Genomic DNA, 206,208 nt, shown 5'->3' on the forward strand with positions numbered 1-206,208 from the left:
TTGTAATTTCAGAAATGGGGAAATATATATTCCCTTAAATGCCTGCAGTATTCAAGGCAGTTTATGTCCATCTCAGTATTCCAGCCTCCTCAGAGCTCTCAGGAGCAGATACTATTATCCCTATCTTACAAAGGAGGAAGTTGAATTTCAGAGAAATTAATTTCTCTGTTAAGTCACAGCTAAATGACAAGGCCTGCTTAATTTCAAAGCCCATGTCCTGTTCATCATGCCAGGCAGCTACATCATGAATCCCTTAGAATGAGTCATGCTTGCGGGGCTATTTCCCCTTACATTAAATACCCAAACCAGGGGCTTCTGGAGTTTGTCTTTGTTTGATCAGCTATAGATTTGTATAACAGACCCTAGTTGTTGCCTAGCCAACAGCCCTTGTTCTCTGCAATCATATCTTTGACTTGTTCCTTACTAAGAAAAACCCTGTTTACTCAGGGCTAATGTAGGCTTGACTTTTTTTTTGGGGGGGGGGGGCGGGTCCACACCTGGCGATGCATAGGGATTACTCCTGGCTTTGCCTCAGGAATTACTCCTGATGGTGCCTGGGGGACCATATGGGATGCTGGGAATCGAACCTGGGTCAGCCTCTTGCAAGGCAAACTCCCTACCTGCTGTACTATCATGCCAGCCCCAAGCCTTGACATTTAAGAGAAACTAGAGGGGTCAGAGAGATAGCACAGCAGGTAAGGTGCTTTCCTTATAAGCGTCCAACCCTGGTTCAATCCCTGAACCTCCCCACCACCCTGCACTGCCAGGAGGAGGAATCCAGAGGAGGGTAGCTAGACTCCTCCCCAACACCAGTGATTGGTGCCAATTATCACTCCAGCTCCCATGACTGGTTTAGGTAGGTGTAATTTTGGCCAATGAATCAGGACAGGAAGCCCACTAGGGGGTGTTCTGCAGAAGATTTTTCTAACAGATAATAACAGATCTGTGCCAAAAAATGACTCCTTCTCCAACTTGATGACCTACCATCCTATATCATTTTGTGGCCATAATAGAATGAGTCTCAAAGCAAGCACCAACACGCTCAAGATAACAGAGTGCAAACAGTAAAAGCCCCAGCTTTTAATGAGGTCACCACCATGAATTAATTGCACATTCCAGGCAGGGATGGCCTGGATCACACAGGCAGTGTTTTTGTTTTATTCTGTTTTGATCTCCTGCACACACCATGTCATGTGCCCAACACCATATCATACCCTCTCTGTCTTCTTTCTATCCAGAGAAACTTTCCAAAAATAATATTAGAGTGAAAATGGTAACCAAATGATGGAGAAAACTGTGGGTCTTTTCTTTGTTTTTGCTCTTTTATTTAGGAAACAGTCTGATCACAAGTATATTCCACACTTTCATGTCGGAGCTGACTGCTTCGTTATTATGAGAAAAGCAGCAAAGACTGAGATAAGATGCAGGTGCTTGTTATTGTGCCTGTTTTGCAGAACACACTGGAAATTCATTCCTTTGTCCTTGAAGGGATGTGCCATACATGAGGAATATTGCAAAAATGTTCTTCAAACCTCCGATTCTCCAGCCTACAGAATGGGAAAGGATATTCGCCAACTACACATCTGATAAGGGGTTAATTTCAAGGATATACAAGGTACTGGTTAAACTACACAAGAAGAAATCACCCAACCCCATCAAAAAATGGGGCAAGGAAATGAACAGAAAATTTTGCAAAGAAGAAATCCGAATGGCTAAAAGGCACATGAGAAAATGCTCTACATCATTAATCATCAGAGATATGCAGATCAAAACAACAATGAGATACCATTTCACACCACAGAGACTGGCCCACATCCACAAGAACAAAAGCAACCGGTGCTGGCCCGGATGTGGCAAGAAAGGGACCCTCCTTCACTGCTGATGGGAATGCCTGCTGATCCAACCCTTTTGGAAAACAGTATGGACGATTCTCAAAAAACTAGAATTTGATCTTCCATTTGACCCAGCTATAGCACTCCTGGGAATATATCCCAGAGAGGCAAAAAGGTATAGTCAAAGTGACATCTGCAATTGTTTGTTCATTGCAGCACTCTACAATAGCCAGAATCTGGAAAAAACCTGAGTGCCCGAGAACAGATGACTGGTTAAAGAAACTTTGGTACATTTACACAATGGAGTACTATGTAACTGTTAGAAAAGACGAAGTTATGAAATTTACATACAAGTGGTACTACATGGAAAGTATCATGTTAAGCGAAATGAGTCAGAAAGAGCGGGATAGACACAGAAAGATTGCATTCATCTGGGGAACATAAAGCAACAAAAAGGGAGACTAACACCCAGGAATGGCTGAGATTAGTACCAGGAATTTTGCTCCATGACTTGAAGGCCAGCCACACGTGCTAGGTGAAAAGGAAGCTCAGATAGAGAAGAGATCAACAAATAAAGGGTGTTGTGAGGACCCTCCCAGGGTGGGAGAAGCATGCTAAAAGTAGTCTATAGACCAAACATGATTGCCACTCAATGCCTCTCTTGCAAAACACAGTACCCAAAAGAAGAGAGAGAGAACAAGGGGGAATGCCCTGCCACAGAGGCAGGGTGGGATGGGGGGATGGGGGGTGGGGGAGATGCTGGGACCCGTGGTAGTGGAGGATGGGCACTGGTGGAGGGATGGGTACTTGATCATTGTATAACTGAAACCCAAGCACAAAAATTTATAAGTCTATAACTGTACCTCATGGTGTTTCACTAATAAAAAATGTAAAAAAAAAAAGTAGAAAAAGAAAACAAAAAAAGAAAAAAAAAGAAAAGAAAAAAAAACAAACCTCCAATTCTCTCGATTCTCTCTTGAAAATCTACTGCTGTGATATTCCAAAGCCCCTTTACGATCAGCTTAAATGGCCACTTTGTCTTAAGTCTTTATGGTAGAGAATAAGACTTTCTCATTGGTGGTCATATCATTTATGTTTCCCCTCTTTTCTCCCTCCCCTTAAGGAAACTTAAGGGGTTCTTCCATCCAATAGTGTTTTAGTATGATGCAGTGTGAGAGCTTTTGCCCTGCCTGTGATAGCTTGGGCTCTGCCCATGGTAAAATAGAGGAACCTGTCCATTCTTATCATTTATTTAGCTGGGCTGTCATATCAATTGTCTTGTTGTACTCAGTGAATTATGGTATGAGTGGATAAATGATACTAGCAGAGGAGAAATGTAGATACATCTTCAACAACTCATTTATTCTTGGTGTGGAAATGCTTATAGGGTGATAAAAAAAAGTAACTGGGTGACTACAATAAATAATTAAGGCATTGTCCTACATTAACTGTACAGGAGTAAAAATGTGACTTTTAAAAAATTGTATATTCAGGAGCTGGATACAGTACAGCAGATAAGGCACTGACTTTGCATGCGGCTGACCTGCTTTTGATCTCCAGCATCCTATATGGTCCCCTGAGTGCTGCCAGGCATGATTTCTTAGTGCAGAGCCAGGAATAATCCCTGGGCCTCTCTGGATGTGGCCAAAGAAAGAACCTGTGTATTCAAGCAGAGGGCACAAAATGTTCAGAGAGACAGAGAATTGTCATTGTCTTATTGTGACTGGAGCGAAAAGTTAATGCTGACCTCTTCACACCTCCCCCCTTCTTCCAACATTATTTCTGGAAGCTATCCTGCTAAGTCCATCTATGTGCCTGTTATGATGACATGAGACAATTTAGAAAGGTGCTAGTGAGGACAAATGAGTAACAATGAGCCATGTGTTTACTTAATCATTGGGATAAAGAAAATGTAAGATCATAAGAGAGTAAAACATGTGAGTCAGTTGGTAAGCAAAAAATCAAGCAGATATCCTGAGACAAGCTCAAATCAAATGGCAGAAGCATACTAACACTCTGCCCGGTTCTAAACTTGAATCCTGTGTTATCACTTTCTCTATTGATAATTACCACCTTAAAGTGTTGGTTTGAATAAGTTTCTGTTTTGTTTATTTTCCAGTAGAGTGTTCCCACCCCGCCTTCCAGTTCTTTTGTTATTGTTTCTACAATGACCACACACTTGGTTCCAGGGATGGAACATGTTTTGGTTTCGGTGCTCATGGAGGGATTCACATTTAAACTGTGGTGCTAATACATATTTGTTTGTGGTGCAGAGAAGAAGGCACAATTTGCTGTAGCATTAAAGACCACAGTGCCAGCACTACTTGGATTGAATTTAGCATGTGGGCCAGTGTTGGGGATATAACTCAAGGCCCACTGACTTACTGCTAAGAAGGCCAAACACTCTACCATTAACCTTTCCTTAGGCCCTGAGTTTCTGTTCAATACAACTCTAAATGCTTAATAATAAACCCTCCAAGATGCATTTTCTATTGTCAATTTCTCCTTCATTTTCCCATAAATGTAAATTTCATTTCTGCCTGTCTTCTATTTTTTGTCACTTTACGTTAGCTGAAGTTCCTTTTTCCTTCTCTCTGTTCAATAGACATCTTATTAACCTGAACAAAGTGCCCAAGTATTTGGCAGAGGCTGGGCACACAGACATGACTCACACAGGATCCTTGCCTTCAAAGTCAGAAGCAACCTGAAAGTCATTATAGATCTGCTGAAAGTCATTAGGGTATGCCTGACAGAACAGATCACTTATACAACCCTTAAAATTATATGAAAAAGAACTTAGTGATGGGGAAATGCACAGAATCTAATGGAAAATGACAAAAACAAGTCAAGAAGAAGGTAGAGAAAATAAGATTTAGACTTTATAGCTTGCTTCCTAGAATAGGATGAGACACTTTTTAGATGTATTAGCTTAAAAATGTTATTAGAAACTACAAAACACTACTTCAAGAAATAAAAGAGGACACAAGGAAATGGAAACACATTCCCTACTCATGGATTGGGAGGATTAACATTGTCAAAATGGCAATATATCTGAAAGCCTTATAAGATTCAATGCGGTCATTATAAGGATACCCATGATATTTTTCAAAGAAATAGATCAAATTTCTGAAGTTTATACGGAACAGTTACTCCCCACCTCCTGGATAGCTAGAGAAATCCTTGGGGAAAAGAAGATGGGAGGCAACACTTTCCCCACTTCAAAGTGGTATTGTAAAGTAGTAGTAATTAAAACGAAGTGGTATTGAATAAGGACAGACCTTCAGATCAGTCGAAGAGAATAGAAGACCCAGAGACAGACCCTCAGGTATATGGTCAGTTAATCTTTGATAAAGGAGCAAAAAGATATGAAGTTGAGCAAGGAAAGCCTCTTCAACAAGTGGTGTTGTAAAAACTGGTTAGTCACATTCAAAAAATTGAAACAGATCTCTTTGTAATGCCATGCAAAAAAGTCATATTTAAATGGGTTAAAGACCAGATTTTAGAGCTGCATTCATAAGTAACATAGAGGAAAATATAGACAGAATTCTTTATGACATTGAAACTAGAGGCATCTTCAATAATTAAACACCACTGAGCAAGTAAGTAGAAATTCACAATCACAAAATCACAAATCATCCTGTTAATCGTCGATTGCCTCGAGCAGGCCCCAGTAACGTCTCCTTCATCCTAGCCCTGAGATTATATTCAAGGCTCTTTAGGAGAATGAGACCCATCATTGTTACTGGTATTTGGCATATTGGGTACGCCACGGGGAGTTTGCCAGATTCTGCCATGTGGGCAGGCTACATTCGGTAGCCTGCCAGTTTGTCCAAAGTAGGAATGAGATAATAAGATGCCATAATAGGATGTTGCGCGGCCGCAAATGCGGCCGCGCGGTTCCGGGAGCTGGTTTTTATAGTCTCTGAGTCTTGGCCGTTGATGGGATTACACGCCGTGTAATCCCGTGTAAGTAGAAATTAAGATTAAAAAAATGAGACCATATTAAACTAAGAAGTTTCTGTACCTCAAAGGAACTAATGACCAGAATGCAAAGACAGCCCAGAGACTATAAGAAATTTTTTGCCCACTGCTCATCCAATAAAGGGTTAATACCCAAGATATATACAGCATTGGTAGACCTTCACAGGAGAAAACATCCAACCCTATCAAAAAATGAGGAGAAGAGATGAATAGAAACTTCTTTAAAAAATAAATACAAATTACCAAAAAGCATATGAAAAAATGCTCTATATCATTTGCAGAGAAATACAAATCAAAACAAAAATGAGACATTAAATCACACCACAGAGATTGGCAGTCATTAAAACAACAACAACAACAACAATCAGAGTTGGCAAGGATGAGGGAAAAAAAGACTCTCATTCACTGCTGGTGGGAATGTTGACTGTTCCAGTCTTTTGGGAAGACAAAATGAATATTCCTCAAAATCTAGGAATTGAGCTTCCACATGACCCAGAAATTACACTCCTGGGAATATACCCCAGCTCCCAAAAAGCACAATGTAAAAAAGACATCTGCACTCTATATACAAGAACACTATAAACAGTAAGTATTATTTTATATAATGTTCACTATATACAATAGCCACTGTCACTGTCCTGTTGTTCATCGATTTGCTTGAGCAGGCCCAGTGACATTTCCATTGTGACACTTGTTACTGTGTTTGGCATATTGAATATGTCACAGGTAGCTTGCCAGGCTTTGCCGTGCAGGTGAAATACTCTCGGTAGCTTGCTGGGCTCCCGAGAGGGGCAGAGGAATCGAACTCGGGTCTGCCATGTTGGCTGCGTGCAAGGCAAATGCCCTACCTGCTATGCTATTGCTCCAGACCATACAATAGCCAAAATATGAAAATAACGCAAATGCCCACAGATGACTGAATAAAGAAACTATGGTACATATACACAATTGAAGAAATGATAAAATCATGCAATTTGCTAACATGTGAATGGATCTGAGAGTACCGAGTACCATGTAGTCTGAAGGCAGTCAGAGGCCGAGGAATAGACTCAGAATGATCTCTTTCATAAGTGGGATATAAAGAAACTTTGTAGAGGAGTATCAAATGCCCAATGGCAATAGAAAATAAGAGCAGGAGAAGTATTCCTCAGTGGGAAAATTGCCACTGGGGCAGGAATTAGTTGGATTAAGTTAGGGAAGGGAGCTCTAGGACAATGGGGAGGGGGAAAATGGGGACATTAGTTAAGGGTAGTGGATACTGGTGAAGGGATTGATGTTGAAACAAGATACGCCTGAAACTCAATCATAAATTTTTGGATAACATTGGGTTGTCCTTGCTTCCTTTGCAGGGAGCTTAGGTTTATTGAGTTCCTCCCACAGAAGTGCCCCGAGGCACACCCAATTCCATCAAGCACTAATTCCATCAAGCACTATATTGCTCTTCTCTTTCTTTTATGTCACTTGCATGGCTTAGCAATATCCTTTTTATATAGACACAGGAAGACAGTTCATGCTATGCTTTGTAACATGGGAGTTAATTGACTCCAAAATAATATTTACTCCTGGACATCCAAAAGCAGGGTCCTGACTGTATGGACCCAGGGCAAGCTGTAAGCTACCTTGGCATCAAAAGGGAACAAGCAAAGTGCTATAAGAAGTATAATAAGTTAAGAGCACGGTTATGGACAAACTCTGTCATGACCCAAAAAGAAGTAACTGAATAAGGACCCTGCTGGGGTTAGGAAAGACTAACCTAGCCTGAGCACTACAGTCTGGGATATATAGTGAGATGTCTCCAGGCAGAGCCAACTTTTAAGCTTTAATATATCTCTTACTGTGTTCATACAAAATGACTAGAAATATTATAAGTAAATTTACTATGATTGTTTAAACGGATTACTAGCTGAGAAAGGATAAAGCAATATACCCTGGATGGAATCCTGCCCTTGAGCAGATCTCCTAGTAAGGTGGAGTGCTGAATTTAAGATGAGATTTTGTCCTTGAGTTAATCCACTAGAATTTCCCTGAAGGAGTGGCTTTACCTCTGTTTGTTGTTATGACAATGTTCAACCCCACCTATGTGTACCCCACCCTTCAAGATTTCTATATATCTATGGAGTAAGAGGAAAGATGGGACAATGATGAAGACAAGGGCTAGACAAGGACTATAACAGGGACTAGGATGATGGAACGATGATGGCTGGGACTACGACAAAACTAGACTACAATTGTGCTGTTAGGAAGAGATCAAGCTACACTGGGAAGAGAGAGAAATAAACTGCCTACTGACCAGCCTGGGGCCCAGTTCCTGTTTCTCCATTTCCCAGTCCTTTGTCTGTCCATTACCGTGGGACGGGAAGGGAAATGGCTCTTGGCCACTGAATGCTCGAGTCCCACACACTCCCCACATGTTTTCTTTGAAGCTCACAATAAATATCTTTGTAATTTTGTAATTCACAGTAATTCAATTAAAAAAAATTTATGTCAGAGAATTAATGAACAATGAGTAAGATTGCCATACAGAAATTAAAACTTCAATAATTAAAACAGTGGCACTCTACTTCAGGAGTTAAATATCAATAAAATAAATTACACATCTAGAAAGTATGTAAATGATAAATATGTAATTTAATGTCATAAGATATAAATCAATAAACAATAACAAATTGAATTTAAAAAAATAAAAGTACAGCAGATTGATAGTACAGCGGGTAGGGCTTTTTTTTTTTTTGCTTTGCATGTGGCCTACCAAATTTAATCCCTGATGTCCCCTTTGGTCCTTGGAGTACTGCCAGGCATAGTAACCAGAGCCAGAAATAACCCCTGAGCATCACTGGGTGTGACCCAAAAACAAAAACATAATGTTATTAGGGTCTAGAAAATGACTCTAGGGGCTGGAGCGATAGCACAGCGGGTAGGGCATTTGCCTTGCACGCAGCCAACATGGCCGATACAGGTTCGATTCCCAGCATCCCATATGGTCCCCCGAGCACCGCCAGGAGTGATTCCTGAGTGCATGAGCCAGGAGAAACCCCTCAGCATTGCCGGGTGTGACCCAAAAAGCAAAAAAAAAAAAATGACTCTAAGGACTGGAGCATGTGTATTGTATGCAGAAGACCTGGGTTTAATACCCAGGACCATGTGGTCCCTAGATCACCAAGAATAGTCCTCTAAGTGCTGCCAAATGCAGCCAAAATTCTGAAAAACAAGAGTTACTAAACTTGGGGTCAGAGGGATAGTGGAGTGGAAAAGGCACTAGCCTTGCACAAGGCCAACCCACATTCAATCCTTGGTACCACATATGGTCCCCTGAACCTCACAGCAGTGATCCTTAAGCACAGAGACAGAAGTAAGCTCTGAGCACCAGCAGGTGGAGCCCCAAAGCAACAACAATAAAAGAGTTAACTTTGGGGGTCCCTTTCCTTATTTATAAAATGGGAATTAAATTAGTATCTACTTTCACAAGGTCCTGGTGATGATTAAATAAACTGATGAGTATGGGCCAGCTCAAAGTAATTTATCAGTAAATGTTATCCATTATTGCCACATTAACAAAATAAAAATGGACGTGAAATGTATGCATGGAAACTAAAATTATTGTAAAATGTAAATAGTGTTATTATATCCACGTGCTATGACTTTAGATAACATTTTTATTCTTTATATTTTGCCTTTTCCAGACAAAAGTCAGCTCCCGGAAGAAAACAGCGCAGAGTCTCCTGCCACGGCACCTGCCTGTCCTCACCGGGGACCCCTTGGAGGGGGGCGGGTTGAGTTTCCCTCCCTGCTCCAAGCAGAGCCCCGGCAGCTGAGGACCTCTAGAACCAGCCACAGCCATGCTGAGACCACTCTCCACACGTTCGGACAAGCCTCATGCACGAAGGAAATGGCAGAGGAACCCAGGCATGCGGGTCCCCAGGCTGAGATCTCCAAGCCTGCTTGGATCGGGACTGGGCCTCCTCCACCCAGATCCCCCATCTTCCTGTAGGTAGGCGTCACACCCACCAACTGCCCCGGTGCTGTGTAATCCCATCAATGGCCAAGATCCAGAGACTATAAAACTCAGCTCTGGAAGCACGTGGCCGTGGACATCTTATTATCTAGGTCTTACTTTGGAGAACAATATCTTATTACATAGTTCTTACTTTGGAGAAACCCGCTGGCTACTGAAAGTATCCTTTCCGCACAACAGACTCTGTCAAACCCCTCATGGTGTACTTAATATGCCAAAACCCAGTAACAATGATGGGTATCATTCTCCTGACCCTGAAAGAGCCTCGAATGTGGCACTTTCTAAAATTTCAGGACCAGGACGAAGGAGATGTTACTGGGGCCTGCTTGAGGAAAGCGATGAACAACAAGATGATCTTGACTGTGACCATGTCTTTTCCGTATTTTTTTTTTTACTTTGGCAAAACTTTATATTATAATAATAAGAAGTAGGTAAAGGTAAAAGGTAAAGGCCCTCCTGTTGATCATCGATTTGCTCAAGCGGGCCCAGTAACGTCTCCATTGGAGACTTTGTTGTTACTGTGTCTGGCATATCGAATACTCTCGGTAGCTTGCCGGGCTCTCCGAGAGGGGCGGAGGAATTGAACTCGGGTCGGCCATGTTGGCCGCGTGCAAGGCAAACGCCCTACCCGCTGTGCTAAAAGTAGTTATTTGAAATAATCATTAAAGTTCCTTTTGTTTGTTTTTGTTTGGGGATCATACCTGGTGGTGCTTGGATCTTACTCCTGGCTCTGTACTCAGGGATCATTCCTAGTGGGGCTCAGGGGAGCATCTGGAGTGTGAGGAATTTAACTGGGTTGGCCTGCAAGGCAAATGTCCTGCCTATTTTTTCTATTGCTGGGCCTCCTAACATCCTTTAAGACAATTTTATCTGTTTGTTTGTCCATTTGTTTGTTTTTGTTTGGGGGCCATACCTGGCAATGTTCAGGGGTGACTCCTGGCTCTGCATTCAGGAATACTTCTGGGGATGCATGGAGGACAATATGGGATGCTGTGCAAGGCAAGCACCCTCCCCACTGTACTATTTCTCCAGACCCTTTAAGACCAGTATAAATATTTTCTAGTTTGAATTTTTAGTGAACCAAATATTTCAAAATTTTAACTTAAGTAAGATTTCACTATTGTTTCAATTATGACATTATTCTAAACAAAACACTCTAAGTCTATTCCACAATTTAAATATTAATTCATTATGAAGGACAATGAACTTCCCTTAAAAGAAAAAAAAAACAGGGATGGAGATGTGACTCAGAGATAGAGCACTTTTCCTTGCAAGTGTAAAAGAAAATATAATACACCTATGTGTGCTTAGAAAATCCTGCTATAAGAGTTTTAGATTTAAAATCATTGAGATTATGGTATGTAACAAATGTTCTTACTAAAGAGATAAATACATGAGGTGATTGGATGTATTAACAAGGTAGAGGGACTCCTTCATAAAACATGTATACCAAATTATCACAATGTACACTTTATTGTTTTAATTTTAATTTGGTGGGATTAGATTCTATACTGGCAGTGTTTGTGAACTACTCTCAGCAGTGCTCAGAGGACCACGCTGTGCTAAGGATCAAGCCTGGGCTCCCCACATAAAAGACCAAGCTCTTTTAGTTGTTTCTCTGGCTCACAACGTACACTTTAAATAGGAGAAATTAAATGTGTCCATATTTATATATTATACTTAAAATTCACTGACTTCCCATTTTTGTATGTGACATGAAACTTGCTTGATGATTTGTATGTCTTTAAAAGAAATGGTTATTTCATGCTATTTTTCAATTGGCCAGTGAGAAAATGACCATCAAATATAAGAAGAAACAGAAAGTCATAGGAAGTGCTGATTGATTGCCACTTTGGCTTCCATTTTGCTCCTTACTTTCTCACAGATGGAAACAACTGCAGGGAACTTCAAATGCCATGTCAGTGCTGCTGATTCCCAAATTTACAATGCCTGAAAAAAAAATCCCACATCTTCTGGAACCTTCTTCAGAACTCAATCTAAATATTATGTCCCAGAGAGTCTTTTCCTGAGACCTTGGATGAGCCTGCTTCCTCTAGGATAAGAGCTTTCCACCCTCCCTTCCTGACCCATAGTCAGGAATATATTTCGCATCAGAATCTGATGTACATGCTAGCAAATATTTTTTTTCTTTCTAATTTATTTTCAAGCAAGGCAAGTGCCTTATCTCAGGTATTCTCTCTGCCCCTCCCCCTTTTTGGGGTTCAGGGGTGCATTTGGGTTGGGGGGGGTCGCGCCTGGTAATGTTCAGGGGTTACTCCTAGCTCTGCATTCAGGAATTACTCCTGTTGGTGCTCAGGAAGCCCTGTGGAATCGAACCCATTCGGCAGGTTTCAAACCAAATACCCACCCTGCTATACTATCCTTTTCTTAATTGAGTGACTTTTTTGAAACCCATGCTACATAAATAACATGACTAGGATATCTTGATCAAATCAGAGTAAACAATCCCAATACTTCCATAATATAAATATCAATATCAATCATTTATAAATTTTAGACGGGCACCATTGACTGAGTAGAGGGATTACCCTACAGTTGGGGGGAGACAGGAGAGCTGGTTTGTTTCCGTCCATGTTCGTGTCCTTCTGCCCCCTCGACTTCTTTCTTCTCGGTGTTATGCCAGGCCCCTGCCCTACAGGAGGAACAATGAAATAAACCACATTAGGAAGGTCTTTTCAAATGTAAACAGGATTCACCTATGTAATCTCTCTCCGGTGTCCTCTTCTAACTCTAGATGGGATGGCCTGGTTCTCACCCAGAAAGATGTTTAGGTTAGTCATTCTGGTCTGCTCAAGAGTAGGTGTCCTGCTCTTCCATTCTGGTCTTTTTCATTTGTCCAGAGCTCATTTTTAAAAAGTAAGTTGCAGGGCTGGAGTGATAGCACAGAGGGGAGGATGTTTGCCTTGCACGCGGCCTGACCCGGGTTTGATTCCCAGCATCCCATATGGTCCCCTGAGCATGGCCAGGAGTAATTCCTGAGTGCATGAACCAGGAGTAAACCCTGTGCATCGCCGGGTGTGACCCAAAAAGCAATAAAATAAAATAAATAAAAAATAACTTGTGACAGATAAATTGTACAGAGCTTAGTCACCTGACTCCAGTTTGATCCCCAGGACCACACTCTAAGCATCACCTGGACTGTTTGAGATGGAATAGCACCAGGACTACCAGGACAGCTCAGGTAATCTGTGGATTATGCAGGGTCAATTAGCCTGGCTGGCCAAGAACTCCCCTTCCCAGCCCCACCACAAATAAAGTTTTGTTCTATGTATTAAATTTTTTTCTGATAGCTATCACAACTTTATTCTATTTGTTTTTTTCCCACTTTATTTAAACCGTGGTTTACAAAGTTGTTTGTGCTAACTTATTACATTCAATATTCCAACACAAATCCCACCATTACTGTCACCTCCCTTTCAACACTGTCTCCATTTTCCCAACCACCCCTCAAGCCTGCTCCCCCCCCCCCCCCCGTAGAAGACCCACAACAATTTATTTTATAGCACAGCGGGTAGGGTGTCTGCCTTGCACGCAGCCAACATGGCCGACCCGAGTTCGATTCCTCCGCCCCTCTCAGAGAGCCCGGCAAGCTACCGAGAGTATTCGATATGCCAGACACAGTAACAACAAAGTCTCCAATGGAGACGTTACTGGGCCCGCTCGAGCAAATCGATGATCAACGGGAGGGCCTTTACTTTACTTTATTTTTTATTACCATTAAATGAATGGGTTGATCAAAAACTGTTTCTGTAGAAAAAAATAATTGAAAATTAAACTCGTTTCATGCTTTCTATTCCTAATATAGTAACGCCATTTAACCCCACCAGTAAGAAATTTCAGGGGCAAAAGAACATTCTTGCCCTTCTCAGAAGTAGAGCCATTTGTTCATGAGTTTGCTGCTTATCAACAGAACCTCATGAATCCTGGAGGCCACCAACCAGGAGCAGTGCCCAACAACAAAGTGTGAGACTCCAGCAGCACACGTGAGAAAATTGTCATGAATATTAATTGCAGAGTCATTAAAAGTCCCATTTTTGTTTTGTTTTGTTTTACCATCCAGAAATTGCTTAAATAGTGAATTCCTAGTTTCTCCCTTTTGGGAGACAGGCAGAAATGCTCTGGACTTAGTCCAGAGTTAGGAATCATTCACATGTAGAAATGAAAATGGCCTTGCCGTTCCCCACTCAGTCTTTCAAAGTTAGGTGTCTCTAATCAGATGAAATAACTTCAGGGCCAACAGAGTGGAATATGGCTATGTATGAGCTCTGGACTCTCTCACCTGACTATTGTAGTTCAAACAAAAAATATGACATACTGGGTTACTTTTGTTGAAGTTAATACCTTTCAGCTCACATGTGCCCATTTGTGAGTATACAAATGTATATGATCAAGTTTGGATCCTAACAAATTTGAATTTGTCCTCAATGTTATAAACAAATTATTCAGCTTCCTTCATTGAAATTGCAACTTTTTGTAATGGTTGGATTTGCAGTGTTTTTTATAGGAACTTTGAATTGTTAATTTTTTAAAGGAGAATATAATATCCAGTATTAAAATTAAGCTTAATGTACTCTTATTTATCTATTTATTTATGATTTGCTTCTCCTTCTACTTCTTCTTTTTTTGTGACAAGGATTAACTCCAAGGTCTATAGATGCAAAGCATGCATTTTACCATTGAACTACATCCATGGCCATATATTTAGAACATTTAACTTTTTCTTTGACACAGAAAAATGTTGAGATTTGTCCCCTTATTTATCCTTATAAATTCTATTATGATTGTAATGTATTATAGCTACAAAAATGATAGACAATAAAATTCAATTCATACTAATCTCATGATTATCTTTTGGAATACTAAATGAAGAAAAATAGCTATTTGAACTCCCTGACAATTTGCCTGGGAAAGAACTGAGTTCATTAGAATTGTAACTCTCCTGATTAGAAATAAATCAGAATAAGATATTATTGTAAGATGTTAGTTATGCCAAAACCTAGAATCTTATGGGGCCAGACTAAATGGAAAGGCTAAAATAAACAAGAAAACAAATCCCAACAATGTTGAGAAGCAAAAGTACAGAGAAGGCAACTGAAAGAATTCCCAAAGGTCAAAGCTGGAGCAATTGACATTGGTTGGTTTTTTTTTGTTTGTTTTTAAATCATCGCACACACAGATTTAATTTTACTCAACCAAAGTGGAATAGGAACTAATTTAATGAATTTAATTTACGGTGGGCTCTGGATATTGTGTGGTTTTTAAAATTTAATTAGGAAAAAAATTTTAAATTAAATCATGTTCGTTTCTTTCAATTTATTTTATTTAGCCTAATTACCAGAAGAAGCATACAAAAATTATAAAATTTTATTTTACTTTATTGGAAGAGGGGTGGAGGGATGTCCCAAGCAGTTGTTGGGAGACCCATTGGCTCCTTCTGGTGATTCTCTGGCAGTTCAGTGCTAGGGCCTGAGGCTGTGACTCTGCTCAGGGAGCTAAGGATTACCAAGGCCCCTCTGGTGGGCTTGGGAGGCCTCTGGGGCTGTACCCGAAAATTCTTGGGGGACCATTTGGTACTAGGGATAGAACCAGGTCAGTCACATTATCTTGCACTATCTGTCTGGCCCCAGCTTTAAGATTTTAAAGGAGATTTTTTTATTTGTTGGGGGTTGGAAGGGTTAGGGTAGGTTTCTAACATAAATAGTTGATTCCAGAATTGATGAACAATGAAATTAATACACTTTTTGAAGTTTTATAGAGCTTTTTAACACAAGAATCTTTCTAACCTTGTCATTCCCCCACACCTTTCATACATGCGCTCCAATATTTCACAAGTACCTTATGGTGCATTTACAGTGACATTTCCTAAATGTGAGCTGCAGATGAGTCAAGTGACTTATACCAGATTCTCCATGAGTCAGAGGTAGAACTGTTCTATTGAGTCATTACCTGTTCGTGCTAAACTAATTTTCTAGGAGAATCATTTCAATACTGACCATATGGATTCACAGTAAGGAAACAAAATAGTCACCCTTACTGAATAATTCCCCCCAGTAAATTGAGACCACCTTTAAAGTATTCAAATACTGGACATGAAGAACAGTTCACTAAACAGAAAAACAAATAAGTGGGCACTTAGCCAAATCAGTTACAGGGTAGCCTTAGCCTCAGTTAGAGATGACTGGGAAGAAAGGGGTAAGGTCTTAACCATGAGGAGGCCTCTATTGAGGGTTTTGTGAAGATATTTTTAAAATGAAATACAAAGATATTCTTTCTATTTGAAAGACATGTACTAGTATCTATTACATTAAAGCTAATCTGAGTGACCTACTAAGCCATTGAGACCTTAAATCCTATTTCAAGAGCCTTTCTGTTATTACGCTTCTATAGGAAGTCTATCAGACTTCTCAATAGCTCTCCATGAATTTTGTCATTGCCATCTCCATGTCATAACTTCTGAGACAAGCACCCTGTGGATAATGCAACCAATAACACTGAAGCAGAAAGCAACATTACAGAAATTTTAATGTCACAAACCAAGAATATCTGTCCACAGAGATGACTGCTCCTTCCTAAGTGTTGAAGTTTCTTATGAGAGCTCCTGCCAGAAATTCAGCATCTCTGTTTTGTACACAATTTTGAGTTTTTATTGTAATTACCTCTCATTTATGTCCCAAACTAGGTGGGGTCCAGATAAGCTTGTTTGTACCTACGAGGCATACAAGCCTGTGCTGGTAGTAAGAGACAATATCCCAGATAATCTACTGGAAGCAATATGCATTGGGGGGCTGTGCTTTGAGATTTGGGTGCTCAGGGTTTATTCTGCACTCTGTGTTCAGGAATCACTCCTGGTAGGCCTCAGGGAACCATAGGTAAAAAGATTGAAATGGGATCAATTGTGTGCAAGGCAAGTACCTTTAACTACTGTACTATCTCTCCAAGCCCAGCAATATGGTGTTTTAAAAAGAAATAAGTAGAAAAACATTTCATCTGAAGCCCATGAAAAAAAATATGAACACAGTTGAACTAACAATTCTCAAATTTCTTAGTTTTGTCACAGTGTCTCTTACTTTGCTGGTGGAGGCTGTGAGGGCAATGAGAATTGTGTTAAGCAAACAACAGTTTCTAATTAGATTCCAGGTTGCTTGGCTAATGCACTTGATAATGAAAAAAACAAAAATACTGCTCCTATTACTAGTTACCACAGTTTCTGTTAATTCAATTTATAGTAACAGAACTAATAAAACTCTAGGCTCTAACCCTCATGTGCATGTGGGTGAGTATAAGACCTTGCTGAATCCTGTCATAGAAGGATTAATGCAAGAAATACCCCAAATCCCTCATTAGAAAGTCACTGTACTATGTGTCCATAACACAGATTCTGAAGAACTTGCCTTGCCTTATACCTTCACTCCAGTGTCCTTTAATAAGGCTCCCATGGGTGAATCCAGGCTCCTTCCTAATCACCTCATAAATCTCTTCGTAGGAAGCCTAAGACTGACCTGCATCATTTAGGAAAACTGTTTTTATTAATTCTCTCTCTCTCTCTCTCTCTCTCTCTCCCCCCCCCTTCTTTTTTGGCCTTTTTGGGCTACACCCAGCAATGCTCAGGGGTTACTCTTGGTTCTGCACTCAGGAATTAGTTCTGGCGATGCCTGGGGGACCATATGGGATCACGATCACAATCATGACTATCCTGTTGTTCGTCGATTGCCTCGAGCAGGCCCCAGTAACATCTCCTTCATCCTAACCCTGAGATTTTTTTAAAAGTGCCATATTCATGGCTCTTTCAGGGTTGGAGAATGAGACCCATCATTGTTACTGGTATTTGGCATATTGCGTACGCCACGGGGAGTTTGCCAAACTCTCCCATGTGAGCAGGTTACAGTCAGTAGCCTGCCAGTTTGTCCAAAGTAAGAATGAGATAAGATGTCATAAGATGCTTCTGGGAGCTGGGTTTTATAGTCTCTGGGTCTTGGCTGTTGGTGGGATTACATGGCGCCAGGGGGCCAGTTGGTGGATGTGACCCCTGCCTACTGGAAGATGGAGGATCTGGGTGGAAGATGCTCAGCCCCCTTCTGAGCAGGCTTGGAGATCTTAGCCCCAGGACCCACATGCCTTTGTTCCTCTGCCGGTACTTTCATGCATGTGGAGAGTGATCTCAGCATGGTTATGGCTGGCTCTGGAGGTCTTCGGCTGCCGGAGTCCTGGTTGGGGTGGGGAGGGAAACTCAACCCGCTCCCCTCCAAGGGGCCCCGGCGAGGACAGCCAGGTGCAAGGGCAGGAGACTCTGCCCACATGGGATGCCATGGATCAAATCAGAATCAGCTCTGCCTGCTATACTATACCCGGGCCTCCTAATGATGCTTTTTTTAGAAGTGTTTTGAATGGTGTGGTCCCGTATAGAAAGCTTGTTTCTGGACCCGAGTTTATAACCAGATATGACTATTTTATAATTCATTCTACTTATATGTTGTGACAGCATTTTCATGCTGAGAATTTTATGGAATGCAGAACAGAAGCGAAGATGGTGAGGCCATCACTGAGCCACTGGGCAGCCTTAAGAAAGGGAACTCAAATTTCCTTTGGTGTATAGGGAAGGTAATCTCAGGACAAGAATATTGCTAAAAATATAAAGAAAAAGGCTGAGATAAAAGAAGGGATATTGTTGAACTGAATTTGAAACCTACCTTGACGTTTCACCACATGCTGAAATTAAAAACAACCCACTAATAACAAAGAATTCCCTAAGATACAATTCACACTCTTTCTGACTAAGCTGTCTTTTCTTTCTCTCTCTTGCTTCTCTCTCTCTCTCTCTCTTAAATGGATGCCATCTGGACTGTAGAGCAATTGGCATTATTTAAATTAATCCCAGAAATCTTTATCAAGTTCATTCAAATGGGAGTTTAATTATAAGTAATTGTCCAATTTTGTGAATCAATTTATAGCAATTGGCCAGTAGGGAGTAATGACACCTTGAGGAAAGAACAGAATTTCATGTATAGGGGTGAACCACACATCTGTTTAGATTAAGGGAGATGTGTCAAAAATCAGTAGGAACAAATGTCTAAAAGAGGAACCCAAACCCAGGAACTGGGGGACTGGGAGGCAAGGACAGGAAACATTTTACCACAAACAATTTTATGCCTTTTGAATGTTAAAAAATACTCTCTTTTCACAGAAGGAAATAAAATTATTTTTGAAAAAATATAATCAACATGTTTCCCTTAGAATACTAACAATAGCAAGAAGAAAACAATCTTATTGGAAAGCTCTACTCTGAAAAGATTGGGATTCACAGCAAATGATTGCACTAGTTATCTATCCCTCAGATTATGAGATATAATGATATATAAAGAGAGATAATGATATATTTCTATCTTATAATCAGAATGAGTGCGCTCAATCAAGTGTCTTTGGGAGTCAAAAAAGAAAATCCCCAAAACTCATTTAGCAATTGTATTTTATTGTGTATCATGCATTATTTAATATACCCTTTGAGTAAAAATGTATACGGTTTTAAAAGTAATACTTCTAGCTTCTACAGATGAAAGGTTAGTTAGCATATAGATGGAGAGCAATGCCAGTTTTTTTTTTCCTCTTTGGTCTCAGAAATCTTTACTGACACCAGAGCTGACAGAAACATCCAAATCAAGCTCTAAGAAAGGAGGAGGGATAAGACAGTATGACAGTAAACAATTGACCTATACAGTCTATTTAACATCTTACACAAAGCAATAGTTTTAATTGCATTGTTACCACTGGTGAGCATTAAAATGACCAAATCCAATAATGACAATGTAACAAAGTTGTCAGGGGGCTGGAGATTGTACACAGATAAGGCACTTGCTATGCTTGGGACTGACCTTTGACCCCAGGGATCACCTATGTATGGTCCTTTGAGTATAGCCAGACGTCATCTCTGAGCTCAGAGCCAGAAGTAGCCCTGAGCACTGTTGTGAGTGGCCAAAACAAAGGAAGATTTAAGAATCACTTCTCTTCAAGTTCAAATTTAAGATGAACAAGAAATTGGATAGACAAAAGAGCAGCCAAAATGAGTGGTAGGGAGGTGGAGGAACAAAATAACAATGTCTTCCTAAACACATTTTTATGATTTTAGCTACTATTCCCTTTCTCCTCTGTCTATGCAACACGTTCAACTAGACTGTCCTACATTAAGTAAAACAAGTCAGATAAAATTTGATAAACACTGCATGGTTTCACTTATATGTGGTAGATAAAGAAATAAAACAAACAAACCATAATGAAACTATACTTTTTGATGATAAGAATTAAATAGTAGTTGTGAAAAAGAAAAGGAGAAGCCTGTTTGCTAAGCCTGGTAAAAAGGTGCCCGTAGTAATGGATTAAAAATAGAAATTCTGGTGACAAACCAAACATGGTAATGCAGACAACTTTTAAAATTCATACATATAGAACCATTATAACATTAGAAACCAATGATACTTCTATTTCTCATTTGTTTGTTTGTTTGGAGGGGGCACACCCAGAGATGCTTATGGGTTATTCCTGGCTCTCAGAATTGACTCCTGGTGGTTCTCTGGGGACCATATGGGATGCTGGGGGATGGAACTTGGGTCAATTACATGAAAGACAAATGTCCTACCTGTTGTACTATCTTTCAGGCCCCTACTTCTAAATTTTAAAGACCTTTTTCTAAGCAGTAGTTCTATAACCTATCTACTAGGCAGATATACAACCAAATACATTTCACACAGCTAGCAAATGGATGGAATAAAAAAAAATGGACATACATAGAAGCACAGATACTGGTGTGTCCTGATCTGTAGTTTGACCTGGTGTCATGAGTCCAATGTTGCCACAGCAACATCCTTGACCCACTACAGAGGGAGACAGTTTAGATAAAGGCATGGAGAGAGGAAATGAGGATTTAATAAACAACCTATTGTTTGTACATGAATAGAGAAACAGAACTCTGCTTTCCCTTAGGGATTGATGGTAAATTTCTTCTAAAAATATCTTGCTCACCTACTATCAAAATTTTAAAATTAATCTGCTTAAGTGATCGATGGCAGTGCTTTGAATATTTGAGAATAACTCATCAATTGAAATACATTTGAAGAAGAGTGGAGCTAAAGATTTCCCTTACTGATTACATTTTGTATAAATTATAGTAGATTTTATTTTAATTGGTTAAGGTGACAATGAGCTTTATGCAGAGTGCACTGGAAAAGGAAAACGCTAACTAAAATTTTCTAAGAATTTATAAAGAAGTTAATCCAAACTCAATGTATCTGCAGGGACTTTAAATCTAAGCATATGGTATCCTATTCTTTTCTGATTAGTCTTAAACAATGTTTCACCAAATGATTCATATTATTTTTCTAACTAATACCAACTATTTATAGTTTCTTTCAGTATAGCCTGTTTAACATTGTACACTAAGAAATATTTCCAGTTTCCTGTATTAATATGATTTAAGGGGTTAAAGTGACTAAATACATTCATGACAATATCAAAAAGGATTTCAGAATCACTTCTCTTCAAAGTTAGGATCACTCTTTAGCACAGAGCCAGAAATAGTGCATGAACACCACTGGGTATGGCCTAACAGTGCCCCTTATCAACTTGCCAAAAAAGTACTAAATCCTAGAATGTACTTAAAACTGTGTCAGCACTCCAGGTGCTTGGTTTAATTCTCAGAATAACTCTATGAGGTAATTATTTATATTCCCATTTTGCTGATGACAAAATGGAGTCCTAGAGTAGTTCAATCATTTGCCCCAAGCTGCAAGCTCAATAAGTAGCAAAGCCTCAGGATTTAAATCCTGAGATCTCTGCCTTCTGGGACTTTATTTCTACCAAAACACTAGTGAATGGGGCACAAATCTCAAAGATTCCTCTTATCTTTACTGTAAAACAGTGAGGGAGCAGAGAGATAGGTGGTACAAGTGATGCCTCTGTGCCATAGAACAAGGACATAGAATCATTTGCCTAACCCTGCAAACGTGAGATCTAAACAAGTGAAAATAAAAAGCAAATAAGAATATGACGTGTGCTTGTGTCTATCATTAGCATCATAAGCATTGCTTATGCTCCAAATATAAACCTACCACATAAGGGTATTAAATTATGGTTCTGCAAGGTTTTTGGGCAATACTTTTCTTCGTGTACAGTGTTTATTAGCAACAATGCTGCCCAACAATAATAACTAGGCAGCCATTAGGTAAAGGAGTGTTATGTTGGTTTTAGGCTACAAAGGATACTACAAAAAGAGAAATGATACTTTTGCTTTCATTGACAAATATATGTACACACAAATACACAGCAGATGTAGGTTTGTTATGGAGGTCTAAGAATTTTGGCTTTACTTATAAATCACTTTGTGCACTTGAATATTAAAGCGTGGCTTTTCCTAACTGAATAACCTGGTTAAAATTAGACGCATTTGCATAAATTTTGCTTATCCAGATTAAGGTTTCAAAACTTTGCAGCAACTAGATTGTGCTAGATTGTGGTGAGAGAAATTTAATAGATAGAATTAAACATGTGGCATTATTCTTTTATAAGAGCTAAGTCTAAGGGTAGCTTACAAATAAGACTATTTCTCTTTCTTCCTCTTTTAAGTGGAGCAAGATAGATTTTTATTGAAAGAAATTTATCCAGAAAGCCATGAGAAGAGAGAAAAAGGAATATTTATCCAAGAGAGAATATGAGCTTTAAAAGGAAGTAAACCCAATAAAACTATTTCTCAGAATCAGAAAGCATTTATAGTAGTAAAAGGCTTTTCAGGTAAAACATTTATTCATCAGGAATTAAACTTTGGCCAAATTAGTAATACACATTTTCTAAACACAGATCTTTTCTAATCTTGTCACTCAACTGCTCCAACACCTCAAACCAACCTTTGCTGGAACTGTTCACTCGACCCGGTGTCCCTTCTCAACCTCATTTTCCAAAAACCTCAGAAATCCTCAGTCAAAAACCTGGCCCAGATTTCCTGGAACTCATCCTCTCTGTTGGAGAACAGGCTGTCTCCTCCCTGGTGTGTCTCCCTCCACATTAACCTCTGCATTACTTCTGTCATGATCCTTTTTGTTTTTTATGAAATAAAAATGGACAAATCATATCCCACTGTATGAATCAACTGAAAGAAGACTTCCTCATAACAGGCATCCGCAGAAGGTGTCACATAGTATGCAGATTCTTTTTGTTTTGAAGCTGTTGAGGAGGGGGGCAGGGAGGGAAAGTATGAGCTACACCTCAGGACTATGTGCACCTCTGCTGGTTGCCCATCCTGCCTCCCTTCCAGCACTTAAAGGCTCTCTTCAGAGTTGTCCTACCCACCACCAGCACTGACAGATAAAACCCCTATTTAAAAAATGGTCAGCAAGTTAAAGACTTGGAATGTTCTAATGTCTCCTAAAAAAGTAGGTACCAACTATAAAAGTAGGAATTCATACGAAAAGAAATGCTCTGGAAGGCAACCAAAATCCTGGTCTTCATTATTCTTAAAAAGAAAAACAAAAACAAACCCCAAGTGTCTTTAATGCAATGCCAACATACAACAGAGTTTTCACCTTAGCTCAGAAAGCCAAGTACGTAATTTGGTAAGTATAATAAGGGATAAAGGGATCATGAGTGCCAGAGAGATAGTACAGGTTTTAAGGTGCTTGCTTTGCATGTGGCGTGCCCTAGTTTGATTCCCAGCATTGTAAATGGTTCTGCCAGAACTGACCTCAGAGCACAAAGAAGTCCTGGGACTGAACTTATGCCCTGACATATGAGCTGTCTCTATCACCTGAGCTCTCTTCAGCTCTGTGCTAACCATTATTAGTTACATCAACTTCTAAATCTCACTATTCTCATTAACTAGCCAGTATTTTCCTTTCCTTCTCTAAGACACTGTTAAGACTCTGAGAAGGTAGTTTGTGGATGTGTCTCCCACATACCTAACTTTTGGCTGTTTACTTTCTTGGTAAACTTTGCCCCAAGTTTCTGGGGTCTGGCCAAAGTCACAGCAGCAATTTTGGGGTATCTGAAAGCCTGACGGTGCCATCAGGCTGCTGATGCACTTGCCTCACAGGTATAGATTGAACCTGCTGGTGGTACCATACCCCAAGAACAGAGGATCTTTAAAGCAATGAAGCTACTCCCTATGAAACTAGAATGGTTAACATGGGCCAAAGAGATAGCATAGGCTTCACATGTACAACACAGATGCTCTACTACTGAGTCCCTGGGCTTCATATAGTGCATCTGAAAACTTTACATGGGAAATGCAGAGGGAATTTTTGGTTGATACGTTGTAAGATGGTGGGCAGGAGATACAGGTTTGTGTTACTAATTTTAGGCTAGAGGCACTTAGTCCTTAAACTATGGGCTAGTCCAATGCAATGAAGAACTGTCCCACCCCCAAGTACCAATAGCACTTGTGGGAAACGACAGGTTTGGGTGAAGGGGGCACTTTTTCTATACTCTTTTAGGTAAAGATTATGGGAACCTGTCATTTAAATTGTTAGATAAATGTATACTTGTTTTTAAGTTTTTTTTTGATGTGGCTGGAGTGATAGCACAGCGGGAGGGCGTTTGCCTTGCACGCAGCCAGTCCAGCCGAGCCAGGCTCGATTCCTCTGCCCCTCTCGGAGAGCCCAGGAAGCTACCGAGAGTATCTTGCCTGCACGGCAGAGCCTGGCAAGCTACCCATGAAGTATTCAATATGCCAAACACAGTAACAACAAGTCTCAAGATGGAAACGATTTGCCCACTCGAGCAAATCGATGAACAATGGGAGGACAGTGACAGTGTGGACAGATGTTGCTGCTGTTGATTTGGTTTATTTTTTTTTCCAATCTTGTCAGTATTGAGGGTTCATTCCTATCAGCATTGGAGAGGGGCATTGACCTCAGTAGTTTCGGGATCAAATTAGGACCTCCTGCATGGAAAAACTTGCATTCCAGGGCCAGAGTGATAATACAGCAGGTAGGGTGCTGTCTCGCATGCAGCCGACCCAGGTTCAATCCCCAGCATCTCATATGAACCCCTCAGCACTGCCAGGAGTAATTCCTGAGTTAAGAGCCAGGAGCATGTCCTGAGTGTCACTGGGTATAACCCAAAAACCAAAAGAAAAAAGTGAAAAACTGGCACTTCAGTCCAATGAGCCATCATCCTGAGAGTATTTGTTAAGTATAAACCAACTAAAACATCATCCTGAGAGTATTTGTTAAGTATAAACCAACTAAAACAAGAAGCAAACCCGGGTTGGCTGCGTGCAAGGCAAATGCCCTAACCGCTGTGCTATCACTCCAACCTCTTCTGTATTTTTTTTAAAAAATGCAAACCCATGGATCAATATAATAAAGTATTTTTCATCATTATTATTTTAGTTATTAAGCCACACTTGACTGTTCTCAGGGCTTATTCTTGACTCTGTGCTCAGGGATAACTCCTGGCAATGCTCAGGGTACCATATGCCGTGCTGGGGATCTAACCCTGTCTCTTACATTCAAGGCAAGCACCTTAACCCTATTTCTCCAACCCAATGCAGTAAAATGTGTGAACAATATCTCTACTTATTATTATAATCGAAAAGCAAACCATTGTGGAGAGACATAAAGTTTAGTAGGATCGAACCCGGATTGGGCACATGCAAAGCAAGTGCCTTACCCACTGTACTATCTCTCTGACTTTAGAAAAGGCCATATTATTTTTTTCCCTTTATTTAATTTTTTTTTTACAGTTGTAGATTTACAATTTTTTGTGCTTGGGTTTCGATTATACAATGATCAGATACCCATCCCTCCACCAGTGCCCATTTTCCACCACCATGGATAATATCCCCCCACCCCCATCCCCCCATCCCCCCTGTCTCTGTGGCAGGGCAATCCCCTGTGTTCTCTCTCTCCTTTTGGGTGTTGTGGTCTGCAAAAGAGGCATAGAGTGGCAAACATGTTCAGTCCATAGTCTACTTTCGACATGCATCTCCCCTCCTGGGAGGATCCTCCAAACATCCTTTATTTGGTGCTCCCTTCTCTATCTGAACTGCCCTTTCCTCTAGGATACCCGGCTGGCCTCTAAGTTATGGAGTAATCCTCCTGGTGCTGATCTCAGCTATTCTTGGGTATTAATCTCATACTTTGTTACTTTATATCCCCCAGATGAATGCAATCTTTCTATGTCTATCCCTCTCTTTCTGACTCATTTCGCTTAGCATGATACTTTCCATATTGTACCACTTGTATGTAAATTTCATGACTTCATCTTTTCTAACAGCTACATAGTACTCCATTGTGTAGATGTACCAAAGTTTCTTTAACCAGTCATCTGTTCATGAGCATTCAGGTTTCTTCCAGTTTCTGGCTATTGTAAAGAGTGCTGCAATGAACAAACAAGTGCAGATGTCACTTCGACTATACATTTTTGGAAAAGGCCATATTATTTAAGCCACTTTTGGTTGCATAGTGCATTATAGGTAGCATACAACATCCTAAATCATTGTTTGTGCATTAGATATTTTGCATAACCATCTTATTGATTAAAAAACACTTGATTATTTCTCCATTTATCAGCTCCAAGTCCAATCTTCCTACCCTTGATTCCTGAGTTCTTCAACAAGCTTCAGTATTTCAGACTGGAGCAGGGCCTTGTAGCACATACCTTCTAAGCATTCGATTGCAATGTGTTAAGTGTGCTTCAGGCTGTTCTGCTGTTCAAGCCTGACAGCTTTGCTGTTGATGACCTCTTGCCCGGCTCCTGCCCTCTTCCTCCCATGCAGCAAGCAGTTTTTGGCACACCATGGTCAGGTGTGTGCAAATACCGCCATGTGACCCTAGCAAGCAGCACAACTTAAAAAGTTGTCTGAGTTCCATGGTCAGGAAGTGCGGCCTCGGTGAGTACTCATGTGAGCGCTGCAGTGAGCACCACAACCGCAGCTTATAGGTCTCAAGTAAGAGCAACCACATGCAAGCACCACAACTAAAGGAGAGAGTGCCTAGGTGAGCTCTGCTGCCAGGTGTATGGGCATCACAGTCTGATGTGTTACTCCGCAGGGAGAACCACAGCCAGGCAGGCATGTGGAGTTCCAGGTATCACAATAACATCACCATCAACAGTGAGAGGTTGGGGACACTAACTTTTTAAAAAAGAATCTTTTGGTCGAGAGAGATAGTACTAACACATATCCAATGCAGGTTTTATTCCAACATCACCCCTTATCGTTCCCTGAGCACCATCAAAAGTGATCCCTGAGCACAGAGTCAGGAGTAAACTCTGAGCACCAGAGGGAGAGGAAGGCAGAAAAGTAGGAAGGCAGGAAGGTAGATAGATAGGTAGGCAGGGAGGGAGGGAGGGAGGAAGGAAGGAAGGAAGGAAGGAAGGAAGGAAGGAAGGAAGGAAGGAAGTTTTGTGTTGTTCCATTTCAGGAAGGAGTTAGCTGCTTAAAAGGGCCTTTGCCAAGGAACCTTAGCAGGAGGGTGTGACAGCAATCATGGGGTTAGCTAAGCTGTGTGGTCAGACAGCAAGAGGTCTGCGTAAGGCAAGAGTGCTGAGTAGGCCCAGGCGGCACAGTCTGGAAAGTTAAGGAGAATGAACAGACTTTAAAACCTCTTGAAAAGGTAGCAATCAAGATCAGAGAAGCAAACGAATTAAACTCCCCAGGACAGAGGTCTGAGTCCATGCTGAAAGGACCTGTTCTCTGATGCGCCTGAGGAACCATCATGGCCCTCTCTTCTACCCGATGCAATGAAAGGAGTTTCCAGTCAGCATCTCTCAGTGTCAGAGCCCTTCTGGGAATGGGCAGATTGTAAAGTACCTGATCCATAAAATAAACACAGATGTCAAAGAGAAATATGGTGGGTCTAGGGCAAAGTATATGCCTTGGCTTGATTGCCAGTCCTGCAAACAAACAAAGAAATATGTAAGGAAAGAAGGAAGAAAAGGAAAGATGCTGGTTTTATTGAGATCTCACTTCCAGGTTGGATTCAATACTTGGTTGGAGGATTGAGTCCCTTACGCTATGCTAATTCTTTTTTTTTTTCTTTTTGGGTCACACCCAGAGATGCTCAGGGATTACTCCTTGCTCTGCACTCAGGAATTATTCCTGGCGGTGCTGGGGAGACCATGTTGGATGCCAGGGATTGAACTCGGGTTGGTCACATGCAAGGCAAACGCCCTACCCACTGTTCTATGGCTCCGGCCCACGCTATGTTAATTCTTTAGTCTTGGAATTTTTTTTTATAGCCTTCCTCTTTCAGGACCCAATTTGAGGAAAGGACAATGAGTAAGTACAACGACTAAGATTATTTATTGATGTGGCTGAGAGCTAGAGCCTCCTTTCCATGCATTCCTTAAGGTTCAATGGTGATCTAAAATTCTTAATCTCCTGCTTTTCCCTTGACTTAAATTCTGCAAACCTACTTTTCTTTTCCTTCAAGCAATGAGCTTCTTTAATCCCCTCCTATGGTTCCTCAGCATCCCTCCCACCCACCATAGAGGAGCTGGCGCCAAATGTCACCAAGGGGGAGTCACTTAGCTTTAGTGCTTGGTTCTCCGCTCCTTCCTCTCTCTGCTCTCCCTTCCTTAGCTCCCATCACCTTTCAGAATGTTAAAGTTCTCACACTTTAGGGCTAGGCCTCCTTTGTATTGCCTGCTCTGTAATTAAAATATACTCGTTTGAGCTCTCCAACTCTCTTCTGCCATCATGGCCTATAATTACGTTAAAATCAAACATTAAAATGTGTGTGTGTGTGTGTGTGTGTTTGTGTGTGTGTGTGTCGCTAGAGACTGAACTCAAGGCCCCTCATACATGTGAAGTAAGTGTGTCACGGCTCAGCTACAATCTTGGCCCCAACTAAAATCTGTCTTACCCTTACCTACCCAAGATGCTTTCTCTGTTTTCACTAGATTTAGTAAAATGCCAGTTTCCTAATCTTTCAACCAAATCATTCAGGGGCCTATCAGTCTACTCTTCTAAGAGAAACTTTCAAAATCTTCTTTCTCTTCTTTTTCAGGATAAAAACTTCTCTACCAAAAATATTAAACAAAAAAATGTGTTGGACACTAGACTTCAATATTTAGAGTAGAAAGTTAGAAAGATGTAACATTACTGGCTTACATTAATTTTTTTTCATCTTAGAAAGACACAAACTTGAGAATTTTTCCCAGAACTGTATGTAGTAAATGGACTTTCTTCTATATATCAGAGGTTTAGTTTTACCACTGGTCCTTCAGATTCAGAAAGCAAAAGACCTATTTACTGAAAATCTATTATTGATTCAGTTAGATGTGCTTTAATTAAAGTCATGCTTATATGAAGCTCTCTCTACATGCGTACCTCTAACTTAGAAATGATAATAAAGGCCCCTGCTGCTGGTTAGGTTCCATGGTAACAGGAACAGCCTCCAAGCACAGAGCTGAGACACTGGCCCCTGAGTACTTCTGAATATGGCCTAAAACTTTCCCCCTAAATAATAATAAATTATAATATAGAATTCCTCATTCTTGTAGCTAAAATTGCTGGAAAATCAAATGTCTGTAATATATTTTCCCTGTGTATGGAATAAACTATATTCTCAGTGCAGCAATTGAGAGAAGTTATGACAAGCACATTTCAAGAATGATATTCTTTTTTTTTTTCTTTTTGGGTCATACCCAGCAATGCACGGGGGTTACTCCTGGCTTTGTACTCAGGAATTACTCCTGGTGGTGTTCAGGGGACCATATGGGATGCTGGGAATTGAACCTGGGTCAGCTTTGTACAAGGCAAATGCCCTAACCGTTGTACTATCGCTCCAGCCCCAGCAATGATATTCTTGTCTTTCTTCTACCTCTGATACTCTTCTGTTAACTAATTCACATGTCAGTAGTTTCCAAAGTTTCAGGAAAATTGCCACTTCATGGACATGGCTATAGAAGTTATCATTTATTAATTTATGATCCAAAATGAGAAAAACAGAATTACATTCAAACCAACAAAAAATAGGGAAGTAGGGAAGATTTGGGGTTCACATCGAGGAGGGTGCCCATTTCACAGGACTGAAAAATGAGTATTAGAGGAGGTTGCTCGATTTGCTCGAGCGGGCCCAGTAACGTCTCCATTGGAAACTTTGTTGTTACTGTGTCTGGCTTGTTACCATATATTCTTTTAATTGTTGTTGTTTTGTTTTGTTTTGGGAACACACCCAGAGGTGCTCGGGGATCAGTCCCGGCTGGCTCAGGGGATCACATAGGATTCTGGGGTTGGCAAATTCAAGATAAATGCCCTACTTGCTGTACTATCGCCCCAGCCCCCATATCATCATGCATTCTTACTCCTTAACAACAATCAAGCTCAACTTGCTTTTCATTCTTTCCTAAAGCATATAGCCATAATCTATGGCCAGGGATGATGTTTACCTTTTGTTTATGAAGTAGAAGAGTTTTCTGCCAGCAGTATGAGAAAAGCGGAAAACATTCCTGATGTACCTAGTCAAGGTCCACCCCTGAGTCAGTCATTGTGGTCAGTGAGCCTAAGATGTGGCAATAAAGTCTAGAGGTTAAGGGCTTGTGATTTAGAGTCAGATTTTGTGGACTTAAATCCCAGTGAGGTGAGTGATCTGGGGCAAGTTACTGGGCTTTACCTGTCACTCCTTTAACTGTAATTTGGGTATTACATTGTGAAGGCACCCAACATAACCCCTGGCCTGTAGAATAAGGCCTACAGATATTAGCCATTATTTTTTATTATTGGGCAATTTGTACACCGATATTATTTGAATGCACAGAAAAGACTGCTAGTAGTAAAAGGTGGGTACAGGAGATGGGGGGTGGGGTTATGTAGAGAGCTGAGAATTCAAAATACATGAGTGGCAAATCACCATTCTCACAGGCAATTTGAAAATATTCATCCAACATCGTAAAAATGTATTTATCTAGTGAAAGACTAGTTGGATTCTCTGTAGTATTATGCATGCATTGATGATCACAGTCACTAAAGTTATACTAGAGTGTATTATCCCATGCAAAATACAATACAGTGCTGCATAAAAACAAGTTTAAAGAATTGCATATTATGTTTAAAGAATCAACTAATAATAATGGCCTTGAATTATGGGGTCTATAATATTTTTATCTCCTTTTTGAAAATTGATTTTTATCAAAAACACTGTGATTTACAAAGTTGTTCATTATACAGTTGTTTCAAGCATATAGTGTTCCAACACCACTAATGTGGCCTTCTCTCCACCAAAATCCCCAGTTTCCCTCCCAATCCCTGTTAATTTTCTTATTTACTTATGTCAAAATCATATGGTACTTACTAATTGGCCCCTACTGATTCATTTTCTGATCATTCAATGTGCCTGTTCTTAATGTATTGTTGGACTAAGCAACATAAAGTAAGTTTGTTATGTGCCAAAGGGGTCAGGTCACTATTTTTTATCTTCCTTCTGGTTCTGATTTTTATTTAACAATAAAAGTATTTATCTATTGTAGCACTACACTGCACTGTCCTCCTATTGTTCATCGATTTGCTTCAGTGGGCGCAGTAATGTCTCCATTTTGAGACTTGTTGTTACTGTGTTTGGCATATTGAATACGTCACGGGTAGCTTGCCAGGCTTTGCCGGGCGGGTGAGATACTCTCGGTAGCTTGCCGGGCTCTCCGAGAGGAGCGGAGGAATCGAACCCGGCTCAGTCGGGCTGGCTGTGTGCAAGGCAAATGCCCTACCACCGTGCTATCACTCCAGCCCTGTGCTATCATTCCAGCCCATTTATCTATTAATTTTAATAAATTTGTTAAAGGAGACATATGCAACCATTTTGAAGTCCTGTTCCAGAAACTAGTCATTATTGTCTTTACTCTTCTTTCTGAGAATCACTCACCCATCCTATCTTTGTAAAATAGGTAATACTAATTTTAACAATTCACAATTTGTATGTTTATTATAATCCTTTTCACTTATGTTCATCTTCTTTTTTTTTATGTTCATCTTCTTATCTTTGTATTTTAATAATTACACTTTTATACCATACGTTTGATTTTTCGGTCACATGTATTCTATTTCTTGCTCATATAATTAACATATTATTCTCAATTTGTTTCATTGGCTCTGAAATCTTTTTTTCTCTAATTTTCATCATTCTATGATCACATCTTAGAGATTTTGTTTGAATTTAGATTACTGAACCACAGTGCAAAGCTCTCCGTGGAAATTTTCTTCTGGGGAGAGGATATTTTCTTCTGTGAATTTTTCTTCCTTATGTTTTCTGTATCTCTCACCAGCTCTTTCTTCCTACCTTTCTTCTTGGAACAGAGATGCAGTATAGCATCACTACTATTATTAAGAACTACTGGAGCTGAAGAAATAGTACAATGGGCAGGATATTTGCCCTGCATGCGATCAACCTGGGTTCAATCCCTGTTACCACATATGAACTCCAAAGTACTGCCAGCAGTGACCCACGAGAGAGAGCCAGGAGTAAGCCCTGAGTACTGCCAGATGTGGGCTAAAACCTGAAAAAAAAAATAAAAAGAATAAAGAATACTGGGGCCAGAGAGATAGTTTGGTGGGTAAGGCATTTCCTTCAAACATGGGTATTCGATCATTGTATAATTGAAATCCAAGGACAAAAATTTGTAAGTCTACAACTATACCTCATGGTGTTTCACTAATAAAAATAAAAAAAAAATACATGGTCAACTCTGTTGATTTCCAGAACCGCAAATGGCCCCTCCAAATACTCCCAGGAGTGATGCATGAGAACAGAGCCAGGAGCAAGACATGAACACTACCAGATGTGGTGCAAAAAAAAAAAAAAATAGACCAATGAATGGACGGACAAATATGTATTTGTTACTTAGATCTCGGTGAAGAGAGTATGTGACCCAGTTTCAGTCTCAAATTTCAGCAGAAAGAACCTCCATTTATATTGAATAATTATAGGGGCCACTCAAGTGACTCTTACTTAGACATAGATTGCTTCAAGGGCATGTGCTTTAACATAGCCCCCATAAGCTTTGTTATAATATCATTGAGTGAGTGAGTTAAAAAAATTGTTTTGTTGCTTTGGGGTCACACTAACAGTGCTCAGAGGCTACTCTTGGCAGTACTCAGGGGAAATGACTATCTCCTAGGCCCTAACCGCTCCCCCTCGCCCACCTTCTGTTTTTTTTGTTGTCAGAATATAGCCTGGTTTTTTCATTCCCAAATTTCCCACACTGAAAAACATTTCCACGGGGGAAGTGTTTCCTGAGAGGAGCAGTCTCTTACCTGCTCACCCCCTTCAATGACTCTCTTGCTCTATAGTTGAGTTTCTTAAATATAGTCGAGTTTCTTTAAAAAAGTTCAATCCCTGGCACCACATATAGTTCGCCAAGTACCAAGTATACTTTTGGATCATCACATTACTGAACGTAGGGGTTCTGAAAAATTTTGCAGCAGTAAAATGTTTCTGAATTCATATGACCAAAAAATTAATTAATTCAAAATAAATTTTTAAAAATAATTTAAAATTAACCATGTAATGATTACAAGGTATTTCTGGCAGGATTTGCTCACTGTTGCATTTCTGGGGCAAAAAGGGATTGTGAGTGGAAAAAGAATAGGAAGTCCAGCATTAGTTTCTATTCCCTAGCTCTTTGCACCACTTTAGCTTGGGGAAAGTGACTGATGACTTCCAAAGTATAGTCTCTCTTCTTAAAAAAAAAAATGCTATTTTAAAGATTTTCTATTTTAGGTATGTTTTTGGTTCACAACAAAACTAAGAGAAAGGTACAGAAATTTCCCATATTGCCCTGCTCTCAGACATACATCACTTCCCCTTCTCCTACAAGGATTGACATACTCATTATAGTTGATGACACTGGATTGATACCACATAATCAGCCACAATTCCTAGTAAGCTTGAAGAGTTCATGTTTGGTGATGTGCATTCTAGGTCTGAAAAATATTCAGTGATGTGCATCCACCTTTGTAGTATTATATAGCATATTTTGACTGGCTTTTAAAAAAAAGCCTCTGTGGGGCAAGTGGATAATTATAGTGGATAAAACACTTGTCTTGCACAAGGCTGAATTGAGTTCATGTCTATCACTGCATATGTGTCACCTGAGGCCCTCCAGGGAAGTAAGACCAGAGCACCACCATGTAGCCCCCAAAGCATAAATTAAATAAAAAAACCTCTCTGTTTTGCTATTTCATCAGCCTACCCCTACCCCTTATCTTTTGTTTTTTTATTGTTTTCATAGTTTTTCTTTTCTTAGAATTTATATAGGTGGAATTATACAGCTCATAGCTCTTTTATTTAGCACTGCATTTAAACTTCTTCTACGATTCATCATGACTTAATAACTTAGTTTATTTTTAGTACTGAACAATATTTAATTTCCTGTGCACAGTTTATTTGCACATTTGTCTACTGAAGGCAGATTTCCGTTGCATAAAAGTTTTGGCAGTTATTAATTAAAAAGCTGGGGCTAGGGAGATTGCTCAAAGGAAGCAAGCTCGTGTTTTGCATACATACCACACACAAATATCTATGCTTGGGTAATGTTGTGGACAGTCTTCAATTCATTGGCTAAATAATGAGGGGTGTGATTGCTAGATCACATGGCAAAAGATTATTTAGTGTTCTGCTGCTGTCAGGTGTGGCAGTTGGGGGTTGGACATGCCAGGGGTGGAACTCAGGTCCTGCACATACTGGGCCTATGTGCTAGTACATAAGCCATGTCCCTGGCCCAGCCCATTTTGTAAAGTCACTAAACTTCCAAGCCTTTCAAGATGTCTATCATTTTGCTTTCCCACCAGCAAGAATCAATGCCTGCTGTTGTTTTTCATTCTTACCAGAATTTTGTGTTGTTAGTAGTACAGATTGTGGTCATTCATATAGATTTACTTGGCATCTGTGGAACTTGTTTTCTTATGCTTATTTTTCATCTGTTTATATTCTTTGACAAGAAGTGTATTAAGATGTTTTTATTTTGGTGGGCTGGAGCGATAGCACAGCGGTAGGGCGTTTGCCTTACAAGCGGCCAACATGGCCGACCCGAGTTCGATTCCTCCGCCCCTCTCGGAGAGCCCGGCAAGCTACCGAGAGTATTCGATATGCCAGACACAGTAACAACAAAGTCTCCAATGGAGACGTTACTGGGCCCGCTCGAGCAAATCGATGATCAACGGGAGGGCCTTTACCTTTACCTTTTATTTTGGTGGGAGGTCTTCCATGCAGTGCTCCTGGGCTGGAGGTCACATCTAATGACACCTGCCCAGTGTTGCTTTATCCTAGCCATTCTGGGGGCCACCAGGCCTACCTTTGTGGTGCTCACGAAACCAGTGGTACTTGGGTCTCAGTATGTTAAGCCTTAGAATGTTGAGATATCTCCCCAATCCCTTATAGATGAGGATTTTTTCCCCGTGGTTTGGGGACCACACACAGCAGTACTCAAGGGTTACTCTCATTTCCCAGCACCAATGGGGAACCATAATGGTACCAGGAGTCATTATGATGTTTCGTGGGTTTTTTTTTTTTTAATGTAGGAGTACTGCTATTTATTTAGCCACTGATTAGGCTGACTGAATTGTGCATGAACTCCGCTGATGTTTCGTTTTAAGAGTTTCTTATGTATTTTGAAAATAGTCCTTCATCAGATGTGTCTTTTGAAATCTTTTCCTCTAGCATATGGCTTATTTTCTAATTCTCCAGAGTTTTCGTGGAGTAGAACTTTGAGGTAGGTAGCGGGGAGAGTACACCTGGATGTGCTTAGGGTTTATTCCTGGCTCTACACTCAGGGATCACTCCTGGTGGGCTCAAGGAACCATATAGGGTGCCAGAGGTCAAATCCAGGTCAGCTATATGCAAGTTAAGTGCCTTATCCTCTGTACTATCTCTCTGGCCTAGAGCTTTAAAAAAAAACAAACAAACAGATAAACAAAAAAACCACTTTATTTAAAAAGTAAAGTAAGTAAAGGCCCTCCCATTGATCATCGATTTGCTCCAGCGGGCCCAGTAATGTCTCCATTGGAGACTTTATTGTTACTGTGTCTGGCATATAGGGCGTTTGCCTCGCATGCAGCCAACATGGCCGACCCGAGTTCGATTCTTCCGCCCCTCTTGGAGAGTCCGGCAAGCTACCGAGAGTATCTTGCCCACACGGCAGAGCCTGGCAAGCTCCCTGTGACGTATTCGATATGCCAAACACAGTAACAACAAAGTCTCCAATGGAGACGTTACTAGGCCCGCTCGAGCAAATCGATGAACAACGGGAGGACAGTGACAGTGACAGTGACTTTATTTAAACACTGTGATTTACAAAGTTGTTCACAATACAGTTGTTTCAGGCATTCAATGTTCCAGCACCAATTCCACCATCAGTGTGACCTTCCCTCTATCACTGTCCCATTTTCCACCCTTTTCTTTATGCCTGTCCCATAACCTATTGTCCTAAATTTGCTCCTGGCTACTCAAAGCTCTCAGCAGCTATCTTCCACAGAACCTCTCCTTGCAAAAGTATATATTTGTAATTCCCCCTATTGCAGATTTTAATAGGCAAGAGAAGAGGAACAATTTAGTCAATGATACAACTGATCTAAGTGACTTATTGATAAATTCTAAAACCTGCTTAGAAGAATCTGCCTTACCCCAAATGAGTATCTACTTAATTGACTGAATATCATGGAATTTTGGGTCAAAGAAACTCAATTTATCTGGAATTCCCCCCCACCCCCCCCACCGCCTCCGCCTTTACGTACTACTATCTGGTCTATACAGTTTAGAGGTGGGTCAAAGTAAAGGGCTGAACTTTCCTTCCATTTTGAGGCAGGAAGACAGGGGAGATAGCGCAAAGGGCTAGAGCACATGCTTTGCATTTGGGATCCCCAAGTTCAGTCCCTGGCATGACATGGTCCCCCAACACCTCCAGGATTGACCCCTGAGTGCTGAGTCAGAAGTAGTTCCTGAGCAATACTAGGTGTGACCCCAAAGAAAAAAAACAAAATCAACAGAACAAACAAAAAATAAAACATACCACAACTGAAAGTTCATTTTGAAGAAAAGTGGGGAAGATGTTCCTTTGGATCCGAGAACCCTGAAGACCAACTTTAGAGAAGTCAACTGGCCTCCTCTATCTCTTCTCAAATAAGGGGGTTGTAGTAGGTTCTGCTCATATTCACTCTGATATTCAGGAATTGTGGGAGAATTATTAAGTGATCTGAGCTCAAGCCCTTGGGTGGTGATCTGACCAGATCTGATGTTACTTCAGGTTCATTATTTTATCTCTTTCAGTGTAGGTGTCTTCATCTGTAAAATAAAGTGATTACTTTAGTAGGATTTTTGATATTTAAATAATTGTGATGAAGAAATGTCTATTTCATTGAAGTGTATATTCCATAAAATGAAGTTTTTATAAATGACTGCCCTTAAAATGCATATGGCAAAACAACTCTTTAGCTCAAAAAAGTGTTAAACCAAGAGTATTTAGCGGTGATCTACACATTTTTGAAGTATTGGAATTGACTGTTCTCTAACAATAATCTTTAAACTTTTTTTTTTTTTTTTTTTTTTTTGCTTTTTGGGCCACACCCGGCAATGCACAGGGGTTACTCCTGGCTCTGCACTCAGGAATTACTCCTGGTGGTGCTCAGAGGACCATATGGGATGCTGGGAATTGAACTCAGGTTGGCCGCGTGCAAGGCAAACACTCTACCCGCTGTGCTATTGCTCCAGCCCAATCTTTAAACATTTTTAAAAACTTTTTTCATTAAGGGATTTACAATTTATTAATGATGGTTTCACGTGTATATAATTCCAACACTATGCCTATCACCAGTGTATTTACCTTCCTCCCCCAAGGTCCTCAGTGCCTCTTTCTTTCAACTTCCCTCTCACTCAGTCCTATGGATTAGTTCTCTAATTGTGTTGCTTTGACCCTTTATTGCAACCTTGCTGTGTATCTTTAAGTCCCACATATGAGAGATATCATTATGGTTGTATTTCTTTCCTCTTGGCTGACTTTACTCAGCACGACATCCTCTAGTTCCATCCATGTCATGTCAAATTGCATGAATTTGTCCTTTCTTAGAGCATATCATTCCATTATATATACACAGCACAAATTCTTGATCCATTCATCCATAGTTGGGCATTTGGGTTATTTCCACATCCTGACTCCTGTACTAAGTGCAACAATTGAATATAGATGTACATATATCCTTTTGAAATAATGTTGTTGTAAAAACAATATTCTAAATGATGACTAGGGTTAACCTATGTTATTTCTGATTAATTTTGAGTGTTGGCAATACAGGCATATTACTGAGGATAAGCCATGTTTTAGTCTCACAGAGGCCCTCTAATGAGCTCAGAATGCTTGGTGTGAAATTAAAGTGATGCATTCCCATTGACACTTAGTTATGGACTTAGAGAAACCCTTTACTACTAACTTCCCTCATATATTTAGTATTTGCAGTGGGGATTGAAGCCCATATTAGTGACATTAGGTTTTAGGAGGATAAGGAATTACACTCAAGAATTTAAGATAAAGATGCCAGGAGGGGTAATAACAGAATTTAGGGAAATCAGGGAGGAAAAAGCACGATTAGTTCTCAATCTGAGCTGGCTTCCTAAATGTTCCTTTAACCCACTCCTGAACTGAGAGTTTAATTTGTTGGCTTTTCTTTACCAGTCACTACCTATTGAGAGCTGGATACAAGTTTCATTCCATTTGAAGACTAACATTAAAAGGAACAAAATCTCTCTTGTTCTGTTGGTAGCATTAAAAAATTATTTTGGTTTTCTAAGAGTTGTTGCTGCTAAAAGTAATGTAAAATACTAGACTTGAAAATATTTCCTTATTAAAAAATCCGTTCTTCCTAAGGAAAATTGACACTAAAACAAAATATGTGTGTATACCACACATACAGACACAACTAAAAAACATGTAGTCCTTTTCTTCCACAGACAGAATGGTAAAACTCAATTACAGTTCAGAGAAGATTAGAATCCTCTAGGAGACTTTTAGGGGTGGATTTGTGGCCTCCGGGCAAAAAGGAACTGAAAGGAACACAAGGTAGAAAGAGATACCTACTTAGCTTTCACCTTCTTCATTTTCTTATCTTACAAACTTATGCCATAAGGTTTGAGTTAAGTGCAAATTGCATAAGAAGTCAAAACTGGATTTAAGATCAGATAGAGTTGTGTTAAGTGACATTGGGATGATCTGTGCAGAGCAGCAGTTTGGAGCCAGAAAATTTTTATGGTTCCCTCTCTGGGGTAGTTCTTTCAGGAAGTTTCTTTATTTGTATATAAGTCATGTCTGATCTATATTCATCCTTGTATTCAACTACCTGTCCAGAAATATTCTCTTACACTTCTGGGGAATCAGGTATATAATGGATATATTTAAAGATACTTGTGTAATCATCAGCAGCGAATGTTTTGCTACTTAAAACTAAACTGTCCTACACTGCAATAAGCATCGCAAAAACTATTTCACAGATCATAGAAAAACGACAGATGCTTCCTATAGGCCAGCAGAACAATATCTATTTTTTTCTTTAAAGGAATCATATAATAAATACTTTTTGGTTTGCAGCCTTTATGGTTCTCTATTGAAGTTATCCAGCTTAACAGTTGTAAATTCATAGCCAAAGGCAAAATCCAAATGATTATGCTTGGTTGTGTTACAATACTTATTTGTAGACATGTAGATTACATGTGGTTTTCATATATCATAAAATATTACTGTTCTTTTTTCAACCATTTAGAAATCTACTTAGAAGGATGTTTGGAGGATCCTCCCAGGAGGGGAGATGCATGTCGAAAGTAGACTATGGACTGAACATGTTTGTCACTCAATGCCTCTTTTGCAGACCACAACACCCAAACGGAGAGAGAGAACACAGGGGATTGCCCTGCCACAGAGACAGGGGGGATGGGGGAATGGGGGTGGGAGGGATATTATCCATGGTGGTGAAAAATGGGCACTGGTGGAGGGATGGGTATCTGATCATTGTATAATTGAAACCCAAGCACAAAAAATTGTAAATCTACAACTGTAAAAAAATAAATAAATAAATAAAATAAGGGGGGAAAAAAAAGAAAAAAGAAATCTACTTAGATATCTAAAGTGACTGATGACAATTGATTGGCTAAAGAAGACGTGATTTATATACACAAGGAATTATTAGTCATAAAAAGAGGAAATCTTGAGGGCTGGAGCAATAGCAGGTAGGGTGTTTGCCTTGCACATGGCCGACTCGGGTTTGATACCCAGCATCCCATATGATCCCCTGAGCACCACCAGGAGTAATTCCTGAGTGCAGAGCCAGGAGTAACCCCTGTGCATTGCCAGGTGTGACCCAAAAAGCAAAAAAAAAAAAAAAAAAAAAAAAAAGAAAAGAGGAAACTTGCCATCTGCAATCACATGAACAAAACTTGAGTGGATTAGGTTAAGTGTAATGAGTCAGGCGGTGAAAGATAAAAACACTGACAAAAGGTGGCTGGGTAGATCTTGCCTGGTATATGAGGAGCAGAGTTCAATCCCTGACACTCCTGGTGATAGAAGTACCCATTCCTAGTGGTTCCTGAAAAACAAGAGTATGGTTCTGGTAGTCCCAGAGCAACACTGGGCAAAGTACAAAATAGTCAAGCCAGCAATAGCAGGGTGAGAATCCAAAAGTGTGGCCCTAGACCTGTAGCACTGTTCTATGTGCCCCCTGTATAATATATACATATGTATATATATGTAAAAGGTAAAGGTAAAGGCCCTCCCGTTGATCGTCGATTTGCTCGAGCGGGCCCAGTAACATCTCCATTGGAGAATTTGTTGTTACTGTGTCTGGCATATCGAATACTCTCGGTAGCTTGCCGGGCTCTCCGAGAGGGGCGGAGGAATCGAACTCGGGTTGGCCATGTTGGCCGCTTATAAGGCGAACGCCCTACCCGCTGTGCTATCGCTCCAGCCCGTATATATATGTATGTATATATATATATAACCCATAAAATACAAAAAAAAAGACTCTAGAAAAAAATTGGAGAAAGATATAAATTCACTCATTGGTAGAATATTAGAAAACCAAATAAAACAGAAAGAAAAAACCCTAAGATTCTGGCAAACAAAAGGAAGGTAACCTGAGTGGAGGTTATTAAGCATGTGGAAGGCAGTCAATTGGTTGTTGGTGGAAGTGTTGTGATGATAAGGTTACTGAGATGAGAAACTGTACTCCTGAAATCTTTACAGTGTGGTAAACTAATACTGCCTCAGTAAAAATAAAGTGCAAAAACTATTTTTAGTTCAAGGGTTGTATAAAACCAGACAATAGGCAGGAATTTCAGTGGATGAAACAGACTAATTGTAAGCATTTTGTGTTTCACTGAAACAGTGTCTCTGCGGTATATCAAAGGTAGGGCAATCCAATAAAGAAGTAAAAGTTTTTTCTCTTAAGTAAGAGGTTTATTATTTTCCTTAGTTACTATGCATTCTACATACATACCTTTGGATACAGGTTGAAATGGCTTGAAAACTTCTGTAGTAGTTTCAACAACCCTGAGAAGTTAAATTTCAACTGAGGTTTCATCCTGTTTTTAAAAACCTTGGAAAATAAGTTTATGTACGAAAAGGTTAGGTTTATTTAATAAAACTAGTAATAGTTAACATATGTTAAATTCTGATTGGTGCCATGCATGGGTCTCATTCAGACTTCATGATAATTACACTTTTTAAAAAAGGGTCTACCATTTTCTCTATTTCATAACAAAAAGCAAAGCAGATGAAGTGAAGCAGATAGAAATTAAGCAACTTGCCTGAGTAGTTAGGCCTGAAATGAAACTCAGATAATGTATCTCAGGAGAAATCTAAAAGGAATCTTTTAGAAGGAATCTAAAAAACTAACAGGTGTACACTTTCAGGAATGAAAATGTCAAGCAAAATGTTGACAAGCAGGTTAAACTTGCTTATTTTGTAGGAGAGAAAAAATAAATTTTAAGTTAACAGGAATTTTAAACATTTTAAAAAATTTTTAAATTTTATTTTCATAAGGTTGTTTACATTAATTTATTACATTCAATATTTCCACATCAATTCCACCACCATTACACTTTCCCATTACCATTACTTTGAATTTGATATACATAATAAGCAATAGAAAGTAAATTATCTACCATCTGCCCCTGGCAGGTAGGCTTGAATGGTAATGGGGAAAACTTTTTGTTTTTAAACAAGGTACATTTGTTATGTGACTTATACAAGCAGGTAATCTTGGATAGGTTGCTTAGTTTCTTTTCTCAGGTATCATGCATATCTTCAAAACCCTCAACTAGGTAGAATAGAGTAAATGAAATGTTTCAAAGTTTGAGACATTGGGGGGAAAATCTTGATTTAAATATAAAATTAACCTAAAGTCACTTTATGTATATTTTTCATTTTTGGGCCACACCCAACAGTCCTCAGGGCTTAATCCTGGTTCTCTGCTTAGGGTCGCTCCTGGCGAGGCTAGAGGAACTGTATGGAGAAACCGGGACTGAACCCAGGTCAGCTTCACATAAGGTGTACCCATGGTACAAACTTTCTGACCCCTAAAGTCATTTTAGTTAAATCTTGAATTAATAATTAAAAGACAAATTGAATGGTATGTAGATGTAAAAAAAAAAGTTTTTTAAAAGCCAAATTTTAAGTACCTGAATTTTATTAAAAGACTGGGATAAATAATGAAATTATTTTTACATCTTTCAAATTTGAAAAAAGGGATATGGCTCTAAAGCTTTCCAAAGTAATTTTTACTGCGAAACAGATGTACACTGTAAAAAAAAAAAACTTAAGGAAGACAAAAAGAAAAATTGTAGTACTGCTCCCATGTATTACGCTGAATGGGATATATCTATTTTTTTTTTAACCACAATGAAATACGTAAAAAGTTAAAACCAAAGCTTCCTCTTTCTATGTGGAGTGTTCCTATTTGAATTCAATTCACACGCACACGCGTCACCTAAATTGGAATTGGCACTGTGTTAGGGCACGGAGCATATTAGGCACAATCTTTCCCTTAGCGATTTATGAGATACGAGAAATACATAAACAAAAGTTTAGTCACATTTCGGAACTTGGGTCAAGACACAATAAGCGCTGAACCTCAGTTATAACTATTCCACGGAAGCACTCTGGAATTCTTTCTTAGGCTTTTCCAAACGCTCAACGCAAGGCTGGTGTACTATTATTATTACAACCCTACTTCTAAACGCATGTTAAACTTACGCGAACATATCGTTTTACACTTGTCAAGTGTTGAGACTTGTCAAAGTCACCCCGCCTAGTGTTTGGAGGGGGCTAGGGTTACCGTGACCACTACCAGGGGCCGGAGAAGCGCCAAGGGTCACTTTTACTGGGAACAATCACGCGCCGCCAGGGGGAGCGGTGCTTGCCGGGACTTGTAGTTTCTAGCGGACGGAGGCAGCCGCAACTCGAACGCATTTCTCCCTTTTTCAGCTTCCGATTCCAACGGGGAGATTGACCCCTAAGGTATAACTTCTTAACCTCTACTTTCTTTGCAGGGCCCCGTCTCCACCAGGCACCTGAATGCCTTCGACTTAGGCGCTAAGTGGCTAGAAAGTCCCAAAGAGACGAGCTAGTGGTGGGCGGGGCGCTCAGGGGTCCCGCGCCTGGGGCCGGCCAAGATCTGCTTTAGAAGAGGCGGTTCCTCCTCATTAGCCAATCAGTACATTGTGGCAGGAAAGGGGGTGGAGTCAGCTTTCATCTCGGCCTTCCTCGTCGCCTCCGGAAACATCGCGAGAGTTGGGTCCGAGCGCCCCAGCGCCGCGGACGGAGTGGCCGAGGCCGGTGGGGGTGGCGGGCACCGGTGCCGGGGAGAGACAGGTCAGGCGGGGAGGGCGAGCGCGTGCCGCCTGCGCCACCCGGGCCAGGTCGGAGTCTGCCACCCCCGAGCCCAGGGGCAAGTTGATGGACAGCGCGGTCCTCGGGGCCGCTGTGTGGACGGCGGGTGGCTGCCGCTGAGGCGACCGCGACCTCACCTGGGCCCACGCGCGCGGTGACAGGTGCGCGGGCGCGTGCGGCGCGGCCCGGCGCCCCGCCCGCCCCGCGGCCCGCCCCCTCGGGGCCTCGCCCGGCCGCGCTCGGGATGAGCTGCGGGCCCCAGCTGCGCGGCTCCGGCTCCTGGCGCCCGTCGCTGCCGCCGTCGCCGCCCCACAGCGGCCGCCGCCCCTGAGAGAAAAAAGAGGGACGCGGAGCGGCCGGCCGAGCCCGGGCATGAGCCGGACGCGGCGTCCGTTGCGGGACTGAAAGCGCCGTCATGAACCTGCACCAGGTGCTGACCGGGGCGGTGAACCCCGGCGACCACTGCTTCTCCGTGGGCAGCGTCGGCGACCAGCGCTTCACGGTGAGTGAGGGCGGGCGACGCCCGCGGCCGCCCCGTGTCCCTGCGCCAGCCGGACTGACGGGGCCGCGAACGCCTGGGCGCCCGCCCCCCAGCCCGAGCCCCAGCCCCTGGCACACACCAGGGCGTCCCCAGCTCCCCACCCCCCGCCAGGATCCCCGCCCCCCTAAAGCCGCCGCCGCGGCCGACCTGTCGGGGGAGGGCCGAGGAGGCGAAGCCCTTTCGGGCCCGGAAGCGACTCTCTGGAAGTGGGAACTGGAAGGCGAGAATGTCGCTCTTGGGGGAGGCTTGCCCGAGTGTCCCGTGGCACTTGCAGGGGCCGCGAAGGTCTGCCCCGAGTCGTGGCAGCGACTCATTTCATTTCCCCAGCTGCCGTCTCAGGTGATCGTCGGGGGCTGTTTGTGAACCCGGCCTTCTCCCCCCACCCCCCGGCCCCCGGGCCGAGTTTAGGACTTGTCGGGACGGCTTTCAATTTCTCCTCCTAACTTCAGGCCGGTGGTCTTGAAAGACCATCAGTTCGCGGCGCTGCCCTGTCAGCAGCCTGGCAAACGCTTTTCTGAGTCTGTTTCTTCGCATTCACCAAGGGAGGACTCACTTGGGGCGGGAAAAGACGACCTAGCCCCGGTGAATGGCACGTGGAACAGCCCGTGGTCAGTCCGCGGAAACTTGGACCGACCCGCGCCCGCTTCCATCAGTTACTGCCAGTCGCGTTACTGGTTTTCCGTAAAACTCCCTCAACGCTCAGTGGTGGCCCTTCCAGGTTAAGGCTTACCGAGTGACTTGTTTTCCTATTGATCTTTCTAAGACTTTGGAAGAGGGTTCCCTCCCCCCCTCCTGCCCTCCCCCTGCTTCCGGCAGCTGTACCAATCTGGTGGCATTCTCTGCATAAAATACATGTTTTAATAATATGAGTCAGTATTGCACCGAATGCCCTGCATGTAAATCTATTTGAGTGCTGACAGTTTTCTAGTGTTTGAAAGTAAAACAATTTTCCCATTAAGTAAGCGAACCACGGTAATGGTTTAACAGATGCCCTAGGTTTTCTTATTTATTTTTTACTCTCTTGGGGAGGGGAGGGGAGGCATTGGTTAGAATAAATAATAGGAGTTGCTTAATGTGGTGGTGGTATTTAAATATCTGAATTGTCCTCTTAGGTGTGTGTTCACTAGCTACTTTGCTTTCAGTTAGCCTCTCTGCTCTTTTAGACCTCCTTTGCACTTTAGCTTGCATTTGACACTACCGTTTTAGGGATGGTAACTCTAAGTGATAACCTAGTCACAATATTCAGAACAGTGAGCAAGTGTGGTCTCCCTGTAGTTGGACATTGCCCTCTACTTTTGCTGTTTGAGAGGGGGAAGCTGGAGAGGGAGAGGCTGGGGATGAAAATAAACTGCACTTTACCCAAGTTTTTCTAGAGGTACTATAACTCCATAGGGTGCTTGCCTTGCACCCAGCCCACCCAGATTCCATCCTCTGCATTCCATATGGCCCCGGAGTGCCACCAACAGTAATTCCCAAGTGCAGAGCCAGGAGTAATCCCTGAGCATCTCTGGGTGTGGCCCACAAACAAAAAAAAAAATTAAGAAAGTTTTCCTGGTGAACAATCGGGAATTCTAACATTGCATTCTCTGTCATTTCCTAATGTTATTTGAATACTTTCATCAAAGCCTAAAACTTTTTCTAAGAAGACATTATTTGTAAGCTGTGGTGTAACCTATGTAAGCATAGGCAATGTGCTGCTACATTTATATACCTAGATGACCCCTTTAATTGTATATAAAACCTTGGTCAGTTTAATTTTAATAGAGGGTGCTCAAGATTATGAAGCTTTTGGCTCAGTTCTGAATTCCATTGACCTGTCATCACCCAGCAAGCCTACTGCAGATTTCTCCCAGATCTCAGTAACACTACAGTAAATTTTTTATTTCATGTTGAATAGTGTGGAATTTATAGGACTAGAAAGATAACTCAGAAGTCCAGGAGCTTATGCCTTGTATGCATAAGGACCCAGGATCTGCCCCTGCTTCTGCATGGTACCACACAACCATTTCAGGGCCCGTGGGAGAACCTCTTAACAATCTTTTTCTTTTTTTGGGCGGGGGGGGGGGGGGGGGGTTACGCCTGGCAGTGCTCAGGAATTAGTCCTGGCTCTGCACTCAGGAATCACTGAGTGCTGGCGGTGCTCAGGGGGCCTTACGGGAAGCCGGGCCCCGAACCCGGGCTGGCCATGTGCAAGGCAAACGCCCTACCCACTCCGCTGTACTATTGCTCAGGCCCCAACAATCCATTTTTTTTAAAGTAGAATTTATTGGTTAATTATTCTTCATTTTTATGTTTAGTTTATTTTGTGGAACGTGACTCAAACTCTGGGCAAATTTAGGGCATCTTCTTTGACCAAATATGACCAAATAATCCATTGTGTATTATATCACCCCACACAGCAGAGCCTGACAAGCTCCCTGTGGCATATTCGATATGCCAAAAACAGTCTCACAATGGAGATGTTACTGGTGCCTGCTCGAGCAAATCGATGAACAGTGCTACAGTGCTGTATTATATCACATTTTCTTTATTCATTTATTGATGGACATTTATTAGGTTGTTCCCATACCTTAGGCATTGAAATAATACTACAGAAATATGGAAGATATTAGCAGCCCAGTGGTGCTCAGGGCTTACTTCTGGCTTTGTACCCCAGGAATTGTTCAGGGAACCTAATGGGGTGCTGGGGATCAAACCCGGCATGTGCAAGGCAAGCGATTTGCCTTCTGTACTAGCTTTCCAACCATGTTTTAATAAATGATTGAGTTCAAGGGGGAGAAGATTATGATAACCTCTTATTTATAGCCAGTTTGGACAGATGTTTGTAATTTGTTATTGGCATCTGGAATAGAAGACAGTCCTATGGAACTGAGCTTTTAACCCATGGGGTGTGGTGTTGTCTCAAGGTAAAATGGCAGAATTCAGTTAAATTACAGGACTCTTATTTAATTGGCTTCAGAACTGATTGGTGTATTACCCTTCTCCCAATATCTAGTTCAGAAGTGTTATGAATGTGATATAACAAAGGAGAAACATAGGAATACTAGTTTTTTTTTACACCTTTTCATTGCCTGAGACCAAAATCATGCTCATATTTTATGTTAATAACTTTAGTTTTTTCTTCCCTTTTTTTTTAATTCCCTATTTTTGTTGAGGTACTATGAATATCTTTATTTGATATGGATATAAAATTAATTTTGAATGTAGTTGATTCGGTTGATTCATTTGTTTCACTTAGCCGTGTTTCAGTTGATTTGAGTTTTTGAACTTGTATGGTATCACATTTAAAAAAATTTTTTTGTTTTTGTTTTTGGGGCCACACCTGGCAATGCTCAGTGCTTACTCCTGGCTCTGCATTTAGGAATTACTTTTGGGGGTGTTCAGAGGACATATGTGATGCCAGGGATTAAACTTGTATCAGTTGCATTCAAGGCAAGCACCCTACCCCTGTACTATCACTTCAGCATCTATGTAAACATACTTTTTCAAGTGTGTAACTTATGAAAGTTAAACTTACAAATTTATAGTGTAACTTATAAAAAGTTATGAGGTGTTTCCCATATTTCTTCTTGCCCCCTCATCCTCTATTTTCATCTTTTGTTTTTGTAATCATTAACAGATGCTATGTTTTCTTATTTTTCTTGTTCCTTACACACACACGCACGCACACACACATGCATATGCCATCTATACATATATAGTTTTATACTTTGCTATTTTTCACTTAAAAATAACTTCTTGAAATCATGTCATTCATTGGTATCTTTTGCTTTGCAGCTATATAATGTTCCATTATAGATGTGTACCATACTGTATGCAACCAATATTCTCTATATAGAGTACCTTTGGATTTACTTGTAGGGCCACATCTGGTGGTGTCTTGAGAAAGGATGGATACATTCAGGATTGAACCAAGAGCCTTACACAGGGTAAGGCATGTGCTCTATCACTTGAGCCACATTCCTGGCTCCTGTACTAGAATTTTTTTTTGGAGGAGAAGGTTGCACTTGGCAGTGCTCCTGACTTAGAGATTGGAGCTCACTTCTGGCAGTGCTCGAAGGGAACGTTCAGTGCTGGACATTAAACCTGGACCTCCTGGATGCAAAACATGAGCTCCAACCATTGAACTAGTTCTCTAGATTTTCTTTTTTTTCTTTTTTTATTTTTTATTAGTGAAACACCATGAGGTATAGTTGTAGACTTACAAATTTTTGTGCTTGAGTTTCAGTTATACAGTGATCAAGTACCCATCCCTCCACCAGTGCCCATTCTCCACCACCGTGGGTCCCAGCATCCCTCCCACCCCCCCCATCCCCCCATCCCACCCTGCCTCTGTGGCAGGGCATTCCCCTTTGAACTAGTTTTCTAGATTTTCACAGCTAGAGAACCATTAAGGAGTCATGTATGAATTCTTGGAAATGATTTAAGAAATGGATTAACATGCAAATGTGTTTTTTAAATTTAGTCTTTTGGTTTTGGGTCACACCAGCAGTGCTCAGGGATCACTCCCAGTGGTACTCTGGGGATGATCTGTAATTTAACCTGGGCCTCCTGCATGCAAAGCATGTGCTCACTCTATTGAACTATCTCTCCAGCCTTGTCTTAGTGTCTTTAATTTACCAAAATAATTAATACAGCAACTGTTTAATATTATAATCAAATAAACTGTAAAAGTTTATACTATTCTATATTCAAGAAAATCAGAGTACTTTTATTATTAATCCTAAGCATCTTAACAACCCAGGAAGTATCTGTATAATGTAGTTGCATCCTTTTTTGCGACTATTAGTCCTAAATGACAGAAATAGAAAAACATAGTCAATATTGTTTCAGTCTTTTGTATTTCAGATGAGTGATTTTTTTTAAAGAGTTTTTTTTTTTTATTGAATCACAGTGAGATACACAGTTACAAGATTGTCCATGATTGGGTTCAAGTTTTATAATGTTCCGGCACCTATTTCTTCACCAGTGTACCTACCACCAATGTCCCTAGTTTCCCTCCCACCTGCTCCCCACCCCGTCCTGCCTAGGTGGAAGTCACCCCCCCATTCCTTCTCTCTTGTTCTCTCTCTTCCTCCACCCAGTTCCTCCCTCTTCCTCCACCCAGTTCCTCCCTCTTCCCTCCCTTCCTCTTCTCCCTTTAGTCACTACAGTTTGCAATACAGATGCTGAAAGATTATCATGTATATCTCTTTACCTACTTTGAACGCCCAGTTCTTGTCCAGAGTGATCATTTCTGTTTATTATTGTCATACTGGTCCTTTCTCTATTCTAGCTGCCCTTTGCCCCCCACACACTTGTGGCAAGCTTCCAATCATTGTCTAGTCCTCCTGGCCCCTGTTTGAAACGTCCTTGGATATTGGTCTCATACTATACATTTTTTTAAATATCCCACAAATGAGTGCAGTCATTCATTCTATATCTCTCCCTCTCCTGGCCCATTGAGGACCAGTAATTTTTATTTGAATTTAAAATTACCAGAGTTAGAGAGAACTTTGTGCTATATAGGAAAAGAAAAATGATATATAATGTTAGCATAGTAGAGCGGGGATAAAAGAGCAGGGTAATTGAGAACTGAAAAAAATCTTAATCAACTGTTAATATATATTGACATATTCTTTTCTGGGACTAAATATTTCAGAGGTAACTGAATTTTTCGCTTTGCAAATGTTTAATATTTATTATGGTTTGGGCCCACACCCTGTGGTGATCAGAACTTACTCTTGGCTCTGTGCTCAGGAATCACTCCTGGTGGGCTTTTGGGGGTGCTGGGTGCTGGGGATGGAAACCAGGCCAGCCACATGCAAGGCAAACTTGATATCCACCGAGATAGTACAGTGTGTAGTACCTGGCTCTGTTGAACCTGACTCTGTTGTATGCAAGGCAAGCGACCAATCCTGATTCAAATTCCTGGCTCTCTGGCCCCCATATTTGTTATTTAATTAAATTAATTAATTTTCTTTTTGGGTCACACCTGGTGATGCACAGGGTTAACTCCTGGCTCTGCACTCAGGAATTATCTCTGGCGGTGCTCAGGGGACCATATGGGATGCTGGGAATTGTACCCGGGTCGGCTGAATGCAAGGCAAACACCGTACCCGCTGTTCATCACTCCAGCCCCCATATTTGTTATTTTAAACTAATTTTGTCAGAAACTTTATGCTTAATGTAGGAAAAGTAACTGCAACACAATTAAAGTAGATTGATAATTTTATGCATAACCAAAGAATGGAAAAATTATATAAAGATTTATATATATATGGAAACATGATAGACACACATGTTCCAGTTAGTGGAATTTACAGTAATTTAGTTATAAATATTCAAAATTTAAAATCTCAGTACTTTGTGTGACTGACAATATTTGTCATAATTTAAGAACAAAATCAGTTTCTAAGATACTAAGATATGTGAATAAAAATTTTCTCAAATTAATTTTGGGGATTTATTTTTACTAATAGTCTTGTGATAAGTCTTATGGTTTTATTGTGGATATTTATGTAGGTTGAGCAAACCATCATGAGGTTTCTTTTTGCTTCTTAGTGTTTTTTTCCATGATATGACACTAATGGAACCAATTGATTGTTCCTAATTGCTCTTAGGAAAATTTAACAAACCTCCTTACCTAGGGAAGGCCCTCGTGGTGGCAAGAATTAGCAGTAGACCAGAATCAAGAGATCAGGGAACTCAAGCTCACGCTGGCTTAAGAAATTATCTTTTGTTTGTGGGTTTACACCCAATAGGGTTCAGGGCTTACTCTTGGCTCTGGGTTCATGAATCACTCTTGGTGGGGCTCAAGGGACCCATGTGTATGCCCGGGATCAAATAAGCCAAGACAATACCCCGTCCCTGTACTATTGCTCTGGCCCTTAAGAAATTATTAACCTAGAAGGAGAGGTACAGATACAGAATGTTCTCTCACGTGTGAGGTATAAATATAGTAGGGGAATAACAGATGCCCAAAGACAACAGAAAACTGAAAACTGGTGAAGCTTCAGTAGGATGCTTATGGGAGTAGGTGGAACACAATAAGGTGGGGAAGGGCAAAATTGAGACATTGGTAGAGGGAAGTGGAGATTGCTGGAGAGTGTGGTTCTGGAGTGCTTCATGCAAGAAACTTTACCATTCACAATATTTGTAAACCATGCTGCCTAAACTAAGATAAATTTTAAAAAATTGTCAACCTACTTGGACCTAAGTTTTCTTGTCAGCAGTGTGAGCAGATAATTTTTATATTCTCTCTAGTCCTAACTCCATGATTTTTTTGTATATTGTAAATAATTATTTTAGCTTTAGTAGTAACTACGTGAGAAAGAATTTATAAAATTTATAACAGGATGGGAAGCAGTTTGTAATAGTTGTTTCACTCCCAGTATTATATTGTATGCTGGCCTACAGCACACGCATTCTAGAAGGAAAGCCTTGTATCCTAGGACAAAGAACTATTGTAAGAGACTCTTGTGATCTAAGATGGGTGGTGGAAGGGGCACAGAGAAAAGAATTCTGGCTTAAAGAGTTATGTATATGTAAAAATTAAAAAGAACTAAAAATGTTAGCTATCAGTACCTGAATTATGTACTTTTCAATACCTATTATTAATGGTGATTGGGTCTTTTGGGGGGTGGGGTTTTGGCCACATTTAGCAGTGCCCTGGGCTTCCTCCTGGCTTTGCACTCAGGGATCACCCCTGGAGGTGCTCAGGGGACAATATGAGATGCCAGGCATTAAACCTGGGTTGGCTGCCTGCAGGGCAAGTGCCTTACCTGCTGTACTATCACTTTAGCCCCAAAGGTGACTGTTTTTGTGAAATTAAGTACTTTGTTCCATAGGTATTTATGAAGCAAGGCTTTCAGTTAGAATTGAGGGCTAGAGGAAAAAAAAATGAACCTTATCTTTCTGTATTGAACTTAATTGTACCTATTAATGGAAGTAATAATAAAAAAGATATATATATATACACAAACTTTAATAAATACTATGAAAAAAATTAGTTATAATATTATGGAAATCAATGATATTCTGTCACTAAGCTATTAATGTTTAAAAGAAACTAAGCAATGAACTGGCAGATAGATCCTGTTGAGGTGCAAAAAGATTGCTATGCCTAAGGAATGGAAAAAAATATAATATTGGCATAAGAGTCAAGTGAGAGAAGAGTAAAATGTGATGGGTTTAGAGAATTAGGGTAATTATATATGATATTAGCTATGATGAAGGGTTGAGATTTTATTTCAAGTGCAGTGGGCAGGGTATTGAAAGGGGTTTCTGCAGAGAAAAATTCTTTGGGTTTATATATATATATATATATATATATTTTTTTTTTGCAGGGGGGGTCACACCTGATGATGCACAGGAGTTACTCCCGGTTCATGCACTCAGGAATTACTCCTGGTGGTGCTCAGGGGACCATATGGGATGCTGGGAATCGAATTGGGGTCGGCTGCATACAAGGCAAATGCCCTACTCGCTGTGCTATCGCTCCAGCCCCTGGATTAATATTTTTAAAAGATGACTTTTATCTTTGTGTATTAAAAGGGGGGCTGGAGCGATAGCACAGCGGGTAAGGCGTTTGCCTTGCACGGAGCCAACATGGCCGACCCAAATTCGAGTCCTCCTCCCAGCTTGGAGAGCCCGGCAAGCTACCGAAGAGTATCTCGCCCACACAGCAGAGCCTGGCAAGCTACCCGTGTCGTATTCGATATGCCAAACACAGTAACAACAAAGTGTCACAATGGAGACGTTACTGGGCCCGCTCGAGCAAATGGATGAACAACGGGAGGACAGTAACAGTGACAGTGTTAGAAGAAAGAAAGAAAGGGAGCTAGACTATTTAAGAATTTCTTTTTGGAATTACTGTAAATTACAAGGTTATAAAATTACTTGTGATTTAGTATCAGTCATTCAATGTAGATACCAATTCCTTCATCACTTCCTTCCACCAATGTCCCATTTCCCTCCTGCCCCTTAGCTTGCCTCCATGGCAGGAACCTTTTTTTTTCTTCTTCTTTTTAGGCATTATGACTTATAGTACTGTTACTGATAGGGAATCATGCATATTATTTTACCCCCTTTCAGCACCCACTTCTCATCCAGAGTGACCTCTTCCCTCTATCATTGTCATTATATATTCCTTGATCTGTTTCCCCTTCCCACACAGTGACAAGCTTTCCAATAAGGACCAGTTCTCCTACTTTCATTTTCATTGCATTTGGGCAATAGTTATTCCCCTGTTACATTTCTTTATGTCCTGCTTATGAGTGAGATCTTTCTGTGTCTGTCCCTTTACCTCTGACTATCTCTCATCATGGTACTCCAGATCTCTCTATGTATCAACACATTTTATGACTTCATTCTTTTTTTTTTCTTTTTCTTGTCTTTTTTTTTTTTTTAAACAGCCGATCAGTATCCCATTGTGTAATGTACCATTGTTTCTTTATTCTGTCATCTGTTCCTGAGCACCTGTGTTGTTTACAGATTTTGGCCATTGTGAATAGTGCTACAGTGAACATAGGAGTGCAGATGTCTTTTCTACATTGTGTTTTTGGACCCCTAGGGTACATTCCCAAGGAGTGGGCATGCAAGATCAAATGGAAGCTCAATTCCTAGTTTATATTTATTTATTTATTTAAATTTTTATTAGTGAGACACCTGGCTGGAGCGATAGCACAGCAGGTAGGGCGTTTGCCTTACAAGCGGCCAACATGGCCGACCCGAGTTCGATTCCTCCGCCCCTCTCGGAGAGCCCGGCAAGCTACCGAGAGTATTCGATATGCCAGACACAGTAACAACAAAGTCTCCAATGGAGATGTTACTGGGCCCGCTCGAGCAGTGAGACACCATGAGGTACAATTGTAGACTTACAAATGTTTGTGCTTGGGTTTCAGTTATACAATGATCAAATACTCATCCCTCCACCAGTGCCCATTTCCCACCATCACGGATCCCAGTATCCCTCCCACCCCGTACCCCCCCAGCCCATCCTACCGTGCCTCTGTGGCAGGGCATTCCCTTTTGTTCTCTCTTTTCTATTGGGTGTTGTGGTTTGCAGAAGAGGCAAGGATGTCCATACTACCTTTCAGAAAGATTGGACCAGTCGACATTCCTAGCAGTGAATGAGGGTTCCTCCCCGCAATCCCCCCCGAGCCCCCCCATTTGAGCAATGGGTTGTTCTTTTTGATGAGTTCCAGTCTTTGGTATGAGATGATATTTCATTGTTCTAATATGCATTTCCCTGATGATTAGTGTTATAGAGCATTTTCTCATGTTCCCTTTTGATCATTTGTATTTCTTTTTTGAGGAAGTTTATTCATTTCTTCCCTTTTTTTTTTTAGTTGGGTTGGTGTTTTTTTTTTTCTTGTAAAGTTCTCTTAGTGCTTTATGTAGCTTGGCTGTTAACCCTTTATTGGATGAGTGATGGTCAAATAATTTCTCCCAGGCTGTTGGCTGTCTTCGTATTCTGGTCATGATTTTCCTTTGAGTTGCAGAAACCTCTTAATTTAATGTAGTCCCATTTGCTTATCTTTGAGAAGCAGAAACTACTAATAAGTAGAGCAGGGCAAAGTTGATGGTAGTTTAGATATAGTGATAGCATTCAATGAAGATGGAAGAGTTGAACAGAATTGGTGTAAATTTTACAGATTGACCTGATTATTTTGCTGTTGTTAATGAAGCTACGTATTTGAGGAAGGAAATTCTTTTTAAGTAACGATTATTTAAAAAAATGTTTAAAATGTCTATTGAAATATAATATTTAATGCTGGTATTCTGCATGTAAATATTTTCTTATCCATTTTGTTTCTCTAAATTTCAGGCGTATGCATCTGGATGTGACATTGTAATACTGGGAAGTGATTTTGAAAGATTACAAATAATCCCAGGAACTAAGCATGGAAATATTCAAGTGGGATGTGTAGATTGTTCAATGCTACAAGGCAAGGTTTGTAATCTTGTGGTAATTTGTTTTTAATTCTTTTTTTAATAATAGTTTGTGAAGTATTTTATTTTGAATGAGAGACTTTTTGTTTCAAGAATTTCTGTGATGCTTTAAGATGTATTTTGCTGACTGCTATCATATGTGTTGTAGAGACTGTTGGACTTTTCTGTTCTTATTTAATTTTGAAATACAGCATAATATTATCATGAATAAAAACAATGTGATGCTTATTACCAGAAAATAGATCTAAAGCTTATTTAAAAATTGATTGTATTGAGGAAAAGGAATGACCATCTTGATTCTGTTTACAAATAAACCAAAAGGAGAAGCAGTTTATTTTTGTCTGTGAACATGTGTTCACTTCCTTCTAACTTCTGAATAAATTTTTTGCAGAACTGAAGGTGAGCTTTCAAATGTCTGCGCTTTTTATTAGTTCCAAGTCTATAAGGAAAGGGGAAAAAAATCTTTATCTGTACTTCTGTTTGTATGAAAAGTAAAAAGTGCCCTTGAAAGTAAAACAGTAAGGTTAACTGAAAGAAGAAAGATAACTATGAATCTTTATCAGGTTAAATACAATTCATCATAGTGTGAATATTAGTTGAGTTATAAATAAGTAGTTTAGCATAATTTAAAAGAACATTGTATAGTGATAGAAGACCATGCTGTATATCATTATATTTATCTGAACTGAGTATTTAAACGTATTTAATTTTTTGATGCTAATTTACTATATGATCCCACTAGAGAATTCTTGTGTGAGGAATCAGAATGTATCTAATCTCTCTTTTTCAATCAAATCATTTCTAATAAACCTGCCTATCTGAAAAATTACCTCTCAGAACCTTAATAATATTAGTGGTCAGAATTTCTATTTTTACAACCTTTTAATTTATAATTGACTACTGTTTTTTTCTTACTCCTGTCTCTTCCCTTTTTATATTGCTCGGTATACCTCTCTTTCTTCTGCTAATCCCTTTTTATTCTTAGAGACATATAGGACTGGTTAATATTGAAAATCTAATTTTAATACTATAAAAAATATCTTTTTGTGATAAACTATTTTATATGGTCTGGAATGAAGGTGACATAACTATTTTAGATAGTCTGGAATGAAGGTGACTTTGAGAACATATAACATATGACTTATAACATATAACTTATGACTTATAACTTATAACTTATAAGTTATATGACTTATAACTTATGACTTATAACATATATAACATATGACTTTGAGAACATATAACTTAAAACCTGATTTTTATTTTATCTTAAACTTCATACTTGACAAAGAAGCACCACTGTTTTTTCTTTTGAGGAAAGGAGTTAACTTTGGATCTTATTAATGCATGACAGATAGTTTATGAACATTATTTCACTCCTCAAAGGTATTCTACTATGAGATAGTTTTATATATTTATAAATTCACATATAGAAATTAAGATACATACAAAGAGATTAAAGTGTTGATTCTATAGTTGGCATTAAGAGTACTAGAATTTTGAAGTAGATAGCAGTTCTTTTCAGAACTGACATTCTCTAGTATTTAGTGAATGAAATTGTGTGTCGGTGTATCTTAATTTGTACTTTTCTTTTCCCTTTTGTTCATAAGCTAACACATCCATTAAGTTTTCTTTCTTTTCTTTTTTTAAGATTGCAGCATCCTATGGAAATGTTATCTCTGTTTTTGAACCAGTTAAAGTACCGAAGCAAAAGAAAAATTTGGTCAGTAATTTGTTATTTTCTTTTAGGAATTGAAATGTGTTGAGTATTAGAAGATATTTTTCCAAGACTACAAAATCAGAATAATTATAAAATAAGTATATAAATCTGATTAGATATACATATTAAGTCCCACTTCTGTATTTAGATATATATTTTTTTCTTTTCGGGTCACACCTGGCAATGCACAGGGGTTACTCCTGGCTCTGCACTCAGGAATTACCCCTGGTGGTGCTCTAGGGGACCATATGGGATGCTGGGAATCGAACCCGGGTTGGCCTCGTGCAAGGCAAATGCCCTATCTGCTCCAGCCCCCTGTATTTAAATATGTTTAATCTTTCATTGAAATAGAATTGTACTAAACTGTGATGAACTGTCTTAAAATGCTTATCTCTTCCTTCTGACATTTTTATTTATAATAAATATTTAGAGTCAATACTATAAGTGTTGGGCTGGAGCGATAGCACAGCGGTAGGGCATTTGCCTTGCACGCAGCCAACATGGCCGACCCGAGTTCGATTCCTCTGCCCCTCTCAGAGAGCCCGGCAAGCTACCGAGAGTATCTCGCCCGCATGGCAGAGCCTGGCAAGCTCCCCGTGATGTATTCGATATACCAGACACAGTAACAACAAAGTCTCCAATGGAGACATTACTGGGCCCGCTCGAGCAAATCGATGATCAACGGGAGGGCCTTTACTTTACTTTACTATAAGTGTTGCATTTTCTTAGCAGTAAATACTATTGTCTGTTCATGTGTAGAAATTTATTTTTTATGATCTTTGAACTTGAAACTTTGAGCATGAGTCTTGAAATCTAAATCTATAAACATCTCAGGATATTTTTTTTCTTTTTGGGCCACACCTGGTGATGCTCAGTGCTCCTAGCAGTGCTCAGGGGACCATATGGGATGTTGGGAATCAAACCTGGGTCATCTGCTTGCAAGGCAAGCACCCTCCCTGCTGTACTATTGCTCCAGCACATCTCAGGATATTCTTGTACTTTTAAGAACTACCACAGGGTCAGGGAGATTGTACAACACAAGCAGCCAGCCTGGGTTCAAGCCTGACATTGCACATGGTCTCCCAAGCCCCACCAGAAGTGTTTTCTTAGCAAACTTGAAGTAAGTCCAGGTATAGTCAGGTATAGACCATTTTTCAAAAAAGTACTACATTAAGAGAATGGTTTGGCATTTTATCTGTTAGTGGTTAGTGAAAATTAGCTTTGTCGGCTATATAAAGAATATAAAATGTCAGAATATCACATGTAGTGGGGTAAACTTAGTTTGCATCTCTGTGTATAATATATTTTGTTTGTCTTGTTTGGGGACTTAACCTATTAGTGCTTGGGACTTACACCTGACAGTGCTTGAGGTACCATATGAGCTGCTGGGGATGAACCCGAGTTTGCCATGTGCAACTCAAGAGCCGTATTTGCCCTATCATCTCACTGGTCTCTGCATAGTTTATTCTGGGTCAAGGATTCATAGTTTTTTTCCCACTTAGAACCCCTTTATGCCGGAGAAATTTTTATGTGACTTTGGACATACAAATCAAACATTATTGGTAATAAATCATCAGTTTACTTTAAAACAATTTTTTTGTCTGTGCAAAACCCCAATGCTCAGTTTTGCAGTCCCTTACAGAATTACAGCCCACAATTTAAGATGCTAGGCTTAGGCCTTAGTGCAACATACATTTCTTACTCATTTGCTACCAAAACAAAGTTTAACAAGTAACGATTTTAGATAACTTCTAAAATCTGAAAATACCTTTTCATAGTAATTAAATTACTATGTTTTTCAAAGTAATAACAGAAACCTTGAATGAAAAGACTTTAAATGATCTATTACGGAAGTGTTTTCTTTTTTTCTAAATTTCTGCGCATAGCAAATAAACTTTGATAGGGAAGAAACCTTAAAAGTGAACAAACTATCAAATCAAAGTCAAATTAAAACTTGATCTTTGTAAATATAATAGTAAAAAGAAATAAGATCTTGGAAGTTTGTGGCATGTTCTCCTAGGTATCATATAATTATTATTTAAATATACTAAAGGTCGATGTCTCTACATCTAGGAATGGGTATTCTTGTATCTAATCACAGAATCCTTGTTTTATGACTGAATCTAACAGTTGTTTTTCTTAAAAACTGACTTCTTAAATTGTTAAGATTAAGAGTTGTAAATGTAATCATTTGATGTCAAAGATATCAGTAAAAATTGGTTGATTTGTTTTTTATTTTAGGAATTTTATAGTCAATGGCAGAAAAGTGGACAATTCTTTTTAGATTCGAAAGCACACAATATAACTTGGGATCCGTCAGGTAAGAGAACAAGCAAGCCTAACTAAAATGAAATGTAACTTTTGTAGACTGTTTCTTTCATTAATGTTCTGTTTTGCAGCTACCTTTTTGTGAAATTGTGGGGAATGTAAGAACAAATTTTGATATTATGCTTTTTTTTATAAGGTTATATTGAAAGGAAGTTAAATATGCACTGTAATAGTGTTTAGATATTCTAGGAATACCTATTAGTCTTGAGAAAAAGACATTAATTCTCTGGAGAGTCAGAGTTCCATAGAAGTGTATCCTTTTTACCTAAGAATAGATAACTTTTAATAGTGAGAATGAGGATAGATGAAGTATGAGAAACAGAAGGAGGTGAGATGAAATGGGTGATGATGATCAAAAGGTACAGACTTCCAGTTATGAATAATTCCTGAAATGTAGTGTATAATATGGTAGTTATAGATAGTATATTTATGTTTGAGATTTGCTAAGAGAGAAAATTTTAAAAATACTCATCACAAGAGAGAAATTATAACCATGTATGGTGATGCATATTAACTAGACTTACTGGTACTATTTCTCTATATAGTACAAGTGTTAAGTTTAATATTGTAGCCTAACTAAAATATCTTAATTTTGTTTCCATTTTTAAAAGTAGTGTCTCTTTGAGGAAGCTTGTGCTAAACTATGGAATAATAACCGTATTTAAATGAAATGTCTCATTAGTACCACTGGAATTTATTTTTTTCTGAAGAGATTTTTTTCCCACCAAGTTGCTACTGTTTATTGAACCTCAATTAAATGCCAAGTTTGCTAGAAACATATGTAATATAGTTTTATAATATAATATTTACAACATCCTAAAAAATTAGTAATTTTACAGAAGAGAAAATTGAAACTCAGAACGTTTCCCAACTGGATTAACTATCATTTTGTTGGGAATTAGACACAGGGATTTCTGATTTAAAGTTTATATTTTGCCACAAAGTTACTTCCCTTCTGAAATAAGATGATTTTTCTAGAGATTTGTATACCTGCAGTCTTTAATTGACAAGGTGTTTGTGTAAACACGAAAAGGGGGCAGTGGCATTCATTTTCTCCTGCTACCCTCCTTTGTTAGTCTCAGACAGCTTCCCCCACCCCAGAGAGGTTCATGGCGAAGGGCAGGTGAAGGAAGGAAGCGAGGGCCAGGCTGGTTGGTGTCAGTTGCAGTTTATTCCAAATCTCCTCTCCATGTTCCTCTGATTCTCCTTTTGCTTCTTTCTCCCCCATGCTACTTCATACTCTTTCTGGAACCCACTTCCTTCTTCCTTTCCTCCTCTCTCATTCTCCCTCTGGCTCTGACTCTGGATCTCCCAGCTCACTTTTTTTTCCCCCCCCTTTTTGGGTCACACCCAGCGATCCTCAGGAGTTACTCCTGGCTCTGCACTCAGGAATTATTCCTGGCGGTGCTTGGGGGATCATTTGGGATGCTGGGAATCAAACCCTGGCCAGCTGTTTGCAAGGCAAGTGCCCTACCTGCTGTGCTGTCACTCCAGCCCCCATCCCCACCCCACTCTTACAGTCCAGTTAAATTCCCGAGCATGAAGGGTTGGGGTAACATTTACACATAGGTATCATCATATAATCAGCGGATGTATGGCCCTTCCTTTAGGGGAAGCTACTTTCTGGACAGATTTTTATCCAGCAAGACGACTGGCCTAAAGGCAAATATGAGTGTGTTTCTCCTCTCCTTAGTCCAACAAACATATAAGCATTCATAATAAACATTCAAAATTGTATGGACACAGTAAGAGATACATTAAGCATATAGAATCACTCTCCTGGGGTCATCTCTATCTCAGACTGCAGTGCTCATGCCAGATTAGTCTTTCCTATCCCTAACAGGGTCCTAATCTCGTCGTTACTTTTGAATCATGACAGCATTTGTCCATGATCAAGCTCTTAATTTATAGTTGAGAATTGTGGTGCTTTGGCCTGGCCCACTTCGTTGCCAGGGTAGCTCACAGCTTGCCCAGGGTCCATTCAGTCCCTCGTCGGGACCTGCTTTTGGGGTGCTAGGAACTAAGGGCAACTAAGGCTTAAGTCAAGAAAGCAGATGCCTAGGAGTAAATAATATTCGAAGCCAATTAAATCCCAGGTTACAAAAGCATAATATTAACTGTCTTCCTGTGTCTATTTAAAAAGGGCATTGCTATAAAGTAAACTATTCAAAAGACATTAAGGAAGGAGAAAGGCAGTATTTCACTCATACATATAAAATCATAGATTTCTGAGATATCTGACCTTACAGGTTAACAGAGTCTGATTAGGAGGAAAAGTTGATTAACTGGTTGAGGGGGAGGAGAGCATAGGGAAGAGTTTACAGATAAACACAGGAATGGAAGTGCCTCAGGAGCACTGTGATAAGCCTGAGCTCCTTGTGGCAAGGGAAACAGGACATACCAATGTCATCCTAAAATGTTCAGAGCTACATTCCAATAAACACAGAGGAATGGAGGTGCTTCAGGAGCACTGTGATGGGCATCACCCAAAAAACTTAAGCTCTCTGTAGCAAGAGAGAAAAGACAACCAATGTTATCCTACAGTGTTTATCGTCAACATTTTGGTCAAAATCATGTTTTCTTCTTTCATTCTTCTGTTTGGATGATATCACAGACTTCTCTTCATGTTATCCAAGTCATAAATTGAAATACTTCTCTGAAATCTTTTGTTAATCTCTTTTGTTGGAGTCAGTCTTAGAAAATTCTTTTTGAAATGACTTTCAACTTCTTGCTTTGTTAGTATATGATTCAGGTACTTTCTGTGATTTCCTATCTGTATTGTTAGAATCAGTTAACATACTAGTCAATTAACTTGTTTTCTCTAACCGTCTCTATTTTAGAGTTACTTTTCTAAAAAGAATCTTTGCCTTTATGTTGTTACGTATGTAAAGTATGTACTTTGTCTTTGAAAATATGCTGAAAATCATAGATTTATTTCTAGAAAAGAATTTTTTTTTAAAAAAATATTTGAAGCTTAGTTTTCTTGTTTATTTTTTATATATGACATGATTTATTGTCACCAGACCTGTATTGCAAAAATTATTAAAGTAAATCAAGTGTAAGGTAAATGATCATGACCATCCTGTTGTTCGTCGATTGCCTCGAGCAGGCCCCAGTAACGTCTCCTTAGTCCTAGCCCTGAGATTTTTTTAAAAAGGTAAATGTTACAAGAGGAAAATATGGCTCTACAGATAATACTAAAAAGAAAATCATAGACTAATATCCTGATGAATATAAAAGTTTGAATCCTCAACAATACCTTAGCTAGCTAAATCGACCAACATTGCAAAAGGATCATATACCAAAATCAAGTAGGACTCATTGTGCTTTTTTTAAAGCCATTTTTATTTTGAATGGTTTTTGATATCCAAGCAGTTAGTATCAGACTTTGTGTTTTTTTGGTTTTGTTTTAGATTTTTGAGCTATATGTGGTTATGCTTAGGGGTTACTCCTGGCTCTTTGCTCAGGGGTCACTCCTGGCAGGGCTTGGGGGACCATATGGAATGCTGGGGATCAACTTGGATCAGATGCATGCTAGACAAGTGCCCTGCCCACTGTCTGTCTCTCTAATCCCTGAAAAGTGTACATTATGTACATTTAACAGTTTATTTCAGTGGAGTGAGATACATAGTTCTCTTCATCTGTCTTGGGTTTTTTTGTTTGTTTGATTTTTTTTTTTTGTTTTGTTTTGTTTTGAGGCCATACCTGGCCATATTCCTGTCTCTGTGGTCAGGGCTTACTCCTGGCATTGCTCAGTGTAACATACAGGGTACCTGTGATTGAACCTGAGCTAACTGCATGCAAGGCAATTGCCTTCCTGTGGTACTATCTCTCTAACCTCTTTGTCTATACTTACCTCATTTGAAACGCCATGTTCTAAAATAAATCCATCTAATATAACTCCCCCCATCTTAAATGATGATAAAATCAGACTCCTTATGAACCTCAAAAATTATTCATAGGGGTTGGAGAAATAGTAAAAGGGTTAAGGTATACACTTTGCATGCTGTCAACCCTTGTTTGATTGCCAGTACCACATTGTCCCCAGGCATACCTGAACAACCCTGAGCATCACTGGGATGCTAATCCCCAACACTGCAGGGCCTGAGCAGCAGCACGTTTTCAGGCCCTCTTACTGAATCACTGGCTTTCCAAGCATCACTGAATGTTGCCCTCTGGTCAGTTGAGAAGTGCTTGAGGCTCTTCTCCATCCTCACTCCCCCCCCCCCCCCCGCCCACCAATAATTCCCAGTCTAAAATTCTAACAGGATTTTTAAGCTATCTTAATACTCCCCCCCCCCCCCCCAATCAATTAATCTTATTCCTTATTCCTTAACAAGAGATTGTGAGACATTCTAGGGAACATAGGGAACATATCAGAATTTTGTATGCCCTCATGCCTTTTTGTAATATTTCTCTACTAGAATATTTTCCTACTAGAATATCTCTGCTACTATCATAAAACTGGGCAGTGCTACTCATTAGTAGTATATTAAAAAATATAGTATGAGACTAACATCCATGAATAGTCGCAGCAAGGGCCAGGAGAATTGGTCTATGATTGGAAGCCTGCCTCAAGTGCTGGGGAAGAGGGCATTTGGGATAGAGAAGGGACCACAATGACAATGATGGTTGGAAGGGATTGCTCTCGATGGGAGATATGTGCTGAACAAACATGATGGCCTCTCAGATTCTGTATTGCAAACCATGATGCCCAAAAGTGGAGAAAGAGAGAAAGAAGAAAAGAGACAGAATGGGGGAAGAGGGAGGAGAAGGATACTGGAGACTTAGTGGTGGGAAATGTACACTGGTTGGAGGGATGGGTATTGGAACTGTGTGTGACTGAAACCAGATGATGAAAGCTTTGTAACTGTATCTCACCCTAATTCTATTAAAAAATTCTTTTTAAAAGGGAAGTCTTTCATTTGTCATTGTATCATAGTGCTATCACAGTGTGTAGTACAGAGATGCTTATTAAATGTTAGTTGAGTAAGGGATAATTAGATCTATTACTGTTTCTCCCAAACTGCTTCAACAGAGTTAAACTGCAGCTTATTTTCATTTCCACCAAATATTTCTAATGATTTGACCTTTTTCAAAGATTGATTTATCTTCATATATAATGTTTATATATTATATAAAGCAGCCAAAATACAATTTGATCAATAACAGTGACAAGTGGTGAATAATATATTGTGCATATATACATATTTCTAGGCAATCGTCTATTAACTGGTTCTAGCTGTTTACAACTCTGGTCCAAAGCTGACTCTGAGAAGCCAACTGAAGATGAAAATCCAGATAAAACTGATCTTAACTTTGGGGACTGGAGATGCATTTGGAACTGCAAGTAAGCAATTAATTAGGAAATAAGACTGATAAATCTGTTCTGTATGGGTATGTTGCAAGTTCATTTTAGTTTACTTAAAACAATAACCATAAAAAGTATTTTTATTCTGTGACATACCTTTCTAGTCTATAGAGGATTTGTTATTTTTTATCTTTGGTGTCATACTTACAAATCCATTGAAAAATTGTTGAATTAATAGCAATCAAGAGTAGGTACAGCGAGTAGGGCATTTGCCTTGCACTAGGCCGACCCGGGTTCGATTCCCAGCATCCCATATGGTCTCCCAAGTACTGCCAGGAGTAATTCCTGAGTGCGAAGCCAGAAGTAACCCCTATGCATCGCCAGGTGTGACCCAAAAACCCAAAAAAAAAAAGAGTGGTGAAAGACCAAACATGATGGCCTTTCAATATCTGTATTGCAAACTATAATGCCCAAAAGTAGAGAGAATGTAAGAAGAAAAGTGCCTGCCGTAGAGGCGGGGGTAGGGTGGAGTGGGTGGTGATGGGAGGGATACTAGGGACATTGATGTTGGGAAATGTATATTGATGGAAGGATGGTGTTGGACATTGTATGACTGAAACTCAATCATGAAAGCTTTGTAACTGTATACCTCATGGTAATTCAATAAAAATTTTATTTTTAAAAAAGCAGTTAAGAAGGATAAGAAACTTATAAGATCTATGTGAAAATCATTAGATAGAAACTTTTTAAATTATACATACAGACACACACATCTAATATACTTTTGAAATGAATGTCTCCTACTGTCAAAAAGGATTATCTCCCCCATATTAGACTATATAATCAAACTAATCGTCAAAATCTCATTGAGACTTCTTCCTTTGAGCATAGTTTTAATGTGTATTTAAGGGCCAGAGTACAGAGGGTAGGACACTTGCCTTGCATGCAGTAGGTCAGAGTTCAGTACCCAGCACCTCATATAGTCCCGGGAGACCACCAGGAGTGATCCCTTAGTGTAGAGCCAGGAGTAGGCCTTGAGCACTGCTGGGTGTTGCCCAAAAATCCAAATAAATAAGTAAACAAAATGTATTTTAAAAGACAAATATGGAACCTGGAGTCATGACTTAGTGACTTTGAATGCCTTCCTTGTTAATGAATGTCCCTGAGTTTAGGCCCCAGTGTTCACCACAGATGCATGTGATGTTGGCAGCTCTGGCATCTGTTATGCCCAGTTCCACAAGTAGTTTCTCCACCACACCACTGACAGGTATGTTTAAGCACCGCAAAATGGGTTGTGACAACTAGATACCTGTTGAGCAACACAATTTTTTAGAAGAGAAAGAAAGGGGTCCAGAGCCGTATTAGAGCAGGTAAGGTGTTTTGCCTTATAAGTGGTCAATTCAGGTTTAATCCCTGTATCCTATATGGTTCCCCAAGCCCTGCAGGAGTGATTCCTGAGTACAGAGCCAGTAGTAAGCCTTCAGTACTCCAGGTGTGACCCCCAAAATAAAACAACCGGAAGAAGAAAAAGATGTTGGGTCAGGCCAGGGTTGAGCACTTGCTTGTGTGAGTCCTTGAGTTTGATCCCTGGGTAGCAGAGAGAGAGAGAGAGAGAGAGAGAGAGAGAGAGAGAGAGAGAGAGAGATTAAAATATAAAAACCTTTCACTGTGACTAGAGAGACTTGTAGGACCAGAGTTCTTGCTATATGTCTGTCTATATGTGAGGGAACCATTACTTAGGTTCCTGGTTTAGGAACTGCCACTGTTCATTCAAGCACTGCTGGGTGGGGTCCCTACAGTGAAACATAACAAAACAAAGTGTTCCTATATCACAGTGAGCAAGTATGAGCTTGAATGCCCATGAGTGTGAGCACTGCAGTGACACCACCACCTTGCTCCCATGGGCTCTACAACCAGAAAGGATGTGTGTGCTTCAAATACAGAATGTAAATATGTGAAGCCTGCAATGAAATGAGTGTAAATCTTGCTGATCTCTGAGGCCAAATGAGTGATTTTTCACTTTTTCACATGCCTATTGGCCATCTTACTGATATATCTTCGTTGGAGAACATGTCTGTTCATCTCCTTGTTCATTTTTGGTTGAGTCATTGGATTTTTTTGTGGTCGAGTTTTGTGAGTACATTATAGATCATGGATATCTGTTATTTATTTGATGTATTGTGTACAAATATTTTCTCCCTATCAGTAGGGTATCTTATTAACTGCTTTTGTTTTGTTGGTTTCAGTGTCTGTTACATTTTATGTAGAATTGAGAAAATGTATTTGAGATAAAATTTCATGAAATTTCTCATCAACCTGCTTTACAAATACATTTAGGATAAATCCTTCACCCAGTCACTTGGTTAAAGAAAAATAAGAGGTATTTAATACTAGTATATATTCATAAATGTAGGAAACATGATGAAGAGGACCCAGAGTGTTTTTTGCTTGGCTACCATGCATCAAGGACATAGGTGAAGTTGAATCCTTGATCATTACAAAACCCTTCATTCACCCACACATAGACTTTAGGTAGATGCTAGTTTAAAGTAAAGCGTTTAAAAAATACTAATTTCGAGCTGTAGTTTATTTTATTTTATTTTTGCTTTTCGGGTCACACCTGGCGATGTATAGGGTTACTCCTGGCTCATGCACTCAGGAATTACTCCTGGCGGTGCTCAGGGGACCATATGGGATGCTGGGAATCAAACCCAGGTTGACCACATGCAAGGCAAGCACCCTACCCGCTGTGCTGTCTCTCCAGCCCCTAGAGCTGTAGCTTATGTTTTGCATGCAGGATGTCTGGGGTCAATCTCCAGCACCACATGATCTCATAAACAGTGCCTGAGAGCTCTTTATTTGTGGTTCAAAATATAAAATAAAAGGAAAACAACAAAACTGATAAATTATTCATGAAAATATTTATAGTAATATAAAATCTATGGTTCTGAAAATAAGATATCATATTTAAAAAACAAACCCTTACATTCTAAGTGAGGGTAAGCTGTAATACTTAAACTTTTTAGAAGTTTGTCAAGGGGCTGGAGAGATAGTAGAGGAGGCAAGGAGCTTCCTTACAAGCTGCCAAATTTGCTCAGTAATCAGCCTGAACCATCACTCCTGAACAGCCCCTGAGCACCTCCTAGTATGGATAACAACCCCCTAAGCACCCCCTGTCCCTTCCCCCCGGAAAAAAAAGAACATTGACAAGTTATTTCTTGCATGGTTCTTATGCATGGTTATTTGTACATAAAATAATTCTCATATTTGTTTTGTGTCTGTTTTTTTTTGGGGGGCTATGCTAGCAGTCCTCAGGGGTAGTGCTAGGGATGGAACATGGATCCAGCGCACGTAAGCAAGTGTCCTATGCTATCCTATCTCTTTGGCCCCCATATTTAAGTTTTATTATGTATATAGTGATTCATTTTGGGGGTCATACTTGGTGTTGCTTAGGAACTACTTCTGGCTCAGGGTGAGGGGGAATAACTTTTGTCAGTGCTGGGGTGGGATAGGGAACATGAGTTCCATGGACCAAAACCAGGCTTCCTGTATGCTTTACATCCCATTAAACTAACTCATTTCTGACCTTATGGTTTATTTTACTTTATTCATTTTTATTTTGTAAGAAAACACTTTGCAGTTCTCAGAGCTTACTCCTGACAGTGCTCAGGGGGTCATTCCAGGCAGTGCTCAGGGAAGCATGTGTGGTGCCAGGGATTGAACCCAGGTCGGCTGCATGCAGGTCAAGTGACTCACCTGATAGACTATCTCTCCAGTCTCAAATTTTAGTTATTTTATTTTATTCTTCTGTAGACCAATTAATTGATAAAAGTTAATATTTCATTCTCTTGTTAATTTTTCTTATTTGTTTAATTTATAGAACTGCTTCTCAAGTTCACTTAATGAAATTTTCACCGGATGGAGAATTTTTTGCCACTGCTGGGAAGGTAATTTGTGAAAAAGCTGTTCCCAGATTGTGTTATAGTTGATTTAGAAATTTCTGATATGTTAACCAACCCCATTCATTTTTGTTTGTTTGTGTGTTTGGGGGATCACACCTTGACTGTGCCCAGGACTTACTCCTGGCTCTGCCCTCAAGGATCATTTGGGCTTGGGGGACCATATGGGATGCAAAGGATTGAACTTGGTTCAGCCATGTGAAAGGCAAGTGCCATACCTGCTGTACTATCGCTCTGACCTCAGCCCCATTCTTTCACTTATTTGAATGGAAATTTTTTTTTATTAGTGAAACACCATGAGGTACAGTTATAGACTTACAAATTTTTGTGCTTGGGTTTCAGTTACACAATGATCAAGTACCCATCCCTCCACCAGCTCTCATCCTCCACCACCACGGGTCCCAGCATCCCTCTCACCCTCCATCCCCCCATCCCACCCTGTTGAATGGAAATATTTTAATTAAAATGTTAAATAGCAAATATTGGTTAAATATTATTACAATAATAAAAGATAGTATGGAATAATTGAAACAGCTCAGGGTGTAAATAAGCTGCTTGCCAACTTTTAAATTTTGAGCCAGTATTGTGTGTGTGTGTGTGTGTGTGTGTGTGTGTGTGTGTGTGTGTGTGTGTTGGGAGGGAGGAGGGGGCAGAGGATTTTGGCCACACCTGGCAATGCTTAGGGGTTACTATTGGCTGTGCACTCAGGAATTATTTCTAGAGGTGCATGAGGAACCATATGGGATGCTGGGTTGGAACTTGGGTTGGGCACTTACAAGGTAAGTACCTTGCCCACTGTACAGTCTCTCCAGCCCCATGAGCCAGTAATTTTTTTTTGAACCTTGGTTTTCTCATGTATAAATTGAGGATAATAACACCAACCTTGTTAAGTGTCTTTTTTTTTTAATGCCTTTGGGTTGTACCCTGAGATGCACAGGGGTTACTTATGTCTCTGCACTCAAGAATTACTTCTGGCAGTGCTTAAGGAACCCTATGGGATGCTGGGAATTGAACCCAGATTGGCTGAGTGCATGGCAAATGCCCTGCCCGCTGTGCTATCACTCCAGCCCCTATTGGCATGGCTTTCATGTTGTATAATGGTAATAAGGTTTAGCTACTTTCTTACATTCATTATCTAAAAGATAATAATCTTAGCAGACTGTATTTAAAAATACAAATTTATAGATCTCCTAGAAGGATATTTGTGACCCTTTGATACAAGGTTCTGTTTTTTATTTCAAAATAATACAGGTCTGGAAAGATTTCATTTAATCATTGGTTTGCAGATTAGATCATGAGCCGCTGAAATATCATGGTTTGAAAAAATGATTCCAGGTCATCTGCAGATTAAGAATGTGCATTATTCTAGATCATCACTAAAGATTTTTCTTTTCTAATACCTCTTCAGACTGATTGACTTGGGCATGCAATTAATAGATTTTGAGCAAAATTTCTTAAATTACATTTCAATAGTATATGGTCACTAGCATTTTCCGTGATCCAGACCTTAAAAAATACATTCACAGACCTTAATTCTCAAAGCACAATTTAGTAGTATTAATATGAAAACATCAGAATTGGGCTAATAATACGGGGTAAGACACTTGCCTTGCATATGACTGACCAGATTCAATTCTAGGCACCCCATATGGTCCCCTGATTCCCTCTAGGAGTAAGTAATCCTTGAGTGCAGAACCAGGAGTAAGCCTTGAGCATAGCTAGGTGTGGCCCAAAATAAAAAAATGACAACAAAAGAATCAGAATTGGAACCTTCCTCATTTTCTCTGTCCAGTCACATCTCTTAAGTTAATTGTGATTAGAGTGCCTGCCAACTTTGACTTTTGCTATTTGATTTAATCTTTAATTTCTGATGTTTATATGTTTTTTGTTTTTTCTTAGGATGACTGTCTTTTAAAGGTATGGTATAACGTAGAAAACTGGCGGACAGCTGTTACCTCTCCAGATAGAAGTTCGGAAATACAGTCTCAAGGAGAAATTGACTTTTCTTTCGTGTATTTGGCCCATCCTCGAGCTGTAAATGGGTTTTCCTGGCGTAAAACAAGCAAATACATGCCAAGGTTAGTGAATTAGTTATTTTCTCTTTAAAGAAAATATTTATTGTGACTTTGATTGTTCTTTTGAGAAAAACTGTAGGAATTGGAGCTGTCAAGAGTCAAATATGAATAGTTTCTGGCATGCAAATATCTAGGCAAGGATCAGCTATAATTGGTACTAAAGAGGAGAGTCACCTGAAAGGATATTATCAGATGAGAATTATAAACCTTCTAGTATCCTTAGTTTAGCTAGTTCTTTCCTTTGTTAATCATTGTTGATATTGCCATTTTCATGGACTCTTAACTCATGTGCCAGAGGGTATGTTGCTTGTTTTTCAAAGCAAGCAAACAGAAAACAAGTTTAGTGAGATGATATACCATGAGACCATAAATGTTTATTTTATTAAACCAGTTTTTTTTTTCTTTTTGGGTTATACCTGGCAATGCACAGGGATTACTCCTGGCTCATGCACTCATGAATCACTCCTGGCGGTGCTTGGGGAATCATATGGGATGCTGGGAATCGAACCCAGGTCGGCCCTGTGCAAGGCAAAAGCCCTACCTGCTGTACTATTGCTCCAGCCCCCACCACCAGTTTTTTTTTTAATTAAAAAAATTTTTTTTAATTGAATCACCGGGAGATACAGTTTCAAAGTTGTTCATGTTTGATTTTCAGTCACACAATCTTCTAGCACCCATCACTTTACCAGTGTACATTTCTTTCCCACTACCCATGTCCCCAGTTACCCTTGGGTCCTCTCATCCTCCACCAGACCCGCTCCCCCAGCCTACCTCTATGGCAGGCACTTTTCTTTTCTCATTCCCCCCATCCCCTTTTAGGCATTGTGGTTTAAAATACTGTTACTGAAGAAGATGATGTATATTACTTTTACCGCCTTTCAGCATCCAGTTCTTGTTCAGAGCAATTATTTCCAACTGCCTTCTCTGTCCTAACTGCACTCCCCTCTCCTTTGCTTCTTTGGCAAGCTTCCTACCATGCGCCAGCCATCCCCCATTTTTTTTTTTTAAATAATTTAGGAGTACTGCTATTTGTTTAGCCATCGATTAAGCTGATTTAATTGGGCATGAACTCCACATTACTTTTTTATTTTATTGTATCACCGTGAGATAGAGTTATGAAGCTTTCATGTTTGAGATTCAGCCATACAACGATGGAACACCCATCTCTCCACCAGTGCACATTTTCCACCACCAGTGTCCCAAGTATCACCCCTCACACACACACATACACATCACAGTCTTCACCCTGCCTCTTATGGCAGACAATTTCCCCAATGCTCTCTCTCCAATTTTAGGCATTATGCTCTGCTCAAATTTTCCCACCACCATTCAAGCCTACCTGCCAGGGGCAGATGCTAGACAATTCATTTTCCATAGCTCATTTCAAAATATCATGAGGGCTTGCGCAGCTGTGATTGTAAATATAAATTTCTAGATTGTAAATGGTTGGGTTTCAGAGACATATCTATATGACACTGATCCATTTTTGGATTCAGTTGGGTGTCTCAGGGCTGTTGATGCACCAAGATGGCATTCAGAGGAAAATTGTGGGCATGACAGCCAGTCTTCTGGGCGGGTGGGACAGCATGGGTCCTCTGCCATCACGCAGCCTGGAAATTTCGTCCTGAACCACATACCTGGGCTTTGCTTGAGGAAGCTCTTGGTCACCAGGATTCCATTTGGAGTAGGCGGGGAGACTGCATCTGCTCCATCTGGGGTGCCCCAGTCATATTGGCTCGGTATGGGGTCTATAGAGATCTCCAGCACTGTGGTGTCTTCCGGGACTTGATGCTGTGTCTCTGGGCCAGGGCTGCTGGTGTGCTAAGATGGTGCTCAAAGGCTAATTGTGGACATGACAGCCAGACTTCTGGGTGGGCGGGGACCCGGGGAGGGACAGCCCAGGTCCTCTGCCGCCATGTGACCTGGAGATTTAGTCTTGTAACCCACGTATCTGGACCTTGCTTGTTGGAGCTCTTGGCCACCGGGATTCCATCTGGAGTAGGCGGGGAGACTGCACCTGCTCCATCTGGGGTGCCCCAGTGATACTGACTTGGTAAGGGGCCCAGAGAGATCTCCAGCACTCCGGTGTCTTCCGGGACTTGCCTCTGTGTCTCTGGGCCAGGGCTGTTGGTGCACTAAGATCCACGTTACAAAATTTTCATCAGGTTATATCTTGGTGAGGTCCATCCTGAGACAGTGGAGTCAGGCTTGGGGTATGGCGGCAGTTTTGGATTGTGGAAGCAAGTGTCTGCCGAGGGCTCTGCTTGGGCGGGCACAGGCCAACCCACCCCCTCCAATTTACTCTGGTCTGTTCAGCCGTGTATGGGTCCGAGCTTAACTGCAGCTTTTGATCTCTTTCGAGATTCATTTAGGAGTCTCTAAGGCAAGGCCGATAGTAGAGCTTACAGGGTGGTACTGGAGTTGGTCCGTGGGGGTTACTGCCAGTGCTTTCATGTGTATTGGGAAGTGGGGGAGGTAACCTATCCCAACTCTGAGTGAGCTTAGATAGCTGAACCAGAGGTGGTTAGTTTGTGGGTGTGTCTCCCACATACCTAACTTTTGGCCGTTAAATTTCTTGGTAAACTTGGTCCCATGTTGTTGGGGCCAAAGACAGCAGCAATTTTGGGGTATCAGGAAGCCTGAAGGCAACATCAGGCTGATGATGCACTCACCCCGCAGGTACAGGTTGACCTATTGGTGGCACCATATTCCCTTCCCCTATTGTTTCTGTTGTCTTTGAACTATTCTCATACAGTTTTGGGTTTTTTTTTTGGTGGTGGGGGTGTTGTTTTTTGTTTTCTGTACTTAAACATCATGGTTTACAGTTCATGTTGATTTATTATAGGCATTCAGTATTCCAGTACCAATCACATGACTGTTGCTACCTTCCCTTCCACCATTATCTTTATTTCCCCAACGTAGCAGTCCCAAAATAATGTATTTTATATTGCTTTTTTAACCACTAAATGGCTAACTGAATAATGAAAAAGTACTTAAATGAAAGATAATTTGTGAAAGTTGTTGTATCTCACCATGGGGAAATTAAGTCCTTGTCTGAGGTTTAACTAAGCTGATGTTGCTATTGAGCCTTCTGTGTTAATGTTTTTGTTAGTTGAGCTGAGTTGACTTCTACAGTACATTTCCTTCCAATCTGGTGTGCTCCTATTGCGATGTTAATATTGTAGAGTTTGGATATTTCACCCAAGAAAACCCATATTTAACTGGGCAGCGAGCTTACATGGTGGTGGTGGTAGAATGTGGGTGTGAGTGCCAGGGCTTCAGAAATACAGGAACACAAAGGAAGGTAGTTCACCCACCCCAACTTGAAAAAGGCCTGGAGTTTTTCAGAAAAAAAAAAAAAACTGGGTGTACCTGGAATTTTTAGCAGTTTAGCATCTCTGTAGACCTGTTGTGAGGTGATGACGTCCAGTCATAGATGTGGCGGTAACTATTGGGGTATGAGTGTGGCTGCCAGGGTTTTGGTAGGGTGAGAACTTGGTCTACCCCTTTCCAGGATTGTCACACAGGTTATATCTGGGAAATTTTTGTGGTTCTCATAGTATGTTTTTTTTACAACCTGAAAATGAGTGCAGTCAACATGTTTAACAGTGAAAGCTACAGAGTTTTTTCCTTTAACTTAAATACTTGATAGAAAACTTACACTGTTCTCTTTAATCATATAATATGTTTCACTGTCGACTACAGGATATTCTACTATGGTGACTTTTTTCCCCCTTTCAATTTTCTGAGTTAACCAATAGTTCCCTACTTGACACTTGCAAAGTTTATTAATGTCTATATAATTGATTATTCTTTTATTTTGAGGCATGTAAAACAGTTCACTGAAGTTAAGACTTGATTAAGGAAGGAGATGTGGATAGTATTTATTTTACAACTTTTCTGTTCTTGTACAACTTTTGCCATATGCTACGCAAAGAGGTTTTGTATAAATATACTAAATACTGATAAAGGGGAAGAAAAGACAGAATAACTGGGCTGGCGGGGTAGGGTGCTTTCCTTGCCCGCTGCCAGCCTAGATCGAAATCCCCAGTATCCCAGATTTCTTCCCACATTTCACCCACTCTCTAGGTTATCCCCTTCAGCTCTCTTGAAAGTTTGGTGCCTTCCCAGGCCACACTTACTTTACCTGTCCTCCTCCTGTGCTAGCCTTACCCTCTTGTTCTCTTTCCACATACTTTACTGTAGTTTCTTAGTGATAGTATGTCTGTACCTTTTCAGGAAGTAAAAATTCAATTAAAATCATCCATTTAATAAGTCTTTTTATTGAAAGATTTTTTTGCTTACTAATTGAGGTTTTATGGCATAATGTCTTTGTTGTTTAGATAGAAGAATCTTGAATTCCTAAAACAGGAAATTATAGGTATTTTTAAAACTATTAAATTGTAGGTAGGGAGATATATTAGTAGTTATTTGCTGTATGGTCATATACATGTTAAATTGCCATAGTATTGCTGTGTTGAATAACTGTTTATTGTTTTCTTTATGTACATGCAAATAATTATAGGAACGTTATAAATATGATACAGTGTGAAACTTAATTTTTTGCCTGTAAAATCTTTCTTAGGGCATCTGTATGTAATGTATTGTTGACTTGCTGCAAAGATAATGTATGTCGTCTTTGGGTAGAGACATTTTTACCAAATGATTCTCTACTATATGGAGGTGACTGCAATCATTGGACTGAACCAGTGACTTTTACAAATAACTTCAAGAGAAATGCTTCTAGTAAAGAACGAGTTCAAAATGCTTTGGATGTAAGTGTTTTGATAGATTTCAGTTCCTATGAGTTTTAAAATCATTTACACAATGTATTTTTTTATAATGCACAGATAACATTTACAGTCATGGATACTATGAAAAAATGCATATCTTTATAATACATGTCCATAAAGAAATATTTCTAAGCTTTTTTGGATTAAAAATTATTCTAATACATTATTCTTATGCACAAAATCCTATAATTGTGAAGTCTCTTGGGTTAGCTAATAATAATAACAGGATGATTACACTTTTTCTTTTTCACTTTTTTGTTGTTTGTCTTTTTAGCTGCGGAAGGTCATCACACCCAGCAATGCGCAGGGGTTACTCCTGACTCTGCATTCAGCAATCACTTGGGGACCTTGGGTGGGCGGCAGTTTGGGATGCTGGGGAAGGCAGGAACCTTCCCACCTATACTGTAGCTCCTGTCCTGGACGATTACACTTTATTTACATAGATTAAAATCTGAGAATGCAAATACTTGGCTCTTAAAATATTTTTTCTTTTCCAGCTTTGGGTATTTTTGTTCCATTGTAGTTAAAGGAAGTTAAAGTAGTTTATTAAACTGTTTGTTTGTTTGTTTGTTTGTTTTGAATTGGGGCCACAACTGGTGGTACTCAGGGATCACTCCAAATGGGACTTGGGGGATCATATGGGGTGCTGGGGATTGAACCTGGATCAGTCACATGCCAGGCAATTGCCCTATCTATGGTACTATCTCTCTGGCCCCTAAATTCTGTGCTGCTCTTAATATCTTTAGATTACTACAGAACTTGGGGAATATTTGACTACTTATTATTGAAACTTAGTTCATTTTTGGTGTTTAGAACAGTATAAAATAATTTAGTAGTACAGGGTTTTCCTTTTTTTTTTTTAAGTTATCTGAAAGTTAGCTGAAAATTCTTTATTCTTAAAATCTTTAATTGTAGAACAGTCATTTTCAGTTTGGATGTTTTAATATATAGCTCAGTATAGCTATTATTGCATGGAGACTCATGGTCTTTTTTTGGGGGGGGGGGGTCACACTTGGCAGTGCACAGGGGTTACTCCTGGCTCTTCACTCAGGAATTACCCCTGGCGGTGCTCAGGGGACCATATGGGTTGCTGTGAATTGAACCCGGGTTGGCCACATGCAAGGCAAATGCCCTGCCCGCTCTGCTATTGCTCCAATCCCTCATGATCTTAATAGACTGAAGAACTGGTAGAATAGTTATTTGTAATAATGACTGAAATAAGTCTGTTACTGGGAAACTGAAGATGCTTGTTCTTTTAAGTGATCTTGGGTTCTGTACAAACTTTCATCATATCAAAGATGAGAATGATATTTTCAGTCTGAATTATGGGTGAAATTATCTCTGAAAATGCTTAGTGAATTGTAAAAAATTCATAATGTACGGTAGTATTTTATTCAGTGATATACGATTGTAGGGAGCAACCGCTAAATAGACTTGTTGTGAATTTTTTAGTTTAGGAAATCCTCAGAAAATAAACCTATAAAATTGCAAGGCTTGATATGTTATCATTTAGAAGAAGAGTTGAACAGTTTTATGTTCTAAAATTCTTTTTTAGGTTTAAAATTTGCCATAAAAAAAAAACTGAAAAATTTACTTAGACATTTTTAATCTTAAATAACATATAATGTCGTAAAATAATGAAATCCATATATTTGCTTATGACAATATGTGCATTGATGTTACTTTGTTTTTACTTAGATAAATCTGAGACATTTTCGTAGAGGTCGGAGGAGGTCACATGCACTAGTAGCACATACTGGGTATCTTCCACATCAGCAGGATCCTCATCTTGTCCACAGGAACACCCCACTGCATGCCAATGCTCTTTGCCACTTTCATATTGCTGCCAGCATTAACCCGGCCACAGGTAATACAGATATTAAAAAATGTTTTTGGCATTGAATCAGTTGATTTTTATATCAAGTAAGTTACATTTTTAGTTTTTGGCTTACATGAAAACTGAAGGTAACTTTCTTAGCTAATCTTACCTTGAAGCTAGCTGACTGCTTACACAGGAAAAAAGATTTTGTTTGCCTTTTAAAGATATGATTTTGTTTGTGGTTTGAGATCTTGATAAGTCAGAGTTCTTATTCATTAATATAAAAATGAGATTTGAGCTAGAACCTAAGACAGCACCATTTAGTAGTATTTTGAGTAAAGTATGACTGAATCCAGAGTCTGTTTCTCATACACCTTCTCTAGTAGAGCTGTATTCTTGCCTTTTTGTTATTTTAATGGAAGTAACATTGGTTAATGTAGGTTTAAATGATTATGATTCTAATTAGATATCTAACTGTACTTCATTCAGATCCCAACAGAAGTTTAGATTCCACCCACCACCATATAATTGATCCCCTTTGTTTCATTTGCTTACCTCTCTCATTTCTTTTTCTCTCTGGTGACCATCATTTTGTTGTTATAACCAAAAAGTTTTTAATTTAAATAATTGGGGGCACCCTTAGTAGAACCGGCAGGCCATGTATGTCATCCTGAGGACCTTGTGTGTGCTAAGCATGTGCTCTACCTCTTGAACCTACCCTTTTGTTTCATTTGTTCTTTTGCTTTGTTTTTTTGTATCTTAAGTGTTTGCCTTTGATTATTCTATAGTTCAAATATAATTCATTCGAACCTACATTAACCAGTATTACTTCCATTAAAAAAACAAAATGGTAGGGTTATAGCTCTGGTAGATAAGATGTCTGAGAATCAGACTCTGGATTCAGCCGTACTTTACCCCTCAAAATAGTACTAAATGGTGCATAAATTAAGTGCATGGGATTCAGTTTTGGGTTGAAGATTACTTTGAACATATTCTGAAAGTTTACTTGTTTTGTTTTGTGGCTACACCTGGCTGTGCTTGGGGGCTACTTTGGCTCTGTGCTTGGGGAAGGTCATTCCCAGTGTTACACAGGGTACCATGCAGTTTTGATCTATATGAAGAGCGTGTGCTCCAGCCCACTGAGTTATCACTCCAAGTCTGCCCCCCACCTTTTTGAAGGGCCATACTCTGTGTGCTCAGTGGTATTGGAGATCAATTATGGTTCTATGACTAAAGCACTCAGACTGCTGAGTTATCTCTCTAGCTGTAGAGGTTTAAATATTTGCTCTCCCTGCATCTTGTCCCATTTTTTGAAAACTGTTTTTCTTTTTCTTATCCTTTTTGGTTTTTGGACCAATTGAGTTGTGATTGGCCTGGTTCTAAGCTTAGGGTCACTTCTGCCAGGGCTTAGAGAACAATATGGAATGTCAGGGATTAAGCCAGGGTCAGCAGCATCCAAAGCAAGCATCCTGCCCACTATACTATCTCTCCGGAGCTTTCTCCCATTTTAATACTTTTGATAATTCATTTTACATATTTATCTCATTATTGTAGTTTTAATTATCATGGAAGAGTATTAGTTTTGTCTTTTAATCTGTGCTTCATTTATAATTAATTGCTGTACTGCCTTCATTGCATACGTACCTTTTTCAGTGGGGTTTATTTTTTTAAAATGATTTATTTCATTAAAAAATTTTTTTATTGGTTGAGGTTCTATGACTTACAATACTGTTGATGATGGTTTCTCATGCACATAATTCCAACACCATTCTCATTATCAGTGTACCAACCTTCTTTTCCCAAGAACTGGACCCAACATTACTTATGTTTTGTTGATCTTCCTTCCTTCCTTCCTTCCTTCCTTCCTTCCTTCCTTCCTTCCTTCCTTCTTTCTTTTCTTCTTTCGTTCTTTCTTTTCTTTCTTTCTAATGATTTATTTATTTAATTTGGCTTTTTTGGTCACACCCAGTGATGCTCAGAATTTACTCCTAGCTCTGCTCTCAGGAATTACTCCTGGCAGTGCTCAGGGGACCATATGGGATGCTGGGGATTGAACTTGGGTTGGTCACTTGCAAGGCAAACACCCTCCCTACTGGACTATTGCTTAGGCCCTACCGTTTCTTTTTAGTTTAAAGAAGTTAACTTAATGTTTCTTGCAAGGAGACTTCAGGGGTGACAGTGCCTTTTGTGTAATCTCTCCTTCAATTCTGGAGTTAACTTTACTGGATATAGAATTCTTGGTCAGAAATTTTTTCCTTTTATCACTTTGAGCGTGCCTTGCGTTCTTTTGTGATATTTGTGTTAAGTCTGCTTTTTGGCCTTATGGGATTTTCCTCTATGTGACTCACTGGTTTTATGTTGATGCTTTTAAAATTCTCTCTATATCTTTAACTTTTTCTGTTTTAGTTCTGTGTATCTTGTTTTGGATGTTTTGGGGTTCATCTTATTTGGACCTCTAGGCTTCCTGTCTGGATGTCTCTTTCTTTTCTAAATTGGAGACATTTTGACCATTTTTTTCCCTTCAGACAGTTTTCTGACCTGTTTCTCTCTTCTGTTTCTGGGCCCTCTCCAGTGTGAATAGCATTCCTCTTGCTGTTGTCTGTAAAGATATCTTAAATCTTTTAAATTCTTTTTTCAGTATGGTGGTCTGTTGCTTTACCTTCAACTTAGTATCTCCTCCTCTCTTTCATTCAGTTTGCCATGGGACCTTTCTATATTTTTCAGTTCTGTCATCTACCTCATATCTGTTACCTTTGTTTTATTTTTGTCATTCTTTTCCCAAGTTTGGTGAACATTTTTATAACCACTACTTTGAGGTCTTTATCGGGTAATTTGCTTACTTCTGTTACTCTGGAAGTTTATCTTATTCTTTGATCCAGGGACCTTTCTTTTGCTTCCTCATTCTGTATGATTCTTTCAGTTTGTATCTTTGTATCAGGCAACTCTATTCCCTCTGCTAGTCATGTACAGTAATTTTTAAATAACTTTTTGATAAGTAAATGACAATTTGAGACTGAAGAAAACTTTAATTTTTACTTAAATGTAAAAAACTGAGCTAATCCTAAATTGTAACATAGCATTTCCTTATCTTTCAATAAGGAAAACTAAAACTTTTCTTTTGAATGTAGATTCCTAAGAAGAGGCCTGCATGTAGAGTAACTCAAAGCAATATAATGTTAGCAAATAGATTGGACTCTGGAGAATTTATTCCCTTAAATTGGGTTTATTGGAATGAACTTTCTTGTTACTCTATTTCTTCCTCAAAATTAGCTCTTAGATGTGGCTTTACTTCTTTGTCCAACAGTAGAAAAGGGTACTAGTGGAATTAATTAGAATTTGTTCTCTTTTTTTCCCCCACACTTTATTTAAATACTGTGATTTGCAAAGTTTTTTATGATGATTTTTATGGCATTCAGTAGTCCAACAACAGTCCCACCACCACTGTCACCTTTCCTTCACCACTGTCTACAATTTATCAATCCACCCTTCAATCCTGCCCCTGTAGCAGGTCCACAATAAATTTATTTTATATTATTTAATGGGCTGGAGCGATAGCACAGCAGGTAGGGCGTTTGCCTTGAATGCGGCCAAGCTGGGTTCGATTCCTCCACCCCTCTCAGAGCCCAGCAAGCTACCAAGAATATCCTGCCCACATGACAAAGCCTGGCCAGCTACCTGTGATGTATTCGATATGCCAAAAAGAGTAACAACAGGTCTCACAATAGAGACGTTACTGATGCTCCTCAAGCAAATCCATGAACAATGGGAGGATAGTGCTACAGTGCTATTTATTGAATAATACAATTAATTTTATATTGCTTGTAACCAATAAATTGCTAACAGAATGATTTAAAAAAATATGCCCTTAGAAGAAAATTAATGAAAATATTTGTATCTCATCATGGAGATAGCATCTCATGGGGAGGGGTTATTACTAATATGTTATTGCAAGTTAAGCATTCTGTGTTAATGTTTTTGCTAGTTGAGATTGGTGGGCTTCCTGTGTTATATCTCATCCAACCTGGTGTGCAACTACTGGATTTTAAGTGTTGTAGAGTTTGGAGATGTCTTTCTATCACTTGATCACTTGACATCCCGTTACTCATCAATTTGCTTGAGCAGGTGCCAGTAACGTCTCCATTCGTCCCTATCGCGTGCTAGTGTAGCCCAATGGTGTCTGCTCTCTTCAGGAACATGAAGAGCCTCAATCCGATCATTCAGGGTCTTGATGAAGAAGTCTGACCATCTCGTAGGTGGGCGGCCACGCGGCCTTTTGATGTCACGTAGAATCCAGTTGGTAATGGCTCTAGTCCAGCAGTAGTCTCTAAATCGCATTACGTGTGTGGCCCATCTGATTTTCGACGCCTTGGCAAATGAGACAGCATCCCTGATTCTTGACCACCAATGGAGGTCGGAATTCTGGATTCCTTCTCTCACTTGAGTGAAATGTGATATTCCAAGCATAGCTCTTTCGATCCTCATTGGGATACTCGAAAAGTGTTCTTGTCCTATTTTTGTAGGACCCAAGTCTCTGAGGCGTATGTTAGTGCAGGAATAACAGTGGAGTTGAAGAGATGTGTCCAGAGCTGGAGGTTCTTCGTCCTCATAACAACTTCTTGGACGCTCTTGAAGGCGTTGCATGCTGTTCTCTTCCTCCTGCGCAGCTCAGGTGCCAGGTTGTTCATCATGTTGAGTTCTCAACCTAGGTACACATAACTGCTGCATTCAGAGATGTTTGTTCCATTGAGAGTGAATAGAACTTTAGGAATGAATCCGTTTTCTCATGAACATTGTCTTTGTGAGATTCAGCTGCAGTCCGATCTTTCCACACTCATGGTCAAAATCGGTCAGCATTTGTGCTGCTTGGCTAATGTTTGGTGTTATTAGAACGATGTCATCAGCTAAGCCGAGGTGGTGTGGTTCCCAACCGTCTTTGTTCATTGCCATTCCTTCCCATTCCAGTTCTCGAGGGTGGCACTAAAGAGTTTTGGTGAAATGGTATCACCCTGCTGAACTCCTCTCTTGACATGGATGATCATTTCCTTGTAGAATGGTGAGATCCTGATAGTGAATCCGTAATAACAGCTCATGGAGGATCCTGATGTATTGCATTTGAACGCCCTGTTTGGCTAGGGCTTTGATGACCGCTTCAGTCTCAAGAGAATCAAAGGCCTTCTTTAAATTGATGAACATTAGACAGAGTAGCATCTTGAACTCCCAAGAAACCTCAGAGAGCTTGGTTACGGTGTGGATATGATCAATCATGCTGAATCCTTTTCAGAACCCGGCTTGCTTGCATGGTTGTCCTTCCTCTAGTGTTCTGCCAATCCTATTCAGGATGACTCGAGTGAACAGCTTGTAGACGACGGATAACAGGCAGATTGGGCGATAGTTGCCAATATTGTGGATGTCTCCCTTCTTGTACAATAGAACGGTCCTGCTGGCTTTCCATTTGGACAGAACCTTGCGTCGGTGGTGTCGGTGTCCTTGTCAACATGAACTTGGCCTTGAGCATTGAATCCTTCGAATGCCTAACAACGTGAATCAGACGATTACACTTGAATAGATGTGACTCACTGCTGGCAGTTTCTATCTTCATTGTCTACTCACCAACATCCAATTATGATGAAGAAGAAATTGAGAAATTCTACATGGATCTGGAGAAGTTCTATAAAGAAGACCACACTTTCTACAAGATCATTGTTGGTGATTTTAATGCCAAGATAGGACCGAGGAGATCAGCGGAAGAACTCCACATCGGGACTCATGGACTAGTATGGAACGAACAGGGTGAGAGACTGTCTGAGTTCATCATGCCGACCAAGACCCTCCATGGTAACTCACAGTTCCAGAAGGCTGAATCTAAACGTTGGACATGGGAGTCTCCTGGTGGACAGTTGCACAACGAAATTGACCACATCATATTCAAACAAGTTTTACCTGACCAATGTCGCTGTTGTCCCAATATTCCAAACGGGATCCGACCACCGTCTCCTTCATGCAAAATTCTACTTCACGGAGCGGGGAGAAAGGGCTGCAAAGTTTAAGAAGAGAACTCCCAGAACGACCACCAACTGGGAGCTCTTTGGCACTATTGCAGCAACATGGGAAGATGTCATCATTGACGACATTGACAAAGAATACGATCGTCTGGTTCAGCACCTCCATGATTGTGCAAGGAACACTGAGAGAGAGAAAGCCACAAAAAGACGCCTGTCTTCAGAAACTCTCAAACTCAGTCGCCAATGTGGCTTGGCATGAGCCACAGGCAACCACAAGCTAATGTCCGAGCTCACAAAGCAGTGCAGAGAAGTGGTAAAGGAAGACCTCAAAGAGAGAAGAGCAGCAGTGCTGGCCAATGCGGCAGAAGCCGGGAAAATCATTCGCAATGCCCACCTGTTCTTCGCCAACTACAAGATCAAGATGACTCCCCTCCAAAGTCCTGATGGATGTATCACATCTTCCAGAAGGGCAATGGAGAAGATTGTCCATGACTTCCTCTCGGATCTATTCGATAGGCATGTCCACCTGCCCACATACCAAATCCCGCAGGATGGATATGTCGTTCCCAACATTATCCCTTCCGAAATCTGACACACCATTTTGTCGGTAAAGAAGTGAACAGCACCTGGCCCAGATGAGGTCAGGCCCGAACACCTGAAGATTCTGCGATTCATCAGCACTTATCAATACACTGGCTCAGCTCTTCACACACTACCTGTTGTTCTAGGAAATCCAATTTTAAACTGGGTGGTTCAGGTGGAGTTAAACTTTTAACTGGGCAGATTTGGGGTGTGTGTGTGTGTGTGATTGCCAAGGACTTCTAGAAGTACAGGGAGGTGGGAGGAGGTAGCCTATCCTGACCTCGAGAAGGCATGGGGTTCTCAGTCACTGAGACCCATGTAATTGAGTGTTTTTAGTGGATTGATTTTTCTGTGAGCCTCAGTCCTGAGTTGATGGAGTCCCAGCAGAGGCATAGCAACGACTTTGGAGTTGGAAGTGAGTGGCTGGCAAGGCTTTGTTTGGCAGGCACTGGCCTCCCTGCTTTGAGAGTGCCCCTGATATTTTGGCTGGGAACTGGTGTTTGAGAAATTTTTGCGGGTAGTTGATCTCTTTCAAGATTTATGTATGAGTCTGGAACGAGGCTACTAGGTGAGTATACATGGCAGTGGTAGTGGTTTATAGGTATGACTGGCTTCCAGAAGTACAGGGAAGTGGGAAGAATTTGCTCTTGTACGTTAAGATTCTCATTAACAGTGTCCTTAATCAGACCATTTGAATGAGCTATGAAACAAGAAATTGTCTTTTCTTTGTTGGGGTGGAGCACACCCAGCAGGGCTCAGGACTTACTCCTGGTTCTGTGCTCAGGGGTCACTCTGACAGGTTTGGGGAAAACCATATGAGTTGCACGGGATCTACCCTGGGTTGGCCACATGCAAGGCAAACGCCTTACCCTGTCTATACTATCACTCTGGCTCCATTTAACTATTCTCTAATGTAGCAATTATATCAAAAGTTAAATACTGAGAATAAGTATTCAAGAATTCTTTTTCTTGAATGACTTTGTTAAGTATTAGAAAGGAAATTCAGTTTTATACTTTTTAACTTCAGTATCTAGGACTTACATGAAGAGGTCATTAAAGAGGTTATGGTAGCCTTGTTGCTACTGAGATATCATGTTCTTTTGACATTATGATGATTATGTTTTTAATAGTAGCTCACGTTAAAATATATTTGTTATCAAAGTTTATGTGTGAATTAACACTTTCTTATTAGCATATCTACAAATTATGTATTTCTTAGTTATTTTTTTAAGAATTAAAAAATTTACATATACATTTTTGATTTATAACAGTATATAATTTTAGCAGTCAGTAAAAATGAGACCACTATAGGTTTTGTGTGCTTGAATAAAAAATGATAATTGTGTGTCATTTTTTTATGTGGTTGTTGTTCTTTACAGACATTCCACTTCTGCCTTCTATAACATCTCTAAGTCTCAATGAAAATGAAGAGAAGAATGGACCTTTTGTGGTACACTGGCTAAACAATAAAGAGTTGCAGTTTACTTTGTCCATGGAAGTCTTTTTGCAGCAACTCAGAAAAAGTTTTGAGCAGCCGTCTTCTGAGGCCAGTGTAGAAGACTCTAATCAGGCAGATATAAAGTCTGATGAAGGTAAAGCTTTCGTAAGGACAAAAAAATATAAATTTTTGTTCACAATAGCAAAAAATTATATTTTAGGTATATATTAGCTTTCAGTCAAACTTCTAAATTGTCATGGCATAATACAAATGGAACTAGCTCATTTAATAATCAGTGTTGATTTTCCTTTTCCGGGTGATTTTTTTCCACATGGGTACATAGAGATTTCAATTGTACATAATTGTGCTTTTGTCAGCTCCTAGGCCCTTGATGTCTAAAAAGATATGGATGAGTAGTATTTGCATTAATTAAGAGCTTGTTAGAAATGTAGAAAGTCGGGCGCTTCCTCCCCGCCCACCCCCCCCTTTAATCCCTGGTATTCTGTATGATTCCCATGCACCACCAGGAGTAATCCTTTAACATAGAGGCCTTAAACACAGAGGCAAGACTAAGGCCTGAGCACCACCAGATGTGGACCGGAAAAAAAAAAATATCAAAGGCCTGAGTAAGAGTACAGAGGGTAGCGCACTTGAGTTACACATGACCATGTACCCCATGTGATTCCCTAAACCCCTCCAGGAGTGCTCCCTGAACCAAGAGTCCCCAGAACCCTGAGGACTGTTGAGGGTAACCCTTAACTCATTCCCCACCCCCACCCCCAAAAAGACTCCAAAACAAAAACATGTAAGAAATCTCAGGTTGTACTCAGAACAACTGAGAATCTGATTCAATAATAAATTCACAGGATTATTTTACGTACATTAAAATTTTAGAAACATTTCACAGGACTTTAAAGTCCTTTGCTCAGCTTTAGTCAGGAAATGGGATAGAGGATACAAGAGAATTGTGGGATAAAATGGGAGAGGAAGAGAAGTTATAGCTGTTCTCTGGTGGCATTTGCCTTGAACGCAGCCATCATGGCCGACCCGAGTTCGATTCCTCCGCCCCTCTAGGAGAGCCCGGCAAGCTACCAAGAGTATCTCGCCTGCATGGCAAAGCCTGGCAAACTACCCGTGATGTATTCGATATGCCAAACACAGTAACAATTGTCACAGTGGAGACGTTACTGGGCCCGCTCAAGCAAATCGGTGAACAACAGGAGGATAGTGACAGTGACAGTGACAGCTGTTCTCTGGCTTGGATTTAGAGTGGTGTATATCAGTTCCACTCTCATTTTATTGGCAAGAAATAGTCATAAGTCACCGCCAGGAGTGATTTGTGAGTGCAGAGCCAGGATTAACCCCTGTGCATCTGTGAGTTTGACTCAGAAGGCCAAAAAAAAAAAAGAAATAGTCATAAGGTCCCTCTAGTCCTTGGCTGAATAGTCATTCTCTCCTAAGAAGCATAAATTTAGGAATGGGAAGCTAACAATCTCTGCTATAAAAATATTCATAAATTTTCTTGCTATTAAAGAATTTAGTTTTAATTACAGGATTCTACTAATATTTTTCCTAATGAGCATGTCAGATGAGTATAAAATTTTAAGTTTGGGGCATGTCTTTCCAGATTAATTTTTATTTAATTTTTTATAAAGTTCACAATAATTCATTATATTTAAATTCCAATACCAGTCTCACCACCATTATACCTTCTCACCACACATATTTTCAAATTTTCCACCCCCACCCCTAAAGCCTGCCCCAAAGAAGGAACTAAATAATTTATTTTGTGTTGCTTATTATGAATAATCTAAAAATGATCCAAAAAGTTTCCTTAGAGGAAAGTGTTTGAAGATTATTGTATTTCACCCTGGAGCCATTAAGCCCTTGTATAAAAGATTACCAACTTTTTTTTTTTTTTAATGTAGTAGTACTGCTATTTATTCAGCCACTGATTAGCTGACTGATTTGGGCATGAACTCCACCTTATTTTTTTTTTTCATTTTTAATAATTTTATTTATTGAATCACTGTGACAGCAGTTAAAAAGCTTTCAGGTTTAAGTCTCACTCATACAATGAAACACCCTTTCCTTCACCAGTGCCCATTCTCCACCACCAAAAACCCCAGTATACCCCCATCCCACACCCTCCCCCTACCTGTGGAGCAGATGATTTTCATATTACTCTCTCTACTTTTATCACATTCAATATTTTGACACCAGACCCACCATTATTATTTGGGATTTTACTCCAACACTCAGATCTGCTGAAAAGGCAACAGTAGACAATTGGCCTCCAATTATATAGCTGAGCCAGACGTGGTTTGTGGGTGTATCTCCCACATACCTAACTTTTGGTCATTTACTTTTTTGGTAAACTTTGCCCCAAGTTTTTGGGGTTTGGCCAAAGTCACAGCAGCAACTTTGGGTATCTGGAAGTCTGAAGGCACCATCAGGCTGCTGATGCACTCGCCTCACAGGTATAGATTGACCTGCTGGTGGCACCGTACCTCTGACCAACATGTTTAAGTATGATCCCTTTATGCTTATATATCTATCATTTTTTTTCTCCCCGAGATTGGTTGCCTTCTACTTTACACTCCATCAGATGTGTGCTGCTCTTGGTACATCAGTGGTATAGAGTATAAGATGTTGCTCCGAAAATTCTAAAATTTTAAATACGGTTATACTGAGGTTAATTAATTAATTTATTTTTTAATTATGGTGACTTTGGGATCCAAAGACATTTTTGCAGGGTATAACTCTGTTTTGCTCTCTTCTGAGAGATTGATTTGGGAGTCTCTGGATCATGGCCTTACTGCGCCACAGTTCATGAGCATGACTGCCAGGCTACTGGAAGCACAGGGAAATGGGGTGGAGGCCACCCATTCCTGACTCTGCGAGTGAACCTGAAGATTTCAGTCGCAAATCCGCATATCTTAGTTTTTCAGCAGATTCACTAGAGGATGAGGATCATCTGAGCCTGTGGAGATCGGCCTTGATCATGGTGGCTATTGAGTTCTAGAGGTTTTTGGCTGCTGGTGGTCTGTTATCCGGGTTACCCCAGTGAGACAGCCTGATGCAGGGTCTGGAGGCATCTGCAGACCGTTGCCAGTTAAATTTTTTAATGTTCATACAGGGGTATGTAAATATATATGTATATATACATATATACATACACACATATATATACGCATCTATAAACTTAGATAATAAATATATATTTAAAGGCCCTTCCGTTGTTCACCAATTTGCTCGAGCGGGCCCAGTAACATCTCCATTGGAGACTTTGTTGTTACTGTGTCTGGCATATCGAATACTTCATGGGGAGCTTGCCAGGCTCTGCTGTGCGGGCGAGATACTCTCAGTTTGCCGGGCTCTCCGAGAGGGGTGGAGGAATCGAACTCGGGTCGGCCATGTTGGGTGCGTGCAAGGCAAACGCCCTACCCGCTGTGCTATCGCTCCAGCCCTATATATATAAAATATATATTATATTATTATTATATATTATATATAATTATTTATATTATAGATACATTATGTTATATATTATATATAGCATATATAATAAACAAACATATATGCTTATATATATCTCTATATTAGGCACACATAAACACAATTTTTTTTTTTTTGCTTTGTGGTGGTGGAACTCCCAAGCTGTCTTAGGAAGCCTGAGGGATATGCTCACTGACTCTTAGACAGCTTGAGCCCATGCTTAGGGTGTGGGGAAGGGGGGTCCCATATGGTGCCAGGGATCAGACCAGGTTCAGGTGTGTATGTGCCACAGCCACTGTGTTGATCTTTTTGGCCCCAGAAATTTTATTATTTTATTGCTATTTTTTATGGGCTGGAGCGATAGCACAGCGGGTAGGGCGTTCGCCTTACAAGCAGCCAACATGGCCGACCCGAGTTCGATTCCTCCGCCCCTCTCGGAGAGCCCGGCAAGCTACCGAGAGTATTCGATATGCCAAACACAGTAACAACAAAGTCTCCAATGGAGACGTTACTGGGCCCGCTCGAGCAAATCGACGATCAACGGGAGGGCCTTTTTATTTATTTATTTTATTTTTTTTTATGTGTGGTTCCAGAGGTTGAACTTAGGTCCCTGTGGTGCTGAGTTAATTTCCCAGCTGAGTGAACATTTTGAAACAAAAAGTATTCTGCAACTTCATTTATTTGTTTCTTTTTTGGTTCATACATGGAGGTAATTATTCAGGATTTGTTCCTGTTTCTACACTCAGGGTGTACAACTGGAGAGGGACCATATAGGGAGCTAGGGATCGAACCCAGATTGACCACATGCAAAACAGGTGCCTTACCCGCTATAACATTTCTGTAACCTTGAAACTTGCTTTTCAAATTTACTAATGGTTACTTTTCATCTTACTACGATTTACAACTCCTTTATATTCCATCTCAAGAGAAAACTTTAGCATTGCAGCTACTGATAAACATTTAGTTGATTTAAATTATTTTTTCATGGAGCTGGAGCATTAGCACATTGGGTAGGGCATTTGCCTTGCACGTGACCGACCCGGGATCAACTCTCCAGCGTCCCATATGGTCCCCCCAGCACCGCCAGGAGTAATTCCTGAGTGCATAGCCAGGAGTAACCCCTGTGCATCACCGGGTGTGACCCCCCGCAAAAAATTATTTTTCACTATGTTGATAATGGTATGATGACACATTTTGCATCTTTATGTGATTTTTTAAAAAATAATTTAGATTCTTATGGAATTGCCAGTGTATAACATTTAAAATTTCAGTAAACTTCTGCCAAGTTTACTTCCAGAAGTGTTTTACTGGTTTATATACCCTCTAATGTCTAATATCCTTTTGTCAACACTGAATCATTTGATTATATAAATTTTTTGACAGTCATATGGGAACAGTGGTGTCTTGTTTTACTTGGCAATTCCTTTAAGCATACTGAACAGAAATCACATCAGTTCTATTCATAAATATTTTTTCCATTAAAAAGTTTAATTACAGAATTCTACTGCTATTTTTTATTAGTAGAAATAAGCCTTTCTGTTGCCTTTTTAAGAGGCGTCTTTCCTTATTTTCTAGTAGATTATTTTCTATTTATTAATGGATTTTATATCTTTACTTTTTTATTAATTTGGTTTAGGGTCTACTCCTAGCAGTTCTCTCAGGGGACTATCCAGTGCCAGAAAATGAACCTAGTGTTCCTGAATGCAAAGAACGCAGTCCAGCCCTTTGAACTATCTCTCCAACCCTTGGCTAGCTTGTTTTGTTTTGTTTAGGGTCACACCAACTGTGCACAGGACTTACTCCTGTTTCAGAACTCAGATATCACTCTCGAAGGGCTTTGAGGTACCATATGTGGTACTTGGGATTAAGCCCTGAGTCTGCTGCATGCAAGGCAAACCCCTTACTTGCTGTACTGTTTCCCTTAACTAGTTTTTATACTTGTAAACAGTCAAAACACGTTTTACCGTCTCAGAAAAATAATTTTAATTGAATTACCATACAGTTACAAGATTTCTCATGGTCAAGTCTCAGTCATACAGTATTCCAACACCCATCCCTTCACCAGTGCACATCACCAATTTCTCATTTCTCTCCTGCCCACCTCCCCACACCTAAACCCTGCCCCATAGCTTGCTTCTATGGCAGACATTTCCCCCTTTCTCCCCTACAGCTTTTTCTCTTATTTTCCTTTTTGACACAGTGATTAGCATCTCTTTTAAAAGAGGCTCTCTTATTTATAATCAGGGTAAAGACCAAGATATTTTGAATTAGAGAGCAAAATGTACATATGTTCCAGTGTAATAAATTGATACACTGTTTTATTTTTATCCAGAAATCAGGAAATGGGAAGGTATAAATGTATTTTAAAATTATTTCTTTTAAGATCTTTTATCAGTTACAAGTGCATATACCTAGAGGAGAATTAGTATAGCAAACACAGGTTTTTATAGATCTTATCTTGTGAGGAAGGTGCAAGTTATATTCAAATAATGGATTTTTTAATTTAGGCTAGAATTTTATTCCTAATTTTCATTTTCCCACAAACAAAACTAGGGTCCATTGAAGTGTGTCTACTAAGTAGTTAATTGTGGTATATCGCCTTTTTTCTAGTTAAGTGTCCTTTTACTATGAATTGTCTCAGTCTAATACACCTTATGATTAGTGGGTTAATTCTAATGGTATTATAGTTCTGGTGCACAGTCCCTATTAAAAGGGAGTTCTTTTTTTTTTATATGAACACCATTATGTTTTCATCTTGAATATATATATATATTTTTTTGTTTGTTTGTTTGTTTTTTGGGTCACAGCCAGAGAAGCTCAGGGGTTACTCCTGACTCAATCACACAGGAATTGCTCCTGGCGGTGCTCAGGGGACCATATGGGGTGATGGGAATCGAACCTGTGTCGGCCATGTTGGCTGCGTGCAAGGCAAACACCCTACCCGCTGTGCTATCGCTCCAGCCCCTTGAATATATTTTTAAGAGTAGGTTCTCTATGTATGGTCATCACGCAGTTAATTTACAAACCCTTTTGCTTATAGAAATGGATGATGGTGCTGAAGATCTGAAAATAAATCTTGAAAAGAAGGAATTGGGCAATGATAAAATGGCATCAAACTCAAGCTCTGTATCACTACCATCAGCTGCCATTGATCATCAGATTGAAGTACTTCTGTCTGAGTGGAGTAAGAATGCAGACATGCTATTCAGTATTCATCCCATGGATGGTTCTTTGCTGGTTTGGCATGTGGATTGGCTGGATGAATATCAGCCTGGGATGTTTCGCCAAGTACAGGTACTTTTATGATCTTTGGAAGGCTAGTGTCAGTATGCTTTTGTAGTCTCTGTGTATTATTATATGTATTCTAATGCTTGCTTTTAAAATTCTAGGTGTCCTTCGTTTCCAGAATTCCTGTAGCTTTCCCTACTGGTGACGCAAACTCTCTCTGTAAAAGCATAGTGATGTATGCCTGTACTAAAAATGTTGATTTGGCTATTCAGCAAGGAAAACAAAAACCTTCAGTCCTCACACGTTCCACATCATTGCTTTTCTCTTCTGGTCATAATAAATCAAATAATAGTCTAAAATTAAGTATTTTTACCCCTAATGTTATGATGATTTCAAAACATGCAGATGGCTCTCTGAATCAGTGGCTGGTCAGTTTTGCCGAGGAATCTGCTTTTTCTACAGTTATCAGTATTTCCCACAAATCCAGATACTGTGGTCATCGTTTTCATCTTAATGATTTAGCTTGCCATTCAGTATTACCATTATTACTTACTACATCACACCACAATGCACTAAGGACACCAGATGTTGATGACCAAAAGCAACCAGATGATGCCGTCAATGCTGAAGACTGTTCTTTGACCCAACAGAAGAAGAGCACCATTGATGTGCCATTTCAGGATCCCAATGCAGTTTATAGTGAACTTATTCTTTGGAGGGTTGATCCTGTTGGGCCACTGTCTTTTTCTGGAGGTGTTTCCGAGCTTGCCCGGATTAATTCTCTTCATGTTTCTGCATTTTCTAATGTGGCATGGCTGCCCACACTTATACCCAGTTATTGTCTAGGTAAGCTTTATGACTTTTACTTAAGAAATTTAGTTTGACATCTCTTAAGAATTAAATTTTAAGTGTTTATATATATTTCCAAGGTGCATACTGCAACTCTCCTAGTGCATGCTTTGTAGCAAGTGATGGACAATATCTGAGATTGTATGAAGCGGTTATTGATGCCAAGAAACTTTTGTATGAACTTTCCAATCCTGAAATTTCTGTAAGTATAAATGGCTCCTAAAACTAAATATATGTTAAAAAAAAAACCTAAATATATGTTTCAGATGACTTTGTATATACTTATTGAACATATTCTAGAATTGTCAAATTATTTGCAATAGATACATATTTAAAAAAATTTTTTTTTAAAAAACACATTTGGACGGACTGGAAAGATAGTACAGTGTATGGGGAACTGGCCTTGCATACGGCTGACCCTAGCATCCCATATGGTTCCCTGAGCTTTTCAGTAATGATTCCTGAGTGCACGACCAGAAGTGACTCCTGGGTACTACCAGTTGTGGCCCCCAAACCAAAATAAAATCACATTTGCATTACAGCTTTTTATTGATCCTTCACTCCCTAACAAAAGAATATCTTTCTCTTATTCATCCCCAAAGTAGAATCTAGTGATTTCTATAGTATGCTTTTCTTTGCTCAGGGATAAATGGGGACTATCAGCAGTATTATGTGTAAATTAAATCAGTTCTTCGGCAGTTTTTTTTCTAGGTTATGGGAGGCTGAAATAATGGTAGAATTTTTTATTTTTTAAATTTTTTTTAATAGTGAGACATCATGAGGTACAGTTACAGACTTACACAGTTTTGTGCTTGGGTTTCAATTATACAACGATCAAACACCCATCCCTCCACCAGTGCTCATTTCCCACCGCCACGGATTCCAGTATCCCTCCCACTCCCCAGCCCCCATCCTACCCTGCCTCTGTGGCAGGGCATTTCCCTCTCTCTTCTTTTGAGTGCTGTGTTTTGCAAAAGAGGCACTGAGTGGCAATCACGTTTGGTCGATAGTCTACTTTCAGCATGCTTCTCCCATCCTGGGAGGATCCTCCCAACACACTTTATTTGGTATTCCCTTCTCTTTCTGAGCTCCCTTTTCCCCTGACATGTGTGGTTGGCGTCCAGGTCATTGAGTAAAAAATAATGGTAGAATTTTAATGTTCATCAAGAAAGGATTGGCTTCTGACTTGGTTGCAATATAGTCAAGAGTCCTTTCAACACCATTACAAAGCTTTTGTTTTATGTCGGGCAACTTCCACTAGCAGCCCACATCTGCATTGTCTCAGCACCTTATCTCAGAAAGCCAGTATCTCACTATTGGTTCTTGTGCTATTAAAAGAGCTAACCTTGATCCATACTCTCTGAAGAAATTTAAGCCATTTTATCTTCTTCCAATTAAATGTTAAAACCTGACTGTAGAATTGCATAAGTGTCAGTGCTCTGCTCCAATCATTTTTTTCTTCCTGAATTATTTTTAATGTATGATTTTAAAAAATGCAAGACTTTATAAAAAAGATGTAAACCAGATGTAGTGTTAAAATAGAAATATACTTATTTTGTCTTCATATTTTTAGCAATTGTTTCACATTCTGAGAATTGACATGCAAATAAAAATTAGTGTCATAAGGCTTATAATCTGAAGGATTATAGAAAAAGAAAATTAAAATATATTGATAAGTGCTGTGAAGAAAAACACTGTTACCAAAGTAGTAGGGAGTGACGAGGTAAGATGCTGATCAGGGAAAAAACTAAAAAAATTCTGTTTGATAAAAACTTGGAAGAAAATGGGTAGTTAGAAGAATGTTTCCGAAGAGGAGCAATCGGTGCAGAGAATCTGAGGCCAGAGAAAGTTCAGTATGTAAAAGTATTAGCATAAAGCCATTCTGGCTAGAACAGAGTAAGTGAGCACAGAGTGGGGATGGGGAGAAGGGAATTAGTTTAGTCTATGAATTCAGATGGACAGTTAAACCTAAGAAATTGTATAAGGTGTTAAAGGCCATGGTGGTAATTTTGACTTTTACTGTGACTAATATAGAAACCACTGGAGAAAATACAGGGATGAGTTTTAAAAGAATCACTCTGGTGGCTTTATCAATTAGGCATGGAAAATAAAGTGGTATCAAAAAGTTAATTCAGGGTAATATTACTGTTATCTAGGAGAGAGTCCAGGGATTTGGAATGGCAGCAAGCAGTAGTGATAAAGATGGTAAGATTTGGTTGGATCTTAATGTGTTTTCAGCCTTGAGCTGTCAGGAGTGGATATAGGATTTGTGTTTCAAAAAGAGAGAGGATGACAACCTAGGTTTCTCACAAAATATTAGTATGAATAGAATTGCCTGAGTTGAGAATGAAAAGGATGTATTAAGTAGCAGCTTTTGAGGAGTGGGAGGTCCAAGAGCTTTACTTTGAACAAGTTAATTTTGAGAATCCTGCTTGCCAGTAGTCTAGTCTAGTCTCTGGGGTTGAGTGGGAGACCTTGTCTGAAGATATAAAATACATAGTTGGCAGAGTATAACAGAATGAGATCACTGAAGAAAGAGAATGCAGTTGGAAAATAGAAGTAATGAGAAGGATTAAAGAGTTAAAGGATTACAGAGAAGGATTGAAGAGTGGGATATTCCACATTAAAAGCAGGTTGAGTGTGGTATAATGAAAATCAAATGAAGAAATTTATTTTAAAGAGGGAATATTAAGATTCAGGACAGTTTGGTGAGGTATGATCAAGAGAGAATTTAACAACATTGTATTAAATAGAGCTGTCAAAATATGACTTAAGAATTCAGCATATAGGGGCTGGAGATACAGTACAGGAATTAAAATGTCTTGCTGTGACTGACCTTGGTTCAGTGCCCAGACCATATCCTCAAGCATCTGATATCACCAGGTGTAGCCAGAAAATGAAAGGAAGGGAAGAAAGGGAGGACAGGGGGAGGAAGAAATGAAGGGAAAAAGGAAAGAAGGAAGAAAGGAAGAAAAAACTGTTGGCGTGGCAGCTGTAGGGCATGGATATAGCTTCTGGGGCTTCAGCAGGGCAGGGATTATTTTCCAAATTTTTTAATTTGAAAAATCAGTTCCAAAAAGCATTCATTCTGTAAGATTGAGTTCAGGTTTTCACATTTATGGATGTGAAAAAAAAAAAAACCTTTCATGACAAGCATTAGTTTTGTTCTCTGTACCAACTGATCTGCAACTCCTTTTTATTTGTTTAATTTGTGTGTTTTTATTTTTTTGGCTGTTATTTTGTTTTTTAAAAAAGAGTTTAACAAGTTGTTTGAAGGTGTGTGCTGTGCCGAGGGATCACAACCAAAGCCTTCCACATGCAAAATTTGGCTGCTACTGCTCAGCCTCACAAAAGCTGCAACTTTTATTCATATCTAAGTATTTCATTAAAAGATAAAATCCTAGAATGTTAATGGTGAAATTGACTTGTTAACTTATTTAAGTCCTCTTGAACTTATCCTTTATTATGCTTAAGATTTTGTGTTATTAATAATTTTTTAATTATTTGGTAAATAAAATACCTATTTTTTATGAACAGAAATACGTTGGTGAAGTATTTAACATCGTAAGTCAGCAGTCAACAGCGAGGCCAGGATGCATTATTGCATTGGATTCCATTACCAGACTTGTAAGTATTCTCAGGATACTTAGCATGAGCTAAATAACTTTTATGTTTGCTAATGTTGGTATTTATTTACATTCAGCAAGGCAGAAAAACCCAGTTGCTTCATGTTTTTCAAGAAGACTTCATTTTGAATAATCTCCAGAAGAAAAGTCTGAGAAAAGATAAAATATCTGATGCAGGTAATGGATTTTGTGTGTGTGTGTGTGTGTAGTGAGAAATAAAGAATATATTAGGCACATAATAAAGAAAAATTGATAAATTTCCTAACTCTTGAAATTAACATTTTTCTAAGTCTTTTTGTGATGCTGTTTATCTCAGACATCAGGATTGGAATATTATTTTTATTTATCACCAGGAAATAAACATGAAAAATTGAAAATTTCATTGATTGAGTATTTTTAAAAATATAATAGGTGTTTCCCCCACCACCACCTTTGATATTTGTGTCACACCTGACTGCTCAGAGCTTAATCCTGGCTCTGTGCTCAGGGATTACTTTTGGTGATGCTCAGGGGACCAGATGGGGTGCCAGAAATGAAATTCATGAGGTCAGCTATGTACAAAGCAAAAAATATACCTTCTACAATAGGTGTATTTTCTGTCATTAACATGGAGGTGCTCTTTGCATGACTGAACTCCTGCTCTACAATTTTTATAGTATGTATACCTGACTCATAAAAGAACTGGCAGAGGAACCCAGGTGTGTGGGACCCGGGGCTGAGATCTCCAAGCCTGCACAGTTTGGGACTGGACCTGCCAGTAGCTAGACAGTTACACCCACCAACTGCCGTGTAACTCCAACAACGGCCAGGATCCAGAGATTATCACACTCAGCTCCCGGAAGCTTATCATCTTATCATCTCATTCCTACTTTGGACAAACTGGCAGGCTACCAAATGTAACCTGCCCACACGGCAGAGTCTGGCAAACTCCCCGTGGTATACCCAATACGCCAAATACCAGTAACAATGATGGGTCTCATTCTCCTAACCCTGAAAAAGCCTTGAATATGGCACTTTTAAAAAAAAAACTCAGGGCTAGGACGAAGAAGACGTTACTGGCACCTGCTTGAGGCAATCGACGAACAACAGGGTGGTCGTGATCATGATTGTATACCTGACTGTTAAGAAATAGAATTGATTCCAGATTTTAGGCTATTGTGAATAGTTCTGCAATAAACATACCACATATTTCTTTTCTTTCTTTCATTTTTTTCATTATCTGAAGCCATGGTTTACAAAGTTGTTCATAATATAATTGTTACAGGCAATCAGTGTTTCAGTAACACTCTCACCACCAGTATGATCTTCGCTCCACCATTGTCCTCATTTTCCTAACCACCCCTCACACTGTCCTCTTAGCAAGCACAAAATAATTTATTTTATATTTCTTGTTACAACTAAATGGCTAATGTAATTATTTTAAAAATGCTTAAGTAAAAGAAAATTTATGAAAATGACTATATCTCACCTTGGAGTTATTAAGTCTTTGCCTGAGGGTTTAGCAAGCTCTTTGTTGCTAGTTGAACTTTCTGTGTTTTTGTTTATTGAGCTTAGTTGGCTTCTCTGTTACTTCCCCCATCTAATTTGATGTCATGGGATTTGGAGGTGTTACATGACTTTGTATGCAGCTGCATGCTCTAGGAACCTAGATCTTTAGAACTGAGTCGATGAATGAGTTTACATGGATGCTGTGAGGTGTGGGTGTGGCTGCTGAGGCTTCCGGAAGTACAGGGGGTCGAGGGGAGGCTGCCCGACCCCACTCTGAGAAGATCCCAGTGTTTTCAGCTTGAAAACCAGTGTACCTGGAATTTCATCAGTTTGGTATCTCTACTGAGATTAGTTGTGAAGCAGAGGAACTGGGCCATTGACATGGCGGCAGCTGTGGATGTGACTACTGGTGTGCTGTGGCAGGGTGGAGACTCAGCCTGCCCTCCTCTTGAGGCACTCCAGAGTTTTCAGCTTGGAGTTGGTGTGCCTATGAGTATGGCAGCTTGACTTGCATCTCCTCAGAGACTTAGCCGTGAATCTGTCAGATGTCTTTTCTGAGTAGAATTTTTGGGCCCTTGCCTAGAAGTGGAATTTCTGGGTAATACAAAGCTTGGTTTTTTGAGAAGTGGTACCGGGAAACAAACCAGCCCCTTCTTCATGCAAACCATGCTTGCATTAAGCCCATTAAACTTTCTTTCCAGCTCCTAATATTGTTAGTTCGCATTAAAAAATTTGCAAAATAAAATTAAAATTTCATGGTCATCAGATCATTACAGAGTCCAAAATGACTTTCCTTTTAAGTCAACTATCTATTGCGTACCTTTCACTTTAAATTACAGAATAAGAGCCTGAGAGATAGTGTGGAAGTTAAAGAGCTTACTGTTTATTTTCCTGACCAAGTGCCACCAGAGGTCACTCTCGAGTACAGAGCTGGGGGTGGGGGGGATAGTCTCTTAAGTATGGCTGGGTATAGCCTAAAAGAAGGATAGATTTGGGGAGGGGGACGGGAATGGGCAAATAACACAATAGAATGAAACACATGCTTTGCATGTAGGAGGCTCAGTTTTATAGTTCCATATAGTTCCCTGAGACTACCAGAACCATCCACTAATACTGAGCCTAAAATAGCCCCTGAGAAATGTTGGCTATGTTCCCACAACCCTCCCCACCCACCACCACCACAGAAAAATAATGGTAATAATCAGAACCACAGATATAGTTTAAGTGGTAGAGTGTATGCCTAGCTTGTCATGTATAGGGTCTTAAGTTTGATTCCTCACTGCATTTTTTTAAAAAAGTTTGTCAAGAAATACAATTAAAGTGTAGCATAATACAAACTTAAAATTTCAAGGTAATTAATATAAGTTTGCATGGCAAATAATCGCCTACATTTTGTAATGCTACTCTGAAACTTAAGTAACAGTTTTGAGTTCTTTGGTAAAGGTTCAGTTATTTTTAACTTGGTATAGTTAATAAGTTGCCTCATAATCCTTGTTATTAGTGAAAGTATCATTACCACCAACAGGCAGCTCTTGTAATGGATTTTCTGAAAAATTCTACCTAATTGTGATAGAATATACTCAAGACAACCGTTCGTTGTTGCATATGTGGAATTTGCATTTAAAGTCAGTTCCTGTCTCATTGGGTGAGTATTTTTTTTTAACTTTCGAGTCTTTTCGTTAATTAAGCAGTTAATTGAGTGTACATTTTTAAAAAGTGTTCCCTCTGAGTAGTGATAGTTATGGTTTATTTAACTTGAAAAAACAATGATTCTGATGGTTTTTACTGTAAAGTATCATGTTATTTTTTGAAGTCTTAAAAGGCAGCCTGGATTATATAAGTAGCAATTGGATAGTATATGTAGCAGCAACTAATTGTAATTTATTTTTCACTAATTTTGTTTTTCTTATATTTTATAGATGAAAAAGTAGATGTAAAAATACCTGAGGCAGTTTGGCAGACAGAAGAACATTACTATTCTTCTCCAGAGAAGATTCTGTCCCCCTTTTCACAGAAATATCAGGCTTGTAAAGCAAATCTACAGAGTACCAGCAAGTTGACTCTGTCTTCAGAAATGGTTTATAGCCAAGAGTTGCAATTGCCAGAAGGAGTTGAGATAATAAGTGTTAAGCCTTCAGCAGGTTTGTAGATTTTTTTAAAAGAGACTAATCAAATTTGGTAACCCTTTAAGTAAATGCTAAGAATTTACTAAATGTTTTAAAATAGGTACAGATGTTCCTTTTAAAATCCACAGAGAGGGCTTGGAGTGTTAATACAGTGGGTAGGTCACTTGCCTTCAACCAGCCAAGTCAGATTCAGTCCCCAGAACTCCATAAGGTCCTCTGAGCCTGCAGTAATGATCCCTGAACACAGAGCCAGGAGTAAGCCCTGAACATCACCGATGTGATCCAACAACCAAAAGAAGCAAATGCAAGAATATCTTTAAGCCCCTAAATTGGAAACTTAAGTTTCTCATGTTTTCATATTATTCTAATATTTATCATTCAATTTTAGTCTTGATTGCTTCTAACGTAAATTTTCACTATGGTTTTATAAAGATAAAGTGAAAATTTCGAGGGCAGCGGTAATAATGAGGCTGTACTTCATATGCCAGCTTTTGATGACTGGTAGTGACTTTCTGGATGTGCTATGAGGGATTCTATCTTTTCCTGAGCCAACAGCTATCAGAACCTGATCTCCATACCAGTTAACATCAGTATTTTCTTTAACTTGTTAAAAACAAAAATATAAGGACTATATTTTACTGAGTAACTATATTTTACTGAATCACAAACTCTAAGGTGGGACTCAGCACTTTGTTCTAATCTTTTTGAGATTCCTTTATTTTTTTCTTTCTTATAATGTAGGAGTATTGCTATTTATTCAGCCATTGATTAAGCTGATTCAATTGGGCATGAACTCCACATTACTTTTTTTATTATTATTCAGAATGTTAATTTTATTTTATTATTTTTTGCGATTCTAATGCCAATAAATACCAAGAACTACAGTTCTAGAGTATCAAGAAACCCACAGCAAAAGTCATCTTTTTTTTTTTTATTATTATTAGTGAAACACCATGAGGTACAGTTGTAGATTTACAATTTTTTGTGCTTGGGTTTCGATTATACAATGATCAGATACCCATCCCTCCACCAGTGCCCATTTTCCACCACCATGGATAATATCCCCCCCACCCCCAGCCCCCCAGCCCCCCTGCCTCTGTGGCAGGGCAATCCCCTGTGTTCTCTCTCTCCTTTTGGGTGTTGTGGTCTGCAAAAGAGGCATTGAGTGGCAAACATGTTCAGTACATAGTCCACTTTCGACATGCATCTCCCCTCCTGGGAGGATCCTCCAAACACCCTTTATTTGGTGCTCCCTTCTCTATCTGAGCTGTCCTTTCCTCTAGAATGCCCTGCTGGCCACTAAGCTATGGAGTAATCCTCCTGGTGCTGATCTCAGCTATTCTTGGGTATTAATCTCATATTTTGTTACTTTATATCCCCCAGATGAATGCAATCTTTCTATGTCTATCCCTCTCTTTCTGACTCATTTCACTTAGCATGATACTTTCCATGTTGTACCACTTGTATGTAAATTTCATGACTTCATCTTTTCTAACAGCTACATAGTACTCCATTGTGTAGATGTACCAAAGTTTCTTTAACCAGTCATCTGTTCTTGGGCATTCAGGTTTCTTCCAGTTTCTGGCTATTGTAAAGAGTGAAAAGCCATCTTTTTATAACCAGATTCTTCTCACTTTTTTTTTACTTTTTGGGTCACACCTGGTGATGCACATGGGTTACTCCTGGCTCTGCACTCAGGAGTTACTCCTGGCGGTACTCAGGGGACCATATGGGATGCTGGGAATCGAACCCGGGTCGGCCGCGTGCAAGGCAAACGCCCTACCCGCTGTGCTATCTCTCCAGCCCAGATTCTTCTCATTTTTATAATCAAATTGAGGTTTTCACACTTTTGCTTCACTCAGTGTGTGTGTGTGGCTTGGACTGGGGATATGTCTCTGTAGAACACATGTTTAATGTATTTGAGGTCCTGAGTTCAGTCCTTGGCATCAAATGGCAAGAGCACTGAGTATGGTCATGGTGACCCCCAAACATGCCAGTGCCCAAGAGCTGCAGTGCCTGATCATTAAACTGTCAAGCTTATAACCATTATGTTAACTATGACCAGGAGTGGCCCAGGGTGTCCCCAGCACTGCAGAATGTAATGTCTATTAATGATTAATGAAAATATAAGAGAAACTGAAGATATTTCTAAAAACAGGTCTCTTATATCATGTTGACTCATGCTAAATTTAAAAGAACTTCTACCAAAAAAGAATATTTATCTTGATGTTACTCAAAGTATCTTTCTGATTTTAAATTAAACACAGACTCATGTTATTGATAAATAACAAAGACTAAACCTTTATTTTGTAATTTTATTTACAGACTGTAACCTTTCATACACAAAAACAAATTTAACCAACTATGGATTATCTTTATTTTAGGACATTTGAGTTCTTCGTCCATATATCCCATGTGCAGTGCTCCTTATTTATTGGCAACTTCGTGCTCAGATGAGAAAGTAAGATTCTGGAGATGCAGAGTAACAGATGGAGAATCAGCTACATCAAAGAATGGAGAAATGGAGCTTGTATATATTTGGGAAGAATGGCCATTACTTATTGAAGAGGGACTTCACAGCAATAGTAGTATAACCATACCTGGTAGGCCTATAGAAGTTAGCTGTGCACACACAAACCGTTTAGCGGTTGCATACAAGCAGCCTGCATCTAATAGCAGCTATTCTCAGGACTTTGTGATGCATGTAAGTATATTTGAGTGTGAGTCGACAGGAGGTTCATGTTGGATCCTTGAACAGACAATTCATTTAGATGAGTTAAATACAGTGTTGGATTCTGGCATTAGTATTGATAGCAATTTAGTTGCCTATAATAAACAAGAGGTATATCTATCCAGTAAAGAGAATATCACTTCTAACACAAAGCACTTAGTTCATTTAGACTGGATGTCTAGAGAAGATGGTTCTCATATTTTGACTGTAGGAATTGGATCAAAACTTTTTATGTATGGACCCCTGTCTGGCAAAGTACAAGAGCAGACTGGTAAAGAAAGCCTCATTTTTCCTCTCTGGGAGAGTACTAAAGTTGTGCCTCTTTCTAAGTTCGTGCTTTTACGAAGTGTGGACTTGGTTTCTTCTGTAGAAGGTGCCCCACCTTTTCCTGTTTCTTTATCCTGGGTCCGGGATGGCATCCTCGTTGTAGGAATGGATTGTGAAATGCATGTATATTCCCAGTGGCAGCCGTCTTCTAAACAAGAACCTATTGTAACAGACTCCTATAATGGGAGTACTCCATCTTTAGTAAGTTTAGTAAAACACAATAACTCGTCAAGTTCTGGATTACATCCTCCAAAGAAAACTCTAACTCGATCTATGACCAGTCTTGCACAGAAAATATGTGGGAAAAAAACTGCATTTGATCCTTCTGTGGATATGGAAGATTCAGGTCTTTTTGAAGCAGCTCATGTACTGTCTCCAACTTTACCTCAGTACCATCCCTTGCAGCTCTTGGAACTTATGGACCTTGGCAAAGTCCGGAGAGCAAAGGCCATCTTGTCACATCTTGTTAAGTGCATTGCTGGAGAAATTGTGGCTCTTAATGAAGCTGAATCTAATCATGAGCGTCGTCTAAGGTCTCTCACCATCAGTGCTAGTGGTAGCACTACCAGAGACCCACAGGCATTCAACAAGAGTGAAAGTACTGATTACACAGAAATAGATTCTGTCCCGCCACTTCCTTTATATGCCTTACTTGCAGCAGATGATGATAGCTATTTCTCATCACTGGAGAAGTCTAGCAATCAGAGTACCTTAAATAGCTCAAATCAATTGTCAAAAGAAAGTTATGATGATCTTTTCCAGAACTCTTCTTTAACTATTGATAGTTATGTGTTAGAGACAGATGAAGAAGATACGAAACCCAGAGTTATTGATCTTTCACAGTGCAGTCCAACTTACTTTGGTCCTGAACATGCTCAGGTTCTTTCTGGACACCTACTTCATTCTAGTTTACCAGGACTCAGCCGAATGGAACAGATGTCTTTGATGGCCTTAGCAGATACAATTGCAACTACCAGCACTGATATTGGAGAAAGCCGAGACAGAAGCCAAGGTAAAACTAAATTGAATATGGTATTGGATGAAAATTAAAGATAATATTTACCCAGGGAACAAGTTTTTGGTATTCTCCCCCAACCCCTTTTTTGGTTGTTGCAGTGACTCTGTTGGCAAATACTTGGTTGATTGCATATGTACTTTCCAGGGGTCAAACTTGTTTTGTTTTGGGGAGCCCCCCCACTGTGCTCAGGGAATCATTCTTGGTGGGGCTTTGGGGGGCCATATGCAGTACAAGGACTGAAATGCAGTTCAGCTGCATGCAAGGCAAGTAGCTTAACAGCTGTGTTACCTCTCCGACCCCAGGTGTATTAGACTCTATCCTGGAGCTTGCATGTATTTTTGTTGCAGTGTTTATCAGGTCACACACCTAGCTGCAGTGCTCTTATTCTTTAGTTATAGTGCTCTCATACATTTGGTTAATGTACACCGGAGATCATACACTTTTTTCTTTTAAAAATTTTTTTATTAGTGAAACACCATGAGATACAGTTATAGACTTACAAATTTTTGTGCTTGGGTTTCAGTCAGGAGATCACACACTTTATCATGGCACTGGAGGACCCAGCTTGAAATTTTCTTTCACTGGCAATTGCACTTTGGTGCATGTGGGATGTTACTGGGGTCCTGAAACTAGGTAGGCTGAACCTCTGAGAAAGAGAATTTGTTTTTTCTCAATCTCCTGAGTCTTTTGTTGTTGTTTATTTTGTTTTTGGGGCACACCCAACAGTACTCAGGAATCACTCATGACTGTGCTCGGTCATATATATTGGTGCCAGGGATCAAACTTGGGTCAGCCACATACAAAGCAATACTTTTGCCTGCTGTACTGTTTCTTCACCTTCCTGAGTCTTGAACAAATTTTAATGTAGAATTATCATTAATTTCAAATAAGATGTGAAATTACTAATTTCTAATCTTGTGCTAGATCAGTAGGATGTCCTCTGAACTATACTTAGAAATAGATTTAAGAAAAAAGTTGGAAGTTGAAAAAAGCTGACACTTATGATGAATCATGATGTTTCCACTTTGTTTTCTTAAGTGTGATTATACTGTAGGTGTTTTATGTATTCAATTGAAATAGAAATCAGTTATGGAAAGTAATTAGAAAGGATACATGACTTGAATCAGTATGGAATATATTACATAATAGTAGAGAATGCTAAGTTACTTAAAAATTTAGTCATCTAAGAATCAGGTCATATGAAGTCAGATTATAAAAAATGTTGGTGACCTTGTTTATTCTCTTATTTTTCCAAATTATTTAACTGTACTATAGTTTTCTGTTGCCTGCTCGAGCAAATTATTGAGCAACGGGATGACAAGTGATACAAGTAATAGTTTTCTGTAGTGTATGATTGGGTAAAAATATATATATATATAATTTTTTTTTGAGTCACATCCCATGATGCACAGGGGCTACTCCTGGCTTTGCACTCAGAAATTGCTCCTGGCAGTGCTCAGGAGATCATATGGGATGTTGGAAATTGAACCCAGGTTGGCCGTGTGCAAGGCAAATGCCCTCCCCGCTGAACTATCGCTCCAGCTCCTAAAATAATATTTTAAATGCCAACTTTTATCATGCCAACTTTTAGAATGTTTAGAATATAAGATGTTTACAGTGTTGTAGAATGTTTAGAATAGAAAATGTAGAATGTTTAGAATAGAAAGTAGTATTTTAAGTGCCAACTTTTATCATGCCACCTTTTAGAATGCTTAGAATATAAAATGTTTTGAATGTTTAGAATAGAAAATGTAGAATGTTTAGAAAATAATATTTTAAATGCCAACTTCTATCATGCCAATATTTAGAATGTTTTGTTCCCCTACTTGTTGCTGGATACATACTGCTTGGGGAGGAGTAGTATTAGCATTGTGTTTTGCTGAATTATTTTTTAAATAAAAATAAATACATTCCCACCCCACCCCCATCTCTTTCTTACAGGTGGAGAAACACTTGATGAATGTGGATTAAAATTTCTTTTGGCTGTTAGACTTCATACGTTTCTTACCACATCCCTTCCAGCTTATCGAGCTCAACTCCTTCACCAAGGTGATTTTGATAGTAATATATTAAAGTGAGGCGGGTAGAAGAGAGCCATGAAAACTTTAGTTATTTGCTTAGACATGATAATGACAATTTTGACACATTCTGAGTTTTATAATTTTTTAATGTTATTTCCACTTAATGTTTTGAGGTGTTTTGGTTTGTTTTTTTAACCATGCCCTGCAGTATTCAGTACTCCCTTTCTGGTACTCAAGGTTTATTTACAGGAGTTCTCAGAGAACTCTTGCTTATGGTTAAACCTGGGGGTTCCTGCATGCAAGATATGTGCTCCAGCACTTTTTTTAGCTATATCGCCACCCCCACTTAATATTTTTAACTTAGAATTGCTAAAAATTGGTGCCAGAGAAAAAATAGTACAGCCTTGGGGGCATTGTGGTTTGATCCTGATTACTGCTTATGGATCCCCTGAGCACAGAAGAAGCCCTAAGCACTGTCAGTTGTGGCCACAAACAAAAACTGAAAACTTTTTGGTTGTTAATAAAGTTAATGAGAATACAAACTGAGCAATCGGATGTTTGGTGTTACATTTTCTCTTCTTTTTTTTATTTTTTGGTTTGCTTATTTTGGAGCCACACCCAGGGATGCTAGAGGCTTACTCTTGGCTCTGTGCTTAACAGATCACTCCTGGAGGTTCTCAGGGGACCATAAAGAGTGCCAGAGCTCGAACTTGGGTTGGCTGTGTGCAAGTCAAACCCCTACTTTTAACAGTACTGTCTCTCTGACCCCATGATGTTGCATTTTAAAATGATAGTATAGGCCACTTAGTATTGTTTTATTCTTCAACTCTTTATTCAACTTCCTTTTCTCTTTTTTGACATTTATCAAAATTAATTTCCCCCAAAATGTTTTATTATAGAAATAATACAAATTTAATTTTTTTTTCAGAAAAGGGTATAATAAAGTTAAAGTAAAATTTCCTCACCCTCAGTGTAGTGTAGTGAATCTATTTGTATTTCATATATTAGCGATAGCACAGCGGCAGGGCGTTTGCCTTGCACGCAGCCAGCCCGGCTGAGCCAGATTCGATTCCTCCATCCCTCTCAGAGAGCCCGGCAAGCTACCGAGAGTATCTCGCCTGCACGGCAAAGCCTGGCAAGCTCCCCGTGATGTATTCGATATGCCAAACATAGTAATAAGATGTCTCAAAATGGAGATGTTACTGGGCCTGCTCGAGTAAATCGATGAACAATGGGAGGACAGTGACAGTGATATTAGTATCTATTTGTATTTCATATATTTTATTTACCTGTGGAAAAGTAAAGCTTAAAATTCTAAATCCAATTCTTTAGTTTTATTCACAAAAAATTACTAAACTTGATAAGAGATAATAATCTAAATTTATTTAGTACAAATGTTCAATTGTGACATAGAGTTTTATAAAAAGTTTTTCTGTTTATTCCAAAGTCTTGGGTATACTGGACATTTTCTATTCCAAGGAATTAAATACTAAAATTTTGAGACTAGGCCCCAGGGATGTAGCGAGTGCTAGGTGGCAACTTTATTGAACCGTAAGTTCAATACCTGACACCAAAACCAGACAAAAATTTGAGTACATACATCTAAGTCTCGTGATTATCAGAGACTTATAATTAACTACTTAGTGTACCCAGTAATAATACTAAGCAGACATTGTAAAGACAAATTAGAGTTGAATAATAATTACTACTCGTGCAAGCTGGTAATTTAGAGAATAACTGAAGTAAGTGACTTTATATAAATATGAACATTTCTTACTAATATGGTGCACTATCTGTAGCACTGTCTTCCCATCATTGTTCATCGATTTGCTCGAGCGGGCGCCAGTACCATCTCCATCATGAGACTTGTTACTGTTTTTGGCGTATCAAATATGTCACGGGTAGCTTGCCAGGCTTTGCCATGCAGGCAGAATACTTTCGGTAGCTTGCCGGGCTCTCGGAGAGGGGTGGAGGAATTGAACCCAGGTCGTCCACGTGCAAGGCAAATGCCCTACCCGCTATGCTATCGCTCCGACCCAGAGGGAGAGAAAGAGAGAGGGAGGGAGGGAGGGAGAGAGAGAAGAGGGAGAAAGGGAGGGAGGGAGAGAGGGAGAGAGAGAAAAGCTTTATATCAGTGCATTAGTCCTTTTATGCAGTTGATCAATTAAATTGATAAACGTCCTAATAAGCTTAATATCATTTCACCTCAGTTTCAATATTGCAGTACTGTACAGGATGCTTCTTCAGACAATGTTTAATTACCAGAGCTTTTGCTCAGAATTTAAAACTAATTGGAATATGACTTTGTTTAGTGTAAACAGGCATCTCAAAAGAAGCTGATTAAGGGATAATATGCTTCTTACTCAGGAACATTTAAAGGAAATCAAAATGTTGCATATTGTTAAACACAGTGCCCAGTAGTGCCTGAATATCTGCACAGGAAGAAAACATAGACAACAGTAAAGATACAGATAGTTCCCAAAATAACTGACAAGCTCTTTGCTTACTCTTGACACATGATCTTGAAACTAGAAAAATGAATAGAAGAGTGTATCATGATCATTGAATAAGAAATTTACCCAGGGGGGAGGGGGAATGTACACATATAATTACCAATTCTGAACTGTAGTTATTTATTGGTGGTAGTGGTGCTGTTTGTGTTCAAGTAAAAATTTACAGTGCAATAATGGTTCATATAGTGATACTTTATATTGTATCACCGACAAATTACTTAAAAGTTTTATATGAATAATTTTCACAAATGGATTCATTTCCACCTGTTGCAGTCACCTACTTTGCAAAGGATTTTTCTGAAGTAAAAAGTGAACTCATTAAACAACTTTAAGTAAATTTATTTTGTTTATTCATTTTACATACACATCTTTTTTTAAATTAATTTTTATTAGTGAAACACTATGAGGTACAGTTGTAGACTTACAAATTTTTGTGCTTGGGTTTCGATTATACAATGATCAAATACCCATCCCTCCACCAGCGCCCATTTTCCACCACCATGGATCCCAGTATCCCCCACTCCCATCCCCCCCCCATCCCACCCTGCCTCAGTGGCAGGGTATTCCCTTTTCTTCTCTCTCTCCTTTTGGGACGTACACACATTTCAATTTTCCCCTAAATGTACAAAAAGATTTGGAGGAGTTATATGTGGGTAAGGCAAGGTAATCCTCATTAATAATTTCTGATTTTCTTAGAGAAGTCACTACACTATGTATGAAATGAACTGCAGTGCCTCTATACATGATACTGATTTTCAGTAGCAATGTAAATCTTAAAACTCTCTCTCCTGGTTCCCTTAATAATCTCCAACCACCACTAAAGATGGTTAGAAGAACCCAGGAAATATTATTACTCATGATAAAAGAGGAGTAGTTTTAGACTTTTCTAATTATCTTATAAAGACACTTAAGGAAATATCTACAGTTGTATAAACTAATCTCAGCCCAAGGAAGAGAATTAGATTCATTCCAATTACATAGATGAATTTACAGAGAAGATAAAATTTTGAGAATTGGAACTTTTAACAATAGAGATAAGGAGGGCCTAGATAAAATTTAAGAAGATAGAATTTTGAGAATCAGTATTTTAACAATAGAGATAAATAGGGCCATACAAATTGTTTCTAGATTGATTGTATAAGACATACATAATGGGGACAGTATTAGGAAAACACATGACATATTATGAGATAAAATACCCTAGAATGACTAAAAGCATTGGCAAGGAGGAGAAATACAAAGACTCAACTAGGAGAAAAATTCCACATGAAAATGATTGGGCTTGTTTCTGCAATTGGGCTTGTTTCTGCAATTGTTTCTGCAATTCTGCAATTTTCTGACTTGCTCCACAAACTAGTGTTTAGAGAAGTAATGTTGAGAGAACTGTGTAAGGATGCACAGATTAGAGGTTAATGAATGGATATAAAAATGTGAGAACTGTTATTTTATCATACTAGCCAAAGAAGAATAAATTTCTAGATCTAGAAAATAAGTGAGAAAGAATTGACTAGGAAAACATGGTGATATAGGAAAATAATAGTTATGCAGGAATGGAGAACTGGGGGAGCATCAGACTGAGGACGGGAAGAAGAAAAACCGCTGTGACAAGGTTCTATTTTAATGTTTCAGCAGTATTATTTTTTTTAGTATCTAATTGTGGGGCCACTCCCAGAGGTGTTTGTTTGAAGCAGTGGGCCACTGGAACCATGTGGAGTTGTGCTTGAAAGTTGTCTATGGTGAAGATTGAACACAGGCTTCATATGTGCAAGCTGTGTGCTCTATCACTTGAGCTACATTCTCGGCCTATGTCTTTTAATAATAATGCAATAAAATAATTATAAAACATCATGTTTTTTTAATTTTATAAGCAAGAAAATTGAGGAATTAAGAGTTAAACATTTTACCCAGTTATATTCTTAACTGAAGCTGGAATTGGAATTTGATGTACTTTCTGTTTCTGGAGGCTTTGCAATGTAAAGACTGCCCACCAAATTATACTTTCTGTAGATACCTTTTAAATTTTATGTAATTGAATCCATAAAACAAAGGAAAAAACAAAGGAAAATGACAATTGATTTTGAAAATTGTCTCATTGTTTATAGACTGTTGCTTCAAGTGCTTGTCATTTGGGTGGGTGGAGGGTGTTTGTTTTGTTTTGGTGTTTTGGTCATACCTGTTAGTACTGGGGAGGGGTCAGCTACTGCTGGACACCTAGCTCAGTGCAAGGAAGTTGGTCCTGAGGTGGCCTAGGGAATCATGTGATATCAGGAATCAAACCCAGGTCACATTGCCTTGCAAAGCTGGCTGCAGCCATGAACGTCTCCATAGCTCTTGTCTTTTTCTAAGAAATATCATGATTAATAGCTATAGAACAGAAATACTCAGCATATTGATATTGGCCATAGCATTTTTTTAAGGTACTGAGAGAGAGAGGTGGGTACAGTGGTTATGGGATTGGTATAGGAATGTGCATGTGAAATCATTAATAGTAGTGTAAATCTGAGAACCTCACTGAACTCAGTGAATTAAAAAATTGTAAAATTTTTATGTAAAATTTGAAAATGCATGCACATTGTAGAAAATAACTAAAGTAATTTGTTTCAAAGATTAAAAAAAAAACTCTCCCTTATTGCCTCTAACACCAAACAGTTACAACAATGTGAATCTCATAAACAATTTATGCATTTTTATTATTAGTATGAAGTTCAGATTTATGATTACCATTATATTATCATATTTGTTTTTCTTATGAGTATTATTTTTAACATTTCTTTAGGCCTGTCTACTAGTCATTTTGCCTGGGCATTTCATTCAGTTGCAGAAGAAGAACTGCTGAACGTGTTGCCAGCAATGCAGAAAGACGATCCTACTTGGCCTGAACTAAGAGCAATGGGTGTGGGGTGGTGGGTTCGGAGTAATCGTATCTTACGCAGATGTATAGAAAAAGTAAGTTTCTATTTTGGTTTAAAATGAATATATTTTGAGTATTAAATGATCCATGTCATCTCTGCTGTTAGTATTTTTAAGCAGTAAAATGCTCTAAAAAGATTCTTATCTTTTTTCCAGAGAGAACGGCACACCCAGCTGTTCTCAGGGCTTACTCTTGGGTTTGTGGATATACTCGGGGATCACTCCTGGTAATACTCAGGGGAACATATGTGATGCCAGGGATCAAATCCAGATCATCTTTATGCAAGGCAAGGGCCCTACCCACTGTACTATTGCTTCAACCACATTTACATAACTATCCAGTTATCATAATATTAGATACTAGATATTAGATAGTTTTACTTGGCAAATGTGAAGGAAGAAAATGAGTAGCAGGGGCCGAATGCCAAGGATCAAAAAAATTAGTACGGCGGTTCGATCCCTGGCATCCTATATAGTAGCTTGAGATATTTCCAGGTATAATTCCTGAGTGCAGAGCCAGGAGTAAATCCTGAGCATCACTGGGTATGACCCCCCCAATTTTTTTTTTTTTTAAAGAAAAAAAGAGTAACATTCTCAAGAGAGAACATGGTTTCTCTGAGTGGAGAGAATCAAGTATACATCCCTAGCAGAGATGATAGAATTTCAGAATGGGGCAATGTGCCAAAAATTCTAGGTTATTTTCCTTGGGGGCGTGGGGGACACAGGGCAAACCTATTGGTGCTCAGGGCTTTCTCCAATTCTGGCAGGGCTCAGGACCACATGTGGTGCTGGGGGTTGAACCCAGGTTGTCTACACACAGTAGTCTATCCCCTGTACGATCTTTCCAGCTGCCGAAGACCATATAGAGCACTTATAGAAGATTATCCTCACATTGCTCTTAAACATTGCAAGACCCATGGGGCACTTCCCATTGAGCACTTTAGATGTGAGGTCAGGCACTGCTAATCTGAGCACTAATGGCAGTGGCTTCCACAGTTAAAGAAAAATACAGGGGCAAGAGATGTGGCTCAAGTGGTAAAGCCCGGGCTTTGCATGTGTGAATTCCTGTGTTTGATCCTCAGTACCATATGCCTGTTCCCCTCACCAGTCACTATTGCCAGATGTAGCACTTGTGGCCCCTACGCACTATAGGGAGACACTCACAAATTAAAATTATTGTACATTTAAATAAATAATGCCAGTTTTATATATGATGGAAATTATTTCTTCATTTATACACTGTTGTGGGTGTGGAGAGGGCTGGTTGGGAGGGACCCTGAAATAATGGTGGAGGAAGCAGATACTTTAGTGGAGAGTGTGGTGCTGGAACAGTCGGTGCATGGGACCCTATTATTACAGTATTGTAAATCACTGTGCTTAAAATTTTTTAAATTATTTAACTGTACCTATGAAAAATTCTGTTTTCTAATTATAGGTAGCCAAAGCCGCCTTTTACAGAAAGAATGATCCTTTAGATGCAGCCATATTTTACCTTGCAATGAGAAAGAAAGCTGTCATTTGGGGATTATATAGGTAGGTGAGAAATAGCCTATGTATAAAACCCTATCGTTAATGATATTGTGAATCATAGTGACTTAAATAAAATTTAAAAAACGAATAAAATGGAAATATTTATAAGAGGTAAAAAGGTAGAGATTGTTCATGTGGTTTATGTAGGTTTTATTTTCATATTTAAGGGGAGATTTCTTTAGGGCAGGGACCAGTAGTGTACCAGAGGAGAAGAATCTTCTATTGTATTTTGGACCACATCTGGTTGTGTTCAGGGTTTACTTTTGGCTTTTTGCTCAGGATCCATTGCTGGCAGTGCTCAGGGGGCTGTGTGCAATGCCAAGGATCAAACCCAAGCCAGCAACATGCAATTCAAGCAAGAATGCATGAATTGGCTACCTAATAACTGCTCTCTCCTATGGACTGTGACTCCATTTCTGAGCTAGGGTTTTAGCTTTTTCTCTTCCCTTCAGCAAATAAGACTTGGGAAACATGATTACTCCTGGCGGTGCTTGGGGGACCATATGGGATGCCGGGGATTGAACCCAGGTCAGCAGCGTGCAAGGCAAATGCCCTATCCATTCTGCTATCGCTCCGGCCCCTGCCATATGTTTTTTATTTATGTTCATTCTCATGTGACTTCTTATGATGAACAACCTTTGGGGAAAAATCATGTTTTCAAATCAGTTTTCTAAGAGACAGTTTTTTGTAATTGTTTTGAATCAGAATAAATTTATTAAATTTGGGGTTTGGTTTGGTTTTGCTTGGCAGTTATACCCAGCTGTGCTCAAGGCTTACACCCTGCTCTGTGCTTGAGTCACTCTGGGCATGGTGTGGGATATGATACAGGATACTAGGGATTGAACCGAGGTTGGTCTCTTGCAAAGCAAGCTCCCTACACTTCTACTGTTGCTCCTGCCCCCAAATTTGTGAGATTTTGATTACTGAAATCATTTAAGATAGGCAACAGGAGTACAGGTGATTGAAGAGAGTTACATGGTACATGAGCACAAAGGCAATATAAATTCTAAGGGACCAGGAAATGTGTTCAGTAGCCAAATGTCCTGACTTGGAAAAACATTCAATCCCCAGTGTTACCACATGTGCTAAAGCCTATCCTGGCTGCTCAGCCATTTGGGATCCCAGGTGAAAGTTAATTGCTTGGTGCATTACAGCCAGAACCATCTGAGGACCACAACTAAAGTATGCAAGAACTGAGACTGGGAGTATAATCCCTTCCAGAATCCCATGTAAACACTGCAGGTGAAAGCAAAATTCCTGACAAGTACTGTGCCCTTGTGTGTGAAAACCACCTAAATGTTTGAGCACCTGAGTTAAGAGTATGTGCAATCCCATCAAGAGCATCAAGAGAGGAAGAGAAAGAGGAAAGAAATAAATACAAATTATGTACTTTGCATGGATTTAGAAAAAATTCTAATAATACTGATTGTCATTTTTTTTAAGTTGGAAAGAAACTATTTCAGTACCTAGGATTTATATGAAAAATATTTGCCTCATGGTTTTTTAGCTTAGGAAGAAAGCAGCTATCAGTAATTTGTGAACTGTCATTTATGTGTTTTAAGTTTTAACTTCTAAGTGTAACAGCATTACAAAATTGGCTCTGATATAGAAAAATTATGTTCCAAATTTTTCATACCAGTTTTTTTTTCACAGATCCCAAAAAGACACCAAGATGACACAGTTCTTTGGGCATAATTTTGAGGATGAGCGATGGCGTAAAGCAGCATTAAAGAATGCTTTTTCTTTGTTAGGGAAACAAAGATTTGAACATTCTGCAGCCTTTTTTCTTTTAGCTGGTTGCCTCAGAGATGCAATTGAGGTAATGAATGAAACTTTTAAAATGAAAGTGTTGTCATTTAAGTTTTTTATTTGTACTTGAATGTTAGTTTCTTAATTTCATTTCAATTATTGTGGAAATAAGTAGCTGAAGTAACAATATTTCATGTTATTAATATATTTTTAACAATATTAAATATTTCCGGTAACAGTGACTTAAAATTTTGTCATTTAGCTTGAAAGATATTTATACAGGATTAACTAAGGTGATGCTAGTTAGTAGAGAAAGGTAATTGATCTCTCTCTTTTTTTAAAAAGTGAATCACCCTGAATTACAAAGTTAAAGAGTTATCCATGATTGACACCGGTCCCATTCATCACTGTCCGTTTTCCTATGCTGGTGTCCTTGGTTTCCCTTTATGTCCCAGTCAGCTTCTGTGGCAGGCACCTTTTTTTTTTCTTTTTTTTTTTTTTGTGGCAGGCACTTTATACCTCCTTCCAGCATTCCCTTCTCCAGAGTAACCTTTCCCTCCCCCAGTGTTGTGTTCTACTGTGCCCTGACCTATTTCTGCCTCCCCCACTCCTTTTAATAACCCCAACCTCACAGTGGCAGGCTTCTTATTGGAAATCAGTTTTTTTCTTTTTTTCTTTTTTTAAAAAAAATTGTATTGAATCACTGTGAGATATAGTTACAAGCTTCCATGTTTGAGTTACAGTCATATAATGTTCAAACACCCATCCCTCCACTAGTGCACATTCCCCACCACCAATCTCACCAGTATACCCCCCTCCTTTCCCTGCCTCCCTGGCAGACAATTTCCCACATACTCTCTGTCTGCCTTTGGGCATCATGGAAACCAGTTTTTTTTTTCAACTGCCTTTGAGCAATCATTATTCCCCTCATATGTTTCTTTATATCCTGTATATGAGAAAGATCATTCTACATTTGTCCCTCTCCCTCTAACTTCATTCAACATTAAATACTCTAGATCCATCCACAAAGCAGCAAATTGTATGGCTTCTTCTTTTCTTATGGCTGAGTAGTATTCCACTGTGTGTATGTACCATCGTTTCTTTATCCAGTCATCTGTTCTTGGGCACTTAAGTTATTTATAGATTTTGGCTATTGTGAATTGAGGTGTGCTGATATCTTTACTGCATTGTGCTTTTGGGCCCTTGGGTTATATTCCAAGGAATGGAATTCCTGGGATTGTTGTATAGAAATGCAATTCTTAGTTTTTGGAGCAATGTCCACATTGTTTTCCCAAAATGCTGGACCAGTCTGCATTCCCACCAGCAGTGAATGAGGGTCCCTTTTCCTTCTTCCTCCTCCACACCAATACTGGTTGCTGTTATCTTTTTGACTTGTGCCAGTCTCTCTGGAGTGAGGTGATGTGCGTTTCCCTTATGATTAGTGATGCAGAGCAATTGAAATTTGTATTTCACTTTTGAGGAAATTTCTGTTTATCCCTTTTCCTCATTTTTTCGTGGTATTGGCTGTTGTTTTCCTTGAAAAAGTCTACCAGTTTATTTTTTCGTGGATATTAACCCTTTAACAGATGAATGATGAACAAATGGTTTCTCCCAATGTGTGGGGTTTCTTTGTATCCTGGCCATTGTTTTCTTTGAGATGCAGACTTTTCTTATTTAATATAGTACTGTTTGTATAACTTTGTTTCCACTTGCTTGGCCAATGATGCTTCATCCTTAAAGATGCCTCTTGCTTCAATGTCATGGAGAGTTCTGCCTATGTTATTCTCTGTGTTTCTTATGGATTCTGGTCTGATATTGAGATCTTTATTCCGTTTTGATTTGACTTTTGTATATGGCATTAGAGGACTGAGTTCTTTTTTTTTTTCCATGTGATTGACCAGTTTTCCCAGCACCACTTGCTGCAGAGGCTTTCCTTGCTCCACTTCATATTTTTTGCTCCTTTATTGAAGATAAACTGACCGTATATCTGAGGGTCTGTCTCTGGATTTTCTACTCAATTCCATTGAACTGAGGACCTATCCTTATTCCAGTATTATGCTATTTTAACTACTTCCACATTGTAGTATAGTTTAAAGTTGGAAAAAATTAATTCAATCAGCTTAATCAATGGCTGGATAATAGCTGTACTCCTACATTATTAAATAAATAAATTTGGGAAAAGTGATACCTCCCATCTTCTTTTTCCTGGATTGCTTTGACTATTCAGGGGAGTTTATTATTACATATAAATTTCAGAAGTGTTTGATCTATGTTTTTGAAGTATATTATAGTTTTTTTATATAACTGTACAAGGATTTATAATACTCTTCACCATACTTTTAATTTGTACATCATCTCAATACCACATCCCCACCAGAGAGCCTACTTCCCTCCACCACTTCTAGTATCTCCTCCCATTGGTCTTACTCTTAAGAATTTATATGAATAGGTTAAAAAAAAAGTAGCTTGACCTGTTTATTTTCCACTTGACTGTAAATTGGTAAAACTTGGAAAAATTTTTAGCTGTTTATATCTTAGTAACCTTTAAAGCTGTTGTGAATATTTATGATGTTGCTACCTAAAATTGTTCTTTTGCTCAGTTTTATACTGCTGAAGTGAATGAGAATAAAAATTTAAGGCTAAAATAATATCTCACATAAATTGATTATATTAATGACTTTTGGCATTTTCTCATTGGGGTAATTATTTTTACAAATATATATTTAGTATCAGCAGTTCAGTCTGCCAGTAAATGACGTCAGTAGATATGCAAAAGCAGGCGAGTATGTTTCATTTGTTAGTTTATCTCAGATACTAATAAAACCTGTCTTTCTCTAGTTATTAATTGAGCTAACCTAAAATGAAAGATGTGCCTACTTATAAACAAAATTTCATTTTCTTAAGGTATGTCTTGAGAAACTGAACGATATCCAGTTGGCTCTTGTAATAGCACGACTCTATGAGTCTGAATTTGATACATCTGCAACATATAAATCTATTTTACATAAAAAAGTTTTGGGAATTGATTCTCCTGTCAGTGAACTCCAGTCATTGAACATAAATGTGAATTATGATCCTTTTCTTCGGAGTATGGCATATTGGATTTTAGAAGATTATAGTAATGCTCTGGAAACACTAATAAAGCAACCTGTCAGAGAGGATGATGGTAAGTTGTACTTCTAAGATGTTACTGAGAGAATTCTATTGGTATTTGTTGGGTGCAGAGTATATTGTAGTACTAGTACTCATTTTTCCACAGTGCTCAAATGTAGAACATTCATATTGGTATGATCTCATCAGTTGTTTTGGGTATCTGGAGTGCTGTACATTAATTTTTATGGAAAATTTATTAACATTCCCAGTCTTGAAAAATGGCCCGCTAACTCATTACCAAGTTCTTTAAATTTGGTTTAAATCATTACATTCTACTTTTGGATAGTGGGGGAACCTTGTCGTAGAATGCAAATTGAAAACAAGAGTTTATGATTTAGTTGAGTAACAGAATTATGTATAGTCTATACAGAGTTTTTGTTCTTTTGATTTTATTTTTTACTTTTTAGGAAAAATCCTTTGGCAGTAAAAACTTCAAACTCTATGTTTTATGAAATTGATGTATCAAATATTTTAAACTTAAATATAAACATTTCAGATTACTATAGGTGGAAGTTAGTATATTAGTTTTATTCTTTTTATAATAAAAATCTTTGCTGTATAAAAAAAGGTTACTTAAAATTTGTTGCTTAAAAGTCAAGCTAAATAAATTATTTGTGAGGGAAATTGAGCATCCTCAGACTTTGTAACATTGCTCAAGTCAAACAGGAAACAGAGCAGATCAGTGCTCAGGCCCAGTGATGCAGTGCTGCTGGGGGACATCATGGCCACCAAGGGAAGAGGTGTCAGGGAACAGTTTAGTGCCAGGGCTAAGTCTGAGGGCCTCCACATGCCATGGACATGCACTTGTCTTAGATTATCTTACCTGCACTAATGAAAAATTGAGGGGGTATGGGTTGTTGGCCACACCCGGCAGTGCTCAGGGATTACCGTACCTGCCTCTGGACCTAGAAATTATTTCTGGTGGGCCTGGAGACCATATAAAATGCAGGGGATTGAACCTGGGCGGGCCACATGCAAGGCAAATGCTCCACCTGCTGTACTGTATCTATTTTATGAATTCTCTTTCTAAAGTTTTTTCTAGAGGTTAGTATAAATAAGAATTCTTTGAATAAATTAAAATATAAGTGAAATACATACTTGAAGTATGCTTACAGATAGGTCACAATTTAGTGTAATATAATTTAGAGTAGTAATTGGTAAAGGTGCTAGTTCAGTGCTTTTTCACATTGTATCATTTAATCAAGAAGTGTCATGTGTCTTACTATGAGAGGCAGAAAAACCAAAACATGCTACTCAGTTTCTTAGCCATCAGAGCTAAGAATTTTTTATTGATCTCTGTCAGTTCAAAGGAAGAGGAAAAGAAAAGTCCTGTTGTAGTTACTTTTAAATTCGTACCTATATTCTTTTTAAAAAATTTATTTTGATTTGTATTTAATACATGATCACTTACTTTTCAGACCAATTAAACTTATTCTTACAGATGGAGAAATGTAAAGTAATTACAGGGGTGGTGGCAGAAAAATGTGGCTGGATTTTGGAATATAGTGTTAGGTTTTACTAAATATGACATGGTTTACAATTGGAATAAATCAAGGATAAATTCTTGGTTTATAACTTGAGCATAAACAAATATTTGGGGGAAGAATTGGAGCAGATTTAGGGAGAATTATCTTGAAGAAGTCTTTACTGATGACTTTGATCAGAGACCTGTGATGTAATGAACAAATGATCAAATACTTGATTTTAGACCAAGAACACAGTAAATAAAAGGCTCCAAGGCAAGAGTGTATACACATACATGTAAATGTTTATAAACTATAAATATAGTAATAAATATATAAATATGTATTATATATAAATATACTATAAATATAATATACTATAAATATTTATAGTAAATATTTGGATTACAGTGCCCTAGATTACATGTTGAGGTTGGGAATGGAAAAAGAAATGTGTTTGTTATCATCATATATGTAGTACTTGAGGTCACAGAACTTTGTATATTTACCCAGGGAGAGTAGAGAGAAAGAAGTTTAGGACTGAACTCTTTGCTATTAATCAAAGGTAGAATGGATGAAGAGATAACAAAGTAGACCAGGAAGAAATATCCAGAAAAGTAGGTTAAAAAAAAAACTGTCTTAGGGGATATTTTAAGTTATTTTGGATAATTACCAGGAAAGATATGAAATCAGCATAATCTTTGTTTCACTTTTGTGTTGTAACAGTCATTGCAAATATATTCTTGTCTGTTAAGTATATATTAGTATGGTCTCAATAAAAAAATTTCTGAAAATTAGATGAAGATGCCAGAGAGATACTATCAGAGAGATAGTAAGTACAGCAGAGTAGGACCAGAGAGATAGTTAAGTACAGCAGGTAGGACTTGCTTGCAGCTGACCCAGGTTTGATCTTTGGCACTGCACATGGTACCCAAACCCCCACCAGGAGTGATCTCTGGGTGCAGAGCCAGGAGTGGTCCCAAAACCAAAAAAATTAAAATGCCAAAGTAGAGAAAAAGGACTATAGTACAACTCTAGAAAAGTTTTGTTTACTTATTAATTTGCTTTCAGATCAAGTCAAGATTTCAGCCTGTAACCCTGCAGTTTTTAATTTCTACAACTATCTAAGAACACATCCTCTTTTGCTGAGACGTCATTTTGGATCATCAGATACATTTTCCAGACACCTGAGTGTAACAGGAAAAAGTGGACTGGCTGGGACAATCAGTTTAAGTGAAAGAAAATTATTTTTTACTACTGCCAGTGCTCATTTAAAAGCTGGCTGCCCCATGTTGGCCTTGGAAGTATTATCAAAGATGCCAAAGGTTATCAAGAAAACAAAATCTTTTTGTAGACCATCCAGTTTTGTGGATACTAGTAAAAATTGTTCACCTTCTTCACTAAAATTGGATGCAAAGGAAGATAAAGCTTCTGCTTTTGACTGGTCACAGTCGCTCATTAATGGTTTGGGGTCTTCTTCAGAGGGCTCTTCAGAGAAGCAATCAAATTCCACTCTTTCTTTTGATTGGAGTCAACCAAGTGTTGTATTTCAGGATGATTCTTTGGAATTAAAATGGGACACTGATAGTGAGGAAGAGAATGAGGATCTCTCTATTTCAAGGAAAGAATTGAAATCTTCACAGAGCAAAGTAGGTAAAATAGATGAAACAAGTTCTAATTGCACCAGCTCTCTCAGCACACTAGATGAAAATGACATTATAAATCCATCAGAAGATATAATTGCCGTTCAATTGAAGTTCAGAGCATGTTTAAAAATTCTCACAGTAGAACTTCGTACTTTATCTACTGGCTATGAAATTGATGGTGGGAAATTGCGTTATCAGCTATACCATTGGCTTGAAAAAGAGGTGATAGCTCTTCAAAGGACTTGTGACTATTGTCCTGATGCTGAAGAATTAAAGTCTACACTTGGAGAAAATGGAGATAAATTTGGATTAAGTGAAGAGACTGATGATTTGCCTCACCAAGAGAAAGTGAAACAGCAGAGAGAGATTTTTCAAGAAAAACGGCAGTGGCTTTTGAAATATCAGTCACTCTTACGAATGTTTCTTAGTTACTGCATACTTCATGGATCCCATGGTGGGGGACTTGCATCTGTGAGAATGGAATTAATTTTACTTTTGCAAGAATCTCAACAGGTATGCAACTCATGGAGCAGCCAATGAGCACATATAAGAAAGTTTTTGGTATTGCTTTCTTAAATATTAAATTTTATTTTCTTCATTATAGTCCCTTTAATAATGTTTTAGTATGGTACTTCATATTATGAATTTGTTGTGGTATGTGTTACAGTTTCAGGGCAGTTTGACTTCAGTTGATAGAGTATGAGCTGCTAAGCTTATACTCTGTGTTCTTACATGGATGCTTCGTGAGAAAATGAACTGTTCTTTATTATTATTTATTATTATGAGAGTACCATCCATCATTTTTCAGTATAGTTGTTTGTTTTCCTCAGATACCATGTATTCATAAAAGTTTATGTCATGCTTTTAAGTTTTGATTGCATTAAAGCTTTAAAGTTTTACAAAGAAATCTCTAAATTACTTGAGAAATAGATTATAAATGACTGACGAAACTCCCTCCCACTTCTTTTTTTTAAAGGAAACGTCAGAACCAATATTTCCTAACCCTCTGTCAGAACAGACCTCTGTCCCTCTCCTTTTTGCTTGCACAGCTAGTGCCAAAACAGTAGTTGCCAATCCATTGTTGCACCTTAGTAATCTAACTCATGATATTCTACATGCCATAATAAACTTTGATTCGCCACCCCATCCTGATAACCAGAACAACAAAGTAAGTATGCTTGGTTTCAACCTTTTTTTTTAAGCTGTATACAATAATAATGCTAAGAGATCATTGTTAATGACTTTTTAAATAATCAGTTCTAAAAAGCAAATTCTACCTCTAGTAGTTTGTTTGCATTACCAAGTTTCATAGTAATTTTTTTTGATCAGTGAAGATTTCTAATTCAGAGCAGACGTTACTTATGCAGTAGGTATAATTATGTTGCTTATGTCAATAAGGTATTTTAAATTTTTATTATCTTGCAGTTATTTAATTTTGTATTGAGTAGAAAGTCTATATCTAGACCTGGGAATAATTCCTTTATCAACACTCTTAGCTAAAATGGTAATTGTTGAGACTGGGAATTTAATATTTGGTCTGAAAGTACTAATATGTGCTGATTTTTTCTGTTTAGGAGAAGCCCATTTTCTCTCTCTCCCTCTTCCCTCATCCCCTCACATCTCTTTTGATTTCTTTCAGTAGAAACCAGTTTGCTTCTCTAAAGAGGAAAAAAAGTGATAATATACCAGTATATTTTTCTATAATAAAATATTGCATATTTAAGGATAATGCTGTGAAGTTTTTGTTTCTGCGTTGGTTGGTTTGGATTATGGGGGTTTTTTCCCCCTTTCTTTCTTTTGCTTGGTTTTAGTCCATACCTGGTGGTGCTCAGGGCTTACTTCTAGCTCTGTGCTTAGGGATCACTCCTGGCAGTGCTCAGGGGAACCTTATTGAGTACCAGGGATTGAACCTAGTTAATTGACTGTGTGCAAAGCAAGCACCTTAACCACTGTTCTGTCTCTCCAGCCTCTGTTGTGAAGCTTTCTTGCCCCTCAAGGTTAGGTCTTGATTTATAAGCCAGAACAGAATCACATGAAGTGCTTATTAAAAGTTTAGCTTCTTGTGTCCAGAGCTAGTTCAACTGGTTGGGTGCTTGATTTGCATGTGGCCAACCTGTTTTTGATCCCTGGCATCCCATGTGGTCAGTTGAGCTCTGCCAAGAGTAATTCCTGTGTGCAAAGCCAGAAGTTTATCCCCGAACAGCTGCCAAAAGCCTTGGAATTGTCTTTGTTTTTAAATTCACCTATAATGAGACCTGTAGAGGCAGAAATGAATGCTATGGAAATAAGAAAAATACTACTTTATAAGAGCAAAGTAGTTTTTTAATTTAAAAATGCTAACTGATATTGAAAAAACTTTTATTTTTAAAAATTGATACTTAATACAATTGAAATAAATTTGTGTTTTTTTCTAGGTTTATGTAATGCATACTTTAGCAGCCTCACTTTCTGCTTGCATTTATCAGTGCCTTTGTGGTAGTCATAATTACAGGTAAATATCTTTTTAAAAAATATAGGAATGCTTTCTATAACTGATGAGTTTTCAAAATTTGTGTGTGCTTTAGAAAAACTGGTTAATCTTTTATGTAAAATAGATGTGTCTGGAGTAGATTTTTTCATAGGAAAATTTAGTTCATGTTGTTCTAGTAAACGAATTTCAAGTAATACTTTAAGCTAGCTTACTTATTTTGTTAGAGAGAAGTATATGAACTGATAACATTGTTTAACATAGTATCGAAGCACAGAGGAGGGAGTACCTGATAGTATGAAGAAAAATTTCAGTGTTTATGTTTTTTTTCTTGTTCTTTTGCATTTGTGTACTGGGGCTTCAGTATAACTTACCTGCCTCTTTATAAACATTGTTTAATACTCTATGGCCATTCTGTAGCTTTCTTTAAGTTCTTTAACATTCTTTGACTTAATTTCTTCAAATATTTTGTTTTCTTTTCTGCTGCTTGAGGAACTGTAACTTATTGATCTCTTCCAAGTTTTATTTGTGAGTCTCTGGATCATGGCTTGTTAATGAGCTTATATGGCACCAGAGGCAGTTCGTGGGCATGACTGCCAGGCTCCTGGAAGAACAGGGAGATGGGGGGATATTGCCCATCCCTGGCTCCATAAGAGCCTGATGATTTTGGTCACAGAACCCGCATACCTGACTTTTTCAACAGATCTATTCATGGATGTGACTCATCCCGAGCCTGTGGAGATCAGCATGGCAGAGATTAGGTTCTGGTTATTCGTTGCCGGGGTTCACCAGCAGTGGTGGGCTCACTAGCATCTCTCTCCAGGGTGCCCCAAATGATACTCAGCCTCGCACTGGTTCTGGAAGCATCTTTCTAGTCTGCTTTTTCAAATAACACTCTTTAATTTAGTTCAGTGTGTCTTATATGATATCAGCATTCTTTGGTCTTAATTTTTTTGTCTTTTTAGTTTGGAGGTTACACCCTTCATTATGCAGGGTCTACTTCAGACCTGGTGCTCAGAGTTACTCTTTTTGCTGTTCAGTGAATCATGTTCTGCCAGGGATGGATTTCTGGGCTCGCACATAAAAAGCCCATGTTCTAGCTAGCTTTTGAGGCGAGATCTCTACTTAACCCTGGATGGGTTTGTTTGTCTGTTTGTTGTTGTTCTGGGGTTTTTTGTTTGTTTGTTTTTTGCTATTTGGGTCACACCTGTTGATGCACAGGACTTATTCCTATGTTCATGCACTCAGTAATTACTCCTGGCGGTGCTCGGGGGACCATATGGGATGCTGGGAATCAAACCTAGGTCAGCTGCATGCAAGGCAAACACCCTACCCGCTATGTTATTGCTCCAGCCCCTGGTTGGGTTATTTTTGACTGGTTATTTTTTGTGTTTGAATTCTGTCATAGGTGGTAGCCTCCAGTTATTTATTCTTGAAGTAACTTTAACTTGACTTCTTTGGCCCTGGTCCTCAGAGTTCACTTTCTTTTTTTTTCTGGCGGGGGTGGGGGGTCACACTCGGTGATGCACAGGGGTTACCAGGGGTTACTCCTGGTTCATGCACGCAGGTATTACTCCTTGCGGTGCTCAGGGATGCTGGGAATCGAACCTGGGTGGGCCGAGTGCAAGGCAAACGCCATACCCGTTGTGCTATCACTTCATCCCCACAGAGTTCACTTTCTTACTATTGTTTGCTTTACTTATTTTTATCAGTGGATTTTTGTCCTATTATTCTCATAGACTTTTTATAGCAGGAGGCTTTTTAAAAAGTGTTTCATTGTGCTGTCTTGAAACTGCAGGATGTTATGACTAATAAGACTTGTCATGGGTCTGGAGTGATAATACAATGGGGTAGGGCATTTACCTTGCATGTAGCCAACCTGGGTTTGATTCCCAGCATCCCACATGGCACCTGAACACCGCTAGAAGTAATTCCTGAGTGCAGAGCCAGGAGTAATCCCTGAGCATTGCCAGATGTGAGCCAAAAGAATTTAAAAAATAAAATAAATTTAAAATAATTATACCATATTTAATTTCTTCCCTAGTTTATGTGAAGCTGGAATATTTTTTTTTATCTTTTTGCTAAGTTTTATGTTTAACACCATGTACTTGGCCAATCTTACCTTGATTTCCCAAATCATGCAAATTTATTTTTCCCCATTTGCTTTCATTATGCACAGATTTTATCTTTCTTTTTTCTTTTTTTAATTAAATTTTTTTATTTTATAAAGTAGTTCACAATATTCAATTACATTTAGTACTCAGACACCAATCCCACCACCATTATACCTTCCCACCACCGTATTTCGGATGTTTCCATCCCGATCACCAACCCCTGCCCCAAAGCAGAACTGAAATAATATATTTTGTATTGTTTGTTACGAAAAACTCTTGAAAATGCTACCAAAAAGTTTCCTTAGCGGAAAGAATGTGAATACTGTTGTATTTCACCGAGGGACCATTTAGCCCTTGTATAGAGATCACTGACATGTTCTTGAGCCTTGTGTGCTTTTATATATATATACACACACATACACATATGTATATGTGTATATATATGCATATATATCTGTAAAAAAATATTTCCCTCTAACATTGGTTGCCTCCTACTTTGAACCTCATCTAATGTGATGCGGTACTCTTGGAGTATGGGTGGTGTGAGGTATGAGTTATTCAGCAATAGGTTCACTTGTGGGTGAGGCTCAGCCTGAGCATGTGGAGAGCGGCCGTGAGCTTGGCAGAGGTTGGGTTCTGGAGGTTTTTGGCTGCCGGGACTGGGTCCCTTGGGGCAGGGAGGGGTCTCAACCGCCTCCCTCCAGCGCGCCACCCGAATGAAACAGCCTGGCTCAGGATCCGGAAGCATGGTTATGGCGAGTGTCATGTTATGCTCCCTTCCGGGAGAGAAAGACATGGACTCTCCATATTTTATCTTTAAAACCATTATGATGAGATGAAGAGATAGTACAGTGAGTAGGGTAGCCTTGACAAGTAGCCTACCAGTTACAGTCCCTGACATCAAATTAGACCTAGACATGAGGATATTGTATGTGACATTTAGTTGATGTATTTTATATTATTGTTTATTGTTATAATTGAGGTTCGTTATGGATTATTATTATTGTAATATAATTGTAAATGTTTTTTCCCCTTAGTTCATTTCAGACAAATCCATTTACTGGAATGGTATATCAAACTGTTCTTCTTGCCCATCGACACTCTTTGAAAACCGGGAGCTTAGATGAAGCAGTAACTCCCAATACATCACCATCTCAGTGGCCAGGTATAAACAAAGTATATACTTATGGTTCCTTAGCCTTATTGTTTTAATCAAATAAGGAAAGTAAATTTGGTTTTGTTAATTATTGAAAGTTGATACTAGTTCAGTATTCACTACTTATTTCAAAGTATGCAGTTGCTTAACTCATTTTTCATTAATGGTTTTGTTAAAATGCTGTGTTAACGTCACTTTACATATTTTTGTTGTCATAAAAAGTAAAGCAGCTATGACAGTTAAATTTTATCTAGCATATTTAAAATATTTAAATTAGATTACTGATTTTCATTGTTTTTCTAAATTGAGCAAATCACTCAACATTAGTGCATTATCTGTAATAACACCTAGTAGTCTGTGAATCAGTAGGGCAATCTTTATGCAATAAAGTTTTTTCCAAAATTAGAAAGTGTTATTTATAAAAACTTTTTTTTTTATTAGTAGCATTGTCTCTTGTTTCTCTTCTAGGAATTACTTCTCTAATGCGACTTTTGAATTCTTCTGGTGAGGAAGCCCAGTCAGGACTAACAACCCTGCTCTGTGAGATTCTGACAGCGGTGTATCTTAGTCTCTTCATCCATGGCTTGGCTACACATTCTAGTAACGAACTTTTTCGGATTGTGGCCCATCCTCTAAATGAAAAAATGTGGTCTGCTATGTTTGGTGGAGGTGCACATGTTCCCAGCAAAGAACAGACACACTCAAAAGCTTTACATGGTTAGTTTTTAATGCTTGATTTTTTTTTTAAATAAGACTTTATGTATTCATCTGAGTGACACCTTTGTCAAACAGAATTGCATATTAATTTATTTATAGAAAGATCTATTACAGACCCTTAATGTTTGAGAAGTAATTTTATGGTAAAAATATAGTATAAAATTTCTGGTGTAATTTTAACTCTTAGCAACATATCCTTGCACCATTGTGTAGAACTAAAATTTTTCTTAAATCTTTTACTATTAAAGTTTTCATTTGTTTTGAAATATACTATAACTCTGATTTTTGTTCTATCCCAAATACAGATTCTCTCTTCTTTCTTTGGCAGGAAGGCACTTTGCTGTGCCTAGCCCCCACCAGGTAGTGGTATTCTCCATGGAATGTGTGGGCTTTTCCAAAGCTCTTTCAACCATCAGTTCTCATAGCCCTCCCAGTCTTGCAGGCAAGATATTAGCTTTGGAAATAGGCTTTTACAGTTCAGCTTGCTTTGTTTTGTTTTGGAGGGGCTGGGGGTACAGTGGGCCAATTTATTTTGTTTGGCATTTATATTAGACAATGGACAATTTTCCTTTAATCAAGCCATATTTTTGATTTAGAACTATGATTACAGTCTTTCAAAAACAATTTCTGCTTTCCTATTATGCATTTAAATTCTTGATTTTGATGTTTTTTTTTTTACCTAAAACATATTTTACCTAAAAAGTTTTAAATTAAAAAATCTTTGATTAACTTAATAAATCAGATTATGGCTTGAAATGACTGGAAAAATATTTGAAGTGAGTCTGCTTTATGTTTTGCATATTATGATTTTGGCCAATAAGGGATTTGGATTTCTAATTGTTCACAATACCATGAAAAGTAAACATTTTATAAACAGTTACACACAATTTTCTAAACTTATTAATATTGAAACAATATGTTACGTATTTATTTAAAGTTAGAAGTACCAAACTTTCTTAACCTGAAAACCTTCATGGTGCTTTCTGCTTTTCTGTTATTTTTTTTTTTTTTCAGTAATTCTGGTTTTCAAAAAAAACTTTTTGATTTTGGTTTTGGGGCCACACCTGGTGATGCTCAGTGGTTATTCCTGGCTTTGCATTCAGAGGTTATTCCTGACTCTGTGCTCAGGATTTATTCCTGGCATTGCTCAGGGGACCATAGGGGATGCTAGAGATGAACTCAAGTTGACCACATACAAAACAATTACCTTACTCACTATACAATCTTCTAATTTTTTAAAAAATGTTTTAATTCTTATAGTATCTCTACTAAAAATTTTAAAGGAGTGATTTTCTATATTTTATATTTTCATATAGATAAACATAGTAATAACTGACCTATGGACTTTGACTTGGGAGATATACTTGACTTCATTTTTTATTTATTATTATATATAATTTAGATACACAAATTGAACTAAATATAAGCATTCAAAGTCTAAGAGGAATAAGATTTTATCTATTGCTATTGAACTTAGTATTAAATAGATCATTGGCAATTAATTTTGGCCCTGTTTTTAATGTGTTCTAAGAGAAAAAAATTTGTAAGGACTCTTGATTTTGTTTGTGTAAAATCTTAAAAGGAGGCAAGTTCATGCTAGGACTGTCTACAAACCTGTAAAAAGTTAAACATAATCTTATAGCCAGTCACAGGTCTTAAGTTCCAGCCTTTTCTACCGAGCATAGATTATAAAAAATAATACTTCAAATCAGGGTTGTATTTGGTTAATCACTCAGATTTAATTGTTTCTAGGCACAAATGCCATTACTCAAATTATCTTTCAAATGCCATCATAGTACCATCATAAATTTTAAACCACTACTGAATTCTGAGTATTGAAGTCACCAAAAATTATCTGCATCTATGTTAGTTTAGAGCATGGTCGCTAAATAATGTAGTGAACTTAAACATATTGTTTTAGTTAAGCTGGGTGCATCCACATCTAGGTTATATGATCCTCATCTTTATTTCACAATAAACTGTTTATTACGGACAATTGTGGATGTACTAAAGGAGCTTCTAAGGAAAACATGCATGATGTGATTCATTGTTTATTAACCAGAAAAAATAAAATATAGTCAATAATGAAGCTAAAGTTCTATCTAGATTGAGGAATGGTAGGAGGGGACAGAAAGAAAAGTAGAATAAAATATGAAAAAAAGAATATAACAGATGATGAAGATAATAATTATAAACCGCAGCCTTATAAAGTAAATCACCTGTCATTGGAAAAGAGAGACTCTGAGAATAGGAAATCAACCAAGAACAGGGCACAAACAGAAGCAGTTTTTAAGATGGCTGGGTTATGAAGTCTTACAAAGCATTAGATTCTATAAACATAACTTCAAAGAGCCTGTAAGTTTGGTAAATTTTAGGTTCAAAGTAGTCCTGCTAAACGTAATTATGATGTCCCAAGAGTCTAATTGAATTAGGTACAATAATTCAACAATATACAATGTTTTCTGGGGCTGAGTCAATAAAAAAGCAGGGAAGACGTTTCTCTTGTAGATAACTGACCCAGATTTGATTTCCAGCACCCCATATGGTCCCCCAAGCTCCAAGAAAAGTGATTAATGAGTGCAGAGTTAGGAGTAAGCTCTGAGCACTGCCAGGTGTGCCCCGCCCCCAAAGAAAAACAAAAAAATATATCCTGTGTATGTGTGTGTATGTAGATATGTAGATATATACTCATTGTTTTCCTAAGTACAATTTAGTAAAGTTTTGTCAGAGAAATTTGTCAGAATTAGTATATATAATTTAGTTTTTTAGCATCTCAGTTTGGTCAAAGTAAAACTGACAAATGTTTAATGTTTTACTTTTTCACAATTTAAACTTCCTGACACAGTAACAACAAAGTCTCCAATGGAGACGTTACTGGGCCCGCTCGAGCAAATCGACGATCAACGGGAGGGCCTTTACCTTTACCTAAACTTCCTGATAAAGTAGTATGTATTAAAATTTAGGTACATGTTATGGCTCCAAGGCACCATCATGTATAAAGTGTTTACATATTTTTAATGTTATGACAAGGATTTATTTCCCTTATTCTTTTATAAGTTTAAGTTTTAATATTCTTGGTATAATGTCACTAGCTAAATTGTATAGTAAATATGCTAAATTATTTTTATGAAAAATTGATGGTGGATTTTATAACATAAGAAAATGATCACTGTCACTGTCACTGCCCTCCCATTGTTCATCGATTTGAGTGAGCCCAGTAACGTGTTCATCGTAAGTCTTGTTGTTACTATGTTTGGCTGACGAGATACTCTCGGTAGCTTGCCAGACTCTCCAAAAGGGGCGGAGGAATCGAACTCGGGTCGGCCATGTTGGCCGCTTTTTATTATACTTTAGTAGGTCACAGTTCTTATAAAAATATTGATGTATATCAGTAATTTATTTATTTTTTGGTCACACCTGGCGATGCTCAGGGGTTACTCCTGACTTTGCATTCAGAAATTAACTCCTGGTGGTGCTCGGGGGACCATATGGGATGCTGGGAATCGAACCCAGGTCGGCTGCATACAAGGCAAACGCCCTACCCACTGTATTATTGTTCCAGCCCCAGTAATTTATTTTTTAAACAAAATTTTCCCCAAATTCCATATCTTATGGGTAACAAAAGATTACTTTTTTTCTAACTAAAACTATAGTGCTGGTATGTGTTCATGGAGTTCTGAATTATTAGGGTTAATTTTTAAAGTAGTTTATTAGTTAAGGAATAGCTTCAAAGTAATTTATCAATCAAGCAATAGCAATTTCAAAATGATGAATTTCCTGTGAATAGTTAGAAATCCATACTTTGCTTTCTATTGCATATTATAAACAAAGCATTTTTATTTCAACACTTACCGTATTTTATAATTGCAATTGTATAATTTTTTATTTTGATAAATTTACTATATTAATTTTTAAAGTAGTTTATTAGTTAAGGAATAGCTTTAAAGTAATTTATCAATCAAGCAATAGCAATTTCAAAATGATGAATTTCCTGTGAACAGTTAGAAATCCATACTTTGCTTTCTATTGCATATTATAAACAAAGCATTTTTATTTCATCACTTACCGTATTTCATAATTGCAATTGTATAATTTTCTATTTTGATAAATTTACTATATTATGACTTCAAGTTGAGGAATGAAATGATTATTTTATTCTGTGATAAGCAATTTTTTATAGTATGAAACTGTTAATGTTAAAAAAATTTAAAAGGGATTTGGAGTTTTTTTGTGTTTAATGATTTATATTAACTCAGATCAGAAAATCCAGATATTTCACTCTCTGCAGTAAAACTTCTATGAAAAGGAAAGTTTTGCATTCAGAATTTAGTAATTAATATGTTAATGCTGTCTTTAGCAAAGTAACATTTCCTAACCAGAAAAGGCATCAGTATAGTATTTAAAATTAAATCAAGCTGTTAGAAAAGATGAAGTCATGAAATTTACATACAAGTAGTACTACTACATAGAAAGTATCATGCTAAGTGAAATGAGTCAGAAAGAGAGGGACAGACATAGAAAGATGGCATTCATCTGGGGAACATAAAGTAAAAAAATAGGAGACTAACCCAAGAGTAGCCGAGATAAGTACCGGGAAGTTCGCTCCATGGCTTGAAGGCCAGATGCACATGCTAGGGGAGGTGGCAGCTCAGATAGAGAAGGGAGCACCAAATAAAGGGTGCTGGGAGCATCCTCCCAGGATGGGAGATTCATGCTGAAAGTAGGCTATGGACGGAACATGATTGCTACTCAGTGCCTCTTTTGCAAACCACAGCACCCAAAAGGAGAGAAAGAACAAAAGGGAAGGCTCAGCCACAGAGGTGGGGTGGGATGAGGGGGATGGGGGAGTTGGAGGGATACTGGGATCATTGGTGATGGAGAATGGGCACTGGTGGAGGGATGGGTACTCGATCATTGTATGACTGAAACCCAAGCACAAAAATTTACTGTATCTCATGGTGTTTCACTAATAAAAATTTTAAAAGAAATTAATTAATTAAATCAGTAGTTTAAAATGTTGGTGAAAGTGCTAATTATTTGACTGCAGAACTGAAAATACCTAGTTTTACTGGAAAAAGGAATTTTTTTATTAGTGTCCTTGGACAGACTTTATCAGATTTTGTCATTAATCCCCCCTTTGCTTGGGCCATATAATATAAATTTGAAAGTAAGCATTTTATTTATTTCCTGTTAGATAAGACAAATTAAGAGTAGACAAAATACAGAAAATCAAAAAAAACTAACTGTAATAAATAGGTATACTTAGGGGGCCAGAGCAAGAGTATAGCATTCCCTGACATCCCATATGGTCCCCTGAGCAACACCAAGGGTGGCCCTACAAAAAATGAGGAAAAAAAAAGAAAAAGAAATGAAATAGGTATGTTTAAATTTTAGGTACTCTTTCAGTATAAAACCTAATGATAACTAAATTTAAAAGAATGTAAACAACTTTATCATGCTCTGTATTCTGATGTTTCTGGCAGTCTACACACTGCAGCAAAATAGCTGTAACATTTTTTTATTCTGATTTAAGTACTTTCACATTGTTGTTCAAGGAGTACCAGAATTTTTTCCTGTTTTTTAATTTGAAACTTTCTTTATGTCCAGTGAAATAGCCCCTTTCACACCCTTATCTGTTTATAACCACCATTCATTATTTTGTTTTCACAGACTTGAATATTTATCTTTCTTGTGACTTATTTCACTTTCTTAAATATTGATTTATGTTGTAGGATGTGACAGGATTTCTGTCCTTTTTATGGCTGAAGTGTGTGTGTACCTATTCATTTCCTATTTTTTACCCCCTTCTCTTTTTTGGGTCACACCCTATGATGTTCAGCGGTTATCACTGTCTCTGCACTCAGGAATCAGTCCTGGCCATATTCAGAATAGAATGCTGGGGATCAAATCTGGGTCTGCCACATGCAAGGCAAATGCCCTACCCGCTGTTCTATCGCTCTATCCCCCTATTCATTCTCTTAATGTCGATTTTTACCTGACATTTTATGAAAAGAGCCCTTTGTGGCTTTTAGGGTTGTTGAAAATTAGTATTCTAGCACAGTTATCGTCAGAATTTTTTTTATTATATAATACTGTATGACTATGCTCAAGCAAACTCCCAATATATGTATATTTATAAATAAATGTACTATTGTTGTCATGGGCATTGAACATGGACATCTTTTGTTTTCTTTTTCTCCTTACATCTTTTGTCTTCATCTGTCTTTTTCTCTCTTCTTTCCCCTAGTGCCTTTTACCTTCCCACACACATTCCCTTTTTCTTCTCCACTACCTTAACCCTTTTCTCTTTTTTTCTTACCCCTTTTGTTAGAAAACAGATCTAGGCCCAGAAAGATGGTACAGTGTGTAGGGGGCTTGCTGGTTTGGCCCCCAGCATCCCATATTGTCCCCTGAGCCTACCAGGAGTGATTCCTGAGCCAGGTGTAACCCCCGACATTGCAGGATGTGGACCAAAAACAAGGAAACAAAAATAAGCCTCTGAATAGATGTTGTAATGCTTTGCTTTCATTCTCCAGTCATTTTGAGTATTTATTAGGTTGAAGTGATATTTTCTGTTATTTGGAACTGATTATTACTTTCTGTAAAGATATTTAGTGGGGGGGGCCAAGGGAGGCAGAGAGATTGTACAGCAGATAAAGTGCTTGCCTTGCATTCTGCCAACTGGGTTTGATCCCGGCATCCCATATAGTCGCCCGAGTTTTGCAAGGAGTGATCCCCGAGCACAGGGCCAGGAGTAAGCCCCGAGCACCACTTGTTGTGATTCCAAATTGCAAGATATTTATTGGTTTATTTTCATAGATATTTAAAAGCAGGTACAAGATATTGTGCAGGTTGATAATCCTAGGAAGACCATGAAGTCAGTCTTTATTATAAAGTCCAAATAGTTTCATCAACCACATAAACAGCCACATTATGTTTTATTATGAATTTTATTCTTGAGGATTAAGAAAATACACTAAATTCACTGGTCCTTTAATCTCTCATTTTGGTCTTTTCTTTATTGAAATTTTTGAAATTTATATTATTATTATCTTTTATACTATAGGTCCTGGCAGGCCATGCAATGCTTGGGATGGAACTCAGGGCCCTGCTCATGCTAGGCTTGCTCCACCCATAGGAGCTATGTCCCTGGCCTCAGCAGTTTCTTAGGGTACTAATATGATACTTCTCAATTTCGTTTTTCCTGAAATAACAAAGTTTTACTATTAAATTCAGCTTGGCTGTAGCTTGGTGTAAAATGCATGAGCATGCTGTTTATGCAAGCTGAATAGCTTAAAAAATAAAACATTATAAAGTTTGATTACAGCTTAAATATTTGGAAGGTAAGTAAATTCTTGCTGGAACCATTGGAGGAGTGTATTGGCATACCTTAATGTGGAGCAGTTGTCCATTAAACCATGCTTGTATCCAAGTGATTCTTGATACTGGTGATAAATGTCTTGTGATTTAATATTGATTAAAGATTTGTGATGTTGTTCTGTGCTTTTATCCTTCCTATCCTAAGGCTGCATAATAGAATACTGAAATGACATTAAATATTTAGAAGTTAAAACTGTAGAAATGATCATATTTCCTCCATTTCCATGTCTAGAAATATGAATCATTTAAGTGGTTTAAAGTGTTAGAATTTTTAGATTGTTTTTAATGAAAAAGGTACATATATAAAATATATATAAAGCATATATAAAATATATATGATTACTGCATATTCCCCTAAAGAATTATTGTCTTTAATTAGCAACTCATGTTTCCCCCCCCATAATATTTTTTTAAAACAATATACAATGATGCAGAAAACTTTCTATCATAGTCTTGGATAAATTGTGCACAAACATTAGGCAAATAATATTCTGTTACCTAAATAGTACAATAGAGAAGTCATCAGAGCCTGAGTAACAGATTGTGGTTAAAGTGTATATTATTCTAAAAGATTTCTTTTAAACTTCCTTGATCCCCGTTGATCGTCGATTTGCTCGAGCGGGCCCAGTAACGTCTCCATTGGAGACTTTGTTGTTACTGTGTCTGGCATATCGAATACTCTCGGTAGCTTGCCGGGCTCTCCGAGAGGGGCGGAGGAATCGAACTCGGGTCGGCCATGTTGGCCGCTTGTAAGGCGAACGCCCTACCCGCTGTGCTAGCGGGTTGGGCGTTCGCCTTACAAGCGGCCAACATGGCCGACCCGAGTTCGATTCCTCCGCCCCTCTCCTTGATCCATTTTCTCATTTTTATGATAATAACCTCAATTTTGTATAACTACTTTTATTTCACATTTGAGCTTATGTAAAAATAGGTGAAATCAGTTAAAATACTTTTTTGTTTTTTAATGCCGTGCTTCATTCTTACTAGTTTCTTCGCTAGTGGAAGAAGGAGAAAAACAGAACAAACGTTTCAGGACATCAAAAATGTCTTGCAGAGATTCTACCCCACAGACTTCTTCCTTACCATCTGTAAACCTGGAGTCACTGACAGTAAAAGAGAAATTCATCCCACCTGAGTTGAGTATCTGGGACTATTTCATAGCCAAGGTAATGTACTATCCAGATCAATATTTATATAGTCAAGTAGAATTAGAATTTTACCAATACCTCCTTCTTACAACCAAAATTCTCCCATTTCAGTAAATGGCAACTTCTTTATAGGTATTGAACCAGAAACCCAAAATGGTTTTGTTGTTGTTTTGTTTTTGCCTTGAAGTCACACATGGCGGAGCTAGGGACTACACTGGTTTGAGGTACTATGCAGTGTCAGGGATCAAAGTGGGTCCAGCTCTGTTACTTCTGTACTACCCTTCTACCGTCACTCTGGCCCCAACACAGAATCTTTTCCCTCTTTTCCCCTTGCTCTCCAGATTTGGCAGCAAAATCTTCAGGCAGCAATTTGTTATTTTTCTCCCTTTTTATCCCCAGTACCTATTTCCAGACAATTACATATTGCCTTTGCTAATATGTCAGTTTCTGTTCTTGCTGTTTGATTTTTTTTTCTCATGAGAGTGGCCATAGTAATATTCTTATAATCAGAACTTGTCTGCTCCTTAAAATCTTTACTGACTTTCCATTACAATCTTACTGTTATCTGCACAAATTCTACCTTGATTTGTCACCCACTGTTTTCTTCAACATTTCTCTTATTTCTTGTTTAGGTAGATTCAGTCAACCACTTTTTTTCCCCCCTACTAACTTTTCTCCATATAAAAAATCCTTTGTCTATTCTACTTCTACTGCCTAAAATGCTTTTCTTCCTGATATGCATTTCTCTTACATCTCACGTAAATGGTTACTGTCATTGTCACTGTCACTGTCCTTCCGTTGTTCATCGATTTGCTCAAGCGGGCCCAGTAACGCCTACATTGTGACACTTGTTACTGTGTTTGGCATATCGAATACGTCATGGGTAGCCTCCTGGGCTTGGCCAGGCAGGTGAGATACTCTCGATAGCTTCCCAGGCTCTCCAAGAGGGGCAGAGGAATCGAACCTGGGTCAGCCGGGTCAGCCGTGCAAGGTGAACACCCTACCTGCTGTGCTATCACTCCAGCCTATGTAAATGGTACTTTACAGAAATTATTGATCATCAGATTTTCTCCATTCTTGTTAGTATTCACTGTGTCTTTTTTATATCTTTGTAGCACAATAAACTTTATTTGGGGCTAGAACACCAGTACAGCGGGTAGGGCACTTGACTTGCATATGTCAACCCAGTTTCAATCTCTGGTACCCCTTATGGTCCTCCATACCCATAGGAGTAATATCTGAGCTTAGTGCCAGGAATATACTCTGAGGACAGCCAGGTGTGTCCCCCTAAAAATTAAAGTTTTATTTATTTGATTTTTTTGTTAATTTACATATTTTTTCAGTAATATGTAAGCTCTTTGGAAACAGTGACTGCCTATGTCTTAAAAATCCTGTCAGGTTTAGTTTTTGGCATATAATGGATACTTAATAAATTTTTGGCTGAATGGATAAATAAAGGGAAATTTTATTAAGTAATGTCAGAATCATAGTATGTAAAAAAAACCCCACATCAAGTAGTAGTTTGATTTCTTATAATTAATTGTCCAAAGTGAGATAAATTGATATTAGACTGTATAACTGAGTGTCATATAATTAAGTCATATAATTAAATTATAAATTCTTTTAATATTTTATTTTAGCCTTTTCTACCCCCTTCCCAAAGTAGAGTGGAATATGATTCAGAGGAGAGTCTGGAAAGTGATGAAGAGGAAGAAGATGATATTTCAGCTTCAGATTTTCATTTCCAAGAGCATTCTAATTCAAATTCATATAGGTATGGAATATTTATCATTAGGGTTTCTTTTAAAATTCTATATTCATTTAATGTTCATAATTATGAATGTGAAATTAATAACTTGTTAAATGTTAATTATAACTCAGATTTCTGTAGTTGAAATTGTTGCTCTTCTACACTTGTAAATAAATTTTTAACATATATTTTGTTGCTTTATTTTTAGTTGGTCATTGATGCGCTTGGCAATGGTACAGTTGGTGCTCAATAATTTGAAGACTTTCTATCCCTTTGCAGGTCATGACCTTGCAGGTAATAGCTAATAATATTGACTGCTCTGACTTTTGACTTGTTGTTGTATATTTTTTAACTTTCTATTATAGAAAGAAGTATCTTTTATATGTCATCTCCACATATTTCCTATATTGTTACATGCTAAGAAAACAGTTTTGAAGATACCAAACCAAATTCAGTCAAAAGTAGAGTTTGGAGGAATAGTGCAGTGGTTTAAAATACTTTCCTAGCCAGCTTATCAAATCCCTAGTGCCACCACATACACCAAGACATATGCCAGACAGCTCTGCTGTCTGTCATCCCCAGCCACCACACAGCAAGGTATATGTAAGTACTACAAAAAGAGGTGTAATGTGACCACCTCAACCCATCTCTGCCACCATCCCAGCACCCCCTTCCTACCCACTCCACACACAGAGGCACTGAGCACAACTAAAAAAGACGTGCCAGTGCCAAGGCCCAAAAGTATACCCCGGCCTTGTATGTGTGTGAACATCACATCAAGCACTACAACCAGAATGTGCAAGCTTCAACTAAAGCATGCAATCCTCAGACCTCAGCCAGAAATGTGTGAGCACCATGTAGATGTAAGATCCACATCGTCACATTAGCAACAGCATCAAAAAGGAAGGGAGAGGAAATAGTTTTTTTATAATCAATCAAAAGTAATAACTATAAGTAGTAACTTAAATCATTAAGTCTTAAATGATTATTGTAGTAGATCTTGTAGTAGAACTACAGTGTAATTTTGACTTAGATTGCTTTTTGTTGTCCTCAACCTTCTAGTTATCTTCAAATATTCTATAAGATAGATGATATCTTTCAACCTTTGATTTCTATTCTCATCTCTCTTACACTTCTGCCAAAATTCATTAGTCATTTTTATGTGATTCTATTATAATCTAGTTCTTTCAGGGCTGGGGATTGAATGATTTTACTGCAGAAGATAAATGTGGTCAATATTTTTTCCCCCTCTCAGAGCTCCCAGTCAGCTCACCACTTTGTCATGCAGTTCTAAAAACTCTTCAGTGTTGGGAACAGGTTCTTCTTAGGCGACTTGAAATCCATGGTGGGCCACCTCAAAACTATATTGCGAGTCATACCTCTGAAGAAAGTGTATCTGCAGGTCCAGCAATTCTTCGTCACAAAGCTTTACTAGAACCTACAAACACTCCTTTCAAGTAAGTCTTTCCATTTATACTATGTCATAGTATGAGTTTTCCTAAGTCAGAATGTTGTCTATAATAAAGAAAAAAGAAATTAAGTTCTTCTTTGTTTAATTTGTTTACTTATATCTGTATCTTCATATGATGCATATTGTAGTTCTGAGGTTAGCAAATATTTCCTGCAAAGATCTAGATAATAAATATTTTATGTTTTGCAACAATATAATCCTTGTTGCAACATTAAAAAAAATATTTTTGGGGAGGTTTTTGGGTTTTTTTTTTTTGGCCTCCCAAGCAGTGTGCAGGAGTCCTGAGGCCACTCCTGGTGATTGGGGCCAGCTGTTCAGTAGAGGTATGGGAATGTACTACTGCAGAGCCCTGGAATTCCAGAGATTACCCAGACCACCCTAGTATTGCTTGGAAGCTTTCAAGGTCACACAGAGAAGTGCTGGGATGACGGGGGCTTCTAGGTCAGTACACAGTGATGCTTGGGGGCCCACATGGTGCCCCAGGCTAGAGAGATAGTACATTAAACTGCCATTATAGAGTTAAAGCAACAATAGTTTGTAAATGGGTATGACTGTGATTTAATAAATTTTGTTTTTTTCTTTCCAGTTTTTATTTAGCACAGTGATTTATAATATTGTTAATAGTGTTCCAGGCAACTCCACAACCACCACCACCAGTTTATCAAGGTCCTCTCTCACCATACTTTCCACCTCCTTGGCTAACTCATGTTTTAAAACAACTTACTATGGTTTGGGTCACATGCTTAGATTATTATTAATGCTTATGGTTTTGTTGTACAGTTATTTCAATTCACCATCACTAGTAAAGTGCCCAAGACCCACTTGGACATCATCTTCATCTCATCATCCAAAATCCATCCCTCCACCTCCTTTCCCCGCCCCCCCCCAACATACACACACTCACACACTCCCCTCCCCCGCTCTTCCCCTGCTCCTTATCATTCTCCATTCTGAGATCTAGGCTCCTAATGGTGCTTCCAATATTCCCAGCCAACTGGGCAGACTTCAGTGCAAGGATCCTGTGGTGCTGGGGACCCCAGAGCCACTCTAGCAATGCTGATGGGACTTCCAGGGCTGGGGATTGAATGATGGTTTGACCTCTATACTGCCACTCTTTGGATCACACTTTTTCATTTTAATGTTACCTTTGCCTGGTTTTTCAACTAAAATAGCAGAGTCCATTTTAAGAGATAAGAGATACACAAAACCTAAACTCCACTCTTCACTGAGCTTTTAAGAAAAAGGTTGCCAACTGCCGTGCTGGATAAATGTTTCCCAAAGTAAATTATACTGCCAACACAAGAGGCTCAGGGTGGATCCAGGGGAACAGTATCATCCTTCAGTACAATTGATGGGCACTTTCTGTTTTTTTCATTTAAAAATGTAAATTTCCAGGGGCCATGGGGGAGTGATTTTTTTTTTCCTGAAAATGGGATGGTAGGCCAAATAACTTTGGGATCTTCTAATCTAAGTGATATGGTCTAATTTTGTTATACTATTATAATTATTTTTGTTTAGTTTTATATGGAAATGTGTTCAAGTTAATAACCCCAAAGAAAATATATAATTTGTATACTCTGTTTTTCTTAGATCCAAACATCACCTAGCACTGTCTGTGAAGAGACTTTGGCAGTTTTTGGTGAAGCAGGAAGAAATTCAGGAAACATTTATCAGAAATATATTCACAAAGAAAAGATGTTTAAATGAGGTCTGTATTTACTATTTTATTATTAAAGACTTTTGTATGTATATAACCATGAGAAACTTGTGTTTTACAGGTTTTTAGAAACTTACTTTTCTATCAGATATTTTTTTGCAATTAATAGAAAAATGATTGAAAATGACAATAAATAATCACTATTTTTCTAAATCTATTTAACTCCAAGTAACTAATTCAGTGTTATTTTGGCTTTTTCCTCTCAAAAAAGATAGTGTTTGAGTTGAGTGTTTTATTTCTGTGATTTAAGTTGTTCTTATCACCATTTAAGAAGCAAAGTAGACATTTTCTATGATTTTTATGTAATAGTTAAAAGAAATTTATCTTAAAATTTTAATTGAAAATTAAATATAGGAAACATTTCAATTTGTACATTTGTACTGTCCTTAGTTGATTGTACCTTGATATTATTCTCATAATGTTTACTTTTTTAGTGTTGGTAAAATGTATGTTTGATATACAGAGAAGTTGTACCTTAATTTAAACCAACATATTCCTTTTTAATTTGAGATTGTGGTATTATTAAAAGATGTTTTTTTTGTGACTAGAGGGAGACAGTACAGTGGTTAAGGTGTATTCCTTCCTTGCAGCCAACCCCAGGTCAGTTCCCAGCAACACATGTATATTTTCCTGAGAATCACTATACTAAGTATTGCCAGGGTAATCACCAGCACTGCATGGCCCCAGCAGCACCTCGGCCTGAGCATCACTGCATCCTTGAATTCTTCCATTGAACCACCAGCCTGGTTGTGTGAAAATTTCAGGGAGTGACCCTACACCGCCTGAATACCACTTAGGAGAACCCAAGCCCTTCACCCGCCCCCACCACCCCCCCCACAAAAAATCATGGGAGTTTACTGTCTTTATTTGCTTAAAAAATAAAAGTGGAAGATTAACAGTATATCATTTTTTTTGAGAGATGGTTTGTTTTGGGGGACCACATCCATCTATACTTGGGTTATTACTGGCTCTGTTCTCAGGGGTCACTCTTGGCCTGCTTGGGGACCATATGGGATGCCAGGGACTAAACCTGGGTTAGGCACATGGTAAGCAAGTGCCCTGCCTGCCGCACTATTGCACCAACCCCTGTAGGTCATATTTTAAGAAATAATGAATCACTCTGAAAGCAAACCTTGTGTGGTTTTTGAAATGGGATTAAAAAGAAAACTCTTATAATTAACTAAGGGTCTAGAATGTCTTTTTAGTAAAATAAGTTAGAAAAAGTAATATGTCATTTTATTTGTAAAAGGGAAATAACCTATAATTTATTGTCTTTAATTTTTTAGAAATCACCAAATGAAGTATATTTATATTTGCATTAGATTATGAAATTATTAAAGATTACTAATTGATGTACTATTACTATTTGCTGGATTAGGAAAATACTCAAATTAGGAAACCAGGGAATAGAACATAGAGTGTTTATACCAATTTTTATGTGAACTTTAGGCATGTAATAGATAAGACAGTGTACAAATAAATATTTTTGTTTATATTTGATAAGCTATATCTTAGCATATGAATTATCATTAAAACTACTCAAGAAAAAATTTTGATAAATAAGATTAAAAATGCATTTTCTAAAATATATCAGATCTATCTATTTGTACAGTCATGGTTTTTAAGCATTAAATTTCTTGAGGTAACAGTAGTGTATAAGAGTGCAAAAGCTTTAAAGTTTTGCAGATACACTGTAACATTTGCTCAAGCAGAAACCAGTAACGCCTCACAACAAATTGTGAGACTTGTTGTTACTGTTTTTGACATATTGAATACATCACAGGTAGCTTGCTAGGCTTTGCCATGCGGGCGAGATACTCTTGGTAACTTGCTGGGCTCTCCAAGAGGGGCATCAAACCCGGATTGGCCGCGTGCAAGGCAAATGCCCTACCCGCTGTGCTATTGCTCCAGCCCAAGGAAAAAAGGAGTGTGAAATATTATTATAATATACTATAGACTAAAATTTAAAGTATTTTGGATATAACTGCTAACTCTCCATCACAATAGCTTTTTTTTTTTTTTTTTTTTTTTTTTTTTTGCTTTTTTGGTCACACCCAGTGATCCTGAGGGGTTACTCCTGGCGGTACTTGGGGGACCATATGGGATACCGGGGATTGAACCTGGTCGGCTGCATGCAAGGAAAACACCCTACCCACTGTACTATCACGTCATTTCCCACCTCCCACCTCCCACCGCCATCACAATTCTTAAGTCCCTGCCCCTCTACTCTCTGCCATTGGGTGACCTCAGTTCTATTGTCAAAAAAACTAAGGATTGGTTTTTATTGGATATTGCCTACTTTTTTTTTGTTTTATCATATTTATTTTAAATATATTGTTGCATCAAATAAGTTTTACTTATTAAAGCATTCTGATAATAATAAAGCACGAATGACATTGTTCAGCAACAAACGTATGTTTATTGTACTTGTATTACTTTAGCTGGAGTGATAGCACAGTGGTAGGGCGTTCGCCTTACAAGCGGCCAACATGGCTGACCCGAGTTCGATTCCTCTGTCCCTCTCAGAGAGCCCGGCAAGCTACCAAGAGTATCTTGCCCGCACGGCAGAGCCTGGCAAGCTCCCCGTGATGTAGTCAATATGCCAGACACAGTAACAACAAAGTCTCCAATGGAGACGTTACTGGGCCCGCTCGAGCAAATCGACGATCAACGGGAGGGCCTTTACCTTACCTTTACCTTATTACTTTAGTTTCTCTGTTTGCCTTACAAATAAAGTTATACTTTTGGCATATGAATTTCAAGTACAAAATAACTTTTTAAAGCTTTTCCATGTTTGGTTAATACAGCCATAAAATAAAAACACTTCTGAGATATTTAATGTCTAAGAAATGAAATAGGTCAAAAACAAAAAATACTGTACCATTAGTTGTCTGTCTGAATCAGACTCAGTAAAGTTATAGATTAACATCATTATCAGGATACATAAGAAAAAAGCAGATAAAATATTGGATATATTAATTTAACTGCATCTTCTTAATTGCTATAGCTTAGCCTAATTTTTCTAGCTGTTTCTTTTTATATATATATTTTTTTTGGCTTTTTGGGTCACACCTGGTGATGCTCAGGGGTTACTCCTGGCTCATGCACTTAGGAATTACTCCTGGCTGTGCTTGGGGGACCATATGGGATGCTGGGAATTGAATCCGGGTTGGCCATGTACAAGGCAAATGCCCTACCCCCTGTGGTATTTTTCTAACCCTTCTAGCTGTTTCTTGACTAACTTAAAAACTTTGAAGTTATTTTGTATTGTAATTATTAATCAAAAGAATGAATATAAGTATTGATAAATACTTTATAACCATTGTTAAGCTTAGTTTCTTCTGAATCTTAGTTGTTATTTACAAATTTATCATCCATTTCTTTTTAATAGAACAATTATACTGAAAATAGTTGGGTCCTAGTCACCATAACTTTTTAAATGGTTACAATGTAGATGCATGGTAAGACCTATATTTTGGGTGGGAGATAATAGTTCCTATTTTGAAATTAGTTTTTTTATTTGATCATTTCTTTTTTTTTAGTAAAGAAGGGTAGTTTTTATTGAATGAAACTTGCTTAGAAAGATATGAGAGAAGAGAAGGAGAGGAAGTGTGTGTTCAGGAAAAAAAGAATTATATTTGTTCAAGACAACACAGGCTTCTCCAGAATAGAAATAAGCAAGCAAAGAAACAGAAAAGCAAGTGAGGTCCCTGCTCAAGGGAGAACTTGGGCTTGAAGAGCAAGCCCTGTTGCCCTATTTCTTTATGTGTTTGAAAGGATAGTATTAGTTTTTTTATATTAAATTCCCAGTATATCCTTCGATCTTTACTATATAATGTAGTTGGCTGATATTGTGTGCACTTTTATTTATTTTAGTTTTGGAGCCATACTTCCTACCTCTGAGCTCAGGGATCGCTCCTGGCAGATTTGGGGTTCCAGGGATGGAATCTGGGACAGCTACATGCAAAGCTAGCTCTATACTCACTATATTGTTGCTTTGGCCCCATGAATCATATGCATTTTTTAAATAGAAGGTTTACTGGTTTTTACATTTATTAGGAAATTAAGTACAAAATTCTGCAGATTTATTCTGAATAGAAAAAATAGTTTGCAGCTGTCACCTTTATCCCTAATTCCTTTTTCTATATTCTTTCATTTTTCTGAGAGAAACTAATAGATTTGAAAGCTACTCTTTCTTTGAAAAGTATCAGTATTTCCTTTTAAGATGTATGCATGCCTCTCAGCATTTCATGTGATGTTTCTGGCTAATTCAGAAGGATAGAATTAGAAATGTAGAAATCAAAAATTTATACTTTTAAGTAAGTTTGGACTGAATCTTACTTCAGTATCAACATTTCAAAAATAAGCTGTGCACATAAAAAAGTTCTTAGGAAGTAGAATAAAATTGACATTGGTGGTTAAGGGATTAAGTTTTTCCATTCTGTGCACCCACCCATACTTTTTTTAGATATATGAAGCTGGAAAACTAAGAACTCCAGTGTTATTTTGTTATAAATTTGACTTAAAATATAATTTTAGAAAATATCCCTGGTATTTTGCATATTTCAATTCGTCTTTACTCTGTGTCATGTGGTTATTCTTTCTTGATGAAGTCTTTAGAGGACCACTGTGAAACCATCAAAAATTCTATGTTGGAGGAGCCAAACATCAAAAAGGTACAAAAGATCATTCAACTAAATTAGAAATTGCATTCTTTAACAGTAAAACCAAAATGTTTACATTTACTTTGCACTCGACTTAGTTTCTAGTGGGATTAAATTACTTGTCTCATAAATTCTCTTCTTATTTCCACAAGTTACATACTATAATCATATTCCTATTTTATGAATGAAAGAATGCAATTTTAATGGGAGTTGAATGCATGTTGTTTTGGCTACAGATTGTTATGAGTAAATATAAAAAACACAACTAAAGTTCTTAATAAAATGCAGTTATAGTAGCCATCATTTTTGTAGTTAACATCAAATGCGATTGTTATACAGAATGGATTTTACTGAAAGGAGTAAAGTACATTTCCTTGTACATAATAACTATTCGGTAATCATTAAAAAAGAGCATAGAGGGTGGGAATTTGTACAATTAACAAAATAACTCCAAAGTGTTTTTGGTAAAATACGACTTTTTATTCAATTGATACTTAACTCTTTATATATATATATTTTTTCTGTGTTTCATTGATGTAATCTCAAGAGTAATTTTAGGGGGAAAATTTCTCAAAAATAATCTAAGTTTATTAATTTCATGATTTTCTCTTACCCAAAAGAAAATTTCAGTAAAATAGGAAAAACAATTCATGAATTAATTTAAAAGACAGATTTTGTATTAAGTGTATTTCATAACTAAAACTAAATTAATAAAATCCACACATACATTTCTGGTGGCCTTTTGAGAATATAATTCAAACTTTTAATAATATTCCTTGCCTGGGTAACCATATATTACTATAGTCTACACATGATCAGGATTTCTATATCAAAATACATCCTGTTTGGTTGACATCATAACCATTTGTGGTCACAGTTTTTCAAACTATTGCCAGTTCTAAGTAGCTTTATTAAATATACCCAGTTTAAAACACCTGTGCCTAGTTAGGTACAGAGGTGTAGCTCCATGGTAGAGTACTTATTTGCCTTGAGAGAGATCGAGAGAGAGAGAGAGAGAGAGAGAAAGAGAGAGAGAGAGAGAGAGAGTGTGTGTGTGTGTGTGTGTGTGTGAGAAACCCTGGCTTAAGTCCCTGGGACTGAAGAGGGAAAAACTACAACTGCATATGTTTAAAGTGTAAGATTTGACTTGTTGTGGCATATGTGTACACTCATGAAACCATCTTTACAGTCAAGATAACATATCCATTAAGCCACAAACATTAATCCCTTAGAATTTATTGTGTAGAATTTCATTTTTTAACTATTTGCTATGGATTAATAGTTGATCTTTTTACATTTAGAGCTACTTCAAATAAGATTACTTTAAACATTTCATGTATAAGAAGTTTCTTTGTATGGGCATGTGCTTTCATTTTTCTCATGTACATGCCTTGTAATTTAATAGTTAAGGTTATATATATGTTTTTTAATTCTTATTTTAAAAATTAAAGTATTTTGCAAACACAGTTTATCAAACACTATAGGAAGGTTTTCAGTTGCTCATCATTAATACTATGTCTGATCAGACATTTTATTTTAGCTCATTTAGTAGGTATATAGTTGCAGTTCATTGTGATTTTTAATTTGCATTGGGTATCTTTTTAGGAGATTATTGCCATTTGTATAGTTTTTTTAAATTATCTTTTTAAATGCCATACCTATTTTTTATTGGGGTTGGTTTTTTGTAATTGTAACAAGTCCTTCATAAGTTTTTAAAAATTGTTTTCTCTATGTCTATTCACTTCTCTTTATGTTCTGTTTGTAGTCCACTGATCTTTATATTCTATTTGTAATTTCCTTTAAGCCACTAATTTGACACACTGGTCTCATCAAAATGTGTTCTATGAATAGATTTTCATATAATTTTTTTTTGTTTTGGGGCCACACCCAGCCATGATCAGGACTTTCTCCTGGCTCTGTACTCAGGGATCACTTCTGAGGAGCTCAGGGTACCATATGTAGTGCTGCGCTTTTAACTGAGGTTGGTCACCTGCAAGGAAAGTGCTCTACCCACTGTACTATTGTTCTGGCCCCCATAGTTACTATTTTTTTAAATACCCATGACAACTTTTTTTTTAACCCTCTAGTGAAAAAGATTGTCTCTTCCTCTCCTGAAATGCTTTTTATTTCTCTCATTTACCTTCAGATAATTCTTATACAGGTCATTCACATTATTAAGAAACAATGGATCTCGTGCTGATTCAATAAAAAAAGAAAAGAGAAACAGTGGGGAGGAGGGGAGAGAGAGAGAGAGAGAGAGAGAGAGAGAGAGAGAGAAGAGAGAGGGAGGAGAGAGAGGAGACTTATAAATTGAAAAAACTTTTTTTTCCTTGAAGCAGTACTGGCTTATAACATATATAGGGTTCGACTGTACAACCTTTTAAATCAACATCCTTTTAAGTCAACATTAAATTTAAATCTTTTAAATCAACATTGTTTGCTAACAAAACTCTAGTTTCTACATGTCACTGTAAGAAGAATGTGTTTTAAAGTTTGTACTTGCAATGTTTTTTCCCCTTACATACTTATTTTTAAATAAGCTCTGCAAGTAAAATTGATGTTTTCTCCCACATACCTATCACCCACCCAACCATTACCAATAAATAGCATATCCCTATATTCCAGGAAAATAACATTAATCATTTCCAAATTCTCCAAACATAGTAGTCAACACTTAGTACTTGAGATACCAAGCACTCAATTGGAATTTTATCATAGAATTCCAAAAGAGCTACAATTTCAAGTTTTCCTTAGAAAAGACCTTGACCCTTAAATACATCAAAATGTTATACACTGAACATCTTTTGAGTTTGTAACAAATTTACATATTAGCTTGAGTATGTTTGAAATATCCACATACTGTGTATTTTTTTTTTTGTTTTGTATGGGGTTATTTTGGTTATCTTGTAAGTTTCAAGTTCACAGTTGAAATAACTTTTAGTAGCAATAATTATTAACCCTACTCATTTTTGTGGTCAAATAGTAGATAGACTTTAGACATTTTTGTGTATGTGATGTTTTCAATTAAATTCTGCAAGAAGAAATATTGATTTATGCTAATAAAATTAATAACTTCTGTACTAAACAATAAGTTGTAAAGTTTCTTACAATAATTATTTTTGTTTTGACTCCACTCCCAGCAGTGCTCAGGGTTTCAGGGCTCTTTGCTCAGGATCACTCCTGGCAATGTTCTGAGAACCTGGGGTGCCAAGGATCAAACCCAGCTTGGTCTTTCTTATGCAAGGCAAAAGTCCTACCTGCTGGACTACTGCTTCAGTCCCAGTAATTTATTTTTAAAAGGTTGAAAGTTAGGGAATATAAAATGAATATTTTAAAGATTGCATATGTTAAGCAATATTTCTGACTTAATAATTGCCTCTTTGTTTTACTTCTTTATTTATTTATTCATTTATTTATTGCTTTATGAGTTGCACCCAGTGATGCTCAGGGGTTATTCCTGGCTCTAAATCCACCAGAATTACTCCTGGTGGTGCTGGGAGGACCATATGGGATGTTGAGGGTCGAATCCGGGTCGGCCTTGTACAAGGCAAACGCCCTATCAACTGTACTGTCACTCTGGCCCAACTTCTTTATTTTAGTAAATGATTTTATACAGTATTCTGATTTCAGAGTTGTCATGATATTCCTCATGATTTTGTCATGATAAGACAAAATTCTAATACATGTTTTTCAAATAAAGTACAGTGATTTGTGACTTAACTAGCTACTAAAATGACTACTGACTGAAAAATTACTTTGCCTTTCAAAATTTCAGTTTTTCTCCATTAGTAAAAGTTAACTATAGATTAGGAATCAGCAGATTCTGTTTAAATGATTAAATCTAACCTGTGTTTTTATAAGATGTGAACTAAGAAAATTACTTTTTATGAGGTTAAAAAATGGTACTAAAGTGATTATATATGATCTTTTACATCTAAAATTAAAAATCTAGCATTTTAATATTTATAAAATGTTACAAAAAGATTAGAATATGAAGGAACATAATAAATTTTACTTTAACAAATGGATTGTCTTGATAATTTAACTAAAAAATAAGCAGTTAAGGAAGTTGTGTATATATCAACAATCATTTTATATGTGAGGTTTAATATCTTACAAATTTTTCTTATTAATAATAACATCAAATATTTGGGATTAAGATAGCTGAAAATTTATTAAAATTATGAAGATACCTCAATGGATAGCATAGTTTTTCTCTGTTAGTAAAATGACTATATTTTTTATATGTTTCTCTGTTTAGATAGAAGCAGATTTGGGATACCCTGGAGGTAAAGCAAGAATTATACATAAGGAATCTGATATCATTACAGCTTTTGCTGTTAATAAAGTAAGTACATATTTTTATTTGATTATTAAGTGTTCATAACTGGAAATGTCTCTTGTGTCCATTAATTTGGTAACAGTATTTCTCTTCCCTTAAGCTACTTGCCACTCTTTAAATTGCTATCTGAATGATTTTTTTTTATTTTTCAAATTGTATTCATTGCTAATTTATTCATCTTTGAATATCAGGTAAGATATTTTATTATACAGAGTGAAGTGTCAAGTGTTTGTATGCAATAACCTTTTTTTTTTTAAATTTTTATTAGTGAAACACCATGAGGTACAGTTGTAGACTTACAAATTTCTGTGCTTGGGTCTCAGTTATACAATGATCGAGTACCCATCCCTCCACCAGTGCCCATTTTCCACCACCATGGATCCCAGTATCCCTCACCCCCCCCCCCCCAAACCCCTATCCCACCCCTCTTCTGTGGCATGGCATTCCCTTTTGTTCTCTCTCCCCTTTGGGGGGCTGTGGTTTGCAAAACAGGCGTTGAGTGACAGCATGCATCTCCCATCCTGGGAGGATCCTCCCAACACCTTTTATTTGGTGCGCCCTTCTCTGTCTGAGCTACCTTTTCCCCGAGCATATGTGGCTGGCCTCCAAGCCATGGAGCAAAATTCCTGGTACTAATCTCGGCCATTCTTGGGTGTTAGTCTCCTATTTTGTTACTTTATGTTCCCCAGATGAATGCAATCTTTTTATGTCTATCCCTCTCTGTTTGACTCATTTCGCTTAACATTGATACTTTCTGTGTAGTACCACTTGTATGTAAATTTCATGACTTCCTCTTTTCTAACAGCTACATAGTACTCCATTGTGTAGATGTACCAAAGTTTCTTTAACCAATCATCTGTTCTCGGGCACTCAGTTTTTTTCCAGATTCTGGCTATTTTAAAGAGTGTTGCAATGAACAGACAAGTGCAGATGTCACTTCAACTATACTTTTTTGCCTCTCCAGGATATATTCCCAGGAGTGGTATTGCTGGGTCAAATGGGAGCTCAGTTTCTAATTTTTTGAGAATCGTCCATACTGTTTTCCAAAAGGGCTGAAACAGTCGGCATCCTCACCAGCAGTGAAGGAAGGTCTCTTTCTCGTCACATCCACACCAACACCGGTTTCTTTTATTCTTTTGGATGTGGGCCAGTCTCTGTGGTGTGAGACAATATCTCGTTTTGATCTGCATCTCCCTGATGATTAATGATGTAGAGCATTTTCTCATGTGCCTTTTAGCCATTCGAATTTCTTCTTTGAGAAAGTTTCTCTTCATTTCAGCACCCCATTTTTTGATGGGGGTTGGATGTTTTCTTCTTGTGGAGTTCAACCAGTACTTTGTATATCCTTGATATCAACCCCTTGTTCGTGTGTATTGGGCGAATATCCTTTCCCATTCTGTAGACTGTCTCTGTATTTTGGTCACTGTTTCTTTTTGAGGTGCAGAAACTTCTTAGTTTAAGATAGTCCCATTTGTCTATCTCTGTTTTCATTTGCTTGGCCAGTGCCGTGACATCTTTGAAAATACCATTAGCTTCAGTATCATGGAGGGTTTTGCCAACCTTTTCTTCAATGTACCTTATGGATTCTGGTCTGACGTTGAGGTCTTTAATCCATTCTGATCTTAGTTTTGTACATGGTGCTAGGCAGATATCTGAGCCATTTTTTTGCATGTAGCTGTCCAATTTTGCCAGCACAATTTGTTAAAGAGGCTTTCCTTGCTCCACTTCACATTTCTTGCTCCCTTATCAAAGATTAAATGATCATATGTTTGAGGGGAGATGTCAGTATATTCAACCCTGTTCCATTGGTCTGCAGCTCTGCCTTTGTTGCAGTACCATGCTGTTCTAATTATTACTGCTAGTAGTAGAGTTTGAAGTTAGGGAGGTTGATTCCTCCCATTTTCTTTTTCCCAAGAATTGCTTTAGCTATTCGTGGGGGCTTATTGTTCCATATGAATTTCAGGGTTGTTTGCCCCATTTCTTTGAAGTATGTCATGGGTATCATTATACGGATCACATTGAATTTGTACAGTGCTTTGGGAAGTATTGCCATTTTGACAATGTTAATTCTCCCCATCCATGAGCAGGGAATATCTTTCCATTTTCTCGTGTCCTCTTTTATTTCCTGAAGTAGCATTTTGTAGTTTTCTTTGTACAGCTCCTTTACTTCCTTAGTTAAGCTGATTCCTAGGTACTTGATTTTTGGGGGCACAATTGTGAACGGGATTGGTTTTTTTCACACACTTTCTTCTCTCTATTTGCATATAGGAAAGCCATGGATTTTTGGGTATTGATTTTATAACCTGCAACTTTACTATACAAGTCTATTGTTTCTAGTTTTTTGGTAGAGGTTTTAGGGTTCTCTAAGAATAGTATCATATCATCTGCCAATAGTGACAGCTTGATTTCTTCCTTTCCTACCTGGAGGCCCTTAATATCTTTTTCTTGCCTAACCACTATTGCAAGTACTTCCAGTACTATATTGAACAACAGTGGAGAGAGTGGGAATCCTTGTCTCATCCCTGATCTTAGAGCGAAAGTTCTCAGTTTTTCCCCATTGAGGATGATGCTTGCTGTAGGCTTGTGGTAGATGGCTTTTATTATATTGAGGAAAGTCCCCTCTGTACCCACTTTGGCGAGAGTTTTTATCATAAATGGGTACTGGATCTTAAATGCTTTCTCTGCATCTATTGATAATGGTCATATGGTTTTTATCTTTTCTTTTGTTGATATGATGGATAATGTTGATTGATTTCTGAATGTCAAACCATCCTTGCATCCCTGGGATGAGTCCCACTTGGTCATGGTGTATGATCTTTTTGAGAGTTGTTGAATTCTATTTGCTAGTATTTTGTTGAGAATCTTCTCATCCGTGTTCATCAGGTATATTGGCCTGTAGTTTTCTTTTTTGTGATGTCCTTGTTTCCTTTTGGTATTAGAGAGATACGGGTTACATAGAAACTATTTGGGAGAGTTTCTGTTTCTTCAATTTCCTGGAAAACCTTGAGAAGAACTGCAATAGGTCCTCTTTAAATGTTTGGAAAAATTCGCTAGTGAATCCATCTGAACCTGGGCTTTTGTTTTTGGGAAGACTTTTGGTAACAGTTTCAATTTCCTTGATGTTAATAGGTCTATTCAGGTACTCTAGATCTTTTTGATTCAGCTTTGGGAGATTATAGGAATCCAGGAATTAATCCATTTCTTCTAGATTCTCTTGTTTCATGGCATACAGACTTTCAAAGTAGTCTCTGATGATCTTTTGAATTTTTTTTGGTTTCTGTTGTGATATACCCCTTCTCATTTCTGATTCGGTTTATTAGGGTTCTCTCTCTCTCTCTTTGTGAGTCTTGCTAGTGGTTTATCTAGTTTATTTTATCAAAGAACCAGCTCTTGGTTTCATTGATCTTTTGGATTGTTTTTTTGGTTCCCATGTCGTTCGTTGATTTCTGCTCGAAGTTTTATGATCTCTTTCCTTCTGAATGATTTGGGATCCTTTTGTTGATCTTTTTGTAAGATCTTGAGCTGTGAAGTCAAGTTGTTTATGTCAGTCCTTACTTCCTAGAAATGCTTGCAGAGCTATGAATTTTCCCCTCAGCACAGCTTTAGCTGCAACCCATAGGTTCTGGTAGCTCGTGTCTTCATTCTCATTTGTTTTCAGGTATTTTTTTAATTTCGTCCTTGACTTCCTTCCTGACCCACTCGTTCAACATTGAGTTGTTTAATTTCCAGGTGTTTGATTTGGTTCTCTGTGCCTGTGTATGATTCACTTCTATCTTCAGTGCATCGTGGTCTGAAAAGATTGTTGATACTGTTCCTATCTTCCTGATTCTATACGGTATGTTTTGTGACCTAGCATATGGTCTATTTTGGAAAATGTCCATGTGCACTGGAGAAGAATGTGTATTCTTTCTTTTGGTGGTGTAGAGCCCTGTATAGGTCTATAAGCCCTCTCTCTTCTGTTTCTTCCTTCAGAGCCAATGTTTCCTTGCTGAGTTTTGTTCTTGTTGATCTATCCAGACGTGATAAGGTGATGTTAAAGTCTCTGGCTACTATTGTGTTGCTAGCAATGTCCTCCAAATCTGTTAGCAGTTGCTTTTAAATATTTAGCTGTTCCTTCATTGGGTGCATATACATTTAAGAGTGTGATTTCCTGTTGTATGTATCTGTTGATGAATAGAAAATGACCTTCACTGTCCCTTCTCATCTTTTCCGACCTGAAATTTATGTTGTGGATACTAGTATGGCTACGCCAGCAATTTTGAGGGAGCTGTGTGCTTGCAGGATTGTTTTCCATCCTTTAACTTTGAGTCTGTGTTTGCTCTGACTGTTCAGATGAGTTTCTTGTAGGCATCAGAATGTTGGGTTCTGTCTCTGAATCCATTTTGCCAGTCTGTGTCTCTTAATTGGTGAATTTAGACCATTGACGTTGAGAGAGATTATTGTTATAGGATTTTGTGTCATCTTTCTGTAAGGGTGTGTTGTGCTTGTAGGTTTGTCTTGTCTTATAGTAGCCCCTTCAGCCCTCCTTTTAGGTTTGGTTTTGAGTCTATGAAGTTCCTGAGCTGCTGTTTATCCAGAAAATAGTGTACTGTTCCTTCGAGTTTGAGTGAGAGTTTAGCCGGATAGAGAATTCTTGGTGAAGCATTCATTTCAGTGAGTTTTTTCACTATATCCCACCATTGCTTTTGGGCTTGTGGGTTTCCTCTGATAGGACTGCTATGAATCTAAGGGGTGCACACTCCTTTGTATGTGATTTCCTTCTTTGACCTTGCTGCTTGCAGTATTGTGTCTCTTATCTGCAGCATCTGCTTTAGAGATGTATCTTTTAAAATCATAGATGCTTAAATTTTCGTGACATGAATATGATGCAACATTTAATCAACTATTTTAGTTGGTGTGTGATATATTTCCCCAACCTGTTTTCTACCTCTATGCTTGTTTTTTTTTTGTTTGCTTTTAGTTTGGAGAACATACCCAGTGGTGTTCAGGGCTTATTCCTGGCAATACTATCTCTCTAGCCCCTACGCCCCTACACTTTTTTTTTTTTGACACTTGCTAGGTCAAAGACAGCATGAAAGTGGTTATCTTAATTAAATAATTGACCATTATTTCTTTGGTTCAGTATACCTTGTCTTCCTCACCTTTCTGGTGATCCTATTTTGAGTCTACTTCTACAGATCTGAACTGTGCCTAACTGGGACAGAGTACTTTTGTAGTTGACTAGAGATGGTACTGGGAGACGATAGTAATACATGCACTGCCATTAATAGCTTTCTAGTTTTTAGAATACAAACATCTTAGAGTTCAAGCTGATTATTATACTTCAGTTATTAAAATGAATTTAAAATATTCATTTGTGAGAAAGCTATATGTAATGCATTAAAATTATAATTTCCAGAGCCTATTTGATAATTTCATCTTTTTAAAGTAACCCTTAGACACCTTGTGATTTTTTTTTTTCACTTAAAAATTACTGATGCTAGGACAAAAAGATAGTATAGGGGTGAAGGTGCTTGCCTTGCTTGTGGCCAACCCTGGTTCAATCCCCAGCACCCCACATAGTCCCCCAAGCACCACCAAGAGTAATACCCTGAGCTGCCAAGTGTCGCCTAAAACCCCAAAGAAAGAAAGAAAGAAAGAAAGAAAGAAAGAAAGAAAGAAAAGAAAAGAAAAAATACCTTACTGATATTAAAGAGGCAAAAAATTACTATATGATTTATTTTCCAGGCAAATAGAAACTGCATAGCAATTGCATCAAGCCATGATGTTCAAGAACTGGATGTTTCTGGAATTCTGGCTACACAGATCTATACATGGGTAGATGATGATACAGAAATGGAAACCAAAGGGTACACATCCTTATTCTTTATTATTATTAATTTTATTAACAATTCTTCCATCCCCCTTCCCTTTATTACTGTTCTTGTGATGACTGAGGGTTACGCACATGCCTAGCACTAGTATTTCCACATTTGTACCTGTGGTGCTTTCCAAGCAACGTATACCAGTTCGCAGAGCTCACACACCCAGCCTTAGTTTCCATTGTAACTAAAGGTTTGCATTCCTTTAGTTGTGTGGTTTGTACATGTGCTTATCAGGGGTCACTGTCTTTACTTGAGACTCTTATTCTGTTGTAATGCTTACGTGGAGTTGCTCACGCATATTGTCTCCAGGGGTTGCACATCCCAGTATGAAACTTGCACAGATATTTTTTCCCCATTTCCCATTTCTCTGGGCCTCCTACCCATCTGTGGTGCTCACGCACACATGGCTTTGGAACAACCAGAAAGCATAAGTGGCACTAGGGACCACAGACACTAGAGCTGCCAAGATTGTCCTCAGCAACTGTTGTGTCAGTACTAGGTAAGCATTTGAACTTGTGCTCATACACTTGAAAGACAGGCATTCTAAGCCACTGTACTATTCCTTCAGGACCTGTACTTTATTCCTTTTAACCAGTAGCATTGCAATACAAATGATTTTATCAACAGAACTATAACTTGGTAAAAGTTATACTACTACTTGAAGTAGTGTTCTGAACCATTACTATAAGCAAGACTGAAAGCTAGTAAGTTCGAGTCAAGAATTGGTGGAAGTGTCTTTAAAGGAAGGAATGAGGGCCGTGGGATAAGTAATGTCTAGAATGCCTGCCTTGCTCTAAGGTTGTGAGAGCAGTTTCTGCACTGAGCATGATCCTGAGCATTTTGTCCGTGATCTCTGATTTGTGGCCACACCAAAGCCAGGTGCGTATGATCACCACAACTGAAAATATGCAAGCCCTGCAAGCACCAAAACTGAATGTGCAGATGCCATAACGATGCTTAGGTTTGTTCCCTGGTCAGTGTGACAACATTAACAGAAGGAAGAAAAGGGAACCAAATATCAAAGATTATAGTGGGGGTGGAAAGGAGGTAATTGAGAGTTAAAGGAGAATAAATGAGGGAATCTAAAATTATTCAAATACAAAATTGTTGTCTGTTATTTAGGAATTGGGCTGGAGCAATAGCACAGCGGTAGGATGTTTGCCTTACACGCAACCAACATGGCCAACCTGAATTTGATTCCTCCGCCCCTCTCGGAGAGCCCGACAAGCTACCGAAAGTATCACGCCTGCATGGCAAAGCCTGGCAAGCCACCCATGGCGTTTTCAGTGTGCCAAACACAGTAACAACAAGTCTCAAAAAAATGGAGATGTTACTGGGCCCGCTCGAGCAAATTGAACAACGGGAGGACAGTATTCTACTTAGGAGTTAAGAGGCAAAGAAAATAAAATTTTTGCAGGCAGGAGGCTTCTAAGCTGTTATCAGGAAGCTGGGTCCCCCCCACCCCCCTCCGCTCTATTTCAGGCCATCTCCAGCATTTCAGGAGGGGAGCAGACAATTTAGGGATATACCCAGAGTTGCTCTGGAAACCAGTGTGGTGCCAGAGCTTGAACTAGGTTGGTCACCTTCAAAGTATGTGCCTTAATGCTCTAGTTCTATCACTCTCACCTCAGAAAATTATTTTCAAAGGAAAATGTAAATTTATAAGTTAGAGCTTTGTGGTTTAATAGAAGTAGAAAACGATAGGTTCTTTTCATTCTGGTTGACATTCTTTGTAGATCAGAAGATTTCTTGGTTATCCATGCTCGAGATGATTTAACAGCTGTGCAAGGTACCACCCCCTATACACATAGCAATCCGGGCACTCCAATCAACATGCCGTGGCTTGGTAGTACACAGACTGGCAGAGGAGCATCTGTGGTATGTAAAGTTAAAAATGCTTTTAAATGCTCATTATCCCTCCTAGTTTAATAGCTCGCAATTCTCTTGCCTTTTTGAATATTTTTTGTTGACTGATTGTTTTTTTTTTAGTGTACCACAAATGAGAAAGATCATTCTGTGTCTGTCCCTCTCCTAAGTTCACGCAGCATGGTACTTTACAGATCCATCCACATAGCTTCAAATTGCATGATTTTATCTTTTGTCATCACTGAGTAGTATAACATTGTGTCTGTTTCTTTATCCACTCATCTGTTCTTACCCACTTTTATAAATCTACACTTTCCTAAGTTATCATTTAGGTTGTATCTTCCATAAAATAACTGGAACAGCACAATAGAAGGTCTTTAATAACAAGGAGATAATTTATAAATTGGGAAGGTAGTCTGACTTGCACAGACTATAGAGCAAGCTTCACAAAGAGAAATGAGGATCTAATTTTGTGTTGACTAGATTTAGGATAATAGTTTTGTACATTTCTAGGTGTTTTGCAAGGAAAATCATTCATGTTTATGAGGAGGAACTTTTAGCATGTACAGTTTAGCATCCAGTGAACACACAGTCATAAATTGAATATACAGACAATGGCAGAGGAATGTCATTAAGAATATGATTTTCAGTTTGGTAAAATGGGTCAAAAGTTTCTGTTATGTACTGTCCACTTACCAGTTCTGGCCACTTAGGATTCCAGGGTCCTTACCATGATAAAAATATTTGTAAGACTCTGTCTTGGTACTGTCAGTACTAAAATGGGTCAGAGAGTTAGTAAGATGCTTGCACTGCATGTGGTCTATCTCAGGTACCATGACAGTTCCTTGACCACCCCAGGAGTGAGCACTGAGCAAGGAATAAGCCCTCAAAACTGCCAGGTGTGTGCCCCTCCCCTTACTCCTACAATAAAATAAAATTATATCTTCCAGGGAAGGATTACCATGTATAAAATCAGTGGTTTTCAATCTGTTCACAAGTATGTCCTGGAGGTTAAAAACCACTGATCTAAACTACATGCCTCTAGACAGTGTTTAATGTTTCCTTAATCTTAGGAAGGTCAAATGGGCTACAGAATGACAGAATATTTTGATTATCTGATTGCTGTTGTTACTCCCCTGCTTAAAACGAGTTCCCATGAGAGCTTGTAAAGGCAAGTCCTTAACAGGGCCAATAAGGCCTTATGTGATTGGGGCAACCTGTGCAGCCTCATCCACCATCATCTGATTCTCTTTACTAGAGATAAACTGGCCTTCTTTCTATCAATTGAGTACCTCAGTTTAGTTGCTGTGTTGGAACTTTTCCCTTGTTTTTTTGCTTAAAATGCTGTTTTACCTTTTTCCTCTTTTACTTTTTGGATCTCACTTCAAATTCCCAGAAATTTCCTAAAAGGAGGCATAGCCTATCCAACTCTCCCCACACATTACCCTTTATTGCATTACTATATTTTATTTTATGTATAGTTTTTATCAGTTGTTGAGTTATCAGTTATATCATTATTCAGTTATTTTTTTATCCTCTAGAGATGTAAACTCTGAGAGACTATGTTATTGTTATTTATGCCTTCTTTATATTAATGTTCTATACCTAGAATGGCATTCAGAAATTTACTTTCACTTCAAAGTATTATAATACAGAAATTTGCCTTCATCATTCCTCTTAGGACTAAAGTTCCTTCCTTTATAAAATCGTTGGGCATCTTTTTAGTTAGTTACATCTTTTGCAGTTACTGTGTTTTGTAAATATAAATGTTATATCCTCTACTCCATCTTTTAGAGAAATACAGTATTATAACAAGGTGGTCCTTTCTCATATGAACATTTTAAAATAATGATTTATTTGCCTCACAGTGTTCTACATATGCTTTCAAAAATGTTGAAAAGCTGTGCTTATGAATCTTTTATACTCATAATTTTTCTTTGATGTGTCAGTCAGAAAGAAAGATAAATAGGAGCCGGAGACATAGAGCAGGTAGGGCACTTGCCTTGGCACACAGCCAATCTGGATTGATCCTTGGCACCTCTTATGGTCCCCCAAATCCTGGCTCTAGTGATTAGTGATCTCTGAACACAGAGCCAGGAGTAAGCCCTTAACACTCCCAATTATGTCTCCCCCCCACCCCAAATAAAAAGAAAAGGAAAAAAAATACAGAGAACCTTTAATTTAGGGATCATGAGGTTACTAATAAATAAAACTAATATTTGGCATGTATTTACTTATGGAATATTAATAAAACATTTCTTAATTCTGTTATTTTCTTAAATTATATATGCTACCAAAGAAAGAATCCTTGTTATGACCACATTCTGCTATTTCAGAATATAACTGCATCCATATATATTTTTCTGTATTTCTCACCAATTCACTAACCTAGTCTTTTTCTTTTCTACCAAATCATGACTTTACTCAAAACTTTAGCTTTATTAAACAGTTTCAAAAACAGTAGAACAATACCAATAACATCCAAATTTACTTGATTTATATTACAAATTTAGTATAACACACAAATTGTACCTAACTTATATAAGTATAATTAGAAAAATTTCTGTAAATTAAAAGTATCTCATTAATTTCATAGAGTTATTTTATTCTTAGTTTTCAGGCTATTAAAATTACTCAAAGCATGATTTAAAATGACTAGACAGGACATGGATATATTTTAGTGGTATTGAAGCTCTGGGTTCGATCCCTTGCACAATACAAAAAAAAATAATAAAAATATGTAAACAAAATAGTTCCAAACTATCAAAGTTTATACACTTTTGTGTTCACTTTTTTTTATGATTTTGTATGATTCTGCTGCCATTTTATCTTTATAATAGTCAGGATTTTTCCAGTAAACTTAATAGGATCGGAAAAGAATTGGCAAGAAAGGAGGTAAGATTAAATTACTGAGGTAAATTTGTTCTTAGGTTCTAGTCAATATACAGAACATATATGTAAATGTAAGCATAAGAAAGATGGATTGTGATGTTTAGTTTTTATCAAGTATTTAGGGTTTTTTAGCATTCATAAATATTCAAATCACAAAAAAATAAGCATTACTTTATTCACTGCCATATTTTAATACAATTTTATTGTAAATATAAAATAATGACTTTCATTTGTTAACAGATGATTAAGAAACCCATTAATAATGTTCGAAGAATGACTTCTCATCCAACACTTCCTTACTGTAAGTTACTAATGCTTAGCAGTTACTTAAGAAACTTTAAGAAAACTTTTTTTCAATTGAAAGATAGTTGATGTTTGCTTGTTTTTTGGCAGACATGTTTTCAAAGTCTTTATTATTTTAAAATAGAGAAATTTTCCAGAATTAAGAGAGGAGGATTACTTATTACAATATATTTTCAGCATTTTGACTGCATTTTCCTAAGTTTGTATATTCGGTTTTGAGCATCTCTGGACTCCTTGCACAGTGTTAAATTTTAGTTGATTGTGATTATTTTAATTATAGAGTCCCATCATAGATTAGGACCATATCTTGACTCTTTATTGCCTTAGCAAATCAATTTGTATTTGATAAAGGTTTTTTTGTCTTTTATCAGACACACTAATAGGAAGTAGTAGAAATAATTATTTAATATGGTAGAAAATCCATGGCAGGTAACACAGGGACTAGAAGGACTAGTCAATGGTTGGAACTAACCACAAATGTGTGTGAGGCTGAGGGTAGATAAGATAGAGACCATGTGACAATAGCAGGGAATGATCACACTGGACAAGATCTGAGGGTTTAAAAGTAGATAAAGGGATATTCTTGATAACCTTTCAGTATCAGTATTGCTCATCACAATGCCCAAAAAGAAGAGAAAGGGAGGGAGGGAGGGTAGGCTGCATGCAAGGGAGGGAGGAAAAGTGCCTGCCATAGAGGCCGGATGGGCAGTGATGGGAGGGATTCTGGAGACCCTGGTGCTGGTAAATGTACATTGGTGGAGGGATGGGTGTTGGAGTACTGTAGGACTGAATCTAATCATAAACAGCTTTGTAAGGGTCTGTCTCACAGTGATTTAATAAAAACGTAAAGAAAAGAAGTAGTTATTTAGAACATTCTTGAGCTGAATCTATTTCTTTTCAGTTAACCACTGTAGGAATCACATGGGTTTTTTTCCTTTAATAAAGAGTATAATCAATAAGGAATTTAATGGAAATATTTAAAGGATGATAAAATAGTCACAAAACTTTATAAAATTAAATAATGGGCTGATCAACATTAGTATGTGAGTATTATAAGGTATTTTATTAATGCAGTTTTTAAGTTATGCCCTTCACAAGGTGCATATTGGGCCAGGGATGTAACTCAGCAGTAGTACATTAGTCTTCTATTTGTAAGGTCCTTGTTACGATCTCCATCCACCTCTACCAGTAAAAAGGAAAGAAAAACTAGAAATAATGTGAATTATAGCTCTTCCTTTTTATATATTTGGTATGAATTGATTTTATTTGGGGGATTTGGAGTTGCTAAAGATTGTAATATGTAAATTTATAATAGAGGCATTTCCATTCCCGAATAATAAAATCATGCCAAAATGAAATACTGTTTTTGTTGTTGTTTTGCCTTATTTTGTGGCCATTCTGGTGGTGCTCGGGGCTTACTTCTGGCTCTGCATTCAGGAATCACTCCTGGCATAGTCGGGGAACCAAATACGATGCTGGGGATTGAACCCAAGTTGGCTGTATGGAAAACAAACACCCTACCCACTGTACTATCTCTCTGGCCCCAAAACATTCTTTCAAAGAATGTAGAGGTGGAATATCTATAAGAGCTATTCATGTAAGTTTTTGCTACTTTTTGTTTGGTTTTGGGCCACACCTGAATGTGCTCAGGGTTTACTCTTGGATCTATGCACTGGGATCTCTCCTGATAAGACTCTGCCATATGCAATGCCAAAGATTAAACCCTGGTAGGCTGCATGCAAGACCATACTTACCTTCTGTATTATCTGTCCCGCACAGTACCATCTTTTATGAGAGATAATTAAGATAAAATACTGTTGATAAAACCAGTGTTCTTTTCTACTCAGTTATAAATGTTTTTAAGAATCTATTTTTAAAGTTATATACCAATCTCCAATAAAAGGATTCAAAAGAGCTATATACTTTGAAGATATCATTTTTGTTGCTTATATTAAAAGCATAAAATATTAATAAAAAATTACTCTTTTGGGAGTTTGAGAAATAGTACAGCTCTTGCCAAGCACATAGCCAAAAGCCAAGCACCACCACCACCCTGAGCTCTTCTGGGTATGCCCCCTCCTCCCCCCAAAACTACTATTTTCTACTTTTAATTTATTCAACCATAGAAGTATGTATTTTCTATCCCTATATCTAATGTGAAGTGAAATATTCATGAAGTATATAGAGTAAGGAGTTAAGTGTGTTTTATGCACAAAGCTTAACTATTAATCCAATAGCAGAAAATGTTTTTGGCAAGCTAAAATCTGTCTTTATTGTATGTGGCTGGGTTTGAAAGAATCTCTGACATATTTAAGAGTCCCCCCCCTTTTTTTTTAATATCCAAAGCATTTAGGTGACTAGTTTCCAAGTAATATTGTCTACCTCAAGCCCATTCATTTTAGTAAAGAGGTCCCTAACTTCAAAGGCAATTGAATGTACTTATTTTAAAAATTATTAAGTAATATCAAAGTACTGCCTTGTGTTAAGTTCTTGTTCAGAGAACCATCTGTCATATCTACATGATAAGAGATTTCAAAATTAAAAGCTAATTAAATTAATTTTTGGATTTTTTTTCCTTCAGTATGTCTTTTTATGTTGTGAAAAGGTAGTAATTTTCCCAGAACAGTGGAATGCTATGCAGCTGTTAGGAAAGATGAAATTATGAAATTTGCTTATAAATGGATGGTCATGGAGAGTATGATGCTAAGTGAAATGAGTCAGAAAGAGAGGGACAGACATAGAATGGCGTCACTCATTTGTGGAATATAAAATAACATATGAGACTGACACCCAAGGACAGTAGACACAAGGGCCAGGAATATTGCTCCATCGTTGGAAGCCTGTCTCATGAGCTGGGGAAGAAGGTTGACGGAACAGAGAAGGGATCACTACATCATTGATAGTTGGAGGGATACTTCGGGATGGGAGAGGTATGCTGAAAGTAGATAAAGGGCCAAACATAATAGCCTCTCAGTATCTGTATTGCAAACCATAATGCCCAAAAGTAGAGAGAGAGTATGGGGGAAAATCTTTGCTATGGAGGCAGGGGGAGGCTTGTAAAGGGGGTGGAGGGTATACTGGGACATTCATTGGTGGTGGAGAATGTGTACTGGTGGAGGGATGGGTGTTCAATCATTTTATGACTGAAGTTCAAATATGAAAGCTTTGTAACTATCTCAATAAAAAAGAGAAAGAAAAGGTAGTAATTTAATTCAACAATACAAATGTTTTATGTGGTGGGATGTTATAAGACATTTTTTAAAATGATGTTACAAGGATTTTTAAAAACATTTTTTAGGCCCTGGAGAGAGACTACAGTACAGCAGTTAAGGCACTTGCCTTGTACATGGTTGATTCAGATTCAGTCCAGAGCACCCCACAGGAGTCCCACAAACACCTCTAGAAATGGTCCCTGAGCGCAGAGGGAGTAAGCCTTGAGCACAGCTTGGTGTGACCCAAAAACCAAAAATACAAATAATAAAAAATGAAAGAAAAAATCTTGTTCTGCATTTCTCATAGTTCAAAATAGCTCCTTCTTTTGGAGCAGCTATTTTAAAAATCTTAGTCATTATAATCCACTACTTTGTAACTTCTACTTCAAAGAAATTTTTAGAAGTTAGATTAATGAATAGGATTTAAATAGAAACAAAAATGTTTTTAAAAGGAAAGCCCTGGACCAGGATTGTGGGTCACATGACAGAGCACATGTCTTACTTATGCCAGACTTGGATTTAATCCCTCACACTGTATTCCTCTACCACTTGTCAGGACCACTGGGAGTGACCCCACAACATTGGTTTTCTGTCTTTCTTTCTTTTTTCTATTTTTTTTTTAAGAAAGGAAAACGTGTTGTGTGGAATTTCTAAGCAGTGCTCAAGAAACCTACAGGCCACATCCTATGATATTCTGGCAGAACTATTTTGTTATACTAGTTCTGTGAGCCATCAGAGTGACCACCAAGGTGCTGGGGTCCCAGGTAGTACTAGTGATCAAACTTTGGGCTTAGCAAATGCAGTGCATGGCCTCCAGTCCTTTGAGCTATGCTCCCAACTCTAGGAGAGCTCTATCTTTTAGAACCCTGAAAAAAAAATTAACACATTAAGGTTAAAGTTGCATTTAACCTTTCCTTAACTATAAATGTAGCACTCTTACAAGTGGAGGGATACACACACACACACACACACACACACACATATACATATTTATAAAGGCTGTATTGCATTTTATATGTCAACTGCTAATAGTTGAGGTTATTTTCAAATAGATTTAATAAGCGAAGATAATAGGAAAAAATTGAGTTGTTTTAAAACACACTAACCCAATTAATATTTTAAATTCAACATGACTGTTAGAGGAAAGAGTTAAAATCATAAGTCTCAAGAAATTCTGTCTACCCTCATCTGCAAGTCTGCTGTTAAAACATTCCAGAAATTTTCAAATCTTTTATTTAAGATGTTTGGTAAGGAATGAGGACAGCTGACTAGCATATGACTAGATATGAGACAGATGACATATACTCTAATATGGTTTCTCACTATCTCTATACCAAATTGATATAGATAATGATACTTAATATAAAATTAGGCTTGGGGCCAGAGAGATAGTACAGCTGGTAGGGCACTTGTCTTGCATGTGACTGACCCAGGTTCAATCTCCTACACCCTCCACACCATGCCAAGAATAATCCCTAAACACTGAGGCAGGAGTTAAGTCCTGAACACCATCAGGTGTGGCTAAACACCTCCTCTCTCAAGTAGAATTAACTTTAGGGGGCTGGGGAGATGTCTCAAATGGCTCAGCACATGCTTTGCGTATAACAGTCCTGGGTTCTCCCTGGCACCACTTGTTCCCCCCCCTCCCCCACCCAACACAACACATGCACACTTCCAGGAGTGACCCCTGCGTCCTGCCAGGTGTTACACAAAAACAAAAAAAGCCAGCTAACTTCTGAGTAATACCAAGAATTTGTTCAGTGATCATCCTAAAAACTATTTGCTAAAGACTATTCAGGTATTAAGGATACCATTTTAAAAGAAAAGAAAGTTTATAGAGTACTGATTCAGTTGCTTCTACTATGCTCTGTGAAGGATATATTCTCAGTCAAATGAAAGTATATTATATCATGTAACTATTTAAAGTTTAAGATTATTCAAGTGAAATTTTATGCAAAAGTAACTACATGTAAATTTACTATGATTTATTTCTTAGGTATTTCTTCTATAAATATTTTCACATTGAATCAAAAAAAATTTTCCAAGAGATTCCTGAAATAAATGTACAATTTTTGCCCTTTTATAATGCAGATCTGACAGGAGCTCAAGATGGAAGTGTCAGAATGTTTGAATGGGGCCATTCTCAACAAATAACCTGTTTTCGATCTGGTGGCAATTCAAGAGTTACAAGAATGAGATTTAGCTATCAGGGAAATAAGGTAGTATATAAAAATGACAATGGGGAAATAATTGGGGAATTTACAGGTATTACTAATGTATTCCTAAAGAGAACTGAAATTTGATTCTTCCTGTAAAGACATTGTATATATGACCATTAAAATTCATAAATGATGCTTCAGAACAAATGATTATAGGAACGCTTTATATTTCACAATCTTTATTAGCTACTCCAATTTTTATATCCTCTAGAACTTACTGAGAACATGGTCAGTGCTGTACCAGGTAGCAAGTAACATCTGGGAGTTTACTAGAAATGTAGATTATTGGCTTCACTCTAGACCTACTAAGTTAACAGTTGCATTTTAACCAGGAACTCGCTTTAGTTTAACATATAATATAGTTTTGAGAAGAAAGACTATTAGCCTAGCCACCTGTTTCATAAAGTTTATTGGAATACAGCTACTTCATTCATTATTTCTTTTCCATGATTAAAAGTATCCATTAAGCAGCAGATGTTCAGAACACTTTATAAGTGAAAAGCCTAAAATTTTTACTATATGAATTTTTCATAACTTGTCAATCCTGCTCTATAACATTCCTTTCTATCTTTACTTCTTACAATCCTAACTCTCCTTGTTCCCTTTCTCTGCCTCTAGCACTTAAAACATAGAAGAGGAAAATCAGTCTGATCTTCATATGCAGGCCATACATGAATGCTTTAAAAACATTCAGACATTAAGGAGAATGAGTTTATGAGACTGCTCTCGTGTCTGATAAATAAGAATATAACTCCATAGAATATCCATCTTTCATCTTTTAAAAATTATGATTATGAGAATTAAAGTAAAATAAAAACCATTCACATAGGTGTATGATAGTTCTTGCTTTCCTTTTCTCTCAGTTGCCAAAGCTTGAGTTCTACTCATGACTAACTTGTATCATAACTTGATGCATCAGCTTTTTTCAGCTTTATTTATCACTGAGTAGCTCTGTTACTATTTCCCAAAAGTTAATGATAATGTTTTCATGTTGTTTAAAATAATTCTGAAGATAAATTATTTCTTAACACTGGTAGCTGTGTTTTATGCTACTTAATGGGAAATTCAAGAAATGTAATCTAGAAGCATTTAGAATTCTACTGTATTTTTGTTGGATCTGTCAATAGTTAAGTGCTCACGATTTTCCACCTTGCTTCTCACTAATTGGTCCTAATGTGTATGCCTCCATCCTTGTATCTGTAGTATGTCCTTTGTGTTGCCAACAAAGTTATATGACAAGTTTTATAACTATATTATAAATGAGATACTATACTTTCTAAGAAAACTGCAAGACTTTTTATTGTATTTGAACCCTAGATTCTCACAGTGTTATATTCAAGAACTTTCTGAATTATGCTATTTACTATAACTTTCCACATATAGTCTTTTAAGGCCCAGCAAAATATTATTCACTATTTGCCTTCAAATGTTTCAGAGGCAACTAGCTTACTCATCATTCACTTTAACCTGTTGAAGCTCAATAGCATAACCTTTAAGGTTACTGTCTCATGTAGGGAAGTCTCCCGTGGTAAAAGGAATAGATAACCTATACTGTTTCACAACAAGCATCAAATAGATGATCTGTACTCTATCAATTAATACATTTGCCAGTCATGAAGGACAGACAGATATTTTTGAGGATTCTAGTTAAACAGCTTAAAAGGGAGCATTTAGCAGAATATTAATGATCTGTGAGAAACATTTCTGCAGATTCAGCAAGATACTTCACTCTAAAATAGTAACAGATCGGGCTACTATGAAACAAAAACTACAGAAGTCCAAAAAAAATTATTGGAAATTTAAAACATGAAATTCCTAAAACTTGTGTTAAAGGAAGTACTAATTATAAAGAATGAATAGTGGGACGTAAATGTTTAAAAATCAAATTTGTGGGGCTAGAAATATAATGGAGGGCCAGAGTGATTGTACAGCGGGTAGGGCATTTGCCTTGCATGCAGGCGACCTGGGTTCAATCCCCGGCATCCCATATGGTTCCCCAAGCACCGCCAGGAGTAACACCTAGAGCATTGCTGGGTGTGATCCCAAAAAAGCAAAAGATAAATAAAATTTAAATATATATGTAATAGGCTGAGTGTATGCCATGCAACCTTTTATATGTGGAAGGTCCTGGTTTGATCCAGGAAGGCTCTACTTGGTTCCTGCATGCATACAACAGCACTGCCAGAAGCAACTCCCTCTGCCAAAAGAGAGAGGAGCAGCTCCAAATACCACTGGGTGTGCCCCCCACCCGAGAAAAAAGAAAAATTGAGTTTGTGATTGGAAAGTATAACTTAGGAAAAATATTTCATGATGAAAATAATTAATTTGAACTAGGTCTAGGAAAATTCATTTTTAAAATAATGGAAGATGAATGTTCTCTTCAAAGGAATAATTAAAATTTAAAATATCTCCAAAGTAGAAAGAAAAAAATTTCAAAGTTCTATCAAATACTACGCATATTTATTGAGAAACAGTATATTCTTAGATACACTGATTTAAAAAAATATATATATGGGTAAAAAGTTTCTACTTAGGCAGTCAGAATGATGGCATGAAGGAAGGTGCTTCCTTTACGTGCCTTGCAGGTCAGCCAGGATTCCATCCCTATCACCCCATATGTTCCCCTGAACCCCACTAGGACTGAGTTCTAGTTTGTTGGGTGTCATGACCCCCCCCCCCCGCCAAAAAAAAGCTTCTATTTAAAAGGGGGAGGAGTAAAAATCGTTGCTTAAACCTGTCTGTACCCTGATCAGACTAATGGCATTTACTTACTTGGGTATATAGGTAGTTATCGAAAGGAAAAATGGAAGAGGGGAAGGTAAATTGAGACATAGAGAATAACAAATGTATACTTAAGAGGGGGCAGTGCAGGTAGAATGTTTGTCTTGTGCATGGTCAGCCCCACCCCCATCCCATGTGTTCCCCCAAGCACTGCCATAAGTTAACCTCTGAGCATCACCTGGTGTGATTTAAAAAAAAAAATTTTTTTTTTTAATGTATGCTGAAGAACAGAATTAGATTTTCAGTGGTAAACTTAATATAGTGTTTAGTGTATATACATATTGATTTTAATAGTGGATACCTTATAGCACTGTCCTCCTGTTGTTCATCGATTTGCTCGAGCGGGCCCAGTAACATCTCCATTGTGAGACTTATTGTTACTGTGTTTGGCATATCGAATACATCATGGATAGCTGCCAGGCTTTGCCTTGAGGGCAAGATACTCTCGGTAGCTTGCCGGGCTCCGAGAGGGGTGGAGGAATCGAACCCAGGTCGGCCGAGTCAGTTGTGTGCAAGGCAAACGCCCTACCTGCTGTGCGTCACTCCAGCCTTATAATGTTATAAGGCTTATACCTTATAATCAAATGTTATTTCAGTTTTTAAAAAATAAAAGTTACAAATTGAAGAACAGTATTCATAAAATTCTGATATACAGGAATAGAAAGTATGAGCCAGGGTCTTTTGTTCAACTTTGATGGCAATTGCTGTCTTAAGTATGCAGCAATATACACAGAATGAAAAACATACTATATGCCTTTTTTTCTAAATCTACTTCAAAAAGCATCTTGTGAGTAATAAAAAGAGTAGGTCCTGGAAATATATCTCTAACAAATACAGCCAGTGAATAATTGAAGAAATGCATATTTAAATGCATCCTTAGATGAAGAAACATTGGTAGAGGGAAGCTGACGGATGTGCCATAGCAAGATTTTATATCTGAAAAAATACTGTTAACAATATTGTAAGCAATGGTGCTTAAGAAAATATCTTAGATAAGGGATAGTACAGGACTCTTTTGCCTTACTTGCAGTCTGTTCTGGTTTGATGCCCAGCAGCACTTACAGTTTTCTTAATACAACCAAGAGTGATCCCTAGAAATAGAACTAGAGTAAGCCCTGAGCCTGAGCACTGCCAGATGTGGCCTGAACTCCTGTCCCCCAAATTAAATTAATAATTAAAAATTCAATGATAATAAAATATGTTTCTAGTAAATACTTAAAACTTAATATTATGCATTGTATAAGAAAAATGGATGTGTAATTGATAGTACAATTTAGGATTTAATTTTGCCTTCATCTACTAATCTTTCTTCATTTACTTTTTTTGTTTATGGGCCACACCTATCAGTGTCTAGCCTTCTTTCTAATTTCTTAACTCAAGGATCACTCTGCCAGGGCAAGGACCACCATATGCAGTGTAAGGGTATTAAACCTTTCTATATTACCTCTCCAACCCTCATCTGCCAATCTTAGATGATGCTCTTGACAAAGCTTTCCCATTAGTGCCTATCCAATATAGAGAAAAATATATGCAAATTAGTATTCAAAGCAACATTTATTTGTAATAGGGAAAATTGGAAATTGCGTATAAGTAGTTAACTAGGGCCAAAACAATAGTACCGTGGGTAGAGCACTTGCCTTGCACAAGGCCAACCTGGGTTTGATCCCGGGCATCCCATTTGGTTCCCCAAGTACCTCCAAGGGTCATTTTGAGTGCAGAGCCAGGAGTAACCCCTGAGCATTACCAGGTGTAACCCAAAAACAAAGAAAATGAAAACGTGCAAAACTAGTGCAATACTACACAGCATAAGAATAAAGTAGAGTTATATGTCTTAATATGGAAAGGTGGGTGATTTGTATATCAAAAATGTAATTGTAGAGCTGTATAATTTATTTTGATCCCATTTTTTAAAAAGATATGTTGGTATATGTGAGTGATTAAAACACTCATAAAGCAAGTCTGAGAAAGAGTCACTGTTCTCCCGTTGTTCATTGATTTTCTTGGGCAAGCCCAGTAACGTCTCCATCGTGAGACTTTGTTGTTACTGTGTTTGGCATATCGAATACATCACGGGGAGGTTTCCAGGCCTTGCCTGTGGGCGAGATACTCTCGGTAGCTGGCCGGGCTCTCCGAGAGGGGCGGAGAAATCGAACTCGGGTCGGCCATGTTGACTGCGTGCAAGGCAAACGCCTTACCCACTCCAGCCCCTGAGAAAGAGTATCCTTATCAAATTATTATCACTTGTTAGCTCTGGAGGTGGGAGAGTACAAGAATCCAGAGTAAATATTTATTTTCTTTTCTATTCTATAATTATGTATTCTTTTTTTGTGTAATAAGCTATATTACTTTTAAGGGTATATAATAACTTTTGCATTTATAACTTTGTTTTTTCAAAGTGAACAATATTTTTAACAATAGTTCATAATGCTTTTGACTTTGTTATATGTATGAATAAATTTATTATTCTGTTTTTGAAACAATTAAAAAGGAGGCCTACTGTGCTGATTGTTAGCACACTTATATGAATATCTGATGCTTTTTTTTCTTTATGTCCACATTGGGACTTTGCGGGGGCATTGCCAGAGATCAACCCAGGACCTCACACATGTGAAGAATAAGTGCCACTGCTGAGCCATATCCAAAGCCCCCTAAAAATGTTTTTAAACCCTAGCTAAATGTTTTTGTAGACTAAAACTATGCATCAGTGAAGCAAAATATCAGAGTTTGTAAATCAAACATGTAACAGTCAAAATATGGGACTTATGGTGAGGGTAATAATAAATACATGCTTCTGTTTTTGTATTTATTTTAAAAAACTTTTATCTCTTTTTCCTTCTTAGTTCGGAATAGTTGATGCTGATGGATATTTAAGTTTATATCAAACGAACTGGAAATGTTGTCCTATTGCTGGAAGTTTGCCAAAACCATACCTGGTAAGTTAAGAATTCCAAACTTTAAACTTATTTTTAAATTGTTATGTTAGAGAATCCAAGAATATCTTTTTAGGCAAGAAATACTAACTACAATAAATAAAGTTAACCTAGTACTCTGTATTTTCTCACTTTAAATTAACTTTTGTTATTTCATTATGTGAAATTTATGAGATTTAGTAATCCTTAAACCTGGGTACTTTCCATCAACCCAGGCGGTCTCCTAGCAGCTGAGGTTTTCTGCAACCTTACTAAGCTCCAGTGGGTATTATACTGAAAAAGAATGATAAATAGACCAATGCATCTGGTTGTTTTTCCTGCAATTACCTTTATGAACTATGGAGTACAAGGACTATTTTATAGATAATACTGTACTTTCCTTGTCCATCTCTTTAAAAACAATATCCATCTCTTTATGTGACTGTACAGACTGAATAAATCCTCAGTAGCTAAAAATTGTTATTTGACTTTCTTTAGGAAAGTTCTTTATAGGACTGTACAATAACTATCAAGAAAAAGTTATATATATTAAGGTTTTGGTAATTAATTCCATGTAAATGCTAGGGTTAAGAAAAAGTTGGGGTACATTGAAAGAGTATTTGTTTCCCTCTTCATTGAGCCAATAATTTTAATATACAAGTTCATTTATTCTAAAAATACTTCCTTTTGTTAACTTAAAAGAAAGAAATTTAAATGTATACTGTTTGCTTCTAGGGAATTAAAGTACATTTTGTTTTGTTTTAAGGACATCATCTAGCACAGCTCTTGTGAGGGGGTGGGAATTGTGGAAGTGACTCAAAGGAAATACTTTCTTATCATAATTTTGACATTCTTTTTTTATGTAGGAGTATTGTTATTTAATTTTGACATTCTTAAAAATTCCTTTTTTATTGAAGAGGATCATTCAAATTTAACTTGGGAGTTTTTATAATTGATTAAATCTTTAAGTCTGAGATAATCTTTTTTTTTTTTTTTTTTTTTGCTTTTTGGGTCACACCTGGCGATGCACAGGGGTTACTCCTGGCGGTGCTCTGGGGACCATATGGGATGCTGGGAATCGAACCCAGGTTGGCCGCGTGCAAGGCAAACACCCTACCCACTGTGCTATCTCTCCAGCCCCACGTCTGAGATAATCTAAAGTCTTAATTTCTCTGACAGATTTTTTAATAATATTCTAAAGGAGTTTAATCTTCTTTTTCTCCTTTGAATAGTAGTCCAAGAAAACAAAAGGTCCTTGCAAAGCATTATGAAATATATACAATTTCTTTTTTTGTTTTATTTAGGGATTTTTTGGGTTTTGTTTTTGTTTTTTTGTCTGTATGTGGAGGGGGGTTGTTGTTTGGTTGGTTGGTTTTTGGTTTGGGGGCTGCATCTGGCAGTGCTCAGGGGTTATTCCTGGTGGTACTTGAGGGACCATATGGGATGCCAGGGATGGAACTCAGGTCAAGCAACGTGCAAGCCAAAGTACCCTGCCCACTATATTATTTCTCAGGCTCCCAAAATACGCTGTTTATTTAAAGGATTCAGAAGTGTGTGTGTGTGTGTGTTCATGTGTCCATGCCCGTGTGTGTGTGTGTGTGTGTGTGTTCATGTGTCCATGCCCGTGTGTGTGTGTGTGTGTGTGTGTGTCTGTCTGTCTGTCTGTCTGTCTGTGTGTCTATGTCTGGTGTTATATAAGAAGAGGCAAAATGGCAAAATGTTACAGTTTAGGCAAAGGCTATATGAGTTTTTTGTTTTGCTCTTGCAACATTTTTAAACGTTTGAGAGAGGAGACACAAGAATTCAAATTAGCCATGTTTATTTTTTTTTAATCAAGTCACCTGTTACAAAATTGTTAGTGACAACAATATTATTTGTTGTTTATAACCATTCCAGACCTGGCAGTGTCATAACAAAACAGCCAATGACTTTGTCTTCGTTGGTTCTTCCTCTTTGATAGCTACTGCTGGTCTTTCAACTGATAATAGGTAAGAGATTATAAATGAAAATTCAAATGTGTTTTGTATAATTAGCTTCATTTTTTATTTGCTTTATGTCATTGATTTCAGGTAAGTTTAATAATTACTCCTTTTGTACTTTTTATTGAAAAGACTTGTGCCTTAAAGCAGTGCTTTGTAAACTTTTTCTCTCACTACCCCTTTTCACCCAAGAAATTTTTACATGATCTCGGGTAATGTAAAATATATATGGAACTGGAGGGATAGATCAGTGGATAAGCCACTTGGCTTTGCATGAGGTTAACCCATGTTCAGTCTCCACTACCTCACATGGTCCCCCATGCCCACCAGGAGTAATCCCTGAGTGGAGTCAGAAGTAAGCCCTACGTATTACTAGATGCGGCCCCAAAACAAAAGAGAAAATATAAAAGGTATTCAAATAAAGAATTTGCTGATAATAAATCATAAATTTATTTAAAAAAAATTTTTCGCTGACCCCCACATTTAGTTACAAGAACCATATGAGGTCACAACCCATAGTTTGAAAAGTAGAATCTTACATGTTTGTTGCTCTAGTTACAGAGCTAAAGAAATCCTTGTGCCATTTAACACTATCCATTCCTTCTGTATTTTTTTATATTCTAAATGGTAAAACTAGGAGAAAAGTATTTTTCTTAGTGGAATGAATTTATCTTTACATAATTCCCTTTATTTGAGATAGAGAGATAGCTCAAAGAACTGAGAGCATGCCTTGCATGTAGAGGGCTTAAATTCTATCCCTGACATTACATGGTCCCCTGAGCACTGCTGGGAGCAACCCATAAGTACCAAGCTGGGACATAGCCCCTGAACATCAGAAGTATGAACCACAAACATTACTTTGTCTTAAGAAAATTTGAGGTAAAATGGACCCCTGCTATTTATTAGCTATACTTTTTAATCACGATGGCCCTATTTGGTAAGTATTGCAGTTTAGCAAGAAGAAATCAAGAAACTCAGAAGTTTTATATTAGTAGAAACTTTATTCCCCACGAGTACAGTGTTATGTGTACAAGTAAATGTTGTCCTGCTGCCTCCATCTTCACATCCCCACTCTGACTTATACCACTGAATTTGAGATCGGTACCTACTGAATATGCTAACATTTTGAAAACAGGCACCAAACCTAGCAGTGCTTGGTGGGGTATGGGAGTAGAAGGGAGGTCTGGGAAGTGAAGGAACTCTTTAGACTGACAGTGCTGGTCTGACAGTTTAGTGTTTTGGCCCAGTAAGATGGTCTTTGTGGGTTCAGTGGAACCATGCAAAACCAAAGGTCAGCATATGACCACCCCTTTGAGCCATGTGTGTTGCTATGAGGATATTGAACTGAAGCCTCCCTTTATAATATAAATGAGTCTGTAGAAGAATAGAATTTTCAGCCCATCTTCTTACTGTATATTATAGCTCCTCCCATTCATAATAGAAATAATTTTCTTCTTAAAATCCAGTGTATTTTGCTATTTGTGTATATCACTTCAAATCACATTAAAAAAGTGAACTTGGAAAGTACTTCTCATTTTAGGCTTCATATATTATATATATATATACAGTATTTGTAAATTTATTTCAATGTTACATAACTACATTGGACATTTTCACCTTATATTCTGTTAAATTTTGTGTGTCATTCAAGAAGTATCAATGTTTTTTATTTTCTTTCAGAAATGTATGTTTGTGGGATACTCTGGTAGCACCTGCCAATAGTTTAGTCCATGGTAAGTTTTGAAAACAAAATTGTAAACTTTGAAAGAAAGGAATTTATGACTTATTTTAATAAATTTTGTTGGATTTTTGGATTTTTTTCCCGGGACTTTACCCAGCAATGCTCAGGGGATACTTCTGGCTTTGCACTTAGTAATCACTTATGATGGTGCTCAGGAGATCAGAAGGGATGACCAGGATCAAACCTAAATCAACCATGTGCAGGGCAAGCACCTTATCCATGGTACTATCTCTCCAGCCACTAAATGAATTTTTCTTAATGACATAATTCCTTGCCTGTGACACATACTCCCATGGTGATAGAACTTGAGAGCAGAACAATACATCTTCATGAAACCTTGGTGAAGATAAAGTAATACATAGATAATATCATTTCTTTTTACTTTGGATATTATAGCCACGGGTCATCATAGTGAACATGTTCTATTATGTTCTATGTCACTATGCCTATTTAGCATTCTACTTGAAATCCTGACAATGCAATAAGAGAGTAAAAGGGAATAAAAAAGTATTGGAAGAAAAGAAGAAAAATTGGATTTATTCACAAAGCACAAAATTGTATAACAAGCCCAAAAGAATCTTCAAATAAGAAACTGTGAAACTTGTGGTTAGTATGGCAAGATTACATAATGAAATGTCATACAAAACTGTTGTTTTTTCTGCATCCCATCAGTGAACAACTGGAATTTGAAATATAAAAACTGACAATTGGACTAGAAAGGTAGTATAGGTACTTGTCTTGCACCCTGTTAACCCTAGTTCTAATCCTTTGCACCTTGTATGGGGCCCACCCCAAGCACTATCAAGGATCATTCCTGAGCACCACTGGATACAGCCCAACTCCTCCATTAAAAATAATAAGCTTCCATTTATAATAACACCCAAAATAATTAAATAATGAGCCACAAATCTAACAATATGATATGTTTTGGAACATTACAAAAACTTAGAGAAGATTTTATGACTTTTATAGAAATTTATAGGCTTTTAAAAATGGAGAGCTAGTTCACATACACAGCTGGAAAACTCAATATTATTATGATGTCAGTTTTCCCAACTTCACAGGTACAGCCCAGTCCTAATCAGAATCCCAGAAAGCTGTTTTGTATATACCAATAACTAAGTTTAAAGAAGTACAGTGGACATAGGATTCTGAATACTTGGATGTGGAGGACTCATTCTACCTGACCTAGGAAAAATATTTTTATAATACTGTGTTATAGAATTAAGTATAGTACAGTTTTCAGACCCATGCTGGTGGCCAAGCATTGCTGGAGTAGTCCTGGAGGTTATCCCAAGCACTTTTGTGAGTGACCCTTAAAAATAAAAAAAGTTGGGGCTGGAGCTATAGCACAGTGGGTAGGGCATTTGCCTTGCACGCAGCCAACCTGGGTTCAAATCGCAGCATCCCATATGGTCCCCTGAGCACCGCCAGGAGTAATTCCTGAGTGCAGAGCCAGGAGTAACCCCTGAGCATTGCCGGGTGTGACCCAAAAAGCAAAAATAAATAAATAAGTAAATAAATAAATAAATAAAGTTTTGGTAAAGGGACATAACTGAGCAGTAGAAAACTTAACACATTTGTGAGGCTCTTAGTTCAACCCTTGGCACTGGGGGACAAAAGTAGATTCAGTACAGATCATGGAACAGCATTAGAGAATTCAGTAATAGATCCACACATGCAAAAATATCTCATTGGAAGAGGAGAGTGATATAGCTTAGTGGACTGGAGTACAGTCTTTGTATGTGGGAGGTCCCAGCTCAGTTCCCATTACCACATGAGAAACCTCCAAACACTGAACCAGAAGTAGTACTTGAACACTACCACATGTGACCCAGAAATCAAGAAACAAAACAGTTTATTTCAATGGAATTAAATAAATAGTTCTATGCTAGTAAAATGACAATAGAGGGGGGGGAAATGAACCTAGGAATAAACTCACTTCTTTTACAAAAATTAATTTTAAATGGCTAATAGACCTACATATAAAATAGAAAACAAGGTTTATGAGGAAAATATAGAAAACCTGCTTGACATTGGATTTGATAATGTGCTTTTATACCACCAGAAGTTCAGTATATGAATAAATATATGAAAAGTTGCTCAATAATAAGTATCATCAGGAAAAACAGCTAAATTTTCTATAAAATACCTCTCTATACATTGATATGGCTAAAATGAAAAATTCAGGGCTGGAGCAATAGTACAGTGGGTAGGGTACTTCCTTGCCTGTGGCTGACCCTGGTTCGATCCCTGGCACCACATATGGTCCTCTCAGCCCAGTGATTCCTAAGTGCAGAGCCAAGAGTAAGCCCTAAGCACTGCCGGGTGTGGTCCAAAAAGGAAAAACAGAAAATGAAATGGAAGATTCTAGAATATCAAAAATTGGTGAGGATGTAGAAAAAGAAACTCTCATGCATGCTGATAGAAGTATAAAATGGAACAACCACTTGAAAAAATTGATAGTTTTTTTTAATTAATAAAATTAAATATACACCTAAGTGATTCAGCAGTATATATTTTTGCAAATACACACAAGTAAAATGAAAGAATCTGCCTACAGGAATTCTTCCATAAGAATGTTCTTGAAGCATTCACTGTCACTGTCCTCCCATTGTTTCATCGATTTGCTTGAGCGGCCCCATTAACGTCTCCATCATGAGACTTGTTACTGTGTTTGGCATACCGAATACATCACGGGTAGCTTGCCAGGCTTTGCCGTGCGGGCGAGATACTCTCGGTAGCTTGTCGGGCTCTCCAAGAGGGGCGGATGAATCGAACTCAGGTCAGCCGTGTCAGCCGCATGCAAGGCAAATGCCCTACCCGCTGTGCTATCGCTCCAGCCCATAATTTAATTGTAATTTTTTTAGTTGAGATCACGTTGGTTTGCATGACTAGTTTAGAGGTACAGTTTCACAATTCCTCAAAATACATATTAATCACATCATACTTTATACTGAACTACCAATATTCCTTCACCACCATCCCTGGAGCTTGTCCCACTTTTCTTCTGTCTTTGCCTCCAAGCTCATTTCTAGGGTCAGAGTCCAGTGGTTTGTTTCCATTTGCTTTCATCTCTTTCCTTTGTTCTTTCATACCTCACATATGTGTGAGACTGTCCTGTATTTGTCTTTCTCTTGACTTACTTGCTTAGTATGACCCCCTTCCAGTCCCACTGATGTTGTAAAAAAAAAAGGCAAGATTTTATCTTTTCAAAAATTATAGTTGAGTAGAATACCATTTAGTAGGCAATGCGTAACATGTATTCCTTACCAACTTTCCTATTTTTGGCGACTTGGTTTCTCTCCAGATCTTTGGTATAATAAATTGCTGGCTGTTAACACAGTAGGAAAACATACTTTTTTATAATAGAATACTGTTATGCAGTTAAAAATACATGACCTCCTGATAACGTGGGGTAAAAAACACTCTGAAGCCGTTATCTGGGCCAGTTGTAGGACTCTGCACACCTTTTGTTTCTCATCCCCCAGCATTCATTCTTTATTGTTTTATATGTCCAGTATCTCAAATCATTATATTCTATATTTTATTTTATTTTCTAAATTATTTCAACCATCAGGGTAATCTAGTTTATTATTCTACCTTGGCCCAATAAAAAAGAATTTTGTATTTCTCATAGTATTATTTGCTTTTTTTTTTCTTTCCTTTCAGCTTTTACTTGCCATGATAGTGGAGCCACTGTTCTAGCATATGCTCCAAAGCATCAGCTACTAATATCTGGTGGCCGAAAAGGCTTTACGTGTATATTTGACCTGCGGCAACGACAACAAAGGCAGCTTTTCCAGAGCCATGATTCTCCTGTTAAAGCAGTTGCTATTGATCCAACAGAAGAGTACTTTGTTACAGGATCCGCAGAAGGCAGCATAAAGGTAAAAATACAGTGATTTCACAATTGGAGAAAAAGAAATCTTAGGTGTTTAATCTTACTGGTGACACCAATCTATATATTTTTTAATTTTTATTAGTGTAACACCATGAGGTACAGTTGTAGACTTACAAATTTTTGTGCTTGGGTTTCAGTTATACAATGATCGAGTACCCATCCCTCCACCCGTACCCATTCTCCACCACCACTAATCCCAGTATCCCTCCCACCCCCACCCCCCCATCCCACCCTGCGCACTTCCTTTTGTTCTCTCTCTTATTTTGACACCAGTCTATTTAAGTAGCAATTTTAACTGCTTTGTAGTCAATACTAATAATAACTACTTAATACTTTAATGAATAAAATATTGAATTTGAAGATTATCTTTTTCAATTGTTTCCAGTATGTTTGATTCATACAAAAAGGCTGAATTTTCCATAAATACAAACATATTTTATGTACACTGGTGGAGGGATGGGTGTTCAATCATTGGATGATTGAAACTCAAGCTTTGTAACTGTATCTCATGGTGATTCAATTGAAAAAAAAATTTTAGATACTAGAATTAGATTTGACCCCTTGTTTAGACTGATTTTAGTTTGTGGTATTCCAATGTATGCTGACTTTTCCATTATCCCAAATATTTTATGTATTACATCAGCATACAACCACTTAACATCTTAAAAAAAGAATTCTGAAATTACCTGGATAAACCCTGCCTGTTACTGTCTTTCTCAAACTCGATCATTAAAAAATTTTTTTTTTCTTTTTTTTTTTTTTAAATTTATTTATTGAATCACTGTGGGAAAGGTTACAAAGATTTCAGGTTTATGTCTCAGTCATGCAAATATCAAACACATTTCCCTTTACCAATACTTATTTTTTACCATGAAGAACCCCAATAAAACCCCACCCCCCACCCCTCCCCGTCCCTGTGAAGCAGATGAATTCTAGTTAACACTCTATCTGCTTTGATTAGATTCATTGTTTCAATAAAAGATTCATCACTATTATTTAGAGTTTACCCCCCCCCCCCCAAATCAGACATGCTGAAAAAGCATTGTGAAGTGATTTGCTTTCTACGGCTGGGTTCAAGAATTAAATGTTGGTTTTGGATTTCTGCTCTTTTACCTATTGACCCTGGAAGTATTTCTACTGAAAGTCAGATAGTTAAGAAATTGGTTTCTGTGTTCTGGAGTCCTGGCCGTGCTGGAGAGCCGCTCGCGGGGGGCAACCGGTGGCCTCGGTAGGGCGTGAAGGGCGGACCGAAACGCCCCCCTTCCCATGAGGTTTTAGTCGCCCCCACACTCCCGGCTCATACCTGCTGTCCACAAGGCTCCCATGTGGCCGCCATCTTTCTTTCCAGAGAGGAGAGGGCGAATGGGGCAACACCCTTTCCCCTCCGGCAGACTTGATGGCCTGGATCAATGCATAGTCCGTTCACTTTTCTGCTCCAAGCTGCTGGGTTCTGCATTAAGTCCTTGTGCTTCTGGGGCCGTGGCCGTGCTGGAGAGCCGCTCGCGGGGGGCAACTGGTGACCTCGGTAGGGCGTGAAGGACGGACCAGAACGCCCCCCTTCCCATGAGGTTTTAGTCGCCCCCACACCCCCGGCTCATACCTGCTGTCCACAAGGCTCCCATGTGGCCGCCATCTTTCTTTCCAGAGGGAGGAGGGCGGAAGGGAGCAACACCCTTTCCCCTCTGGGCAGAAATGATTGCGTGGATTAACGCATAGTCCTTTCACTTTTCTGCTCCAAGCTGCTGGGTTCTGCATTAGGTCATTGTGCTTCTGGGGCTGTGGCCGTGCTGGAGAGCCGCTCGTGGGGGCACCTGGTGGCCTCGGTAGGGCGTGAAGGGCGGACCGAAACGCCCCCCTTCCCATGAGGTTTTAGTCGCCCTCATTAAAAATTTTAAAACTTTGAATAAGGTATTCAAAATGTTAAGCATCTAATTAAAAATACTTTCTATCCCAGGAGTAGTTGCTAAGGTCTTATCCCAGAAATATTCAGTAAGTCCAAAGCTCATGAAAAGTGTATTTTTATAACTCATATTTAGTGTTTTGATGGAAGGATACTCTAGCCACACTTGTAGAAATCTGCAGAGGTAAGTGAGTGTAGACTAGATCTTATGGGATTCTGAAGATCAACAGATAACTGGAAGTATCTTTTATCTTAAAATCTGTTCACAGGGGCTGGAGTGATAGCACAGTGGGTAGCGTTTGTCTTGCACGTGGCCAACCCGGGTTTGATTCCCAGCATCCCATATGGTCCCCTGAGCACCGCGAGGGGTAATTCCTGAGTGCAGAGCCAGGAGTAACACCTAAGCATCACCAGGTGTGACCCAAAAAGAAAAAAAAAATATCTGTTCACAGAGACATCAGCTTTCATAGATAATTTTTCTTTACTTTTTAGCTAGTTTCTTTAACTGCCGGCAGTTTAGAATAAATCATACTGTTTTAGATAAGTTCTTTAGTTTGTTGTTTGATTCTGAGATTTATTACATAAAAAAATTTGAAAATTTACTACATAATATTCAGAAGTTAACATTTTACAGTCTTTTTCAGAGGTACTTTGAGTAATTTAATTTCTTAGGAAAAAAGGTATTTTTAACAGTGTGATCTCAGAAAATCTGTAAAGTGGTTTTCCTGAATTTACATAGATATATTGATAATGCATAGAATTTTCACACAAATGAAGTTTCTTTAGATTATTTTACCAAAAGGCACATTTATTTTGGTAAGTAACAGCTAAAGATAAAAGATCTTAGTAAATTAAGTATCCAAAAGTTATTGTCACAGGATTTGGTTGGTCATACGTCTTTTATGTAGTTTCCTCTTTTTGTTTTTCTTTTTGGGTCACACTCAGCGATTCACAGGGGTTACTCCTGCCTCTTCACTTAGGAATTACCCCTGGCAGTGCTCAGGGGACCATATGGGATGCTGGGAATCAAACCTGGGTCAGCCGCATGCAAGGCAAACACCCTCCCTGTTGTACTATCTCTCCAGCCCCAATAATCTCAAAGCTTTTAAAGGGACACAAATGAAAATTAACTTAAAGGAAGTCAGGAAAAAAGCAGTAGAGAGGAAAAAGAAGAAATAAAAGATTCTCTATTGAGGGATAGACATAGAAAGATTGCATTCATCTGGGGAACATAAAGTAACAAAATAGGAGACTAACACCCAAGAGTGGCCAAGATTAGTACCAGGAATTTTGCTCCATGGCTTGGAGGCCAGCCACACATGCTAGGGGAAAGGGGAGCTTAGATAGAGAAGGGAGCACCAAATAAAGGGTGTTGGAGGATCCTCCCAGGATGGGAGAAGTATGCTGAAAGTGGACTTTAGACCAAATATGATTGCCACTCAATGCCTCTTTTGTAGACCACAACACCCAAAAGGAGAGAGAGAACAAAAGGGAATGCCCTGCCACAGAGGCAGGGGGGGATGGGGGGGTGGGAAGGATACTGGGACCTGTGGTGGTGGAGGATGGGCACTGATGGAGGGATGGGTATTTGATCATTGTTTAACTGAAACCCAAGCACAAAAATTTGTAAGTCTGCAACTGGTGTTTCATGTTTCATGGTGTTTCACTAATAAAAATTTTTAAAAAAAGATTCTCTATCAATCCAGATATGTAGCTTGTTAGATACAATGCAAAAGACTGTATTATCTTGTTTAAAGATGAAAAATTCCAGCCAGAAAAGAATTTAAGTTCATTGGGTCAGAGATGAAATACAGAGGTGGGGCCTTTCCTTGCATGAGATTGGCCCTGATTTGATTCTGGGCACTGCAGATGGTCCCCTGAGTACCAGCAGGAGTGATTCCTTGAGGCCAAATCTGGAGTAAGCCCTGAGCACTGCAGGGTGTGGCCCACAAATAAAATCCAGCCATATATCCAAGAGACACATATGAAACAAAGATTTAATGTAAAAGTATGAAAGGAAAAATAAATCAAGCAGTTTATAATAAAAACAATGTTCATATAAAGCATACTTTATAATAAAATGTATTATTTAATTATTTGACCTGATGGTACAAGCGTGAAAGATCAAGTACAACATCATTGGTTTGACCGAGACAAGAAGGCATCAATCACATCACGCCGTTTTTCAACACTGGAGAAGAATTGTTCCTCAGAACATGCGATAAAAGAGACATCAGAGGCGTCAGTGCTTGGCCATGAGTATTGATTCATTCGAATGCCTAACAACCCGAATTGGACGATTACACTTGAATAGATGTGGCTCACTGCCGGCAGTTTCTATCTTTGTTGTCTATGCACCAACATCCAATTATGGTGAAAAAGAAATTGAGAAGTTCTACATGGAGCTGGAGAAGTTCTCTAAAGAAGATCACATCTTCTACAAGATCATTGTCGGTGATTTTAATGCCAAGATAGGACCAAGAAGATCAGCGGAAGAACTCCACAATGGGACCCATGGCCTAGAATGGAACGAACAGGCTGAGAGACTGAGTTCATCATGTCGACCAAGACCATCCATGGTAACTCACAGTTCCAGAAAGCCGAATCTAAACGTTGGACATGGGGGTCTCCCAGTGGACAATTCCACAACAAAATAGACCACATCATATTCAATCGACGGTTTTGCCTGACCGATGTAGCTGTTGTCCCAAAATTCCAAACGGGATCGGACCACCGTCTTCTTCGTGCAAAATTCTACTTCACAGAGTGGGGAGAAAGGGCTGCAAAGTTTAAGAAGAGAACTCCCAGAATGACCACCAACTGGGAGGTCTTTGGCACTATTGCTGCAACATCGGAAGATGCCATTGTTGACAACATTGACGAGGAACACAATCGACTGGTTCAGCACCTCCATGATTGTGCGAGGAAGAGCGACAAAAGCGAGAGATAGCCACAAAAAAAACTCCTGTCTTCGAAAACTCTTGAGTTTATTCGCCAACGTGGTTTGGCGCATACCTCAGGCAACCGCAAGCAAACGTCCGAGCTTGTAAAGCAGTGCAGAGATGCAAAGGAAAACCTCAAAGAAAAGAGCAGAAGTGCTGGTAGATGCAGCAGATGCTGGGAGAAGCATTCGTAACGTCTGCCTGTCCTTCACCAACTACAAGACCAAGATGACTGCCCTCCGATGTCCTGATGGATCTATCACATCTTCCAGAAGGGCAATGGAGAAGATTATCCCTGACTTCTACTCAGATCTCTTCAATAGCCATGTCCACCTGCCGACATACCAAATTCCACAGGATGGATATGTCGTTCCCAATGTTCTCCCTTCCGAAATCTGACACACCATTTTGTCTATAAAGAAACGAACAGCACCTGGCCCAGACCTGAACACCTGAAGAACCTGCTGTCAGTACTCATCAATATGCTGGCTCGGCTCTTCACATGCTACCTGTCTGAATGCAAGGTTTCGTCCCAATGGTAAACCAGCAGACTGTACTACTATACAAGAAGGGAGATATCCATGACATTGGCAACTATTGCCCAATCTGCCTATTGTCTGTCATCTACAAGCTGTTCACTTGAGTCATTCTGAATAGGATTGGCAGAACACTAGATGAAGGACAACCATGAGAGCAAGCCGGATTCCAAAAAGGATTCGACATCATCGACCATATCCATATGATAAACAAGGTCATTGAGGTTTCTCAGGAGTTCAAGATGCCGTTCTGTCTAACGTTTATTGATTTAAAGAAGGCCTTTGATTCTGTTGGGACAGAAGTGGTCGTTGAAGCCCTAGCCAATCACGGCATTCAAACTCAATAATAAGGATCTTCCGTGAGCTGTATTACAGATTCACTACCAGGATCTCACCATTCTACAAAGAAGTGATCTTCGATGTCAAGAGAGGGGTTCGGCAGGGTGATACCATTTCACCTAAACTCTTCAGTGCCACCCTCAAGAACATCATGCGACGACTGGAATGGGAAGGAACGGGAGTGAAAATAGATGGTCGGCAACTACACCACCTCCACTTTGCTGATGACATCATTCTAATAACACCAAACATCAGCCAAGCGGCACAAATGCTAACCGACTTCAACCGTGAGTGTGGAAAGGTCGGACTCCAGCTGAATCTCAGGAAGACAATGTTTATGAGAAACAGCCTTGTTCCTGACACTCCATTCACTCTCAACGGAACCACCATCTCCGAATGCAACAGTTATGTGTACTAGGTCAAGAAGTCAACATGATGAATGACCTGGCACCTGAGTTGTGCAGGAGGAAGAGAGTGGCTTGGAACGCCTTCAAGAACGTTGAAGAAATAGCTAAGAGGATGAAGACCCTCCGGCTCCAGGCACATCTCGTCAATTCCACTGTTGTTCCTGCATTAACATATGCCTCAGAGACCTACACAAACAGGGTAAGAATGCTATTCAGGTCTCCCAAGAAGGAATTGAAAGAGCTGTGCTTGGAGTATCATGTTTCACTCAAATGAGAGAAAGAATCTGGAGTTCCGACTTCCATCTATGATCAAGAATCAGGGATGCGGTCTCGTTTGCCAAGGAGTCAAAAAGCAGATGGGCTGGACACATAATGAGATTTGGAGACGACCACTGGACTAGAGCCGTTACCAACTGGATTCCATGGGACGTCAAAAGACCGCGTGGCCACCCACCTACCTGATGGTCAGACTTCTTCATCAAGATCCTGAACAATCGGTTCGAGGCTCTTCATGTTCCTAGAACGAACAGATGCCATTGGGCTACACTAGCACGTGACAGGGACAAATGGAGACGTTACTGGCGCCCGCTTGAGCAAATCAATGATTAACAGGAAGTCAAGTGATCAAGTGATTATTTAAAAGATAATAAAAATAATGGGCTGCAGGGATAGCACAGCGGTGGGGCGTTTGCCTTGCACGTGACCAGCCCGGCAGAGCCGGGTTCGATGGTCTCTGCCCCTCTCAGAGAGCCCAGCAAGCTACAAGAGTATCTTGCCCACTAGGCAAAGCCTGGCAAGCTCCCCGTGATGTATTCAATATGCCAAACACAATAACAACAAGTCTCAAAATGGAGATTTGCTGGGCCCACTCCAGCAAATCAATGAACAACAGGAGGACAGTGCAGTGATACAGAATAAAAATAATACTAAAATATACTAAGAATAAAGTAGCACAGCAGGTAGGGTGTTTGCCTTGCACGTGGCCAACCCAGATTTCATTCCTCCTTCCCTCTCAGCGAGCCCAACAAGCTACTGAGAGTATCCCACCCACAGGGCAGAGCCTGGCAAGCTCCCCGTGGCATATTCAATATGCCAAAAACAGTAACAACAAGTCTCACAATGGGGATGTTACTGATGCCCTCTCAAGCAAATCGATGAGCAAAGGGAGGACAGTGCTACAGTTCTGTGCCTCTTTTCAATAGTTCTGGTCCCTAGTAGGTATTCTGTTATAATATAGAAAACATTTCCCCACTCCAGAAGCATATTGCAGAAACTTTGCTAAAAGACTTGGCTTGAGAAATAATACAGTGGGTAGGATGTTTACCTTTTGTACAGCTGACCTGGGTTTGATCCCCAGCACCTCGTATGGCCCCCTGAGCACTGCCAGGAGTAATCCCTGAGCACAGCCAGATGTAGAACAAGCCCCCCCCAATTAATAATATTATAAAATAATATCAAAGCAGTATGGAAAACTAATACCCTATACAGAATCAAGATATTACAACCATAAGCTCTGTACAGGTTTTTTCCTTTATCTTCAACTTCATTGCATAGGATGGCAGGCATAAATCTTTACATGAATTTTTTAAAATTTTTAAGGTAACCATTGGAGACTTTGTTGTTACTGTGTCTGGAATATCGAATACTCTCGGTAGCTTGCTGGGCTCTCCGAGAGGGGCGGAGGAATCGAACTCGGGTCGGCCATGTTGGCCACTTGTAAGGCGAACGCCCTACCCGCTGTGCTATTGCTCCTGCCCTGGATTGTTAAAAAAAAAAAAAAAAGAAAGGAAGGAAGGAAGGAAGGAAGGAAGGAAGGAAGGAAGAGAAAGATCAAAAGATCCCAGTCTCCATCTACCCTGATGTCATGAAAGCTTTTCAGAACCAGGAGTCGGTGACCCTTGTGCTATACTGCATGCGAACCAGAAAACAAAAGCCGACAGATGGAGGAAGATGGAGGTGAGATTTCCAATCTGATCAGACTAGAAAACAAAAGTCATGTGATCAGCCATTTTGGCCTCTTCACCATCCTTATTAGAGCTCCCAGGAAGAAGAGGCTCAGTTCCAGGGAAAAGAAAGGCCAGTCCTTTGCACTTGCAACAGTTCTTTAGGAAACAACTTGATGGCCGAGAGATAGTACAAGCAGCATGCCTTGCATGTGGATGACTAAACTGGCACCAGAGAGTCCTCTAAGCATTGCCAGGTCAATCCGGGGGCGCCCAGCAACACTGGGGTAACCTGGGTAACTGCTGGTATTGCATCTTCAGGTTCAAGGAACCTCGAGCCTGGTGGACTGAGAATCACTAAAAGGGGCCTTCATATTTCCTGAGGACCACTTGGAGTTCAAAAAAAATTAATTAAAAAATTTTAATTATTTGACTATCAAACTTCACTTCGGCAAGATGCGTAAAATTCCACACGTTAAGCCAGAAAAACATTCATCCTCTATACACAGAGGGTTGAACACAGCTCCTTAATTCTGTAATTCTGAACCACATAGCATTGGCATTCCTCAAGGCGCTGTGTTTGATTTTGCTGTGTGTGATTTGTCCATGTAATGAGGTCCTTTCATTCATGAGGGCCTGCTTTTAAATCATATAAGCAAGGTAGGAGAGCCAATAAATGTAGGGTGGCTAAAAATATGGATGATTTCAAGACTCCTTCAATGGGAAATAAAAGAAACTGTGTCTATACCATAAAGTTAGAATAAACAATTTCCAAAGAAGTCTGAAAGATCATTTGCAAACATATATATTTGCCAAAATACATCATTATTTCCAAATGCCTCCATGGTATAACACACAATTGATTAGTAGGTTATTGGGGGAAGTGACTATAACTTACCATGCATACATCTGTTTCACAGTGCCTCCCCTTAGTGAATGATTTGAAAGTGAAAAATGGGCACCTTAGAATTGAAAGACAATAGTATGACTAAAAGGATTATCTCAAGCAGAAAAACCTATCTATCTCTTCAGAAATACTCTCTACCAAGAACCCTGGCTGAAGCTCTTCATCGGTGTTTGGTTTCATTGAACACTGAAAATATAGAAGTTAGTGAAAGTAATATATACATTACACTCACACACACAATGCATGTACACCTCTGATCTAGCAATTCCACTTCTAAAAAATTCTCTTATAAATTGCCTATCCATAGTGACACAAAAATGGGGGCTCTTTATTGAAGTATTATTTGAGATATAAAACTTATCATGACTGCTTAATAATAGCAAGGAAATTTTGAGATAATAATACATTCATGGATTTAGAATACAAAATGTGTGTCTGAGTTTAGGTCTGGAATATGTAATACTGGGAAGTACAAAGAATGAAATCTGCTACTATGGACAAATGTTAGAGATACTGAACACATTTTTAAAAGTGAATTTTAGAAGAGTCACTTCAGATATCTATGTTTGTTAATAGGGTAGGGTGCTTTTCCAGTTTATCGTAAGTAGCTTTGAGACAACTGAGTTAAAACAATCTTATTCCAAATGACTTTCCAAATTAGAGCTGAAACGACCATTCAATTAATTAAGAAAGACTTCAATCTTCTAAGATGAATACCTTTCTATTTTCATTATTGTTGTAAACACAAAGATACAGGTGGAAATGTCATCTATTTCTTGACATTTCCCAAACATATGCAATTTTAAAAAATGGCTCATTTTGGAAAATCAGTCCTTTTTGGAGGCAAGAAATTTTTAATGGAACCCTAACAATAACGATGCTTTAATACCCTAAATTTTCTCAGACCTTTAACTTTCTTTTGCAAGTCAACTTACTTGGCGATAAGTCATCTCTGATTACTGGGCGAGGCTGTCTCTGGAAGTTAAAAGCAATAACATTTAAACTTTAAACGCCTTTTCCTCTGAGACTTCTACTTAGGGTTTAAGGATTTAAACATCTCTCTTAGCAATGTTCTATTACCTTTCTCTTTATATCATGATAGACGACTTAACATAGATTTGACTTGATTGGACAGTGGTTTTTGAGCCATACTTGGGTTCTATATAACTTCTTCAGCACAGAACTCTTGGTGCTCAGGGGACTACATCAAGTGCTGGGGATTGAACTGGGGTCAGCCATGTGTAAGACCAGCACCTTACCTGCTGTACTATCTCAGATTTGGCTTGATATCAATGACTTACTTATAAATTATTTTTAAATAAGTATGGAGCGATAGCAGGGCTGGAGCGATAGCACAGCGGTAGGGCGTTCGCCTTACAAGCGGCCAACATGGCCGACCCGAGTTCGATTCCTCCGCCCCTCTCGGAGAGCCCGGCAAGCTACCGAGAGTATTCAAATGCCAGACACAGTAACAACAAAGTCTCCAATGGAGACGTTACTGGGCCCGCTCGAGCAAATCGACGATCAACGGGAGGGCCTTTACCTTTACCTTAAGGTAACCATAAACCCAAATTTTTATTTTACTGTTATTATCTTTCAGATTTGGAGCTTCTCCACCTTTAGTCTTCTCCACACTTTTATCAATGAACATGCTCGACAGTCCATTTTCAGGAATATTGGAACTGGAGTAATGCAAGTGGAGACAGGACCAGCAAATCACATTTTTTCATGTGGAGCTGATGGAACAATGAAAATGAGAATACTACCAGATCAATTTAGCCCATTAAATGAAGTCTTGAAAAATGATGTAAAATTTATGCTGTAACATCCTGACAACGGGATATATAATTTGTTATCTATTCCATAGACATGACCAACATATATAATGTACATTGTTCACTCTTTATGCCATAAAGAAGCTAATAGTTTCTTGTTTTCATATTTATTTTATGGAGCTTTGCCCTTTGCACTGATGCCTTAAAAATTAACAAGGTCAATCAGAATTAGAATTATATTGCCTAAAGTAGAATGTATAGATAATGCTCTAGTAATACATGTTTATAGAATATTATAGTATGTTGTAGTGTTAAAGGAGTTTTATTTTCTTACCGTTTATAAATTCTTCTGCAGATATCTCTGCATGAATTTCTTTCACAGTAAAAGTACCTTTTATGAAAAGGCATTTGCACATCGGTTATCCCTTAATTTGCCATACTCCTTATCAAATTGGTATATCTTAAACTCTTAATAATATATTGATATTTGCTAAGAATCAAAAAATAATGAACATCTGCATAAACAGTCATTGGAACTTTAATTGTAAATGAACCAAATGGTTCATTGGTTATCTTTCTGGAGCCCAAGTTGTGTGTATGTATACATCTGTGGTCATATGTATATATGTAATATATCTTACACATCTTATATGAATGTAGTTTGTGTGTATATAAGAGAAAATTACAAGTTTTTTAATGTGTTTTTGTGCCATAATGACTATCACCACCAGAATAGCAACATTTTTTTGCCATTATTTTTTCCATTAAAAAAATTTCTATATTAATTTCAAATAAATTACAAGAAGATTTTTAAGATTTTTATTTTAAAATTTACTTTGAGTTAAAGAATTCTAGCAGGCAATAACAACTTAAGTATGAAACACTTGAAATTAAGTTCATAAATTTGTGGAGGGAATTTAGCACCAAACTAAACATTTTAGTGATATTTTGTTTTCACTTTATTTTCTATTTTTAAGTGTTTTTAGTCTCAAAATTCTGAAAACCTTATAGCAGTGTTCTTAGGGAAAAATGTGAAAACAAATCAAATAGTATTTACAAATGTAAAATACCTGCCAAGATCTACCATTAATAGAAAATAAGCTAAACTTGTTATATCATTTTTGCCAAAATATTTTATTATAGAATATGACCAAAATACTAAAAATGCACAACGCTTTTCACTTAAATATTCTAACCCTATTTCTGTTTTGTGCTATACCTTTTATGATTCGGAATTATAAAAATACTTGATAAACACTTGATTTTAACCAATGAAGATGAAGGCTAATGGGACTAAGTATTTAATGACAATTATATACTATTTAGCTTAAATATATTTTGTTAATAGGAACTCTATAAGAACATTTTTACATAACAAAATATGAACAACTACTATGTTAGAAATTAATGAGTCAAAGCAAAGAAATGAAGGGCTGGCAAAATGAATTTTGTAATATCCTCAGGATACTTTTATCTTAAAAGTATATTGTTAAAAGATTTTGTAAATTGTATTCATAATTTTAAATGTGTTGAGCAAGTTGCAATGAAAACACTGTTATTATATAGAGAGTTTATGTGCACATAATAACCTGTACCTAGAAATTGTGCAATAACAGTATGTGACTATTTTGCCATGGAGAAATCTATGACAACATTGCAAATAATACTATTGTTTGATGTAATTAATCTTAAGTTATTTTTCAGTAACTTCTTCATAAATCAAGATTCAGAAGGCTTTAAACTCTTTTCAATGAGAAAACAAAATTTATTATGCTTATTAGAAAAAAGGCATTGTGGATAATTAAGCATTTTATTTGAGGGTTTATATGAATAATAAATTATGTGAGGCCATATGTATTTACATCCAGAGTCATATTTTAAATAAACAATCATGCAGTGAATTTTTTTTAGCATGCTGTTGTTTCAAGTAATATTTATTCCACTTTCATTGACAAAACATATGCCATTTTCAAATGGAGAACTTCTGTATTTGTACTTGGTTAATATAGAGAGAATTGGGTTATTTTGCTCTTTATCCCATTCTTCTTTTCTACAGTCTATTAAACTTAATAGACAAACATTAGTTGAAAAAGTTGAGAATAGAAATTATGTAAAATGAAGAAAACATATAAAATATTACATGTATATAAAATTTCGTCCAATAGTAGATATACTTTCTATGAATAGAGTGAATACCAAAACTTTTTTTTTATTTTTTTGGTCACAGCTGGTGGTACTCGGGGTTTACTCCTAGCTCTGTACTTAGAGATCACTCCTGATAGGGTTCAGGGGACAGTATGAGGTACCAGGAATCAAAACCTCATTTGTCCACATGTAAGGCAAACACCCTAACTGCAGTATCTCTCTGGTCCCCACCAAAACATATTTTTTATATGTTAACACTTTCTGAAAATATAATGTGGTAATGATAGAATTTCTAACACTAGTTTCATTTTCGATAGTCCTGGAGCCATTAATATTCTTCCCCTTTCTTTATTTTACAAATTACTTTGTAAAAATAAAGGTCACCACCAGCAGCACTGGGAAAGGGGTTGGAGCCCACTTTCAGGATGCTCAGATCTACAATGCCATTCTAGGAATGGTAGTGCTCGGGGACCACCAAGGCTGCGTTGTGCAGTACTCTGCAGGCCATGCCATGCCAGGGATGGAAGCTGGGGCCCCATGTGTTAAATTGCTTTGAAATATATAAGTAATTTAACACATGGGGCCCCAAGTTAGTGTGTGTGTGTGTGTGTGTGTGTGTGTGTGTGTGTGTGGTATTTCTCTCATGGGGTGGGGGGGCTCCAGTCATCAGAAAAAAACATATTAAGAAAATCTTTATACAACATTAGAGTGGAATTTTTTTTTAAAGGGTTGGAATATCAGACATTTTTTTCACTTAGTGGAGAACTTAAGTGTTGTGTGTCAGGAACACAGTTACTAGAATAAATAGAGACAAATAACCATGTTATTGCAGTAAATATGATTTAATGTCCTTAAATATCAAAAGAATTTAAAACAAATATTGAGCAAACTACCAATCTGAATAGGCAATTCATGGAACAGAACATTGAAAAAGTCAGCCAGCAGAAAGTTTGTTCTTCCTCACTAATAATTAAAAGAAAGTCTGAAAAAAGTGGGGCACTGAATAATGGTTTTGGCACTGAATATCAGTTTTGGTAAAGAGCAGTTAAATGGTCACACTGAAACACTGCTAAAGGAAATAAATTACAGTGCTACCGAAATGCATGTTAAGATTTTAAGAGTGGGTACGCTTAATTCACTGAGCCATTTTTAGAAATTATCCTATAAAAATACCCATGCACAGACATATAGACACAAATATTTATTGAACCATCTATGTGAGTGAACAGATTAAAAGTGAGTCCTTAACTATTCACAATAGCCAAAATCTGGAAAATACCCGAGTGCCTGAGAACAGATGACTGGTTAAAGAAACTTTGGTACATCTACACAATGGAGTACTATGCAGCTGTTAGAAAAGATGAAGTCATGAAATTTACATACAAGTGGTACTGCATGGAAAGTATCATGCTAAGTGAAATGAGAAAGAGAGGGACAGACAGATTGCGTTCATCTGGGGAACATAAAGTAACAAAATAGGAGACTAACACCCAAGAATAGCCGAGATAAGTACCAGGAAATTCACTCCATGGCTTGGAGGCCAGCCGCACATGCTGGGGGAGAAGGTAGCTCAGATAAGGGAGCACCAAGTAAAGGATGTTGAGAGGATCCTCCCAGGATGGGAGGTGCATGCTGAAAGTAGACTATAGACTAAACATGATTGCCACTCAATGCCTCTTTAGCAAACCATAGCACCCAAAAGGAGAGAGATCAAAAGGGAATGTCCTGACACGGGTGGTGTGGGATGGGGGGATGGGGGGTTGGGAGGGATACTGGGAGCACTGGAGGTAGAGAATGGGCACTGGTGGGGGGATGGGTACTCAATCATTGTATAACTGAAACCCAAGCACACAAATTGTAAGTCTACAACTGTACCTCATGGTGATTCACTAATAAAAATAATTTTTTAAAAAAGTGAGTGCTTAAAAAAAAAAAGTGAGTGCTTAAAATGTGCTATTTCAAATAATAGAATATTCTTTCAATTTTAAAATATTTGATTTAAATCTGTTGATCTAAAAAGAGATTGGTGAAAAAATTGCAAAGACATATCTCTTCTTGAAAATTTGATTTTTGCCACTCAGCTTTTATGAAAGACTTACTATTGGTATGTATTTTCACTACTCAAAATCTGTAGAGAATTTTCACTTTTTAAAACCGAAGGTGAAAAATGAAAGTACTCCTTGGTCTTTATTTCCCAGCAATCTTTCTCAATACCACTCACCCTGAGCAGCAAGGAAGAAGCAAACTTCTTCCTGAAAACAGCTTAACTAAGGAGGTGAAGGACCTATACAAAGAGAACTACAAAACACTGCTTCAAGAAATAAAAGAGGACACTAGAAAATGGAGAAATACTCCGCAAAGCATACAGATTCAATGAGGTCCCTATAAGGATATCCATGACATTTTTCAAAGAAATAGACAAAACACTCTTGAAAGTTATATGGAGCAATAAACTCCCACGAATAGCTAAAGAATCTTAGGGGAAAATGGTTGCCTCACCTTCCCCAACTTTAAACTGTACTAAAAAACAGTAGTAATTAAAACAGCATGGTATTGGAATAGAAACAGACCCGCAGACCAATGGAACAGTTGACTGTTCTGACACAGACTCATAGTTATATGTTCACTTAATTTTTGATAAAGGAGCAAGAAATGTGAAGTGGAGCAAAGAAAACCTCTTCAACAAGTGGTGCTGGGAAAACTAGACAACATGCAAAAAAACAAAATGAACTTTGACTTCTGTCTAAGGCCAAGCACAAAAGTCAGATCAAAATGGATTAAAGACCTCATTATCAGACCTGAATCCATAAGCTACATGGAGGAACATGTAGGCAGAACGCTCCATGATATTGAAGCTAAAGGCATCTTCAAGTATGAAACACTACTTAAGCAAGTGGACAAACATAAACAAATGGGACTACATTAAACTAAGAAGCTTCTGCACCTCAAAAGAAACAGTGACACGTCACTGGCCAAGCAAGTGAAAACAGAGATAGACAAATGGCACTATCTTAAACTAAGAAGCTTCGGCACCTCAAAATAAACAGTGACCAAAATATAAAGACAGTCTACAGAATGGGAAAGGATATTCGCCGAATACACATCAACAAGGGGTTGATATCAAGGATATACAAAGTACTGGTTGAACTCCACAAGAAGAAAACATCCAACCTCATCAAAAATGGGGCGACGAAATTAATAGAAACTTTCTCAAAGAAGAAATTCGAATGGCTAAAAGGCACATGAGAAAATGCTCTACATCATTAATCATCAGGGAGATGCAGATCAAAACCACAATGAGATATCATTTCACACCACAGAGACTGGTACACATCCAAAAGAACAAAAGCAACCAGTGTTGGCGCGGATGTTCTCAGATGGAGAAAGGGACCCTCCTTCACTGCTGCTGGGGATGCCGACTGGTTCAGCCCTTTTGGAAAACAGTATAGACGATTCTCAAAAAATTATAAATTGAGCTCCCATTTGATTCAGCAATACCACTCCTGGGAATATATCCCAGAGGGGCAAAAAAGTATAGTCGAAGTGACATCTGCACTTGTTTGTTCATTGCAACACTCTTTACAATAGCCAGAATCTTGAAAAAACCTGAATGCCCGATAACAGATAACTGGTTAAAGAAACTTTGGTACATCTACACAATACTGTAACTCTTAGAAAAGATGAAGTTATGAAATTTACATACAAGTGGTACTACGTGGAAAGTATAATGCTAAGCGAAATGAGTCAGAAAGAGAGGGATAGACGTAGAAAGATTGCATTCATCTGGGGAACATAAAGTAACAAAATAGGAGACTAACACCCAAGAGGGACTGAGATTAGTACCAGGAGGTTTGCTCCATGGCTTGGAGGCCAGCCACACATGCTAGGGGGAAAGGGAGCTCAGATAGAGAAGGGAGCACCAAACAGAGGGTGTTGGAAGGATCCTCCTGGGAATGGAGAAGCATGCTGAAAGTAGACTATAGACCAAACATGATTGCCACTCAATGCCTCTTTTGCAAACCACAATACCCAAAAGGAGAGAGAGAACAAAAGGGAATGCCCTTGTCACAGAGGCAGGGTGGGATGGGGGAGTGGAGGGTTGGAGGGATACTGGGACCCGTGGTGGTGGAAAATGGGCACTGGTGGAGGGATGGGTATTTGATTATTGATAATTGAAACCCAAGCACAAAAATTTGTAAGTCTACAACTGTACCTCATGGTGTTTCACTTATAAAAATTAAAAAAAAAGAAGAAAGAAACAGTGACCAAAATACAGAGAGAGCCCACAGGATGGGAAAAATTATTTACCCAATACCCACCAGATAGGGACTTAGTATCCAGGATATACAAGACACTGATAGAACTTTACAAGAAAAAACCTCCAACCCAATCAAAAAAAAAAGGGGGGGGGGGGGGAGAAAGGGCTAGAGCAATAGCACAGAGGATAGGGTGTTTGCCTTGCACATGGCCAATCCGGGTTCGATATCCCAGAATCCCATTTGGTCCCCCGAGCACCACCAGGAGTACTTCCTGAGTGCATGAGCCAGGAGTAACCCCTGTGCAATACTGGGTGTGTCCCAAAAAAGCAAAAAAAAATAAATGGGGAGAAGAAATGAACAGTAACATCCTCAAAAAAGAAATACAAATGACCAAAAAGCACGTGAAAAAAATGCTCTACTTCGCTACTTCGCTGGAGTGGTAGCACAGCGGTAGGGCGTTCGCCTTACACGTGGCCAACATGGCCGACCCGAGTTCGATTCCTCCGCCCCTCTTGGAGAGCCCGGCAAGCTACCGAGAGTATTCGATATGCCAGACACAGTAACAACAAAGTCTCCAATGGAAACGTTACTGGGCCCGCTCGAGCAAATCGACGATCAACGGGAGGGCCTTTTACTTCGCTAATCATCAGGGAGATGCAAATCAAAACAACAATGAGTTATCATCCTGCACCACAGAAACAGGCATACATCAAAAATAACAGGAACAACCAGTGCTGGCACAAATGCAGGGAGAAAAGGACTCTCATTCATTGTCGGTGGGAATGCCAACTGGTTCAGCCTTTTTGGAAAATATGGACATTCCCTAAAAAAAATAGAAATTGAAGTCCCAGATATCCTGAGGATGCAAAAAAAAAGAACAGTAGAAATGACATCTGCGTTTGTATGTTTATTGCAGCACTGTCACAATAGCCAGAATCTGGAAACAATCTGAGTACCTGAGAACAGACTACTGGTTAAAGAAACTAGTACATCTACACAATGGAATACTATGCAGCTGTTAGAAAAGATGAAATTTTCTTATAAGTGGATGGACACGGAGAGTATGCTAAGTGAAATGAGTCAGAAAGAGAGGGACAGACATAGAATGACTGCACTCATTTGTGTAATATAATATGAGACTGACTCCCAAGATCAGTAGAGACAAGGGCCAGGAGGATCACTCTGCAGTTTGGAAGCCTGTCTCATGTGCTGGGGGAAAAGGCAGTTGGGATGGAGAAGGGACCACTAAGTCAATGATGGTTGGAGGGACCGCTCACGATGGGAGTGTGTGCTGAAAGTAAACTAAGGACCAACCATGATGACCTCTCAGTATCTATATTGCAAAACATAATGCTCAAAAGTAGAGAAAGAGTAAGAAGGAAGGTGCCTGCCACAGAGACGGGTGGGATGGGCAGGAGGGATACTAGGGACATTGGGGGTGAAAAATGCACACTGGTGGAGAGATAGAGATTCCATCATTGTATGACTGAAACTCAATCATGAAAATTTTGTAATTGTATCTCACGGTGTTTCAATTAAAAAAATTTAAAAAATTAATGGTAATTGCTTTTTCTTTTCTATCATTTTGGTTTACCTGGTATTTTTTGTTTGGTTTTGGGTCACACCCAGCAGTGTTACTCCCAGCTCTGGGGGCCATGCAGTGCTGGAGATAGAGCCAGGTCTCCAGTATGCAAAACACACTCTCTCCCCTTGAGCTATTTCCCTGGCTCCACCATCTTAGCATATGAAAGGTGCCAACAGCCCACTAATTTGGGTCCACTTTGGCTCCAATATGGAGCACTATGAGAGGCACACAAAATTTTAACATGTGGGAAGAGAAGGAGGCAATACTTTTCTAAACTCCTATAAATCCCACTTAGTTTTGTGTGTGTGTAGGTGAGAGATAGGTTTTTTTTTTTTTAATATATAACCAACAACACTAATAGCTGCTCTGTTGAGTGAAATGATTTGTGTCAAAAATACTACTCTTTAACTTGTTGAAGAGTTAAAAAAAAAAAACAAGTTTGTTTTGGGGCCACACCTGATGTTGCTCAGGGGTTATTTCTGGTTCCATGCTAGGGTAGAACTCCTGGAGTTACTCAGGTGACCATGTGGTGCCAGGGTTGAACCCAGGACTCCCACATGCAAAGCACGTACTTAGACCTGTTGAGAGATTTTGATGTTTCATGGTTTTTTCGAAAAAAAGGTTAAAATGTTATCCTTCAAGTTTGACGTACATTGCTTATTGTGTCCATCAGTCTTCAGAAATAAATTTGTTCCAATAGACAGGACTTAGAAACTGCTGCTCTCTTTGTACTTCTCTGAAAACTTGCAAAGTGTTCTTCATATCATATTCATTACTCAAAATATTGAGTCCACCCAGATTTAAGAGGACAAAGACTTCACTTCTATTAAGGGGAATTGTATCAAATAACTGTGTCTATTTAGAATATGTGACAGTCTTTCTGCCCATGTTATTCTTCCCTTTTGCCAAGTGCACTCCCCCAAATCTCTAATGCTTTCATCCCAGTACACTTTCAGAATGAAGCTTGAGCCCCAAGTCATCACCCAAATCAGATCCAGGCATGTACAAAGATCCTTGAATGAGTTTTCTCAAGTATGGTACTTCCAAGTCTACATGAATTAATGAGACAAGTTGGTTGTCTCCCATATAGTCTAGAGTGATAGATGTCTAAGACAGCTTATCTCACATTGTGAAAGGGAGAAAACAAGAGTCCTAGAGTAGACCCTCAATGATTAAGATCCTAAAATGCAGCTGAGGACGTGTCCCAGTTTCTTGAGTAATCCTGTTCTCTGGGAGTGATTCTCAGTATCTCTTGGCTCCACTCCTTGGATTCTTTTTCTGTACCTCTGAGTCATCCTTCCTTTTCCATAAAAGTGGTCCGTGTGAAAGCAGTAGTTTACTCAGCCTGTTTGCTGGACTGAGAAGTCTAGGATTCAAAGAACCGTGTGTTATTCCTCTTAGAGCTAAATTCAGTAAAACTGTCTGCCTTTTTTTCCTCCTTTCCCTTCCTTCCTTCCTCCCCAGCAACCATGCATGTAAGACTTTCACTGAGACACATTCAAGCCAAAATTTGCTCTTAAAAACTGTGACTTGCTTGATATTTAATTACAAGCTACACAATATGCAAAATTACTTGCATTTTCTCCTGGGACAGGTTCTTTACCTTAGGTTGTAAAGTTTCTTTTGAAATTCTAGTGTATTGTGAAAAGAAAGGGTCTATCTACATGACACACCATTAAATCTCTGAAATCTTAACCAAAGAACTTATGACCACAAACTTGGTTGTGTATTTACTCAGGCCATTTTAGCACTATGCAATAATGAATAAATTTGCATAAAAATTCAGGAGGCCATTATTAATGGGTGATACTCATGTACCCCCATAATCACAGTTGGGAAGACAAAAGAGGGAAACTTATTACAATAAAATAATAGCAAAGCAACTAAACTCTGAAAATGGGCAAATTGAGGAATAGTGAGTCTTAAAGGAGAAAACCATAGGAGTCAGAGTCAGACCCTTAAGTGAAGGTGGTGCAGTGATTGAAGTAGTTCAGGTTTAAGGTAGGATTCTTTCTTGTTTAAATTCATCCCTGAGCATCACCAGCATAGCTCTAGTAGTGCCTGGTCCACTGCATCTTTGCACTCTCCAGACCTAGCATTGAATTATCCAGTCCAGTTCACCAATTATCATGGGAAATTCCAGGGTCCTCTTGGCATTCCTTTCAAGACTCCCTTAAAAAAGAAAAACAAGATATTGGACTATCATTTTATTAAATGTTAATACACAGAAATTCTGTGACACGTGACTTTTTATTTATTTTTATTTATTTTTCAGGTTACCTTGAATATCCCACCCACATGGCAGAGCCTGGCAAGCTATCTGTGGTATATTCGATATGCCATATCCAGTAAAAATAATGGATCTCATTCCCCTGACCCTGAATACGGCAGAGTCGAGAAGGATGTGGAAGGAGAGGCTGATAAAATCTTAAGGCCGAACTAGGCTGCCAAAATGAAGAAACACAAAAATGATTGTCTGTACTCTTAATGCACGTACGCTGGGATCTGATGTATTCATCGAGGACCTGATGGTACAAGCACGAAAGATCAAGTACGACATCATTGGTCTGACCAAAACGAGAAGATATCAATCACATCACGCCGTTTTCGACACTGGAGAAGAACTCTTCCTTGGAACATGTGACAAAAGAGTCGTTGGTGGTGTCAGTATTCTTGTCAACATGAACTTAGCCATGAGCATTGATTCATTCGAATGCCTAACAACCTGAATCGGATGATTACACTTGAATAGATGTGGCTCACTGCTGGCAGTTTCTATCTTTGTTGTCTATGCACCAACTTCCAATTATGGTGAAGGAGAAATTGAGAAGTTCTACGTGGAGCTGGAGAATTTCTATAAAGAAGACCACACCTTCTACAAGATCGTTGTCGGTGATTTTAATGCCAAGATAGACCAAGAAGATCAGCCAATGAACTCCACATCGGGACCTATGGCCTAGAATGGAACGAACAGGGTGACAGACTGTCTGAGTTCATCATGTCAACCAAGACCATCCATGGTAACTCACAGTTCCAAAAGGCTGAATCTAAACGTTGGACATGGGAGTCTCCCGGTGGACAGTTCCACAATGAAATAGACCACATCATATTCAATCGGCGGTTTTGCCTAACTGATGTTGCTGTTGTCCCAAAATTCCAAATGGGCCCACCGAGGTCGCCAGCTGCCCCCCACGAGCGGCTCTCCGGCACGGCCACGGCCCCGGAGGCACAAGGACTTAGCACAGAGAACCAGCCGCTTGGAGCAGAAAAGCAAATGGACTTGTGTTGATCCGCGCCACCAAGCCTGCCCGGAGGGGGACGGGCGTTGACCGGCCCGCCCGCTCCTCTCTGGAAAGAAAGATGGCGGCCGCACAGGAGCCTTGTGGAAAGCAGGCTTGAGCCGGGCTCGGGGGAGCGGCGGGGACCTCATGGGAAGGGGGGCTTTGTGGGCCGTCCCCCACGCCCCACCGAGGTCGCCAGCTGCCCCCCACGAGCGGCTCTCCAGCACGGCCACGGCCCCGGAGGCACAAGGACTTAGCACAGAGAACCAGCCGCTTGGAGCAGAAAAGCAAATGGACTTGTGTTGATCCGCGCCACCAAGCCTGCCCGGAGGGGGAAGGGCGTTGACCAGCCCGCCCGCTCCTCTCTGGAAAGAAAGATGGCGGCCGCACGGGAGCCTTGTGGAAAGCAGGCTTGAGCCGGGCTCGGGGGAGCGGCGGGGACCTCATGGGAAGGGGGGCTTTGTGGGCCGTCCCCCACGCCCCACCGAGGTCGCCAGCTGCCCCCCACGAGAGGCTCTCCGGCACGGCCACGAGTCCAGGGCACAGAAACCAATCTCTTAACTAGCTAACTTTTAATAGAAATTCTTCCAGGGTCAATAAGTAAAATAGCAGAAATTCAAAACCGCGCGGCCGCAATAGCGGCCGCGCGACATCATTTTATTCTTAAACCACGTTGTAGAAAGCAAATCATTTCACAACGCTGTTTCAGCATGTCTGATTGGGGGGGGGGGGTGGGTCGTAAACTCTAAACAATAATTGTGCATCTTCTATCGAAATAATCTATCTAGTCAAAGTCGATAGAGTATTAACTAGAACTCATCTGCCTCACAAGAATTGGGAGGGGTGGGAGGTGGGGGTCTATTGGGGTTCGGGGTTAAAAATGAGTATTGGTAAAGGGAAATGTGTTTGTTATCTACATGACTGAGACCTAAACCCGAAAGCTCTGTAACTTTTCCCACAGTGATTCAATAAATAAATAAATTATTAAAAAAAAAAATTCCAAATGGGATCGAACCACCATCTCCTTCATGCAAAATTCTACCTCACAGAACGGGGAGAAAAGAATGCAAAGTTTAAGAAGAGAACTCCCAGAACAACCACCAACTGGGCGCTCTTTGGCTCTGTTGCCGCAACATGGGAAGATGCTATCATTGACAACATTGATGAGGAATACAATTGAATGATTCAGCACCTCCATGATTGTGCAAGGAATGCCAAGAGAGAGATAACCACAAAAAAAGCCTTTCTTTGAACACTCTTGAACTTATTCACCAACATGGCTTGGCACATGCCTCAGGTAACCACAAGCGAACGTCCGAGCTGGCAAAACAGTGCAGAAAAGCGATCAAGGATGACCTCAAAGACAGGAGAGCAGCAGTGCTGGTAGATGCAGCAGAAGCCAGGAAAAGCATTCGTAATGCCCGCCTGTCCTTCACCAACTACAAGACCAAGATGACTGCTCTCCGACATCCTGATGGATCTATCACATCTTCCAGAAGGGCAATGGAGAAGATTATTCATGACTTCTACTCAGATCTCTTTAATAGCCATGTCCACTTGCCCACATACCAAATTCCGCAGGATGGATATGTCATTCCCAATGTTCTCCCTTCTGAAATCCAACACGCCATCTCATCGGTAAAGAAACAAAGAGCACCTGGCCCAGCAAGGTCAGATCTGAACACCTGAAAAACTTACCGTCAATACTCATCAATACACTGGCGTGGCTCTTCACACACTACTTGTCTGAATGCAAGGTTCCATCCCAGTGGAAAACCTGCAGGTCTGTACTACTATACAATAAGGGAGACATCCATGACATTGGCAACTATCGCCCAATCTGCCTATTGTCTGTCATCTACAAATTGTTCACTTGAGTCATCCTGAATAGGATTAGCAGAACACTAGATGAAGGACAACCATGTAAACAAGCCGGATTCCAAAAAGGATTCAGCATCATCGACCATAGTCACACAATAACCAAGCTCATTGAGGTTTCTCAGGAGTTCAAGATGCCGCTCTGTCTAACGTTCATTGATTTAAAGAAGGCCTTTGATTCTGTTGAGACAGAAGCAGTCATCGAAGCCCTAGCCAATCAAGGTGTACAAACTCAATACGAAAGAGCTCCATGAGCTCTATTACGGATTCACTACCAGGATCTCACCATTCTACAAAGAAGTAATCATCGATGTCAAGAGAGGGGTTCGGCAGGGTGATACCATTTCACCAAAACTCTTCAGTGCCACTCTCAAGAACATCATGCGACGACTGGAATGGGAAGGAATGGGAGTGAAGATAGATGGTCGGCAACTACACCACCTCCACTTTGCTGATGACATCGTTCTAGTAACACCGAACATCAGCCAAGCAGCACAAATGCTAACCGATTTCAACCGTGAGTGTGGAAAGGTCGGACTCCAGCTGAATCTCAGGAAGACAATGTTCATGAGAAACAGTCTTGTTCCTGATTTTCCATTCACTCTCAACGGAACCAACATCTTCGAATGCAACAGTTATATATACCTAGGTCGAGAAATCAACATGATGAATGACCTGGCACCTGAGTTGCACAGGAGGAAGAGAGTGGCTTGGATTGCCTTCAAGAGCGTCGAAGAAATAGCTAAGAGGATGAAGACCCTCCGGCTCTAGCCACATCTCTTCGATTCCACTTTTCTTCCTGCATTAACATATGCCTCAGAGACCTGGGCCCTACGAAAACAGGATGAGAACGCTATTCTGGTCTCTCAAAGAGGAATTGAAAGAGCTATGCTTAGAGTATCACACTTCACTCAAATGAGAGATAGAATCTGTAGTTCTGATCTCCGTCAATGCTCAAGAATCAGGGATGCTGTCTTATTTGCCAAGACATCAAAAATCAGATGGGCTGCACATGTAATGAGGTTTACAGATGACCACTGGACTAGAGCCATTACTGACTGGATTCCATGGGACATCAAAAGATCTCATGGACGCCCACCTATAAAATGGTCAGACTTCTTCATCAAGACCCTGAATGATCGGTTTGAGGCTCTGCATGTTCCTAGAATGAGCAGATGCCATTGGGCTATGCTAGCATGCAACAAGGATGAATGGAGACGTTACTGGCACCCGCTCGAGTAAATCGATGAGTAATGGGGTATCAAGTGATCAAGTGATCAATACACAGAAAAGCTGTCAGTAGATCCAGATACTAAGACCATATGTCTCAACAAAGCTTTTTATACTAAAATTATGCCACAAAAGAGAAAACAGAAATAAACTTTGTAGTGTTGGGAATAGTCTCGAGCAAAATTTGAGATAGTTTATAAGGAAAAAAAGTAATTCATATTAGGAAGAACCTACAGAGACAATCCTTCAGTAAAATCAGAAAAATAAAGATTTTCACTCACAAATCAAATCACAAATCATCCTGTTATTCGTCGATTGCCTCGAGCAGGCCCCAGTAACGTCTCTTTCATCCTAGCCCTGAGATTATATTCAAGGCTCTTTAGGAGAATGAGACCCATCATTGTTACTGGTATTTGGCATATTGGGTACGCCACAGGGAGTTTGCCAGACTCTGCCGTGTGGGCAGGCTACATTCGGTAGCCTGCCAGTTTGTCCAAAGTAGGAGTGAGATAATAAGAAGTCATAATAAGATGTCGCTCGGCTGCGAATGCCGTTGATGGGATTACACTGTGCCAGGGGGCCAGTTGGTGGGTGTGACCCCCGCCTACTGGAATATGAAGGATCTGGGTGTAGGATGCTCAGCCCCAATCCGAGTAGGCTTGGAGATCTCGGCCCTGGAACCCGCCTGGCTTTGTCCCTGCCAGTACCTTTATGTGTGCAGAGAGTGCTCTCAGCATGGTGGTGGCTGGTCCTGGAGGTCTTCGGCTGCTGGAGCCCTGGTCGGGGCGGGGAGGAAAGCTCAACCCGCTCCCCTCCAAGGGGCCCCGGCGAGGACAGCCAGGCATGGGGGCAGGAGACTGCACTGTTCTCTTCCGGGAGCTGGTTTTTATAGTCTCTGAGTCTTGGCTGTTGATGGGATTACACGGCGCCAGGGGGCCAGTTGGTGGGTGTGACCCCCACCTACTGGAATATGGAGGATCTGGGTGTAGGATGCTCAGCCCCAATCCGAGTAGGCTTGGAGATCTCGGCCCTGGAACCCGCGTGGCTTTGTCCCTCTGCCAGTACCTTCATGTGTGCGGAGAGTGGTCTCAGCATGGTGGTGGCTGATCCTGGAGGTCTTTGGCTGCCGGAGCCCTGGTCGGGGCGGGGAGGAAAGCTCAACCCGCTCCCCTCCAAGGGGCCCCGGCGAGGACAGCCAGGTGTGGGGGCAGGAGATTTTCACTAGAAATAACATTATAATTTTAAGGAAAAAATAGTGCAAGGGGTAAACATCTGGAAACATGCAAAGAAAAGGAAGGAAAACTGACTGAATTGGCTGGTTCTGAATAAGGCCCCCTTTCAATGCACCCAATAATTCAAGCAGATTTTTTAAAATTAATTTTTAAATTTTATTTTATTTTTATAAAATTGTTCACAATATTTT

General features: G+C 38.6%; 1 protein-coding gene across 4 annotated transcripts; it reads left to right on the forward strand.

Moving 5' to 3' along the window:
- Positions 1–44,069: 44,069 nt before the first annotated feature.
- Positions 44,070–192,308, forward strand: DMXL1 (Dmx like 1). Of its 4 annotated transcripts, XM_056124859.1 has the most exons (44): positions 44,070–44,185; positions 55,035–55,160; positions 56,811–56,882; positions 59,121–59,199; positions 64,425–64,557; positions 68,399–68,465; positions 70,377–70,555; positions 75,138–75,327; positions 77,044–77,212; positions 85,128–85,340; positions 91,725–91,978; positions 92,074–92,758; positions 92,842–92,963; positions 96,299–96,388; positions 96,465–96,564; positions 99,401–99,520; positions 99,795–100,016; positions 102,386–104,071; positions 106,019–106,126; positions 111,388–111,557; positions 112,957–113,054; positions 114,705–114,870; positions 117,705–117,966; positions 120,488–121,575; positions 122,039–122,230; positions 123,477–123,553; positions 126,681–126,808; positions 127,268–127,516; positions 135,884–136,062; positions 137,685–137,818; positions 138,003–138,088; positions 139,050–139,251; positions 140,856–140,973; positions 145,596–145,658; positions 149,908–149,994; positions 155,716–155,837; positions 157,589–157,730; positions 160,851–160,911; positions 166,217–166,344; positions 171,966–172,058; positions 173,931–174,022; positions 175,694–175,746; positions 179,427–179,644; positions 190,233–192,308. In XM_056124859.1, exons 1-44 carry the CDS (start codon positions 44,099–44,101, stop codon positions 190,455–190,457), a joined length of 9,135 nt encoding a protein of 3,044 aa, XP_055980834.1. In that variant the 5' UTR covers positions 44,070–44,098; the 3' UTR covers positions 190,458–192,308. The 4 variants fall into 4 exon arrangements, 3 of the variants coding, with proteins under 3 accessions (XP_055980834.1, XP_055980835.1, XP_055980836.1); XM_056124860.1 differs by lacking the exon at positions 145,596–145,658; XR_008793898.1 differs by lacking the exons at positions 166,217–166,344; positions 175,694–175,746; positions 179,427–179,644; positions 190,233–192,308.
- The last annotated feature ends 13,900 nt before the right edge of the window (positions 192,309–206,208 follow it).

Source organism: Sorex fumeus, unplaced genomic scaffold (assembly GCF_029834395.1).
Source record: "Sorex fumeus unplaced genomic scaffold, SorFum_2.1 ptg000051l, whole genome shotgun sequence".
NCBI classification, from domain to species: domain Eukaryota; kingdom Metazoa; phylum Chordata; class Mammalia; order Eulipotyphla; family Soricidae; genus Sorex; species Sorex fumeus.

Excerpts from the sequence above, each read along its gene's own strand:
- DMXL1 (XM_056124859.1), top strand. The coding sequence starts at position 44,099 with ATGAACCTGCACCAGGTGCTGACCGGGGCGGTGAACCCCGGCGACCAC. Across the intron at positions 55,161-56,810 it reads GTTCAATGCTACAAGGCAAG|ATTGCAGCATCCTATGGAAA; the intron begins GTTTGTAATCTT and ends TCTTTTTTTAAG. Across the intron at positions 121,576-122,038 it reads TTTTGCAAGAATCTCAACAG|GAAACGTCAGAACCAATATT; the intron begins GTATGCAACTCA and ends TTTTTTTTAAAG.